Raw genomic sequence first — 248,188 nt, 5'->3', positions numbered from 1 at the left:
ATGTTATCCTAGGTCTACCCCTTCCTCTCTTCCCTTCAATTTTTCCTTCTATAATGTTTGTTATAAATGAATCGTGTCGTATCAGGTGGCCAATCATATTTCCTCTCCGGTTCCGGCTGTTAAATTAGTCATGAATATTGATGCGATATTCACCTAATATATTTACCTAAATAAACATTTTTAGTATTATTGTATGTCATTTCCATATCTCGGGCTTATGGAGTCCCGGACTTTTGGAAGGCGTGCGTGGGGCCGAAGCCAACACGTAGAGGCCCGTATTATTATTATTATCATCATCATTAGCCCGGGCCTCCCCTATGGATGGATAGGGAGATCGGGCCTTAAACCACCACGCGGGCCCAGTGCGGATTGGTGGTTATTAACGACTGCTAATGCAGCCGGGACCAAGGGCTTAACGTGCCTTCCGAAGCACGGAGGAGCTCGAGATGAAAACTTTCTTTTTTGTGGTCACCCATCCTATGACCGGCCTTTGCGAAAGTTGCTTAACTTCAACAATCGCAGACCGAGCGTGTTTACCGCTGCGCCACCGAGCTCCTCATATTAATATTATATTCATACATATTACTTATGGACTTTGATTTGTTTTTTTTAAACAATGAATTTTCATTGGATAATAAATTTAATAACATTAGATGTGGGTTTGTGTATGAAATTTGCGTTTTAATTATAAATATAAAACATATCTTATCAAAGATAACATAATTATTATAGTTAATTCGATCCTCTCACGGTCACGGACAAAAAACAAACATACACGTAAACTCACGCCCGGAATTCCTATAGGGGTTGGCAGAACCACACTCACGGAATAGAAGGAAGAGGTTGGAAGGGCCGATAAGTACCTGGTTTTCTTATACCATGTAAATTATGGGATATAGAATAAAACGGGATATTTTAAGTATCTTTACTCCTTCTATTTTAATTAATTTTAACAAAACAAAACAAAAACTTCTTCCCTTATCCTCTAACCCTGACAGATATCCCAACATTCCCTTCCCTTGATGCCCTTTCTTATTTTTAAAACTGCCTTTGTTATACCTATATACGTCCCACTGCTGGGCACAGGCCTCCCCTCAATCAACCGGAGAGGGTACGGAGCATACTCCACCACGCTGCTCCAATGCGGATTGGTGGAGGTGATTTTACGGCTAATAGCTGGGACCAAGGGCTTAACGTGGGCGTAAATTATTATTATTTATTTAATTTTAAGATAACATACATCCAGTTGGTTAGTAAAATGGATTTAAACTTAAAAGATAATATTAGTAGCGTAGTTGGTAGAAAAAACATCATAAAATTACGTTCCTTTTTACAAGTATTTTGGCCCAGTGCCTCATAATTGGAGAGTCATACCTGGCCGCGAAAGTTTTCAGGATGGAGTTGGAGCTGGCCCGCACCCTGCAGAGAAACGACGTCTCGTCTTTTTGGGCATTAATGCAATCAATCAGCGCTTATCGCTATCGACCCACTAGAGTTGATTAATTCTTTCAAAGATTTTTCCTCTCAGACGACGCCCTGAGCCGAGGTTCGCGCCCAACTGGGCATCCTCAGGCCTGTTGTCTTAAACGTTGTACCGGGTGAGAGCCTTCAGCGCTCCCCATTTGTCCGGCCAAGCAGTCAATGCCATCTGCGGCAAATCTACAATAAGTCACATCAATTAAAAAAGTGGTTTTTTGTATGTAACTCACGGCTGTTATGTTATAAGTTACAGCCAAAGTAATGCAAATTCGGTTGGTCTGGTGGACCACAAGGTAGCTTATTAAATTCATCTGGCCTTCTTTCGTGATGTGAGGAAGCAAAAACTGCTTGGAGATAAAATTATTTTGAATTTAAAATCTCCAAAAATATCATGAAATTCAAACAGCCGGGCGCGACGTAGTTAGTTCTTTTTTATTTTACGTCATAATATAGACAATTGGCAAAAAATACATACACATACATACATAAACTTACGTCTATTTCCTACCGGGGTAAGCAGAGACTGTAGAATTCCATTTGCTTCGATCTTCGACACACTACTTGCTTCCTCCACATTCATCAATCGCTTCATACACGCTCGCCGGTTCAGAGTAGATCGTATTAAACCTTTTCTAAGGACATCTCCAATTTGGTCAGTGTAAGTCTTTCTCGGTCTTCCTCTGCCAGCCCTACCAACTTTCGCTTTTTTTGGAAAAAAATCTGTCAAGTAACAGTTCGACACGACGTTAACCTTTTCTTTAATCTGTTCCATGTAAGCTCTTCTTGGTCTTCCCCTTCCTCTCTTTCCTTCTAGCTAAGGTTAACGTCGTGTCTTATAGGGAAGTCAAGGAATTGGCCTTTGATAGACTGGAATGGAAAATGCTACACCGACAAGAGCGTGGCTCTTAAATTGATGATGATGATGAACAGTTCGACATGCGCACTGAGGGTTCCGACTAGGGATTGCAATACCGACTCGAGATCGCAAATTCAAGATCCCGCGGAATTGAAAATATCAATCCCGAGAGATCCCGAAATTTTCGAGATCATAAAAAATGAAAAGTTAGCATGGAAAACTGCTTGTCTGTGATGGTGAGGTTAATTAAAACAAAATATTTTTTGAAAGAAAACAAAAACCTTTCTTCAATATTACTAACGAAATAATTATTAAGTTTTCTTTGGAAATCAGCATAATCAAAACTAAAAGTATAACTCAAGGAGATTCGCCCAATCCCGTCAGTCTCGAATGGGATCTCGTCAGATAGATCCCGAAAACATTTTATTTTTGTTTTGGATCAACAAAGGAAATACCCAATTAATAATTTCCCGATGCATTTTCGGAGGTATGTAACTAACCTAACCTTTTTTTTTACGTTAGGAAATTAAACCTAACCTAACCTGTATTGGGCTGGTTTTCCCTTCGCGGGTTGGTAGGTCAGACAGGCAGTCGCTTCTGTACAAAACCGGACCTGTCAAATCTTCAGGTTAGGTAAGCGGACCCTGTGAGAAACGGGATATCGCTAGGCAGATTGAACAGTTCATTTACCATTTTCCTTTCCTTGTGCTCTAAGACATCCGAAAGTATCACAAAGATTTTGATTTCCCTACAAACAGCGAGACGGACAGACGGAAAGATGGACAAACAAAGTGACCGTAAGGGTTCCGTTTCTCCTTTTCAGGTTCCGCACCCTAAAACCGATGGAAAACTCAAACATTAAACTTGACAGGTACTTACTTTACATAATTATACAACAACTAGCTTTTGCCCGCGACTTCGTCCGCGTGGCGTGTTATAAAAGAGAGATATTTTTCATACAAAAGGATTTTCCCGCTAATTCCCGTTCCCGTGGGAATTTCGGGAATTCCTTTCTTAGTGCACCTCTACGGTGCCTAAGCTACGTCCCATCCAAATTTCAAGTGCCTACGTTTAGCCGTTTAGGCTGTGCGTTGATATGTCAGTCAGTCAGTTTCTCCTTTTATATATTTAGATAAAATACTCCGCGCAGACTTTTAGGCGGCTAGCATAACATTATATAAACTCACGACTATATCCCAATTGGGGTAGTCAGGAGTACATCAATCGCAAAATGAACTAAATATACCTACACACCTCACCAAGGTTTCTGTATAACTATTGTTCAATAGAGTATTACATTAGGTCAAAGATAAATTATAAAAAGTATAATAATTGTAAAAATAATAATATAATTGTAATAATTCTATTTTATTATAATTAAAAATTATAATTACTTAGTGAAACATGAATGTACGTATATAACAAGTACTTAAATAAATAAATATTAATTATAAAATGCTAATCTAGTAATAGAAGCCAGTTTAACATGATGAAAATCAATGTCATTTTACTTTTCAACTTATTTTCGAATTTTATTTATGAATTAACTAACAATGAGTAGGTACGACGTTTGACCGCTTTTATTGATGACGTCAAAGGACGGTATTTCCATACTTTTTTAGACGTGACTTATTGTATATTTGCTGCAGATGGCATTAACTACTTGGCCGGACAAATGGGGAGCGCTGAATGCTCTCACCCGGTACAACGTTTAAGACAACGGGCCTGAGGGTGCCCAGTTGGGCGCGAACCTCGGCTCAGGGCGTCGTCTGAGAGACAGACAGGGTTCAAGGTGTCGTTTGGGTTCATGAGGTGGGCACCCTCAGGCCTGTTGTCTTAAATTTTGTACCGGATGAGAGCTCCCAGCGCTCCCTATTTGTTCGGCCAAATAGATAAAGCTATTTGCGTCAAATCTACAATACGTAACGTCAGAAAAAATTCGCATGAAAGGAGGACCCGGTGGTGTAATGGTTAACACGCTCGTCCCGGCTTGAATAGAATAGAACAGAATAGAAATTGTTTATTATAAAAGGACGCCACACACAAAGACAAGACAACAACATCACTTAATTTTTTTACAAAACAATTACAAAAAGCATCAAGCATCAATTACAGCAAGCAGGATGTTCTTACAATGATCATAAGGTGGTGGTGGACGTCCTGAGATAAAAGGGCCTCACTCAGCACAAGTCGCGGCGTGAACCACGACGCTGGTATTATGATTGACAAGAACTGCGCGTTCAATATCCGTCCGAGTCAAAACATTTTTCGGTATAATTTTCTCTTTGTGAGTTTCCTAAGCACGGGTCAATGATATAACATAAATTAGTCTAAAAATAGATTATTTTCCAAGCTAGAAACTTACGTATGTATTTTCAAATGGTAACTGATCAAAATCTTTGATATGACGGTTAACCCAAACTGTGACGTCAATGATTTGACTTTCAGATCACAGAATGGTCCGTCCAAACATCCACAACACCTTGAAAATTTCTTTATTTGCATGCTTGCACACATGGTAAGCGATTTGCCTCGTTACGTACCTAAACCGTACTTTACATTACGGTTTAGGTACGTAATTATGTGCTTAGACTTTAGAATGAATGAATGAATGAAATATTTATTTCAGATATTTATCCATATTTTGTTAGTAATAGAAGATTATATCTAAGTTAGTAAAATTTATAATTTTCATTGGATGTCACATGCATGTACATCCAGTGAGTGAGGATGGGACTGTCCATCCTTTGTGAGACCACCTTCAGGAGACTGTTGCTGCTGCCCCGCACTCGCTCCCACAGAGAAGCCACACGCTTGCGTAGAACAGCCTGGAAGCCATCAGTGCTCCAGGAGGCGAACATCCCCGAGGCACTGCAGCGCCAGGGCAGCCCCAACAACCCCCTGAAGGCGTTATTATATTGAACGCGCAGAGCACTGAAGGTCTAGGTGTGGGTTAGAGCCCAGTTCTTTTTGTTTTACTGTTTTTTGATTCTCCAATCGGCTGCAGCTGAAAATCAGCGTCATAGTCTTGCTACAGCTAGGCCGTGACATTTGCTGAGCTGAAGCCGTCTCGGCAGTATGTATAAATATTATTATTTTTTTGTTAATTAATGTTAAGTATGCCGAATAAATATTTTCTTTCTTTCTTTCTTTCTTTTCGGCACTTAAAAAACATTAAAAAAAGCAATATTGCTATTTGATTTCTTTGCATTGCGCGCTTACTTTTATAAGTTTGCGACTGCCTAAATCTATTGTCGATTTGTTTTCGAGTTCATGTTTGGATTATAAATGATTATCACGTGCTCAGCGGTGAAGGAAAACATCGTGAGGAAACCCACATTCCCGAGAAATGGATGGAGGTATGTGACCTAATCTGTAATGGGCTGGTTTTCCCTTCGCGGGTTGGAAGATCAGACAGGCAGTCGCTTCTGTAAAAAACCGGACCTGTCAAATCTTCAGGTTAGGTTAGCGGACCCTGTGACTAACGGGATAATGCTAGGGAGACGGTGATGACTATATCGTCGTTTTGTATAGAAAACCACTTAAGCGCCTCTTGAAAAATTACTTTTCGATGTGATTGCCTTCCGCAAAACCACGATTTGTTTCATTGAATTTCAATCCGAGTAAAAATATATTATATTTATTTATAGTTTATATACTTAGTTTTTTTATATTAAATACAAACAATAACCATAATAATGAATGAAAATCAAAAAGAAAGTAAAAATTGAGTCCACATATTTTTACCTGATTGAAACCATCAAACCATGGTATAAGAAGACTTTTATATGTGCAAATGTCAAATTGCAATATTGCTAGAAGGGTAGAAAAAAACTTTCATTTAATTTTAGAAATAAATAAACGAGACAAAGATTTATTTTCTTATTCACTTTCTCTCGGGACATTCTGATTAGATCCCGTTTTCTTTCTCCGTCATTTCTTAATTAATTCTATTTTCAAAACGTAATCATTGTGAAAAATACGTTTCGTTTTATGATTTCAAAAAAGAAAATCACAAATATAATAACGTTCCGTTCCTTGCAGTAACCTCAAGTTCAGCGCCATCTATCCTGTAGCTAGGATAATAATTAAAAAAAGTAAATAACAATAATAATAATGTAGGTATATGTTTATTTTGGTAGCTCAGGCCCAATTGTTGGTAAATACAAAAAAAACACTTAACACTAAGGTTAGTAAATCTTAAACAAAAGTACATACATCTCATTTTAATGGGAAGCGATTAGCATCCCCATAAATTGCTTCCATATTGGCAGCTTCAAAATCCCTCTTTCTTTCCTTTGTCCAAATAACGACTGTTTTTTTTATGAGTGTCGTTCCATTTTTGATGCACCTTCAGTTAAACCTGATCCCGTTTTGAGAAATCTCCACAAAACAGTAAGTAAATAATTCATGAATGAAGAAAGAAATGTGTTCTAGATTTAAACTAAACAACGGTACAGAGCGAGATGGATAACAAAGTGTATAGGGTAGGAAAGAGAGAGATTCCAAGCAGCCAGTGAATGGGTGCCATTCATATTTTCACAATCACAATGGTTACGAAATATCCTCGAGTTTTGAATGTATCAAATAATGGTGAATAGGCTACTTGGGAGATCGAATGGTATACTTTTTATAAAAACGTCAAAGCGATAAAAACAATAACATTCTACGGAAGGGAATGAAGTCATCTCATTAAGAGTAAATCCGTGCTTTGGAAGGCACAAAGCCGTTGGTCCCGATTACTAATATTAAAATAATTCATCTCACAACCCACAAGATAGAAGAAGATTGATTATTGTTCAATATTTTTTATATTGTAGCTATAAATGATTTTTTTTCACGTGACCTATTGTAGATGTGCAGCAGATGGCATTAACTACTTGGCCGGACAAATGGGGAGCGCTGAAGGCTCTCACCAGCGTACAACGTTTACGGTACAACGTTTAAGACCACAGGCCTGAGGGTGCCGAGTTGGGCGCGAACCTCGTCTCAGGGCGTCGTCTGAGAGGAAGAATATTTGAAAGGATTAATCAACCCTAGTGGGTCGATAGCGCTAAGTGTTGATTGAGGGAAATCTTCGACCACGCCGGCGGGGTCGGTATCGGGGTTCTACCTCACCCGGTACAACGTTTAAGACAACAGGCCTGAGGGTGCCCAGTTGGGCGCGAACCTCGGCTCAGGGCGTCGTCTGAGAGGAAGAATATTTGAAAGGATTAATCAACCCTGAGCCACGTCGGTATCCTAAAATTCCTAAAAGGAATTTCGTAATGTAATGTAATGTGTATGTATGCGCCTCCTAATTTTATAAACAGGTATTATTGCCTGTAAGTAGGACGAACACAATTCAAGTCCGTGAGACCCCATGAATCTACTTGATACAAATACTTTCTATGGGTTGCAAACGAGCGGTTTTTTTAAATACATACATGCCTATTTCCCACCGGAGTAGCCATAGAGGCGGCCAATCAGCTCGCGACACCAAACACTTCAGGACCCCGATACCGACCCTATTTATTTTGATCTGAATAATAATAATAATGAGGAGCTCGGTGGTCGGTCTCTCTCTTACTCGTTAGCGGCTTACGGCCGTTCAAGACTAAAGTAAGACCCAGAGGGGGTGAGGTAGGCGCCCGATAAACATTGGTAGGGAGGGGGGAGAATTACCGTTCTATACGTAGTATTATTAATTGTTATTTCGAGGAGCTCGGTGGCGCAGCGGTAAACGCGCTCGGTCTGCGATTGTTGAAGTTAAGCAACTTTCGCAAAGGTAGGTCATAGGATGGGTGACCACAAAAATAAAGATTTCATCTCGAGCTCCTCCGTGCTTCGGAAGGCACGTTAAGCCGTTGGTCCCGGCTGCATTAGCAGTCGTTAATAATCATCAATCCACACTGGGCCCGCGTGATGGTTTAAGGCCCGATCTCCCTATCCATCCATAGGGAAGGCCCGTGCCCCAGCAGTGGGGACTTTAATGGGCTGATGATGAATAATGGGTGGAAGATGTAATTGTGTCTGGGTGTAATAAAAAGGGTCATCATTTATACTCAAAAACAAAGGTAAAAGATCCATATATAATGGTCCCGATTCCTGCAGACACCTCCTAATTTTATTTTATGTTGTACCTGTCATTTTTATATCCGCCTAAAAGGAAAGGGACGGCTGATTGACAGCTCTTAATTTTAAGAAGAATGAGTAAATGAATGAATAACCCGGGCGAATCAAAAAGGTATCTCGCTGGTATGCAAACCGTTTGACGTGTGCTGTCAATTTAATTCTGTCGGGTTATTGGCCGATGTAACATTGTTAGTCGGTTGTTTTAGATTTCTGCTTAAAATTGACTTATATTCCATAAATATGCCTGTCGATTACCCGTCCCTTTCCTTTTCGGCGGATCAGAAAATGACAGATATAACTTAAAATAAAATTAGATAGCGTCTGCAGGAATTAGCACCAATACTTATATTACTTTTCAACGGGCTATGTTATACTGTTATTGCTGTGAACAAACTCCTGCTCAGGTTCCCGAGGGTGTACTAGGAGAGGCACTAATTGAAACAATATGTACTCTGTTCCACAGTGAAATGTATTTTTAAAATTTAAACAGCTTGACCCTATTAAATGGTCGACGAATCTTAACACCGCGATGTAGGAAATGCATCAAACGGTACAGCGACATCTAGCGGATAACTTAGAAACTAAAATCTCGCAAGTGTAGATGGTACAAAGAACTTATAATTACTTAATACTATATACATTTCCACCCACCAAGGACAAGATTTAGAATTGTCCTTTACAAGAGCTGCCACCCACCGTGACAGGTTATAACATTACTACAAAACAATTAAGAAGGAAAACAACAGTAATATAATATTATCAGCCAAATGATTGACTGGTTCAAAAAAAAACAAACGGATAAACTAAAACTAACCGATGTTTACTTATAAGCTATAATTATGTATAATCTAATGCATGCATGACATCTACTTGGCAATTGGTAAAATACATAACTTGGACACTGGTCTTTTTATAATTCCATTTTTGGTTTTTAAAGTGACAACTCGCACAATTTTGTCAGAACCTGGATGTGTATTAATAATTTTGCCGAAAAGCCAACGGCATGGTGGTAACCCATCCTCCTTAACAACCACTATGTCATTGATGCCGACCTGCGCTTGCTGAGTTGACCATCTATATCTGTGTAAAAACTTTACTAAATATTCTTTTGACCATTGCTGCCAAAACTCTTGCAACATCCGTTGTGTGTGTTGCCATCTTCTTAGCGAGCTAACGTTGGAAGATTGGTAGTCACGATCAGGTGCCGCTACCAGCGGTTCCCCAATCAAGAAATGTCCTGGAGTCAACACAGTGATGTTTTCTGAATCGTTGGTGATCACGGACAGCGGTCGAGAATTGAGGCACGCCTCCACTTGAGCCAAAACAGTGGCCATTTCCTCATAGGTTAAAGTGGAGTTCCCTATAATCCTCTTTAAATGATATTTCACCGACTTCACTCCGGCCTCCCACAAACCGCCAAAGTTCGGAGAGTGAGGAGGTATGAAGTGCCATGTGCAGCCATTTGTTGCAACAGCCTCTGCAACTTCAGTGAGCATAGATTTAAGTTCTGCAGCGACAAGTTTCTTTAGGTCACTGGCAGCACCAACGAAATTCGTGCCATTGTCGCTCCATATGTGAGCGCAATGTCCCCGCCTAGCAGTAAAACGTTTGAAAGCCTGTAAAAACCCTTCAGATGTCAGGTCAGTCACGACTTCCAAATGCAGGGCCCGTGTTGACATGCAAACAAATAGACAAATATATCCTTTGTGACATTTGTGTCCACGGCCTTTTGTTGTTCGTATTTGGATTGGACCTGCGTAGTCTACGCCACTGCATTTAAACGCTCGAGTTGGTGTGACTCTAGCGGTTGGTAATTGACCCATGAGCTGATTGCTAGTCATAGCTGTGTTCTTCGCGCATATCACGCATTTGCGGTAGTGCGACTTCACCAATTGCTTAGCGCCTACTATCCAATATTTGGATTGGATGTAATTTAAAGTTAATTGTGGACCACCATGAAGAGTTTGTCTATGAGCATCCGCAATCACTAGATTGGTTAAATGAGACTGTTTAGGCAGTAAAATTGGATGTTTTCGATCACTACTCAATTGGGAATGATCCAATCTACCTCCCACTCTCAGGACCCCGTCGTCATCGAAAAATGGATTCAACGAGCGGAGCTTGCTATTTTTAGGTAAGTTTTTGTTTTCTTTTAGCATCTTAATCTCCTCGTGGAAATGATTTGATTGGCATTGCAGTAAGCAAGCATTTAGAGCTTCACTTAATTCCTTGGTCGTTAGATAAATTGTGGTAGACTTGTTGCTTTCAGTCTTTCTTAACTTGCTTATGAAGCGTTGACAATATGCTACCACCCGTATCATTCTCCTTAATGAAGAAAATCTAGTCCAACAAGAGTTCTCTACAGTAACGCAGTGAGATTTGATCTCTTCTAAATTGGTGACAACCGGTTCTGGTTTGCCGTAGTTAATTAGCTCTTCAGATAAGAATTTGGGGCCGTCGAACCATAATTTATTATTTACAATCTCAGATGGACGTAACCCTCGCGAAGCACAATCAGCAGGATTGTTTTTCGACGTAACGTGTGACCAATTTTGTGGATCTAAGTTGGACAGAATTTCAGAGACACGATTCGCTACAAAGACATTCCACCTGCTTGGGTGACTATTAAGCCATGCAAGAACCACCTGCGAATCGGTCCATAAATGCAAATTATGCTTTTCAATGTTCAAAACTTTAGCCACCTCCATTATTAATCTGGTAAGCAGAACAGCACCACACAGTTCTAACCTTGGGATTGAGATTTGTTTGACAGGCGCGACCTTTGTCTTTCCAGTTACCAAACTAACACGAATTTTGCCTTCAGAGTCGAGAACCCGGATGTATATCACCGCAGCATATGCAAGTTTTGATGCATCGCTGAATCCGTGTAATTCAACTTGCTGATCATTTACTTTCGTACCGTACCATCTAGGTAAGTAAACTTCAGATAAAGTCTTCAATTCTTCACGGTATGTTAACCATTCTGTTACTAAATGATTAGGGACCGCTTCATCCCAGCCTATTCCCGCCAACCATAGTTTTTGTATCATGATTTTGGCTACGATCACACAAGGTCCTACCCAGCCTAGTGGATCGTAGAAGCGAGAAATATCGGAAATTATTCTTCTTTTTGTTACAGGTTGTTGGAGTATAGGGAGCGTCACCGTGTAGCGGAAGCTGTCATCACTTCGGTTCCAGGTAAGTCCCATCACCTTTATTACTTCATCTGTTTTTATCTTTAACCCTTCCTTTATCTCCTTGTTCCTTTCCTTTTTCTTCATTTTTTCCAGAAGTTCGTTGCTATTACTAGTCCATTTTTGAAGATCAAATCCTGCTTTATTTAGTAATTTGTTCATTTCTTCAAATATTTTGATTCCCTCCTCAACATTTTGACAACCGGTCATTAGGTCATCTACATAAAAATCATTCAGGACTCTTTCAGCTGCCCAAGGATATCCAGCACCATCATCATGAGCCACCTGCTGAAGTACCTTTACAGCCAGGTACGGAGCTGACGCCGTGCCAAAAGTTACTCTCGTGAGTTTATAATGTTCTACCTTAGAATTGGGATCATTTCTCCACAAAATACGTTGATAGTCGCAGTCTTGAATCTCTGTTTTTACTTGCCGATACATTTTCTCAATGTCTGCCGACAAGCAAATCGGTGCAGATCTCCAACGCATAGTAATGTGTCTTAATTCTGGTTGCAAGGTAGGTCCCACCAGTAATTGATCGTTCAATGACAAGTTGTTTCTTCCTTTACATGAGGCATCATAAACCACTCGCACCTTAGTGGTGTCTTTGTCCTCACGAACTACGGCATGATGTGGTAAGTAGATTGCCTTTTTGCTATTAATATCTTTATCTGGTACCAACTCCATGTGATCCAACGATAAATACTCGTCAATAACCTCCTTATATTTCTTTTTTAAGTTCTCATTTTTGTTTAATCTTTTTTTCCAGATATTGCAGCCGTTTCTCTGCGATTTCACGAGAATTCTTCACTTCGGGACTTGCATTCTTAAAAGGAAGACGAACAATGTATCTCCCACTAGCATCTCTTTGGGTCGTTTCAGCAAAGTAGTCTTCACACTGTTTCTCTTCATCGGTGAATAATTTTTCCTTCGGAAGTTGTACATCCGATTCAATCTCCCAAAACTTCTTTAAAAGATCGTTTTCATCGACACAACAATGCATCGCCTTGATGTGGGAAGAGGGCTTGGTTGCTACGTTAACCACACCAGACAATATCCACCCAAAAGAGGTTAATTGTGCTACTGGTGAACCAAGCGGACCCTTTTTCACCCCATCCTGAAGTATCTGGCTATATACTTCCGCTCCCAAAAGAATATCAATTCGATTAGGAGTGTGATATTCTGGATCAGCAAGTGCCATTTCACTAAGCTCTCTCCAATCAAGTGCCTCCATTTTATTTGCAGGAAGTATACTAGTGATACACCTCAATACAAATGCCTTCACTGTGATGATCACGGTAGGATCAACCAGAGATTTTATTTCGATAGTAACCATTGCTTTGGTTACTATGTTTTTGTCTCCACCTAACCCCGTTACGTGACTCGATATCGGAGTTTTCTTTAAACCTAAGTACTGGACTGTGGACTCGGTTACAAAAGATGACTGAGAGCCCTGATCTAACAGAGCCCGAATCGTATGACCTTCTCCGTTTCTCGACATGGCCTTGACTAGAGCCGTAGCTAGCAAAACCTGATTATATACCCTTCCTGTCGAGAGACAAGAGACTAATGGTGCTGAGTTTTCTGAAGTTAAATCTTCAGAAGAATTAGCAACACACACATTAGATGTACTCGCTTGAGTATCATTATTAACAGTAGTACTACCCTTGGGATGTAAGAGCGAATGGTGTTTACGTTTGCAAACACGACATTTGGTATTAATTGTACAAACTTTGGCAGAGTGATTTCTTTGTAAGCAATTGAAGCACACATTATTGTCCTGGACAAACTTGCGACGAGTGTCAACCGTTTCCTTTGCAAAATCTTTACAAAAACATAACCTGTGGTCACCTGAACAAAACACACAAGTAACATGTTTAACATAATTCGTCGGGTGTGTCACGTGTAGAGATTTAAATTTATTTGTAATGTGACCAATTTGATTACCCTGGTTTCTATATGTTGAGCTTGGTCTGGTATCCAGAAACTCCATAGCACGATATCGGCTTGTAATAAATTCCTTAAACTGCTTGAATGTAGGTAATTCATCAGACGAACTACTATTAGTTATGTTAAATTCCCATTGACGTCGAGTTTCAGGGTCCAGCTTCAAACTCAAAATATGAATAACTAAAATGTCCCAACTCTTTACATCAACTCCCAGATTGGATATCGTTGACAGACAATCATTAGTGGTATCAATTAAGTCTTTTAAACCAGCGGAAGATTCGTTGATTAAATTTTTCTGACTTAAAAATCTTTTCAAAATGTGATGGCAAATGTATTTTTTGTTGTTATATCGTTCTTCCAACAGTTGCCAGCATCTATCATAATTAGAGTCTGAAATCGGAACATTTCGCAAAAGCTGTTCTGCTTCCCCGGTCAAATATCCTTTTAAATATTGCAATTTTTGTACACTATCTAGCGTACCATTATTGTGTATTAAGGATTGAAACAAATCTTTAAAAGTAGACCACTCCGAATATTTGCCCGAAAACGTAGGTATGTTAATTTTCGGCAATTTAACCTGAATTGCTCTAATGGCGTCTGCACGAGAACTAGTGCTACTGTTAGTGCTGACGGACTGTTGCATCGAATTAAACTGTGCTAAAACTTTCTTTAATTCACCTTTATAAGTTATATACTCTTCTTCAGTTTTGTCGTACAGATCATCTTTTTTGTAACTAGACTCATTTAAATCTTTCAATGCAACAGTTCGCATAAGCTCTTTATGACCACTTAAGAATTCAAACCATAATTGATCCACTGAGTCCAATCTTCCTTCTACATATTCTTTTGTGATTCTCTCCTTTGGAGATTTTTTGAAGTTAACTTTCGCCCTACATATACGTGTACTCAAATCTACTTGAAAATTTACAATTGAATCCATCGTTGAGAAATAAAGTTTTCAATATAAGCAAACAGCGATAATAAGTTTTAGAGTGCAAATGAAATCCAACCAAATGTTAAATCTTTACCAACTATTTATTACTTAACAAATTGTTAAAGTTAATTCAATATCAAATTTTTTCTAAGTGTTTTAAGATTATTAACTCTAACTGAAATTGGGCATGGATTCCCCGTACCAACGTTTTTTAGCAAATTATACTAAGTCTTAACTAACATGCACACAATTTATTCTAAGTTTCATATATTCAAATTTTTCTTCCAAGTTATAATTGTCTTTAAAGTTCAAAATCGAAAACTATTTTGATTATGTCCAAATTATTCAAACACAGTTTAATAGACGTTTTTAAATAATTCACTTATATTTTGCTGCACCAATCACTATATGAATATGTAAAAGTACTCACGGTTTGACACTTCAATTCTGACTTCGTCACTCACTTGCCTCAGCTCGTCTTCAATGATGTGGTGGTACACTTTCGCTGCCTTCACCAGATAGCCACGTTTCAATAGTAGCCACCTGTGTGACCTGACTGCGCCGTCCTCTTCGATCGTACTCTCCGAAGCCCGGCACTGTCTGAAGCCCGCTTATTCTGGCTGACGACTCCTGCCTTCCCTGCTACGGTTGCGACAGCAATCCACTGTCCGTAGCTTTCTCCACAAAAATGCACCTCCACAATGATGCAACTGGATTTGAAAATCCGGCTCGAAGGACCATGAACAAACTCCTGCTCAGGTTCCCGAGGGTGTACTAGGAGAGGCACTAATTGAAACAATATGTACTCTGTTCCACAGTGAAATGTATTTTTAAAATTTAAACAGCTTGACCCTATTAAATGGTCGACGAATCTTAACACCGCGATGTAGGAAATGCATCAAACGGTACAGCGACATCTAGCGGATAACTTAGAAACTAAAATCTCGCAAGTGTAGATGGTACAAAGAACTTATAATTACTTAATACTATATACAGCTGGGACATACCTAATAGTCTACCATTTATGGTCAGTCACATCTAGCGCGAGCAAGCCAACGCGTCTCAATGTTTGGATCTTGTAATTTAATTAATATCCTAAGTAATACAGTTCATATTGTTTTTGTGGGGTTTTATTACAATTTACCAGCGCTCTCTACAATTGCGTTTTTTTAACCGCCCGTCTGTCTCTACGTATGACACCATAACTTGTACCAACTTCCAATTCTGATCCACTTTCCAGAGGTCGGAATATATTATAAAGAACAAAGAGTTACTTACCACGACTATGTGTCCATTACCACAGGTAAAAAAAAGAAAACAAAAAAGAAAAAAAGAAAAAAAAGAGAGAAAAATAAGGTTCAGTACGATCTAAGAATTTTAATATTAAGAAATTTTATGTAAAATTCTATCTATCTACTCTGCAGCGGCGTGCGTGTATGAAACGATCGATGAATGTGGAGGAAGCAAGTGAAGTGTGTCAGGATCGAAGCAAATGCAATTCCATAGACTCTGCTTACCAGTGGGAAATAGGCGTGACTTTATGTATCTCTTCCCCATAGGTACAGTACACACTACACAGTGTACATAAACTGCCTATATAATATACGTCCCACTGCTGGGCACAGGCCTCCCCTCAATCAACCGGAGGGGGTATGGAGCATACTCCACCACGCTGCACAGTAAGTACACAGTGTGTTTTTACTTATTGTATATTTACAGCAAATTGCATTAACTACTTGGCCGGACAAATAGGGAGCGCTGAGGGCTCTCACCCGGTACAAAATTTAAGACAACAGGCCTAAGGGAGCCCAGTTGGGAGCGAACCTCGGCTCAGGGCGTCGTCTGAGAGTAATAATATTTGAAAGAATTAATCGACCATAGTGGGTCGAAACAAAAACAAAACGAAAAGAAAACCATGATCAAAAATCATCAAAAAAAGCAAACCAAAATCATAAAAATAATATAAAAAAAGTAAGCGTCCTAAATGCAACGCACTGACGGCCCGATCATCTGCGGTAGCGTCCGACACATAAATATCTAATTTTCAATCACACATTATTTTTTATACACACATTATTACTCTATAAAACACCATCCCCCCTAGCATTATCCCGTTTTTCACAGGGTCCGCTTACCTAACCTGAAGATTAGACAGGTCCGGTTTTTTACAGAAGCGACTGCCTGTCTGACCTTCCAACCCTCGAAGGGAAAACCAGCCCAATACAGGTTAGGTCATGCATTTCTCGGTGTGTGGTTTCCCTCACGATGTTTTCCTTCACCGCTGAGCACGTGATAATCATTTATGATCCAAACATGAATTCGAAAACAAATTCGACAATCATTAGTTTAGGCCTGTGCTGCATTCGAACCTGCGACCTCAAAGTGGGTGTCGGCCACCCGGGGCGAAAGACAATTTTGCGTTTAAGACAACAGGCCTGAGGGTGCCCAGTTGGGCGCGAACCTCGGCTCAGGGCGTCGTCTGGGAGGAAAAATATTTGAAAGAATTAATCGACCCTAGTGGGTCAATAGCGATAAGCGCTGAATGAGGGAAATTGTCGACCACGCCGGCGAGGTCGGTATCGGGGTACTGAAGGCCGGAGCCTATGAGGCACCCTGTCAAGCATCGTGTCCTCGTCTGTCACCTCTGCAACTGTACAACTCTCTATTGTTGAACGTATAAAGAGCTGTCTGGTACGGAAACGTCATTATTTTAAATTTTATAAAGTAAGGACGCGCAGACACATCGCTACGAATACGCCGCTGGTGAGAGGCAAGCGTTCTACCAACTGGGCTACCAAAGACGTCACAGTTTATGCTCAAAATTCAAAAATATTTATTTTTCAAAATTGGCTTACAAAGTTAGCGCTTTTTGAACGTCAAAAAATTAAATTACATATTATGTAACTAGCTGTAAAACTACTACCACATCGGAATCTGTAACGCTGAGGGAAAGACGTGGCCAGAAAACCTCCCAGCACAGGGCCCTGGTCCTACTGTTTCATGTTTTCCTTTTTCTTTTTTCTCTATAAAGCGACCATAGATAAACAAATAAAAACGAGACATATTTCATAAAACCCGCTACGTTATTTATATGACCTATTCTCGATGTCTCGTAAACATCCTACTCAGTGACGTGTCCTTCCCGGGAATTTTCCCAAAGTGGGAATGTTCCCGCTAAAACTCTTTAATAAAAAAAAATAATAAAAAAAAATTGTTTATTTTCAGACAACTTAAGTCCATAGAGGGTTAGTAACAATACCCTTAAAACTATGTTAGCAATTATCATTATACTAGGTAGGCAAGAATTATATAAAGCAAACAAACATTTAGGTTAGTGGGACCGGCACCACTCGGTAGCCTCACCGACCTTTAATAGAAAGGGATGCTTTTCTTTTTCAAATTATTCTTCAAATCAAATCAAATCAAATATACTTTATTGCACCACATTAAAAACAAAACAAACACATCTTATAAATAAAACACCTCCTCCGATGCGTCACATCGAGGCAAGGTGCCCAACAGGCTGGCAGCATTACCCCTCTGAATTCAAATTCAAAAATATCTTTATTCAATAGGTAACATAGTTACACTTTGAATCGTCAATTTTACATAACGAACGTCTCATCCGCCTAAAACTACTGCAGCTTCTCACAACCTGTATAGCCGGGGAAAAGAAGCTGCAAGAAAAACCTCGGCACAGGGCCCTAGACGTTCTTTAAAAAAAAAAAAAAAACATAAAATATTGGTATACAATTGAGTAATTTAGCTGCCTAGTATCAGTTCTCAGACAGTTAATCCCATGCATTCATATCTTCTAAATAATCACTAACTTTATAATAACCTTTTTTGTAAAGTTTTTGTTTAACTACTGTCTTAAAACAGTTTCGCCAGACTAATTCTCTGACAGAAATAACTACCAGCCTTAGCTTCCCCCGAAGCCCCGATAAGACGCATTGAGAGACCCTTAACAAACATTTTTGCTTTTTGCTTCTTTATTGCACAGAACTAAATTTCAACAATCAGACATAACACATGAATACAGTACAATTTGGGCGGCCTTATTGCTCTTTCGTGTACTTACTCTAGTGTTATCTGCCTGAAGGTTAGGTCATAAAGCTGTTTTTACATGAGTTTTGGGCCTTTTTCCTGCCGGGAATTTATTTATTTACCAAAACTTAAAACTATCATTACAGGACCATCCTAATCCGATAGTACAGCACTTATATCTACTTATGACAAATAACACGATACATACATGGTAGCTTTTTCAAATTCGCTCAGACTACAAACAATTAATTCGATCCTTGTTATGCAACCATTGAGTGTGTGCAGCGCGCGGATTAAAGGCAATTTATTGCCGACGACCCGATTAGCTAGCGACACCAAACACTTCAGGACCCCGATACCGACGCCGCCGGCGTGGTCGACGACGTCTTTCATTCAGCGCTTATCGCTATCGACCCACTAGGGTCAATTAATTCTTTCAAATATTTTCCTCTCAGACGACGCCCTGAGCCGAGGTTCGCGCCCAACTGGGCATTCAGGCTGTTGTCTTAAACGTTGTACCGGGTGAGAGCCTTCAGCGCTTCCCATTTGTCCGGCCAAGTAGTTAATGCCATCTGCGGCAAATCTACAATAAGTCACGAAAAGAAAAAAAAAATACATCAGTAAGTAGTAACCGGGACCAACGGCTTAACGTGCCTAATAATAATAAAATAATAAAAAATATTAACTATTTAAGTATGTAAAATCTTCGACACACATATATATTTGAAATGTCTCTAAGCACAGATGAGTGCTATAAAAACATTTAATAAATTTAAAAAAAAAAAAAATATTATCTTTTCACAGTCCCAAAAGGCGTACAGTCCCAAAGTGGGAACATTCTCGGAGACAGCACATCTCTGATCCTGCTGCATACATTTTCAACACATAAAACCGGGTCGGTCAGGGACAAAATTGTTTGTCTAAGATAATAAATGGGGGTACGTATGTACGTATAGTCACAGATCATATAATACTAACGTATAGTATAGAGTATTTATTATATAAACTCTAGTTTTACTTTTAGGTATTTATTTATTTATCTTTCTTTTTTTTTGTTTTGTTGCACCATCCCGCATCCAAGTTTGTTTCCTTTTGTTGGTTTCCTGGAAGAAATTGCTCTAGAGCAATAAGGCCGCCCAAATTGTACTGTATTCATGTGTTTTGTCTGATTGTTGAAATTTTAGTTCTGTGCAATAAAGTATATTTGATTTGATTTGATATCTAAATAACACAGGACATATTTTACTCCTTTTATTATAAACACACCTTATCACACACATCATCAGCCGTACGACGCCCACTGCTGGGCATAGGCCTCCCCCAAGGATCTCCACGACGATCGGTCCTGCGCTGCCCGCATCCAGCGGCGTCCCGCAAACACCTTATATAAAACCCAAAATCCTCCCACCCCACCGACATCGCACCAAAGACTCCCCTTTCTTACTTTTGAAAACTGCCTTACGTCCCATTATACTTTTTTTTTGACGTGACTTATTGTAGATTTGCCGCAGATGGTATTAACTACTTGCCCGGAATTCGTTAACCATCCTCCTTTCATACAATAAACAATCAAATTCCAAAATTTCATTTCAAATGTCATTTTTTTTCCTTACATATAAGGATAAAATCAATGGGAATTTGATTGTTTCATACGTGTAGTCATACGTGTTAGGCTCACGATCTGGAGGTCCGGGTTCGATTCCCGATGGGGACATTGTCGAAATCACTTTGTGAGACTGTCCTTTGTTTGGTAAGGACTTTTCAGGCTTGAATCACCTGATTGTCCGAAAAAGTAAGATGATTCCGTGCTTCGGAGGGCACGTTAAGCCGTTGGTCCCGGCTATTAGACGTAAAAACACCTCCACCAACCCGCAGTGGAGCAGCGTGGTGGAGTATGCTCCATACCCCTTCCGGTTGATTGAGGGGAGGCCTGTGCCCAGCAGTGGGACGTATATACTTAGGCAGTTTATGTTACATAACACAGCACCACATCTGGTTATGGAATTTGAGAAGCAGTAGAGCAATCGCGGAGCTCCGTGCGTCGTAAAGTTTGTGGACGAGTGGAGTGCAAAGTTGAAGTGTGCTATTTGCTCATATTCGTATAAAATATAAAAATAAAATACATTTATTTCAAGCAACATAAGGCTCATTTACAATACTTTTGACACAATAAAATAAAATGAAATGACAATTAAATTAAGTACTTAAATGAAATATACGTGATTGTGCTTATGATTTATACATGTTCGAGCATATCTATGTCTACCTCACCTTGTTATTGTTATAATTTGTTGATCTGTTACCTATTATAATCGACGAATCTACAGTGCACGGTAAAACTTTTAAAGTTTGTGATGTACTGTACTAAACATGATAATGTACTTTGCAATTGTTTATAATAATAAAAAAAATAAAAAATAAACGAAATTAAATAACATAATACCTAACCTGAGGAGCTCGGTGACGCAGCGGTAAACGCGCTCGGTCTGCGATTGTTGAAGTTAAGCAACTTTAGCAAAAGCCGGTCATAGGATGGGTGACCACAAAAAAATATTTCATCTCGAGCTCCTCCGTGCTTCGGAAGGCACGTTAATCCGTGGGTCCCGGCTACATTCTTCTATTCCGTGGACTGATTTACTTAACTTAGGACTTCGAATCAAAAGCAGCTACGTCTTCTGTTTACATACCTTGCCCACCCGATTAGGGATAGGGCGTGAATATATGAATGGATATTGTATGTATATAGCACCGGAAGCGGTTGACATTTTTTTTTTCCATGATGATCCAATGTGATTTTGTGACCCAATTTATTCCACCAAAAGTCAGTTACAAAAAATAATAGTGACGGGACAATTTACGCTAGTATGAGTACCTCTTCAGATACTTAGTATAAACAACTGTGACTGTTACTGCGACTCAAATTAAGGAACTTATTAAGTTTTAAGTTATTAAATTTTGGGCATTAATTTAAGTATTTTATTTTCATGCACTTCTTCTTCTATCGTGTGGGCTGTGAGGTGAATTACCAACCTCATCAACCCTAGTGTCAGGGTTATTATTGAGCCGCCAAAGGCCCCCTGACATGTAATAATAATAAATAAAAAAAAGTTTATTTAGCTAAAACATACATACATACATACATAAACTCACGCCCGTAATCCCAAATGGGGTGGGCAGAGCCACAAGTAATCAAAAACAACTTGCAGCCACTGTTGATACGAAGTCCTAAGATGGATATGATGAACCTTATGGTGATAAGGGATCAGCCTATCGCCCATAACATTAGTCCATCATGTTAGAGGACGCAATCTCTCTGTCGGTTCTCGGTGTTCGGTTCGGTGTCGGTGTCGGCTATTTAGCTAAAACCTACACACATATACATTTACAACATTGAAATATACACACAGTAATAATATGTCTTGTTAATATGTGTTTATGTCACTTGTCTCATTTAACGATTACTCACTTACATCAGTAAGTCGTAACCGGGAACAATGGCTTAACGTGCCTTCCGAAGCACGGATCATCTTACTTTCAGACAATCAGATGATCAGCCTGTAATGTCCTAACCGAACTAGGGAACACAAAGTGTTATTTTTGTGATATGTCCCCACTGGGATTCGAACCCGGGACCTCCGGATCGTGAGCCCGCTGATCCCGGTTATTTACTGATGTAAGTGAGTAATCGTTACGTGAGCCATGTCAGGGGCCTTTGGCGGCTCAATCATAATCCTGACACCAGGGTTGAAGAGGCTGTTATTCTACCTCACAACCCACACGATAAGAAGCATGGAGAATGCTACACCGACAAGAGCGTGGCTCTTAAATTAGTGATCATGACCCGTGCTTAGGGAAACTCACAAAGAGAAAATTTAACCAGGGGGTGTTTCATAAAACTTAAAATTGTAAATTACAACGACAATTTGGTGTTCATTACGTAGCTAATATGAAATTGCAAAACATTTGTGATCACTAACTCCGCAATGTACATCAAATTCTCGTTGTAATTTACAATTGTAAGTTTTATTTAACAGAACCCTGGTTATGTAATTGCAGCGGGTTCAAGTCTCGTCCGAGTCAGATTTTTTTGATTTTTTTATTCACTCCCAGCCGATAAGCAAAGGGCTGTGAACATAAAGACAATGGTGCTAATTCCTGTAAACACCATCTAATTTTATTTTAAGTTATATCTGTCATTTTCTTATCCGCCGAAAAAGAAAGGGACGGGTAATCGATAAGCATAAAATTTATGGAACACACGTCAATTTTAAGAACATAACTAAAACAACCGTCTAAAAATTTTACACTGGCCAATAACCCGACAGAAATATGTGGACAGCACACGTCAAACGGTTTGCATACCAGCGAGATACATTTTTAATTCGCCCGGGTTATCCATTCATTTACCCATTCTTCCTAAAATTAAGAGCTGTCAATCATCCGTCCCTTTCTTTTACGGTGGATAAGAAAATGACAGGTATAACTTAAAGTAAAATTTGGAGGTGTCTGCAGGAATCGAGGCCATTGAAATGTTAACTTAGGTACCTATTACAAATACCAGTTACTAATACGCACCTGTTACTCAACATTAGTCACATCACTATGCATCAAGGAACACGGAAACCAAAATATAAATAAATAAATATGCATCGGCGACCTTCCAGGCAGACAGTAAAAAAAACCGTGGAATTATGTATGGCATCCGAATTTTGGCGATATCTGCCGAATGCTAGTAATTGATGGATTAATCTTCATACATACATACATAAAAAATGTAATAAAGTAATTTTTCTACTCCTCTACTTTAATCTGGCATTTAAATAACCAAAAAGTCTAATATAAGTACATACATAATTAAACTCTTTGAAAAAGTGTACGCTCTATGGCCTATAAAAGCATTGTTTACAAAGTGTAACTGTACTATAATGTCGCCAAAAAAGCATTGTTGTTGTTTTTTTTTGTTGACCTGGAAACTGGCACCTTTACTTTGTTTGGTGCCATAGATATACTATAAAAAAAAAGTATACATTTGCCGCCATTTTCCCGCGCGTTGGAAAATAAATTGGAAAATTTTTGTGTTTCGTTTCAAAACACTAAAAAGTATAAAATAAAAAGGAAAAATGACGTCGTCGTAGAAAAAGTATTGTATTCAACGTTGTATAACTAGGTCAAAAAATGCTCGTGGCGTCTCTTATTGCGATGTTCGCCAAGGCTCACATCGCAACTCACGCCACTCGCATTTTTTGACCCTTCTTATACAACTGTTGCATAAAATACTATTATGTGCAATAAAGTATTTGTTATGTTATTTATTATTTGTTATGTTTTTGTTATGTTAGTATTTGTTATAAACTTTTGCAGTGTCCTTTTGATTCCCCAGCCGGCTGCAGCTGGATATCAGCGTCATAGTCTAGCTACAGCTAGCCTGTGACAAACACACCCCACACATACATACTTACATATCTGCACCCACTTTACAAACGCAAACACATCAAATCTTACTCACCCATCACCTTGTGCAACAGTACCCACCTATTTGTCTGCCCAATTTGTCATTGTTATTAAGAGTACTTATGTACATTATATCCGCTCTCATTATTGTATAATATGTATTTTGATTTGTCAAACTTTTTAATTGGCTGTATAAGTATGTAATCTTAAGTTGTTAATATTGTAGTTTTATGCTGTCAAGTTTGCAATAAATGATAAAATAAAATAAATAAAATTAAATTTGCTGAACTGAAGCCGTTTCGGAATTAAGTATAATAAATTATTAGCTAATTTAATTACTTCTTCTTCTTATCGTGTGGGTTGTGAGGTGGAATACTAGCCTCATCAACCCTGGTGTCAGGGTTACTATTAGAGCCGCCAAAGGCCCCTGACATGGCTCATGTAACGACTACTTACTTACATCAGTAAGTAGTAACCGGGACCAACGGCATAACGTGCCTTCCGAAGCACGGAAATAATTACTTACCTCTAAGTAGTCTTCTTCGTCTATCGTGTGGGTTGTGAGATGGATGGCCAACCTCATCAATCCTGGTGTACGTACTAGGACTCGTGTCCTCCGCCCCTGAATAGTACTGACAGTTACTGCTGCCCTCTGTCAGGTTCCAGGTTACAGTCCTGCATTGCCGTACCGATGGCTCCCATCTCCGCCTCTGCAATAGTTGAGGTCTTCACCCGTATTCCTGGGCAAGGGTTCTACGTTATACCCCGTAGGTCTGGATCCCTATCCGAACTCAGACACCACTCACTCCGGCCTACTGAAGTAAGAGGCGCCCACCCCCGCGGCAAGGACAGGAATTGCCCCAGTGGAGGGCAGAGAAGATGACTCTGTCCCCCTGTGGCCGGGTTAATGGTCTTGTATGAAACCAAAACTTTTTTTTTGACGTGACTTACTGTAGATTTGCGCAGATGGCATTTTCTACTTGGCCGGACAAATGGGGAGCGCTGAAGGCTCTCACCCGGTACAACGTTTAAGACATCAGGCCTGAGGGTGCCCAGTTGGGCGCGAACCTCGGCCCAGGGCGTCGTCTGAGAGGAAAAATATTTGAAAGAATTAATCGACCCCAGTGGGTCGATAGCAATAAGCGCTGATTGAGGGAAGTCGTCGACCATGCCAGCGGGGTTGGTATCGGGGTCCTAAAACCAAAACCAAAGGCTTAAATACCTATAAGATATTAAGTCTATTTATTACCCATAAGGTATTAAGTAAATATAAAAATCACTCAAAGTTCAAACGCAACTTTCTTCGAACAAAAAAATAAAAGGTGAAAGCAACACGCAATTTCTGGCTAACACCTGATTTAAAGATGGCGCCAATATAGTCGCGTGCGCAAGCAGCGCCTGACACTGCGCGCGTGCGCGAAATACTTACAAATTACAATGCGCTTAATAATCAATTACTTACCACAGGACGGGAGTTTGACTAAGTAATGATATGAAAGGAGTTCGGCGAAATGAGAATGCGGTTGTTTTTTTTTTATAAAAAAAACATAAGCATTAGTTAGAGGCACAAGTTGAACTTAAGTACCCACACCTCATCGAGTTTCCTGTTAGACCAATGTGATAGGTGAGCCGTATCGCCGTCTATAATGGTCGAGACAACTGTGTTAGTGAAAACTGCACTTGGGATAAATTAATGACTCATTGGTGCAAGTCCGGTGCTCCTCGTTTGAGAAGCAACCCCGTCAACCACAGGACCACAGTGACTGTTACCTATCTTCTTCTATCGTGTGGGTTGTGAGGTGGATTACCAACCTCATCAACCCTGGTGTCAGGGTTACTATTGAGTCTCCATAGGCCCCTGACATGACTCATTGTAACGACTACGCATTTACATCGGTTAGTAGTAACCGGGACCAATTGCTTAACGTGCCTTCCGAAGCACGGATCGTCTTACTTTCGGACGATCAGTGATCAGCCTGTAATGTTCTGACCAAACTAGGGATCACAAAGTGATTTTTGTGATATGTCCCCACCGGGACTCGAACCCGGGACCTCCGGATCTATTAAAAACGTTTATAGAAATAACATTTATATTTCCCAACCATCGCAAAATGAACTAAGTAATCACGCTTAAACTAGCTTTCTGTTAGTCATACATGTTAGGTGGTGAGCCCTCTTTCAATAACTTCGACACCGACCCCGCCGGCGTGGCCGACTCATTCGAGGGGATGAGGTATACCTAGCTCAGCCGCTGGTGGGGAGCGGAGAGTTGCCGTTCTATACGTAGTGTTATTCCTTTTTCTATGCCATTAGGCAATAGTTGGATTATGGTACCTATAAGAGACCCCCCACACTAGCGTCTTTCGAGCGTCGTCGTCGTGCCAGCGTCCGCGGAACGTCCACGCGACGTCGACGTCGCGGTTACGCGACGCTAGCGCAGCGCACGCTGGGCGTTCGGCCGCCGGCCAGCGCTGGCGTCGCGTCGCCGCGGCGTCGACGTCGCGTGGACGTTCCGCGGACGCTGGCACGACGACGACACTCGAAAGACGCTAGTGTGGGGGGTCTCTAACAAAACCATCTCAAAAGTGACAGCTAACATTTCAAGGTTAGCCCAGCTGACGTCTCCCACCCTGCGTTGCCATTTCGGCTTGTCATAGGATTGAGCATACCCGATTTACTTATACCATAATACCATGGATTGGACGAACAATGTGACTTACAGCACGTATGCCAATCATCAGCATACTTCGGTGTGACCCGAGTAAAAATTTAAAATAACCCTTGGGATGAATGCATTATTCTAACATTTCTCTGACGCACGCACATGCATATTGTATTCAGGCAAAACTAGTTAAGGGGATTGTTCAATCCGTAAGGTCGGGTTTCTACTGACGCGGAGATGGGCGGAGAGGAGCGGAGATGTGCGGATTTGACCAATCACAGCGTTCGAGAGAGCGAAAAACGAAGACGCTCTGTCACTCTCTCCGTCACGGTGATTGGTCGATTCCTGCACATCTCCGCTCATCTCCGCCCAGCTCCGCGTCAATGGAGACGCAGACTCAGACGAACCTTCAGCCTGCATCTCGGACACTTCATACAAAACTCTTCTTCTTATCGTGTCGATGGCAAACTAAATAGTATCGGCCCAAAACTTGGCAACAAGTATGGCGCTATCTGCAACGCGCATCAGATCCTCCTGCGTGCAGGTGTTCGGGCAGGACACGATGTAAGATGTTCCATCGTTTAGGGAACAGTGCCGCACTTGCACTTTAAGTCCGAGCCATCCGAGAAACCCCACCTGACCAAATTGTCCTTCCAAAAGTAAGACCGATGGGTGAGGTAAACCTAGCTCAAACGCTGGTCTTCTATCGTGTGGGTTGTGACGTGGATTACCAACCCCATCAACTCTGATGTCAGGGTTACTATTGAGCCGCCAAAGGCCCCTGACATGGCTCATGTAACGACTACTTACATCAGTACGAGTAAGTAGTAACCGGGACCAACGGCTTTACGTGCCTTCCGATCGCACGGATCATCTTACTTTCGGACAATCAGGTGATCAGCCTGTAATGTCCTGACCAAATGAGGGATCGCGAAGTAATTAACAGCCTCCGTGGTCTAGTGGTTAGAGCGTTAGGCTCACGATCTGGAGGTCCGGGTTCGATTCCCGATGGGGACATTGTCGAAATCACTTTGTGAGACTGTCCTTTGTTTGGTAAGGACTTTTCAGGCTTGAATCACCTGATTGTCCAAAAAAGTAAGATGATTCCGTGCTTCGGAGGGCACGTTAAGCCGTTGGTCCCGGCTATTAGCCGTAAAAATACCTCCACCAACCCGCAGTGGAGCAGCGTGGTGGAGTATGCTCCATACCCCCTCCGGTTGATTGAGGGGAGGCCTGTGCCCAGCAGTGGGACGTATATAGGCAGTTTATGTATGTCCCCACCGGGAATTGAAAGTCGAATTCATATAAAGCCCAAACCGGGATTCGAACCCAAGTGTACAGTCCACCTTAACGTCTCGTTTTCGTTTGGAAATGTGACAGTTATTTTTATCTGCGACCATTTGCTATCATGCACGTAGTCACATAGTATATACATATCTATACTTAGTCACTCATTGTGCATGGGCACATCTAGTGGGGGGGTCACGGGGGTCATATGGGTCATATGGGGGCCATGATATAATTATATGGCCATGGTGTATGAATTTTATTTTAAGTTATATCTGTCATTTTCTTATCCGCCGAAAAGGAAAGGGACGGGTAATCGACAAGCATGAAATTTACGGAACACACGTCAATTTTAAGCACAAATCTATAACAACCCTATAAAAAATTTATATTGGTTAATAACACGACAAAATTAAGTTGACAGCATACGTCAAACAGTTCGCATACCAAAGAGATACCTTTTTGATTCGCCCGGGTTATTCATTCATTTACTCATTCTTCCTAAAATTAAGAGCTGCCAATTATCCGTCCCTTTCCTTTTCGGCGGATAAGAAAATGACAGGTAAGTAAGTATAAGTAATTTAAAGTAAAATTAGGAAGTGTCTGCAGGAATCGAGGTCATTGTTACTAACACATATGGATTTAGGTCTGAAATGAAATAATTAAGTAATTTCATTTTTGAGCAATTGCTGAATTATTTTTTGCGTTATATTCAATCAACCCATCCCTTTAGGGATGCGGACGTGAAGTTATGTATGTATGTATACTGACGGGAGCTTTTGCGATCTTTCAAGACAATATATTCCTCATACAATTTTAATGTTACAAAGTTTAACTAAATTCAGTTAACTGTACCGCGATGTTTCGTATAATATGAATAAACTAACTGGCATACGAATACTGTATATATCCGAATTATACGAAGCGAATGAATACTTAAATTCGAAATTGTTTGTCGACGTTTTCGTACCAACCCGCCGTTGTGGGGCGCGCTCGAAAACAGCATAGATATTGTTTTAAATTTACGCGGTTAATATCATAATTAAAGCATAATAACGGGTTCTTACCGCGTTTAAATGGGGATATGAGACTCCCGATATTTCGACACTGTTGCAAGTGCCATGATCACGGGATGACTGTCATCCCGGAAGAACCCGTTATTATGTGCTTTAATTAGCATAGATATTGTTAATTTCTTATGTGATTATTAGGTAAATTCCTATGTCAAAGATAAATTATATGAAACTCTGATTACTTAATAAAGACAGATCTAAAGGCGACAAAAAACGTGTTCTTTTTTCTATTTAACTTTTTTATGAATTTTAATAAAGAAAAATGTATTTAATAATAAGTGCGACATTTTATCACGTTTTTCTATGACGTCACATTGTGCTTTTTCATACAAATTCAATAGTAATTTCGTGTTTTGACGTTTAGTAAAAAGTAACTGATTTGACTAGTTGGAAACTAGCCTCTAATAAAGAAAGATCTAAAGGCGACAAAAAACGTTTTCTTTTTTCTATTTATGGATTTTAATAAAAAGAAATGAAATAATAGCGCTCTAAATAAAACAAAACGCGAAATATATTATCGCTCTTAGCGATGAGGCCGCCTTTGCCACCTTAGAATAAGTTTATCCTGTAAATGTTTTGTAAATTTGTGTGCAATAAAGTGTTTTTAGTATTATTATTAATAGATACGACATTTTGTCATGTTTTTCTACGACGTCACAGTTACACAAATTCCATAGTAATTTCGTGTTACCTTTAGTAAAAATTAACTGAGAAACTACCTTATTACCTTGGTTTTGTTTTAGAAATATAAATGTATTGTGTTCGTACAAAATGTTACTTAAGATCCGCTTTTTTTTTGTTTTTTTTTTTTATTATATTTTTTTATTTTGTTCAATCGTATGGCGTCAGACGTCACACCCAGATGCGCGTGTACGATAACGTCAATGTGCAGTGTCTGTGTGAAACGAGGTGTTACGAGAAGAAGTATTAAAATAACGCAGCGTGGGAACATTTCCGAACGCAGAATCATATCTCAAACCTCAGTTTCGCCTCAATACAATATTCATCATTGCTTTACGTCAAAGAGCGTATTAGAAAACCTAATGTTAGAAGACTGATTTCAGTATTGAAACCTCAGGCAAGGGCGATGCGATTTCCAGGAGCCACAAACACTCCAAGACCCAACCAACCCCGCCGGCGTGGTCGATGAGCCCTCATCCAGCGCTTATCGCTAAAGGCCCACTAGGATAGCATCATAATCATCATCAGCCCATTAACGTCCCCACTGCTGAGGCACGGGCCTTCTCTATGGATGGATAGGGAGATCGGGCCTTAAACCATCACGCGGGTCCAGTGCGGATTGATGGTTATTAACGACTGCTAATGCAGCCGGGACCAACGGCTTAACATGCCTTTCGAAGCACAGAGGAGCTCGAGATGAAAACTTTTTTTTGTGGTCACCCATCCTATGACTTACTTTTGCGAAAGTTGCTTAACTTCAACAATCGCAGACCGAGCGCGTTTACCGCTGCTCCACCGAGCTCCACTAACTAGGATAGCATCAGGAATAAAATCGTGTACAATAAGATGTTTTGTTGTATATAGCGTGTCCGGGGTATGGTAAGTACGTTACTATTGCTAAGAGGGCACAGTATTGGACTCCGATACCGACCCCGCCGGCGAGGTCGACGATTTCTAACTCAAACAAATCAAGGTATAACTGTATAACTCAAGGAGATTCGCCCAATCCCGTCAATCTCGAATGGATTGATCCCGAAAATTTGACGTGATCTCGCGAGATCTGGATTGCGTTCCCTACTATTGCCATTAACCGAAGACAAACCCTGGAAACCACGTGATATCAACTATCTACATCAATGTCTCCTTCACCGATTATTATTATTGCGTATGGCAGACATAAATAAAATATCCTGCGTGGATCGTATATCCAGCTGAAGCTCCCCTAACCAAGTCTCTGCCGCGTCCGTCACAATGCAGCCCGGCTATGCCACCTGGGAACGTGGGAACCGGTGTAGAGGTTTTTTTTTTTGACGTGGCTTATTGTAGATTTGCCGCAGATGGCATTAACTACTTGGCCGGACGAATGGGGAGCGCTGAAGGCTCTCACCCGGTACAACGTTTAAGACAACAGGCCTGAGGGTGCCCAGTTGGGCGCGAACCTCGGCTCAGGGCGTCGTCTGAGAGGAAAAATATTTGAAAGAATTAATCGACCCTAGTGGGTCGATAGCGATAAGCGCTGAATGAGGGAAATCGTCGACCACGCCGGCGGGATCGGTATCGGGGTCCTGAAGTGTTTGGTGTCGCGAGCTGATTGGCTGCCTCTATGGCTAGAGTAATCGGGTCGTCGGGATCGTATATTACGTCCTTCGGACGCCGATACTTTTCAGTACCGTCCCTGGTGTAGAGGGCACTCGTTCACTATGTGAGATATGGTTTGATCCGGGTGACCAAAATCACAGTATGGCGACTCCTTTAAGCCCCATTTATGTAGGTGATGGTTTGACTTTCCATGGTTGGTCCTACACCGGTTCAGTCGGGTCCAGATTTTTCGTTTGGATCCTGAATAAGCTCTGAATTTGCGCCGTCGAACATGTTCCACTCCAGCCTCCACGTTTCTTCCTTGACCGATCACGCCTGTTTTCCTTTGGGGTACGCAGACACATTTACGTCCAATGTACCTACATTTGGACGTGAAGTAATTTAATTAATTTTCTCTACATGTTCAAACCATTCGAGCATAGTAAGTATAAGTGTAGATAAAAATAACAGATAAGATTATGATACTAAATATAACTTAACATAACAAAACATAAGATGACATGGCATAATATAACGCATCGTCCCCCTAGCATTATCCCGTTTCTCACAGGGTCCGCTTACCTAACTTGAAAATTTGACAGGTCCGGTTTTTTACAGAAGCGACTGCCTGTCTGACCTTCCAACCCGCGAAGGGAAATCCAGCCCAATACAGGTTATGTCACATACCTCTTAAAATGCATTTCTCGGGAATGCGGGTTTCCTCACGATGTTTTCCTTCACCGCTGACCCGTCTTGACCTTTCAACGCGCAGGGATATGTCGTAATTACCGTTCTGTTTTCTTTTGTCTATGCCATTTTTATGTACCTATCATCATCATCAATTTAAGAGCCACGCTCTTGTCGGTGCAGCATTTTCCATGATACTTGTTTAGGGAAAAATAGGGCAGTGGTTTCCCTCTTGCCTTCCGCCCCGCAGTACTCTGTCTGACGCAAGTGGGATGGCGCCCAGAGTAGTCTATTACAAAGCCATACTAGGACTCCTGTCCTCCGCCTCTGAATAGACCTACCTATATACATATAATAAGCTTTATATAGTATAATTTAATGCGATTTCATTATATGTCCGATCATGCATGAAATTATAACATTTCTGTTATAATAATATTATTTTCTCATTATTTATTTTTAATATTTTTATCTAATCACATAGTTAATTGTATGCGCCATTGAACTATTGTTCTGTCTTCAGCGTAACGGGCATGCCGTGAAGAAATTCTATTATATATTTATATTCTTATATCTATAGCTAAGTAATTATTTCCGAGGTAAATAATATAATATGCATTTGTCGTGAAAACAAAATAATGGCCCCGAATCCTGCAGACACCTCCTAATTTTATTTTAAGTTTTACATGTCATTTTCTTATCCGCCGAAAAAAAAACAAAAAAAATAGTTTTAACTTAACAAAATTAGAAAAATACTTACTAAAAAAACTTAATAAGAAAATAGAGATACTTATATCGAAGCATTTAAATATGTAGTTTATCTGCAAAAAAATCTTAACATAATGCCTACAAGGAACTTTTTAAATTAATAAGTACTGTGAAAGAGTGTAGGTTTGTCTATATTTCTAATATGGTTAGGGGAATGATTATATATCTTGATGACCATTTGGTGGGGGCTGGAGGACGCTAATATTAATTTTGTGAACAGTGTTAATAATTTATTTTGGTTTTGTAGGTTACTTTTGATGTCAAATCTTTTTACAAACTTTTTTGTATAAAATCTTTTTATTAAGAATATTTTTACTTTTTTATACGATATTTTTTCAATCTGTCTTTTTACCGACTTCAAAAAAAGGAGGAGGTTCTCAATTCGCCCGCATCTTTTTTGTTTTTTTTTAAGATTGGATTTAAGTACTTACATGAATAAACCGAAATTGCTGAATTATTTCTCAAAATAACACACTTTAGTTCCACAGTTTCTTTTATTACTATTTTACATTGGGGTAAATAAGTTAGCATGTATTTTTTTACAAATTTGCACGATTCTAAACTATACATTGATGTGAGGGTCAGAATTTGATGTTTTACAAATTAGGGTCTGCAGGATACCTTAATGACCTTTTGTACGTACTGTTTCATCATCATCAATTTAAGAGCCACGCTCTTGTCGGTGCAGCATTTTCCATGCTACTTTTTAGGGAAAAATAGGGCAGTGGTTTCCCTCTTGCCTTCCACGCAGTACTCTGTCTGACGCAAGTGGGATGGCGCCCAGAGTAGTCTATTACAAAGCCTTACTAGGACTCCTGTCCTGCCCCCCTGATTAGTACTGACAGTTACTGCTGCCCTCTGTCAGGTTCCAGGTTACAGTCCCCGTGTACTGTTTATGTATGTAAAAAAGTAAATATTGATAGCATAATAACCCATATATCACGAGCGCTCTCATTTTTTACTTTCATAATTAATTAATATTGCATAAGCAACATACTCACATAAACAAAAGATGCATTACCATAGAGGTACGTGGTAGCTTGTAAACATGAAAAAAAACTGTTATTTTGTATGTATGCAGAAAAAAATGAAGGGCAGCGGTTCTCAAAAGGTTTGCATCTGCCCTCGATATAAACGGACGATTAAAAATACACAAGCCTATTATTACACTCTCAATAGTCTGTCTATAGTGTACCGGGTGAGAGCCTTCAGCGCTCCCCATTTGTCCGGCCAAGTAGTTAATGCCATCTGCGGCAAATCTACAATAAGTCACGTCAAAAAAAATCTCTCTATAGTCTCCTATACTTAAAAAGGTTGCCAGGAAGAGATTGCTACCTAACAATAAGGCCGCCTATTGTACTCATTCTATTTCTCTTTTGTTTTGTATTTCGTTTTTCCCTGTTTGTGCAATACAATATTTGTTATGTTATAAGTTCACGCCCGATTTCCCACAGGGTAGTCAAAGATACATCCAAGATTAACTAAGCAAGATGAACTAAAGACTCATCTACAGGACCACATTTTTTTGAAGTGACTTATTGTAGGGCATTAACTACTTGGCCGGACAAATGGGGAGCGCTGGAGGCTCGATTTACACATCCACTACACATTGACGTTATCGTACACGCGCATCTGTGTGTGTGACGTCTGACGCCCATCGATTGTAGACTAAAGTAAGACCGAGGGGGTGAGGTAAGCCTAGCTCAGCCGCTGGTGGGGAGCTGGGAGTTGCCGTTCTATACGTAGTATTACTCCTTACGCTTTGAGAACCGCTGAACATGTAAATATATGATATCGCACCACGAACAAAGATAAAATGAATCTGATCAATACAAACTGTAAACTTTATCACTTACCTTTACATCTGGGCAATAAAGTCTAGATTGCAACGAAAAAATATCAATCGAACATGCTTAGGAAGTCAAAATCAGTAATCGGCATTTTTTATTTTCCCGGACGGTTGTATGCTGAACATAGTCAGTTTTAAACATACATACATAAACTCACGCCTATTTCCCACCGGGGTAAGCAGAGACTATAGAATTCCATTTGCTTCGATCCTTACACACTTCTCTTGCTTCCTCCACATTCATCAATCGCTTCATACACGCACGCCGGTTCAGAGTAGATCGTATTAAACCTTTTCTAAGGACATCTCCAATTTGGTCAATTTAAGTCCTTCTCGGTCTTCCTCTGCCAGCCTTACCATCAACTTTCGCTTTATATACCGCTTTCGCAATTCTATTATCCTTCATCCGCTCTACGTGTCCAAACCAACCCAACATTCCCTTCTCGATCTTAGTCGCTATATCGTCTTTTACACCACATCTCTGTCTTATCACACTGTTTCTCACTCTGTCATTCAACTTCACACCGCAGATGCTACGCAAAGACCTCATTTCTACGGTATTAATCCTACTTTCATGCTTCTTCTAACAAACCCAACATTCACTACCGTCAGTTTTAAAAATAAACTTAAAACTTGCAATGGCCCCGATTCTTGCAGACACCTCCTAATTTTACTTATACCTGTCATTTTCTTATCCACCGAAAAGGAAAGGGACGGATGATTGACAGCTCTTAATTTTAGGAAGAATGAGTAAATAAATGAATAACCCGGGCGATCAAAAATATGTAAACTGTTTGACGTGTGTTGTCAAAATCATTCTGGCGGGTTATTGGCCAATGTAAAATTTTTAGACGGTAGTTTTAGATTTGTGCTTAAAATTGACATGTGTTCCATAAATTGTATGCTTGTCGATTACCCGTCCCTTTCCTTTTCGGCGGATAAGAAAATGACAGATATAACTTAAAATAAAATTAGATGGTGTTTACAGGAGTCAGCAACATTGAAGGACTTTTCAAGCTACGTTTCCCAAAAATAAAATTGATGGCGCCCACTTCAATAAAACCCCGGAATTGAGTAATCTGTTTTTATTTAACTTCTATCGTGTGGGTTGTGAGGTGAACTACCAACCTCATCAACCCTGATGTTAGGGTTATTATTGAGCCGCCAAAGGCCCCTGACATAACTCATACTTACTCGGTAAATACTAACCGGGACCAACGGCGTAACGTGCCAAATAAAATAAAATTAGGCGTCTGCAGGAATCGGAGACAGTGTTTTTTTTTTTTTTTTGTAAAGTTTTTAAAAATATTCAAAATATGGTGGCTGGTAATGGTTACCTTTAGAATAATCAAGTCCCCTATATAAGCTTCTGAATAGCGAAGTAATCGTTTAGTTCTGACGCGATATTGGTCAAGTGTGATACTGACATTAGCCGCATTTCGATGATCACAATTTTGGCGCCAAAATTTAGTTCTGACGTCATGAACCATCTAAATTCGTGGTAAGAATTTTCTTTTTTTAGGTTAGGTTGCACTTTTTTAAAAACTCAACATACCTATCATCATGGTATTATAAGAAAACTAGGTATGCTCAAAACTGACAGCTAACATTTCAAGGTTAGCCCAGCTGACGTCATCTCGCCCTGTGTTGCCATTTCGTAATAAATAAATTACCCACGACCAATGTTTTTATAATTTACTTTGCAAGGACCATTACCATTACCATACCATTACCATTGGATGTACCATATCTTTATTTTTTATTTTCTTATGTATATTTGTACGCCTGCATGCAGGCCGAACACATCACAACATTGTTATTTAAATTATTTTACCACCTTTATTGTATCTATGTGTTCTCGCAAATAAATGATTTGATTTGATTTGATTTGAAGGAATTTTTGAACTTTTAGTAAAAGATTTATTTATGGTTTTAATATTTTTTTATATAATATATGTTACAAGTAATAGTAATTAAATACATTAGTCACTAATTCGCTAAATTTTCAATAACAAAATTTACGTCCTTGGAATGTTGGAGATACCAATTGAATGGTAACACTTACGTCATCAAAGGGCTAGCAATGGCGGCTTGTCATAGGATTGAGCATACCTGGGGCCTGTTTTATAAAACTTACAATTGTAAATTACAATGACAAATTGGTGTTCATTACGTAGCTAATTTGAAACTGCAAAATATTTGTGATCACTGTGATCACATACTCCGCAGTGTATATCAAATTGTCATTGTAATTTACAATTGTAAGTTTTATAAAACAGGCCCCTGGTCTTCTTATACCATGCTTATCATAAAGCTCACGCGCATTAGGCAGTCAGAGGTACAACCATCGCAAGATGAACCAAGTACCCACGCCTCACCGAGCTTTTTTTCTGCTTTCCTTTTACTCATTTTTTTTTATATTCATCTCTCTCTCTCTCTATTTAAGAGCTGTGCTCTTGTCGGTGGAGTAATCGCCATTCCTCTCTTCTTCCCGCCAAATCCTTCACCTCCCGATACGACACGACCTGCACCTTCTCTTTTATTTGTTTCATAAATGTGATCCTAGGTCTACCCCTTCCTCTCTTCCCTTCAATTTTTCCTTCTATAATGTTTGTTATAAATGAATCGTGTCGTATCAGGTGGCCAATCATATTTCCTCTCCGGTTTTATATTCATAATGTAATTATTGTTCATTAAAAATATCTTTATTCGTCATTTTTTTACGTAACTAACGTCTCATCCGCCTAAAACTACTGCAGCTTCTCAAAACTTGCATAGTCGGGGAAAAGAAGCTGCAAGAAAAACCTCGACACAGGGCCTTAGAGGTTTTAGTATTCTGGTGACATCTACATGATCAAACAAAACTGGAGGCAGTTTTTGCAACTCCCTCGCTACAAAAATAGGCATCTCTTCAGGGTCGGTTTCTTTCATAAGACAAATAATATCAACGATGTCTTGCAACGTTTTTCCTTGTCTCCTCCTTGTCTTCTTGCGGCCTGCCGTTGAGATGGACTCAAACAGTAGGTTTTTTGCCGTCACTATAACATCTTCCTCGAATGCACTCACACATATACGGCTGAGGCTGACCTCGTCCATCACATCGATTTTGTTACTAATAAATGCAAGCACTTCATTTATAACAATGTTACAATTACAACATTTCACTACCTTTGACATGTTTACAAATCAACTTAGCTCGAGCTGCCTACACGTACGACCGATATTGTTATATAATTTAGTAATTTGGGTGCCTAATATCAGTTCTCAGACAGCTAATAATCCCAGCACGGCTTAGTCTTGTGCTATACACAGTTTCAGAATAAATGATTTTTATTCTACTTAAGTAATCTGTTTTCCAAGAAAGTTAATGTACTTAATCTGAGACTTTTTACACCAAGGAATCCTGGTACGGCTTTGAAATAGACTCTGGGCGCCATCCCTTCCCCGATACCGACCCCGCCGGCGAGCTCGACGATTTCCCTCAATCAGCGCTTATCGCTACCGACCCACTAGGGTCGATTAATTCAAATATTTTTCCTCTCAGACGACGCCCTGAGCCGAGGTTCGCGCTCAACTGGGCTCCCTAAGGCGTGTTGTCTTAAACGTTGTACCGGGTAAGAGCCTTCAGCGCTCCCCATTTGTCCGGCCAAGTAGTTAATGCCATCTGCGACAAATCTACAATAAGTCACGTCAAAAAAAAAGAGGCGCCATCCCCCTCGCGTTAGACAGAGTACTGCGGGGCGGAAGGCAAGAGGGAAACCACTGCCGCTGAGCTGAGATCATAAATGGGGAGCGCTGAGCGCTCTCACCCGGTACAACGTTAAAGACAACACGCCTGAGATAAGATCAGAATATTGGTAGATAGAATATAAAATACTCCATCATCTCCCTAGCGTTATGCCGGTTTCACAGGGTCCGCTTGCCGAATCTGAAGATTTGACAGTCCGGTTTAATAGGACTTTAAAATTCCAACCCGCGAAGGGTAAACCAGCCCAATACATGTTAAGTCACATACCTCCGAAACGCATTTGTCAGGATTGTGAGTTTCCTCACGACGTTTTCCTTCAGCTCTGACCACGTGATAATCATTTACAAACAAATGGCCGGACAAATGGGCGCTGAAGGCTCTCACCCGGTACAAAGTTTAAGACAACAGGCCTGAGGTACATATTTGTGCACATCATCATCATCATCATCAGCCCATTAACGTCCCCACTGCTGGGGCCTTCCCTATGGACCTTCCCTATGGATGGATAGGGAGATCGGGCCTTAAACCATCACGCGGGCCCAGTGCGGATTGATGGTTATTAACGACTGCTAATGCAGCCGGGACCAACGGCTTAACGTGCCTTCCGAAGCACGGAGGAGCTCGAGATGAAAACTTTGTTTTTGTGGTCACCCATCCTATGACCGGCCTTTGCGAAAGTTGCTTTACTTCAACTATCGCAGACCGAGCGCGTTTACAACTGCGCCACCGAGCTCCTCCATATTTGTGCACATACTTACCTAATTGCGTTTTAATTGAAGTCAGCAAGGTTGACTTGACATGCGTTATTGTGTCCCATATTAAGTATAAAAATATCATACTATTCAAAGTTTAAATATTGCCGATAATGGCGTAATCTGATCACGGAAATTGTTTTAGAATTATCCTAAACAAGTTAGGTATGACCTAACAGCTATTACGCTTAAATATATGATTATCCTACATTACATTCTCATTATTCTACATCATAATTATTCATAGTATAGTTTACATTGATACACAGGGCACTTTTTGGCGGGAACGGGAACGGGAAGGTTGCTTTCTTCATTGAATAATCTAAATAATCAATACGGAGTGGTGTTTTGTGGTTAATGATCGCATTAAGTTAGTCGGAAAACATTCGCGAATGTTATTATATCCGAATATTCTTCTTTTAACATTAATTAATTTCATTAAACGTAAATTATAATCATTAAACGTAAATTATTTTCATTAAACTTAAATTAATTTCATTAAACATAAATTATTTTGTCTTTTCAGATTCTTAAATGGAGAATTACTCGGTACTCCACGGAAGTGCACCGAAGATGGATTTTTCCAGGACAAATAAGGCGTTTTTTTGCCAAAATCCAGAATTAAACATGGATTCTGTATTTCTTTACAGTAACGTGTCTTTTGGAATAATTCGATCGACCTTTGATTTGCTATACCAGAATAGTTTGGTTATTCTAGCAGCTGTGATAACAGGAATGCTAATGTTTGTACTATACAGGTCATACATTAGTCCTGACTTTTATACTAAGGTAAGTTTAAAATACCTTTTTTTTTGACGTGACTTATTGTAGATTTGCGGCAGATGGCATTAACTACCTGGCCGGACAAATGGGGAGCGCTGAAGGCTCTCACCCGGTACAATAACGTTTAAGACAACAGGCCTGAGGGTGCCCAGTTGGGCGCGAACCTCGGCTCAGGGCGTCGTCTGAGAGGAAAAATATTTGAAAGAATTAATCGACCCTAGCGGGTCGATAGCGATAAGCGCTGAATGAGGGAAATCGTCGACCATGCCGGCGGGGTCGGTATCGGGGACCTGAAGTGTTTGGTGTCGCGAGGCTGCCTCTATGGCTAGAGTAATCGGGTCGTCGGGATCGTATAATACGTCCTTCGGACGCCGATACTTTTCAGTACCGTCCCTAAGCGGAAATGTACTCGGAAGCCGCAACTACCAGGGGATTTGGGTGGTGCGGAGCAGAATCGAAAAAACGTTTGGAAGCTAATTTGAGCCATTGGGCAATGGTTGGCAGACCTAGGTCAATGTGCAGATTTTCATTGCGAAGGAACCACGGAGCTCCCGTGGCTTTCCGCATGAAGTTTAAAATACCGGCCAAGTGCGAGTTGGACTCGCGGACGGAGGGTTCCGTAACGTAGACTAGCTAAAAACAATTGGTATTGATATCAAGCAAAAAGGGCAAGAATCGACAAAAAAATCGCGTATGTTGTATGGGAACCCCCTTTAAATATAAATTCATCTTCCTAGCGTTATGCCGTTTTCACAGGGTCCGCTTACCGAATCTGAAGATTCGACAGGTCCGGTTTGACAGGACTTCAAAATTCCAACCCGCGAAGGGTAAACCAGCCCAATACAGTTAAGTCACATACCTCCGAAATGCTTTTTTCAGTGAGTTTCCTCACGACGTTTACCTTCACCGCTGAGCACGTGATAATCATTTATGATGGGCCTCTACGTGTTGGCTTCGGCCCCACGCACGCCTTCCAAAAGTCCGGGACTCCGTAGGCCCGAGATATGGAAACGACATACAAATAATAGTAAAGTTTATTTAAGTAGTTATTATTTATTTAGTTTATAATCATATTGGCCCCGATTCCTGCAGACACCGCCTAATTTTATTTTAAGTTATATCCGTCATTTTCATATCCGTCGAAAAGGAAAGGGACGGGTGATTCACAGCTCTTAATTTTAGGAAGAATGAGTAAATGAATGAATAACCCGGGCGAATGAAAAGGTACGTCCCTGGTATGCAATCCGTTTGATGTGCTGTCTACTTAACTGTGTCGGGTTATTGACGGATGTAAAATTTTTAGACGGTTGGTTTAGATTTGTGCTTAAAATTGACGTGTGTTCCATAAATTTTATGCTTGTCGATTACCCGTCCCTTTCCTTTTCGGCGGATAAGAAAATGACAGATATAACTTAAAATAAAATTAGTTGGTATTTACAGGAATTAGCACCATTATTATATTATTATTATTATTGGTTTAGGCCCGTGCTGGGATTCAAATCCGCGGCCTCACAGTGAGAGTTAAGCTTTCTTCTATCTGAGCTACATAAAAAAGAGGTACAAAAGTTAAGCTCTCTGATGACGGTAGAGTAATTATCATTTACTTTTCAGGAGCTAACAGAAATCGGCTTCGACCACGTCCCTCCAGGACCTGATCGACCGCTCAGGATAGCTCGCACTATGACATCCAGGAGACTCGGCTCCAAGATACCTCCACCTTATCCCAACGGCTGGTTTGCAGTGGCAGAGAGCTGTGACGTCAAAGTGGGTGGGGTGCTGGCGGTAGACGCTCTTGGTGAGATTTTTTTTTATAAATAAAAAGACATAAGACATGAATTTTGCCATAAAATCTTGCAGCGAGCGATAATTCAATGTGGTCTACTACGGTCTACTGCGGTCTTCTGCGGTTTACTACAGTCTACTGGGACTGTAAACTAACTAGCTATAGTCTGCGTTTACCGCCGGTTATAAGAATAGTTAGCTGACTTTACGTAAAATGGAAAAGGGGTTGACTGTAATCTAACGTGAGTCAAAACCTAACAGCGCCTAACAGGCTAACCCTAACCATATAGCTACAATATATACGTATATAAATAGTGTGTACTTCGGTGTCTAATCTACAAAGAGATGGTCTTCACAATACGATAGACTATCAGATTATATAGCAACGTGTTGCCATAGTAACTAGTGCCTAAACCTCGCACAATGACGTTAAGGAGACTCGGCTCCTAGATACCACATTATCCTAATGGCTGGATTGCAATAGTAGAAAGCTGTGCCGTCAAAATGGGTGAATTATAATTAATAAAGATTCAGAAGAGATGAATTTTGCCAGATCAGAAGGCTTGCCTACCATAAAACCTTATGGCGAGCGATAATTTATTGTGGTCTACTGAGGTCCACTACGTTCTTCTGCGGTCTACTACGGTCTACTATGACCAAGAGTGTGGCGGTCGCTGTCGCCGCCAACGCTCAACCGTTGGACCACGTGTATTCAATATTTTATTCACGTACTTTTTAATTTTTAATTTATAGTCAAGTGTAACTCTAAACAGTACCTAGTATTATTTCTTGTGAGAAGAGAGAAGTGTTCATAGGTATCATCGTCCCCCTAGTTTTATCCCGTTTTTCACAGGGTCCGCTTACCTAACCTGAAGATTTGACAGGTCCGCTTTTTTACAGAAGCGACTGCCTGTCTGACCTTCGAACCCGCAAATAAAAATCCAGCCCAATACAGGTTAGGTCACATACCTCTGAAAATGCATTTCTCGGGTTCCTCACGATGTTTTCCTTCGCCGCTGAGCACGTGATAATCATTTATGATCCAAACGTGAATTCGAAAACAAATTCGACAATCATTAATTTTAGGACTGCGTTGGATTGGAGGAGTGTTCATAGGTATTTTTTGGAAACCAAGTTACTTACTAGATTTTTTTTAAATACTACATCATTGGCTCCGATTCCTACAGACACCTCCTAATTTTATTTTAAGTTATAAGTACGCGTCATTTTCTTATCCGCCGAAAAGTAAAGGGACGGATGATTGTCAACAAGTTAAAAATTTTTAAAACGAATGAATAACCTGGGCGAATAAAATAGACATCTCGCTGGTATGCAATCCGTTTATTGGCCGATGTAAAATTTTTACACGGTTGTTTTGGATTTTTGCTTAAAATTGACGTGTGTTCTATAAATTATATGCCTGTCGATTACCCGTTTTTTTCTTTTTAGCGGATAAGAAAATGACAGGTATAACTTAAAATAAAATTAGATGGCGTCTGCAGGAATTAGCACCATTATTAATTTCCAGGTCAAAATCTCTGCGTGTATCGCGGCGCAGACGGTGTGGTCCGCTGTGTAGATGCGTACTGCCCCCATTTAGGGGCCAATCTGGCGGCAGGTGGGAATGTCTGCGGCAACTGTATCGAGTGTCCTTTCCACAAGTGGCGGTTTGGGGCCGACGGGGCGTTGGTCAGTGTGCCAGGAGTGGAATCAGGTAAGTCACAATGCTGATCACACGTCACTAACAACCGTATTCTAAGATGTTCACTCTTCCTCCACTCGACTCTGCCTCTGCTGAGCATTTTAAGTTGCCATTTACGTCCTCGACTTGAGGACTTCTCACTGGAGTCGAGCATGTCATACTGCAAACATCGTCATCATCATCATCAGCCCATTAACGTCCCCACTGCTGGGGCACGGACCTTCCTTATGGATGGATAGGGAGATCGGGCTTTAAACCACCACGCGGGCCCAGTGCGGATTGATGGTTATTAACGACTGCTAATGCAGCCGGGACTAACGGCTTAACGTGGCTTCCGAAGCACGAAGGAGCTCGAGATAAAAACTTTTTTTTTGTGGTCACCCATCCTATGACCGGCCTTTGCGAAAGTTGCTTAACTTCAACAATCGCAGAACGAGCGCGTTAACCGCTGCGCCACCGAGCTCGTCACTGCGAACATAATATGAAAATAATGACGTCATTCCTTACTAGTGTATACTCGAGTTCAGGTTGAGGCACCGTCTAAGAATACCGCTTTTCTGATGAGTTTGAAGAAGACCTTGAGTTGTATTGTTTTAGATTTCTTTCCATGTTTTATTGTAAAATAAAATATTTAAATATATCGACCCTAAGTTCGGCCCATGCTGATGTATCTGTGGGACAAGTCTTTGCTGTTTGTTTTTTGCCCTGACAATTCCGTAGATATGTTAAGTCTGCTCCTCTTAAAGTATTAAATAATTTAATATTCTTCTTCTTATCGTGTGGCTTGTGAGATGGAATACCAACCTCATCAACCCTGGTGTCAGGGTTACTATTGGGCGGCCAAAGGCCCCTGAGATGGCTCATGTAACGACTACTTACTTGCATCAGGAAGTAGTAACCGGGACCAGCGGCTTAACGTGCCTAATAATAATAAAAAGAAATAAGTATTTATGTAAAACCTTCGACACACACATATATATGAAATGTCTCTAAGCACAAATGAGTGCTATAAAAACAAAAATTAAAAAAAATATATATATTTTCTTTTCACAGTCCCAAAAGGCGTATCGATAAAATCATGGGAGACAGTAGAGGCTGACGGCGCTGTATGGATCTGGTACGACGCAGAAAATAGGCCTCCACTGTGGTCGTTGCAGGACGCATGCACGATGCAGATGCGATGCAGAGGACGCAACATCTTCACCGTCAATTGCCATATACAGGTACGGAATACTTAGTCGGTTATTGCCACATTCTTCCGGCCAAATAGTTAATGCCATCTGCGGCAAATCTACAATAAGTCACGTCAAAAAAAATATATACAGGGTGTTAGTGACATCGTAACTAATACTGAGGGGGATGATTCAGACCAAGATTCTGAGTTGATATCAAGTGGAATTTTCAGTCTGAAAATTCATGAAAATTTTTGTTTTTCTTTTTATTATTTTCTGTTCCATACTTTTGCGACGGAAAATTCCACTTCATATCATCTCAGAATCATGGTCTCAATCATCCCTCAAAGTTTTAGTTACGACGTCACTAACACCCTGTATATTGCCACATTCCCGAGAAAAAATTGAATAATAATAAAAGAATTGAAATATACCTAATTAAAATTAATTAGAATTGAATTGAAATACGATTCGAAGGTACATGACCTAACCTATAAGGCTGCTTTTCCCTTCGCGGGTTGTAAGGTCAGACAGGCAGGCGCTGCTGTAAAAACCGGACCTGTAAAATTTTCAGGTTAGGTAAGCGGACCCTGTGAGAAACGGGATAATGCTAGGGGGGATGCTGACTTATTGTAAATTTGTCGCATTAACTACTTAAGATTTGACAGGTCCGGTTTTTACAATCTACAATACTTAAGTCAAATAAAAAAGATCTTTAATTTTTTCCGTCATTATAACACATTTTCTTTTTCTTTTTTTGCCAGGAGATCCCTGAGAACGGCGCAGACGTCGCTCATCTAAACGCGGTACACTCCGAATCGCTGTTGTCCAAATTAGGAGAAAAATATCCACTGTTGCTGAACTTTATCGGTGGGTTCAAGGTTCAATGAGGGACTATCCAAGCGTTCCTCGAAAACAATATAGATGGCGCTGTATAGTTTTTCCTTTGTTTAACCTTCTAATTTCATGGATGACATTTTTTATCTTTGTTTTTGGGTATCGATGATGACCTTTTTTATTACACCCATGCACAATTACATCTTCCACCTACTATAAGTAATCAAATTAAAGAGAACAAAATATAGGTAGCAACATAATTCTATACATAATGTTATCCAAATGTCAAGCACCAATTATTTTTATATATATTATGCTTCTGCTTATTTTAGTTAGTGATTATTTAGAAGATAATGATGCATGGAATTAACTGTCTGAGAACTGATATTAGGCAGCTAAATTACTCAATTGTATAACAATATTTTATAATTTTAAAGAACGTCTAGGTCCCTGTGCCGAGGGTTTTCTTGCAGCTTCTTTTCCCCGGCTATACAGGTTGTGAGAAGCTGCAGTAATTTTAGGCGGATGAGACGTTCGTTATGTAAAAATTGACGATTCAAAGTGTAACTATGTTACCCACTGAGCTCAGCCGCGAGTGGGGAGCGGAGAGTTGCTTATTCCTTATTCTATGTGGGTTCCAGGTAGCCACTACTGGACCGCGGAGTGGTCTCGCGGCGACCATCACACTTCCACCATCAAGCTGACGCATGACTACAAGCTGATGAAGATGAACCTATTTCATGTCGACGTTGATGTTACACAGGTAACCAAGTGATTCTCCATCGTTAAGGTACCCCTATTCACTGTGGAATTTACCGTTGGAAAAGTATGGAATAGAATAGAATAGAAATAGTTTATTACAAAAGGGCGCCACACATTCACTGGTCCCGGTTGTTACTTACTGATAAACTTACTTACTGTAAGTACGTAGTCGTTACATGAGCCATGTCAGGGGCCTTTGGCGGCTCAATAATAACCCTGACACCAGGGTTGATGAGGTTGGTCATTCACCTTACAACCCACACGATAGGAGAAGAAAAAGAATAACGCTGAACATGAATGATTCAGCTCATGATAATCAAGTGGAATTTGCCGTCGCAAAATGCACTTTTATTTTGCTTTAGAAATTGTTGTCAGTTCCATATTTGTTTATGAAGAAGGAGGTGTCTGCAGGAATCGGACCCATAATCATGATATAATAAACAATGCCATGTTCCATCCAGATCGGCCCAGGCCACGTCCGCTTGAAGCTGCAGACGTCGTTCGGTCCAGTTTTGATATCCCAATCCGTCACTCCCATTGGACCACTACAACAGAAGGTGGTTCATCGTGTCTTCTCCCCTAATTACAACGCTCCGCTTGGCTACATCTTGAATAGAGCTGAGTCTTACCAGGTGAGGATTTAAAAAAAACAACAAAATCGATCGACTATGACTAAGAGCATCACTAATATAATAAAGTTTATGCGGACTTTTGAGTTAATTCGTTTGGGAAGTAGGAGTCTGCTCTGAGGGTGAAGGCTGTTAGTGACTTCCTAACAAATTCTGAGTGGGCTGATTCAGACAATGATTTTGAGTTGATATCAAGTGGAATTTCTCGTCAGAAAATTCATGCAAATTTTAGTTGTCTTTTTTTTTTCATTTTTCCGCCATCAGCAATTTCGACAAGAAATTCCACTTATCATGTCAACTCAGAATCATGGTCTGAATCATGCGCCAAAGTTTTCGTTACAGTGTCACTAACGCCCTTATGCTCTTCTTCTTCTTCTTTTCTCGTCTTCTTTTTGTCTTCTTCTCTTTTCCTTTCTCTTCTTTTTTCTTTTTTTTACTGTATGGTTTGTCTCTTTTCCTTCCAGTTCGAGAGAGACGTAGCGATTTGGAATAACAAGCGGTACGTCGGAGCACCAGCGTACGTCAAAACTGACAAGACCATACGAGCCTTCAGGTCGTGGTTCTCGCAGTTCTACAGTGAGAATAGTATCAGCTTCAAGGATGCCAATAACAGCATGTTGGAATGGTGAAATAAATCCGGTCAAGTGCGAGTCGGACTCGCGCACCGAGGCTTCCGCACATCCTGTCGTGGGTACCTAAATTAACAAAGATAATCTGAGAAATAATCTTCAAGCACCCTCAGGCCTGTTGTCTTAAATTTTGTACCGTGTGAGAGTCCTCAGCGCTGCCCATTTGTCCGGCCAATTAGTTAATGCCATCTGCGGCAAATCTGCAATAAGTCTCTCACCCGGTAAACAATAATTTTATGATTCTGGAACTATGGAGAGCAACCGGTAGGTTTCGATTCTCCTGTGAAATGTCGGAAAATAAAGCTAAATTGGCTTGAATTCCTTACAGCTTTAAGAGACTGTCGCACACAGATGTTGTTGTGCTCTGCCTGGTGTGTAGAAGATGGTAAATATACAGCGACTTTGAGTTGACCACGTTTTTTTATTAAATAATTAGGCACACACAATTTACGTTATTTCACAGTTCGTTGATCGTAGAAGAAAAAAAAAGGATTGCCATTTTTATGTTTAAAAAAGTAAAAAATAATATTTTAATTTGTTGGATGTTGCCAACAGAGACCGCAAACATTAGTTTTTTTTAATTTAAAACCGGTAGTCGCTTGCTCGTAATTAAAGTAAGTTAATGGTGTAGATTTGGGCGACTACCAACCTAATTTTAACTTAAATTAGGATTAAAACTAGCTGCATCTCCTTCCTGCATGCATTGTTAGTGAAGGACGGCAAGAGAGAGCTGTCAAATCAAAGTAAGGTTAAGTTTGTGTGCGCTGTAGGTGCTAATATCAAGGCTGGCTGTGGAATTATTCAGTGTTATTATATTTTATAAGTATTATTTAAGTAACTTGATTTATTGTATAACACTTCTTTTTCTTAATTTTTTTGTGTAAAAAAATAATTACTTACTATATATTTGTTAAGGTCTACTACATCGTTGCTCGTCGTCATATGATTATCACGTGCTCAGCGGTGAAGGAAAACATCGTGAGGAAACCCACATTCCCGAGAAATGCATTTTCGGAGGTGACCCAACCTGTATTGGGCTGGTTTTCCCTTCGCGGGTTGGAAGGTCAGACAGGCAGTCGCTTCTGTAAAAAACCGGACCTGTCAAATCTTCAGGTTAGGTAGTTGACCCTGTGAAAAACGGGATAATGCTAGGGAGACGGTGATGACTATATCGTCGTTTTATATAGAAAACCACTTAAGCGCCTCTTGAAAAATTACTTTTTGATGTGATTGCCTTCCGCAAAACCACGATTTGTTTCATTGAATTTAAATCAGAGTAAAAATTGAGTCCACATATACCTTGATTGAAACCTTATAAGAAGTACTTATAAGAAGACCAGGGGTGTTAAAATGGCCACATCGAAGCAGAAGACCTGGGTGGTTAAAATGGTCACATCGAAGCAGAAGACCTGGGTGGTTAAAATGGTCACATCGAAGCAATTCATCTAAAAAACCAATGTTGCAATTTGACATTTGCGCATATAAAAGTAAGTGAGCAAATATTGCTTTCGTTGATGAATTGCTTCGATGTGGCCATTTTAACCCCCCTGTTAATTTTAAAATGAACGAGTGAATTAATGAATCACGCAGAGGAATAAAATAGGTATCACACTGATATGCAACTCGTTTGACGTGTGCTTTCAACTTGAATATAAAATTTTGGGAGGTATTTTTAAAATTTCTGTTTAAAATCATAAATTTTATGCCTGTCGATTACCCGTCCCTTTCTTTTTGGGGATAAGAATGACAGGTAAGTATAACATAAAATAAATTTAAGGATGGTGTGTACAGGAATTAGCACCAAAGTAGGTATAAAATGCATCTTTCTTTACTGTGTGTTTATATCAAAATATTACTAAGGTAAGGTACTAAATAAATGTTTTGTAAATAATGAAATGAAATTACATTGGCTTTGAATTTAATTGTGTGTTTATTTTCCACGTAAGCAAGTATGACTAGAAAGTGATTGATTTCAAAAGTATCATCATTAAAATCGGAGAATTGCAAAGCTGAAGTGGCAGTGGGCAGGACACATAGCGAGGAGAACCGATAGCCGCTGGGGCGGAAAGGTTCTAGAATGGCGACCACGTGTCGGACGACGCTCAGTGGGTAGGCCCGCTACAAGGTGGACCGACGATCTGGTGAAGGTCGCGGGAAGCCGCTGGATGCGGGCAGCGCAGGACCGATCGTCGTGGAGATCCTTGGGGAGGCCTATGCCCAGCAGTGGGCGTCGTACGGCTGATGATGATGATGAGCATCATCATGAAAGTTTCGATAATGTCGATAATTTGTCGAAATTTGTCGCCAAAAACCAGAATTTGTCGGTCTGCCATTCAATATTTATGTGCTTGCGGCATGATGGGTGGGGAATCGGGGATGAAGTCCCGACGCGCCGGCAGAGTAGTGGGAAAATTGGTAATAACGACGAAAAATAACGTTATAAATTCAACAGGAATATCCAGTTTATTAACAACACTTCACAGACAAATTATAACGATGCTTAGATATAAGATACAAATCCAAAATTAGAGGGCACGGCCGGAACTAAGCAGTCATAGTATCTTTATGTAGTTCTTATGAAGGTCGGGGATGCAATGCTTCAGCGTAAAATGAAAGGAAAAGCGGAATGGTTGACGATTGACGGTCAGACAGAAAGGCCAGTATGGCACAGTTTGTACTCTGCTACATTATAATTTGCAAGTTGTGAGGGCCGGACTGCAATGCAGCCCGCGAGATCACTGCGACCTTGACAGATCTATTGTGACCTAAAATCCCTACATTTAAATATCCTCCTCTAGACCGATCCGTTCGAAGAGATCCAACGTCATTTTGAGAGAAAGCTCCATGACTTCCTGGGGGTCCATTATGTGGCCCCCAAGTGTACGGCTTCTACTATGTATGAGAGCCTCACAGCTGCATAGCAGATGTAGTGGCGTCTCATCTTCCCCTAAGCAGAATCTGCATAAAGGAGACTCGGTCAGCTCCATTCTGTGTAGGTGCTTATTGAGTCTACAATGCCCCTACTCTGCTACATGCTTATAACTTTGCAAATGGAAGTGGAATTCCATAGTGAGTTTATGTATGTATGTATGTAGTTTTCAATTTTAAGTACCTATTTAGGTATATTTTGCGTCGAGGGTGTGCTGCCGCCAAATGTTTTCGGGGCGAAAATTGAATGTGGCGCCATCTGTTGGATGTGGGCGGAACTAGGTGGCCAACTAGTTGGGTCCGCTACAGTATTTTTGATGTTATTGTATTGTAGCAGCAGCGTCCATGAATTATAAAAAAAATATTCTTCCTTTACTTTCTCCTATCATCATTAATTCAAGAGCCACGCTCTTGTCGGTGTAGCATTCTCCATGCTAGTTTTTATGGAAAAATAGGGCAGTGCCCTTTTGCCTTCCGTCCCGCAGTACTCTGTCTGACGCGAGTGGAATGGCGCCCAGAGTAGTCTATTTCAAAGCCGCACTAGAACTCCTGTCCTCCGCCACTGAATAGTACTGACAGTTACTGCTGCCCTCTGTCTGGTTCCAGGATACAGTCCCCGTGACTTGCCCCGTCCTGCATTGCCGTACCGATGGCTCCCATCTCCGCCTCTGCAACCGTTGAGGTCTTCACCCGTATCCCTGGGCAAGGGTTTTAGTTATACCCCGTAGGGTCCCTATCCGAACTCAGCCACCATCTCACTCCGGCCTCCTTTCTTCCTTTCTTTCCTTTCCTTTCTTTTTTTTCTTTCTTTATTTTCTAACCAATAACACTCCTTTTCATTTCAGCGTAGTCAATGAATCCGTCGTTGTTAAAATCAGCTTGCTTTAAAGCACCTTCCACTATTTCTATGAGGTCTTCATCACTGTATACGTGAGATAACTCTGATGGGGCCTCACCTTCACCTGGAAATAAAAAAAGATAATGGAGGAGTTCCCAGGGGCCCGTTTAATAAAACTTACAATTGTAAATTACAATGACAATTTGATGTACATTGCGGAGTTAGTGATCACAAATATTTTGCAGTTTCATATTAGCTACGTAATGAACACCAAATTGTCGTTGTAATTTACAATTGTAAGTTTTATGAAACAAACAGGCCCCAGGTCACGATCTAAGTTCATGGATTTCAGACATATGCATCTTTTATCAATCAATCAATCAATCAATAATACTTTATTGCACAACAACCTATACAAAGGACATAAACATACGAATAAAACATAAGCACAATAGGCGGCCTTATTGCTAAACAGCAATTTCTGCCAGGCAACCTTAGGGTGAAAGAAGATTATTCATTGGAGCACGGGCTGGTGCAATAAACATATAATGATACTAACATAACAAAAAAAAGAATAATAAATAATATATAATTATCTAAAGAAATATTATTATTATTAATAATATATAAAAAAAACTCTCTTTTATCTTCGTTTTTGGGTATAAATGATGACCCTTGTTTGACCAGGCACAATTACATCTTTCACCCATTATTATTCTGATCAAAATAAAGAGAATAAGTCAAGGCCTTTGGCGGCTCAATAGCAAACTCGACACCAGGGTTGATGAGGTTGGTAATCCACCTCACAACCCACACGATACCTAGAAGAAGAAGATAGAAGTTGCATATCTATCCAAATATTACCTTTTATTATTTGTCTCTGCCATTAGATTATATTTTTAGTTTGCTAGTCAAAGAGTTAAACAGTCCAACAATTACTTAGTTACTCAAACAGTTAATTAGTCAGTCAAACAGTTAGCTAGTCAGTCTTCTTCTTCTATCGTGTGGGTTGTGAGGTGAATTGGGTCGTGTACTAGGTTCAAGATAAATTATGAAATTCTGATTACTAAATAAAGACACATCTAAAACTAACGAAAAACATTTTCTTTTTTCTATTAAACTTATTTATGAATGTTAATCAAGAAAAACGTAATAATAAGTCCGACATTTTGTCACGTTTTTCTATGACGTCACAGTGTGCTTTTTCATACAAATTCCATAGTAATTTCGTGTTTTGACGTTTAGTAAAAAGTAACTGATTTGACTAGTTGGAAACTAGCCTATTACCAACCTCATCCTCATCAACCCTGGTGTCAGGGTTACTATTGAGCCGCCAAAGGCCCCTGACATGACTCATATAACGACTACATACTTACATCAGTAAGGTAGTAATCGGGACCAACGGCTTAACGTGCCTTCCGAAGCACGGATCGCCTTACTTTCGGCCAATTAGGTGATCAGCCTGTAATGTCCTAACCAAACTAGGGACCACAAAGTAATTTTTGTGATATGTCCCCACGGGGAATCGAACCCAGGACCTCCGGATCGTGAGCCTAACGCTCAACCACTGGACCACGGAGGCCGTCAGCTAGTCAGTGAAACAGTCAGACAGACAGTGAGCCAGTCAGACAGTGAGTCTGCCAGTGAAACAGCTACTCATATTCATATTCATTTATTTCGTAATAGTTACATTAAGTACATGTCATATGGATAATATAATAATAAATTAATGGTACATAAGTACTAAGTGCTAAATTTTAAAGTTAAAAACTCTTCAAAGCTGTAGAAAGTGTGTTCGAGTAGCCAGCATTTAAGCCTACTTTTGAAACATTTCAATAATGGCGCGTTAACGATTGATTTAGGCACATATGAATACAAACTCATAAGAATTTAATTTCAATTGTATTCAGTGGTAAACCAAGCCCTAAAAAAAGAACCCGAAAAAAAAAGAAAAAAAAGAGAAAAGAAGAAGAGTGCATTCTAAAGAGCCCGAGGCGATCTGTTATACACGGTTGGCCCAGTCACATGAGTCACCAAGTGTTCCGGGCAGCCCTCGGCGGAGGGGGAGGCGCTTGACGCGCTCCCATGGGCGCTGGGCCCCAAAGGGCATCCGCCCGGCGGGGACGCGGTTGTGTGCAATTGCGTTCCCGTATCCCCGCCACAGGGCGGCAAGGAGGAACACCGTTGGGTTTTAGTGGGTATACCGGGTGGCGACACCCGGGGAGTCCCACATAACCACGTCGTCGTCCCCGGCGGCGTGGTATGCGTAATGCATTTCCCAAAGTTAAAAAAAAAAAAAAAGTCACATGAGTCAGTTTGCTGGACTTGGCGAGTCTGTGTCTGACAGGTTGGAGTCTATTCGCGTGCCATAGCGTTTTTAAGGTTACTAAGTCCTTTCTTCACCGCGCCAGTACATGAGCCATTCACTGAATCGAATAATTAAGTTACTGCAAATTATCTCTAGCATCAGTATTGGCGACAGCTTCCATGGCCTTCTGTCCTTTATAATTACTTATCCTGTACTCAGTATAATCTATGTAACCGTCATTGTTTAGATCAGTATTCTTCAAAGCGTATTCCAGAACATTCTCCAGCTGTTCATCCGTGTACACTGGGGGTTGGCGGTCCATCTCACCTGGAAAATATAATTGACGATTCAAACTTGCTTCTATGCTGTTCTGGGTGCGAAAAAAAACATAGAACGCGTTCAACTTGTCTTCCCGGGCATGCATAGATTTACAACTACCGTAGATTTGAACATCAGCGCTCAAAAAGTCGGACGCAAAGTTACTGTTAATATAGCGACGTCGACAGTTCTTTACCTCAGTGCGCGATTAGGCGCCGAACTGGCAACACGGGGAAGTGCCATGTAAAGGCTTGCAAAAATAGAAGCTCAAAGCGAAAAACGAAGGATGAAATATCATATTTCAAAGTAATAATTTTCGCAATAAAACCCACCAAAATTATTATTTTAGTTTAAAATACACTAAAACAAGTAAGACCTCCCGGTCAATCCGAGTCGCAATATAACCCGACCGCGTTACGAAGCACCACGCGCTAATATACGTAATAAGACGATGCGTACTTTCTTAATTTGACACGATTTTATTGAATGTATAAGTATACCGCTGTGTACGATTGTATAGCTAAATAAGCGCCAAGTTTTCGCCGCATTTTTGTATCAAGCGCTGTATCTACGGTAGTGGTAAATCAACAGAGGGTTTCTGTCCTCTAACATGATGGACTAATGAAATGTGCGATAGGCTGATACCTTCACCGCGGAATAGAAGCAAAAGGTTGGAAGGGACAAGTGAGCGCGAAACGCGGGCCATACACAAATGAGCAAATATTTCACACTTCAACTTTGCACTCTGTAGCGGACCCAACTAGTTGGCCACCTAGTTCCGCTCACATGCAACAGATGGCGCCACATTCATTAACGCAGTCTTCAAGCGGTCGTGAAACGCGGTATCGAAGTTTACTCAGCAAGACGCATATATACAACTTCCAACACAACACTGTAGGATCGTCGATCCCTAGTCACACTACCAACTTGTAGCTAGCGGGGTACTATGCTCAGTTTGGTACCCCGTCAACATCTTTTGGCGGCGGCACACCCTCGCCGCTAAATACTCCACTCGTCCGCAAACTACGATGCACAGAAAGCATTTTCGGAGGTATGTGACCTGACCTGTATTGGGCTGGTTTTCCCTTCGCGGGTTGGAAGGTCAGACAGGCAGTCGCTTCTGTAAAAAACCGGACGTTACGTAAGCGGCCCTGTGAAAAACGGGATAATGTTACGGAGATGATTTAAATAACAAAAATGTATGTAGGTACTTACCCCTAGTCAAATGTAGGGTTTTTGGACAATAAACATTATTAACAAAATACACTTTTACACAAACACAATAACATGTATAATTCTATTTCATCATACTTCCGTATTTTAGGATATTCACGAAACAGAACACTTGATCCTTATACCTGTCTCTTTCCTACATAGCGCCTGTACAGTCATGAGCAATATAATGTACCCACTTTAGGACTCTGTCGCACTAACATATTTGACATTTAGTGAGACTTACAGTACAATTTGTTTATACATATTAATGCTCGTGATCGTACCACGCGGGATTACTTTCCGGATTTCCACTGAGGCGGAGATAGGCGGAGCTTTGCGGAGATGTGCGGATTTGACCAATCACAGCGTTCGAGAGAGCGAAAAACGAAGACGCTCTGTCACTCTCTCCTTCGCGGTGATTGGTCGATTCCTGCACATCTCCGCTCCTCTCCGCACAGCTCCGCGTCAATGGAAACTCAGTGGGGACAAATGCCTTTTTTTTAAGTCACGTCAAAAAAGGCATTTATACCCATTTGTCCGGCCCAGTAGTTAATGCTATCTGCGGCAAATCTACAATAAGTCACGCCAAAAAAAGAAACTTATTGTGTTAAGCGTTTCTTCCTAAAGTTTCTTCTGCATTTATCATCTTACCGTGCCAATGATGGAGGGATTTGATCAGTTCACAGCCATCCAGCTTGCCATTCTTGTCAATATCGTGCATCTTGAAATAACGGAAATGCATCTCCTCTTTGGAGAGGTCCGCCGTGTCTACTGGAACGTCCATATGCATCTCCATATGTCTGTGGTACAAAAAAACCATAGGTACAGTACACAGTGTACATGAACTGCCTATATACGTCCCACTGCTGGGCACAGGCCTCCCCTCAATCAACCGGAGTGGGTATGGAGCATACTCCACCACGCTGCACAGTAGTACGGTCACGAGCATTAATATGTATACACTTTGGTAACATGTCACATTAACTTTTTTGACAAATTGAACTGTAAGTCTCACTAAATGTCAAATATGTTAGTGCGACAGAGTCCTAAAGTGGGTACATTATATTGCTCATGAATGTACAGGGTTGACGTAATTATAAGTCAGTTAACAACGGGTAGTGATAGACACACGCACACACACACACACACGCATACACACGCACACACACACACACGCACGCACGCACGCACGCATGCACGCACGCACGCACGCACGCACGCACGCACACACACACGCACGCACGCACGCACGCACGCACGCACGCACACACCAACCTAGTACACGACCCAATTATAGACGGCGATACGGCTCACCACCTATCACGTTGGCCTAACAGAAAACTCGGTGACTTGTGTGGATTTAGTTCATCTTACGATGGATGTACAGTCATGAGCAATATCATGTGCCAACTTTAGAACCCTGTCGCACTATCATATTCGACATTTAATGAGACTTACGGTTAAATTTGTCAAAAAATTTAATGTGACATGGTTTCAAAGTGTATACATATTAGTACTCGTGACCGTACCTCTGCCTACCCCAATTGGAATATAGTCGTTAGCTGTTACTCACTTTTTTTCATGTTCCATGTGATCCTCGCTTAATATTTTTGGTTCTGAAAAGTTCAAATCAGAAAAGTCTCATGATAGTTATACATATACATAACATAAGATAAATAGCCTATACCTATACGTCCCACTGCTGGGCACAGGCCTCCTCTCAATCAACCGGAGAGGGTATGGAGCATACTCCACCACGCTGCTCCACTGCGGGTTGGTGGAGGTGTTTTTACGGCCAATAGCCGGGACCAACGGCTTAACGTGCCCTCCGAAGCACGGAATCAACTTACTTTTTCAGACAATCAGGTGATTCAAGCCTGAAAAGTCCTTACCAAACAAAGGACAGTCTCACAAAGTGATTTCGACAATGTCCCCATCGGGAATCGAACCCGGACCTCCAGATCGTGAGCCTAACGCTCTTACCACTAGACCACGGAGGCTGTTATACATATACAGGGTTTTATTGACATCGTAATGAATACTGAGGGGGATCATTCAGACCATTATTCCGAGTTAATATCAAATGAAGTTTTCCGTCGCAAAATTCATGAAAATTTTATTTTTAAAATCATTTTCAGTTCCATACTTATGCGACGGAAATTTCCACTTGATATCAACTCAGAAGCATGGTCTAAATCATCCCTCAAAGTTTTCATTACGATGTCACGAACACCCTGTATAAGAAAATAATAAAATACTTCATTTAACTAAATCTACAAAGGAACATACCTTGATTTACATATACGGGCTGAACTGTTTTCTGGGGCACTTTCTGTTGTTGTTGGGGGACCTGTTGTTGGGGGACCTGCTGTTGGGGGACCTGTTGTTGGGGGACTTGTTGTTGAGGGACCTGTTGTTGGGGGACCTGCTGTTGGGGGACCTGCTGATTAGCTGCCTGTTGTTGAGCTTTCTGTTGTTGATGTTGAGCCTGTAAAGAAAAAAATATAATGTTTTAGGTTCAAGTTTTAACTACACTAATTATCTAGCCAGCGCTGCAGCGTCAAATCAAGTATCCTATCAGCATTTGGTAACGGCCTCTGTGGTCCAGTGGTTGAGCATTGGACTCACGGTCCGGAGGCCCCGTAAACAACTTTTTTTTTTAATTTAAGAGGGCTGAGGGGTGCCACTTTGAGGCCTCGCACCACCTAAATATTTTACTAGGGCCGCCACTGCGTTTCAACATCTGTCCCAATAGAAAATCCTCACCTGATATTTTTGTGGGGGAACTCCAGGGGGCAATTTTTGTTGTTGTTGAGGCTGTGAAAAAAATAATAGGTAAGTACTTACTCGGTAATAATAGTTTGGTAATAAATAGGTAAGTACCTAGGTAAACCTAGGTAAAGGTGAGGAGCTCGGTGGCGCAGCGGTAAACGCGCTCGGTCTGCGATTGTTGAAGCTAAGCAACTTTCGCAAAGGCTGGGTGACCACAAAAAAAAAGTTTTCATCTCGAGCTCCTCCGTGCTACGGAAGGCACGTTAAGCCGTTGGTCCCGGCTGCATTAGCAGTCGTTAATAACCACCAATCCGCACTGGGCCCGCGTGGTGGTTTGAGGCCCGATCTCCCTATCCATCCATAGGGAAGGCCCGTGCCCCAGCAGTGGGGACGTTAATGGGTTGGTGATGAGGTTGAGGTCGCCTCAACTGGGGACGGGGTCGAGGAAGATTTGAGTGAATATCTTGGAATAGGACGAGTAATGTATAAATTAAATGTCAAAATAGCAATATTTTAGGTAAAAATAAACTAAATTATTTACCTTAGGTGGCGGAGGAGGCGGCTTCTGAATGTTCTGAAACAAAATACCTTTATGTAACTTAAAATCATCACAGCCGCCGTGGTCGAGTAGTTAGGGAGTTAGGCTCTCGATCTGGAGGTCCGGGTTCGATTCCCGATGGGGACATTGTCGAAATCACTTTGTTGCCAGATAACAATTAAGATTTTGATCCAAACATGAATTTAAACCAAAGTGGAATTCAGTGATATAAACCCAGAACTGGGATTCAAACCCAGAAGATATAACTCACACAATGGTGCTAATATTCCTGTTAACACCATCTAAGTTTACTTTAAGTTATACCTGTCATTTCCTTATCCGCCGAAAAGGATAGGGACGAGTAATCGACAAGCATAAAATTTATGGAACACACGTCAATTTTAAGCACAAATCTAAAACAACCGTCTAAAAGTTTTACATCAGCCAATAACACGACATAACTAAGTTGACAGCACACGTCAAACGATTTGCATACCAGCGAGATGCCTATTTTGTTCGGCCGGGTTATTCATTCATTTACTCATTCTTCCTAAAATTAAGAGCTGTCAATCATCCGTCCATTTCCTTTTCGGCGGATAAGAAAATGACAGGTATAAGTTAGGGAAATAAAGGACTTAGGTGTCGTACATGACGATAAGCTACTATTTGACAAGCAAATTGATAATATTTTGAGTAAATCGTTCAGAGCTCTAGGTTTTATAATAAGGACGTCAGCCAATTTCAACGATATTAAATGTCTCAAGATACTGTACTGCGCTTTTGTCCGGAGTCATCTGGAATATGCAAGTCAAATATGGAATCCGCAGTATCAAGTTTACAGTTCCCGAATTGAGAAGATTCAAAAGAGGTTTCTGCGATTCTTGGATTTTAGGACCCATCAGACATCCCTGAACTATGAGCATCGCTGCAAGCGCTATCACTTTTTACCGTTATATATACGTCGAGAGGTAAGTGATATTTGCTATCTCATGAACATTGCTAATAATAAAATTGATAGCCCTGAATTGCTCTCCAAGCTTAGTCTTCGTACGGATCTACTAAAATATAGGAAACGGCCAATCCTACGTATACCCATGGCTATAACTAATTATAGGCGAAACTCTTTCTTGTTACGCACCATCAAGCAATTTAATGATATTTCGGGTATAATTGACATCGACCTATTGTGTACAAGAACATCAACTGTAAGAAAACATATAACACAGCATTACTTTGTTGACTAGTTGGTTCCTAACTATTGCACCTATACCGGTTTAAACCACCGAATAGGTGCATTCGTCTTATTATTATTTAAGTTTGTGGCATAAGCATAAACTGTTTAATTTACATACAATTAATATTAATTAACTGTGGAGATTTTTTGTTAGCACATAGTTAAGCAATCATTTTTATTCACTAATGTTATTTGTCTGTAAATCTTCCTAAAAATAAATAAATAAATAAATAAATAAATAATAATAAATAACTCAAAGTAAAACTAGGAAGTGTCTGCAGGAATCGGGGCCATTGTCCGAACGGCTATTACCTATGGATTCACGTTATTATACTTATTAAGTTAACATAAACAGCCTATATACGTCCCACTGCTGGACATAAAGAAAGAAATAAAGAAAGAAAGAAAATATTTATTCGGCATACTTAACACTAATTAACAAAAAAAATAAAATAATTATACATAGTGCCGAAACGGCTTCAGCTCAGCAAATGTCACGGCCTAGCTGTAGCAAGACTATGACGCTGATTTTCAGCTGCAGCCGGTTGGGGAATCAAAAAACAGTAAAACAAAAAGAACTGGGCTCTAAAGTCTAACATAAGTCTCCCCTCAATCAACCGGAGGGGGTCTACCACGCTGCTCCACTGCGCGTGGGTGGATATACTTTTACGGCTAGTAGCCAGGACGGGCTTAACGTGCCTTCCGAAGCACGGATCATCTTACTTTCGGACTATCAGGTGATCAGCCTGTAATGTCCTAACTAAACTAGGGACCACAAAGTAATTTTTGTGATATATCCCCACCGGGAATCGAACCTAGGATCTCTGGATCGTGAGCCCAACGCTCAACCACTGGACCACGGAGGTCGTTATTATTTTGATAAATTGTTAATTATGTAAGTAGCTAATTCTTACCTCATATTTTTGAGGCGGCACACCAGGAGCCACCTTCTGCTGATAATGTTGACCTAAACCGCACTCCAATAACATAACTAAAAGTATTAACTTTAACATGATTGGAAGAATTTATTTTTTAATCGATATTATAAAAAAGAAAATAAAAAAGTTACAACGTTATTCTCACAACAGGAAATCGGCACTGTAAAAAACCTTTTATTGAAAAAAAAAATATAAAATTAAAACTAAAATTGGGAATCGTTCGAATGTTTTGAGGTTAGACTTGTGTAAAATATCGTGAACCAGGTACCTACTTATAATTTGTATCTAAATTATCTACCGTAGATAATTTCAGCCTGTAAAATGATGATACGTGGTCCAACTGATACCTTATCAAATCGTTGTATTGATTATGATAATTCGGAAAGTAGCAATTTTCCACGCTTAATAGGTATGCTTGTTTCCAACTAGTCAAAACAGTTACTTTTTACTAAACGTCAAAACAAGAAATTACTATGGAATTTGTATGAAAAAGCACACTGTGACGTCATAGAAAAACGTGATAAAATATCGGACTTATTATTACGTTTTTCTTGATTAAAATTCATAAATAAGTGGATTACCAACCTCATCAACCGGTGTCAGGGTTATTACTGAGCCGCCAAAGGCCCCTGACATGACTCATGTAATGACTACATACATCAGTAAGTAGTAACCAGGACCAACGGCTTAACGTGCCTTTCGAAGCACGGACCATCTTAGTTTCAGATACCTAATCGAGTGATCAGCCAAACTAGGGATCACAAATAGATTTTTGTGATACGTCCTCACCGGGATTCGAACCCGGGACCTACGGTGAGCCCAACGCTCAACCGCTGGACCACAGAGGTGAGGTGTGGGTACTTAGTTCACCTTGCGATGGATGTGACTACCCCAATTGGCTACAAAATGTTTGTATGATTTATTTGTGTGCAATAAAGTATAATTTGGATCATCATCATCAATTTAAGAGCCACGCTCTTGTCGGTGTAGCATTAATGCTACTTTTTAGGGAAAAATAGGGCAGTTACCCTCTTGCCTTCCGCCCCGCAGTACTCTGTCTGACGCAAGACTTTAATAATAATAGTAATTTGGATGGAGAAACTTTATTTTATATATAAGCCAAACGGCCATCGGACATTTTTATAGGCTTTGTACCACCCTGCGTCTCCAAATGATAGACCAGCTCCGGATATGTGATGAAACCGTCCACGTTAGCGTCAGCGCGAATGAGAAGTTCATCAACAACCATAGCTACCTCCTTCTCGGGATAATTTGCTTGTATCTCTTGTTTGCCATCTGAAAAAAATGCAATAGCTTCATCACAGATTTAAGAGCCACGCTCTTGTCGGTGTAGCACTTCCCCATAGAGGCAGCCAATCAGCTCGCGACACCAAACACATCAGGACCCCAATACCGACCTCGCCGGCTTGGTCGACGATTTCCCTCAACCAGCGCTTATCGCTATCGACTCACTAGGGTCAATTCTTTCAAATATTTTTCCTCCCATACGACGCTCTGAGCCGAGGTTCGCGCCCAACTGGGCACCCCCAGGCCTGTTGCCTTAAACGTTGTACGGGATGAGAGCCTTCAGTGCTCCACATTTGTCCGACCAAGTGTGCGGCAAATCTATAATAAATCACGTCAAAAAAAAAGAAAGCATTCTCCGTGCTACTTTTTAGGGAAAAATAGGGCAACGGTTTCCCTCTTGCCTTCCGCCCCGCAGTACTCTGTCTAACGCGAGCGGGATGGCGCCCAGAGTAGTCTATTTCGAAGTCGTACTAGGACTCCTGTCCTCTGCCTCTGAATAGTACTGACAGTTGCTATCACATTATGCTGAGGTGGAACCGTTTCGGCATACATTCGTAATTGTATTATTTTGATTTAATATGTGAAAACAATAAGTATGTCGAATCTTCCTTCTTTCTTTACCTGTCAGGTTCCAGGTTACAATAGCGTACACTCACCTTAATTATTATAACGACGAAAGCCTCACCCGTATTCAAAGATTTTAACTCAAATCTTCCTCAGTTCCTCAGTTGCGACAACCTCGCAAGGAAAACCTCGAACTTTGCTCAAAATACCTATTTTTAGACGTCGCCTCAATCATATTTAAGAACCATCGTAACCAACTGAGAGGGGTGATTCAGCTCATTATTCTGAGCTAACATCAAGTGGAATTTTCGATCGCAAAAGTATAGAATGGAAAATAATATAAAAAAATCATGAATTTTGCGACTGAAAATTCCACTGGATATTAACTCAGAATCATGGTCTGAATCATCCCCCTTAGTATTCGTTACGATTTCAAACTGCTGTGTTATTAAAACCACTGACACCGCTGTTTTTTTCAATGAGCAAAATTTAAAAACCTTTAAAAAACATATTTTATCGGTACTTACCTACAATTTTTTTGTCCTTTCATCACACAATAATATTTAAAAAATAATATTTTTATTATTTATTTATGCTGCATTAACAATACACCACAAACACACAAGACAAAATACCTACAATCAAAGCCGCAATAAAAAAAAAATACCTATAAAAAAAATCTATCTAAAAGGTATTTAATGAGGGACTCTCCAGGCTACGATAAAAAACAACAAACATGGTGTAGTTTTGATATGAAAATTACCTCTTCGCATTGCTCGGGTACATAATTAATCAAAAATACAATGTAAATGGCTGAAGCATACATAAACTGTAACTGTACACATAACTGTAGTTATCATATCACTTGCTTGCGCTCTGCGATGCGTAGCCGAGACACGAACTGCACAAAATGTTTGTTTACCTTTTGCTTACCCACAAGTTTTTGTTACCTACTTATCTATGTATAATGTAAGACGGACATCGTAGATACCTAGCATCGACACAAACCATGGTTTAACGATGCTAGTTAGTTTAATCACTGTCTGTACTTAATTTTTGAAATAAATAAATAAATAATAAAAATAATTGTTACTTGCACAGATATTAGGAAGGTTGTTTGACATTTGAATCAGATTATGTATAAAATTATGTTGCTACTTATATTGCTTCTCTTTATTTTGATTAGAATAATAATGAGTGGAAGATGTAATTGTGCCTGGCTGTAATAACAAGGGTCATCATTGATACCTAAAAACAAAGATAAAAGATGCATAATATGTCTGTGATCCATAAAATTAGAAGGTTAAACAACGAAAAACTGTACAGCGCCTTCAATATTGTTTTTGATATTATTTTTAAGAATATTTTCATCATTCACTGTGGTATGCGACCCTAATAAGGCTGGGGCCAAACCCATAAAAGTTGGGGACAGAAACCATTGACGTTAGTAGGGATTTTAGGGTAACTTGACAGGTATTGGGTTTAAATTAAAACCAACATAAAAATATCAGTAAACAAAACTTTACCTTTGAACAAATACAAATTAAGGTTATTCACGAAATGGATGAATGAAATTGTCAGTAAAAAGAATGAAATAAAACCCTTTCGTTCTTTATAAACTCATTTAATGCATTTCACAGTCTCTCTTACCTTGTATCCTTGTTATTCATATTTTACAACCTCAAAACCAGTAAGACCAGAGATGTTAAAATGGCCACATCGAAGCAATTCATCTAAGAAAGCAATATTGCAATTTGACATTTGATTGCATTGCGCACTTACTTTTATATGCGCAAATGTCAAGTTGCAATATTGCTTTCTTAGATGAATTGCTTCGATGTGGCCATTTTAACCCCCCAGCAGGGCTAACTTGCCCAACGTGATAAAATTATCGACCAATTCAATAAATTTTGTCGAAATCGATAAGTTTGTTTTTTTTCCCGAACATGCGTGCCACGTGATTTTGTTCGTATTTGAACAGAACAACACGACTTATTTGGGTTCACAATATTTTAGCACCAATCGACAAATCGACATAATTATATCGTCAGAATCGATAAAATAATCGTGACAATTTTTTATCACGTTGCGCATATTGGCCCTACTGGGGGGGGGGGGGGGGGGTTTAAAAATGGCCACATTGAAGACATTTGCCGCGCAATTTCAATAAATGTCAAATAGCAAAATCGTTCTTTTAGATGAATTCGGTAGTTTCCTAGGTCAAAGATAAATTATGAAATTCTGATTAATAAATAAAGACAGATCTAAAGGTGACAAAAACGTTTTCCTTTTTCTATTTAACTTATTTATAAATAATGAAAAATGTAATAATAAGTTCGACATTTTGTCAGAGGTTGCTTTTTATATAAATTCCATAGTAATTTCGTGTTTTGATGTGTGTTTAAGTAACTGATTCGACTAGTTGGAAGCTACCCTTTTGCTTCGATGTGGCTTTTTCAAACCCTTTTAAGCTATTTTTGTATACAATAGTCCTCACGCGTGTCTTAACCACCATCAAAATATACATATACATTCGCAAAGCGTGGCACTTGAAACACTTCTTATTAGTTCTTACTGACCAGTTTTGGATTTAGAAAACAAGGAACAAGATCTGTTTCGAGAGATTCAAAGAAACGATTTTGTGAAAAATATAAAAAATAATTGACGAATAAAATCTTATTTAATGGAATCTTATTTTGTAATGTCACTTTGTGGAATGGCAAGTATCGAAAAAAAAATTTAAAAAAGTTCAGACAGGAAAATAATTTTTTTTTTTTATAATGGCTGTAAGCCAAATTTTTTTATTAATTACAATAAGTACCTATATTTCTTTTTTATATAATATGATTTTATTGATGAGATGACATTATGCCTATTTATTATTTTTCATTTTCTAAATCCAAAATGGCTTCATAAATGACCATTTCGTGGTCTGACTATTACAAATTGGAAAATTGTGACAGAACTAAGTTAAAAACAAAACTAAATATTACTTAAAATAGACTAAATTCTACTTTTATAGTCATAAGAACATTCTATGTCCCGTGTTCACAGGGTCCGCTTACCTAACCTGAAGATTTGACAGGTCCGGTTTTTTACAGAAGCGACTGCCTGTCTGACCTTCTATTCTTAGACATTATCCATAAAAAATAAACAAGCGGTGAACATGTATTTAAATATTTAACAGACAAGCAAAATTGAATCCAATTATCAAATAATTCGATTAAACTTTGCTGGGCTGTCAAATATTTAAATTTGGTAATAAGCAATAAGTTTTCAAGGCAAATTACAAAATTCCCATGACTATAAAAGTAGAACTAATGGACAAAAAAATATATTTACAAGAAGAAAATATTCGAGATACAACTAAAACAGATTTTAAATAAAAAAAATAAATTAAAATTAAATCTGGAAGCACATTTTTTGAGCGTCTCTTTTTCTTCTTTTTATTTTTTTTCCATTGTATACAACCAATAGAGCAGACAGTAAAACTATTTTCTTTTTTTTTATTCGTAGAAAATTCGATTTTCAATTGTTTTTAAGTTAAGACATTTTCAGAAAAGGTGATAATAGTTACCAACTGAGTTGAAAATTATGTCTTTTTTATAATCTCTGATACTAAATGACTACAAGAAGTGTCACGGGATCGAATCCCGGGATGGGGTCATACCACTGAATTCGACTTTTGAGTTTAAATTCACGTTTAAGAAACATTTATTGAGAAGCTGTGTAGGTACATACACTGAGGTGTCAAACATTATAAATTGTCTCAACAGCATGTCCATGGTGGTAATTAGTCACATTATAAACATTTGTCAATTTTATATATTTTTTTTAGATCATAGATAATTGACATCAGCGGGTTTAGCACCGTAAGCGCGCGACTCTTTCTCGCCTCGACATACGTCACCCGTCACTCTCTCACAGTACTGCACAGAAAGAGACAGATGATTTCTATCGCGGCGAGAAACAAGCCCGCAGTTAATGGCAATAGGCTCATGGGACACAATCATGAGACGTAAACATAGCTACTGAGGAGTAGGTGTATTTGGGTGAATATCAAAATGTGCCAAGTTTGGTGGCGGACTGTCATATAATTTTTTCGTGAAAAAGTGGGGAAATTGGGAATTGAAAAATTCCTTTTTCATGTCGGAACCGAGGACCCTTTGGATCTTTTTCATGTCGGAACCCAATTTTTCACGAAAAAATAATATGAAATTTCGCCACCAAACTTGAAATTTTGAGATTCACCCATTTGAGGGATGATTCAGACCATGATTCTGAGTTGATATCAAGTGGAATTTTCCAAAAGTAAAAGAATTGAAAACAATTTAAAAGACCATGAATTTGGCGACGGATAATTAATTCCACTTGATATTAACTCAGAATCATGGCACGATCATCCCTCAAAGTCATCCCTCAAACAACTCTCACCTCTGCCTACTTCCCCGGGAATACAGATGCTATGTGTTGACAAAAAATCTTAAAAACAGCAAAGGGAACAGCTTTAAGTACTTTTTGAGCAGAATGCAACAACATACCTTATTTCTTAACTATTATCACCTCTTTCGAAATAAGAATAAAAAAATGAAGTATAAAACCTTACAAGTAGGAAATAAGTTTATTTAAAAAAATACATTGTCAATAGTCTTTTTTTTAAATCTCAATAATGCGACAGTGTTAGGAATGCTGTGATAATAGGTAGTTTATTCGAACTTCAGGCGTCAACATCATTAATACCGTGAGCGTAAACATATCTTAGAATCTTTTGTCTTTAAGCAAATATCCAGTTCGAACATATGCGTAGGGCTCACGATCCGGAGGTCCCGGGTTCGAATCCCGATGGGGACATATCACAAAAATCACTTTGTGATCCTTAGTTTGATTAGTACATTACAAGCTGATCACTTGATTGTCCGAAAGTAAGATGATCCGTGCTTCGGAAGGCACGTTAAGCCGTTGGTCCCGGTTACTACTTACTGGTGTAAGTGAGTAATCGTTACATTGCCTTTGACGGCTCAATAATAACCCTGACACCAGGGTTGCTGAGGTTGGTAATCACCTCACACAACCCACACGACAGAAGAATATATGCATGTCGACAACTTACGTAAATTCTAACTGGATATTCGCAAAAAGTCCAAAGATTCTAAGCAAATTTTTGCGTTAACGGTAATGGTCTTGGCTACCGGTGTTCGAATATTTACCATAGTCTATGATTTTGTCGGCAAAAAATAATATTTATTGTTTAATCTTTATTATATTCAGTGTATTGTAAAGTCTTGTCTCGACTAGGCGACATTTGTCGAGCGACATATATCAAATATGCGCGGACACGTCAGGTGATTGCTATCAACGTCGCCAGACTTCGGTAGCTTTAGTCTATGACATAATTATGGTCGCCTCTAACCGGAGGCGCCTTATACTATTCGTCGACTCTGGTATATAATCTTGATTTTTACCGAGATATATCAGGCGGGCTAAGATGACCACGTCGAAGCAATTCATCTAAGAAAGCAATATTGCTATTTGACATTTGTTTGCATTGCGCACTTATTTTTATAAGTGCAAATGTCACCAAATGTCAAATTGCAATATTGCTTTCTTAGATGAATTGCTTCGATGTGGCCATTTTAGCCCCCCAGATTGATTTTTATATCTCGGTAAAAATCAAGATTATATACCAGAGGCGACGAATAGTATAAGGCGCCTCCGGTTAGAGGCGACCATAGTTATCCCACTGGCCACTTCAACCCCCCAGGTGATTTCTGTCAACGTCACCAGACTTCGCTAGCTGACATAATCATGGTCGCCTCTTACCGGAGGCGCCTTATACTATTCGTCGCCTCTGGTATAATAATATAATCTTGATTTCGTACAGAGATATATCAGATCTAAACTACATTTCAATAACAGTTTTCAAATAGTTTCACAACAATACAAAAAGGTCAATATAGGCCCTGAGTCCTGCAGACACCTTCTATTTTTTTAGTTATACCTGTCTTTTTCGTATCGGCCGAAAAGGAAAGGGACGGATGAACGACAGGTGTTAATTTTAAAATGAACGAATGAAACAGTAACCCGGACGAATCAAATGCAACCCGTTTGAAGGCTGTCAACTTAATTCTGTCAATGTAAAAGGATTGTTTAAGATTATTTTAAGTTATCCTATAAGACGTCTGAAATCTATAATTAGGAACTTACTAGATATAAGGAAAACTTTGTATAATCTTACTTGGTTAGTTTTTTAAAGTCAGATAATAAACAAAGGGTATTTTTATTAAAAAGTTATCCTAAAATTGACGTGTGTTCCATAAATTTTACGCCTCGATTACCCGTCCCTTTCCTTTTCGGTGGATAAGAAAATGACAGGTTTAACTTAAAATAAAATTAGATTGTGTGTACGCGAAGCAGCACCAGTAACAAGATAGTTTTATAATAAACACTGATTGAATACATGTTGAATTGTAAAGATATATTAGGTACCTTCTGACAGATAGTTATAATTTGTATAATTAACATTTTTAACATCAATCAGACAAAGTATTAGGTAAGTGGTTGGCTTATAAATAATTCGAGTCGCTTGTTTTAACTTTAGAAAATTTTATTTGGATAAATTTGCGTCTATACTTCAGTCCCCGCGGCACGGCAACCGAGCCGCGTGTACTGCTATCTATTCTTCACAAGCAGATTCAGGATGTTTTAAAGAAAGGCCAAGTCAAGAATAGTCTAAACCGGCGAGCATGCGAGACTTTATTGAGAGTGGAATAAGGGAATAAGGCTCTAGGCAGACAGACCGCATTTCAACAGCAATCCGACTGCCAAATTGCAGTTCCGATGCAGTTGACACGACTGCAATAGAACTGCAAACCAAACGGGCAGTCCGATTGCGGTTCAATTGCAGTCGGCGTGCAGTCGTGCTGCACAGTCGGTTTGCAGTTCTATTGCAGTCGTGTCAACTGCATTCAAACTGCACCCGAACTGCAATTTGCGGTTGGATTGCAGTTGAAATGCGGTCGGTCTGTCAAGAGCCTTACTTGAATAAGTTCAACGTTTACTATAAAACTTTTAATATTAGTATTAGTAACAAATTCATCCAAATGTAAATTTTCTACATAAAACGATAAAATTAAAACACTATCTACTTTCCTTGTTCTTGCTGTTGGCTCTTCTGCTGCGCTCTGACGAACTCTGGGTAGTCGATGTACCCATCCTTATTGTGGTCATCCATGTTCAGTATGGGGTCGATGAGGTTCACTAATTCCTCGTCGGTGAAGATTTTCTCCCCAACAGGCGGAGTACCCTGTTGGGGTTGCTGCTTGTGACCTTGTTCTGCTAATCGATAAAAAGGAAAGGATGGATGATATCTACGAAGACTGTAACACCACGGTCTGCACGAGTTGCGTTATCGCGGCGCGCGCGATAAAAACCGCTGGTTGCGACGAATAAAATGATACTTAAACAGCTAGCTACACGGTTCGTGCACCAATTGTGATAATATATATATATTTTTTATGTACACCTAAATTATATTTTAAGTAATTTGGTAAAATTTAATCTATGTACCTACGAATATTAACGTATATTTATGAAACACGACGTTCGTGCCTCACCCAGTAGGGTCCACATAATATCAGCGACTTGTGCTGAGTGAGGCCCTTTTATCTCAGGACGTCCACCACCACCTTATGATCATTGTAATGAACATCTTCCTATGCTTTTTGTAATTGTTTTGTGAAAAATTTTAAGTGATGTTATTGTCTTTGTGTGTGGCGTCCTGTTATAATAAACAATTTCTATTTTTCTATTTCAATAGAAATCAGAAATCAGAGTCATTTATTCAACGTAATTATCATGGATAAACTTGTTCAAGGTCAATGTAACATTTTTGAATTTAAGGTCATTTCGCAAGGTGTTATGGCTGAGGAGAAGAAATGACAAGAAACAGCAACACATGTTTTAAATCAATGTTGGTATACAAGTTATTTGATAACTAGACGCAGCGAAAGCTGTCTACGTGGATAGATAAAATACGGTTATTACTCAAAGCTGGTTGCCATGCCGTAAGGGCGATAAATAAACACCGAAAAAAAAATCTAGTGAGCGATAGCGTAACCGTGCAGGCCCTGCAGAGACACACAATTAATAAATGACATTTAAAACAACATAAAGGTTTTATTATCACAAACATAACCCCATGAACGTAATAACAGTTCTTTATGTTTTTTTACACCCTTTCTTGATAATTAAAACACATAATTTAAAGTAGGGATATGAGACTCCCGATATCCCTACTTTAAACGCGGTAAGAACCCGTTATTATGTATTTTAATTATGATAATGGCCCCGATTCCTGCAGACACCGCCTAATTTTATTTTAGGTTATATCCGTCATTTTCGTATCCGTCGAAAAGGAAAGGGACGGATGATTCACAGCTCTTAATTTTAGGAAGAATGAGTAAATTAATGTGTCGGGTTATTGACTGACGTAAAATTTTTAAACGGTTGGTTTAGATTTGTGCTTAAAATTGACGTGTGTTCCATAAATTTTATGCTTGTCGATTACCCGTCCCTTTCCTTTTCGGCGGATAAGAAAAGGACAGATATAACTTAAAATAAAATTAGATGGTATTTACAGGAATTAGCACCAGTAACCGCGTAAACTTAAAACAATGTATACCCTTTCTTGATGTTTAAGGATACATGATATCCCACAAAAACAAATTTGTCCCATTAACGAAACTGTTATAGTTACCTACGAATCGCAGGACATTGAAAATAAAGAAAAAACAATTAATAAATATTTGATCATATCTTGACAAGTCTTCTTCTATAGTGTTGGTAGTGAGGTGAATTACCCGGTTACCAACCTCATCAATCCTGGTGTCAGGGTTATTATTGAGCCGCCAACGGCCCCTGACATGGCTCATGCAACGACTACATACTTACATCAGTAAGTAGTAACCGGGACCAACGGCTTAACGTGCCTTCCGAAGCACGGATCATCTTACTTTCGGACAATCAGGTGATCAGCCTGTAATGTCCTAACCAAACTAGGGATCACAAAGAAATTTTCGTGGCATGTCCCCACCGGGATTCGAACCCGGGACCTCCGGATCGTGAGTCGTTATCTTGACAAGTTATGACATACACTAAAGAATAATACTACGTATAGAACGATAACTCCCCCCCCCCCCCGCACCAATTCGTATCGGGAGCCGACCTCAACCCCTCTGCAGTTCCGCAATACAATGCCATCTATATTTTTTGGGGAACGTGGCCAGGAAAATCTTTAAAAAGCATCGATTTGAACCAAAATCACAATTTTGACAATTGACATATCGTCCCTTAGCTTACAACACCGCTTAAGTCATTTTTACCAACTTTACAGGAGACGAAATAAAATGTCTTATTTAAAATATCTGTAGATTTTTTTATTGCTACTTAATACATACTCTAGTTAGCGGTTAATAAATAATTATTTATACTTATTTTGACGATTTACTTTATTTTAACCTTTATTTTCTTCATCCAATGGCATTAATATGTAAAAACCGCCAATTTTCGACTTGAGCGGTGTTGTAAGCTAAGGGATATTTATTTTACTATTTTTAAAAAAACTGACCATTTTCCACCCTTGAATTCTTAACATAACATAAACATAAACTGCCTATATACGTCCCACTGCTGGGCACAGGCCTCCCCTCAATCAACCGGAGGGGGTATGGAGCATACTCCACCACGCTGCTCCACTGCGGGTTGGTGGAGGTGTTTTTACGGCTAATAGCCGGGACCAACGGCTTAACGTGCCCTCCGAAGCACGGAATCATCTTACTTTTTCGGACAATCAGGTGATTCAAGCCTGAAAAGTCCTTACCAAACAAAGGACAGTCTCACAAAGTGATTTCGACAATGTCCCCATCGGGAATCGAACCCGGACATCCAGATCGTGAGCCTAACGCTCTAACCACTAGACCACGGAGGCTGTTAAATTCCTTGGCCTTGAATTCTTAAAATAAGTTTTTAAGTTTCGCTCGCAGTTACACTTTCAGCGACCGCGGTAAGAACGGGATATTTGTATGAAGTGTCATAAAAATCAAGTGCTATAAAAAAGTGATTTGATCTCACCATGCCAATGTATGAGCGACTTGATCAGCTCACAGCCATCTAACTTGTTGTTGTTATCAGCATCGTGCATCTTGAAGTAATGGAACTGAAGCTCCTGTTGCGACATCTTGGAGACGTCTATCGGGACCTCCATGTGCTCTTGGATGTGTCTGGGGGGGTAATGTCACAGAATAAGCAGTAATACTACGTATAGGAAACTGACAGAGGGCAGCAGTAACTCAAATTCAAATGCAAAAATATCTTTATTCAATAGGTAACATAGTTACACTTTGAATCGTCAATTTTACATAACGAACGTCTCATCCGCCTAAAAGTACTGCAGCTTCTCACAACCTGTATAGCCGGGGAAAAGAAGCTGCAAGAAAAACCTCGGCACAGGGCCCTAGACGTTCTTTAAAAAAAAAAAACAAAATATTAGTATATAATTGAGTAATTTAGCTGCCTAATGGTGCTAATTCCTGTAAATACCATCTAATTTTATTTTAAGTTATATCTGTCATTTTCTCATCCGCCGAAAAGGAAAGGGACGGGTAATCGACAAGCATAAAATTTATGGAACACACGTCAATTTTAAGCATAAATCTAAACCAACCGTCTAAAAATTTTACGTCAGTCAATAACCCGACACATTAATTTACTCATTCTTCCTAAAATTAAGAGCTGTGAATCATCCGTCCCTTTCCTTTTCGACGGATACGAAAATGACGGATATAACCTAAAATAAAATTAGGCGGTGTCTGCAGGAATCGGGGCCATTATATTTGTAAGTATGTTATATATTTATTTGTATGTATTTGTTGTTAAGTTGTATGCATAGTTTGTACCCGCAATCTTTCAATTTTTTTTTTACCTTTTTCCTCACCTTATGGTTGTCTGGAAGAAATCGCTTTAAGCGATAAGGCCGACATTTGCCATGTACTTAGTTAAGAGACTTTTTGTAATTATTTCTTTTTATTTTGGTGCAATAAAGTGTATTTGTATTGTATTGTATTGTATTGTAACATAGTTACACTTTGAATCGTCAATTTTACATAACGAACGTCTCATCCGCCTAAAACTACTGCAGCTTCTCACAACCTGTATAGCCGGGGAAAAGAAGCTGCAAGAAAAACCTCGGCACAGGGCCCTAGTCGTTCTTTAAAAAAAAAAAAACATAAAATATTAGTATACAATTGAGTAATTTAGCTGCCTAATATCAGTTCTCAGACAGTTAATCCCAACTGTCAGTACTATTCAGAGGCGGAGGACAGGAGTCCTAGTACGGCTTTGTAATAGACTACTCTGGGCGCCATCCCACTCGCGCCAGACAGAGTACTGCGGGGCGGAAGCCAAGAGGGAAACCACTGCCCTATTTTTCCCTAAACAAGTAGCATGGAAAATGCTGCACCGACAAGAGCGTGGCTCTTAAATTGATGATGATGACTACGTATAGAACGGCAACTCTCCGCTCCCCACCAGCGGCTGAGCTAGGTTTACCTCACCCCCTCGGTCTTACTTTAGCCTCCAATCGTATGGTGTCAGACGTCACACACACTCTATCCACCCCAATCTTCTTGTCCAACGTTTGGGTTGTGAGGTGGATTACCAACCCCATCAACCCTGGTGTCAGAGTTTCTATTGAGCCGCCAAAGGCCCCTGACATGGCTCATGTAACGACTACTAACTTGCATCAGAAAGCAGTAACCGGGACCAACGGCTTAACGTGCCTTCCGAAGCACGGATCATCTTACTTTCGGACAATCAGGTGATCAGCCTGTAATGTCCTAACCAAAACTAGGGATCACGAAGTGATTTTCGTGATATGTCCCCACCGGGATTTGAACCCGGGACCTCCAGATCGTTACCCACCCCAATTAGTGTTTCCGTATAATCGATTAATGGATAAATAAACAAAAACAATAGTAATCTAAATATCGATATGCCTATCGAATGTATCGATTTAATCGATATATTCGAAGTTCTACTAATAAACCAATTACAATCGATTAATCGAAGATATAATCAATACTATCGATTAAATCGACATTTAAATTATTTAGGGGCTTAGAAATTATTCAATATACAGTCGATTAAATTATCGGTTAACCCTAACCCTAGTAGGATTCACATGAAAGTTGAAAACTTACTCTTTTTCGTGGTCCATGTTGGCAGGACTCAGGAGTTGGGGATCTGAAATAGAAAATTGAAGACATAAGGCAGTGACCTGGGTGAGGGTGAGGGGTGTGAGCGACTCCTTAACAGATACTGAGGGGGTGATTCAGCTCATTCAGATTCTGGGGGGGTTAAAATGGCCACATCGAAGCAATTCATCTAAGAAAGCAATATTGCAACTTGACATTTGCGCATATAAAAGTAATTGCGCAATGCAAACAAATGTCAAATAGCATTATTGCTGTTTATGTTTTTATTTTTATTTCGGATGTGTAATCGGATCGGTAATTCTTACCTACAATGAATTCGGATAAAAGGAAAAATACTCGTAATAAGAAAAAAATCCAAATTAATCCAGGCGTCTTCGACTAATCGGGGAACATACATAAAAATAAAAAGACAGGCCGGTCGAATTGAGAACCTTCTCCTTTTTTGAAGTCGGTTAAAAAGGGTTAAAGTTATGAATTATTTATATTAAAAGAGTAACGTTTTAGCTATTTCAGCAAATTATAAATTTGACTGATCAGCAACCCACTTACCCGAATGAACATCGGCTAAAACCAATAAATATGTTATGTTTAATAAACATAACATAGCATCATGCCTATATCCCCAAAGGGGTAGGCAGAGATTTATAGTACGGTCACGAGCATTAATATGTATACACTTTGGTCATCATCATCATCACCAGCCCATTAACGTCCCCACTGCTGGGGCACGGGCCTTCCCTATGGATGGATAGGGAGATCGGGCCTTAAACCATCACGCGGGCCCAGTGCGGATTGGTGGTTATTAACGACTGCTAATGCAGCCGGGACCAACGGCTTAACGTGCCTTCCGAAGCACGGAGGAGCTCGAGATGAAAACTTTTTTTTTGTGGTCACCCATCCTATGACCGGCCTTTGCGAAAGTTGCTTAACTTCAACAATCGCAGACCGAGCGCGTTTACCGCTGCGCCACCGAGCTCCTCCGTATTGTATTGTAAAACATTTAAAACCAACCTCCATGATGTCCGTGTCCGTGTTGTTGGGGCGGCTGTTGTTGCACGGGCACCTGTTGTTGATACTGTTGTTGAGGGGGCGGTTGATATTGTTGTTGTTGTGGGGGAGGCGGTTGATACTGTTGTTGGGGGGGTTGTTGCTGCAATATAAATTATTAAGTAAGATTGGTGTTATAATGGTCTGTTTTAATGGAGATATCATAATCACGACTATCCCAATTGGGGTAGCCAGAGGTGCGACCATTGCAAGATGAACTAAGTATAACCCACACCTCGCCGAGCTTTTGTTAGACCAACGTGATAGGTGAGCCGTATCGTGGTCTATAATGGTCGAGCCGGAATACCATTGTATTAAAGTCTATAAATTATGTAATACAAACTGGATTCAAAAAAAAAGAAAAGAAAGGAAAACATGAAACAGTAGGACTAGGGCCAAAAAAATGCACTCACCTGTTGCATATGTTGGGGCGGAGGAGGGGGTGGCTGATAGTTCTAGAAACAAAACACAAATATATCGAACAACAGAACTTATTCTTCTATCTTGTGGGTTGTGAGGTGTACAGTCATGAGCAATATAATGTACCCACTTTAGGACTCTGTCGCACTAACATATTTGACATTTAGTGAGACTTACAGTTCAATTTGTCAAAAATGTTAATGTGACATGGTACCAAAGTGTATACATATTAATGCTGGTGACCGTATGACCAACCTCATCAACCCTGGTGTCAGGGTTACTATTGAGCCGCCAACAGCCGCCTCCTGACATAGGCTCATGTAACGACTGCTTACTTACATCAGTAAGTTATGGCGGACCCAACAGGTTGAAATCAGAAATCAGATATCATTTATTCGCTTCGCCTTCGTTGGCCAGCTAGATCCACAGTTTAGCGCGTTTCACGCCTGCATTATTGAATGGTGGCGCATATAGGCTGTTTATGTTATGTAGAAGTTATTTATTTCAGTCCAGAAAAGTGCAGAATGTACTTTTCCAAAAAATTCCACAAATAAGTTCAAAAAGTTTTACTAAAAAACTTTTTTTTTATAAAAAGTGGTGTAAAATTAAAGAGTATTTTATACGTGGAGCTATAAATAAATAATTATAAGTAACAAAATTAAAATTTACATATTCTACTTATAATTAGCACCTACTTATATAAAATGAAAATAATTTAACTTACATTTTATACAAAACCCGTAGAAAAAAACAGAATAATTATGTATATTCATTTTACATATTTTTGTATACCTATTCAATTATAATGATATCAGCCAGAAACCAAGAAAATAAAAAAATAAAAAGAATGTTTTGCCTACCTGTGGGTTGTTGCCTTCCTAGTGAGTAGAAAAAAAAAAAACAAAAATGAAAATAGAGTAATATAAAAGAATGAGTATTAGTTTATGGTATAAATAATAATAAAAATAAAATATTCAAAAATAGAACAAAGGAGGTTGTTACCATCATATGTACCTGCGGATTTAGCACCGTAAGCGCGCGACTCTTTCTCGCAACTCTTTCTCGTCACCCATCACTCTCTCACAGTATTGCACAGAAAGAGACAGACGATCCCTGCCGCGGCGAGAAAGAGTCGCGTGCTTATGGTGCTAGGCTCGCTGGTGTTAGGCAAAGGCCCACCACCTCGCCACCTCGAGTGTTTTCTAATGAAAAATCCACTTGATATCAACTCAGAATCATGGTCACCTCTGTCTCTGCCTATCCCTCTGGTGATACAGGCGTGATACTATGATGTTATAAAATATTAAAAGAACATTGAGGGAGCCATTTTTATAATACCAAAATGTCTACAATGGTACAGATACAGGTAGACACAATTTTTTTAATTATTATAATATTTTTAGTTTCACAGTTGTAACAAATACTTTAAACTCTTATTTACAATTGTTATAAGAAACGGGGCTCTAAAAAGGCCACATTGAAGCGATTCATCGATTCATCATCATCTATTTTTAGAGATTTCAAACTAAAACAAAATTAAGTAGATACATACACCAGTCAAAATTGGTGTTAAAATAAGTATGTAAGTATACATATTTTATATAAAATATTAAATATATAAATAATTTGACCAAAATTAAAAGCAAACAGATTAATCTCCTATTTAAAGAAGAATAAGTTAAATAGGTGTATCTACAGAAATTACTTGTAAAATTAGCTAAACATACCTTATTAATAAGAAAATAATGGAAATTTCAATTAACAACCATATTTAGCTAAGTGGAAATTTATACAGCTTCAAATAATACAAACATTTTAGTATTATAACCATAAATTTGTAATTTGAATATTACTTGCATATTTTATTAATCAGTCTCATGTTGGTTGCTGTTCCAAAATTAAATCTTTTGAAGCTTATTTTTTTTAATATTGTTAAAAAACTCCCACTGGGAGTTCACATGAACTAAAAAGATCTACAAAATAAAGTTGTTACTCTATTGAAAGGCTTAATCACTCTACTAAAATTATTTGTTAATAACAATTGTACTTATTAGACCTAGAACTCAATACAGGGTATTCCCTAGTGCATAGTCTGCAAAATTAATATTACTAAGCATTTTTTTATTAATAATATTCTGATTATTTTTATAATACATGTAGCAAGTCTGAGCAAATCTTAGTAATTTAAAGAATGGTTGGAATTCCCTGACTGACATAATAGTTTCAAAAACTGAGTTTAAAATGAACCTGTAGCAAATTTTTACCATAAGTATAAAATAACTTCTTACCTGATAATTCTGTGGGGGCACCCCTGGAGCTACTTTTTGTTGGTATTGCTGTCCTATGCTACACTGCAGAAAAGCAGCCAAAAATACTAACTTCAACATTTTACACCTGAAACAAAGTTATAAAGTTATTCTACACAAACGAAAACAACACAACTGTGTACTAAAAGGTACCTAATTAAAAAACTTAGTTATTACACAGAATATAAAATAGTTCAATGGGAAAACTTCTTTTTTTACAGAAGTTCACCACGTATTAAAACAAAAATGTCTTTACAAACCGGAACCGTGCATAATTAATTTTACCTGTATATGTTCGCTACGTGGACGTAAAACGATAAAATGCCTGACGAATCGCTGTGTTGATAAATTAACTAATCAGCAATTCTCAATTTTGCAAACGTTTTCAAAAAGTGGAAATTCTGATAGAAATAATACACGTCAGTCGTTTTGACTTTTGATGCGCTTTTTTTACAACTTTTAGGCAATTAGGTTTTATTGAATGAATGATTCCGTTTTTTTTTTTAATTCTTTACTACACCAGCACCTCTATCCATCCCTGTCGAAAAGTTTGAGTTGCATACGAATATCATTCCGATTCTTTATTCTATGATGATGGGACATAAAAACCATCGTATCAGGTATAAAATGTATGGAAAAGTCGTGGCTTCGCCCATTCGATGTGTTTATTACACTGCCCGATGAATAAACACACACACAGACATACATACACACATACACTGGGAATGACGGATCTTTGATTTTCCGTTGTTTAACATTCTAATTTCATGGTTAACAAACATGTATCTGAGTATAAATGATGACCCTTTTTATTACACCCAGGCACAATTACATCTTCGACCCATTATTATTCTGATCAAAATAAAGAGAAGCAATAAAGGTATAATCTACAGGGTGTTAGTGACATCGTAACGAAAACTTTGAGGGGTGGTTCAGGCCATGATTCTGAGTTGATATCAAGTAGAAATTTCCGTCGCAAAGGTATGGATTGGAAAATAATTAAAGAGAAAAGAAAAATTTTCATGAATTTTTTGACACGAAATTCCACTTGATATCAACTCAGAATCATGGTCTGAACCATCCCTCAAAGTTTTCGTTACGGTGTCACTAACACCCATACCTACTTGTAAGGCTACCGTATGTACTTGTACGGGGTGTAAGTGTCATCGTAACGAATACTGAGAGGGATGATTCATCTGATTATTCTGGAGTTAATATCAATGGAAAATTTCCATCGCAAAAGTATAGAATTGAAAATAATTTAAAAAAACTAAAAAAAATCATGAATTTTACGTCGGAAAATTCCACTTGACTCAGACTCATGGTCTGAATCAACCCCCTCAGTATTCGTTACGATGTCACTAACACCCAGTATACCATCTTTCTCTCTCTTTATTTAAGAGCTGCGCTACAGCGCTACTATAGCATACCAATATCCTATATATATTATATTAACATAACATAAACAGCCTATAGACGTCCCACTGCTGGGCACAGGCCTCCCCTCAATCAACCGGAGGGGGTATGGAGCATACTCCACCACGCTGATTCAATGCGGGTATATATATTAATTCTATACCATATCCCATCCAAATATCAGGCAACAATTTTATTTTTATATATGCCTCAGCCATTACATAACCATTAGTGTACTATATCCTCTGCCGAAGGTTGTCTGGGAGAGATCGCTCTTAGCGATAAGGCCGCCTTTGCCCACCCCAGAATAAGTTTATCCTGTAAAATGACATGTAAATTAGGGTGTTTTTTGAGGAGCTCGGTGGCGCAGCGGTAAACGCGCTGCAACTTTCGCAAAGGCCGGTCATAGGATGGGTGACCACAAAAAAAAAGTTTTCATCTCGAGCTCCTCCGTGCTTCGGGAGGCACGTTAAGCCGTTGGTCCCGGCTGCATTTGCAGTCGCTAATAACCACCAATCCGCACTGGGCCCGCGTGGTGGTTTATGGCCGGATCTCCCTATCCATCCATAGGGAAGGCCCGTGCCCCAGCAGTGGGGACGTTAATGGGCTGATGATGAAACTTTATTATTATATAGATATATTATAACAGGTTTTAAGTGTATAATTGAAAGTATGTATTAAGTTTGTAGAATATTTGTAAAATTGATATTATTATTTGTTATTGTTTTTAAATATGTATGTATGTATGCCGGAAAAGGTAGTATTTGGTGATACTCAATGAAAAATAACAGCTGTTTGTAACCTAAATACCATGCACAGAATAAATTTCATTTCATTTATTCTATTTTTGAATAATTATGTACCCGAGTAATGAGAAAATAGGTTATTATCAGGTTAAATCTGCACAACGCCATCTATATTGTTTTTGGGGAACTTAGCCTGGGAACTTCCCCATTCGCGCCGCATGCTAATAGAAAATGTATGTAGGACGAAATAAAATACAACAGACAGGTACTTTATTATTTATTTTCTTTATCATTTTGTCATTTTCATAACATAACATTTGACGAGCTTTAGGCTGCGTTTCCATTGACGCGGAGATGAGCGGAGATGTGCAGGAATCGACCATTCACCGTGAGGGAGAGAGTGACAGAGCGTCTTCGTTTTTCGCTCTCTCGAACGCTGTGATTGGTCAAATCCGCACACCTCCGCTCTTCTCCGCCCATCTCCGCGTCAGTGGAAACCCGGCCTTAAAGATTCATTGGCGCCAATTCTGGTAAACAACAACTTATTTTTTTTTAACTTGTTTATCTTCTTGAGGAAAGGCAAAGGCAAAGCTGAGTATGCAGCCATACACCAACTTAATTACAATTCAGTTTTATAGTTGTAAACCAAGAATTATGAACTAGCTGCATCTCTTTCTTAAATTTATTGAATAAATGAAAATTCGTACCAAAACGCTTTGTACGACCGGATAATATCCTTACAAACACCGACCAAGTGCAAATCGGACAAACGCACGAAGGGTTCCGTACCACTGGCTAGGTAAACAACAGTAGGTAGTGATATCCAGCAAAAAAGGGCAATAAAATCTCGTTTGTTTTATGGGAGCCCCTATTTTCTTGTTTTTACTGTTGATTGTTACAGCTGCAACAGCGGGCCTAGCACCGTAAGCACGCGACTCTTTCTCGCCGCGACAGAGATCGTCTGTCTCTTTCTGTGCAGTACTGTGAAAGAGTGACGGGTGACGTATGCCGAGGCGAGAAAGAGTCGCGCTTACGGTGCTAAGCCGGCAGATATACCTACATAATTTGTGAAAATTTCAACTGTCTAGCTATCGCAGTGCTTGACACACAGCCTATATAATTCCTGGTGACAGACGGACGGACGGACATACTTTATTCTTTCAAAGAATGAGGCCTTAGTAATAGGGTCCTGATTTTACCCATTGGGTACGGAACCCTAAAAATCTCAAGAACTTAACTGTTATCATCTTATTAAATAAGAATTGTCCAATACAAGTAAAAATAATCTTAGAACGGTAACTTTCTTAATTTTCTATCATTTTATTTTAGACTTAAGTGTACACTACAGTGTAGTGCCCGTATTCTACATAATTATCAAAAATATAATTATATTATACAGGGTGTTAGTGACATCGTAACGAAATTTCCCACTCCATACTTTTGCGACGGAAAATTCCACTTGATATCAACTCGGAATCATAGCCTGAATCCATCAAAGTTTTCGTTACGATGTCACTAACACCCTGTATATATTTAATACAAGTATGTATTTACGAATGACTAATGAGATTTTGTCATTAACAGGATGATATGAAAATATATTGTTTCAGGTTTACGCGGTTATTATCATAATTAAAACACATAATACCGGGTTCTTACCGCGTTATTTATATGAGACACTCAATATTTCAACACTGTTGCAAGCAGCGGCGTAGCGTAGTGGGGGCAGGGGCGGCTCTTTTTAGGGGGCGGCAAAATTTCACAATCTATAATATATATAAAAATGAAACCAGTTTTCCGTTGTCACGACATAACATAAAAACGGCTTGACCGATTTGCCTGTTTTTTTTTTGTAGTTTACTAATAATCTGTACAAGGTTCTTACGGAAAAAAATATTAAGAAAATCTCTCAGAAAGATTGAAAAATGTACATTTAATTTTGCATATTTTAAAAAACGCGCGGAACGAATATAAACGTCATTCAATTTAAAACAAAAAAATCGGTGGTACCTAATTGGTACCATTGGCCTCGGGCGGCCGACACCCACGCTACGCCGCTGGTTGCAAGTGCCATGATCACGTGACGACTTCTTCTATCGTGTGGGTTGTGAGGTGAATTACCAACCTTATCAACCCTGGTGTCAATTCTTACACATCGCATATCTCGAGTTTACTCCAATGAGGTTAAGTAGAGACTTCACATTTTCGTATTATTATGTTGGCAGTATGACGTGCTCGACTCCAGTGAGAAGTCCTCGAGTCGAGGACTTAAATAGCAACTTAAAATACCAAAATGCTCAGCTGAGGCAGAGTTGAGGGGAGGAAGTTTCGAGTTAACATCTTAAAATACGTGTGTGACACAGCCTATTTCAAAAGATACACCCCTGTTACATTTTTCAATCACGCGCTGACAAAATTAGTGCGGACAGAGTTTAGAAAAATCGACCTTATTATTAATCTTCTGTTTTTCTTGCAGCTACTTTTCCCCGGCTATACGGGTTGTGAAGCTGCAGTAGTTTTAGGCGGATGAGACGTTCGTTATGTAAATATTGACGATTCAAAGTATAACAATGTTACCTAATAAAGATATTTTTGAATTTTGACTGCACTGTGGTCGTTATATGACTGATCCATATTCTGTTTACCAAATAAACACAGTGGTTAGAGGTCAAAAATTTGACGAACAGTACAACGCTGCAAATAACGATCATAGCACAGTAATAAAAAAGGTCGGTTTTTCTTAGAATCGTAAGTTTGACGGATGATTTTAAGATGCAATATTCGTCATAGAAAAATGTAGTGTTCTGTCAGCTACACTTCCCATAAAAAAAATCGAAACGCTTCGATAAGGATCTTTTCAGGATTATCATAAAAAAACACCTCCACCAACCTGCAGTGGAGCAGCGTGGTGGAGTAAGCTCCATACCCCCTCCGGTTGATTGACGGGAGGCCTGTGCCCAGCAGTGGGACGTATATAGGCTGTTTATGTTATGTATTATAAAATATTAAATACTACTTAAAGAATATTGAATAATAATATATTGGAATACAAAATAAATGTGTGCTACATTTATTCATTCATGCCAAAACGAAAAAAAAACATTTATTATACAATTAATATTTTTGAATAGGAATTTAATTCTTAATTATTTAATGTTACAAATTCCAAATTCAATGAATATCGAGCATTGTTGAACAAAAATTAGAAATTAGGTATCTATTTCGATTATTTTTTGATGAGAAGTATAAGTACAGTTAAAGAGATGAAGCGTTGTTTCGAATGACGGTTTTGAGTGTCAGAAGAGGATAGAAAAAGTGCGTCGCGGTGTGTGTTGGCAACACCAACCAAAATATTATAATTAACACCTACATACATACATAAACTCACGCCCGTAATCCCTAATGGGGTGGGCAGAGCCACAAGTAATCAAAAACAACTTGCAGCCACTGTTGATACGATGTCGTTAGCTGGATATGATGAACCTTTTTTTATTATAATTAAAGCACATAATAACGGGTTCTTACCGCGTTTAAATGGGGATACGAGACTCCCGATATTTCGGTCCTCCCGATATTTCCCGATAACCCGTTATTATGTGCTTTAATTATGATAATAACCGCGTAAACTTAAACAATATATAACCAAAATATTGTTTCTTTTTATTCTTTAAGGTGGTAACATGTAATATCTCTCTTCCTGTGCATTAAGATTATAATGTGCATCGTTTTCATAACTGCCGCGGCGTTTTATTAATAAAACCCTAGCAAGTGCCTGCTTCAACACAACACTATTTGGACTCGTTCACTGCTCATGTAATCTCTTCCTGTGCTAAGATTACGTTGGTTGCGTTTTTTTAATAAAACGCGCGAGCAGTTATGCAAACGATGCACACCGTAATCTTTTTTTTTTCTCTTTGTATTGCACAGGAAGAGAGATATTACATGTTACCACCTTTTTTTTTTTCTTATTTTTAACGAGGCTTTGAACACCCTGTGTGATCATGCCAGCCTCATAGGTGCTTTCGTGTACCTATCCCTTAGGCAAGGGATTGGTCAACCAGATAATATAAACTAAAAGCCTTCCTTGATAGTGGCTCTGCCAACCAGCAATTGACTTCTCCGTTGCCAAGAGAAATCACACCCTGAGAGCGAAAAACCTTTCTTCGCACGTCTATATTTCGGGCACATTCCAACAAAATATGGTAAAGGTCATCGATGTTACCACCTTAAAGAATAAAAAGAAACAATATTTTGGTTGGTGTTGCCAACAGTGTGGCTTAAAACCTCGCCTCTACTGGTCTTCCTGCGGTCGATAAGTTTTAATATTCTCCATTCTTAGCTTCCTACGCTCCGCTGGCGCCAAGCCCCTGGGCTTCACGATGATATTGCTGGCTTTCTTACTCAGGTCCGGTTTGTAGGAACTCACATTTTCCTATTGGAAAGAAAACCAAAGAATTACAACAAGTTTATGGTCCGGCATGGAATAAATACTACTACTTTTATGGCTTTGCACACGTCTTAAAATTGTATTTTCTTTTAATTGCTTTCATTTTTTTTCTCATATAGTTTAAATTTATTTTTAATCACTTTTGGTAGCTTGTAATTGGCCTATAGTTATTAAGTCATATCATATGTATTGTGAATAATGCTGTAAGCTTCCCTAAGACAATAAAATAAATACAACATACATACATTTTTTCATTGTCATAAAAAAAATATAATTTGCTAATATTGACCTCATTAACATTATAAAAAAAAGATTAAAGTTTTAAGAAGAAAGTGATATTTTATCTTGCTTTCATTATAAGGGCTATCTATCTAAATGTTTGCAATATAATGATGCCAAATATTTGATTTTAAGAAATAAAAACAATCGGAATGGAATTGTATAGTTTTTTATTTAATAATTCTACTTAATCACCTGAAAAAGATCCGTAAAAGATCCGCGTGAAAAGTAACGGATACGGATTTTTCTTTTATCTTGGATATCCACGGATATTCGGAACATCATTAATACATATTAGTACTCGTGACCGTTAATTTTTTTTATTTTTTGGGTTATGCCTGGAAAGTCCCTCATTGGGGTAGACAGAGGAACAAAATTCAAATTTAAAAATAGAGAATGAATTGACTCACATCATCCCAGTTCTCGTCGGTGGATACTGGTGCCGGAATGATCACTTCTGGAGCCCGAGCTTCATCATCAGTCACATAGAGTTGGCTTTCAAACAATATCCTTTTCGTACAAACATTTTTTACATGGTACTGGAAAACAGAGACAACATATTGTTTTTAGTTAGATATAGGCCGAGTACTCGTTTGATACTCGGTACTCTGCGTACTCGGCGGGTTTTTTGATACTCGTACTCGGCCGAATAACTCGATTATTTGATAACGAGTAACGAGTATACTTTGTTTAAGAAAAGCAATATATTTAGGTAGATCAAAAAGTATTTCAACAATCACGTGTCAACAATCACTGATCAGGTACTACACACTGTCAATCGTTAATTAACAAACTTTTTCAATTATTTATCCACTATGACGCGCAACGTGACGTGTCTGTTTGCAAATAATCAAGTTACTAGTACAAACATCCACTCCCCATTTTAGGGAAGCGTCCCCGCTTCCCCTGTTAGAGAGAGACAAAAAGATACCTATGTCACTCTCTATCCCTTCAACTACCTTCGCTTAAAAAAATACGTCAATTCGTAGCTCCGTTTTTACGAGAAAGACGGACAAACAAATAGGCAGCCCACTGCTGGGCACAGGCCTCCCCTCAATCAACCGGAGGGGGTATGGAGCATACTCCACCACGCTGCTCCAATGCAGGTTGGTGGAGGTGTTTTTACGGCTAATAGCCGGGACCAACGGCTTAACGTGCCCTCCGAAGCACGGAATCATCTTACTTTTTCGGACAATCAGGTGATTCAAGCCTGAAAAGTCCTTACCAAACAAAGGACAGTCTCACAAAGTGATTTCGACAATGTCCCCATCGGGAATCGAACCCAGACCTCCAGATCGTGAGCCTAACGCTCTAACCACTAGACCACGGAGGCTGTTAGACAGATACCCATACACTTTCCAATTTATAATGTTACATTCATTAAGTGTTTTATGGCTTTTTACTGCCGTGAAAATTCCCGAAGTGGGAATATTCCAGTCACAAGTACTAATATGTACACTTTGAAACCATGTCACATTAACTTTTTTGACAAATTACACTGTTTATCTCATTAAATGTCAAATATGATAGTGCGACAGGGTTCTAAAGTGGGTACATGATATAGCTCATGACTGTGCCCCTAGCAATGAGAAAATGATAATTACTGTGTTAAACCTGAACAGCGCCATCTAGGGTCATTGTGCTGGTTTACGGCCTTTTAGTGGAGTAAGTAAGTAAAATCGTTATTTCCTCTACAAATAATAAAACACATGGATACATAAATACATACAAAAATACAATATTTATAGAGGCTGGAGCCTAAACTAGGATACCCCGTGTTTTAGGACTCCAGGCCTCCAACACAAGAAAGTCATGGTCAAGAAAAAATAACGAAATATAAAAAAAAAGTTTTTTTTTTAAATTGTTAGACTAAATCATAAAACATTTCTTAAAAAGAAAATATCAAATCTATAAATGCTTGTATGTGTGTGTGCGTGTGTGTGTGCGTGCGTGCGTGTGTGTGTGCGTGCGTGTGTGCGTCTCACTTCTATTTAATTATGTCGTCGTATGTTTCGTCATAATTAAAATTCTGTAACCATACAGCTACTGATTTTTTACATTGGTAAATGTTTAATGTAGTATGGCACTTTAAGCAATATTTTCTATTAGTTTTGATATGTAGGTGGTATTCTAATATTTTTTAATGGATGACACATACCTATGATCAAGTTTTAATTACAACATTCCAATTACTGAATACCTATATGGTTTTTTGTGTTGTAGCCTAGAAGTCAACTTACATCAAGCTCAACATCGTTTACAATATGAGTGGCATCTAATGGGCACGAGACCTTGTTACAGTTCGGATATTGCCGACGACACTTCTGCAGGTGGACGTGGAAACGGTAGTGCTCCACTTGATGAGCCTTGTTGTAGGGGCAGCTCATCATCGCATGCGGCTCCGGCTCCATTCTGATGACATATAAAAGGTATATTTTGAAATTTTTGTATTCAATTTAAGGAAAAAATAGTTTGAGGTTAACTTTGTTCGTTATCATAATTAAAACACATAATACCGGGTTCTTCCCGCGTTAATCAGGGATATGAGACTCCCGGTATTTCAACACTGTTGCAAGTGCCATGATCACGGAACGACTGACACTAGTGTTGCCGATCGATAGCGCCATATCGATAGTTTTCGATCGAACTATCGATAGTTTACCAAAAAACGATAGTATCGATAATTAATCGATAGTATCGATACTATCGATAGTATCGATAGTATCGATAGCTCATTTTTGGCGATACTATTGATAAGCAACGATAGTATCGATACTATCGATAGTATCGATAGTTAAAAGATGAAAAACTATCGATAGTATCGATACTATCGATGGTATCGATAGTTAAAAGATGAAAAACTATCAATATTATCGATACTATCGATAGTATCGCTCTTCGATATTGAGCAAGCTATCGATACTATCGATAGTATCGATACTATCGATAGTTTTGTACGATCGATAGTGACCTTAATTTCGATAGTATTGTAAAAAAAAATCCTATCCACTAACTTAACAGTGTCTCTTTAAACTTTAGAGAATTGCCTACTTCAAAACCAAACGTCCACTGCAAAAACACCCACGTAACATAAAATATATTAAATACGAGCTTTAAATGGTGTGAATTGTTCCACACAATGCTACATTCAATACTATCGAAATTAAGGGCCCTATCGATCGTACAAAACTATCGATAGTATCGATACTATCGATAGTATCGATAGCTTGCGCAATATCCAAGAGCGATACTATCGATAGTATCGATAGTATTGATAGTTTTTTGTTTTTCAACTATCGATACTATCGATAGTATCGATACTATCGATAGTTTTTCTTCTTTTAACTATCGATACTATCGATAGTATCGATACTATCGTTGCTTATCAATAGTATCGCCAAAAAAGAGCTATCGATACTATCGATACTATCGATAGTATCGATACTATCGATAGGCCTATCGATTGGGTAGATGATTTTGGCTGTTTACTATCGATAGTAAAACTATCGATTTTTCGGCAACACTAACTGACACGGCAAGAACCCAGTACCTACTATGTGTTTTAATTTTGTATCCGTATTTATAATTTGCAAAAAGACTCAAGATTCTAGAAATTTCGCATTCACGGTAAAACTATTGACTTCCAGTGTTCGAAAAACTACCCCATTATCAGGTAATATTACAATTTTCGTTGTACCTTCAATTTAATTTATTCTCAGGCTGCAACATTTTAAGACAAGAATCTTGTAAATACATACACATAAATACAATCGAATTAATAAATAGAAAAACCATTAAAGTATTATAGGTAAAACTCATACTAACATATTCAAGAAAACAAATCACTTACATACCTCGCTTTTGTAATAACTGGTTTTCAGGTAGTATAAAAGTTTCGACGGAAATTCGTCGATAATGTCTTAAAGTTAAAAATTAAAGGGAAAGGCAATAATAATCCAAACGATTAATCCAATGCTTTTCCCAGGATACCTATGTCGTAACGAACGAAACCAACTCAGCAAGAAATCTGAAACTGCCTCCAGAAGTCCAGAAAAATTTACTACAAATGTCAAATGACAGACAGAATTGACAGAGAACGAAATGAATGAAGAAATAAAAGAACTGCAAACTGGAAATGTAATGTTGCCAAGGGAAAATAAATGTGGATTGAAATATACAAACTGTTGGTGGTGGTGTGGTAGAAATTATTATTCGCATAATGCTGCCTCCACACCAACTAAGCTAAAACAAATAAAATAAGAAAAATATTTTATGCCAACTGCGCTTTCATTCGCTGTCTTTTAACGCCATGGCATCCTTTTACAACGAAAGTTAAATTATATTAGCGAATTTCCATATCACGAATGCCCATCGAACGTCGAATCGACACGAGTTTTGGTTTTCCCCGAAGGGTAAGGAAAAGCAAAGGGAACTATGCCCATACAGCCATGTCTTACGTATTTTTTTTCTTGATGATTGATGAAATGATGAAAGATGATGATGATGAAACCTAAGCCCCCACCCTCGGAGTAGACTCCTACTCCGAACCCCAAACGAATTAACTCAAAAGTCCGCATAAACTTTCGAGTTATGAAGCGGCTTCCTGGCACGAAGCGAAAATAGGCAGATACACTTTGTTTATTGAATACTCCGATATAATAACACTCGCGAATGTCTTCCGACTAACTTAATGCGATCATTAACCACAAAACACCACTTCGTATTAATTATTTAGATTATTCAATGAAGAAAGCAACTGTCCCGTTCCCGTCTCCCGCCAAAAAGCCCCGAATCGACACGAAAAAACGAAACTAAGAGTGTATTGTGTATACACAGCTTTACTTTTTCAAAGTTCAAAATTCGCTAGCTCTCGCTCACTCACTTGACTCATTCATTCATTCTGTTCGCGGCTTATTTTTTTTTTAATGAATTTGGGTACACTAATATTTATTTTATTCATGTTATTATAATTAAATAATCTTAAATAATGGACGACGCATTTAAAGATCCCGTACAATTTTCTAAAGGAATAAACCTGAGGTATTTATAGTTTTTGATTATTTCCAACCTCAAAATCGAAAGATGTAATTTTGTAAAGTTTTCAAACATTCACGTTTCGAATTAATTTCTTGCATACAACCGAAAGACGAGGAAATATGTAAAAATTAAGAGAAAGTGGTGGTTTTCTCCTTATTGTGTGGGTTGTGAGGTGGAATACCAGCTTCATCAACCCTGGTATGAGGGTTATAATTGAGCCGTCAAAGGCCCCTGACATTGCTCATATAGGGGTGGAGATAGAAGCTAATATTATTATGTTTTCAGGGAGCTAATGAACTCAGGCACCGAGTTCCACATAGATATGGATTTCAAAAAGCCGGGAGCATCGGAGATAAGTACTGATGATGATCTGTTTGCTGTGGATGATGACGATGATGATAGGTAAGGAAAGGAATTGTAAGGATTGTAGCCTTTAAATAAATTCATAATTAAATAATAAGATGAGATTTTTTAGGTAATAAATTAATTTTACTAATAATTAACTAATAAATAAAATAAAAATTATTATTTATTTAATTAATTATTATATTTTGTTACTTTTTATAAAAAAATAGTTCTCAAGATCTTGTTAACACAACTGCATATATGTAGTCTGTTGACTGATCATAGTTAAATCAGGAAAAAAAATAACTCGTTAGATGGCACTTAACCAACTATGTTACTGGGCCATTGCCAAAATGCCAAGGATAGAAAAAAACTTGAATCTTTAGGAATTATATGGTTTCCTTATTTTTGCACAAATCCTCGAGACAAACACTTCTCTTATTCTCATTCTCTCTGTACATTCTGATAAGATTCCGTTTTCTTACTTTGTTATCTGTTTATTAAGTTTGTTTTCAACAAGAAAGAATAACGTCTCGTTCCTTGCAGTAACCTACCAAGTTCAGCACCATCTATCCAGTAGCTAGGAAAAAAAATAAAAAGAAAATCTCTCATTGTCATGTCTTATGTATTTTTAACATAATAGAAAGAGTATGTTAAGCTGTTGATCCCGGTTACTACTTACTGATGTATGTAGTCGTTACATGAGTCAAGGGCCTTTGGCGGCTCAGTAACAACCCTGACACCAAGGTTGATGAGGTTGGTAATCCACCTCATAACCCACACGATAAGATAATATAAATTAATGTTAATGAGTGACTTTCTAGACTACGTTCCGTTCTTATAGTAAGTTATGTACCTTCATGTATCTACCTACATACCTATATGTATGTTATGTATGTTCATTTTACCTTATTCGTACAAACTCAGCAACCTAATTGTAATTTGGTTCCCCAAGATACAGGCTGTGCCTAGTTTGGGGACCTCTGCTCAATTTTTAAGAGATGGATTTATTTGGGTCTAAGTTTGAATATATCTCTGTATTTATAATTAAATGAATGTACCTAATTAAGTCCTATATCGGATACAATAAACAATATTTTCATTTTTTTCATTTCATTTTCATTTTTATGTGTTTGGTGACAGTGATTCAGAAGATGTGCTCAAGATCTTAGAGGACAAGACAGACAACCTGATGCTGTCCTCACCAGAATATCATTCCTTCGAAGAACTAGCCAAGAAGATGGTGGACTGCGAACCTTCAGGGAATGTTAAAGTCCTTATTTTGGAAGAAGGTAATAAATTAATTTCCTTTAATTAATAAGTAAACGACGGTAAACGCGCTCGGTCTGCGATTGTTGAAGTTAAGCAACTTTCGCAAAGGCCGGTCATAGGATGGGTGACCACAAAAAAAAGTTTTCATCTCAACCTCCTCCGTGCTTCGGAAGGCACGTTAAGGCGTTGGTCCCGGCTGCATTAGCAATCGTTAATAACCACCAATCCGCACTGGGCCCGCGTGGTGGTTTAAGGCCCGATCTACCTATCCATCCATAGGGAAGGCCCGTGCCCCAGCAGTGGGGACGTTAATGGGCTGATGATGATGAATTAATAAGTTAGGTACTTTTTAGGGTTAAAAAACGGAACCCTATTACCACACCACACACTTCATACAAAACGCCTCATTTTACACAGACACTACACATTGATGTAATCGTACACGCGCAATTGCGTGTGTGACGTCTGACTCTCATATAGGGTTGCCATCCGTCCGGGTTTCCCCGGATTTGTCCTAGTTTAGAGGGAATCCGGAGAGCGTCCGGGGAAGGTTTCATTTGTAAACCGGGTTTAACAAAATAAATGAACAAAAAAAATTCGGGCCGCCCGCGAAGCACGCACTATCAATCAATAATACTTTATTGCACAACGACATATACAGAGGACATAAACATACGAATAAAAACATAAGTACAATAGGCGGCCTTATTGCTAAATAGCAATTTCTGCCAGGCAACCTTAGGGCACTATGCTCGCACGCACACCACGTTCAACCGACGAACCAAGTATATTCACACCCAAATATATGTTTTTGTTTAATATTTTAATAAGGTTTTGTTTTCTTATTTCAAGAATCAAAAAAGCATTAAACAATTTTTAATATGATTCTGTTTTGTTAAAATAATGAATTAATAAAAAAATATGATTTATGACATTTTCATCTGTTTTTTTATTACATTGAATATGTTTAAAAGATCTTGTTAACATTTACGGCTTTCGGACTCTAAAGTCCGGGGCTTTACGTCCTGTTTTCCAAATTTTAGAGACCCATACCATACTAGGGGGATGACTCGCCTTTTATTTTCTTACGTCCAGGTGGCGGTCCGCTGGTGCCGCTGGACGCCGAAGTAACGATCCACTATGCAGCTTATTGGGAAAGAGCTAGCATACCGTTTGACTCCACACTTACTATGAATTGCGGGTCGCCCAAGGTAAGCATTATTCTCTAACTCAATTGAGGTTATTAATTCATTCACACAATCATTTTACAATTAACAGCTGTCAATCATACGTCCCTTTCCTTTTCTACGTATAAGAAAATGACAGGTGTAACTTAAAATTAAATTAGATAGTGTCTCCTGGAATCAACACCGATATTTCTCTCAACAGCACATCCGGCTCGGCCAGAGCGCGGTAATCCCTGGCCTGGAGATTGGCTTGACGACGGTGAAGGGGCCGAGCGCCCGGTTTCTCCTGCTGATACAGCCCAAGGCGGCCTGGGGGCCCCTGGGAGTGCCCCCGCGCATCAGACCCGAACCTGCGCTATTTGTTGTAGCTCTATATGCTGTGAGAGACGCTTATGCTGGAGCCAGGTGAGTTACTGACTGGTTGACTGTGTAACTGACTAATAGACTGGTTGACTGTGTAAGTGACTGGTTGACTGTGTAAGTGACTGGTTCACTGTGTAACTGACTAATAGACTGTAACTGACTGGTTAACTGTGTAAGTAACTGGTTGACTGTGTAACTGCTGGTAGACTGTGTAACTGACTGGTAGACTGTCTAATTGACAGGTTGACTGTCTGTTTGACCGACTGACTGGTTGATTGTCTAACTGGTTGACTGATTAAAATTATCATATTTGTTTCAGATTTAACGATTTGCCGTCAGAAGAGCAAAGAAAATTTGAAGTAACAACACGAACTGTGAATTCCCTTCACGGTCACTCAAAAGAATTATTTAAAAAGAAAAGATATAACAAAGCCATAAGGAACTACCAACAATCTGTATCAGTTCTAAACTTATCCAGACCACAGAACAAAGATGAAGAAAAAGAGGTGAAGAGATTAAAAATAAACGCATTTCTTAACTTAGCCGTTTGTTTCACCAAAATAGAGAAGCCCAAACACGTCATAAGAATGCTAGAGTGTCTAGACTATATTACTGACACCGAAAAACACTGTAAAGCATTATTTTACTACGGAAAAGCGTACGAAATGTTAGGAAAAACTGAATTAGCCATACAGTATTACCAAAAAGCTTTAAAACTAGAGCCTAAAAACATAGACATAGGAAAAGCACTAAATAATTTAGACGGTTATTTAAAAAGTTCTGAAGTAAAAGTAAAAGAACTGTGGCAGAATGCGTTTAAAGTAGATGCCGAGGCAAAAGAAAAAGTAAATGTCGACGAGGATTTCCAAAATGGCGTCAAGGAGTTGTTGGAAGATTTGGCGGGAAGTAACGAATACGCCCGTTTTGATCTACCACCGGGGTTGAATGGTAATGAAGTTGATTACGTGAAGAATCTAGCTGAAGAATTTTCAGGGCTCACAGTGTTTGAAGAAGGAGAAGGGAAGAAGAAGAAAGTGACAATAGTCAAGAAATTGGTTTAATTAAGTGGTGGGAAATATAAGCTCTCAGACTAGTGTTAAATTCTCGATAGCTGGTTAAAATAAGACAAAGCCCGAAGTTTAGGGAATCGCGTGTACTGTTCACCGTTAGAAAAAAAGGTATATGTTACAGTATTGCCATGGATAAAAAATAATTAAACAAAACATGGTTAAAACAACTAGAGAAGTGCGAATCTTTTCGGTCTCTGGGATCCTGGGGTTCATGACATAAAATACGCGTTAGGGCCTTTTTTCTGTCGTGTCAACGTATGGGTTAGGTTAGGTTAGCTACGTTTCATTGATCGAGAAGTCTGATTTTAATTATTTCTAAATTCACACACAAGTGTGTGTGTGTGTGTGTGTGTGTAGATGTTAGTGTGTAAGCGAAAATGTGGAATGGCATTCCTGTGTACATACTATATTTTATAGTTTTATTATTTTGCTTTTATCCAAATATAAAGCAAATGTGATAATTAAAATATACCTCCTACATTATGTTGCTTTTTATTATGTAACAGATATGAATTTTGTGGAAAAGCCTTAGTGCTTTAGTGTTTAGAGCGTTGGGCTCACTATCTAGCGATCCGGGTGCGATTCCCGATGGAGACATTGTCAAAATCACTTTGTGAGACTGTCCCTTATTTGATAAGGACATTGCACACTTGAATCACCTGATTGTCCAAAAAGGTAACATGAATCCGTGCCTCGGAGGCCACGTTAAGCCATTGGTCCCGGCTATTAGCCATAAAACAGCTCCGCCAACCCGCAGCGGAGCCGCGTAGTGGAGTATATCATACCACTCCGGTTGAATTGAAGGGAGGCCTGTGCCCAGCAGTGGGACGTATCGAGGCTGTTTATGTTATGAATTGGGTTGTGTACGAGGTTCAAGATAAATTATGAAATTCTGATTACTAAATAAAGACATCTAAAAGTAACGAAAAACATTTTCTTTTTTCTATTTAACTTATATATAAGTGCGACATTTTGTCATGTTTTTCTATGACGTCACAGGTTGATTTTTCATACAAATTCCATGGTCATTTCGTGTTTTGACGTTTAGTAAAAAGTAACTGATTTGACTAGTTGGAAACTAGCGTATTATAGGTATAAAATAACACTCAAGAATATTATACAACTTTTTATATTTCAATTATATATTTTTTTCATTTAGAAATAGCAACAGTCAATTCTCATACTTGCTTAGTATTTCTACACATTTATAAAACCTATTCACAGTGACATGTACATAGCAAAGCTATTTACAATAAAAGTTTACTATGGTACCTATATACATACAAACAAAAAACGTGAATTTTGCGACGGAAAATTCAACTTGATTATAACTCTGAATCATCCCAGACAGTATTCGTTACGATGTCACTAACACCTGATATCACACACATAAACTCACCACCAACCCTTAGGATCCTTGCCCAGGGATACGGGCGAAGACCTTAACGGTTGCAGAGGCGGAGTGGCGGAGATGGGAGCCATAGGCACGGCAGTGCAAGACGGTAGGGCAAGTCACAGGGACTGTAACCTGGAACCTGACAGAGGGCAGCAGTAACTGTCAGTACTATTCAGAGGCAGAGGACACGAGTCCTAGTACGGCTTTGAAATAGACTACTCTGGGCGCTGCCACTCGCGTCAGACAGAGCCCTTGGGGCGGAAGCAAAAGGGAAACCACTACCCTATTTTTCCCTAAAAAAGTAGCATGGAGAATGCTACACCAACAAGAGTGGGGATTAATGATGATGAAACTCACCATCATTATTTCTTTTTATTTTGGTGCAATACAGTATACTTGTATTGTATTATGTGGTATTAAAGATGATAATAACCATGTTCCAACAATGTATAAATATGTTTTGTCATCAATATCTACACAACAATCTACGATTCTACAGTTTTAAGATAATCTTCGTCCATTTTTGCAAACTTTTCTTTCATGTCTTCTGGTACATCCACTTGCGACAAGTCTTCAGCCCCGACTTCACATTCTTTTTGTATTAGAATGTCGACTACGTTTTCACAAGCCAATAGTGCTTTCGGGTCCTTCTCCCATTTGTGGTATTCCCGTAGTACATAATAAACTCCATTGTCTCTTAATATCGCTCTACAATGCCTCTTCGAACAAAATTTGTTTAACGTCTCAATGATCATCTTCCTTATATCTGGATCATTATCCCGTTTCTTTTCTTTAGGTAAATATTGTAACGCTATTGGTAACGAATCCATCTCTTCATCTGGGTATTCTTCGTTACCCATTAACGGGTTCAGAAGGTACGATAGTAAGTCTAAATTCGGGTTGAGTAAGAAGTCATGCAGATCTAAATCAAAAGCTAGATTTCTTACTGTTCCAACAGACCCTCCTCTACGTATATTTGACAGCTCATAGTTGCAGAACGGGAGTAACTTGATTAACGGGACATGTGGGTTCTCTTCCGTTAACCATTTCCTTACCCTGTGGTTACAACTCAGGTTGCTAAACATAGGCGCTAGGTACTCTAAATCAGAACCTCTTTTGTTGAAATCTACATTGACAAAAGCATTCAAAATATTATTCAAATGTGGTATAAATGTGTCGATACATACTTCAAGTTCGTCTTCGAGCCTTGTAATGTTTGATAAAATCATGCAGGCGGCATCTACGTCTCTTTTCTGAGGGTTTAAGACATAACCTATGAGCAGTTCGATTATGTTTTTGTGGTTACATGGTTTGTGTTTTAGCACCTCTGTTGCACCTTTAGCAGTTGCAGTGATGTTCACAATGATCAAAAGAGCACTCTTAGCGATCGCCTCAACTTTATCATCTGTTAATTCAATAATAGATTGGATAATTTGATCGTTTCTCAACAGAGTTTGTATGCCGTCTTCTGAGCCCGATAAACCGAGTAAATGGTCCAAAGATATGTGTTTCAAGTCCACACGAGACTCCGGCTTGAGGAATTCCAGCATCTCGTCGAGTGGATCTTGAGCCATTGTTGATTTTAATTGATAATATTCAGAAAACACGGAAACATGTGCGTATTTTCGTTATGTCGAAATGTCGAATGAGTTTTCAGATAACAATGTCAAAAATTTACATTGACAGCTAATCACTCGTTCATTGCTCGTTCATTATTGAATGAATGGATAAGTTGTGTTTTTTAGTCACAAAAAAGAAACGATAGCATAAAACATTTATAATTTTTTATTGGCCTGGCTGGCTTAATTTTCGGGATTTGGCTAAAAGACTTGTTTCCAGGTCATAAATAAACACATGTAGCGACATCTATTATCAACTTCAAGTATTAATTGCGTAAGCGACATCTAGCAGTGAGTAGAAGTACTAATTGGTATAGCGACATCTACCGTTGAGGTTTTGAACTAATCAAACTTGTTAGTTTTCTAAATTAGAAAACAGATGGCGGTAGTGTATTTTGCGTTAGATTTTGTTTAATTTGAAGAGTAAGGTTCGAAGAATTATGGCAAATAATCCATCCACATTTTCATGAAGTTTAAACACTGAAATAAAAATCGAATGACGAAGTAAAGATTTATTTAAATTCTTTAACTACAACATACATTATAAATAACTCTAAGCACTCTTCTAATATTACATGTCAATATAACAAGCTTAGATCAAAAGGTGAACATTTTTCTATTAGTTTGATATGACATAACTACCTACTTTACCAGCCGTGGTAACCTCGTAAAACGGTTTTGCTTTTAAAATCTGTTAATTTGGTAATTAAATAGCCATTTTCAATAACTTTCAACTTATACAAAGATCAGTGCCCTGTTTATAAAAACTTACAAGCCCTGTATTACAATAAATTGTCTTGTACAAATTTTCATTATTACAAGAATGTGTTTATCAAAACTACACGTGTGAATTACATGTCACAAGTGTCAATATTTTATTTCACAAGTATAATTTACACTTACTTACTTGTAGCTTGTGAACGTGTAGACTTGTAAGTTTTGATAAACATGGCACATGTCTATTTCCCGTTGGAGTTTGGAATTTCGCTTAGTTTCAACTTTATTGTGGTACCTATTTCTCGAGAAAACTTACCACGGACGACAAAGTTGGCGTACGGTCACTTTGGTACCATGTCACATTAACTTTTTTGACAAATTGAACTGTAAGTCTCACTAAATGTCAAATATGTTAGTGCGACAGAGTCCTAAAGTGGGTACATTATATTGCTCATGACTGTACCTACCTATTTACTGAAACTACACGATTTAAGTATTATTTATAAGGTATAACAATATCAACTGAGGTATTATATCTTTTGCATTAAATTTCCAATGTGTAGGTACCAACAAATAGCGCAATCAATAAAGAAAAAAAGTTATTTATTTATGTAAAAGTATAAGAGTTCCGTTTTACGTTTTGAGGTTAGGAACCCTAAAAATCATCTAGGGTAGTTATTTAAATATATTATCAAGTCATATTAATAAGTAAAATTAAATTGAATTAGTGTGTGTGTTTATTTAATCTAATTCTACTGCATGTTAAATTGTATTTTTTTAATGTATTGGTCAATATATTCTAAAGGTAAGCCATTCTCAACTTAAGCTTCCAAACTACTTACCTAAATTCGTTTAGCCATTGATACTCTTTATGTAAATCTACTTATAAATATGAAAATTTATGTGCTTGGCTGTTACTAAATGCACACCCTGGACACTTCATACAAACAACCTCGTTTTACACAGACACTACACATTGACGTTATCGTACACGCGCATCTGTGTGTGTGACGTCTGACGCCATACGATTTAAGACTAAAGTAAGACCGAGGGGTGAGGTAAACTTAGCTCAGACGCTGGTAGGGAGCGGAGAGTTGCCGTTCTATACGTAGTATTATTCCTTATTCTAGGCTAAAAGTTAGGACGGCTAAAAGCATTATAATTTCATAATTTGATAATTATATCTATGTTTTAAGTTTACGCGGTTATTATCATAATTAAAACACATAATAACGGGTTCTTACCGCGTTTAAATCAGGGATATGTCATCCCGTGATCGTGGCACTTGCAACAGTGTCGAAATATCGGGAGTCCCATATCGCCCTGATTTAGACACGGTAAGAACCCGTTATTATGTGTTTAATTATATTCTTAATAAAATTTACTTAATAAATTTTATTATTAAATAAAATAAATAGACGGTGCATCTTATTGTTACAAACATTTAAAATATGTACAATCACAATTCTCTGGACGAATTTCGTTCACATAGGCACAAGTTCAGTGTTACCTACTTAGAAAATACCTACGTAAATTATAATGATCTCGTCAAGAAGTCGTCATATAAAAAGAAAAATAAACCTGATTATTAAAATAAAATTAAAACGAATTTGTTCTGAATTAGGAACGCATTAACTAAAATTAAGTTGGCAAGTAAGTACTTAATTTCTTTGACTTTAACGGCCCCTGTGGTGCAATACGTGAGAGTTGGGTTCCCGATGCGGAGGTCCTGCGTTCGAATCCCCGTCAGACGCACCACAAAAATCACTTTGGAAATTGCAGGCTGATCATCTGATTGTCCGAAAGTAAGATGATCCGTGCTTCGGAAGGCACGCTAAGCCGTTGGTCCCGGTTACTATTTACTGATGTAAATGAGTGATCGTTACATGAGCCATGACAGGGGCCTTTGCCCAATAATAACCCTGACACCAGGGTTGATGAGGTTGGTTACCTATTTAACTACCTGACTGTGGTTTACGGGTTGTTGACAGAAAAATAAAACCAGTTCGTTAAACAAAACTCTTTTTAGACGTGATTTAGCCGCTTTAACTACTTGGCCGGACTAATGGGGAGCGCTGAGGGATCTCACCCGGTAAGAAATTTAAAAGACAACAGGCCTGAGGGTGCCCAGTTGGGCGCGAACCTCGGCTCCTAATCCAGAACAAAGCATATGTTATACTAAACTTAAACTTACAAGGACCTACAAAAGCTGGTGGACTTAGTATACTAGCTTCTTTATGCAGGACACCACGACGATGGCGAATAGAGATGTCTTCAAAATGTCTGCATCTGCGAGGAGAAAGACAGCCCTGCCTTAATACAAAATGAAAACCTGTATTCTAATATGGTTACTCCATCCTTAACTAAACGGCCTCCGCGGTCCAGTGGTTGAGCGTTCCGCGAGATCCAGAGGTTTCAGGTTCGAATTCCGATGGAAACATATCACAAAAATGAGGACATTACAGGGCTGATCGGATTGTCCGAAAGTAACATGATCCGTGCTTCGGAAGGCACGTTAAGCCGTTGGTCCCGGTTACTAATTACTGATGTAAGTACGTAGTCGTTACATGAGGCATGTCAGGGGCCTATGGCGCCTCAATAATAACCCTGACACCAGGGTTGATGGGGTTGGTAATCCACCTTACAACCCACACGATAGAAGATTGTAGTTTTTAAAATACTTATCCGAAAACTGTTTAGCCAAATACGCGGTCACCACTTGGCCGGAGTACTCACCGTTGCACGTGTGCTCCTTCTCCTTGTATCCGTTCTCGCTGTCGCAGAGACAGATCCGGTCTTGTGGTGTGTACACGCGCAGGTGTGGAGTCGAGAACGTGATGTTCGGCTGCAGGCAGATGAGACCCTCGTTGCATTCATCACTGTTGCTACAGATATGGTACAGGTCTGGAAAAATAAAGAAAAAAATGTAATATACCCGAACATATAGTGTCCCAGACCTACGGGGTATAACGTAGAACTCTTGCCCAGGGGTAGCAGAGGCGAAAATTGGAGCCATCGTTTCGACAATGCAGGACGGAAGGGGCAAGTCGCAGGGACTGTAACCTGGAACCTGACAGAGCGCAGCAGTAACTGCCACTATTCAGAGGAGGAGGACAGGAGTCCTAGTACGGCTTTGAAATAGACTGCTCTGGGCGCCATCCCACTCGCGTCAGACAGAGTACTGCGGGGCAGAAGGCAAAAAGGTATTTTTGCCTAAAAAGTAGCATGGAGAATGCTACGCCGACAAGAGCGTGGCTCTTAAATTAGTGATGAATAATATACCATTCCCGCGAGGTTGGAAATGTTTGAGATGTGGTGTTGGCGAAGGATGGAGGGTATAAGCTGGACTGAAATGGTGTCAAATGAAAAAATGCTGGAAAGAGTTGAAGAAAGAAGAAATGTAACAGAAACTTTAGAGAACCGGAAGGGAAATATTATTAACCACCTGATACGACACGATTCATTTATAAAGAACATCATAGAAGGAAACCTTGAAGAAAAGAGAGGAAGGGGTAGACCTAGGAGAACATTTATGAAACAAATGAAAGAGAAGGTGCAGGTCGTGTCGTATCGGGAGGTGAAGGATTTGGCAGAGAGAAGAGAGGAATGGCGATTACTGCACCGACAAGAGCGCAGCTCTAAAGAGAGAGAGATACCATCCCCGATGCGGACCCCTCCAGGGTGGTCGACGATTCATTCATCGGTTATCGCTATCGGCCCACTAGGGTCGATACAATCTTTCAAAGACAATACTGTCAGAAGACGCCCTGAGCCGAGGTTCGCGCTAAAATTTTGTACCGGGTGAGAGCCCTCAGCGCCCCCATTTATCCGGCCATTTGCGGCAAATCTACAATAAGTCACGTCAAGTTTACATAACTACATAATACTTTTTTTAATAAGTCCCACTATCGTGTAACCACAGTGAAACAATCTCAACTCAACCACAGAAATAATATAGCATCCGTACATGAACCTTGGAAATTAATAGCGTGGCGAGAAATAATTGCCAGATCAAATAATACGATAACTTAGTAATTTGTGCTGTGAGTTGGAACCTCACAAAACTCATGGTACTTATAAGAAAACCAGGTAAGTATGCTCAATCTTTTTTTTTCCTTTTGCCCATTTGAGGGTCAGGCTAAGATCATAAGACCATGCTGCCTAAATATGCTCAATCCTATGACAAGCCGCTATTGCTAGCCCATTGATGACGTAAGTGTTACCATTAAATTGGTATCTCCAACATTCCAAGGACGAATTTTATTATTGAAAATTAAGAGAATTACTGATTAAGTAATGTATTTAATTACTATTATTTGTCACATATATAAAAATCATTAAAACTGTAAGTAAATCTTTTACTAAAAGTTCAAAATTGCCTTGCAATGTAAATTAAAAATATTGGTCGTGGGTAATTTATTTTTTACGAAATGGCAACACAGGTGGGATGACGTCAGCTGGGTTAAGCTTGAAATTTTAGCTGTCACTTTTGAGCTATGTAGGGATTTGGTCACAATAGAACTTGCTAAGTCGCAGTGGCTATTCGGACTAAATCAGTTCGAGCTCTCTGTAATACATTATAATAATAAGTAGTTCCCTGCAACCTACTGTTATGATCTTCATGATATGGGCTATAAACTGTTACAAATAACACTAGTATTACAGTTGTGCTGGTATACATTAATAGTTATCTGTATGTTTGTTTCAATTATTCCTGCATTAATATAATAATTGAATGTACAAATACCTAGTTATAAATATATTGTTATACTTATTGTAAATTATTTTAACTTCAATTACTCGTATTAGTAACTCGCTCTGTAAACGTATCCTCTCGTTTGACGTGAGATGTCAACTGTCAACTCGAGGATTCGCAGTCTGTGGTTAGCGCCAAAACGTACGGCTTTGTTACTGATAATGTTAAAATTATATTTCTATTTAATAAAAGATTTACTTGTTATACTAATATAAAGTTATTATTTATACGACAAATCCCTTCCCTGAGTTGTAGTCTTACACTACAATCAACAAAGGTCTTAAAAGCCTGCCCAAGTCATTACGCCAGGCATGCCGTGTATGCACTACTTCCTTCCCGGTAATGCGAGTGCAATATTTTGTATTTCCTGGTAATTTGTAACCGACTACACATTAGGTGTTGTGAAATGACCAGTCATTGGCGCCATTTTGAATTTCAGTTTTTTAGGTTAGTATTTTTTTAGACGGAGGACAGGAGTCCTGTTACGGCTTTGAAATAGACTACTCTGGGCGCTATCTCACTCGCATCAGACAGAGTACTGCGGGGCGCAAGGCAAGAGGGAAACCACTGCTCTATTTTTCCCTAAAAAAAGTACCATGGGGAATGCTATGCCTACAAGAGCATAATCAACATCTTCCTAGCATTATCCCGTTTCTCACAGGGTCCGCTTACCTAACCTGAAGATTAGATAGGTCCGGTTTTTTACAGAAGCGACTGCTTGTCTACACCGACAAGACCGTGGCTCTTAAATTAATCATGATGATTAACATAATTAGGCAATTTTAGTTAGGCATATCTTTTTTTTGACGTGTCTTATTGTAGATTTGCCGCAGATGGCATTCATTACTTGGCAGAACAAATGGGGAGCGCTAAGGGCTCTCACTCGGTACACAATTTAAGACAACGGGCCTGAGGATGCCCAGTTGTGCGCGAACCTCGGCTCAGGGCGTCGTCTGAGAGGAAAAATATTTGAAAGAATTAATCAACCCTAGTGGGTCGATAGCGATAAGCGCTGAATGAAATCGTCGACCATGTCGGCGGGTCGGTATCGGGGTTCTGAAGTGTTTGGTGTCGCGACCTGATTGGGCATACCTTAAACCTAAACTTGGAACCTAATTTTAGTATTTTTCTAACTCTCATAAATTCCATTAAGTTGGTCATTACGTTGCGACAAAGTATTTTACTTTGAACAATTATGTTCGAGCTACAATTAAAAGTTGTTTAAGTACACCAAAATTAAGTGTGAAAGTTGAGTGTATGTTTTCTGTGTGTGTGTTAGTTAATTGTAGTGTACACCTACATTTTTCGTTTGACGGCGAATATAAAAAGTAAGTTAGTAAAAGTACATACATACATACATAAACTCACGCCCGTAATCCCTAATGGGGTGGGCAGAGCCACAAGTAATCAAATACAACTTGCAGCCACTGTTGATACGAATTCCAAAGATGGATATGATGAACCTTATGGTGATAAGGGATCAGCCTATCGCCCATAACATTAGTCCATCATGTTAGAGGACACAATCCCTCTGTCGGTTTTTACGACATGCCCGGGAAGAGAAGCAGCTGAACGTGTTCTATGTAGTAAAAGTAAACTAAGTAAAATAGTTATTTCCTCTACTAATAACATTGTTCTTATACTAATTTACAATTATTTTATAACATGAACATTAATAATATTTGTAGAGGCTGGAGTCTAAACTAGGATACCCTGTGTTATAGGTCTCCAGGCCTCCACCTCCAGGAATACGGTCATTAATATTGTTATCAATAGTGCAATACAAAGAAAGTTAATAGAAAACGACTACGTCACTATGAAATACCACAGATCATTAATAATCGTACTAAACCTTTTCTAAGGACATCTCCAATTTGGTCATCGTAAGTCCTTCTCAGTTTTCCTCTGCCAGCCCTACTATCAACTTTCGCTTTATATACCGCTTTCGCAATTGTATTATCCTTCATCCGCTCTACGCGTCCTTATGTGACGTTTTTAATAAATTCCTCGTCTTATTAAGGCGTTCACTTTATAACTTTCGTTTTTGTTTTTTTTTGTCACCACTTGCAATCGGCCCGACGACCATAAGCAGGTCTGTTCCTTCATTTCATCAGTCGGGTGTGGAGCATATGGATTCATCAATCTTAACACTCCTTACTAGAAGCCAATTGCACAATAGGCTAGTTTCCAACTAGTCAAATCAGTTACTTTTTACTAAACGTCAAAACACGAAATTACTATGGAATTTGTATGAAAAAGCACACTGTGACGTCATAGAAAAACGTGCCAAAATGTCGGACTTATTATTACGTTTTTCTTGATTAAAATTCATAAATAAGTTTAATAGAAAAAAGAAAATGTTTTTCGTTAGTTTTAGATGTGTCTTTATTTAGTAATCAGAATTTCATAATTTATCTTGAACCTAGTACACGACCCAATTGCAGGATCTGGTGTCTTTTAAGCCGTGACCTGGTCACTGTATAACTGAAAATCAAATATCAAGCATACACGTGCATTGTTATATTTCGTTAAACAAATTGGAATTTATGGCAAGAAAAAAAATGTATCCCTCATATGAGTTTCAAAGTCATTGCGTCATATGTGGTTCATAAACAGTGAACGTGTTATGTCGCCAATCTTGCCACTTCTGTCTCCTTTCCCTGCCTCCCTACCGTTCTATGCGGATATTAAGTACTAGCGACCCGCCCCGGCTTCGCTCGGGTGCAATGCTGAGGAAAAAATAAATAATTTACTACATCACATTAAAAACCTCAAAAATAACCGTATTTCTCCACTATTTAATGGATTTTATTAAACATATAAACCTTCCTCTTGAATGACTATCTATTAAAAAAAACCGCATCAAAATCCGTTGCGTAGTTTTAAAGATGTAAGCTTACATAGGGAGGAGCTCGGTGGCGCAGCGGTAAACGCGCTCGGTCTGCGATTGTTGAAGTTAAGCAACTTTCGCAAAGGCCGGTCATAGGATGGGTGACCACAAAAAAACAAAGTTTTCATCTCGAGCTCCTCCGTGCTTCGGAAGGCACGTTAAGCCATTGGTCCCGGCTGCATTAGCAGTCGTTAATGACCATCAATCCGCACTGGGCCCGCGTGGTGGTTTAAGGCCCGATCTCCCTATCCATCCATAGGGAAGGCCCGTGCCCCAGCAGTGGGGACGTTAATGCGCTGGTGATGATGAAGCGTACATAGAGATGTAGGGACAGAAAAAGCGACTTTGTTTTATACTATGTAGTGATTCTATAGCAAGAGAAATACAGTCTTTATATATTCGTTGTAACCTTGGCGCCTTCATTAGTAGTCGGAATCACGGCATATGGCACTTACAGGCTCGACGTCATTCTGCTTGTCACGCTACTATGAAACGAGAAATAAATACTACACGGGTGTACGCGAAGCCTGCTCGTCAGAACCCCGATACCGACCCCGCCGGCGTGGTCAATCCCCATTCAACTCAGACACTTAATTTTGTAGCTCTAACATAATTTTCAGTTCAAAGTAAAATACTTTGTCGCAACGTAATGTCCAACGTAAATGAATTTAATAGGGCCAGAAATACTAAAATTAGGTTCCAAGTTTAGGTTTAACGTATGCCTAAGCTTTAGAGGCGGCCAATCAGCTCGCGACACCAAACACTTCAGAACCCCGATACCGACCCCGCCGGCGTGGTCGACGATTTCCCTCATTCAGCGCTTATCGCTATCGACATAGCAGGGTCGATTAATTCTTTCAAATATTTTCCCTCTCAGACGACGCCCTGAGCCGAGGTTCGCGCCCAACTGGGCACCCTCAGATCTGTTGTCTTAAACGTTGTACAGTCATGAGCAATATAATGTACCAACTTTAGGTCTCTATCGCACTAACATATTTGACATTTAGTAAGACTTACAGTTCAATTTGTCAAAAAAGTTAATGTGACATGGTACCAAAGTGTATACATATTAATGCTCGTGACCGTACCGGGTGAGAGCTCAGCGCTTTCCATCTGTCCGGCCAAGTAGTTAATGCCATCTGCGGCAAATCTACGATAAGTCACGTCAAAAAAAGTTTTTTTAGCCGTTTGACGTCTGTCGTATGTAGATAGCATTCGTGTCGTTTATTGGGCGAAGCGCTCAATATAATTCGCGGCGAGCGCGGCGCGGTTGTCATGCAGACCCGGCTGGTCTTTTTATATCGTGGTAATAACAAAGGAGATAGAAGATACTCACTCTTGGTCTGCGCGTTTTCGCACTGTCCATTGACGGGTGGCAGGTTGTCTCCACACAGACACCTGGTTGTGGCGTCGTAATGGGTCCTCACACAAGATGTTCCGCTGATCCCAGCACATTCTGCTTGCCGCTGGCATTGTCGAGCTGGAAATATACAGACCAGTTGGAGATACATAACATAAACATAAATAGCCTGTATACGTCCCACTGCTGGGCACAGGCCTCCTCTCAATCAACCGGAGAGGGTATGGAGCATACTCCACGACGCTGCTCCACTGCGGGTTGGTGGAGGTGTTTTTACGGCTTATAGATGGGACCAACGGCTTAACGTACCCTCCGAAGCACGGAATCAACTTACTTTTACGGACAATCAGGTGATTCAAGCCTGAAAAGTCCTTATCAAACAAAGGACAGTCTCACAAAGTGATTTCGACAATGTCCCCATCGGGAATCGAACCCGGACCTCCAGATCGTGAGCCTTACGCTCTTACCACTAGACCACGGAGACGGTGGCTGCTGAAGTTAGAGATACCACGAGAAATAACACAAGTCCAAGACGACTTCTGACTGGTCGGCAGCAATAGCTGCCATTGGCTCTGTGGTCCAGTTGAGCGTTGGTCTCACGATCCGGAGGCCCCGGGTTCGAATCGGGGACATATCACAAAAATCACTTTGTAATCCCTAGTTTGGTTAGGACATTATCTGATCACCTGATCGTCCGAAAGTAAGATGATCCGTGCTTCGGAAGACACGTTAAGCTGTTGGTCCCGGTTACTATTCTACTAATAATGTATGTAGTCATTACGATATCCCGGACGTCAGCCTGTACGAGATTAGGATGGCCCTCAAACAACTCAAAAACAACAAAGCGGCAGGAGATGACGGAATCACAGCAGAACTTCTGAGAGCGGGCGGAACGCCAATACTTAAAGTCCTCCAGAGGCTCTTCAATTCCGTCATATTTCAGGGCAAAACGCCGAGGGCATGGAGCGGAAGCGAGGTGATCTTGTTCTTCAAGAAAGGGGATAAAGCCCTACTGAAGAACTACAGACCTATCTCGCTTCTGAGCCATGTCTACAAGTTGTTTTCGAGGGTCATTACGAATCGTCTCGCTTGCAGGTTTGACGACTTCCAGCCTCCCGAACAAGCCGGTTTCCGAAAAGGCTTTAGCACCATAGACCACATCCATACGCTGCGGCAGGTTATACAGAAGACCGAAGAGTATAATTTGCCACTTTGCTTGGCGTTTGTGGACTATGAGAAAGCCTTTGATTCGATCGAGACCTGGGCTGTGTTGCAGTCTCTTCAGAGGTGCCAAGTGGACCATAGGTACATCGAAGTGCTAAGGGACCTCTACCAAAATGCCACTATGTCAGTTCGAGTACAGAACCAGAGCTCTAATCCGATCCAACTGCAGCGAGGAGTGAGACAGGGAGATGTCATCTCTCCGAAACTGTTCACTGCTGCATTGGAGGATATTTTTAAGCTTCTGGACTGGAAAGGATTTGGCATCAACATCAACGGCGAGTACCTGACGCACCTTCGATTTGCCGATGATATAGTCCTAATGGCTGAGACCCTGGAAGACCTGAACACCATGCTCGAGCATCTCAGTAACGCATCCCAACGAGTGGGTCTTAGCATGAACATGGCAAAGACAAAAATTATGTCCAACGACCATGTCGCACCCACTCCAGTTCAGGTTGGGAACGTTACACTCGAAGTTGTAGACCAGTACATTTACCTAGGACAAATAATCCAGTTAGGTAAGTCCAACTTCGAGAAAGAGATCTCTCGTCGGATCCAACTCGGATGGGCAGCGTTCGGGAAGCTGCGGAATATCTTCTCGTCCAGAATACCTCAGTGTCTCAAGACGAAAGTCTTTGACCAGTGCGTGTTGCCAGTGATGACCTACGGCAGTGAGACGTGGCCGCTTACTATGGGTCTCGTGAGGAGGCTCGGTGTCGCTCAGCGGGCAATGGAGAGAGCTATGCTCGGTATTTCCCTGCTGGATCGAATCAGAAATGAGGAGATCCGCAGGAGAACTAAAGTCACCGACATAGCTCGGAGAATTGCAAAGCTGAAGTGGCAGTGGGCAGGACACATAGCGAGGAGAACCGATGGCCGATGGGGCGGAAAGGTTCTGGTGTGGCGACCACGTGTCGGACGACGCTCAGTGGGTAGGCCCGCTACAAGGTGGACCGACGATCTGGTGAAGGTCGCGGGAAGCCGCTGGATGCGGGCAGCGCAGGACCGATCGTCGTGGAGATCCTTGGGGGAGGCCTATGCCCAGCAGTGGGCGTCATACGGCTGATGATGATGAGTCATTACATGAGCCATATCAGGGGCCTTTGGCGGCTCAATAATAACCCCGACACAAGGGTTGACGAGGTGGGTGAACCACCTCATAATCCACACATTAAGAAGAAGATAGCTTTCATTCTTCTTCTATCGTGTGGGTTGTGAGGTGGATTACCAATCCCATCAACCCTGGTGTCAGGGTTACTATTGCGCCACCAAAGGCCCCTGACATGCCTCATGTAACGACTATCAGTAAGTAGTAACCGGGACCAACGGCTTAACGTGTCTTTCCAAACACGGATCATCTTACTTTCGGACGATAAGGTGATCAGCCTGTAATGTCCTAACCTAACTAGGGATCTAAAGTAGGGAGATAATATCTTTCATTAAATAAGATTGAAAAAAGATTTGTTCATGTTTTCATCATTCTTTGTTTATTAACTTTTTTATTATCTTCAACGCGAATGCGAAATGCTAAGGGATCAAAAATCTGAAAACAAAAACGTTTGGTTATTTTTAACAAAAAACTACTTACGCCAAATACCTACCCGTCCCTTTCCTTTTCGTCGGATAAGATAATGACAGGTTAACGTAAAATAAAATTACGAGATGTCTGCAGGAATCTGGGCCATCTAATTTTATTTTAAGTTGTACCTGTCATTTTCTTGTCCGTTGAAAAAGAAAGGGACGGGTAATCGACATGCATAAAATTTATGGAATACACGTCAATTTTAAGCAGAAATCTAAAACAACCGTCTAAAAATTTCACATCGGCCAATAACCCGACAGAATTATGTTGACAGCACACGTCAAACGGTTTGCATACCAGCGAGATACCTTTTGATTCGCACGGGTTATTCATTAAATACTCATTCTTCCTAAAATTAAGAGCTGACAATCATCCGTCCCTTTCTTTTTCGGCGGATAAGAAAATTACAGGTTAACGTAAAGTAAAATTACGAGAGTCTGCAGGAATCTGGGCCATTATAAATGTTACTTACTTACCTGCATAAACATAAAAAAACACATTTAAGCAACCTATATACGTCCCACTGCTGGGCACATCCCCACAATCAATCGAAGGGGGTATGGAGCGTACTCCACTACGCTGCTTCACTGCGAGTTGGTGGAGGTGTTTTTTGCTGCCGGACCAGCGGTTTAACGTGCTCTCCGAAATACAGAAGAAGAAGAGTATTGCGCTGGTTTTGCCTTCGCGGGTTGGAAGGTCAGACAGGCAGTCGCTTCTGTAAAAAACCGGACCTGTCAAATCTTCCGGTTAGGTAAGCGGACCCTGTGAAAAACGAGATGATGCTGGGAAGATGATGATGATGATTAATTCAGAATCATGAGCTGAATCATTCCCCAGTATTCGATACGGTGTCTGCATGTTTTATGAATACTATAAGTACCTACGTTGAGGAGCTCGGTGGCGCAGCGGTAAACGCGCTCGGTCTGCGATTGTTGAAGTTAAGCAACTTTCGCAAAAGCCGGTCGTAGGATGGGTGACCACATAAAAGTTTTCATCTCGAGCTCCTCCGTGCTTCGGAAGGCACGTTAAGCCGTTGGTCCCGGCTGCATTAGCAGTCGTTAATAACCACCAATCCGCACTGGGCCCGCGTGATGGTTTAAGGCCCGATCTCCCTATCCATCCATAGGGAAGGCCCGTGCCCCAGCAGTGGGGACGTTAATGGGCTGATGATGATGATGATGAAGTACCTACGTATTACTAAAGACAGTTTTTTTTACATGATTTATTGTAGATTTGCCGCAGATGGCATTAACTACTTGGCCGGACAAAAAGGGAGCGCTGAAGGCTCTCACCCGGTACAACGTTTAAGACAACAGGCCTGAGGGTGCCCAGTTGGGCGCGAACCTCGGCTCAGGGCGTCGTCTGAGAGAAAAAATCTTTGAAAGAATTAATCGACCCTAGTGGGTCGGTAGCGATAAGCGCTGATTGAGGGAAATTGTCGACCAGGCCGGCGGGGTCGGTATCGGGGTCCTTAAGTGTTTGGTGTCGCGAGCTGATTGGCTGCCTCTATAGCTAGAGTAATCGGGTCGTCGGGATCGTATATTACGTCCTTCGGACGCCGATACTTTTCAGTACCGTCCCTAAGCGGGATGTATTCGGAAGCCGCAACTACCAGGGGATTTGGTGGTGCGGAGCAGAATCGAAAAACGTTTTGAAGTTAGTTTGAGCCATAACTAAAGATAGAAAAACATATAAGTTAGGTATATATATATATATATATTATATATATATGTATACACAATCCTTGACGCTAAGTAACCGTATTTCATTGCCAGAACCAAGCGCCATACTCATATATAACTAAAGTCTCGTACCCGTAAAGTAATCTACATACGTTTTATACGGAAACCACGGGACTTCCTGTGTCGCAATCGCGGATAACTTTACCAAGTCTCGTATTCTTAATAGGTTTTATATGCGGACACGGGTCTTCGTGAGAATAGCGTGCGAAGAAATGTTAATTCCGAACTTGGTTTTAATATATGACACTGCTAGCTTTAAGGTTAAGTAAAAATGGCGGTTTCTGTTCTAAATTTAAAATTAGGAAAATACTGCAGAGTTAAAAAGACTATAAAAGTGAAAAAAATTTAAAAAATAGCACGTGAAAACTTTTTCGATTAGCCATAAACAGGGTGTTAGTGACATCGTAATGAAAACTTTTAAGGATGATTCAGACCATGATTCTGAGTTGACATCAAGTGGAATTTTCCGTCGCATGTTATATACTATATAACATAACATAAACATAAACAGCCTATATACGTCCCACTGCTGGGCCACATCCGGAGGGGGTATGGAGCATACTCCACCACGCTGCTCCACTGCGGGTTGGTGGAGGTGTTTTTACGGTTAATAGCCGGGACCAACGGCTTAACGTGCCGAAGCACGGAATCATCTTACGTTTTCGGACAATCAGGTGATTCAAGCCTGAAAAGTCCTTACCAAACAAAGGACAGTCTCACAAGTGATTTCGACAATGTCCCCATCGGGAATCGAACCCGGACCTCCAGATCGTGAGCCTAACGCTCTAACCACTAGACCACGGAGGCTGTTGCAACAGTATGGAACGGAAAATCATTAAAAAAAAAACACTAAACATTTAATGAATTTTCCGACAGGAATATCCACTTGATATCAACTCAGAATCATGGTCTAAATCATCCCCCTCAGTATTCGTTACGATGTCACTAACACCCTGTATAGTCACCATAGTCCTGTGGTACACTGGTCTGCTTCTCAATCGCACATCGCCGGTTCGAACCCCGGTAGCGAACTTGCACCAAGGAGTTAGTAGTTTATCTTAAGTGCAGTTTAGTGCCCCAGCTGAAATTCGAACCTGTGATACTACGATTTTGTAAGTCGTAGTAAATTTATAATTACTTAAGCGGATTAATAAGTATATTAATGTTTTTAATATTATTGATTGTTTTTTTTCGCTCGTTCCACCGTCGACCTCTTCTTCTCCTCGTGGAAGAACAAAGCCAAAAACCCATCTTAATTTAAAAAAAAAAATTATAAGTAAGTAATTGGTTAGTTTCCCTGGTCAAAGATAAATTATAAAATTCTGATTACTTATTTAATAAATAAAGACAGATCAAAAGGTGACAAGAAAAACATGTCTTTTCTCCGGTTAACTTATTTATGAATTTTAATAAAGAAAAATGTATTAATAAGTTCGTCATTTTGTCATGTTTTTCTAAGACGTCACAGTGTGCTTTTTCATACAAATTCCATAGTAATTTCGTGTTTTAACGTTTAGTAAAAAGAAATTGATTTGACTAGTTGGAAAATACCCTATTTATCTTTGACCCAGTCTACCCTTTTAGTGATTAAGGGCGCTATGTTAATTAAAGCCTCCACCGCCCGTGATCTAAATTCAAATTCGAAAGTGGAACAGAGATAGTAGGCACCTGTGTCCGGTTGGTAACACGACCAATATACGTAGACCCTCGTATAAGCATATCACTTTTGCATTTTATTGCATACATAATTTGTTTACATAACATAAAACATACTCTTAACTATAAGTCAATTGTTACTGTATTTGTCTTTTTGTGGATTCTAATAATAAACTTTACTTTACTTTACTCCACCAACCCGCAGTGGAGCAGCGTGGTGGAGTATGATCCATACCCCCTACGGTTGATTGAGGGGAAACCTGTGCCCAGCAGTGGGACGTATATACTTACAAGGTGTTAGTGACATCGTAACGAATACTAAGGGGGATGATTTAGACCATGATTCTGAGTTAATATCAAGTGGAATTTTATTATCAATTCTATACTTTTGTGATAGAAAATTCCACTTGATATTAACTCAGAATAATGAGCTGAATCATCCCTCTCAGTATTTGTTACGATGTCACTTACACCCCGTACAAGTACATACAAGTAGGTATAGGTGTTAGTGACTTCGTAACGAATACTGAGGGGGATGATTCAGACCATGATTCTGAGTTGATATCAAGTGGACTTTCCTGTCAGAGAATTTATGCAAGTTTTAATGATTTAATTATTTTTAATTACTTATTATTATTATTTATAAAATACACTAGCAGCATAAGTTGATGCGTGTACGTCACTGCACTTGGGTTTTTGTTTTTTTTTTATAATGTTCGTCAAGTCTATTCTCAAATGAGTTCACTGATGGTGCACTGATCACTGACTCTGGAAGCTTATTCCATGAGTCCACTACGCGATTGGGGAGAAAATGTTTTCTTCTAATTCCATCCACCACATCGCCAGTCCATCGCAAAAGTATGGAATTCTGGTAGATTCTGAGGTCAGAATCATGGTCTGAATCATCCCTCAAAGTTTTCGGCTGTGTATGTTACGTACCACTTTAGAGCGAATAAAATTTAATTTACTTAAGTTTTTTTTTATTTATTTATTTATATTTAAGTAATTTCAGTATAAAGTGATGGGTCTATGTAAAATGGTAAGACGTAGGTGTAAATCTAGCAGGCTTCCGAATGATATCAGGTAGTCGTATCTTGAGAAGTAGGTTGCCATAAGGTCGCCATGTCAAGGTAAGGGGGCGTAGAAGGAATATAGAAGCAGGTCCATTCATTATTCCACAAAAAACTGGGTACAAACTATCTTTGAAAACTTAATATACTTACTTATATATAAAAAAAACATATAGGATTGTTTGCAAAAAATAGCGATTGGCACATTGTTGATTCCCGGAATAAAAATAAACTTGCTTTACAATTCAGTCGGTTACATAAGATTACTAAATCTTTTAAGGGGGCAATGTATACGTTTTTACAATAAGATTCCCATTGACATTCAGAATTTGCCTTTCAACTGTTTTAAGACAGTAGTTAAACAGAAACTTTGCAAAAAGGTTATTATAAAGTTAGTGATCATTCAGAAGATATGAATGCATGGGATTAACTGTCTGAGAACTGATATTAGGCACTCAATTGTATAAAAATATTTTATGTTTATTTAAAAAAAAGAACGTCTAGGGCCCTGTGCCGAGGTTTTTCTTGCAGCTTCTTTTCCCTGGCTATAAAGGTGCAGCTTTACAAAGCTGCAGTAGTTTTAGGCGGACGAGACGTTCGTTATATAAAAAAAATACGATTCAAATTGTAACTATGGGACCTACTTAATAAAGATATTTTTGAATTTGAATTTGAACTAACCTAACTAGTTAACTATCCTACTTATTACTAGGCTGCAAACCTCTGCGTAACCGTGCTTCGGAGAGCACGTTAATCAGTCATATTTTGGAAACTTAGTCCCTTGGTAATTAGAAAATCGTTTTGGTTTTTTTTGTTTTTTTTTAAGGGTCTGGCTGATATTCGGCGTCGTATCGCCTCTCATGTGGGTCGACACGACATCAACCAAGCTTTACTTATTTATTTTGAAGACATTTCAAATATATTCAAATTTTAACTTAAAGATTTTATCTATCTCTCTAACCTATACATATTCCAAAAAAGAATAATACTATAAATAGAATAATTTGTTTACGAATTCATGTTTGAATCATAAATGATTCACACGTGCTCAGCGGTGAAGGAAACCCACATTCCCGAGAAATGCATTTTCGGAGGTATGTGACCTAACCTGTATTGGGCTGGTTTTCCCTTCGCGGGTTGAAAGGTCAGATAGGCAGTCGCCTCTGTAAAAAACCGGACCTGTCAAATGTTCAGGTTAGGTTAGCGGACCTTAGGAGAAACAGGATAATGCTAGAGATTAAACTACCGAGGCGAGGTTATGGAGTGGATCTACTGGTTTCTTTTTTGCTATGGCGTTTGATGGTGTAGGGTAGGGTACAGTGCGTGACAGGAAATGAACTAATTAAAGTTGAGATCGGTTGATACTTTGATTGGCTAGGTGTGTGGAAGCACTTGGCTTTGTTATACGAAACCTCACACCTATAGGCGGGCGGGATCACGCAGGATATAGGTAGGTAGGTTATTATATGTTTTACTGCGAAAGTTAAATGTTTTTACTATGATAACGTAAAGACCTATTATATTTATAAATAATTTATAATCTAAAAAGGAATTCGAAAACAAATTCGAATTCGAAATTCATTGGAGCATCCGGTGCTGGTAATCGAGCGCGCGATTTCATGGTGGGCTCCAACCGTCCTTCCGTTTCTTTTTTGTTTTTTTTTTTATTTTTTTTTTTGCTTGCCTGTACTATCTGTTTTCTTTGTATGTTTCTTGTGTCTGTTTCATTGTGTACAAATAAATAAATAAATAATTGACACAATAATTAAATAGATAGATAGATAAAATACATTATTGAGCACAATGGACACAAAATACGGAGACAAGGACAACATATACAGAAAAGCACAACAGGCGGCCTTATTGCTCATGTAGCAATCTCTTCCAGGCAACCTTTGGGTACAGGAAAATTTTGTTTAAATATACCTAATAATAGCGGTTTAGTGCATTCTAACAAAATAAATAATTAAAAGATCTACCTACAGTCATGAGCAATAGAACCCTGTCGCACTATCATATTTGACATTTAATGAGGCTTACGGTTTAAATTGTCAGAAAAAATAATGTGACATGGTTGCAAAGTGTATACATATTAGTACTCGTGACCGTACATAAAATAAGTACATTTAACTATTTATTATGTTATACATAGATATATAAAATTAATACTTATTCCATGCCAACATTATAATGTAAATAGGTAGGTCAGAAATAACTCATAACCTTCACTGACTTACAAATGGCGGCGATACGGTGTTATCAGCCGAAAATATTCAGAATATTCACCGCGAATACACCGTTATATGCAAAGCAGGGTTGCCAGGTGAAATGAGGGTTTAAAGTGCATATTGCTTTATTTCCGTAAGATCGTATCTTTCTTTGCACCCTAGAATTGGTATGACGAAATGGCCGTAGAAAATTGTGAAGGAAATTCGAAGATCAATGAGGGAAATTTCATACTACGTTACACGAAAAAAAATGTCGCGTGGTACATTTTAGCCTTCGCTTAATGGATAACAGACATATGCATCTTTTATCTTTGTTTTTGGGTAAGATAATATAAGATAAATAAAAAAAAAAAAATGATGACCCTTGTTATTACACCCAGGCACACAAGTTGGGCTCAGGGTGTATTTAAAAAGGATCATAACGTAAGTTCATGACTATACCCCAATTGGGGTAGTCAGCGGTACATCCATCGCGAGATTACCTAAGTACCCACGCCTCACCGAGCTTTCTGTTAGACCGTGATAGGTGAGCCGTATCGCCGTCTATAATGGCCGACTGCGTGTTAAAGGAACTCTTTTAAATCAAACAGTTTTAATAAAAAATTCTTCACAAACTAGCAGGAAGGTTAAGTGCACGAAAATATGTAATATTCACACTAAATTATGGTTTCAAGTCATACACGGTGGCTTGTAAACACGAACTACCTGTGTGTTCGTTATTTTTCTTAACGCCCAGCTGTAGTAATTTTCCTACTCACACCAGGGCAGGACTTAGGTATCATCGATTCTTCTTCTATCGTGTGGGTTGTGAGGTGGATTACCAACCCATCAACCCTGGTGTCCGGGTTACTATTGAGCCGCCAAAGGCCACTAACATGGCTCATGTAACGACTACTCACTTGCGTCAGTAAGTAGTGATCAGCCTGTAATGTCCTAACCAAACTAGGGATCACAACATTTTCATGATATGTTCCCACCGGGATTTGAACCCGGGACCTCCGGATCGTGAGCCGAACGCTCAAACCATCATCGATTTACAGCACACCACCAAGAACACCTCCACCAATCCGCAGTGGAGCAGCGTGGTGGAGTATGCTCCATACCACCTCCGGTTGATTGAGGGCAGGCCTGTGCCCTGCAGTGGGACGTATATAGGCTGTTTTTGGTCATGTCATGTTTGGATTCTGACCTGTTCCGGCCCTGTCTAATGTCAAAGAGCACCCCGCAAAAATGCAGTAGAATTTCATTTACGATTTCTACATGCATTTAAAGTAGAACAAAACCCGAAAGATATAATTATGTAAATATCTCGTGCTGCACTCTTGTACGCCATTTTGTTAACGTCACTAATACTTTATGGTGCATTTCTTTTGAATAAAACAGACAAGCAGCTGAACGTTTAAGGAAAGAAAGAAAGAGAGGAAGAAAGTAAGAAAGTAAGAAAGATATGTTGGTTAGTTTTTAGTGTTGTGTTGGTTAGTTTTTAATGTCGTGTGTATGACAGTTTAGTTTTTAGTGTTTTTTTTTTAGTATATATGGATTATATTAAATTGAGTATTTATTAATATATGTACGTATAGTATAGAATATTTATTATATTAACTTTAGTTTTACTTTTAGGTATTTATTTATTTATTTTTTGTTGCACCATCCCGCATCCAAGTTGTAAATGTTTGTCTCCTTTTGTTGGTTGCCTGGAAGAAATTGCTCTAGAGCAATAAGGCCGCCCAAATTGTACTGTATTCATATGTTATGTCTGATTGTTGAAATTTTAGTTCTGTGCAATAAAGTATATTTGATTTGATTTGATTTGATTTGACAGTCACCATCCCCCTACCATCCCTTTTTTTCACAGGGTCCGCTTACTTAACCTGAAGATTTGACAGATCCACTTTTTTACAGAAGCGACTGCCTGTCTGACCCTCCAACCCGCGAAGGGAAAACCAGCCCAATACAGGTTAGGTCACATACCTCCGAAAATGCATCTCGGGAATGTGGGTTTCCTCACGATGTTTTCCTTCACCGCTGAGCACGTGGTAATCATTTATGATCCAAAAATGAATTTGAAAATAAATTCGGCTGTCATTGGTTTAGACTGTGCTGGATTCGAATCTGCGACCTCAAAGTGAGAGGCAAGCTTTCTACCAATTGGGCTGCCATGGCTCCTGGGGGGTTAAAATGGCCACATCTCGAAGCATTTCATCTAAGAAAGCAAGATATTGCTTTTTGACATTTGATTGCATTGCGCATTTACTTTTATATGCGCAAATGTCAAATTGCAATATTGCTTTCTTAGATGAACTGCTTCGATGTGGCCATTTTAACCCCCCTGGTCCTTTGAATAGGTACGCTATGCTTTTGTTTAACGTATTCACGAACTGTCGAACGAACGAACTACAGTAGTACTAATCTACTAGCATATTGGGGGTAACCATTATTTATTTCGTAATGTTACTGAACCCATCATAACATGACATTTTGATTAACGATCCCCATCCAAGACATAATTTGCGTCTTAATACATTTATTATGCGATGGGGTGAAAGAACCGTGCTGGCCGTGTTCGAAATACGCGTAACTTAGATCGTTACATAGAATTCATAATAATAATTCATTCTTCTTCTGTCGTGTGAGGTTGGTAATCCACCTCACAACCCACACGATAAGGAGCACACACTCGCCGCCAAATATCAATGAGAAACGCCCAGCGCTCCCCATTTGTCAGGCCAAGTAGCTAATACCGTCTGAGGCAAAGTAACGCCAAAAAAATCGTTTGCAACAAGGCTAAGGACCTTGTCCCTGCAGCACAGCAGCAAATTATATCGCGGGCTTTCGACCAATAGCTGTACGGTGTTTATCTACGTAAATTAACATTCGCTGTGCCTATTGGTCCAAGCCACGGAATCTTCTTCTTCTATAGGTGGATTAACCTCATCAACCCTGGTGTCAGGGTTACTATTGAGCCGCCAAAGGCCGCTGACATGGCTCATGTAACGACTACGTACTTACATCAGTAATTAGTAACCGGGACCAACGGCTTAACGTGCCTTCCGAAGCACGGATCGTCTTACTTTCGGACAATCAGGTGATCAGCCTGTAATGTCCTAACCAAGCTAGGGATGACAAAGTGAATTTTGTGATATGTCCCCACCGGGATTCGAACCCGGGACCTCCGGATCGTGAGTCCAACGCTCAACCACTGGACCACAGAGGCCGTTAGACCAGCCACGGAATAGAAGAAAGAATTTGAAAAGGGCCCTAACGCGCATTTTTTATGAGAACCGCTGTCGCCGGTTCAACCCTGTTCTCTTTACTACTACTCCTGCAAACAGATAACTACGATAGCTCTACAGCTTCTCAAATTCCATAGACACTTTACCGGCAATGTACATTTTATGTGACAGGTTGCATTTTTATCGCTACTTTTCGTAAGATACTGCATACAAAAGTTAGTTTTGATAAATAGCCGATCATACTAAGGTTTTTTTCCTGTGATATGAAGAGATCTCCTTGTATGATACTATATCGACTATCATACTTTATCGAATATCATAATTTTTGAGAAACTTCGTATGTTGTAAAGTTTGCGGACCAGTGGGGTGCAAAGTTGAAATCATCCCCCTAGCATTATCACGTTTTCCACAGTGTCCGCTTACCTAACCTGAAGATTTGACAGGTCCGGGTTTTTACAGAAGCGACTGCCTGACCAACCTTCCAACCCGCGAAGGGAAAACAAGCCCAATACAGATAAACACGTCCGAAAATGCATTTCTCGGGAATGCAAAGTTGAAATATGGACTAATTTTCTCACTCTTGTATAGCGCGCGTTTCTTGTTTCCTGGGCCGTTCTAGCCTCTTTCTTCTATTCAGTGGTCGAAGCCGTCGATACAGTCGCTGTGCCGCGGGGGCAGGCATACTTATTTAATGGTTTGCGTGGTCGTTACGTGAAATTTGGCGAATAGTGAATACTGAATACATTTGAATATATAACATCAATCGATTCTCGTTTTTGGGGTTAAGGTTCTTATTCCATTGTTGTAACACAAAATACGCAATTAATAGTTTGTACGTCGTCATAATTAGAAATAGATTTCTTTTTTGCCGCATGTAAAGCATAATATGACTCATACATACTTTACATACATAAACTCACGCCTATTTCCCACCGGGGTAAGCAGAGACTATGGAATTCCATTTGCTTCGATCCTGACACACTTCTCTTGCTTCCCTCACATTCATAGATGATTGTAAAAGTGTAAATGGGTCATTCTTCTTTTTTATCGACAATAAGAAGTCATTTTCTCGTTATATCGGATTTAACATCTTTCATTATAACGGCAATAAATATTTAAAAAACATCATATAGAGATGTGTCTGTAGAGGAGTATTTAGTGTTTCTCTTTATCTTGGTAATATACTGTTCCTTGCAGGCGCATTGCAAAATATATTGTGACAGAGTGGCCCTTTTCATCGGAGACAGCATTTCGATTTACCACTCTGTCACAGAATTTTGTGAAAAACAACCAAGCTACGTTAATCACTAATCGAGGAACCGATTAGTATTTCGCTAGTATTTTAAGTATAATAAGATAACTATATTTTTGGACAATGGAAAGATTAAATAAAATTCTAAAACATGCTATGTTATAGCAGAGCGAAGGACGGATCATTGTCGATAAAAAAGAAGAACGACCCAAATAACTTAGCCACTATTAGGTGGAGACTTGTAATTAGCCTTTAGTTATTGTCTGGTTATTATTTTTAGAAAATGTATATGGCTGTAAGTCTTCCTCAAAATGAATAAATAAATAATCATAAATAAATAAATAAAATTCTTTATTTTGCGTTGAAACACAACGCCCAGTAAACAAGAAACGCGCGCCATACAAGTATGAGAAAATATTAGTCCATATTTCAACTTTGCATTCCCGAGAAATGCATTTTCGGAGGTATGTCACTTAACCTGTATTGGGCTGGTTATCCCTTCGCGGGTTGGAAAGTTGGACAGTATAGTAAAAGTACAATAATAAAATACAGCATGTTCATGGTAGTATTATAAGCATACAATTGGAGGTCCGACCACGGCCCACTGTCGCACTAGGATCTAACCTGTATTGCGGAAGCAGAAGCGCGTCAGGCTACCAATACCGTACCAAGTACGTATTCCTGTATGAAACGTGACAAGGCATAATATCCCACTACTCATCATCAGGTTAAGAGCCACGCTCTTGTCGGCGTAGCATTTTCCATTCCAGTCTATCAAAGGCCAATTCCTTGACTTCCCTATAAGACACGACGTTAACCTTTTCTTTAATTTGTTCCGTGTAACCTCTTCTTGGTCTTCCCCTTCCTCTCTTTCTTAATATCCCACTCATCTCACAGACGCTGCATCGCCTGGGACATAGTTTGATGACGCAGGGATGCCCAGAACCTGGGCCACCCTCTCGACCTAACTGGCTGCATCCGCAGGAAAGGCAAGCCAATACGTGCGAAGCCAGGTCGGTTGCAGGTGACTGTCGCATATTTCAGGTTAGACTTTACTTACGCCCACTATGTTACTAGATTTGCAAACATATTCCAAACTAGATAAATTCAAATCATAAACTTATAATAACCTTTTTAGAAAGGTTCTGTTTAAAGTTTCTGATTATGCTCCGCACCACCCCTGGTAGTTGCGGCTTCCGAATACGGCGTAAAGTATCGACGTTCGAATGATTTTATACACGATTCTGACGACCCGATTGTCGCTTGTTTCTTAATATCGTGGAAACGACGAAATATGGGGCCAACATAACGTAACCGGTATATTTTATGATCATCATAAATTGTCTCTGCTTATGTTATGGTATTGAAAGTGTAGGAGTACCATATCGAGATGTCGCTTAAGGTCATATGCTGAGGGACTCATAAAAATGGTTATGCGAAATGCTTGTCTTTTCTCTTTCTTTGACGTGACTTATTGTAGATTTGCCGCAAATGGCACTGAATACTTGGCCGGACAAATGGGGGGCGCTGAAGGCTCCCACCCGGTACTAAATTTAAGACAACAGGCCAGAGGGTGCCCAGTTAGGTACGAATCATCATCTTCCGTTCCGTTTTTCACAGGGTCCGCTTACCTAACCTCAAGATTTGACACGTCCGGTTTTTTACAGAAGCGACTGCCTGTCTGACCTTCCAACCCGCGAAGGAAAAACCGAGCCCAATACAGGTTGGATCACATACCTCCGAAAATGCATTTTTCGGGAATGTGGGTTTCCTCACGGTGTATTTAGGCGGATGAGACGTTCCACAAAAAGTATTTATTATTGAATCCAAATATAAACCAAACATTGAATAAAGATATTTTTGAGTTTGAATTTTACGATAATAAAATATCGTACCTTATAGATAATAGTACTTAAATTAAGTGCAAATATACAAAATAGTGATATAAAAAGCCGTAATTAGTGAAAAATCATTCTAAGATTCATAATTCATATTATAGTAACTTACTAATTTATTATTTCAATATTTTTAAGCTTATTTACAACTTTTAATTTTAAATACGTTAGTTTAGCGAATTAGTATAAAAAACTCATTTTAAAATAATTAAAAAGTTAGCCCTCAACCTTTTTTTTCAGATGCTCACTAAAGCAACCCACACACGACGTGATTTGAATTTCTCCATCGTTGTAAATTCTTACCTGGTGGTGGGGTTGGAGTAACTTCCTTCGGTGCCTGCGTGTTACTGTTACTCTTCCCAAAGGTAGTAAGTGCTTGTGAAGACTCTCCCATCAGCCACCCAGCGAGCAGCAGCGGCAAGATGGCCGCCGCAGCCTGCCGCCTGCACCACATCTCGACCCGCCAAAAAACACGCATGGTGTATTTTCCCTATCTTTTTTAGCGTTTACACTCTCAATGTCTTGTCTATGGTTGTTCGAAGCTTGAAATGTTGCGTTCTATGGTTGTTTTTGGAATTGGAATGAGTTTGATTTATAAAATTAATATGCGAGGAATTGTTTTTAATTCGCAGAATGTTTTTCTTCTTCTGTTATTTAGCTGAAATGTTTAATCTACATTTTTTTTTTTCATATTACTTTAAAGTAATTCGCCGTTGTTGTAGTGTATATGTTTTACTGAATTTTAGTCTTAATCTTTATTCAAACACAACTCGAGTTTTCTTTGCCGTCATAAACATGTAAATTCAAGGAAAAAATTTAGTTTTTGTAATCGTAAAATGCTGAAGTTATGCTGCTTATTCCATTTGACTGACGGTAGCCGCGGTGGCTAATCCGAAGTATGAGAGTGTATTTTTAATGGCTTAATTTCATAACGACACAATCAAGATGTAATAATATTTAATCAATAATAAAATAATAATATTTAAAAAAAGATCTAGTACTTAAAGATTTTTTTAACATAAAAGGACAAGTAGCCTTTACCAAAATAATTTATTTTTTTGTAAAGTAGGTAGGATAATCATTCGGTTTTTGTTCAGTGTGTTTTGAATTGTAATATTTTAACATAAGGTCGGCTATATTTTGATCTGAAAATAAACCGGCTAAGGAGCGACAAAATTGTCACCCTTCATTCTGTTTGTTGCAGCTGAAATGTGTTCATTATAAAAAAAAAACATAGGTTACCTTGTTGCCTTCTGTAGGTACCCCATTGCTGAAAGTCTATTGCTAGATGGATAAAAAATAACACATAATGGTGTCGATTTGGGCAACTATCAACTTAATTTGACAGGACTAAAACTAGCTGCATCTCTTTCTTGCACGTATTGTTAGTGAAGGACGGCACTAATTTAAAAACTGACAAAGTAAGTTTAGATTAAGTTCCCAACAGGCACCAATAGGTATTATGCTCACAACAATATTATGTTAATAGTGTCAACAAATATATAGTAGGTTATGTGGTCACTGTATAAATACACCTATAATTATTTCAGGTGCAGAATTTTCAGTAATATGACAACATTAAAAGCTAAGGTAATAAATTTTTCAGCCTCTTGTGTTTGTGTACGTGTTATATTTTTTTTAGTATGATCTTTGCTTTGCGATCATGCCTGCCAGCACGTCATGAGTTGCATGTCATAAATGCAGTGGCTGGTGGTGGTGTAACGTGACAGTGTTAATGTCCAATGCTTTGCAGAAAATCGAGTGAAATTGACAATGTTTATGAGATAGACATATGTATTGGTTTCCTTCAATCTGGTTGTGATTACTAAGTACTTAAGGGCTTATTACGATACCCAACCCACAGGGACCGATGCGGCAAGCACGCGCGTTTGGGCATCAGGTAAGTGGCATCGTATAAGAAAACCAGGTATGCTCAAAACTGACAGCTAGCATTTCAAGGTTAGCCCAGCTGACGTCATCCCACCCTACGGTGCCATTTCGAAAAAAATAAATTACCCACTTCCACTGTTTTTAATTTACTTTGCAAGGAAATTTTGTACTTTTAGTAAAAGTTTTAGGTAAGTACTTACGTACAGTTTTAATGATTTTTATATACCTCTATGTGAGAAATAACAGTAAGTACTTAATTAAAAATACATTAGCCAGTAATTCACTCAATTTTCAATAATAAAATTTACGTCCTTGGAATGTTCGAGATACCAATTGAATGGTAACACTTACGTCATCAACGGGCTAGCAATGGCGGCTTGTCATAGGATTGAGCGTACCTGGTCTTCTTGTACCATGGGTGAAGGTATAAAAATGTTGTGATGTTACGCTGCTCGAACCCGCGACCTTGACGCATCACTTCCGATAGATTGGGTAGAGGAATAAGCGCTTTAGTGGTAATAGGCTAGTTTCCAACTAGTCAAATCAGTTACTTTTTACCAAACGTCAAAACACGAAATTACTATGGGATTTGTATGTAAGAGCACACTGTGACGTCATAGAAAAACGTGATAAAATGTAGTACTTATTATTACGTTTTTCTTGAATAAAATTCATAAATAAGTTAAATAGAAAAATGAATGCTTATCGCAAGGATTGGTCGGAGATCGCGCAAAGTCGAGAGGAGTGGAAAAATCAAGGGGAGGCCTTTGCCCAGCAGTGGGATCGTATAGGCTAAATAAGATAAGAACAATGAAAATGTTTTCGTCAGTTTTAGATTGAGCTTTATTTAGTAATCAGAATTTCATAATTTATCTTTGGGATACTACCCAATTGAAGGAATCTCTAGTGAACTCGCAAACACTTACAACATGTAGTGGCGTCACAACTACATACCTTGGGTGAGTTGTACAATAGGAGCTTCTTAGCGTAATCTTCTAGAACGTTCCGTGTTATTATTTTTTTCACCTCAATAGTATTATTATTAATTTATACTTATACATATATAGGTACATACTTATGGCGGTACGATCAATGTATTGCAGTGTTCATTGTTTATGTAAGTGAATGATCAATTTTATTATGAGCGAATTATCAATCCCATAAATATTGTCAATCATGATTGATGGTCTGCAAAGCACTTTGAAATGTCAAAAGCGTAGCTTGTCCCATTATATAAAAAAATCTTACCAGGCGGTGCCGTAGGCTCTGCTGGTTTAGGAGTCTCGGTGTTTGCCTTCCCAAAAGAAGAGAATCCCAACCCGTGCACCCTTTGGGCACTGAGCCACCCAGCCAGTATTATCGGTACTATTATGACTGTATACATTTTACACCACATTTCGATAGAACTTTTTCGCTTTTCAAATGTCGGTTCGTCTGTAGGCAGCTTTTTGCGCTCCCAGTTACGTTCTATAGTCTTGTCTATGGAAAGTAACTGTTCAGAACGGTTCGCGCTTATTTTTGGATTTGGAGTGTGTTTTAATAAAATAGTGTTGCGACTGTGTTTTTTTGTAGTGTATCAGAATTCAAAATATAAATAATGTATTTTTAGTGTAGTTATGAAAATTTGGCCCTAATCTCGAGTGATTTTTGACATAAGTATTTGATGCTCGATGTATTATGTTTATGACAACGTTAATGTAGTTGTAACGTGTGATTTGATAATGTATCTGAAAGTATGACAAATGATAGAATCAAATCGTCTTTCCGTATTTTATAACGTTCAAAGTAACCATTATTTTTAACCGACTTCAAAAAGAAGGAGGTTACCATTTTTTATTAATCTATAACCTATAATCCTAAAGACCTTCTATCTACTTACAAGCATTTCAGTAAATCACAATATACTCTAAGCCTCCCATAGTTAACAAAATCTACTTAATATACGTTTTACTACATAAACAACAGCATAGTATAAAAATATCGACTATTAAAAATAAGTAATTTTGAAAAACACATATTTACAGTGATTACACCAATTAAACTACGGATTATAATCGGGAAAGTGCAATTATAAATTTTTCTGAAGTTGTTTTGCATACTACTGAATTACGTGGTAAGACATTGAAAAGGAAAATAATTGTGAAAAACATTAATGGAAGCTCCCACTTAAAGAATCTTACCCGGCGGGGATGTAGGTGATGCCGGGGTAGGGGGAGTTTCAGTTTTTACCACTCCAAAAGAAGGACTGAACACTCCACAACACTGGCCAATCAGCCAAAACAAAATTACAAATGGCATAACAGTTGAATGCCTTTGCCTTAGCGCCATTTTTGCGGTCCAAAAAAGTTTTTAAGTTTGTCTATGAACCGCAAGTTCTGAAAATTAATTTGAAGATTATTTATTATCGTTGGCTGTATGGGCTACGTTCCCTTTGCCTGCCTAGTATGGGCAAATGCAATCAAAAAAGTAGGTTTATTATCGGCGCGGCAATTTTTATGTGTCCTTACGACACATGTTTGTTTATTAACAATTTACAAACAGTTCCTCTGCTTTCTGTCGCCTGTTTAAACATTTTTTTCATATAATGGGACAGTTTAGTAACATCACCGAATCCCTCTAAAATTTAAATTATAATTAAAATCATAAGTGCCAATCTTTGTATCAGTGTTTGAACCAATCCTATTAATATAAAAATCAGCATTCAAGTGGAGTGTTGTCGAAAAATTTAGAAAAAAGTGTTTATTCGTCACTTCAGCGTGACGGGACATGCAGGTGAGAACATCCCATTATACACAAAAAATGATTACCAGGACGTGCAGTCGTCGATGGAGCGGGCTGTGGTGTGGGTGCGACTCCAAATGTGCTGCTGTACCCATAACAGTGGCCAAGCAGCCAAAAAAATATGACAACGGGCATGACAGCTGAATGCCTTTGCCTTAGCGCCATTTTCGATCCAAAAAAGATTTTATGTATGTCTATGGACCGTGCGTTCTGAAAATTAATTTTATAATTATTCGCCTACATTCCGTAAAATTGCACGGCCTTTGCAATTTTTAGGCAGTTTTAACGTCAATTTTCCTGGTTATATAATTTATAAACAGCTTCAAAGCTTTCTGTCACCTGTATAAACCTTTTTTTTATATAATGGGACAGTTTAGTAACATTACATCAACGAATCCCTTTAGAATTTATATTGTCATTAATTTAAAATAGGTACCAATATATGTATCGTTGTATCAATCCTTGCCAATATTCGTGTCAACCAATGGTAATCATATGAAATTCAGCATTCAAGTGTAGTGTTGTTGAAAAATTTTGAAAAAATGTGTTTCTTTGTCACTCCTGTGTGGTGTGTCGTGCAAGTCTAATCATTCAGGTGAGAATGTCCCATTATATAGAAAAAATGGTTACCAGGGGGTGCAGTCGGCGATGGAGCGGGCGGTCGTGTGTTTGAGACTCCGAAAGTGCTGAGGGCTTCTGAAGATTTCCCAGTGAGCCACGCCAGCAGCAGAGGAACAATCACAGCAGCCGCTTGCTTGCGACGCCACATCTCGAAAATCCGAAACACTATCATTTAACGTTACGTCCTATCGTCAGATAAGTAACTCAACAGTTACGTTCTAGGCCTTCGTCTAAAGTTCGAGAGTTTACGTTCTATGTCGTTGTCTGTGGTTTTCGAAATTTAAATGTCGAAGGGAACGGCGATTCGATTCTCGCGTGATTAGAGTTCGAATAGCGATAGCGGTGTTATTTTAAAAATAATTTGGTGATTTCAGTACTTTTTAAATTCAATTTTTCTTTCGTTAGTAAAATATATATCTGCAGTAATAAACTTATAACACCGCTATCGGATCTTTCCTTTTATAACTAATTATAGAAATATTTTCTCAAGAACTGGATGATTGCAAGCGAGGTACAAAATTTTTGACAATAATTATCGTATCCACTAGGCAACAATTGACGCAACACGCAACGCTCAACATCTACGGCAACATAGCACAACAGCGCGCAACGTTGCCAGCTTGTTCTTTGTTTAAAGATTAGAGCATCAATATAATTGTTGTCCAGTGGACACGTCACGCGCAACAACATTAGTGATGCGTAGACAGACAAAGTTCCTAAATGGCTAAAATCACTAAATACCTCGCTTAGATCAACCATCAAATTACCTATACCAACTTCAGTTGATGTCAATGGTTATCGGTTAGAATGGAAATGCCAAAATGAATAATGGTCGATATGTCATGTCGATTCTGATGTTCTATTTTACTGTCTAACAAACTAACGATATCTTCATAAGATTGATGATAGGTAAGTAGGTTACAGTTGTAATACAATGAGTGAGGACGCCACAGAAGGAGAGAACAGTAGCTAAAATTATTTAAAAAGCGCTAACTATTTAAGGCAATATTAACATCACATTAAAAACGCCAAAAACAACAGTATTTCTCCACTATTTAATGGATGTTATTATACATTATATAAACCTTCCTCTTGAATCACTCTATCTACTAAAAAAATCGCATCAAAATCCATTGCGTAGTTTTAAAGATTTAAGCGTACATAGGGATATAGGGACAGAAAAAGCGACTTTGTTTTATACTATATCATCATCATCATCAGCCCATTTACGTCCCCACTGCTGGGGCACGGGCCTTCCCTATGAATGGATAGGGAGATCGGGCCTTAAACCACCACGCGGGCCCAGTGCGGATTGGTGGTTATTAACGACTGCTAATGCAGCTGGGACCAACGGCTTAACGTGCGCTTCCGAAGTACGGAGGAGCTCGAGATGGAAACTTTTTTTTGTGTTCACCCATCCGGCCTTTTCGAAAGTTGCTTAACTTCAACAATCGCAGACCAAGCGCGGTTTTATACTATGTAGTGATTTCATTTTCGACGTCAATTTCCTCGGTTTCTATATTATCCTTCAACTAAATTAATCGTGAAACAGGTCGGAAGTAAACAGAAAGGGTCGCAAATTACATAATATGAGTACAAGGTCCAACCTCCTTTCTTTATTACTTTATTCTTCAATACAATGGCCTCGATTCCTGCAGACACCTAATTTTATTTCAAGTTATACCCGTCATTTTCTTATCCGTCGAAAAGGAACGAGACGGATGATTGACAACTGTTAATTTTAAAATGAATGAATAACCCGGGCGAATAAAATAGTCATCTCCCGGGTATGCAAACCGTTTGACGTGTTTGGCTAATATAAAAATTTAGGAGGGTTTATAAAATTCCTGGCTAAAATTGACGCGTGTTCCATAAATTTTACGCTTGTCGATTATCCGTCCGTTTCCTTTCCGGCGGATAAGAAAATGACAGATATAATTTAAAATAAAATTGGATGGTGTGTACGGTCACGAGTAATAATAGGTATGTATACACTTTGAGATCCTTGGGGGAGGCCTATGCCCAGCAGTGGGCGTCATACGGCTGATGATGATACACTTTGAAACCATGTCACATTAACTTTTTTGACAAATTAAACCGTAAGTCTCATTAAAAGTCAAATATGATAGTGCGACAGGGTTCTAAAGTGGGTACATGATATTGCTTATGACTATACTGGAATCAGAAACATTGGGTAGGTATTTAACTAATGTTCTCTCCTTGAAAATAATAGGTACATACTTATCTGCTACATGGTATCTGCTATTAACAAAATACGCAAAAATCTGTGATGTACCGTTACCGGGAATGTTCTTGGCAGTAAAAAGGCACTTTCTTTTAACGTGACTTATTGTAGAATTGTCACAGATGGCATTAACTACTTGGCCGGACAAATGGGGAGCACTGAAGGCTCTCACCCGGTACAAAATTTAAGACAGCAGGTCTGAGGGTGCCCAGTTAGGCACGAATATTTGAAAGATTTAATCGACACTGGTGGGTCGATAGCGATAAGCGCTGAATGAGGGAAATCGTCGACCACGCCGGCGGGGTCGGTATCGGGGTTCTGAAGTGTTTGGTGTCGCGAGTTGATTGGCTGCCTCTATGGCTAGAGTAATCGGGTCGTCGGGATCGTATATTACGTCCTTCAAAGTAACAAGGCGCAAAACTCATATAAAAGAGTTATATTACCTAACCTTTAGGCTGCGTTTCCATTGACGCGGAGCTGTGCGGAGATGAGCGGAGATGTGCAGGAATCGACCAATCACCGTGAGGGAGAGAGTGACAGAGCGTCTTCGTTTTTCGCTCTCTCGAACGCTGTGATTGGTCAAATCCGCACATATCCGCTGTTCTCCGCCCATCTCCGCGTCAATGGAAACCCGGCCTTAGGCAGAAATGAGCGGAGTACAAGAAATAACAATTTAAAAAAGAAAAGCAGCTAGTGTCCTTATTATTAAAGAGTTTTTACAAATGGAACATTCCGGGCAATTGCACATCACTGGTATAAATATACATAATATAAAGTAGGTTATACACGACAGTGGTTCCCAAAGTGATATCTACTGCTACCGTAGAGGTGTGCTTGAAGAGTATGTGGACATTTAGACGCATATTTATTTATTTATTAAAGGTATTTTTACTATTTTTTATTTAATAAATTATAAATATTAATAATAAAAAATAGTAAAAATACCTTTAATGAATAAATAAATATATTATTTAATATTATTAATAAATTAGTAAAAATATTCTTTATTTCACAAATTAGTTACACGGTGCCGTGACTTCCCATTAAGTAAACCTAGGATACTTGTGGCGGGAATGTCTCGCAATTCCCAAGGGGTACAGTTTGTGAGTTAAGAAAAGTAATAACAAGTATGATTTCTATAAAGAAAACAAATAATTAAGTAGGTGTAATCTAAAGATTAACAAAGTAAAATAAAAACTAAATATCTAATTTTGCCCATAGCACTATGAATGTGTATATATATATATATATATGTGTGTGTGTGTGTGTGTGTGTGTGTGTGTGTGTGTGTGTGTGTGTGTGTGTCTTACAGTAAAGATCTTCATAAAAAGACATATTAGTAATTGTTACCCTAATTATAGCTATTATAGCTCACTTCTCAAAGCCCGCTTTTTACCGACTTCAAAAAAGGAGGAGGTTCTCAATTCGACCGTATATTTTTTTTTTTTTTTTTTTTTTATGTTTGTTCGGGCATATCTTCGTCGTATATGAACCGATTTTGATAATTCTTTTTTTGTTTGAAAGGAGATATACCCAAGGGGGTCCCATGTCAAGGAAGTCAGGATCTGATGATGGAAGACCAGAGAAATCGAGGGGAATTTTCAAAAATCGTAGGAGCGACTAGTGCGTTTGTAAAGTCATATTGATCGGATCGATCTTTAGGCTTTGGGAAAACTTCCCGACCTCCGAAAACTGGTCAGCATCAGGGAGATACCCTATGGCCTGGCAAAACTATACAACCTGGAGCAATTTTTCTTTCACGAAACGTATTTAAATCTTGATCAAATTCAATCGCCGGTGCAAAAAAACAAAATGGCGGAAAAAAAAGATACAAAACGCCATACAAAATTTTGTCGATTTTGGAAGAAGCCCGTTTGGGTAAAAATAATGTATGGGGCGCTTACTCAAAACGTCATGTAGAGTACGGAAATACTTTCTGGTCACCAAAAACTGCTCCGCATCAGAGAGATACTCTACGGCCTGGCAAAACTATCGCACGTGAACCAATATTTCTTTCAGAGCACTTATTTAAATCTTGGTCAAATTCCATAGCGCGTAAAAAAAAAACAAAATGGCGGAAAAACAAGATGGCCGCCATACACAATTTTGTTTTTTCAGAAAATGTCTCGGGATATAAAATATATATCGGGGTTGTGATCGGATCGTCATGTTAAGTATGGAAATACTTCCCGATTTTCGAAAACTGCTCCGCATCAGGGTGACACCCTACGGCCTGGCGAAACTATCACACCTGAACCAATTTTTCTTTCACGAAACCTATTTAAATCTTGGTCGAATTTAATGGCCGGTGAAAAAAATACAAAATGGCGAAAAAACAAGATGGCCGCCATACAAAATTTTGTTTTTCCAGAAAATGTCTTGGGGGTAAAAATGATGTAAGTATAGGGGTGTGATCGGAACGTCATCTTTGAAAACTGCTCCCAATCAGGGAGACATTCTACGGTCTGGCAAACCTATTGCACCTGGATTTTGTTTGTTTCCACGACACCCATTTAAATCTTGGTCAAATTCTGTCGCCGGTGAAAAAAAACAAAATGGCGGAAAAACAAGATGGCCGCCATACGAAGAGGGACAGTTTCGAATAAACAGGACACGCGAGCTGCTTTAGCAGCGAGCGAACCACGCGAAATCTACTGTATCTATATGTATGCGTGAGTGTGTATGATAGCAGCTTCCACTGACAACTACATGTGTGTATGTACACATACACATGTGTGTGTGTGTGTGTGCGTGTGTCTGTGTGTGTGCGTGTATCTGTGTGTGTGCGTGTGTACGTGCGCGTGTGCTCGTGTGCGTTAGCGCGTGTGTGAGTGTGTGTGTGTAAACATGTTCATCAATAATAATTGTGATCACTACTAATAATATATTATATTATTATATATGAATATAAATCAGAAAATCTGTCTGTCTGCATCCTTGCTCGGTCTAACCATCACTTAAAATCGTAAAATAAAATAAAATTTTTAACAAAAAAAAAACCGACTTCAAACGCAAAACTAAAAAGCAATAAATAAATTTACTTCGCACAAAGTAATTAGTACGTATTTTCAATTAGTTAATTAATTTATAATTCTGAAGTCGGTGCCAAGTAAATGCTACAACAACCCTACTACAATATCAAATTACTATGTACACACAATATTGTTTAATACCTATATCAAAGCAATTACAAAACAATGTCAAACAAAAAATTACAAAACAATCAGTATTGAAAAATATATAAATCGGTACTTCGTTGTAGCATTTCCTTGAAAATACGTACTAATTACTTTGTGCGAAGTAAATTTATTTATTGCTTTTTAGTTTTGCGTTTGAAGTCGGTTTATTTTTTGTTAAAAATTTTATTTTTATTTTTTACGTCACATATTGTAGATTAACTACTTAGCCGGACAAATAGTGAACGCTAAGGGCTCTCACTCGATATAAACAAGACAACAGGCCTTGTGATTACCCTTGTTATTACACCCAGGCACAACACATCTTTCACCGATTATTAATTTGATCAAAATAAAGAGAAGCAACATAATTATATATACCATATCTGATCCAAATATCAAGCAATTAGGGACTTTCCAATCGGCGTTCCCCAAAAACACGATAGATGGCGTTGTTAAGTTTTTTCTTCGTTTAAACTTGTAATTTCATGGATAACAGACTTATGCATTTTTTATCTTTGTTTTTGGGTATAAATACAACTTCCACCCATTATTATTCTGATCAAAATAAAGAGAAGCAATATAATCTATCTCTCTCTCTCTTTATTTTAGAGCTGCGCTCTTGTCGGTGGAGTAATCGCCATTCCTCTCTTCTTCCCGCCAAATCCTTCACCTTCTGATACGACACGACCTGCACCTTCTCTTTTATTTGTTTCACAAATGTTCTCCTAGGTCTACCCCTTCCTCTCTTCATTTATTTTTTCTTCATTTTTTATAATCTATACATAATGTAATCTAAATATCAAGCAACAATTAGTAATTATTATTTTTAGTTATTATTATTATTTTTTTTATTATTAATTTTTTATATATTCTTTCGCCATTACATTACATTTTTGAATGATTATGTAGGTACCCCAGCAATGACAAAATAGGTAATTATCACGATAAAAATGAACAACGCCATCTATCGTGTTTTCGGGGAACGTCGATTGGAAAGTATCTCATTATTTTTATATAATGTTATGCTTCTGCCATTACGTTATATTTTTGCACAATTATGTACCCAATTATGTGTAGTGTATTTATTTTTATATGCACAAGTATTCCCATGCTGCACTATCCCATCTCCAATACTTAAAGGTTGCCTGGAAGAGATTGCTACTTAGCAATAAGGCCGCCTATTGTACTAATTCTATTTCTCTTTTGTTTTGTATTTTGTTTTTTCCTGTTTGTGCAATAAAGTATTTGTTATGTTATGTTACCCGAGTAATGAGAAAATAGGTTATTATCACGTTAAATCGAGACAACGCCATCTGTATTATTTTTGGAGAACGTCTCGCATTGATCTCTTAATTTGAGTACACAGGAATATTGGGAACCACTGACTTGTATCCTATAGCAACACATCTATGTAAAAGTAAATAAAATGTTTACTTTGTTAACTAAAAATGTGTATTATGCGGCTGTGCTAGTAAAGGGAAATATTATAAAAATTAAAGATACTTAAAAAAATATAAGTAGAAAAACTTACTGCATGTTTTAAAAAACCTTAAGGTAAACGACGGAACGCGGTCTATCGTCACATTTTTAAGTTTTAATCAGAAATCAGAATCATTTATTCGACGTAATAGGCTAGTTTCGAACTAGTCAAAACAGTTACTTTTTATTAAACGTCAAAACACGAAATCGCTATGGAATTTGTATGAAAAAGCAACTTGTGATGTCATAGAAAAATGTGACAGAATTTCACACTTATTACTTATTATATTTTTCTTTAATAAAGAATTATTAAATTAATAAAAATAAAAAGAAACTTGCTTTACAAGTCAGTCGATTACATAAGATTACTAAATCTGTTAAGGGGCAATGTATACGTTTTTACAATAAGATTCCCATTGACATTCAGAATTTGCCTTTCAACTGCTTTAAGACAGTAGTTAAACAAAAACTTTACAAAAAAGGTTATTATAAAGTTAGTGATTATTTAGAAGATATGAATGCATGGGATTAACTGTCTGAGAACTGATATTAGGCAGCTAAATTACTCAATTGTATATCAATATTTTGTTTATTTTATTTTTTTTAAAGAAGTCTAGGGCCCTGTGCCGAGGTTTTTCTTGCAGCTTCTTTTCCCCGGCTATACAGGTTGTGAGAAGCTACAGTAGTTTTAGGCGGATGAGACGTTCGTTATGTAAAAATTTACGATTCAAAGTGTAACTATGTTACCTACTGAATAAAGATATTTTTCAATTTTGAATTTGAATTTGAATAAGTTAAAAGAAAAAAGAAAACGATTTCGTCTCCTTTAGATCTGTCTTTATTTAGTAATCAGAATTTGATAATTTATCTTAGACCTAGGAAACTACCCAATAGGGTATTTGACTGGGTCAAAGATAAATTATAAAATGCTAATCTAGAAATAGAAGTCAGTCTAAGATGATCAAAACTCAATCTCATTTTACTTTTCGACTTATTTTCGAATTTTATTTAACAATTAAGTAACTTTTTTTTTGACGTGACTTATTGTAGATTTGCCGCAGATGGCATTAACTACTTGGCCGGACAAATGGGGAGCGCTGAAGGCTCTCACCCGGTACAACGTTTAAGACATCAGGCCTGAGGGTGCCCAGTTGGGCGCGAACCTCGGCTCAGGGCGTCGTCTGAGAGGAAAAATATTTGAAAGAATTAATCAACCCTAGTGGGTCGATAGCGATAAGCGCTGAATAAGGGAAATCGTTGACCACGCCGGCGGGGTCGGCGGGGTCGAGGTCTTGAAGTGTTTGGTGTCGCGAGCTGAATTAAGTAACAATGAGTACGACGTTTGACCGCTTCTGTTGATGACGTCACAGGACAGTATTTCCATACAAACTCCAAAGAAACCTTTCGTTTTGACGTTTCGTAAAAAGTACCTCATTTGACTAGGTTGTCAAGTTGCCTATTGTGATAGCCCTTCAGGAGAATACATCATTTACATCGTAGAGACACTGGTTGGAATACTGACTTGGTCTCTAAACTATAATTCGTCTTTATGAGTTTGAATCATCTCTCTCCCTCTCTTTATTTAAGAGCTGCGCTCTTGTCGGTGGAGTAATTTCTCAATCGGTGATGTTCTAGCTAGAGCCCTACCAGAATCCTCGGCCTCCAACCAGTACTGATACCGCTGCTGCCCGGCATCAGGGGTGCGTTTTTGAAGTAGCGGCGCCTACCTACCTAACCTAAGTAGCATTTTATAGGTTAGCCCGTCCCAGTGAGCTACCCACTACGTTCTGCTAATCCTGTCGCTGTTTGGTCGGGGATTGCTTACAATTTCCAACTGTTTGAATCATATATAATCGATATCATAATAGTTTCCAGGATTTATGCCCGGTGAATGGCAATAGGCTCCTCCCCTATTACATGAGAATTAAACATAGCTGGTGTACTTTACACCTCTGCCTACCCCTTCGGGGATATAGGCGCGATGCCATGTTATGCAGTTGTTTATATTATTGATAAAATTATCCTTAACTTGATTGGAATATTCCGCAACGCAGTTTGCATCGTTTAAAAATAGAATTCTGTTTTTAATTGTAAACATGAATTTGTCTTGACCTTCCAATGTCTTTGTAAAGGAGTCTAATTTCCGAGAATCGCTTCTTATAGGATATTTTTTCTCATCTTTTTAAACAGTTTCTCCTTTATTATTTATTAGTTATACTATATACGGATACTATACTATATACGGTTGCAGAGACGAAGATGGGAGCCGTCGGTACGGCAACGCAGGACGGAAGGGGCAAGTCACAGGGACTGTAACCTGGAAACTGACAGACGGCAGCAGTAACTGTCAGTACTATTCAGAGGCGGAGGACAGGAGTCCTAGTACGGCTTTGAAATAGACTACTCTGGGCGCCATCCCACTTGCGTCAGACAAAGTACTGCGGGGCGGAAGGCAAGAGGGAAACCACAGCCCTATTTTTCCCTAAAAAAGTAGCATGGAAAATGCTGCACCGACAAGAGCGTGGCTCTAAAATTGATGATGATGATGATACTATATATGCACGTAAGGATGGTTTAAGGCATGTATTGTCAACGAAACCACGACACCGCCCCACTGTCATGTCGTTTGCAATTTTTTTTCGGTAACCACACCACTACCGACTAGTGATGTCTAACGTGTATAAAAACAAAAGGTTACGTTTTAATTTTTAATTATTAATAAGTAATGTCGCTGAAATTTGGCTACTTCATAAGGGATTCGCAAAACAAAATTAATCATACGCGGTTATTATCATAATTAAAACACATAATAACGGGTTCTTACCGCATTCGTGTGATAATGGCACTTGCAGAGTCCTGCTTCAAACGCGGTAAGAACCCGTTATTATGTGTCAAAATTAATCATACCGCAAATAGACATAGGCAATTAAGATTAGCATAAAGAGATCATCTATGTCATGTCGTGATCTTACGAATGGTGCGAATGATAAGTAATTACATAACATAACATACATAAACAGCCTATATACGTCCCATTGCTGGGCACAGGCCTCCCCTCAATCAACCGGAAGGGGTATGGAGCATACTCCACCACGCTGCTCCAATGCGGGTTGTTTTTACGGCTAATAGCCGGGATTAACAGCTTAACGTGCCCTCCGAAGCACGGAATCATCTTAGTTTTTCGGACAATCAGGTAATTCAAGCCTGAAAAGTCCTTACCAAACAAAGGACAGTCTCACAAAGTGATATCGACAATGTCCCCATCGGCAATCGAACCCGGACCTCCAGATCGTGAGCCTAACGCTCTAACCACTAGACCACGGAGGCTGTTAATAAGTAATATCGTTAAATGCATTCATAAGCTTTGTATTAGAACTTCATTAGTGTGGTGTGGCTACCTAAAAAAAATTGTAAACGACACCACAGTGGTTAGGTTTCGTGGTATTGTTGGCAATACATGGTATAAGGGTGACAATAAGAACATTCTCTGAGTAAAGTCCGCTTATAAGCGCTCAAGGAGGGAAAAGTCTACCAGGCCGTCGGAGTTGTTACCGGGGAACTGAAGTGTTTAATGTTACCATTGACTGACTTACCTACCTACTGAATAAAGATATTTTTGAATTTGAATTTGAATAAGAATGAATTTAAGCGAATCCAGAGAGGCTGCGAAATTATGTTTTCGACATTACATTGAGATATGAAGACAAATTGCTTACAAACTTTGTAAATATACCAACAAGTAAAAAAAAAATAAGTAAGTAATGAGTAAATTTTCCAACAGTTATAAAAAAAAAGTTTCAAGTAAATTACCTACTTATAGTTACCAATAAAAATAATGCATACACAATATCACTTGCGAAAATTAATCACACGTAATAATTATAGCGACAATCACAGTTCATAATATATTATTACGACATAATATAAAATGTATAAGTACCTAATACATACACAAAGTTAATATACTTACTTAATTACATAAATAAAATATATATAACGTAATCATAAAAACACACAACACAAAAAGCGGTGCAGGCGTGTAAGCATTTAACTTTTTATTTTTAAATTATTTTTTAAAATTCTTATTTTAAAACCATCGACTTGATTTTATTACTTTTTACAATGGAACTTTTTATTAGGTCTTTTTATGTCAGCGTTTATTCACAAAATGCCAGTGTCTATAATAATGTTTTAGTTACAATTGTTGTTGGAGGCGTAGTCTTCGGACGAGGTATGACGCGGGACTGTTGTAGCCAAGGTAAGTTAGCAAGGCTGCACGCTTTCTTCGTACACGGGGTGTTATGCTTTTTTATTTATTGGCAGAATGGCAAGGGAATCATTTTAGGTGCTTTTATATACATAATACAAGTAACGTAAAAAAAATATTTACAGGTTATTTTAGAATACAGTTATTTTTATAAGGACCATTTTTATTAGAATCCTTAAAAATTGGAATTTTTATGCGGACTTTTGAGTTAATTCGTTTGGGGTTCGGAGTAGGAGTCTGCTTCGAGGATGGGGGCTTAGGTTACGTCATTTATCGTCATCACTTTACATCATTTCATTAATCAATAAGAACAAAAAAATACATAAGAAATGGCTGTGTGGGTAGTTCCCTTTGCCTGGCCCTTCGGGAAAAAAAAACAAAAAAAATGTCTCTGGTTGAGATCTGCGTTCTGGGGCGCAAAAAGAATTTATTGCTTTTTTAGATGAATTGCTTCGAAGTGGCCATTTTAACCCCTTGGTTTTCTTATACCATGTCTGATTGTACCTACATCCTGTATGTTCGTTAATTTAGGGGTCACCACTCCCCCTTACGTGTGGGGAAGCAAATCTTGCGCGTTATAATGTTACGTGGGTCATTCTTCTTTTTTATCGACAATAAAAATACATTGGCCCCGATTCCTGCAGACACCTCCTAATTTTCCTTTAAGTTGTACCTGCCATTTTCTTATCCACCGAAAAGGAATGGGACGGATGATTGACAGCTCTTAATTTTAGGAAGAATGAGTAAATGAAGGAATAACCCGGGCGAACCAAAAAGGGATTGAGGGAAATCGTCGACCACGCCGGCCCTGAAGTCCTGAAGTGTTTGGTGTCGCGAGCTGATTGGCTGCCTCTATGGCTAGAGTAATCTCATCAGTCCTTCGGACGCCGATACTTTTCAGTATTCGGAAGATCACATGGACGTTGCGCGGACGCTGACACGACGATGACCCTCGAGAGGCGCTAGTGTGGGGACCTTAGTCTTATTTTATCGTGTGGGTTGTGAGACGGAGTACCAACCTCATCAACCCTGGTGTCAGGGTTACTATTGAGCCGCCAAAGGCCCCTGACATGGCTCATGTAACGACTACTTACTTACATCAGTAAGTAGTAATCGGGACCAACAGCTTAACGTGCCTTCCGAAGCATCGATCATCTTACTTTCGGACAATCTGGTGATCAGCCAGTAATGTCCTAACCAAACCAGGAACCACAAAGTAATTTTTGTGATATGTCCCCACCGGGAATCGAACCCAGGACCGGATCGTGAGCCCAACGCTCATCCACTAGACCACGGAGGTCGACCTTAGTGTCCAATCATCTTGCCTCTTCTGTCCTCAATAACTTTGTATATTAGTCTCCTTTAGCTGACTCTACTGTGTTACTATATTTTTTATACCTGCACAATAATTCTTACACCACAGTAAGCGCTAACCGTTGGCTATTATATACACGCAACGTGTCTGGAAAATTGCCCATTTAAAGCGATAAGCCCGCCTTTTTATATGTGTGAAATTATCTAACACTTGACCTTTGAATAGACAAGACAGTTGAAACGTGTAAATGATAGTTTAAACATACATACATTATATTTTTTATGCAGATATTTTACGAGTATTAGCGGCGCATCTTTGCATTTAATATGTTTGATAGAAGGAAAAACTTAACTTCATTCAATTTAAAAAGAAATTGCGTGTGTGGCTAGGGGAGAAAATCTTCTATAACATTCATGAATTATAAGTTATTTCGTTTTGTTGGCGTTTGTGTGTGTATGTGTGTGTGTGTGTGTGTACGTGCGCGCGCGTGCGCGTGTGCGTGTGCGTGTGCGTGCGCGTGTGCGTGCGCGTGCGCGTTGCGTGTGCATGTGCGTGTGCGTGTGTGTGTGTGTGTCCGTCACACAATGCAGCCCGGCTACTCGGCGGCTCGGATACTTACAGATAATTATAACATATTCGACCAACATAATTTAATAATTTTAACCGGGACCAACGCCTTAACGTGCCTTTTGAAACATGGATCATCTTTCTTTTCTATTTCTTTCATTTTTATATATGCTTTTTTTTTAAATCAGAAAACATAAAAATTTCAACAGGGAAGACGGGTTCAAATTATCGACCATGTGGAATCCAGTAGTAGGTGTTGTAAAAAGCTTGAAACGGCCTAATGTGGTGAAAAAACGTTAGGACACAGTGAGTGCGGTTTGTCGTAGTGAGTTTGATGCGAGTTCAGATGGTTCCGAACATTCCGATATCAAAAACATAAACAAGCGGCAAAGAAAGAGGGTAGACAGATATGTCTGCCCGTAGAATATTATGGATCTACCTACTCCACTCCAATCTCATCAGTCATCCCGTGATCATGGCACTTGCAACAGTGTCGAAATATCGGGAGTCTCATATCCCCATTTAAACGCGGTAAGAACCCGTTATTATGTGTTTTAATTATTTATATATGCTTCTGCCATTACATTGTATTTTAGAATAAAAATGTGCCCGAGTAATGAGAAAATAGGTGATTATCACGCTAAAGCTGTACAGCGCCGTCTAAGTATATTGTTTTGGTGAACGAAATCTGGAAAGTCCCAGAATGCGTGCTATATTTTTGAAACGAACAAAGTAAAATCTTGACCCCCTTGCTTCAAGAAAAGTAGTATTACTTTTCTGTCGTATCTAGGTTAAACCGACAGTACCATAATAACGGTTGAACGTAAAATAATTTAGTATAATACCTCTATAAACACCTTCCGCCATGTTTGCCGAGCAAACAAAATGGCGTTCGACACTTTGACAGGTTCCCGCGCGCGCTTTTAAACAGATTAAAAAGTAAACGTAATAAATAGCGTAGTTTTATAGATCGTTTTATTTTTGTGATATATATTCATAAACTCGCGCCTATTTCCTACCGGGGTAAGCAGAGACTATGGAATTCCATTTGCTTCGATCCTGACTATAGGTGTAACCACGGTTTTAAACCATTTAAACCAATCAGTTTAAAACCAAAATCAACCGTCTTTGTTGGTTTAAAACGGCTGCTGTTGATGTCTATGTTTTTATTTATTTTTTTTATGATAATATATACAGTTACAAACAGAAATGGTCAGTCAACACCCCAAACAGGGTGCGTTGACAGCATGCAAAATCATATAGCAACTAAAAAGAGGTAAAGAAAAAAAAATTACAATTCAAAAAACAAATCGACTTCAGTTTTTGACTGATTTTAGACTTTTGATAATTTGTGTTCTAAATGTGTTTGTGTTTTTCTTAATTATAACTACAATTTCTTGATTTTACCGAGGTAAGGAAATAACACAGTTGTTTACCACCCCAATAGGGATAAAGGCGTGAATTGACATTATAACTGCCTATCTCAAGATTCTCGACAAAAAAGGTTATTTGCTTTTCGACATTTTGTCAATCGATTATTCGTCTTTCGTAACAATTCGACTACGCAAGGCAGCGTTACGTAGTTCGTAGCGACGTAGCAGCTTTCACGCGTAGCAGTTGCGTAGTATAGAATATGACTGCATTGAGTTGCAAGTTTGAGTCCCGTGTCAGTCAGTTATTCTATTGAATTATTTGCCTATGTAATAATTCAGTCTATTGAATTATTTGTCTTTAAGTAAGTACATGTATGGATTATAAAGATTGGTATCACGAATGATGTAGGACAATTATAGTCACTTGACTACTAATGTATATGTTTTTCCTTAAATTATTATGTGAAAACAGATTCGAAATTAAAAAAAAGTGAAGAAATATTTTTTTTAGTTACAGGTATTAGACAAGATATTGAAAAATAAACTAATTTTAGATTAATCTTAAGCATGTTCACGTGAGTAGATTGTAGAATTAAAAAAAAAACAGGTGGCCTATTTAGACACCTTTCTATCTATCATTTTATAAGTAATTTATTTTAGGCTTTGATAGCTCCATTATTAAAAAGTCATCGCTTTAGTACAAGGATATTCATTTAAAATAGTTTTGGGTTAATTGTACAAACTGTCACTCACTAGCGTTCAACATTTTTCCTATAAATTCTGCTAAGGGCAACCCACGACCTTTGGCATTACACGATAGCTTCCTTTGCATGCATGTTTAATCTAAAAAATAAGAAAGCAACACTGGCTGAACAAACTTCAACCTTACCGAAAGGTAAAAAAGGTCAAATTAAGAACGCACATTCGTGTGTTTAATTTCTTTTTAAATACAAGAGGTCGTGCTTTATTTTTTTAATCTGTAGAATCTGTTTCGTGCCGGCATGTGCGTGCTCGCCCTTTGGTGTTGGATCGAATTTGAATTTGGAATTTCGGAATCGCCTTTTGCGGGGAAAAGAAAACTTGGAAAGCGCGCGAAAGGTCAGTTCAGGTTTTTTCAGGGTGACAGACAAAGGAGTTTTTTAAACGAACTTTTTTTCGTTTTAGTTTTTTTGGAGTTTATTTTATACATTTTTTAAACTTCGGATGCGGATGTTGTCAGCGACCAGGTGGTCAGATGACATCGTTGCAACGGCGGTAAAGTTGTGGACGAGGTTAGCGCAGAATCGAAAAGAGTGGTTCAAAATGGAGAAGGCCTATATAAGAGTGTGATGATGCGGGCTGCTTGAAGATGATGATGAATATTTTGTAACCTTTTTCCCTTCGTGGGTTGGAAGGTCAGACAGGCAGTCGCTTCTGTAATAAACAGGACCTGTCAAATCTTCAGGTTAGGTAAGCGGACCCTTTGGAAAACGGAATAATGCTAGGGAAATTATGATTCGTACACAACTAGGCACCCTCTGGCCTGTTGTCTTAAATTTAGTACCGGATGAGAGCCTTCAGCGCTCCTCATTTGTCATTTGATGATGCTCTTGTCGGTGCAGCATTCTCCATGCTACTTTTTAGGGAAAAATAGGGCAGTGGTTTCCCTCTTGCCTTCCGTCCCGCAGTACTCTGTCTCACGCGTGTGGGATGGCGCCTAAAGCCGTGGAGAGAGAAGGAGATAGAGATAGGGAAGTGAGTTTTATTCTGCGGTAAATTTACAATAAGTGAGCTGAAAAAAAAACACACGGACAGTCGCGGACGCAAAGCTATTTAGTCCGTAATGGTCAAAGGTTCATGTAGCCGACTGTACGTCATCACGGTGCTCACGCGATGTCGAAGCTCGAGGCGAAGTACCAGGTATTGACCTTCGAGCCTTCACGAAACGGTCGAGGTGTATTTTGGAAATAATTACCGAGACAACATAATATAATTACAAATAAAAACTCACGCCCATAATCCCTAAAGGGGTGGGCAGAGCCACAACTCACAAGTAATCAAAGACAACTTGCAGCCGCTGTTGATACGGAGTCCTAAGATGGATATGATGAACCTTAGAATCGGAATCATTAATTCAACGTAATCATCATGGATAGGCTTGTTGAAGGTCAATGTAACATTTTTGAATCTACGTCATTTCGCAAGGTGTTATGGCTGAGGAGAAGAAATGACAAGAAACTGCAACAGCAACACATCTTTTAAATCATGATTAAAATAATATAACAATATAATGCGTATAAAATGTTTATTATAATCTCAAGTTAACAGGAAAGAATATGTGAATGTAACTGTCAGTAACAGAAAACTGATCTGAACGTATGAAGCTGAAGAAGCTGAAACAAAAAACATATTTCATAACTCCGATAAATGACCCATGTCATTTATATATCTTCTATCGTGTGGGTTATGAGGTGGATAACCAACCCCATCAACCCTGGTGTCAGGGTTACTATTGAGCCGCCAAAGGCCCCTGACATGACCCATGTTATGTTGATTTGTTTATTTGTTTCGTCTGATTCGAATATTTACTAAGGTACACATTTAAGAAAAGACTCTACAGAGTGTTAGTGACATCGTATCGAACTTTGATGAATGATTCAGACCATGATTTTTAAAACAAACATTAAAATTTTCATTAAATTGCGGAGAGGAAATTCCACTTGATATTAACTCAGAATCATGGTCTGAATCATTCCCCTCAGTATTCGTTACGGTGTCACTAACACCTATACGTATTTTATGGCTACCTGTACGTTCTTATACGGGGTGTAGGTGACATGGTCACGAATACTGAGGGGGATGATCCAACTCATTATTCTGAGTTAATATCAAGTGGATTTTTTCATCGCTGTACAATAAGACACGTGAAAAAAGTAAGTGACATCGTAATGAATACTGAGGGGGATGATGCAGCTCATAATCCTGAGTTAATATCAAGTGGACTTTTACATCGCTGTTTCAAGAAGTTACGTCAAAAGAACACCAGGGTTGATCAGGGGGGTTAAAATGGCCACATCGAAGCAATTCATCTAAGAAAGCAATATTCCTATTTGACATTTTAATTTTTTTGCATTGCGCACTTACTTTTATATATGCGCAAATGACAAATTGCAATATTGCTTTCTTAGATGAATTGCTTCTATGTGGCCATTTTAAACCCCCTGGTAGATATTATTTATTGTTAATAAATTATTATTTATTGTTTATTGTTGTTTTATTGTTTATTATTTGTTGTTTATTAGTTGTTGTTCTGTATTATTTTATGTTAAAACAATAAGTATGTCGAATAAATATTTTTTCTTTCTTTCTTTCTTTATATTCCACTTCACAACCTGCATGGTGGAAGAATACTCACTGCACGTCATCAGCTCCTCGGAGTAGGGGTAGTGGAAGTGGCACTGGCAGCGGCTGTTACGACAGGCCACGCGCTCCGAGTGCTCCACCAGGTAGCACTGACTGGAGCGACTGCAGCTCTCGAACAGGGCTGGTGGGGGTGGGGCAAGGTATTTTTATTTGACATACATAAACAGCCTTTATACGTCCCACTGCTGGGCACCGGCCTCCCCTCAATCAACCGGAGGGGATATGGAGCAAACTCTACCACGCTGCTCCAATGCGGGTTGGTGGAGGTGTTTTTACGGCTAATAGCCAGGACCGGCTAATGGAGGAGCTCGGTGGCGCAGCGGTAAACGCGCTTGGTCTGCGATTGATGAAGTTAAACAACTTTCGCAAAGGCCGGTCATAGGATGGGTGACCAAAAAAAAATCATCTCCAGCTCCTCCGTGCTTCGGAAGGCATGTTAAGCCGTTGGTCCCGGCTGTATTAGCAGTCGTTAATAACCATCAATCCGCACTGGGCCCGCGTGATGGTTTAAGGCCCGATCTCCCTATCCATCCATAGGGAAGGCCCGTGCCCCAGCAGTGGGGACGTTAATGGGCTGATGATGATGAGCCGGGACCAACGGCTTAACGTGCCCTCCGAAGCACGGAATCATCTTACTTTTTCGGACAATCGGGTGATTCAAGCCTGAAAAGTCCTTACCAAACAAAGGACAGTCTCACAAAGTGATTTCGACAATGTCCCCATCGGGAATCGAACCCGGACCTCCAGATCGTGAGCCTAACGCTCTAACCACTAGACCACGGAAGCTGTTAGACCACGGAGGCTGTTCTATTTGACATAATATATAATTATGTCACTGTAAAAGCTCGAACTGCAGTGAAGTTACAGATAATGAATCCTTTCACTCACCAGTCTGTGGCCAACACCCTCCATCCCGGAGGTGATGTCCATCAGTGCACAGGCACTGTCCCTCTGAACACATGCTGTCTGAGCCCATGAAGGGCTGGCACTGTGCTGATACCTCGCAAGGAGAGGACTGGTCATCTAATCCTGTTGGAAGTAAGATCTTTGTTTTAGATGGTGAAACGTTCATGTTTCGAAGCTCGAGGCGAAGTACCAGGTACCTTTGAGCCTTCACGAAACGCTTGAGGTGTGTATTTTGGAAATAATTACCGAGACAACATAATATAATTACAAACAAAAACCCACGCCCGTAATCCCTAAAGGGGTAGGCAGAGCCCCAAGTAATCAAAGACAACTTGCAACCACTGTTGATACGAATTTCTAAGATGGATATGATGACCCTTAGAATCATAATCATTTATTCAACGTAATTATCATGGATAAACTTGTTGAAGGACAATGTAACATTTTTTAATCTACGTCATTTCGCAAGGTGTTATGGCTGAGAAGAAGAAATGACAAGAAACTGCAACAGCAACACATGTTTTAAATCAATGTGTATACATTGCAAGTTATTTAATAACTAGACGAACATATTAAATAACAGATTTTTTTTATTTTTCTTTAACGTACTTACAGACAACCAGACATTTTTATCATTTAGGTTAATCATTAATCTTAAGTATAATAATTAAGCTTTTATACATAAAGTAAGCTTCACATGAGCTTTAAATTTATTTTCTGACAAATACAAAATATTATCTATTCTGGTATTTTATTGTAAAATCGTATAGTATAGATACATAACCCCAAAATAGATGTATTTAATTTACTTATTAATCTACAAATAGCAATTTTATTTTAATGTAGAGTTTGTGGAGGAAGCAAGAAAAGTGTGTCAGGATCGAAGCAAATGGAATTCTATAGTCTCTGCTTACCCCGGTGGGAAATAGGCGTGAGTTTATATATGTATGTTGATTTGTTTCTGTAGTCACCACTTGGCAGGACAAATGGGGAATGCTGAGGGCTTTGTGGCGGCCACCTGAATGTCTACTTACTTTACCGAGGAAAAATATACCTTATTACAAAATAATTTAGCAGCATTTTGCACTGCCTTTCTCAGTCCCAGTGTTTTTTTTTTTTGGCTTTTGCAGTTAACTGAAAATACTCACTTGGCCAGCAAGCTTCATTGAACTCCACGAACTGATCTCCACACTGACAAGTGAGGTCCCCACCGGTGGAGTTGACACAAATTGTGTTCTCGATCACACAGTCAGCATTCACGGCGCATTCTGAACCAATCACTAAAAAGAAAAATATATAATATACCAACCAGAAGGGGTATAGAGCATAGCAGCTTATCGTACATGTGCCTTCCAGGGAATCGAACCTGCCACCTTAAAACCCAAACCGTACGTTCCCCATACGACCATCACAGTAACTCCGAAGTAACTCCAACTTTAATAGTATAACCATGTTATTCCACAGAAATTTCCGGCCACAGATTAAAAAGGGATGAAAATATCCCATTAATTTACGAGGGTGGGTCACCCTAACTTGTGGTAAATTAATGGCGCTGGTGAATAAAAATTGTTAGTGTAGTTTTAGCAAACTTTTGCATTAAATACCATAAACCATAAACTGCCTATATATGTCCCACTGCTGGGCACAGGCCTCCCCTCAATCAACCGGAGGGGGTATGGAGCATACTCCACCACGTTGCTACAATGCGGGTTGGGGGAGGCGTTTTAACGGCTAATAGCCGGACCAACTGCTTAACATGCCCTCCGAAGCACGGAAACATCTTACTTTTTCGGACAATCAGGTGATTCAAGCCTGCAAAGCCCTAGTATTATTAACTTATTTCTCTCTCCTAGTGTTGCTGTGCTCTCCAAGGTCCATAATTATTCTCAGTTTATCTTCTTCTATCGTGTGGGTTGTGAAGTGGAGTACCAACCTCATCAACCCTGGTGTCATGGTTACTATTGAGCCGCCAAAGGCCCCTGACATGACTCATGTAACGACTACTCACTTACATCAGTACGAGTAAGTAGTAACCGGGACCAACGGCTTAACGTGCCTTCCGAAACACGGATCGTCTTATTTTCGGACAATCAGGTGATCAGTCTGTAATGTCCTAACCAAACTAGGGACCACAAAGTATTTTTTGTGATATGTCCCCACCGGGAAACGAACCCAGGACCTCAGGGTCGTGACCCAGCGCTCAACCACTGGACTACGGAGGTCGTTTCTTATTTTAAAAATGTAACCATATTAACAAGTTTGAAAAAATGATTGTATATTTTGTGGAATATGAAACTTACAATACAATACAATACAATACAAATACACTTTATTGCACCAAAATAAAAAGAAATAATTACAAAAACTTACAAGGTGCGCAGACGCCGTCAACCTCCGTGTAGCCGTCGGCGCATCCACAGACCGCATCGTTGCAGGCCGAGTTCGGTGTGGCCGTACATTCTTGAGACACTTGGCAGGTGTCACCAAGATCTAAAAAAAAAATACATAACACAGAATATAGACCTACGGGGTATAACGTAAGAACCCTTGCCCAGGGATACGGGTGAAGACCTCAACGGTTGCAGAAGCGGAGATGGGAGCCATCGGTACGGCAATGCAGGACGAAAGGGGCAAGTCACAGGGACTGTAACCTGGAACCTGACAGAGGCCAGCAGTAACTGTCAGTACTATTCAGAGGCGGAGGACAGGAGTCCTAGTATGGCTTTGTAATAGACTACTCTGGGCGCCATCCCACTTGCGTCAGAGTACTGCGGGGCGGAAGGCAAGAGGGAAACCACTGCCCTATTTCTCCCTAAAAAAGTAGCATGGAAAATGCTGCACCGACAAGAGCGTGGCTTAATAGCCACGTCAGTCACCGCTTATGGCTGGAGTAACAGCATTGGTAACTTAAATCGCCCCTTCGCGCACATGCATTCGCTCACACACACACACACTCACAGACACACACACATACACACACGCACTCATGTTAACACAAACACACACACTCGCACACACACATACACACATATATATATACACACACACAAACATACACACACACTTACTCACACTTACTTTACTGTACTTATGGTCTATTTTACTTAAACTCTAACTGATTTTTTTTTTAATAATATTCTTTTTTCTTTCTTTTCGCGTTTATTGCTCAGTTTGCTGAACATAATTATTCTATGCAGAAACATACTCCCTAGTATCCACATTTATTCTGGAGGTGGAGGCCTGGAGCCTATAGTACAGGGTAACCTAGTTTACGCTCCAGCCTCCACAAACATATGTTAAATAAGTCAAAATGTAACTTGTTACTATTATGTTTTTATTTTTTTTTTAAACAGATGGCTCACCAAGTCCCGTCGTGATGCAGAGACCATCCATAGCGACGTAGTTCTCAGGACATGCGCAGTACCCCTGGTCTTCCTCGTCCTTGACACATTGGATCTCCAGCTCCCCGGCCAGGCAGTCGCTATCCACCTGGCACGCCTCGCCAATACCTGGAACACAAGAGAATAGTCAAGTTTCCAACTAGTCAAATCAGTTACTTTTTACTAAACGTCAAATCACGAAATTACGACAGTTTTTTGCATTGCGCACTTGCTTTTATATGCGCAAATGTCAAATTGCAGTATTGCTTTCTTAGATGAATTGCTTCGATGTGGCCATTTTAACCCCCCTGAATTTGTATGAAAAAGCACACTGTGACGTCATAAAGAAACGTGATAATATCGGACTTATTATTACGTTTTTCTTGATTAAAATTCATCATCGTCATGATCCTCCTAACATTATTCCGTTTTTCACAGGGTCCACTTACTTACCTGAAGATTTGACAGGTCCGGTTTTTTACAGTCAATTTTAAGCAGTAATCTAAAACAACCCTCTAAAATTTTACATCAGCCAATAACCCGACAGAGTTGAGTAGACAGCACGTCAAACGGATTGCATACCAGCGAGATGGCTATTTTATTCGCACGGGTTTTTTATTATTATTTATTTTTATATTAAGCCTTAAGTAACACTAGTATAAATGCATGTTATTCATTCGTTTTAAAATTAACTTGTTGATAATCATCCGTCCCTTTCCCGGGTACTTATACTTAACTTAAAATTAGGAGGTGTCTGCAGGAATCGGGGCCATTGTCTCTGGTTGAGATCTGCGTTTCGGCGTTCGGAAAGTTAAAAGAATTTTCAGCTCACCCACAAACAACCGGCACATCTGCCTGTTAGCATCCCACACAGCCAGTTCCGGGATACACTCGCAGCTGCGCAGCCCCCAAGGAAGCTGAGGCGCGGTGCAGCGGACGGCCGGCCCAAACGTGTTGCAAGCGGCATCATTGAGACACGAGTCGGTGAGACGGCGAGTAGCTGGTAACCAATAAAAACATATATAAAAAAAACATTCAACAGCCTCCGTGGTCTAGTGGTTAGAGCGTTCTGCTCACGATCCGGAGGTCCCGGGTTCGATTCCCGATGGGGACATTGTCGAAATCACTTTGTGAGACTGTCCTTTGTTTGGTAAGGACTTTGCAGGCTTGAATCACCTGATTGTTTGAAAAAATAAGATGATGATGATAGGCAAGTTTCCAACTAGTCAAATCAGTTACTTTTTACTAAACGTCAAAACGTGAAATTACCAAGGAAATTGTATGAAAAAGCAAAATGTGACGTCATAGAAAAACGTGATAAATTGTCTGACTTATTATTAAGTTTTTCTTGATTAAAATTCTTAAATAAGTTAAATAGAAAAAAGGAAATGTTTTCCGTTAGTTTTAGATCTATCTTTATTTAAAATTAGAATTTCATAATATATCTTGAACCTAGTACACGACCCAATTGTACGGGGTGTAAGTTACGATGTCACTTACACCCCGTACAAGTACGTACAGGTAGACATACAAGTACATGCGGGTGTAAGAAGACACAGTAACTGTTGCGAACTCTTCGTAGGTTTTGTAATCTTTTTATAAGTATTATTATATTTTTAAAATTTATTCTCTTTTGACGTTTTGTATGTTGGTTTTGTTCTTCTCGTGTCGTTGGCTTTTTGGTTAAGTATTTGTTATTCCTTCATTTCATTTAGTTATACAGTCCACTTCATATTCATCAGCTACCACCGTAGTTCACAGTAACATACGAAAGGGGATGATTAAGGTCTGAATGACTTTTTAATGTTTTCGTTACGATGTCACTGACACGCTGTATAATTTATAAATGTTGATAGAAAGTATCGTAGGCGGGGACACACAGAGGGTTGCTTACAACAGCCTCTGTGGTGTAGTGGTTAGAGCATTAGGCTCACGATCTGGACGTCCGGGGTCGATTCCCGATGGGGACATTGTCGAAATCACTTTGTGAGACTGTCCTTTGTTTGGTAAGGACTCTACACTACATGCTTGAATCGCCTGATTTTGTTGAGCAACAGAGGGTTGCTTAAAATCATTTTGGTTGTTGGAAAACTGTTCATTGTTAAAAACAAAAATTAGAACACTCACGTCTAGAGCAGTCAATCAGGTTTTCGTCAAAGAAGAAGTGCACGGGACAGCTGCAAACGCCGTCGACGACAACAGCAAACAGTCCGACACACTGCTCTGCAGTTGATGGGGATCCCAACTCTAAAAAACAGCATAATGTTATAACATAAGCTCATTATATCCGACCCACTAGGGACTCATCAATTTAAGAGCCACGCTCTTGTCGGTGTAGCATTTTCCAGTCTATCAAAGGCCTATTCCTTGAAATATCATTAAAAGTTGATGTTTAACGATATGGTCAACTTAAGTTGGCTATTTCATGAAATATGACCATTTCATGAAATGGTCGATCACATCATGAAATGATCAATTTTACGATCTGGCCACGACATATAAGTAAGTACATTATGGATTTCGGAGACCGTGGCCTTCAAAGTCTACTGAAATTTCTAGCGACGATGTAAATAAATTCTTACCAGCTAAACAGGTGCTTCCGTCAGCACTGGAGTAGTACCCAACAGGACAAACGCATACTCCGAAGGTAGAACACTGGAAGGGCTCAGGACAATCACTTGACACGCTGCATTCCACACGAGTCTGTCTCGACGCCATATTGGAAACCGCCATATTGGAATCTGCCATATTGGCACCCGCCATTTCAGAACCCGCCATTTTGTCTCCTACGGATGAGTTTGCCGTCTCCGACGACTTGACAAGCTCTGATGATTTGCCATTTGGAGTGCCTTCGTTCATGTGTGAATTTGTTGCCTTTGCTGAATTCTGATCTAAAATCGTAATAAATCTTTAGTAAGTACGTACAGTCATGAGCAATATAATGTACCCACTTTAGGACTCTGTCGCAACAACATATTTGACATTTACTGAGACTTCAGTTCAATTTGTCAAAACAGTTAATGTGACATGGTACCAAAGTGTATACATATTAATGCTCGTGACCGTGCGTAGGTACATAGCTATACAGGCTGTTAGTAGCACCGTAACGAATTCTGAGGGTGATGATTTAGACCATGATTCTGAGTTAATATCAAGTGGAAAACATTCCGTCGGAAAATTCATGAATTTTCTTTGTGTTTGTTTTTAATTATTGTCCGTTTTATACTTATGCGATGGAAAATTCCACATGATATCAACTCAGAATCATGGTCTGAATCATTCCTCAAAGTTTTCGTTACGATGTCACTAACACCCTGTAGTGTTATCTCTGTCTGTCATTAGAAGCAGTAAACTTACCTGCGCCAGCGTCATAACACGTGAGGGTAAGAATGTCGCACGCGCCATTTTGGAATCGGCAGTCCTCATTTATCACGCACGAATCACCCACATCTGTTAAACAAAATGTGTTCAGAAATCAGAATCATTTATTCAAATCAAATCAAATCAAATATACTTTATTGCACAGAACTACATTTAAACAATCAGACATAACACATGAATACAGTACAATTTGGGCGGCCTTATTGCTCTAGAGCAATTTCTTCCAGGCAACCACCAAAAGGAAATAAACATTTACAAACAACTTGGATGCGGGATGGTGCAACAAAAAATAAATAATAAGTACCTAAAAGTAAAACTAAAGTTAACATAATAAATATTCTATACTATACGTACAATATTAATAAATAGTCAATATAATATAATACTAAAACCTAACCTAACCTAACCTAACCATAATCTAAAAAACTATAATAATAAATAATAGACTATACAAAACAAGTATTGAAACAAATAAAATAAATCATACATAATAGCAATATCTTAAGAATATCAACGTAACTGTCATGAATAAACTTGTTGAAAGTCAATGTTAACATTTTTGAATTTACGTCATTTCGTAAGGTGTTATGGCTGAGGAGAAGAAATGACAAGAAACTGCAACAGCAACACATCTTTTAAACCAAAGAGGGTATACATTACAAGTTATTTAATAACTAGAGGACCACATTCAATACCAGACATTTTTATCATTTAGGTAATCATTAATCTTATAATAAGCTTTTTTACATAAAGTAAGCTTCACACGAGCTTTAAATTTATTTTCTGACAAATTCATAATATTATCTGGTATTCTACACATGTACATAACCCCAAAAAACACTGTTGTTTTAGTGATGGTTTAAGGCCCGATCTCCCTATCCATTCATAGGGAAGGCCCGTACCCCAGCAGTGGGGACGTTATGGGCTGATGATGATGAACCTTAAAAATATTGTAAAATATGAATGAACCTATGTGTACTTGTGTATTACGTGCCGACACACAACCTGCGGCCGCGCAGCCACCCGCTGCTGGCCATGTCGGCGGCACACACTCGCCACTCCTCCGTGCCGTGCACACGCTTAATGCACTCCTTGCATCAGCACCAGAGTGTGATCTGTTTGTGAGTGAGTGGACGTGTGTGTGTCGCGAGTGTCTGAGGTTATGCGAGACGATGAATGATGTGTGAAAATTAAATATGTTTTATATTGTTTAAACTTAAGTTTCATATGTTTTGTATTATACTGTTTATATTTTTCAAAAATTCAAAATTCAAATTCAAAAATATCTTTATTCAGTAGGTAACATAGTTACACTTTGAATCGTCAATTTTTACATAACGAACGTCTCATCCGCCTAAAACTACTGCAGCTTCTCACAACTTCTTTAAAAAAATAAAAATAAACATAAAATATTGATATACAATTGAGTAATTTTGAACTTATATATTGTAAACTTATGCATTATGATCAGAAAATTACATATTTATTCTTAATTAATATTTATACAAAAAGTCAAATAATTCAACTTAAAATTACTTAACCTAGAACCCACTCCGTGTCAAACCCGGCCCAAAAGTGCCCATGACACTAGCAGCGTTACCGCGCTGGATTGCCACGGACAACCTCTGAGCCAAGTAAGACCCGGAGCGGGGGTCAAAGCCCTGCTCTCTAAGGCGACGGCCCACGTCCTTAACGACTTTTATTGAGTAATTTAGCTGCCTAATATCAGTTCTCAGACAGTTAATCCCATGCATTCATATCTTCTAGATAATCACTTTATACTAACCTTTTATGTAAAGTTTTTGTTTAACTACTATCTTAAAGCAGTTGAAAGGCAAATTCTGAATGTCAATGGGAATCTTATTGTAAAAACGTATACATTGCCCCTTAAAAGATTTAGTAATCTTATGTAATCGACTGACTTGTAAAGCAATTTAAAGTTTCACGGCGCATTGGCGCTTCTGCACTGTAAAGTCGCGAAATATAAATAAATAAATAAATAAATCTAGCGTTGTCCCGTTTTCACAACGTCCGCTTACCTAAACTAAAGATTTGTCAGGTCCGGTTTTTTTACGCGACTGCCTGTCTGACCATCGAATCCGCGAAGAGAAATCAGCCCAATACAGGTTAGGTTAGGTTAAGTTCACAGAACTCCGAAACACAATAAATACTCTTTGTATGCTTATGAATAATAAAACAAACTGAAACATACTTTCTGAAATCACCCGGCACTCGCCGCGCTGCCTCATATACCGCCCAGGTGCGCACGCGCAGGTCTCATCACACACCATACTGAGCGGGTCGCGTACTCCACTCATGCACTCCTCATCCCTGGAGCACGGCTCTCCGTAGTCCACCATCTTCCAACATCGTCCGCGGAAGTAGTGGGCGCCATCTTGACAGCCGCATGCGCCGGCTGGGAAATAAAAAATAAATAAAAAAAAACATTTTTATTTCAGACTTTCGTCCATACATGTGTTAGTAGAAAAACTTTAAGTAAGTTAGTATCAAATTAAAGAGTTCTATTATTAAATAGTGGAAAATGTGCTGGAAAGAGTTGAAGAAAAGAGAACCATATAGAAGACTATAGAGAACCGGAGAGGAAATATGATTGGCCACCTGATACGACACGATTCATTTATAACAAACATAAGGAAAAATTGAAGGGAAGAGAGGAAGGGGTAGACCTAGGATAACATTTATGAAACAAATAAAAGAGAAGGTGCAGGTCGTATCGTATCGGGAGGTGAAGGTTTTGGCGGGAAGAAGAGAGGAATGGCGATTACTGCACCGACAAGAGCGCAGCTCTTAAATAGAGAGAGAGAGAGAGATTATTAAATAGAAACAGGAATAGAAACAGTTTTTTTTTTAATTTTCTTAGTATTATTATGTAATTGGGTAGTGTCCTAGGTCAAAGATAAATTATGAAATTCTGATTACTAAATGTAAGATAAGCGTCAAAATGACGGGACCAATTGCTTGTGTTGAAATTGCTCTTTTTTGACGTGACTTATTGTAGATTTGCCGCAGATGGCATTAACTACTTGGCCGGACAAATGGGGAGCGCTAAAGGCTCTCACCCGGTACAACGTTTAAGTGTCGAAATTGTATATTGTTAGATAACTACCTATCGACTACTATTATTACTACTACTATTATAATTATACTATTACACAGACTACTACTTACTATTATTAGATTCATTGTTTTAAGTTTACGCGGTTATTATCATAATTAAAGCACATAATAACGGGTTGTAAAAAGCTTGAAACGGCCTAATGTGGTGACAAAACGTGAGGACACAGTGAGTGCGATTTGTCGTAGTGAGTTTGGTGCGAGTTCAGATGGTTCCGAACATTCCGATATCAAAAACATAAACAAGCGGCAAAGAAAGAGGGTAGACAAATATGTCTGCCCGTAGAAAATTGTGGATCTACCTACTCCACTCCAATCTCATCAGTCATCCCGTGATCATGGCACTTGCGACAGTGTCGAAATATCGGGAGTCTCATATCCCCATTTAAACGCGGTAAGAACCCGTTATTATGTGCTTTAATTATTAATAGATTACTATTATTATTGTTATTTTATTATTATTAATCTACTATTTGATACCTAAACCTTACTCATTCAAAAGATATACATAGAAGCTGGCGAACCGGAGCTAGATAATTTCTACATAATACGCGGTTATCATGCAGACCCGTCTGGTCTTCTTATACCGTGGATTAAACAAAAAAAATGATGTACCTTCGTCGCTAGCAGTCCCATTGTCACGTCGACACTCGTAGTAGAAGGAGAGCCTGAAGCACTGATGATCCTCAAAACATGGTGATGTGTAGTACGGTGATACTGGAAATGTAACCACAAAAATACAAATTCAAAGTCAAATCAAATCAAATCAATTTATTTGCGAGAACACATAAAATACAAAAAGGTGGTAAAATTATTCAAATAACAATGTTGTGATGTGTTCGGCGTGCATGCAGGCGTACAAATATACATTAAAAAAATAATAAAAAATAATAAAGTGACCACTATGAAACGTCATTTTTTACATAACGAACGTCTCATCCGCCTAAAACTACTGCAGCTTCTCAGAACCTGTATAGCCGGGGAAAAAAAGGTTCAAGAAAAACCTCGGCACAGGGCCCGAGAAAATAAATAAAATTAATTAATTTATTAGATTAAATTACTTAATTTAATTAATTTATTATTTAGATTTAGTAAGATTAATTAGTCGAATAAGATACTGGTTAATTATAATAGGGGGCGAGCCTTTAACCGGGTACCAGGGAGACATAACTACCTAGCATTACCCCGTTTCTCACAGGGTCCGCTTACCTAACCTGAAGATGTGACAGGTCCGGTTTTATACAGAAGCGACTGCCTGTCTGACCTTCCAACCCGCGAAGGGAAAACCAGTCACATACGCATACAGATTAGGTCATATTACTCCCAAACACATTTCTCGGGAATGTGGATTTCCTCACGATGTATTTCTTCACCGCTGAGCACGTGATAATCATTTATGATCCAAACATGAATTCGAAAACAAATCCGAAAAGCATTGGTTTAGGTCCGCCCTGGTATTTGAACCAACGACCTCACAGTGAGAAGCAAGCCTTCAACCAACTGGACCACTAAGGCTCCACGTCTCTGTGATCCAGTGACTGAGCGTTAGGCTCGTTCGAATCCCGGTGAGGACATCATCATCATCAGCCCATTAACGTCCCCACTGCTGGGGCACGGGCCTTCCCTATGGATGGATAGGGAGATCGGGCCTTAAACCACCACGCGGGCCCAGTGCGGATTGATGGTTATTAACGACTGCTAATGCAGCCGGGACCAATGGCTTAACGTGCCTTCCGAAGCACGGAGGAGCTCGAGATGAAAACTTTTTTTTTGTGGTCACCCATCCTATGACCGGCTTTTGCGAAAGTTGCTTTACTTCAACAATCGCAGACCGAGCGCGTTAACCGCTGCGCCACCGAGCTCCTCAACTGTCCAAACCTGCCCGGTGAGGATATATCACAAAAATCACTTAGTCATACCTAGTTCGGTTAGGACAGGAATCGAACAACAAGAACTCACCGTCAGCACACAACCTGCCCCCCAACACTGACTGCATGCCAGCTGCGCACACGCAGTCTCCCTCGCGGCACACCCCGCCGGCGAGGCTGCTGCAGTCACTGTCGGTACTGCACGACCACAGGCCTGATACTGCGGTCAGCTGGAGCAGGCATCCTGGAATAATACCCAAATACCTAAGTATTTTTTTTTTGTTACCCTTGATGGGTTTGCTCTTGACCCCAGACTTGCCCGAAGGCATTGGCCCCGATTCCTGAAGACACCTCCTAATTTTACTTTAAGTTATACCTGTCATTTTCTTATCCGCCGAAAAGGAAATTGACGCATGATTGACAGCTCTTAATTTAAGGAAGAATGAGTAAGTGAATGAATAACCCGGGCGAATCAAAGGTATCTCGCTGGTATGCAAACCGTTTGACGTGTGCTGTCAACATAATTCTGTCGGGTTATTGGCCAATGCAAGATTTTTAGACGGTTGTTGTGACGGGTAGATTTGTGCTTAAAACTAAAAAAAAAACCGTGAATGTTGCGACGAAAAATTCCACTTGATCAACTCAAAGTTTTCGTTACGATGTCACTAACTCCCTGTATATCCCTGGCCTTTTTTGGTGAGCTGCGGCACCCATATGCCTTTATGTTTTCCAACACACATAAACTCATGCCTATTTCCCACCGGGGTAAGCAGCGACTATAGAATTCGATTTACTAAACATTAATGTATGTATATTTTAATAATTAAAGCACATAGTAACGGGTCCTTACCGCGTTTAAATGGAGATATGAGACTATCGATATTTCGACACTGTTGCAAGTGCCATGATCACGGGATGACATCATGATAATGATGATGATGATGAGTCTCATATCTCCATTTAAAACGCGGTAAGAACCCGCTACTATGTGCTTTAATTTATTTATTTATTTATTTATTTATGGCATACATAACTAGTTACAGTCGTGAAATTAGATATCTAATTAAGTGTAACGTAAAACTAGACTATAACATTAAACCATGCATGCACATTCAGCCACTTATGTTATAATTATGATAAACATAGGGGGTAGGTTGCTAAACATATCAAAAAGAAGCTCAAACCTAAAACTAGTAATGACGATTTTACTTCGAAGCGAGAACCAAATAGCACATTCAACAATAGTCAGGCAGATGAGAAAGACTTCCATTTCTGGACTAGCATCGTAAGTATATTTATCTATGACCCAGCTAAATACACCATCAAGTCCTCACGAGGAGCAAAATTTGCTCGAATGCCATTTTTAAATTTATAATTATGATAATAACCGCGTAAACTTAAAACAATGTATATTTTAATGTTGTAAACGTATATAATAATATGTTTCGAAGATTTCACGTACCTAAATAAACTTTTTATTATTATTATTTAAGTACATCCATCGCAAGATGAACTAAGTACTCACGCATCACCGAGCTTTCTGTAAGACTAATGTCCCCATCGGGAATCGAACCCGGACCTCCAGATCGTGAGCCCAACGCTCTAACCACTAGACCACGGAGGCTTTTAAATTAAACCATAACTCTCATTAAATATCAAATATGATAGTGCAACAGGGTTCTAAAGTGGGTACAGGACTACTTACCTAACGCTCCCCATTTGTCCGGCCAAGTAGTTAATGCCATCTGCGGCAAATCTACAATAAGTCACATCAAAAAAAAACTAAGTACTTACCTAAAGATAAAGCCAGAATCACTGTTTGGCGCAACATTTTTGATACTTTTTTTGAGATTACACTAATTATAATATTAAGTATTCATAAAGTTATTGCAGAAAGTAGTGTTCACGCCAACATTGTTATGTCCAAGTGAATTTCGACAGATCAGTTTATCTTCGATAATTGTTCCATGATAATACCAGATAATACAGTGATTATGTGTTGAAGATATACGTATGTTTAGAGAGGGCAAATTATATTCTTTTATATTTTATTCGTACAGTACAGGGGCAAAAAGGCCACATACACAAAACACGACACAACACAGCACAACACCGCACACAACACAACACAGCACAGCACAACACACAACACAACACAGCACAGCACAGCACAACAGACTACACAATACACACACCCTTTTTTTATCTCAGGACGTCCACCACCACCGTATGATCATTTCGACAAACATCCGTCTTGCTTTTTTTGTAATTGTTTAGTGGAAATTTGATATGATGTTGTTGTCTTTTTTTTGTGCATGGCGCCTTTTGTAATAAACTATTTCTATTCTATACATCGTAGCAATTCATCTAAAAAGCAATATTGCAATTTGTCATTTGCGCATAAGTATAGCCATAGAGGCAGCCAATCAACTCGCGACACCAAACACTTCAGGACCCCGATACCGACCCCGCCGGCGTGGTCGACGATTTCCCTCATTCAGCGCTTATCGCTATCGACCCACAAGGGTCGATTAATTCTTTCAAATATTTTTCCTCTCAGACGACGCCCTGAGCCGAGGTTCGCGCCCAACTGGGAACCCTCAGGCCTGTTGTCTTAAACGTTGTACCGGGTGAGAGCCTTCAGCGCTCCCCATTTGTCCGGCCAAGTAGTTAATGCCATCTGCGGCAAATCTACAATAAGTCACGTCAAAAAAAAAAAAGCGCATAAGTATAAAAGTACGCAATGCAAACAAATGTCAAATAGCAATATTGCTTTTTAAGATGAATTGCATCGATGTGGCCTTTCTAACCCCCCTGTATAGCACAGTAAAAACACGCTGTATCGCACGCATAAACACAATTAAAAAACAGCAATTACACAAGTTACAAAAGGAACACCTTAGGCCTTATTGCTGAATAGCAATTTCTTCCAGGCAGCCTTACCGTGAAAGAACTTTCTAAATAGTATACCTGTAACACCAATTTTATGTACCTATGTTCAATGCAAATAAAGAATCTGAATTCAAATATTATAATTCGTCAATTTTTACATAACGAACGTCTCGTCTGCCTGAAACTAACCTGCCTACCCCTTGAGGGAAACAGGCGTGATGCTATGTAAAAAAAATATATACGGTCGAATTGACAACCTCCTCCTTTTTTGAAGTCGGTAAAAACATAGGTACGTCTATTCTTTATCAAGCCTGTTACCAGGTTATCTCCCAATGCAGGTGCGCGATCAGCTTGGGTTGTGACTCAAGCATACCGAGATAGCAACCACAGCTGGCTATCGCGCGCTATTCAACAACAATGTTAAAATTCATCCTGATAACATAACATAGGCCCATAGCACACGGCGTATTTAAAACCCGAAGACTTCTTTTTTGACGTGACTTATTGTAGATTAGTTTACATTAGTAAGTACGTAAACTAGTGTTGTGACGTTCATTAGCATAGTGATCAGTCGATATTAGGTCCATCGATTCTTTTCTTTCTAACACTACTTTGGCCGGACGCAGTTACTTTTTAAAGATTTGGCCAATACCCATCCATGTGCAAAATTATTAAAAACGCCTACCATAAACGAAAAAGCAAAGCCACTCATTAGCAATAGTTTTTTTATACAATAATATATCTGGCAGGCGTTACAGCAACTTGTATAATAATACAAAACAGCAAACATTCTTGACGAAACCGATGGTGACGTCAAAAGTGCGTGTGGTGGTAGGTGTTGGATGGTGGTAGGTGGTGGTAGGCGGTGCCCTACTTGTTTAATGATATTTCTTTTTGATCACCGAATGCTGAAGGTCGGTTTATTTTTTGATTTTGTTTTTTTTTAATACAAAGAAATTAAAAGGTTATTATTGGGTTAATTATTGTTTTGTTCATAAGTTCAGAGCCTAGTTAGTTCATATTTATTTTGAACATTTTATTTTTCTTCAGGTTATATTATTATTTCCCCCGATTCCTGCAGACACCTCCTAATTTTACTTTAAGTTATACCTGTCATTTTCTTATCCACCGAAAAGGAAAGGGACGGATGATTGACAGGTCTTAATTTTAGGAAGAATGAGTAAACGAATGAATAACCCGGCCGAATCAAAAAGGTATCGCTGGTATGCAAACCGTTTGACGTGTGCTGTCAACTTAATTCTGTCGGGTTATTGGCCAATGTTATTTTTTAGACGGTTGTTTTAGATTTCTGCTTAAAATTGACCTGTTCCATACATTTTATGCCTGTCGATTACCCGTCCCTTTCTTTTTCAACGGATGAGTAAATGACAGGTATAACTTAAAATTAGATGGCGTCTGCAGGAATCGGCACCATTATATACCAACAGTATATATTATAAAGTTATAAAAAAGTTCGAATTTAGGTTAGTTTTTGTATATGTACCCCAATTAAAGGTACACACTGCATTCACAATTACAACAACAAAACCTATATATCTAGGTGTTAATTATATAAATAAATATGTATAAAACTTGAACAGAAATTATCTTCTAAATGAAAACAGCCATATATCTACTTAACAAACATAATATAAACATAAACTGCCTATATACGTCCCACTGCTGGGCACAGGCCTCCCCTCAATCAACCGGGAGACTTAATAAATATAAGAGTTAAAAATATAACGTTAACATATAGAATAAATATAAGTATTGTTGGAAACAAAAGAATTAAAATTAAAAATGCAAGTAAGATTAAATAAATGTAGGTATATAACAGTAAATGTAAGTGATACCGTAAAGAATGTTCCAGCTCATTTTTCTGAGTTAATATCAAGTGGAATTTTCCTTCTTATTTAGCCTATTGGATCCCATGGCTGGGTAAAGGCCTCCTCTTAATTTTTCCACACCTCTCGATAAAATTGAAAATAATAAAAAAACAAAAGTTATCATATATTTCGAGACGGAAAATTCCGCTTGATATTAACTCAGAATCATCCCCCTCAGTACTCGGTCATCATCATCAAGAGCCACGCTCTTGGCGGTGTAGCATTCTCCATTCCCCCCTCCTCCTCCTAAACCCCTTCCTCTTCCTTCCTTCTCCTCCTCCTTCCTTCTTTTTTTCTTCTTGTGTTTCTTTTATAATCATCATCATAATCATCAGCCCATTAACGTCCCCACTGCTGGGGCACGGGCCTTCCCTATGGATGGATAGGGAGATCGGGCCTTAAACCATCACGCGGGCCCAGTGCGGATTGATGGTTAATAACGACTGCTAATGCAGCCGGGACCAACGTCTTAACGTGCCTTCCGAAGCACGGAGGAGCTCGAGATGAAAACTTTTTTTTTTGTGGTCACCCATCCTATGACTGGCCTTTGCGAAAGTTGCTTAACTTCAACAATCGCAGACCAAGCGCGTTAACCGCTGCGCCACCGAGCTCCTCTTTTACGTATAATCATCATCACTTAAGAGCCACGCTCTTGTCGGTGTAGCATTTTCCATTCCAGTCTATCAAAGGCCAATTCCTTGACTTCCCTATAAGACACGACGTTAACCTTTTCTTTAATCTGTTCCATGTAAGCTCTTCATGTAAACTGTCAGTACTCGTTGCGGTCACTAACACCCTGTATAATCGACCAGGTCGTCACCTTTGCACCTCTGACGTCAACACGACACACTAACGTCAAGTGACGTCATAATTATAGTTAAGTCTAAAAATAACTGAACCTGTGGTCAATTTATTTTATTTTCGCCCCGCTATATACGTCTGTAATTTTCTCGTAACCCATGACAGGTTCTTTTGAGTCATCACATTCATTATTACAAAAATATTTCTGTGGGGTTGGGTAGGTCTGTTGGATGCCAACGACCTTTTTTTTGACGTGACCGCAGATGGCTGCCGTTAACTACTTGGCCGAACAAATGGGGAGCGCGGAAGGCACTCACCCGGTACAACGTTTAAGACAACACGCCTGAGGGTGCCCAGTTGAGCGCGAACCTCGGCTCAGGGCGTCGTCTGAGAGGAAAAATATTTGAAAGAATTAATCGACCCTAGTGGGTCGATAGCGATAACGTTGTACCGGGTGAGAGCCTTCAGCGCTCCCCAACACTGATATTCTGCCAGTACCAAAGTTACGCTTATAACTACTTTGAACTATCGTGCCAACAAAAAAGTGTCGGGACTTACTTACAATAAATAAGCAAATATATACGTAATTATGAAGAAAATATATGAATTAAGGGATTACGAAAAATATGAAAGTATTAGTCAAAGGTAGATAGTATGCCAAGGGGTTAAATTATACATAATAGATACTTATATTTAATGTATTACCAACCAAAAGCCTCCAGCCAAGTCCTCACGCGATGTTAGAAGCCATTGAACTAAGGACGTTACGTATAGGACATAGAACCCTTATAATACTTAGGTTGAACTCAACTATTTTCTTGTTACCATAAAATAAAACTTCTTATTTATTTATTTAGATAGGTATACCAACAGTACACATATTGTGAAGTTATAAAATGCAAGCCTTAAATTAGTTTTTGTCTAAAATATATTTCTTTTATTCATCATCATCAATTTAAGAGCCACGCTCTTGTCGGTGCAGCATTTTCCATGCTACTTTTTTAGGGAAAAATAGGGCAGTGGTTTCCCTCTTGCCTTCCGCCCGCAGTACTCTGTCTGACGCAAGTAGGATGGCGCCCAGAGTAGTCTTATTACAAAGCCATACTAGGACTCCTGTCCTCCGCCTCTGAATAGACCTGACAGTTACTGCTGCCCTCTGTCAGGTTCCAGGTTACAGTCCCTGTGACTTGCCCCTTCCGTCCTTTTAAAACTTTTTCTCTTTTTTCGTTTATTTTCTATGTTTATAATAAAATTGGCAAATTGCAAATATAACGCCTACAATTATTTTACGAGCAAAGTACATTTTCTATCTATTTGCGGCACAGGAGATACAATACGACAATTTCACAGTAACTATCACCTGGTTCCGTGGTGTAGTGGTTATCACATCTGCTTTACACGCAGAAGGCCGCCAGTTCGATCCTGGCCGGAATCATATCTTTTTGGATTTTATTTTTTGATTTCAATTTTTATTCTTCAATGTTTTTCAATTAAAAGTACACGTTATTGTTACTTCTGGAGTAGACAGCGCAACTTTTTTTACACCTATTTTTTAACTCTTCTGTATTCAGTCTCATTAGTTACAATGTTTCGTTCCCGGAAAAATCCCTGTTGTTGTATTTTTCAAATAGTCTAGTTTCCAACTAGTCAATTTTTTTTTTGTTTTGGTTTTCCCCGAAGGGTAAGGCAAAGGGAACTATGCCCATACAGCCATGTCTGACGTATTTTTTTTCTTGATGATTAATGAAATGATGAAAGGTGATGATAATGAAACCTAAGCCCCCACCCTCGGAGTAGACTCCTACTCCGAACCCCAAACGAATTAACTCAAAAGTCCGCATAAACTTTTGAGTTATGAAGCGGCTTCCTGACACGAAGCGAAAATAGGCAGATACACTTTGTTCATTGAATACTCCAATATAATAACACTCGCGAATATCTTCCGACTAACTTAATGCGATCATTAACCACAAAACACCACTTCGTATTAATTATTTAGATTATTCAATGAAGAAAGCAACTGTCCCGTTCCCGTCTCCCGCCAAAAAGCCCCAACTAGTCAAATCAGTTACTTTTTACTAAACGTCAAAACACGAAATTACTATGGAATTTGTATGAAAAAGCACACTGTGACGTCATAGAAAAACGTGACAAAATGTCGGACTTATAATTACCTACGTTTTTCCTGATTAAAATTTATAAATAAGTTTAATAGAAGAAAAAACCGTTTTTTGTCACCTTTAGATCTGTCTTTATTGAGTAATTAGAATTTAATAATTTATCTTTGACCTAGGAAGTCTCAATTTTTAACCAGAATGATATTATTTGAAAGAAAATCACATTTAAAAGAATTTTATTTTTTCAAAAAGACTTACGCGGTTTTCACTTTAAGACACCGATATGCAAAATAACTACCTATAGATATATTTAACGCACGTTAAAAGTGCCTACCTACCTATGTGTGGGGAATCTTAAGGCCGGTCACATACTCGTACATTCGGAATTCCGTTTCGGAATTTCGATTCGAAATACTGTTTCGGGATTCCGTTAATATATCACACACATACGTTTATTTCCGTTCGGAATAACAAGGCTCAGTTGAGCGACGCTAGAACTTGAGTTCAGACATTTGGCATTATGGACGACGATTTTCTTATCGCGATAGCACTGTTGCTATACCTATCAAGGAAAAAAAAATACGTCGCCGTTACTGGGCCATGCATAGGCCATCATACGGAATTCCCAATCAGATTAAATTTCGAACGGAAAAAAACTGTAAGTATGTGGTTGATTCATAGATGTTGTATGGATTTAATGCGTTCGATATTACGAATCGATATTTCGAATCGAAATTCCGAAACGGAATTCCGAATGTATGTGACCGGCCTTATACTTACCTACGTTTTTCCTGATTAAAATTTATAAATAAGTTTAATAGAAGAAAAAACCGTTTTTTGTCACCTTTAGATCTGTCTTTATTGAGTAATTAGAATTTCATAATTTATCTTCGACCTAGGAAGTCTCAATTTTTAACCAGAATGAAATTATTTGAAAGAAAATCACATTTAAAAGAATTTTATTTTTTCAAAAAGACTTACGCGGTTTTCACTTTAAGACACCGATATGCAAAATAACTACCTACTTATAGATATATTTAACGAACGTTATAAGTGCCTACGTACCTATGTGTGAGGAATCTTAACAACAAGCAATCCGGTTTTAATAACGTATGTATTTGGCTTTAGTTATCCTCAACAAGTTATAAACGAAACACGTACATTGGAAATAACAATTATAATATTATTTAAGGTTATTTTCAGTGAATTAGTGATTTATTTTATATAGTTTTCTTTATTTTCTACTATAAGATTTGTATTTAGTGATAATACAGCGTTTTTCAGGTAGGTTATACAGGATTATTGATTTATATTTACGTTTATGTATTTGTGTGTTAGAATATATATTTTATTTTGGTTAAAAACTCAATGTGAAGAGTAAGAACCGTGGTAGCCCAGTTGTTAGAACGCTTGCCTCTCACTTTGAGGTCGCAGGTTCGAATCCAGCACAGGCCTAAACCAATGATTGTCGAATTTGTTTTCGAAGTCATGTTTGGATCATAAATGATTATCACGTCAGCGGTGAAGGATAACATCGTGAGGAAACCCACATTCCCGAGAAATGCATTTTCGGATGTATGTGACCTGACCTGTATTGGGCTGGTTTCTCTTCGCGAGTTGGAAGGCGGAGATGTGCAGGAATCGTCCGGCAAGGCCAGGGACTATAAATAGGATAACATCAAGCACCATCCAAGGTTCATTGCCCAGACTGTCCTATTTATAGACTAACTTGACGCGTTCGGCCCTAAGTAGCCACAAGATTTTTCATCCCCTTAGGGGCCGGTTTCCGGGATAAAAAAAAAACAAGAAAAACGTTTCGTGTTTTTGGGAACGTCCTTCAATGCGCTGTTGTTCAATCTACGGTAGTTGTACGGTTACGAGCATTAGGTAATATGTATAGTATACACTTTGGTACCATGTCACATTAACTTTTTAGACAAATTGAACTGTAACTCTCACTAAATGTGAAATATGTTAGTGCGACAGAGTCCTAAAGTGGGTACATTATATTGCTCATGACTGCACCTATATTATTGGAGATTGTGGTCAAACCCGAAACTATTAATTAAAAAAAAACTAATAACATTCAAAATACAAAACATGATCCACCATCTTTGTTTTTTTATAACTTTAATGTTAAATATTAATATTCACAATTTTCTTTTTTTCAGACCCCAGCAACCAATAAGGTCTTTAATATGAGGTCAATAAATCGCCGAGTGATATCTTAAATACCTCGCCAATTAAATACATCGTTAAATTAAATATTTATGGTACCGGTCTAACCTCAAAATGATAGCATATTTCGTGCCATTTTTCCTGCTTGCAACCTCCGTGGTTTCACAAAAATCAGGTAAAACCTTTTTAAATTCAAAAACATCCTTATTCAGTAGGTACCATAGTTAAAAACAGCAGTAGAAGCCGTGGTAACCCAGTTGGTAGAACGCTTGCCTCTCACTTTGAGGTCGCAGATTCGAATCCAGCACAGGCCTAAACCAATGACTGTCGAATTTGTTTTCGAATTCATGTTTGGATCATAAATGATTATCACGTGTTCAGCGGTGAAGGAAAACATCGTGAGGAAACCCACATTACCGAGAAATGCATTTTCGGAGGTATGTGACCTAACCTGTATTGGGCTGGTTTTCCCTTCGCGGGTTGGAAGGTCAGACTGCAGTCGCTTCTGTAAAATACCGGACCTGTCAAATCTTCAGGTTAGGTAAGCGGATCCTGTGAAAAACGGGATAATGCTAGGGAGATGATGAGTAGGTACCATAGTTCACCGTGAAGATAGGGTTCGATTCCCGGTGGGAACATTGTCGAAATCACTTTGTAAGACTGTCTTTTGTTCGGTAAGGATTTTACAGGCTTGAATCACCTGATTGTCTGAAAAAGTAAGCCGTTAGTCCCGGCTATTAGGCGTAAAAACACCTCCACCAACCCGCAGTGGCGCAGCGTGGTGGAGTATGCTCCATACTCCCTCCGGTTGATTGAGGGGACGCCTGTGCCCAGCAGTGGGACGTATAAATAGCCTCTTTATGTATGTAAATTATGTTTTACTTCATCAACAGAGGGCGACTCCTGCATAGATGGGTACACCAATAGTGTGGGGAGGTGCGTACGCGCAGAGAGCTGTCAGTCCGCGCAGACTGACTTCCAGTGAGTTGATTTATTTATTTTATCGAAGTGCAAAATTGCTCTCAAACCACACCCCGGACACTTCATACAAACAACCTCGTTTTCACAGACACTTACACATTGAAGTTATCGTACACGCGCATCTTTGCGCAGCGGTTTGCATACCAGCGAGATACCTTTTTGATTCGCCCGGGTTATTCATTCATTTACTCATTCTTCCTTAACCCTTTCACGGACAGAGATCATGGGTGATGGATGGTTCATAATAGGTAATATTATGACACTTTGGAATCAGAACGTCATTAGACGTTCTGTCCTTGAAAGTGTTAAATTAAGAGCTGTCAATCATCCGTCCCTTTCCTTTTCGGCGGATAAGAAAATGACAGGTATAACTTAAAGTAAAATTAGGAGGTGTCTGCAGGAATCGGAGCCAATATTTCGTAACGAACTCAATTATGTTCAATATTTGTACTGAAAGTGAAAATACTTACTTACCTACTATTCCTATTTTTTTACGCATACAAAACAGTATTTATATTAACTAGTGGATCGTGAGTCGTTCAGCAATTTCCTATGACACAAATTCATCGGGAAATACACATAAGTACATACATCAACTCACGCCTATTTCCCACCGGGGTAAGCAGAGACTATGGAATTCCATTTGCTTCGATCCTAACATACTTCTCTTGCTTCCTCCACATTCATCAAACATTATGCACTTACTTTTATACACGCAAATGTCAAATTGCAACATTGCTTTCTTAGATGAATTGCTTCAATGTGGCCACTTTAACCCCCCTGTTATAACTTACTAGTTACTTGTTGTTAGTACTATTCAGAGGCGGAGGACAGGAGTCCTAGTATGGCTTTGTAATAGACTACTCTGGGTGCCATCCCACTTGCGTCAGACAGAGTACTGCGGGGCGGAAGGAAAGACGGAAACCACTGCCATATTTTTCCCAATAAAGTAGCATAGAAAATGCTGCACCGACAAGAGCGTGGCTCTTAAATTGATGATGATGATGTTATAACTTGGAGCTTGGAACTTGTTTGATCATCCTCAGGCAGAACGGTATCCGGCCTACATTCTGCGCGTACACCTTCGACAGTGCCCTGGTCTGCTGCCGCGACGAAGGCTCCATCCTGCAGACGCAGACCTCGCGACCTGCTGTCGATAACGAGTAAGGATTTTACCATACCGTCTTTTTTATATCTATCACAACATTAACTCCAACAGCATGAACAACGACCTCTGTGGTCCAGTGGTTGAGCGCTGGGCTCACGATTCGGAGGTCCCGGGTTCGAATCCCAGTGGGGTTTCACAAAAATCACTTTGTGATCCCTAGTTTGGTTAGGACATTACAGGCTGATCACCTGATTGTCCGAAAGTAAGATGATCCGTCGGAAGGCACGTTAAGCCTTTGGTCCCGGTTACTACTTACAGATGTAAGTATGTAGTCGTTCTATGAGCTATGTCAGGGGCCTTTGGCGGCTCAATAGTAACCCTCCACCAGGGTTGATGTGGTTGGTGCTACCTCTCAGCCCACACGACAGAAGAAGACAAGATGAACTAAGTACCCACACCTCACCGAGCTATCTGTTAGACCAAAGTGATAGGGGGCCGTCCATTAATCATGTGATGTTTTTTTTTTTTGGCATTTATAAAATATTGTTCAGACTGGTTTGTCAATTTTATTGAGAGAATTTATTGAACGTTTGGAATCAAAGGGGTCATTCAATATTATTGCACAATTAAAGGATTGTACAATATTATTGTAGGTGTATGGGGCGCCAGACACGACGTTCGTCTTCTCTTTAATCTGTTCCATGTAAACTCTTCTTGGTCTTCCCCTTCCTCTCTTTCCAACAACAATTATAATACATTGTTTTAAGTTTACGCGGTTTTTATCATAATTAAAACACATAATGCAACTTGCAACAGTGTCGAAATATCGGGAGTCTCATATCGCCATTTAAACGCGGTAAGAACCCGTTATTATGTGTTTTAACAATTATAATATTATCCTTGTAATGCTTATATTCCAGCCGACCTGTCTGGGGTAACCAACCGGGCACCAGCGGCCAGTCAAATAACGCGAATAGAAAACGAGTTAGCGAGCGAAGTAAGTAGTAGGTACTTACCACACCCCGGACACTTCATACAAAACACCTCGTTTTACACAGACACCACACATTGACGTTATCGTACACGCACATCTGTGTGTGTGACGTCTGACGCCATACGATTCAAGTCTAAACTATTTTCGAGGGGGGTGAGGTAAACCTAGCTCAGCCGCTGGTGGGGAGCGGAGAGTTGCCGTTCTATACGTAGTATTATTCCTTATTCTGTGGTAATCTCTCTCCCCCAGAATGCTCAGAATACAGCCGAGGAGTCGTGGAGAAAGTGGACTTCATCCCGCTGCTGCCAGACCCGGAGACACTGTCCATATCAGCGAGCAAGTGCGACTACACCAGGGTCGAGCTCATCGTGGGCGGGGAGAAGGCTAGCCTGGGAGAGTTTCCTCACATGGTGAGATCTTCAGACGCGGCAAAAACTTACAAGAAATAATAATAATAATAATAAAACACTTTATTGCACACAAATTCACAAAACATTTACAGGATAAACTTATTCTAAGGTGGGCAAAGGCGGCCTTATCGCTAAGAGCGATCTCTTCCAGACAACCTTCGGCACAGGATATTATAGTACACTTGTACAGCTGCAGTGTAGCGCGCAAAAAAGTAAAATAAAATAAGAGAAAGAAAAAATAAATAAATAAAAAATATATATATATATATATATATATCACTATAAATATATACATACAATGATACATATAAGTAAAAATAGAATATTAGTTGCAAGACGATGATTTAGCCAAGAAATAATAGTGCAATTTAGATTTGAAAATAGCCAATGACTAAATGAGAAATGAAGAAATGAGATAATCATAAATTATTACAATAATTATTACAATGAACGACATAATTAACAAAATAATGTCAAAGAAATTAATATACAATATTACAATTTATTTAAATTGATAACATTCAATGTCAATATTACGGAATGTCAACGTGATTAAATAAATATATCAATTAATTATTATATTACATTTATAGTCAAAATAATCTTTAGTGGTACCTATGTTAAATGCAGTTTTCACTAACACAGTTGAGTCAACCATTATAGACGGCGATACGGCTCACCTATCACGTTGGTCTAACAGAAAGCTCGGTGAGGCGTGGGTACTTAGTTCATCTTGCGATGGATGTACCTCTAACGACCACAATTTGGATATAGTCGAGAACTTGTCAATCAATCAATCAAATCAATTTATTTGCGAGAACAAATAAAATATAAAAAGGTGTTACAATTATTCAAATAACAATGTTGTGATGTGTTCGGCGTGCATGCAGGCGTACAAATATACTTAAAAAAAATCATAGATAATAATAAAGAAATGGTACATTGAAAAGAAATAATAATAATAATGTAAATTATTATTATTAAAAATAATAATAATAATACTGTCTTAAGGGGCCTCTACGTGTTGGCTTCAGCCCCAGGCACGCCTTCCAAAAGTCCGGGCCTCCATACCCCGAGATATGAAAAAGACATACAATGATAATAATAATTAAAACACATAATAACGGGTTCTTACCGCGTTTAAATGGGGATATGAGACTCCCGATATTTCGACACTGTTGCAAGTGCCATGATCACGGGATGACTGATGAGATTGGAGTGGAGTAGGTAGATCCATAATTTTTCATATTTTTTTTATGATAATAACCGCGTAAACTTAAAACAATGATAATAATAATGTAAATTATTAATTAATTAATAATAATAATTTATTTTCGTGTTATGTGATTTGACTTTCTTCTTTCAGGCAGCAATTGGGTGGTCAAATGATGAATCCTACCAGTTCAACTGCGGCGGCAGCCTGATCAGCCCGCGGTTCGTGCTGACAGCCGGCCACTGCATCAGGGATCCTCGCCAGCAGAACCCCGAGCCGGTGGTGGTGCGGCTGGCGGACCAGAACATTGACCCCACGGTCGACGACCGCGCCAACCCCGTTGATGTAGGTTACTCTTATCAGCAGGTAGTATTATATGATCTGTGCCCAAACTATGGACTCCGACCCAATGGCATACGTATAGACCGGCAACTCTTCGCTCCCCACCAGCAGCTGAGCTAGGTTTCGTCATCAGCCCATTAACGTCCCCACTGCTGGGGCACGGGCCTTCCCTATGGATGGATAGGGAGATCGGGCCTTAAACCATCACGCGGGCCCACTGCGGATTGGTAAATGTGAGCTAGGTTTACCTCACCCTAATAGCCGTTTGACGTCCATCTACGTAGATAGCATTCGAATCGTCTATTGGTCAAAGCGCTCAGTATAAATAAATAATAATAAAATAAAATAAAAAACAAAAATAATAATATAAAATAAAATAAAAAATAATAATATATATATATATATAATATAATAAAAAACTACTTTTTTAACAATTTTTTTATATAATATGTATATAATTCGCGGCGCGAGAATGTTCCCAAAATTTCTCACTGTTCCCAGGTCCCCATAAAGCGGATCCACAAACACCCTGAGTACCAGCCTCCGAAGCGGTACAACGATATAGCGCTACTGGAGTTGGCGACTGACGTGGACTTCGAAGCCAACATCCGACCAGCGTGCTTGTGGACCCAACCAGGGTTCGGAGCCTTCGACCGAGGCATCGCCACCGGCTGGGGGGTCAACGACACGCGTGAGTTCGGCGCCCTATGGCACAGCTATGTCAATGAATACCACCACGGCTATGTCAATGAGTACCACGGCTATGTCAATGAGTACCACGGCTATGTCTATTTATTTACTTGAAGTAAAGCCACATCACATACATAAAAACATTTTTACATTTAGAAGGTTACGATATTGTATCTATTAATATATAAGATGACAATTACGGCGTAAATAACTTATACAATTAAGGTTAAGTATTATGAGTACCACGGCTTTTTTATGTTATGCGAGTGTAGGTTTGCCTCAGACAGCAGTAACTATTTGGCCGGAGAAATTAGGTAGTGTCATAAGTGAAAGATAATAATGGAATTCAAATTAGGTACTAAATAAAGACAGATCTAACGAAAAATATTTTAAGTAAAACGTAATAATAAGTCCGACATTTTATCACGTTTGGCTATGACGTTACAGTGTTCTTTACAGATTCCATTATAATTTCGTGTTTTGACGTTTAGTAAAAAGTAACTAATTTGACTAAGTGTAGTTGGAAACTATTGGTGTTAAAATGTGTGTGGAAATGTGTGTGGATTATTTCACCACTCGCAAACTGTATTAAAGGAAACGCTGATTATTTTGCCACTTCGTATATAATTCGGTTTAAGTAGATAATTACAAACGTTACAAACACGTCCGACAATAAGAGAAGTTCGATGGATAGAAAATTAATTTAAAAATAGTAAAGAATGAATATTTTATATAACCTTTCTTTTTAAAAGGTATTTTTATGTTGCAATTGTCAACAATTGGGTTCGCCGGCTTGGTTCTCAAACAAGGAATGTTGCTTCTCCAGTACCGGACTTGCACCAATGAGTGTATTTTCTAATTTCCAGGCACCAAAACGACTTCGAAAGACCTGCAGAAAGTCTCCCTCTCTCTACTTGAGAACGACTATTGCGGTACTCTTCTGCCCACCAACCGCAACTGGGCTGGCTTCCGGCCGACGCAGTTGTGCGCCGGAGAACTCCGAGGGGGGAAGGATACATGTCAGGTACGTACCTCAACATCTCGTCGGTTAAACGGAGACAACGTGAGAAGGGGATATTTTTTTTGACGTGACTGTTTGTAGATTTGCCGCAGATGGCATTAACTACTTGGCCGGACAAATGGGGAGCGCTGAAGGCTCTCACCCAGTACAACGTTTAAGACAACAGGCATGAGGATGCCCAGTTGGGCGCGAACTTCGGCTCAGGGCGTCGTCTGAGAGGAAAAATATTTTCAATAGTAACCCTGAGACCAGGGTTGATGGGGTTGGTAATTCACCTCACAACCCACACGATAGAAGAAGAGAGGGTACCATCATGTTCCGGCCAAGTAGTTAATGCCATCTGCGGCAAATCTACAATGAAATGAAATGAAATGAAATGATATGAAATGAAATGATATGAAATGAAATGAAAATTTATTGCAATAATTGTGGTAAAAATGTTTAATGTTTTATAAAAATGTTTACCTCACTTCCAGGGTGACTCCGGGTCTCCGCTGCAAGTGGCGTCCAAAGACAACCAGTGTATTTTCTACATCATTGGCATCACGTCGTTCGGTGGCGAGTGCGCGAGGAGTGGCCAGCCTTCAATCTACACTAGAGTGTCAAGCTACCTGGACTGGATTGAGGGTGTCGTGTGGCCTGGGGAATAAGCTGGTGTACTATACAGCAATGAGGGGCCTTCCAGGCTACGTTCTCCAAAAGCAATACAGGGTGCATGGGCGGATCCCATGCATCTGGGGTGGGAGCATGGGGGCCGTGACCACCACCCCTAAACCCCCCCCCCCCCCCAACGATTTTTTTTAATTTTTATTTTATTAGGCACACCAACAGTTACTACAATAATTCATGTATAAATTACATTTCAAAAAACTTAAAACTAATTGCGTAACTAATTACAGGTGAGCACCGCATGCAACAGAAGAGAATTTAACAAAAACAAACGATGTTTGTCACTCCTCAAACATTAAAAATATATATAATATAAAAATAACAATAACAGACTTTGTTGAAACTTCACAAAAGAAAAAAAATAATAAACAAAAAATACGAATAAGTACATTAAAAAGAACATACGAGCCAAATCTATGATTATAAACTGATTCGCGGGCGACCAGCGTAGCGATCAGCCATCTTCAATTTCAATCACTTTCAGAATTCCTTTGAATTTGATTGGTTGAATTGACAACTCTCCTATATGTTTTCATATTTCAGCCAATCAGAGAATAGAATTTCTATTTGTCAGGAAAGAAATTGAGTTAGATGATCGCCCAGCTGTTTAGTTAAATAAAATAGAATTACTAATTGAGAGTTTCACACAAAGCGCTTAGCATTGTCCTTCATTATGCGCACTGCTTAGGAGTGGAACTCTCTGCCGTCTTCTGTATTTCCCAATGCATAACCCGGGTGCTTTCAAGGCCAGAGTGAACAGGCACCTTCTGGGCGAGCTCCATGCGGGCAAGTCTGGGCCAAGAGCAAATCCATCAAAGGTAAAAAAAAGGTATACTTACCCAAAAACAAAAGTAAAAGATGGATACGTGTTATCCATGAGATTAGAAGGCGAAGACAACTCTGTACGGTCACGAGTACTAATATGTATACACTTTGAAACCATGTCACATTAACTTTTTTGTGAGCATCAGAATGACTGCCCAAAATGACAGATCAGCTTTAAAATATTACTAACATCCAATACCTTTTAGCTACTATTTAATACCTTTGTATAGATATTTTCTACCTAATTAATAAATAAGAAAATTAATTTAAAAAATGGCCAGTCATTCTGATGTCTGAATGACCACCCACATTTAGAATCTCCACAAAAAGGCCCCGAAATGTAATTTCGCCTACACACAAGTTTAAAAGCTGATCTGTCATTTTGGGCAGTCATTCTGATGCTCACAAACCGTAGGTCTCATTAAATGTCAGATATGATAGTGCGGCAGGGTTCTAAAGTGGGTACATGATATTGCTCATGACTGTACAGCGCGTATTTTTTTTATAGAACGTACCCTGGAAAGTCGCTCACTTACACCCGTATCTACTTCCTGGACTCCGTCCTCAGTTGAGACGACCTCAAGGTCTTCCTCGAACTCAGCTCAAAATCGATATTCTTACACGCCTCAACCTAAACTCGAGTTAACTCCAGTGAGACATGACGTTATTATTTTCGTATTATTATGTTGGCAGTATGACATACTCGACTCCAGTGAGTAAAGTCCTCAAGTCGAGGGCGTAAATGTCAACTTGAAATACCAAAATGCTCAGTTGACGCCGAGTCGAATGGAGACTTCTCAGGTTGATTTAATTTGTTTTTATAAATAAATAAAAAATCGTTTATTTCGGACAAAGTCCATAGAATGTTAGTATACAAACAACTTATAAACTAGTGTACGTAGGACATTATTCGGGCAATCATAAATACAAATTATAGGGTGAGAAGCTCCATCCACCTTTTTAGAAAGGGGGAGTCCCACCTGGCTCGAGTTTGCGTGAGAAGCGACGCACAACGTTTCCGCATGATAATTTTAAATTCGTGTGCTGAGACCGATGACAACACTGTAATATCTTATAACACGCAACATTCACGAATAAATATTTTTGTATTTAAAAGAGTTGAGTGAACATCTTAGAAAACGGGTTAGGTTAAGGTTTTATATTTTTTATATCTAAAAAAAGTACACTTTATACATGAAAAAGAGTTTTATTTACTTTCCTTTTTTTAACAAAAATAATTAACGATTTAAAAATTAAAAAATACGTATATAAAATTAAAAAGACACAAAATCGCAGTAGGCATTGAAACAGACAAGACACACACCCGTAATCCTTAATAGGGTGGGCAGAGCCACAAGTAATCAAAGACAACTTGCAGCCACTGTTGATACGAAGTCCTAAGATGGATATGATGAACCTTATGGTGACAAGGGGTCAGCCTATCGCCCAAAACAAGTCTTCAACTTCTGTCGGTTTTTACGACATGCCTGGGAAGATAAGCAGCCTTTCTATGGTTTATACTCCCAGCATAGAATAAAAATTAATACTACATACAAGGTGTTAGTGACATCGTAAGGAAAACTTGATTCAGGCCATGATTCTGAGTTGATATCAAGTGGAATTTTCCGTCGCAAAATCCATGTATTTTTTTTAGTTTTTGAATTATTTTCAATTCTATACTTTTGCGATGGAAAATTCCACTTGATATTAGCTCAGAATAATGAGCTGAATCATCCCCCTCAGTATTTGTTATGATGTCACTTACACCCTGTACAAGTACATAGGTACAAGTAGATAGGCTGTAATGTTAGTGACACCGTAACAAATACTGAGGGGGATGATTCAGCTCATTATTCTGAGCTAATATCAAGTGGAATTTTCCATCGCAAAAGTATAGAATTGAAAGTAATTTAAAAATAGCAAAAAAATACATGAATTTTACAACGGAAAATTCCACTTGATATCAACTCAGAATCATAGTCTAAATCATCCCCCTCAGTATTTGGTACAGTGTCACTAAGATCTTGTAGAAATCTATTACAATATTTTAATGTTAAACCACCATTTTATAGCCAGCATTAACGACATTATGCCTGTAAAAACCATTTTCCATGTAAGTGAATATCTTCGCATAAATATTAGGTAAAATGCCTATTAGAGCTACGTATATAAACTTGCTTATTGGAGGCGTATGCCCAAAAGGATACAGCCATAGGCCTCGCCTGTTCCCATCTCTAATATGGTGACTAGTATATGCAATTATAATCATAAAAGTAAGTATGTAAATATTTAGTTTTTTAACTACATAACTGTATAAGATGAATAACAAAGATACGATGAGCCAAAATGTTGTACAGTGGAAGATTCCCCGTTTCAAATTGTGCATGTCCTGTGAAAAATAAAATAAATGTTAATTTACTTGTTGTAAATTTACAAAATATCTCATGTTATTTATATCTATCATATTTATTTTTTTATGATATCATCATGATTATTAGTTAAGCTATAAAATAAAAAAATAAAAAAAAAGAAAAAAAAAGAAAAAAATTAAGAGACAGTCATGTTCACACAGAGCCGGTGAGTTATTATTTAGGCTATGTTCCCCAAACACAATATAGATGGCGTCAGATTCAACATAATAATTACCTATTTTCACATTGCTCGGGTATATAATTGTTCAAAAATATAAATTAATGGCAGGGGCATAAATAAAAATAATTGTTGCTTGATATTTGGATCGCATATGGTATTATTGTGGTAGGTATTTTGATCAGAGAAATGAAGAAGAAAAAAGGAAAGGAAAGACAAAAGAAAGGAACGGACGAATGGAGGGAGGGACGGATGGAAGATGTGTTATGATAAAAGATGCATAATATGTCTGTTATCCATGAACTTAGTACGTTGCGTGGAAAGTCCCTTATTTTATCATCATTTCAATATTTTTTTAACTTCAATGTTAACTTTGGTAGAGCTTACCTTTAGATAAATAGATTTTGCCTCCATAACGTGATCTATATCGATGAATGATGACAGTATTGTACAAAATATAATGTTACACACACTAGCATATCTGCTTATTGATATTTCATGGGTGAAAAATAATGTAGCTGACAACAGACCTATGCTAGCATGCACTGAACTATCAGCAAACGCACGAAAAACTTGTGAACTTGAGTATTTTGATTCAAAAACAATATAATCTCCCGTTATTGCGGTCAAACATAAAGATAAACTCAGTATTATTTGTAAAAATCTCATTTTTTGGTGAGTAAAATTGGTGCAACTTTTAAGTTTAAATAAACATGAATTTTTAGTTATTTATACAGTAAAGAATTTTAGAATACTATTTTTATAAGTCTTTTTAGTTTTTCCAATACGTATTTTAAGTAATATCAAACATTTTGCTCAGCAAGATTTGTTTTTATAATTACGATTTGTCACACATTTTAAGTTGTGTGCGTTCAAAACCTACATGGCGTTTCAATAATAATTAACATGAAAAATCTTTTTTTTTCACCAGAAACTAAATTTTGGGCTGCAAAAGTAAAACTTAAAATAAATAAATACTTTTATTGGTTGGAAAATATTGCTATATTCTATTAACGTCTATTTGTATTGTTTATTTTTGTTTTATTCGTCTTCCATTTGTAATACTTCTGAACGGAACCCGTCTCGGTTCTTTTTCATAGCAATGACCTCATCTTGAACTGCCATGAAAAGAAGGAAAAAACAAAAAACAAAGAAACATAACATGATTCGGTATAATATAACCATAATTTATGCAACTATTCTCCTGTTAGCAAAACAAACAAATATAAAACCAGTATGGGTAATTAAAAAAATACCTACATCGCTTTTTTTATGAGCACTACTGTTTTTAACGACCCAATTCATTACCTATTATAGCTACTGCTAAATGCATTATCTACCTATTTCTATTAAATGAGTCTAACAATACCTATATTTTCATTCGTTAGATTAATTACAAAATAATTAAGTACTTTCGTCTCTAGTGTTGTGATACTGTCGATAACGAAACTATCGATATATTGAAACTTATCAATATAAGTATCTACCTATTTCAATAATCATACTATTGGTTTGGTACATACAGTACTATATAACTATCGACATAGTAGGTCGATTATTTTATTTTATATATTTATTTATATGATCGATTAATAAAATAAAAATTATTAACAGTGTCAAAAATCTCCACTATAATATTACGAAAATTAGAATGACTGTCTGTTTTTTTTTCACGGCTAATCCGCTGGACCAATTTGGATGAAAATGAACTCAAAAATATATAATAACATTAATAACACACAGACGGACGGACTTATAAAACTTTGTCGAGAGCACCAGTACCTAATCAAAATCACGAGCAACTAAGTGCATAAACTTCTAAACGGATTTTCAGTGCCTAAAAATAAAACTGAATCATAAAACTAACAAGCAAAACATCCATACACCACACCTAGAAACAGATTAAGAGCATAAAAATGTCGACAATATTATGTATTCAGTTAATTACCATGTTACTGAAACCTCTCTGAAAATACTTTATACTGCAAATTACGGCTCTATTCAAAATGGCCGTCGGATACGTAATCTGCTGTCGTTTATCATTTATCAGCAGTGTATGTACTGCATCGCCTATCAGCTTTTTAGTATGAAAACGCTGATAAACGCGATAAAATCTAGTTGTATGAACCAACAGTATTAAACTTAGTCATGAGATATTTCTGTCCGATCTTGTGATTGTAAAAGACCTATTTTTTAAAAAGTTGGCAGAAATTATTTATTTCTTCTACAAGGAAAGGGTTTTCCTATTTTTTATTTCGTGTGTGAATGTGTGATAGTGACAAGTGTTGAAAAATGCGTGAAATTGTGCACGTACAGGCTGGACAGTGCGGCAACCAAATTGGTTCAAAGGTTTGTGACATTTATGCTCTGTTAATTTAATTACAATACGAGGTACAAGCAATTTAGATAAAATATTTCTCATTTTTTACTGTTTCCTTGTGCATTTTTAAAGATATGATGATGTATTTAAGACTTTCAATAAAAAAAAGGTTTTATATCAGCATTGAATTGTGTTAATCATGTTTTTCTTATGCAATAACGCAAACGGCCTTAAAACAATTGGAATTGTGACACATTGAGACTGAGACTAATTAATCGCAAGGTTCTTTTTGATGAATACTTTACTCCAAAGATACTTGATAGTGATTTAAATTCCATACGGGTTGGCGGGAGTAATGGTACCACAGTTTAAATGTTCAATAAACTTGAATTAATGATGATTAATAAACGAAAAATTCAACATCTCGAAATTAAAATTGTAGGTTAGTAATTAAATAATTTTGCGAAATATTTAACGCCCTCTTTGGCAAAACATAGGCATATATTCATGTTTTAGATTAATTTGATTCATTTCATCCTTAACAGTTTTGGGGAACTATTATCCTGAAAGGCATGTACTATGTTCGCCTGACAAAAACTTCATAGCAATGGCTCGAATGGTGTTTTTGCTCTTATTAATCTTGTAGTAAAATTTGAGGTTTTTCGTTATTTACCGAGCCGTCTAATCACAAGCCGGATCTACCTATGGGCTGATTGGGCTGCAGCCCAGGGCCCCGGGATTACAAGGGGCCCCCAGATCCCGCTAAAAAGTAGACCATAATTTGAAAAAAAATGGCTGTTAAAATATTTTTTGCTATTAGTTAAGTATTAAGATAGGCCCCCAAGTAGTTTCAGCCCAGGGCCCCACAAATTCACGATCCGGCCATGCGTCTACCAATGATTGTCGAATTTGTTTTCGAATTCAGCGGTGAAGGAAAACATCGTGAGGAAACCCACATTCCCGAGAAATGCATTTTCGGAGGTATGTGACCATTATGACGTAACCAAATTTCAATTTTGTTAACTGGGAACGTTTCCGGGAATGTTCTCACCAATCCAGCACGATAAAGTTAGCTTGCGGCCAGGGTGTTGATTTTGGCGAAGAAACCCTTATTTCGACGCTCACACCGCCCTAGGGCCGCCACTGTCTGTGTAAAACGAGGTTGTTTGTATGAAGTCGAGAGGCCGTTAATATAATAATAATAATAATTCTTTATTAAAGGCAGAAACAAAACCCATTACAATATAAAATATAGAATATAATAATATAAAAATCCAATTATACAAAATAAAATATAAAATAGTTAAAATGTAAAACATGAAATTTTAAAATAATAATATGATAAAAATAGATCATAAAAATACAATAGGTACAATACAATACTATTTAAAATTTGCGTCTTGGTGCAAGTGCAGCCAGTGACTAAGAATATAGTAGGTATTTGTTATGTTATATACCTATTTCAGTTCTGGGAGATCATATCAGATGAACATGGCGTGGACTCGACCGGGCAATATCACGGAGAGAACCCGCAGCAACTGGAGAGGATCAACGTGTATTACAATGAGGCCGGCAGTGGTATGTACAATTGTACAGTCATGAGCAATATCATGTGCCCACTTTCGAACCCTGTCGCACTATCATATTTGACATTTAATGGGGCTTACGTGAGGAGCCCGGTGGCGCAGCGGTAAACGCGCTCGGTCTGCGATTGTTGAAGTAAAGCAACTTTCGCAAAGGCCGGTCATAGGATGGGTGACCACAAAAAAAAGTTTTCATCTCGAGCTCCTCCGTGCTTCGGAAGGCACGTTAAGCCGTTAGTCCCGACTGCATTAGCAGTCGTTAATAACCACCAATCCGCACTGGGCCCGCGTGGTAGTTTAAGGCCCGATCTCCCTATCCATCCATGGGGAAGGCCCGTGCCCCAGCAGTGGGGACGTTAATGGGCTGGTGATGAGGCTTACGGTTTAATTTGTCAAAAAAGTTAATGTGACATGGTTGCAAAGTGTATACATATTAGTACTCGTGACCGCACTTCATCTATGCGGGATATAGAATAGGCTCCTTGACAGTTTTCGAATAAGTATTTTAAAAATTACAAACTTATTTTATACGTCTTAAAATATATTTTATTTTCTCGAAAAAGATTTATATAATAGAGAAAAGAAACATGTCTCTGCAATTATTTTAAATTTCGCGCGAAAACGGTTGGTCACGTGACATTTTGCCCGGTGACGTCACTTTTTTTTGTTTTGGTTTTCCCCGAAGGGTAAGGCAAAGGGAACTATGCCCATACAGCCATGTCTTACGTATTTTTTTTTCTTGATGATTAATGAAATGATGAAAGGTGATGATGATGAAACCTAAGCCCCCACCCTCGGAGTAGACTCCCACTCCGAACCCCAAACGAATTAACTCAAAAGTCCGCATAAACTTTTGAGTTATGAAGCGGCTTCCCGGCACGAAGCGAAAATAGGCAGATACACTTTGTTCATTGAATACTCCAATATAATAACACTCGCGAATGTCTTCCGACTAACTTAATGCGATCATTAACCACAAAACACCACTTCGTATTAATTATTTAGATTACTCAATGAAGAAAGCAACTGTCCCGTTCCCGTTTCCCGCCGAAAAGCCCCGGTGACGTCACATTTCAACAAACAAAGAAACTGTCAAACAGTGTAATTTGACACCTGACAGATAGTTTTTTGTTTGTTTTGTGCTTTCTACGATTTTGTGAAATGTGACGTCAGACGAAGTTGCTAATCTCGTGACACCAATTTCCGCAGGCAAATTCGTCCCCCGCGCGGTCCTGGTCGACTTGGAGCCCGGCACCATGGATTCGGTGAGGTCCGGACCTTACGGACAGCTGTTCAGGCCCGACAACTTCGTTTTCGGACAGAGCGGCGCCGGTGAGTAGCCCCATCTACCGGCCAGTAAAACTTTCATGTACACTCAGATTTTGTAGCGCCAGTGAATAGCGACATCTATCGGCGAGTAGTAGAACTTTTTAATAACAGACGTACTATGAATTCAAACCTATTTGTGGACGTCGCTATCGACCTGTTGTTTTATTTATTTTTTTAAAAGAACGTCTAGGGTCCTTTGCCGAGGTTTTTCTTGCAGCTTCTTTTCCCCGGCTATAGAGGTTGTGAGAAGCTGCAGTAGTTTTAGGCGGATGAGACTTGAGACGTTCGTTATGTAAATATTGACTATGTTATCTACTGAATAAAGATATTTTTGAATTTGACCACCCCTGTAGGGCTAACATGCGCAACATGATAAAACTTTGTCACGGTAATTTTATCGAATCTTACGATATAATTATGTCGTTTTATAGATCGGTGCCAATAGGCGAATCCAATAAGTCATGTTGTTCTGTCAAAATACGAACAAAATCACGTGGCACACATGAACCTGTTAGCCCTGCTAAATATCGGTACTATTTGCAGGCAACAACTGGGCTAAAGGACACTATACAGAAGGCGCGGAGCTGGTGGACTCAGTGATGGACGTCATCAGGAAGGAGGCAGAGGGATGCGACTGTCTGCAAGGTACATACATACAGTCATAAGCAATATCATGTGTAGCAGAGTACAAACTCTGCACATACTGGCCTTTCGTTCTGGCCGTCATCATTTTAAATTACGAAATTCTCATTCCATTCCGCATTTCCTTTCATTTTACACTTTTTTGACTCACTGCATCCCCGACCTTCATAAAAACAACAAGTATATTATACTGTTTAGGGCCGTGCCCTCTAATTCCTAAGTCTTGATTCTTTTGTGAAGTGTGTATATTGTGAACTATACAATACAAATACAATACAAATACACTTTATTGCACCAAAATAAAAAGAAGTAATTACAAAAAGTCTCTTAACTAAGTACATGGCAAATGGCGGCCTTATCGCTTAAAGCGATTTCTTCCAGACAACCATAAGGTGAGGAAAAAGGTAAAAAAAAAATTAAAGATTGCGGGTACAAACTATGCATACAACTTAACAACAAATACATGCAAATAAATAATATAACATACTTACAAATATAATATATACCTAACCTATATACATAACCTAGCATATATACCTACTTATATAAATAGTACACACAAAATACCTAATAATAAGCAACTCAAGAGATTCAGACGATGACACTTCATTATAAAAACAGAACATTATAAAAATAGAAAAAAAAAAGGATATAAGAGTAACCTCGGAGTACATTCAAGACACAAAAAAAAGGAAAATAGAAAATCTATAAATATACATATACTAACTATGTATACTCCTATCCTGTTTGTGAAATGTTTTTAATAAACTATATATATTCCTGCTTGCTTCTAATTTATCATCGTTATCACCAATCATTCCCCTACTCTGCCGGCACGTCGGGATACCATATCCTCACCACCCAGCGTGCCGCACATGTACCCACTTTAGAACCCTGTCGCACTATCATATGTAACATTTAATGAGACTAACGGTTTAATTTGCCAAAAAAGTTAACGTGACATGGTTTCAAAGTATATACATATTAGTACTCGTGACCGTACATAAAATCAAGTTATCATCTCTCGTAGGGTTTCAGCTGACACACTCCCTGGGCGGCGGCACGGGCTCCGGTATGGGGACTCTCCTACTCAGCAAGATCCGCGAAGAGTTCCCTGACCGCATCATGAATACCTTCAGTGTGGTCCCTTCTCCTAAGGTAATGAAACAATTATACGTTGGACATTATTTACTGTGGCTTTATAGTCAAAACCGTAAGCGAATATGCATATGTCTGTTATCCATGAAATTAGAAGGTTAAATGAAGGAAAATCTGTACAGCGCCATCTTTAGTTTTGAGGAAAATAGCCTGGGAAAACCCTTATTACTCAAACGAATGAAATAATAGGTATTCAAAGTGTTTAGACTCGTGTAATAGAAATAAATAACATGAAAGTGCCTCGTTAAATCTGTTTGTTAAGTTTTGAGGAGCTCGGTGGCGCAGCTGTAAACGCGCTCGGTCTGCGATTGTTGAAGTTAAGTAACTTTCGCAAAGGCCGGTCATAGGATGGGTGACCACAAAAAAAAAGTTTTCATCTCGAGCTCTTCCGTGCTTCGGAAGGCACGTTAAGCCGTTGGTCCCGGCTGCATTAGCAGTCGTTAATAACCACCAATCTGCACTGGGCCCGCGTGGTGGTTTAAGGCCCGATCTCCCTATCCATCCATAGGGAAGGCCCGTGCCCCAGCAGTGGGGACGTTAATGGGCTGGTGATGATGATGAAGTTTTGTGCAATTTTCTCATCTAAACGCGTCTACCCTCAGGTGAGCGAGGTGGTCCTGGAGCCTTACAACGCGACACTATCCGTACACCAGCTGGTTGAAAACACTGACATGTCCTTCTGCATCGACAACGAAGCTCTCTACAACATCTGCTTCAGAACGCTACGACTGGCCAGCCCTAGCTATGGAGATCTTAATCATTTAATTTCTGTAAGTTTTATTTATATTATGACTTCTTTCTATCTCTATTTCTGTCTCGAGAAAGAGAGAGAGACAACTTAAAATACTTGATAGCTACGTAGTTCGTGTTAGGTTAGAAATAGAACAGAGCACCGCCGATCTTCTATCGTGTGGCTTGTGAGGTGGAGTACCAACCTCATCAACCCTGGTGTCAGGGTTACTATTGAGCCGCCAAAGGCCCCTGACATGGCTCATGTAACGACTACTTACTTACATCAGTAAGTATGTTATGGGTTGAGGTAACCGGGACCAACGGCTTAACGTGCCGATGAGTAGCGAAATCTATCGGGAAGTAGGAATATTATTGCGAAACGCAGTTTTTAGCGACATCTGTCATTGTATATTATTATCATTGTGCATTAAAGAATTATTCTTCTTCTTCTATCGTGTGGGTTGTGAGGTGAATTCCCAACCTCATCAACCCTGGTGTCAGGGTTATTATGGAGCCGCCAAAGGCCCCTGACTTATTATTATTGTTGAGAATTATTGATTGATTGACTTTTTAATTAATAGCTAACGATGTCCGGGGTGACTACATGTCTGCGGTTCCCGGGACAACTGAACGCGGACCTGCGCAAGTTGGCTGTCAACATGGTCCCCTTCCCAAGGCTGCACTTCTTCATGCCAGGTAAGGTTATTGCGACGGATTGACAATGTTACATCGCATAAACAAACTCCGCAACCAGAGTTTTTTTTTTGTTTTGGTTTTCCCCGAAGGGCAAGGCAAAGGAACTATGCCCATACAGCCATGTCTTATGTATTTTTTTCTTGATGATGATTAATGAAATGATGAAAGGTGATGATGATGAAACCTAGACTCCTACTCCGAACCCCAAACGAATTAACTCAAAAGTCCGTATAAACTTTCGACTTATAAAGCGGCTTGTTGGCACGAAGCAAAAATAGATAGATACACTTTGTTTATTGAATATTCCGATATAATAACACTATCGCGAATGTTTTCCGACTAACTTAATGCAATCATTAACCACAAAACACCACTTCGTATTAATTATTTAGATTATTCAATGAAGAAAGCAACTGTCCCGTCCCCGTTCCCGCCAAGCCGCAACCAGAGAGTTCTGGAATATCATCGTAAATTCTTCCTTTTAGCTGTATCCTTTTCTGACGCATAGTAGCGTCCTTGTTTTTCTTCACTAGAAGGTTCCACCCGAGATTATTCGAGAAAAGAGTCGACATAATTAATGCGTGGGATTGGGATTAACTGTCTGGGAACTAATATTAGGCAGCCAAATTACTAAATTGTATAATAATACATTGTTTCTTTTTTAAAAAGAACGTTTCGCCCCTGTGGCGAGGATTTCTTTTCCCCGGCTATACAGGGTGTGGCTGCAGTAGTTTTAGGCGGATGAGATATTCGTTATGTAAATAATGATGATTCAAAGTGTAACTATGTTACCTACTGAATAAAGATATTTTTGAATTTGAATTATGAATATGGCTAACATTCTGGTAGGTCCTAAAAATAAAGGTAAGTAGCTCGTCAGCCAATTAATATTCTTTTTTATAAATGCTTTAATCTTTTTCAGGATTCGCGCCTTTGACAGCTAAGAACTCTTTCAATTACCGCCCGCAGTCAGTGTCAGAGCTCATGAGCCAGGTACATATATTATTTTTTTATTATTTTTGTTTAACATCTAACAATTTCTAGAATAGATTTTTACCATTTTCAACCAGGTGGCTTTTTTAAAGTATAGAATAGAATAGAAATTGTTTATTATAAAAGGACGCCACACACAAAAACAAGACAATAAGGTACAAAAAAGCAACACGGATGGTCGTCGAAATGATCATAAGGGTGGACGTCCTGAGATAAAAAAGCCTCACTCAGCACAAGTCGCGGCGTAACCACAACCATTGTACTTTCGTTATGTAAAAATTGACGATTCAAAGTGTAACTATCTTACCTACTGAATAAAGTAATTTTTGAATTTGACTCCTTTTTCTATGCCACGACGCTGGTATTATGCTGTTGATGACTTGATGTTAATGTTACCCTTGTAGATGTTCAACCCGGGTAACATGATGACGGCGTGCGACCCGCGTCACGGGCGGTATCTGACCGTGGCCACAATGTTCAGAGGCAACATGTCCATGAGGGAGGTGGACGAACAAGTACTCAGCATACAGAACAAGAACTCCAGGTGAGAGCTTGTTTACCAGTGCAGCGTAGTTCACTCTTCTAACAATAGGTGGCGCTAATAACAACGAGTTATTTAGTATGTTCGTTCCGTCACTCGATAAGAGATGGCGCTGAAAATAGTCAGAAATCAGAATCATTTATTCAACGTAATTATCATGGATGAACTTGTTGAAGGTCAATGTAACATTTTTGAATTTACGTCATTTCGCAAGGTGTATGTGTAGTTCAATACACACGGTCTTCAGAGCGAACACGTCCATACTAGTTGACCATACAGTACAAACTCCAGGTAACACGTTATTTAAAATTACACTGACGCATACATCGACCTCTGTACAAATATCAGTCGGTCAGAATAATGGAAGTGTAGTTTAAGTTAGTTCAGCCATCCGACAAAAGATGTCTCTAGCGACACAATAAGCAAAGAAATCAGTGGTGGTAAAGAATTATATTAGGTTAGTTTTGCCATTCGATAAGAGGTGGCGCTGTCACATTAGTTGTGCCACTTGATAACAGATGGCGCCGCCTTGCTAGTAGTTAAATACATAGGTGACGTGACAGAACAAACGTCCTTCAATCGCGTTTTTTTTATGTAATACAAAATACTTTATTTGTAGAAAACCAAGCTATATATATATTTATATATATATACACTATTATAGGTGATTGGAGCCTCCTTTTAAGCGTAGCGCCTGTATCAGGAGACACCGCTCTTCCCGAGAATACACGTTGTACTACAAATAAGTAAAACAAACAACCAAAAGTAACTTACATACTATAGGTAACAAATGCGTGAAAAAATTATAGGTGATTGTGTGTGTGTGTGTGTGTGCGTGCGTGTGTGTGTGTGTGCGTGCGCGTGTGTGCGTGTGTGTGTGTGTGCGTGTGTGTGTGTGCGTGTGTGTGTGTGCGTGTGTGTGTGCGTGTGAGTGCGTGAAAGTGTGTGTGTGTGTGTGCGTGTGCGTGTGTGTGTGTGTGTGTGCGTGTGTGTGCGTGAAAGTGTGTGTGTGTGTGCGTGTGTATGCTTGAAATAATCCTACCCTTTTATTCTATTATTTTTAAGAAATCCTCTACCTGTTCGTAATTTTTAGATTTAAGCCATTTAGAAATAATGTAAAGTGTTAATTCTTTCAGCTACTTCGTGGAATGGATCCCTCACAACTTGAAGGTAGCAGTGTGTGACGTGCCGCCCCGCGGGCTCAAGATGTCGGCCACCTTCATTGGCAACTCCACCGCCGTGCAGGAGATCTTCAAACGCATCTCTGAACAGTTCACCGCTATGTTCAGAAGACGGGTGAGCATTTTATAATGTATCTTTAGTAACACCACATCTGGTCATACGACTTTCATAGCATAACAAATACTATATTGCACACAGGAAATACAAAACATAAAACAATAGAGAAATAGAAAGAGTACAATAGGCGGCCTTATTGCTAAGTAGCAATCTCTTCCAGGCAACCTTTACCTATAATATATATTTAAGATTATATAATACAGCGGGATAGTCCAGAGGCCCCGGGTTCGAATCTTGGTGGGGACATGTCACAAGAATCACTCTGTGATCCCTAGTTTGGTTAGGACATTACAGGCTGATCACCTGATTGTCCGATAGTAAGATGAACCGTGCTTCGGAAGGCACGTTAAGCCGTTGGTTCCGGTTATTACTTACAGATGTAAGTATGTAGTCGTTACATGAGTCATGTCAGGGGCCTATGACGGCTCAATAATAACCCTGACACCAGGGTTGATGAGGTTGGTATTCCACCTCACAACCAACACGATAAGAAGATTTGATATGATGTATTTTTTCATAGCTGGCGCGGATTCGCCCCTGCCTACCCCTTGGAGAAAACAAGCGAGGAGTGTTGTATATTTTTTTTTCGTTCATAATTTGATGTTTTCCAGGCGTTCCTCCACTGGTACACAGGCGAGGGTATGGACGAGATGGAGTTCACGGAGGCTGCCAGCAACATGGCCGACCTGATCTCCGAGTACCAGCAGTATCAGGTAACACCGTTTTTTAGTACTTCTAGTAGTTATAAAATAACAGCCTCCGTGGTCTAGTGGTTAGAGTTGGGCTCACGATCTGAAGGTCCGGGTTCGATTCCCTATGGGGACATTGTCGCAAACTTTTGTGAGACTGTCCTTTGTTTGGTAAGGACTTTTCAGGCTTGAATCACCTGATTGTCCGTAAAAGTAAGATGATTCCGTGCTTCGGAGGGCACGTTAAGCCGTTGGTCCCGGCTAATTAGTCGTAAAAACACCTCCACCAACCCGCATTGGAGCAGCGTGGTGGAGTATGCTCCATACCCCCTCTGGTTGATTGAGGGGAGGTCTGTGCCCAGCAGTGGGATGTATATAGGCTGTTTATGTTTATATACAGTAGTTATACACCATCAACGGGAATTCAAAACATCTACTTTTAAAATGCTTAAATTACTTGTCTTGGGTTTTAAGACAAAAGCCTCCGGGGTGTAGTGGTTAGAGCGTTGGGCTCACGATCTGCAGGTCCGGGTTCGATTCCCGATCGGGGACATTGTCGAAATCACTTTGTGTTCCTAAATTTTGACAGTTCTCCAAAATTAATCATTCATCCGTAGCATTGTCCCGTTTTTCACAGGGTCCGCTTACCTAACCTGAATATTTGACAGGTCCGGTTTTATACAGAAGCGACTGCCTGTCTGACCTTCCAACCCGCGAAGGGCAAACCAGTCCAATATGGTTTAGGTCACATACCTCTGAAATACATTTCTCGGGAATGTGGTTATCATTTATGATCCAAACGTGGATTCGTAAACAAATTCGAAAATCATTGGTTTTGGTCTATGCTGGGATTCGTACCTGCGACCTGAAATTGAGAGTCAAGCGTTCTCCCAACTGGGCTACCACGGCTGCCAACCTCTAAAATTAATACAACATATAAGTACAGTACAAGTGGGCGACCCTTACTCTGATGCAATTTCTTATAGACGACCATTACCAAAAATCATCCATAACTATCATAATTATGTAAATAGCAAAAAAAGAGGTTTTACAGTGAAATATAAAAACAGAAAAGGGGAAGATGTAATTGAAAAATGTAAACTTTTTTCAGGAGGCCCACGTGGATGATGAAGATGTAGAATTTGATGAAGAAGAAGAAATCGAACAAGATAACCAATACCAAGATAAGGAAACTGTTCAAGTGGCACAACCTTATTAATTAGGTACTTTAAATATATACAGGGTGTTGATGACAACGTAACGAAAACTTTGAGGGATGATTCAGACCATGATTCTGAGTTGATATCAAGTGGAATTTTCCGTTGCTAAAGTATGGAACTGAGTATAATTTAAAAAAAAAACATGAATTTTGCGACGGAAAATTCCACTTGTTATTAACTCAGAATCATGGTCTGAATCACCCCCCTCAGTATTAGTTACGATGTCACTAACACCCTGTAGGTGTCGTGGCCAGATCTTAGAATTGATCATTTCATGAAATGGCCAACTTAAGTTGACCATATCGTTGAAACGTCAACGTTTAATGATATATCAATCAACGTTTTGCCATTATAATTAATGTAGGCGATGTCCATGCAATGTGGTGTAATAAAAACGCGAATAGTCGATTAATTTCTTAAGTTCAAAATTATTTACTTATTTTAATATCAATCAAGGTTGAAATATAATCGACACCAGCGCCGCTATCGGTGGATAATGTTACTAATTTTACGGTACGATTGTCAACGTTTGGCCATATCATGAAGTAATCATGCATTTAGTTGCTCGTATCGTTAAACGTTTTGTGTTCATTGATCTGGCCAAACTACATCATGATGTGGCATTTTTTTTTGATGAAATATGACCATTTCATGCCATGATCGAGCACATCACTGTTAATTGCTTAGCGCTCAGAATTAAGATTATAACAACATCATTGAATACACATTAAGCTGTTGGATACCTGAATAATAAATAAACCATGAAATGATCAATTCTAAGATCTGGCCACGACAATTGGGATGACGTCAGCTGGGCTAACCTTGAAATGTTAGCTGTCACTTTTGAGCATACCAGCGGGCTTAGCACCGTAAGCGCGCGACTCTTTCTCGCCGCGACAGTGATCATCTGTCTCTTTCTGTGCAGTACTGTGAGAGAGTGACGGGTGACGTATTTCGAGGCGAGAAAGAGCGCTTACGGTGCTAAGCCCGATGGTTTTCTCTATAAAGGCAGACTAAAACTAATCCGTCACACAAATAGAACATGAACCAATTGTTCATGTACAGTCATGAGCAATATCATGTATCCACTTTAGAACCCTGTCGCACTATCATATTTGACATTTAATGAGGCTTACGGTTTCATTTGTCAAAGAAGTTAATGTGACATGGTTTCAAAGTGTATACATATTAGTGCTCGTGACCGTAAAGCGTGCGCTTGGTAACTCCCGTCTGAGTGTCGATATTAAGATTGCGGAATGATTTTGTCGATTCACCACTAGAGTGCGCTATTTATTGCGCGTAATCATGTTATTTATTATATTATAATAAAATCCAATCAACAAATCTTACCAGCCAATTAAACCCTTGTCAATAAACGATCCGAAAAATAATAACAAAACACCACCATCGGTCGCCGTCTAGTGAACGATAAAATACCTTATTAAGCAAAAAAAAACGATTATTTTTATTTATAAAAACTTGCATTTGTATGTTATTCAAATGTTATTCCAAAAAGTTTTGAATGATGATTATAAGAATATTTAATTAACGTAATATGTGGGTTCCTATAAAAGAATAAGTATTTTTTTTGTTATGTAAGTCTGCGTTTACCAGTAATTTATTTTCTAAAATGTTAGCGTACTAAAAATCAAATAAATCCATTGGATTTTTATTATTTATGTTCAAGTCAGAAAATGTACCTCATAAAGCACCTAACAATTTGTTTAGCGCCATCTAGTATCGTGTAGCATTACCAAAAGATTTTTTTTTTTAAATCATGTTAAGGCAATAACTATTATTACAGTCGGCCATACGCCACTGTTAGAATATAAGAAAAAATATATTTTGTATGACATGTTGAATTTATTAATATTTGATGAATGGCTTTTTTATTGAAATGTATTAGATTAGTTCCTTGAAGATATTGAATAAAGTTATCACAAAAAGAAGTTTTGGTTTTAATTTTAGACACCCAGCCACCACAAACACTCCATTTATAAAAATTGTAAGGTGTTGCTATGTATATTGGACATATTTCTCCAAGATTTCGGGAAATAAGTTGAATAAAACAACACATAATAACGGGTTCTTACCGCGTTTAAATCAGGATGACTACCATCCCGTGATCATGGCACTGATTTTAATTATGATAATAACCGCGTAAACATAAAACAATTATTGGAATATGAACATAAACCTGATCGATGAACACTGCATAATTGAAACGCAACGCGTTTCGTTCTACGTGCGACCGGCACGCCCCCTAGTGACTAAATATTGTACTATCTATCTGTCACTGTCAGCTGATGCTTTTTCTTTTGTTCAGTTGTTCTTGCGCATATATTCGTATTGTAACCGAAAACGTTTCTCTCCAAATAAATCTACATATTAACTTTAATACTTAGTTTCATTGTGTTGTATTGAATAAAACAAGTTATAATTCTAAAAATGTACTTCATTTATTAATTTACTTTTTGTCTCACACACATTCTCTACATGGCATCAATCTATTATTTACAATTTTAATAATAATAATAGTGTAAATATGACTTATATTATGAATTAATAATTATGTAGTAGAAATTATTAATAAATAAAATTAAAATAGTAGGCATATCGTGATGATAAATTATATTGTTCAAATCTAAATAAAGAATACTTCTATGCTGTTTATCTTAAAAGACATGTCGTAAAAACCGACAGAGTATACCAGTATGTCGGTATTCTACAGACTGCATTCGGGGAGTGTGCCCGCGATCTACACGAGCTCATTCCACCATCCCCCTTTTATCTTCGGACTTCCAGATGTACGGGTTCCATCCCTATTTGGTGGATATCCCAACTATTCGCACAAAGCGCTTCGCATCGTCCTTCATTATTCGCACTGCTTAGGAGTGCAACTCTCTGCCGTCTTCTGTATTTCCGAATGCATAACCCGGGTGCTTTCAAGGCCAGAGTGAACAGGCACCTTCTGGGCGAGCTCCATCTTAGGCCTAGTCAATGCCTTCGGGCAAGTCTGAGGCCAAGAGCAAACCCATCAAAGGTAAAAATAATTGTGCCCTTTCTAACATGATGAACCAGGGTAAACGTCGGCTTAAGGTGAAAACCACGTGATGATCTCACTAGCGTTATCCCGTTCACAGGGTCCGCTTACCGGTCTGGGATTTCCCAGACCTGACAATTCTTCAGGTTCTTCTGTAAAATTACAGAAGCGACATTTTCCGTGCCTTTTTTTTCTGAGGTTTTGTTCGTTTTCTTCAACAAAACTTAGTTATATTTTATTTCAAATAATTTTTGACTACTTTACTCCGTAAAAGATTTTGTTAATAAAAATGTCATCCGAATGTAATTTATCAAAAAGGAACTTACGTGTTTTCATTTTATAGCTGAGTTTCCATTAACGCGGAGCTGTGCGGAGATGTGCAGGAATCGACCAATCACCGTGAGGGAGAGAGTGACAGAGCGTCTTCGTTTTTCGCTCTCTCGAACGCTGTGATTGGTCAAATCCGCACATCTCCGCTCTTCTCCGCCCATATCCGCGTCAGTGGAAACCCGGCCTAAGGGTTATGAGCGATGTATTGATCCCTTGTCACCGTAAGGTTCATCATGTCCAAATAACTTCGTATCAACAGTGGCTGCTTTAAATTCATCACCATTTAAATGTTCTCACCGTCAAACAAGAGATTGATAACCTGAGCAAAATCTACAGAACTCGCCTTGAGCAACATCCCAACCACCTCGCTCAGGAGCTCCTGCAAATGAACCAAATCCGTCGTCTTAAAAGACGGCCTATCATGGAGACGGAAATGGATTAAAGTTTCTGAATCACCTCATTATTGAAGCAGGTCCCCTGCTAATTGCTGAGGATATGTCAGTGGATATGTCTCTCATAAAGTCAAGTTCCCCTTCAGCTCATCTGCTCATAGTAACACAAACGGACGCTTACTGATTGCAGATATAACTCAAAAAAAAAAAGTGGCTGCTAGTTTTCTGGTTACTCTGCCCAGCCCATTAGGGATGACGGGCTTGACTTTATGTATCTTATTCGTTCCATCCTTCAGCTCCGCACCGCAAGTGTCTCCAATCCTTCTCCGTCTTTCTATGCATCATGTCATTCATATGGTCTAACTTAGGGTCACATGTGGGCCACAGGGGTGGCACTATGTCCATCTCGCTCGCACTCGTAGGGATCGCCGACGGGGGTGGGAGCGTGCCCTGTGGAGAGAAAGAGATAGATTATACACATATCGACAAACCAAACAAGCCAAATCCTTGCATATTTTTCAGAATCTTCGTTATTATTATGAACGTCAGTGTGGTTACTCCTAAATTATTATTTACTGTTTTTATATATGTATATTTATAGATTTTGCTTATTATTAGGTATAGGTACAGGTGTGTGTGTGTGTGTGTGTGTGTGTGTGTGTGTGTGTATAAAGCGAAAATTGTTGGTAGGGCTGGCAGAGGAAGACCTAGAAGGACTTACAATGACCAAATTGGAGATGTCCTTAGAAAAGGTTCAGTAGGATCTACTCTGAACCGGCGTGCGTGTATGAAGCGATTGATGAATGTGGAGGAAGCAAAAGAAGTGTGTCAGGATCGAAGCAAATGGAATTCCATAGCCTCTGCTTACCCCGGTGGGAAATAGGCGTGAGTCTAAGTATGTATGTATGTAAGTTAATTATTAATGTAATTAAGTTCTCCTTCTCATGTAAGTGATTCATTATCTTTAATGAGAATAAAGTTTCTTTAAACCTAAGTTATACCTGTCATTTTCTTATCCGCCGAAAATGAAAGGGACGGGTATACATATCTCAATTTTAGGCGGAAATCTCAAACAACCGTATGAAAAATTATGTAACGTTCCGTGTAACTCAACAGAATTAAGTTGACAGCACACGTCAAATGGGTTGCATATCAGCGGGACGTCTATTTGATACGTCCGGTTTATTGTTTCATTCGCTCATTGATTTTAAAATTTAACAGTTGTCAATAATTCATCCCTTTCTTTTTCGGCGGATAAGAAAATGATAGGTGTAATTTATTGTTATTGTTATGTTATGCTATGAATGTTATTTTTATTCTAAAGTTGACATAAGTAAGTTTTTTTTTTGTTTATTGACATTAAAATATTATTGTATTGGGAGATATGCCTGTAATGATTGTAGCGGCGCGCTCCGCGCACGTCCGCACTCTTCGACGCCGCGACGAGCAAAACCGAGACGCGGTCAGGCCGGTCGTATTTATCGCTCGCGCAAAGTTTCCGGGGTGGAAAGCGACGCGCGGGCGCAGAGGAACGATTGCGCCGCGCATGCGCGTACTGCAAATTTTGATTTAAATTATACTTATTTTAATTGGGAGATAATAATTTTATACTGTGCAAACCTACGACTAGTTGCGTACACATTTTGTACATATAATTAGGTATTTCGAAATACCTAATTATCGAAGAGTGCGGACGTGCGCGGAGCGCGCCGCTACATGATAATAATTTGGTCTGTGTAAATAAATAAATAAATAAAATAAAACATACATTACAGGCTGGTCACCTTATTGTCTGAAAGTAAGATGATCCTTACTACTTACTGATGTAAGTACGTAGTCGTTACATGAGCATGTCAGGGGCCTTTGGCGGCTCAATAGTAACCCTGACACCAGGGTTGATGAGGTTGGTTATCCACCTCACAACCCACACGATAGAATACCAACCTGTCTACTGTCGCTCCTCCTCTTCCCTCGACTCCTCTTCGGCCAGGGCTTCTTCAGATGCACGTATGTGATGTGGGCTCGCTTCTCACTCGCGTGTTTGAAGCATTTACCGCACATTTCGCATTTGAACGGCTTTAGGCCAGTGTGGATCTGTAATACAAATAATGTAAGTTTTATAATGCGATTGTTGCCTTATTATTGCTGGGGGTTAAAACGGCCACACCGAAGCAAATCATCTAAAAAAGCAATATTGCAATTTGACATTTGCGCATATAAAAGTAAGTGCGCAATGCAAACAAATGTCAAATAGCATTATTGCTTTCTTAGATGAATTGCTTCGATGCGAGTTTTTTAATAATAAAAACGTTTATTTAGTTTTTTAATCTCCCTGTACACACCATCTAATTCTATTTTAAGTTATATCTGTCACTTTCTTATCCGCTGAAAAAGAAAGGGACGGGTAATCGACAGGCATAAAATTTATGGAACACACGTCAATTTTAGGCAGAAATCTAAAACAACCCCATAAAAATTTTACATCGGCCAACAACCTGACAGAATTAAGTTGACAGCACACGTCAAACGGATTGCATACCAGCGAGATACCTATTTGATTCGCTATTCATTTTTCCTTATTCATTCATTTTAAAATTAACAGTTGTCAATCACCCGTCCCTTTCCTTTTCAGCGGATAAGAAAATGAATAGAATAGAAAAAGTTTATTATAAAAGGACGCCACACACAAAAAAAAGTCTCATGTCAAATTTCCACTAAAACAATTACAATTGTAATAACTTTATGTAACACCTTTTGTATACCTGTATTCACAAATAAAGATTTTGATTTGATTTGAAAAAAAGCAAGACGGATGTTTGTCGAAATGACCATAAGGTGGTGGTGGACGTCCTGAGATAAAAGGGCCTCACTCAGCACAGGTATAACTTATAAAATTAGGTGTCTGCCGGTATCGGCTAATGCAAATAAAGAATATTGAATATTGAATAGTATAGCTTGACGTCGATAAATCTCCAAAAAGTAGCATGGAAAATGCATAAATGAAAAAAAGTAGCATGGAAAATGCTGCACCGACAAGAGCGTGGCTCTTAAATTGATGATGATGAAATGATAAAAATGCCTGGTATTAAATGTGTTGCTGTTGCAGTTTCTTGTCATTTCTCCTCAGCCATAACACCTTGCGAAATGACGTAGATTCGTAATAAGCTTTTTGCATAAAGTAAGCTTCACGTGAGCTTTAAATTTATTTTAATACGGAAAAATTTAATTTAATTTAAAATAATAATTAATATTTAATTAAATTAATTTTAATAATTTAATAATTAATTTAATTTATTTTAATATTTTTTTTTTATTTAGAAAATTATGTAAAGATAGAATACAGTACGTGTTTCTCGTCACTTTAGATAGTTTTATTGAAGACATTTATTAATTTTTTTGACGTGACTTATTGTAGATTTGCCGCAGATGGCATTAACTACTTGGCCGGACAAATGGAGAGCGCTGAGGGCTCTCACCCGGTACAACGTTTAAGACAACAGGCCTGAGGGTGCCCAGTTGGGAAAGTCAGAAACAAAGATAAAAGATGCATAATGTCTGTCATCCATCTACTTTTGCGGTGCCCTTACAGGGTGTCACATGTTTGTACATATTTATCTATAAGAACTGTAATACCATGTGACATGCAATAAATAAATAAATTAAAAGGTTATTGGCCCCGATTCCTCCAGACACCTAATTTTATTTTAAGTTATACCTGTCATTTTCTTATGCGCCGAAAAGGAAAGGGACGGATGATTGACAACAAGTTAATTTTAAAATGAATGAATAACCCTTGCGAATAAAATAGGCATCTCGCTTTTCGCGTTTAACGTGCTGTCTACTTAATTCTGTTGGGTTATTGGCCTATGTAAAGTATTCAGCCGGTTGTTTTAGATTTCTGCTTAAAATTGACGTTTACTCCATAAATTATAATCCTGTCGATTACCCGTCCCTTTCGTTTTCGGCGGATAAGAAAATGACAGGTATAACTTGAAATAAAATTAAATGGCGTCAACAGGAATCGGGGCCATTGTAGTTTGTAGACCGTGAATACTTACAAACATATGTCTCTGGCGGTTGCTCTGCGTGGAGAAGTGTTTCCCGCACAGCTCGCACGCGTAGCTCGCCTTCATCTGCGAGTGTACCCGCCTGTGCGCCACCAGCCTCTGCTTCATGCGGAAACACTTCCCGCACGCGTCACACTTGAACGGTCTCTCGCCTGTGTGAGTCCACGTGTGGTCTTTCAGGAGCGCGTAGCTCTGAGGATAAATTCAAATTCAAAAATATCTTTATTCAGTAGGTAACAGTTACACTTTCAATCGTCAATTTTTACATAACGAACGTCTCATCCGCATAAAACTACTGCAGCTTCTCACAACCTGTATAGCCGGGGAAAAGAAGCTGCAAGAAAAACCTCGGCACAGGGCCCTAGACGTTCTTTTAAAAAAAAATAAACAATAATGTTTATACAATTGAGTAATTTAGCTGCCTAATATCAGTTCTCAGACAGTTAATCCCATGCATTCATATCTTCTAAATAATCACTAACTTTATAATAACCTATTTTGTAAAGTTTTTGTTAAACTACTGTCTTAAAACAGTTGAAAGGCAAATTCTGAATATCAAGGGGAATCTTATTGTAAAAACATATACAGTCATGAGTGATATCATGTACCCACTTCAGAACCCTGTCGCACTATCATATTTGACATTTAATGAGACTTACGGTTCAATTTGCGAAAAAAGTTAATGTAACATGGTACCAAAGTGTATACATAATATTAATGCTCGTGACCGTACAGGGGGGTTGAAAAGGCCACTCCGAAGCAATTCATCAAATTCAAATTCAAAAATATCTTCATTCAGTAGGTAACATAGTTACACTTTGAATCGTCAATTTTTACATAACGAACGTCTCATCCGCCTAAAACTACTGCAGTTCACAACCTGTATAGCTGGGGAAAAGAAGCTAGACTTGTACAGGTCACTCATCGTAACAAATACTGAGGGCGGTGATTCAGACCATGATTAATAATCTTCTTCTTCTATCGTGTGGGTTGTGAGGTGGAGTACCAACCTCATCAACCCTGGTGTCAGGGTTACTATTGAGCCGCCAAAGGCCCCTGACATGGCTTATGTAACGACTACGTACTTACATCTGCAAGTAGTAACCGGGACCAACGGCTTAACGTGCCTCCCAGCACGGATCATCTTACTTTCGGACAATCTGGTGATCATTGTTTCAAGTTTACGCGGTTATTATCATAATTAAAGCACATAATAACGTGTTCTTACCGCGTTTACAGTAGGGATATGAGACTCCCGATATTTAAACTATGGATATTTTAATTATGGATCTACCTACTCCACTCCAATCTCATCAGTCATCCCGTGATCATGGCACTTGCAACAGTGTCGAAATATCGGGAGTCTCATATCCCTGATTTAAACGCGGTATGAACCCGTTGTTATGTGTTTTAATCTGGTGATCAGCCTGTAATATCCTAACTAGGTAGTGATTTTTGTGATTTGTCACCGCCGGGATTAGAACCCACTTGATACTGAGAATCACCTGTTGCCTGTTGTGTATTCATACCTGGAACATCCTGCCGCAGACCTCGCACATGCAGGGCGACTTCATGGAGGGGTAGTTGGTGCGGTTCTTGTCGGGGTGCGCGCGCCGGAAGTGGCCGTGGTATGCGCGGGAGTCCTCCAGCTGCATGCCGCACTGCGCCGGACCAAAACCAACTTATGCAAAACTTTTTCACCTCTCCAGTGGTTTAACGGCATTGACACAGAAATCAGAATCATTTATTCACCGTCATCATCAGCCCATTAACGTCCCCACTGCTGGGGCACGGGCCTTCCCCATGGATGGATAGGGAGATCGGGCCTTAAACCACCACGCGGGCCCAGTGCGGATTGATGGTCATTAACGACTGCTAATGCAGCCGGGACCAACGGCTTAACGTGCCTTCCGAAGCACGGAGGAGCTCGAGATGAAACTTTTTTTTTCTGTGGCCACCCATCCTATGACCGGCCTTTGCGAAAGTTGCTTAACTTCAACAATCGCAGACCGAGCGCGTTTACCGCTGCGCCACCGAGCTCCTCAAATTTATTCACCGTAATTATCATAAATTAACTTGTTGAAGGTCAATTTAACATTATTGAATTTACGTCATTTCGCAAGGTGTTATGGCTGAGGAGAAATGACAAGAAACTGCAACAGCAACACATTCAATACGAGGCATTTTTATCATTTCATCATCATCAATTTAAGAGCCACGCTCTTGTCAGTGCAGCATTTTCCATGCTACTTTTTATCATTTACGCATTTTCCATGCTACTTTTTATCATTTACGCATTTTCCATGCTACTTTTTATCATTTACGCATTTTCCATGCTACTTTTTATCATTTACGCATTTCCCATGCTACTTTTTATCATTTATGCATTTTCCATGCTACTTTTTATCATTTACGCATTTTCCATGCTACTTTTTATCATGGAAAATGCTGCACCGACAAGAGCGTGGCTCTTAAATTGATGATGATGAAATGATAAAAATGCCTGGTATTGAATGTGTTGCTGTTGCAGTTTCTTGTCATTTCTCCTCAGCTATAACACCTTGCGAAATGACCTAGATTCGTAATAAGCTTTTTTGCATAAAGTAAGCTTCACGTGAGCTTTAAATTTATTTTAATACGGAAAAATTTAATTTAATTTAAAATAATAATTAATTTTTAATTAAATTAATTTTAATAATTTAATAATTAATTTAATTTATTTTAATTTCTTTTTTATTTTAAAATTTAAATTTTGTTTAGATGCACCCACCTGTTCGCAGGGTATGGGTCCCTCAGCCTTCCTCATTTGGCTAGGGTACACCCTTCGCTTGTCCTCCAACTCCCTCATATTCTTGTCCTTTGCCCTCCTCTCCCGTTCCTTAGCTTCCTTCGATTTGCGACCTTTCTTAGGCTTGTTCGATTCACGTTGGTCCCTGAGACAAACATAACACAAACTCAACTACATAACATCGCGCCTGTATCCCCAAAGGGGTAGGTAGAGCTTTATTCGAGCTCCTCCGTGCTTCGGAAGGCACGTTAAGCCGTTGGTCCCGTCTGCATTAGCAGTCGTTAATAACCATCAATCCGCACTGGGCCCGCGTGGTGGTTTAAGGCCCGATCTCCCTATCCATCCATAGGGAAGGCCCGTGCCCCAGCAGTGGGGACGTTAATGGGCTGATGATGAATGAATAACACTTTATGGCATACACAAACACAGAACGGGTACAAGGAAATACTTTAAAAGGTTTTAGAATAACTTACTTATCTGTAGTATTATGCCTGGCGGAAACTCGTATGTGCTGCCTGAGAGCCTCTGAGGACACGAACCGGAGATTGCACAACTCACAGAGAGGCCCATCCTCTGGGATCTGTGGATATACAGGCTGGTGTTAATAAACTAATCTCAGCTTCGAAAACGGCCTCTCTGGTCAAGTGGTTTGAGCGTTGGGCTCATCCCGGAGGTCCCGGGTTCGAATCCCGGTGGGGGCATATCACAAAAATCACTTTGTGATCCCTAGTTTGGTCAGGACGTTACAGGCTGATCACCTGATAGTCCAAAAGTAAGATGATGGCGGCTCAGTAATAACTGACATCAGGGTTGATGGGGTTGGTAATCCACCTCACAATCCACACGATAGAAGAAGAAGCATCGAGACTGCCTTCAAGATCAAGATGCGGTGTAAGTGGCATCGTAACGAATACTGAGGGGGATGATTCAGATCATTATTCTGAGTTGATTTCAAGTAAAATTTTCTTTCGCAAAAGTATAAGTAATTGATAATACTTAAAAAAACAAGAAGACATGAATTTTGCGACGGAAAATTCCACTTGATAATAAGCTCAAAAACAGCAGAATAATGAGCTCAATCATCCCCCTCAGTATTCGTTACGGTGTCACTAGTTACTAACAAATCTTTGTAAAAATTGTAACTATGGTATCTAATGAATAAAATATAATATTTTTGGGTTTGAGTTTAACGAGCCGTGATAGCCCAGTTGATAGAACGCTTGCCTCTCACTTTGAGGTCGCAGGTTCGAATCCAGCACAGGCCTAAACCAATGATTGTCGAATTTGTTTTCGAATGCATGTTTGGATTATAAATTATTATCACGTGCTCAGCGTGTGTGTCAGTGAAGGAAAACATCGTGAGGAAACCCACATTCCCGAGAAATGCATTTTCTGGGGTATGTGACCTAACGTGTTGGGCTGGTTTTCCCTTCGCGGGTTGGAAGGTCAGACAGGCAGTCGCTTTTGTAAAAAACCGGACCTGTCAAATCTTCGGGTTAGGTAAGCGGACCCTGTGAATGTGGTCACCAGAACCAAACCTTATCTCACATAGTGAACGAGTGCCTTCTACACCGGTTCCCAGGTGGCATAGCTGAGCTGCATTGTGTGATGCGGCAGAGACTTGGTTAGGGGAGCTTAACCTGGATATATGACCCACGCAGGATATTATATTTTTCTCTGCCATACGCAACAATAATAAGGTAAGCGGACCCTGTGAAAAATGGTATAATGCTAGGGAGATGATGTTTGAGTTCCCATTCCTCAACTTTCTACTCCAAGTCTTTCACGGTGCAAGCTGTCCGATTGTGGAATTCTCTGCCTGAAAGCATTAGGAGAGCTTCGTCATTGGAGTCCTTTAAACGGCAAGTCAAGGCGCATTTCCTTACCTCTATTTCTTCTTCATCTTCATAATCTATCTACTCCTTTTCTTCCATAGTATATGTAGTAGTTTAAGTAGTGATATTTATTTATTATAACAATTATAATTATGTGTATTATTATTATGTAGTTTATGTAGTCAAAAGTGTATTTATTTTTATATGCACAAGTATTCCCATGCTGCACTATCCCGCTATATTACCTAATATTCAATATCTCCTATACTTAAAGGTTGCCTGGAAGAGATTGCTACTTAGCAATAAGGCCGCCTATTGTACTAATTCTATTTCTCTTTTTGTATTTTGTTTTTTCCTGTTTGTGCAATAAAGTATTTGTTATGTTATGTTATGTTTGAGTTTATTTTCCTCAGGGTTGATGAGCAAGGTCACCGACCCTACATACCTCGTCGTTATGGAGTCTGTGTTTGAGCTTCTTGTGGAGTTCTATCCCTTTCTCGCTGACGAATGAGAACCCACACAGCTGACAGACGAAGTCTGAAGGGTGCTTGATGCGAACGTGGCCCATGTATGTTGTGAATTTGCTGAAAACCAAATGTTGCAAATACATTAAGTCATCCCTATCATAACAGCCTCTTTGGTCTAGTGGTTAGAGCGTTAGGCTCACGATCTGGAGGTCCGGGTTCGATTCCCGATGGGGACATTGTCGAAATCACTTTGTGAGACTGTCCTTTGTTTGGTAAGGACTTTTCAGGCTTGAATCACCTGATTGTCCGAAAAAGTAAGATGATTCCGTGCTTCGGAGGGCACGTTAAGCCGTTGGTCCCGGCTATTAGCCGTAAAAACACCTCCACCAACCCGCAGTGGAGCAGCGTGGTGGAGTATGCTCCATACCCCCTCTGGTTGATTGAGGGGAGGCCTGTGCCCAGCAGTGGGACGTATATCGGCAGTTTAAGTCATCCCATGAATGGCACTTGCAACAGTGTCAAAATATCGGGAGTCTCATATCCCTGATTTAAACGCGGTAAGAACCCGTTGCTATGTGTTTTAAATGTTGCAAATATTGAGGCTGATCATCTGATTGTCCGAAAGACGATCCGTGCTTCGGAAGGCACGTTAAGCCGTCGGTCCCGGTTACTACTTACAGATGTAAGTAAGTAGCCGTTACATGAGTCATGTCAGGGACCTTTGGCGGCTCAATAGTAACCGTGACACCAGGGTTGATGGGGTTGGTAATCCACCTCACAACCCACACGATGGAAGAAGTTTCCAGTCACGCCACCTTAATGCGCTGCGAGGGTTTGCTGACACCAAAGGATGTTTACGTGATACCGAACAGAGCGTAGTACCCCGCTAGCCATAAGTTAGTAGTGTGACTAGGGATCCAACAAAGGTTTTATGGAAGTTGTATATATACGTCGCGCTGTGAAAACTTCGATAGCGCGTTTCAGGACTGAATTATTGAATGGTGGCGCCATCTGTTGCGAGTGGGCGGAACTAGTTGGTCAACTAGTTTGGTGCGCCACACTAGTCTGTTGACTGATCGTAGTTCAACCGGCAAAAAAAAAATACTCACACAAATTCTTCCGGGCAGTGTGGGCATTGGTATTTCGTACCTTTATGCCATCTCTCGTGTAGCCTTGCCGTTTGTCTGAAACAAAAATAATCTAGTAAGTAACCATTGAAATGTAAAATAAATACATCATCATGGGCACCTTTGAACCAGGTACGAGAGAGGGTGGTATTTTAGCCTGCAATGTTTGTGCAATAATTTAAAATGTTTTAATTAATTGTAATTTTAATTTTATGTACATTTTATGTCTTTAAGTACTAAATTTACGACAAAATTTTATAATTCATCATTAAATAACCTATAAAATATTATCTACGTTCGAAGATCCAAATTTAATAATTGAATTCATAGCTTGAAGTGCTTAATTCAATGATCGAAGTGTTGACTTCAATCCAGATAAAACTCGCCGATGTGTAGTAACATAAGGATACTGGTTGCAACTAAACCTCTGGTGATTCTTCTATACGTGCGTTGAAGTACTGACTTCAGTGCTTGAAGTAAAGACTTCAATGGCTGAAGTGCTAACTTCAATCTCCAATACTTGAAGTGATGACTTCAATGCTTGAAGTGATGACTTCAATGCTTGAAGTGAAGACTTCAATGCTTAAAGTGACGACTTCAATGCTTGAAGTGATGACTTCAATGCTTAAAGTGACGACTTCAATGCTTGAAGTGATGACTTCAATGCTTGAAGTGACGACTTCACTGCTTGAAGTGATGACTGCAATGCTCAAAGTGACGACTTCAATCTTCGAAGTATAGACTTCTTGAATGTAATGTAACTACTCACCGATGTGTAGTAACATAAAGACACTGGTTGCAACTGAACCTCTGTGTGTGATGCGCCGTTATATGCTTCCTGAGCGCGTGGGGGTGTTTGAAGTGAGTCTTGCAGATGTCACACTTGTAATCTCCGCAGTCCTGTGGATAACATGAATAGTATACATAATGTGGGTTATGGGTCATGAATAGTATGGGCATGTCGTTCTTTAGGGATAAAGATCGCTGTCATAACGCATAATCCATAAAGAAATATCGCATATCTGATAAATATTTTAGTTTATTTATATAGTTTAGTATTAATATAGTTTGTTTTCATCATCATCATCATCAGCCCATTAACGTCCCCACTGCTGGGGCACGGGCTTTCCCTATGGATGGATAGGGAGATCGGGCCTTAAACCACCACGCGGGCCCAGTGCGGATTGATGGTTATTAACGACTGCTATGCAGCCGGGACCAACGGCTTAACGTGCTTTCCGAAGCACGGAGGAGCTCGAGATGAAAACTTTTTTTTTGTGGTCACCCATCCTATGACCGGCCTTAGGTCGGTAGTTTGTTTTCATTTACTGTAAATGCTTGGTACGCATATAAATGGCAAGTATGTATACCAAATCTTTCTATTTATAATGCTGTCTGTAAAAGTTTCATATGTATTGCTGTATGTGTACCTAAATAAATAAATAAACACATTGTAACATTTGATTGTATGTTTGTTGAGTGAATGTGTAAAAGTATTCGAACCCTTAATGCCTGTTAGTACTGTCCAATAATATACTTAATATAAGTAATACATTGGCTAATTCCTGCAGACGCCGTCTAATTTTATTTTAAGTTATACCTGTCATTTTCTTATCCGCCGAAAAAGAGAGGGACGGGTAATCGACAGGCATAAAATTTAACGAACACACCTCAATTTTAAGCAGAAATCTAAAACAACCGTCTAAAAATTTACATCGGCCAATAACTCAACAGAATTAAGTAGACAGCACCTATAGACTATTTTTGTCGCCCAGCTTATTCATTCGATTTAAAATTAATTTGTTGACAATCATCCGTCCCTTTCCTTTTCGGCGGATAAGAAAATGACGGGTATAACTTAAAATAAATTAGGAGGTGTCTGCAGAAATCGGGGCCAATATGAAGTAGTTTTAAGTTATTGTTATGTTTCAAATTATAATATCTGTAATGTTGCAAATGTGAATGTAAATAAATTTTATACAAGGATGCAAGGATGGTTTGGCGTTGAGGATGTGCTGCCGCCAAAGGATGTTTTCGTGATACCAAACTGAGCATAATACCCCGCTAGTGTGACTAGGGATCGACGATCTAACTGTGTTATGTTGGAAGTTGTATATATGCGTCTTGCTGTGTAAACTTCGATAGCGCGTTTCAGGACTGCTTGAAGACTGCATTATTGAATGTGGTGCCATCTGTTGCATGTGGGCGGAACTAGGTGGCCAACTAGTCGGCTCCGCCACATACATGTAAAACTCACCTTAGTATGTCGACTCATATGTCCATTGTAGGCGTCTTCGTCCAAAAATCCCTTGAAACACTCCGTACATTTGTATATAGCGTTCTTATAGTTAGCACTCTCTTGTCGTTTCAAGATTTCCGCGACCTGCAAATTAAAAAAAAAACATTCTTCATCACATGATGAGATTTATTTTGGGTATGGGAGAGGGTGTATATGTGCGTGCGTGCGTGCGTGCGTGCGTATGTGTGTGTGTGTGTGTGAGAGAGAAAGAGAGAGAGAGAGAGAGAGAGAGAGAGTGCCGGTGTGTGTTATTCTTACCTGTTCTTCAAAAGTGAGGTCCGTGATTGTGAACAGCGTCTCGTTGAGGTCATCGTTCAGGAATGGTTTCCTCCTCCTGTCTATCTTGGGTTCCGCGGGCTCCTTGCTCGCCTGCCTCTTCCTCACTTTCTTTACTGTGTCCTCTTGGAACTTCGGTTTCGGCTTAACCTAAAAAAAAAAGACATTAATGATACCAACTTTGGCTTAAAACTTAACTTTCTTTCGTCAATTTTTAAGGCATATTTTTTTTGTTTTTAAGTTATTTTTATTATTTTTAGCGTCGCAAGGAAGATCCCTTACAGAACAAATAAGAGTCAAACTGCAGTCATAGCCTACCTATGATATATTTTATTATGTATTTGAAATGCACAATATACATAATAGGCTACTTTCCAACTAGTCAAATCAGTTACTTTTTACTAAACGTCAAAACACGAAATTACTACGGAATTTGTATGAAAAAGCACACTGTGACGTCATAGAAAAACGTGACAAAATGTCGGACTTATTATTACCTACACTTTATTCTGAGTAATAGAAAAGCATTCACAATTTGGCCATTTTTTGAAATTTGGTTCCATAAAGACGATTAACCTGGCCCCACCACTGGGGTAATTCCTGTTCGGCGCGTCCTTGCCGCGGGTGTGGGCGCCTCTGATCTCAGTAGGCCGGAGTGAGATGGTGGCTGAGTTCGGATAGGGACCCACACCTACGGGGTATAAGTAGAACCCTTGCTCAGGGTTACGGGTGCAGACGTCAACGGTTGCAGAAGCGGAGAGCGAGCCATCGATACAGTTTTTTTCTGTAGCCTAATTAATGTCCCACTGCTGGGCAAAGGCCTCCCCCTTCTCTTTCCAACCCTCCCTGTCTTGAGCATCGTTCCGCCAGGTGTGCCGGAAGGCGTCCAGCTCGTCCCTCCACCGTCGTCGTGGTCTACCTCGTCGTCGACGACCCTGTGGGGCCCAATCAGTTGTAATTTTGGCCCACTTTTCCGGATGCATACGGCATACATGTCCCGCCCACTTCAGTTTAGCGGATCGGTACAGTATTCAGCAATATTGCTATTTTACATTTGTTTGCATTGCGCATTTACTTTTAAAAACATGCGCAAATGACAAATTGCAATATTGCTTTACTTAGATGAATTGCTTCGATGCAGCCTTTTTAACCACCCAGGAAGCGTCAGAAATGCAGTCATATTCCATCTAAGAATATCGATTTTCAGCCAGCCCCAGCATTAACCCTCCTGTATAGGAAACTTCTCACCTTCTTTTTCATCCTTTTCGTTTCCAGCGGCTCGCTGTCATCCGATGAGTCTGCGGAATCCTTGTACGTAGCTGCATAGTTATGGTCTAAGTCATTATCATTATCCATCTGCTCCGTCTCCTCAGCAATTGTTTCTTCAGGTACATCTTCAGAAACCTTGGATGGAACATAAAATAATTAAATAGTAAATACTAATGTAGGCGTGTGGCTGAGTGAGTGACAGGTGAGTTGAGATGATTGTGTGAGTAGTAGACGAGTAACATGAGTAGTACAGAAGGTATAGAGTATAGAAGGGATGCATAGAGAAATGATAGATTGAGTGAAGGAGTGTGAATGAGTGAGAGTGATAGGAGTGAGAAGGGAAGGAGAGGGGAAGAGAGCGGAGGGCGGACGGAAAACGATGGTGGTGTAATACGCGGAGGTTAAAATAAAAAATAAGTGTTTGAACCGTACTTGACTGTTTAATTGAGCAAACCCAAAATCCCACACTAACATACCATAGCATCACCTCCTCAGTGGTCCATTGGATGAGCGTTGGGCTCACGACCCGGAGGTCCCGGGTTCGATTCCCGATGGGAGCATTGTCGAAATCACTTTGTGAGACGGTCCTTTGTTCGGTAAGGACATTGCTGGCTTAAATCACCTGATTGTCCGAAAAAGTAAGATGATTCCGTGCTTCGGAGGGCACGTTAGTCCCGGCTATTAGCCGTAAAGCAGCTCCACCAACCCGCAGTGGAGCACCATGGTGGAGTATGCTCCATACCCCCTCTGGTTGATTGAGGGGAGGCGTGTGCCCAGCAGTGGGACGTATATAGGCTGTTTATGTTTATGTATGTGAGTTTCCCTAAGCACAGGTAAGTGGTATAAAAACAAAAATTCTTTACATACCTTTTCTTCTTCGAATTTATCATCTTTCATTTGATCATCAGCAAAATCTTCTTCTTCATTTATGAACACCTCGTTGGATTCATCTTTCACGACATCGACTTCTAAGTTCACTTCAACGTCTCTATGCGAGCCTTGTATGTTATATACTTTACGCGGTAGTGCAGATGACAGGCGACTATCTCTCTCTTTTGTTTTTATAGTCTTCAACGAATGCTGAAAAAACATACATGGTGTTAGTGACATCGTAACAAATACTGAGGGGAATGATTCAGACCATGATTCTGAGTTAATATCAAGTGGAATTTTCCGTCGCAAAATTCATGTTTTTTTTTATTATTTTATTATTTTCAATTCTATACTTTTACGATCAAAAATTCCACTTGATATTAACTCAGAATAATGAGCCGGATCATCCACCTCAGTATTTGTTACGATGTCACTTATACCCAAGTAGCCATAGAAGTAGATAGGGTGTTAGTGACAATGTAACAAATACTGAGGGGGATGATTCAGACCATGATTCTGGATTGATATCAAGTAGATTTTCTTGTCGGAAAATTCTTAAAAAAATTGTGTCGCAAAAGTATGAAAAATAAAGTATAAGCATATTAATAAGCTAAGCATCCACCAACCCGCATTGGAGCACCATGGTGGAGTATGCTCCATACCCCCTCCGGTTGATTGAGGGGAGGCGTGTGCCCAGCAGTGGGACGTATATAGGCTGTTTATGTTTATGTATGTGAGTTTCCCTAAGCATAGGTAAGTGGTCTAAAAACAAAAATTCTTTACATACCTTTTCTTCTTCGAATTTATCATCTTTCATTTGATCATCAGCATAGTCTTCTTCTTCATTTATATACACCTCATTGGATTCATCTTTCACCACAACAACATCTCCACGTGGGTCTTGTATGTGCAAATCAAAATGATCCGGTCTATACACTTTAGGCGCTAATGTGGATGACAGATAATTGCTATGTCTATCTATTGATTTTATACTCTTCAATGAAAGCTGAAAAAATAGGCAAACAAATGGTATATTTTTTTTTTTTGGTTTTCCCCGAAGGGTAAGGCAAAGGGAACTATGCCCATACAGCCATGTCTGACGTTTTTTTTATTTAGATTATTCAATGAAGAAAGCAACTGTCCCGTTCCCGTTTCCCGCCGAAAAGCCACAAATGGTATAAGAAGACCAATTTTTTTATTTTTTATTTTTGTTTTCCCCGAAGGGTAAGGCAAAGGGAACTATGCCCATACAGCCATGTCTTACGTATTTCTTTTTCTTGATGATTAATGAAATGATGAAAGGTGATGAATGATGATGATGAAACCTAAGCCCCCACCCTCGGAGTAGACTCCTACTCCGAACCCCAAACGAATTAACTCAAAAGTCCGCATAAACTTTGTGGCTTCTTGGCACGAAGCGAAAATAGGTAGATACACTTTGTTTATTGAATACTCCGATATAATAACACTTGCGAATGTCTTCCGACTAACTTAATGCGATCATTAACCACAAAACACCACTTCGTATTAATTATTTAGATTATTCAATGAAGAAAGCAACTGTCCCGTTCCCGTTCCCGCCAAAAAGCCATAAGAAGACCAGGTATGCTCAATCCTATAACAAGCCGCCATTGCTAGCCCATTGATGACGTAAGTGTTACCATTAAATTGGTATCTCCAACATTCCAAGGACGTAAATTTTATTATTGAAAATAAAGTGAATTACTAACTAATGTACTTAATTATTATTATTTGTCACATATATAAAAATCATTAAAACTGTAACTGTGTGTGTGTGTGTAAGTGTGTCAGGATCGAAGCTAATGGAATTCTATAGTCTCTGCTTACCCCGGTGGGAAATAGGCGTGAGTTTATGTATGTTTGTATGTATGTATTAAAACTGTACATAAATATTTTACTAAAAATACAAAATTTCCTTGCAAAGTAAATTAAAAATTGGACGTGGGTAATTTACTTTTTACGAAATGGCAACGCAGGGTGGGATGACGTCAGCTGGGCTAACCTTGAAATGTTAGCTGTCACTTTTGAGCATACCTGGTCTTCTTCTTATACCATGTTACAATACTTACATTGTCCTGCTTCTTCACTAGTTCATTCAGTATGGAGTTGGCCCTTAGACTCTTATTTTTGAACTTGTTGTAATTGAGAAGTCTTTGCGCGCACTCTGGACACAACATTTGTGGTAATTTGTCGTCTTGATTCAACTGAAAACAACAATAAATACAATTGTTTTGTGAAAAATTTTAAGTGATGTTATTGTCTTGTCTTTGTGTGTGGCGTCCTTTTATAATAAACAATTTATATTCTATCCTATAAATAGATATGTCGTGGCCAGATCATAGAATTGTTCATTTCATGATGTGCTCGATCATTTCATGAAATGAAATGAAATGAAATTAAATTTATTGTCATAAATGTGGTGAGTATATCGATGGAAGTAAAGCTTATAGCGCTCAGCACATTTAGTCATGTTGTGACATACAATAATAACTACTAAAAAATATTACAAAAACACTTATCTATATAAAAAAAAGAAACAAAAGAAAAAAAAAACCTATTTACAAACTGAAAAACTCACTTATGCTATAAAACTGCTTCCCCTTTAACCACTTTTTGAGTTGGGATCTAAACTTTAGATGGGGTAGCTCTTTAATATAGGACGGAATGGCGTTATATGTTCTCACACACATAGAATGACAATTTTTATAATAAACTGTAGTTCTAGGAGTAAACTCCTGTCTTAGTTTATTTGGATTTCTAAGATTTAGCCCATGGATCTCCCCTGATGTCTTAAACAAATCTTTGTGTGTGTGTGCAAAGTAATAGTAAGAACAATAATGGTCCTAGGACACTGCCCTGTGGGACTCCATACGCGTTGATCATTTGTGAAGATCTGTAGGAGGACATCATATTTTCGGTATTAATATTGACTATCTCAACACACTGTTTACGGTTCTGGAGATAGGAAGATAACCAACTTAGCGCTAAACCTCTAATGCCGTAATTTTCTAATTTACGCAGGAGAAGACCATGTGGAACAAAATCAAATGCTTTTTGCAGATCAAAAAATAAAACAAATTCTTTCTCTTTCATTTAAAGCTTTCATGATTTTACGGGTCAGATTAAAACAAGCTAATGTCGTAAACAAGTAAATGGTCGTATTTCATGAAATAGAATATCATTCGTTGGCCACATCATGACGTAGTTTGGCCAGATCAATGAACACAAAACGATTAACGATATGAGCAACCAAATGCATGATTACTTCATGATATGGCCAAACGTTGGCAATCATATCGTAAAATTAGTAACATTATCCACCGATAGTGGCGCTGGTGTCGATTATATTTAAAACTTGATTGATATTATAATCGATGAATCAATGTTATTGTTCAATTTTCTATATCGAATAGGTACATAATTTTGAACCTAAGAAATGAATCGACTCTTCGCATTTTTATTACATCACATAGCATGGACACCGCCTACATTAACGATATGGCCAAACGTTGATTGATATATCATTAAACGTTGACGTTTCAACGATATGGTCAACTTAAGTTGGCCATTTCATGAAATATGACCATTTCATGAAATGGTCGACCACATCACGAAATGATCAATTTTACGATCTGGCCACGACAGATACATAGATAAAATACTTTATTGACCACGATGGACACAAGATACAGAAAGGCACAATTTGCGGCCTTATCGCGGTCTCCTTCTGCGATGACGTAATGGCGCCGCGGGAGGCTGATCCTACGTCTAACCCGATCCGTCGAATGACAGTGGGGTGGAGACGGTTTTCGGAGGTATGTGACCTAACCTGTATTGGGCTGTTTCTACCTTCGCAGGTTTGAAGGTCAGACAGATAGTTGCTTCTGTAATTAACCGGACCTGTCAAATCTTCAGGTTACGTAATCGGACCCTGTGAAAAACGGTATAATGCTGGGTAGATGATGTCATCTATTTCCACTTGTTTTTCTTTTAATGGTAAGGCGGTAAATGTTTTAAATGTTTGTTGTTTTGCTAAGGTTGCCTGGCAGAAATTGCTGTTTAGCAATAAGGCCGCCTATTGTGCTTATGTTTTATTCGTATGTTTATGTCCTTTGTATATGTTGTTGTGCAATAAAGTATTATTGATTGATTGATTGATTGATGTTTAAATACTCACTGTCAACCCTGTAAGGTGTTGGTAGGCCTGCTCTAGTTTGTACTTATTTATCGCAAACAGTTTGCTGTCTGTCACCAGGCATATCCTGCACACCTGACGAAGAAAATTATATGTAAATAAATTATTTATTTATTACCCAACTAGCGGGAAGCAATAACGAATGATTTCAATTTCAGTACTTTTGACACTTCATCAGTACAGTCATGAGCAATATAATGTAACCACTTTAGGACTCTGTCGCACTAACATATTTGTCATTTAGTGAGACTTACAGTTCAATTTATCAAAAAAGTTAATGTGACATGATAATAATAATAATAAAAAAGTTTATTTAGGTAAAACCTACGACACACATACACATTTACAACATTAAAATATACACACATTAATATTTAGTTGGAAAACATAAAGGTATACGGGTGCCGCAGCTCACCCAAAAAGGCCAGGGTTCAGTGGAAATTTACCCAGAGGGCAACACTGATTTTCAACCTACGCCGATATGGTACCAAAGTGTATCTCGTGACCGTACCGACTAAGAAATCGAAGTTTGGCGTCTGAAGCCAATTCCCATTGGAAGTGTCAGTTGATGCCCAGGTCACGCTCAGAACACTTGCAAAGGTAGCGGGAAGCACCAGGTATGGTGATGTGTTTACCATCGATTGCAGATCACGATCGAAAACTGAAAGACTTTTTGTTGTATTCTTTTGTATTAATATTTCTTATTATAATTTGTAGTAATAATATTTGGTTTCCGTAATAAGAGTGATATTTGAGCTACTTAACATTTACTGATTAAAACTGGGTATGTTACTAATATTTACGTTTTATTGTAGAGTTTGCTAACATCAGCACAAGTTGGATGTGATAAAGTTACTTATGTTTCTGATTAGTTGACGACCTCAGTGGACCAGTGGTTGAGCGTTGGGCTTACGATCCGGAGGTCCTGGGTTCGATTGCCGGTGGGGACATATCCATAAAAATTACTTTTCCTTAGTTTGATTAGGACATTACAGGCTGATCACCTGATTGTCCGAAAGTAAGATGATCCGTGCTTCGGAAGGCACGTTAAGCCGTTGGTCCCGGTCACTACTTACTGATGTAAGTAAGTAGTCGATAAATGAGCCATGTCAGGGGCCTTTGGCGGCTCAATAGTAACCCTGACAGCAGGGTTGATGAGGTTGGTACTCCGCCTCACAGCCCACACGATAGAAGAAGTTGACAAATTGTATTCTTTTATAATTATTTTTGACTGAAAAGAATGTAAATTATGAGCTACATAATAAAAAATGATTTTTTACCATCACCCTAGCTGGCTGTCCAAACTCACAAACAGAAACATCCTAGAAAAAAAGGCACATAATTATTATCAATTATAAAAAATATGGAGAACAGCCTCCTTGGTCTAGTGGTTAGAGCGTTACGCTCACGATCTGGAGGTCCGGGTTCGATTCCCGATAGGGACATTGTCGAAATCACTTTGTGAGACTGCTTTGTTTGGTAAGGACCTTTCACGCTTGAATCACCTGATTGTCCGAAAAAGTAAGATGATTCCGTGTTTCCGAGGGCACGTTAAGCCGTTGGTCCCGGATATTAGCCGTAAAAACACCTCCACCAACTCGCAGTGGAGCAGCGTGGTGGAGTACGCTCCATACCCCCTCCGGTTGATTGAGGAGGCCTGTGTGCGGCAGTGGGACGTATATAGGCTGTTTATGTTTATGTTATGTTATAAAAAATGTATGTGTACACAAACACCCATATGCATGTGTGAGTGTGTGCTTTTAAAAGTAGTAGATTAATTGGCTTCTTGACAGTAGTAAGAATAAAATATGAAATATGTCGAATATGGTAGTTTATCATTTAACGATAATTATCCAATAGTTATTTTTTAATAAGATATTTTTTTTTGTTTTGGTTCTCCCCGAAGGGTAAGGCAAAGGGAACTATGCCCATACAGCCATGTCTTACGTATTTTTTTCTTGATGATTGATAAAATGATGAAAGATGATGATGATGAAACCTAAGCCCCCACCCTCGGAGTAGACTCCTACTCCGAACCCCAAACGAATTAACTCAAAAGTCCGCATAAACTTTCGAGTTATGAAGCGGCTTCCTGGCACGAAGCGAAAATAGGCAGATACACTTTGTTTATTGAATACTCCGATATAATAACACTCGCGAATGTCTTCCGACTAACTTTAACCACAAAACACCGCTTCATATTAATTATTTAGATTATTCAATGAAGAACGCAACTGTCCCGTTTCCCGCGAAAAAGCCTTAATTCATAATTCATTTATTCGCCTTAAAAATGGTAGGTACAGTTTCTTAATAAGATATTATACATATTTTTATAAAAAAAATGCGACTTTTTTATCTGTGTATTACAAGACCCGAAACACGGGCGGCCATGATTGAGCGTCGTGTGACGTCACATTTCACAAAATAAACAAAAACTATCTGTCAGGGTTGAAGTTTGAAGTATGTTGAAGTAGTAAAAGTTACATACATACATAAACTCACGCCCGTAATCCCTAATGGGGTGGGCAGAGCCACAAGTAATCAAAGACAACTTGCAGCCACTGTTGATATGATGCCGTAAGCTGGATATGATGAACCTTATGGTGATAAGGGATTAGCCTATCGCCCATAACTTTAGTCCATCATGTTAGAGGACACAATCCCTCTGTCGGTTTTTACGACATGCCCGGGAAGACAAGCAGCTGAATGTGTTCTGTTTTTTATTTGCTCCCAGAACAGCATAGAAGCAACAGTAATAGAAGTAAAAGTTACCTGCAGAACTATAGGCACAGCGCCAGGCCGTACTCTCCGAAGACCACTCTTGGTCTCGTACAAGTCTTCAGGGAGGAAGTGGTCAGAGCAAACCGCTCTACGTTCTTTCAGCTTCCACTGCTTCTTGCCGAGGGCATGCATCCACGATGAACGGTAGCTTGGCTCCACTGGAAAACTGAAATAAAAAACCAATAGATGTAAAGCTTTTAACATTTTAGCTTCTTCGTTTGTGTCATGGTGAAGACCAGGTACACAAGTGACAGTTAACATTTCAGGTTAGCCCAGCTGACGTCAACCAACAAAAAAAATAAATTACCCACAACCATTGTTTTTATATTTACTTAGCAAAGAAATTTTGAACATTTAGCACAAGATTTACGTACAGTTTTAATGATTTTTATATATGTGACAATTAATAGTAATTAAATACATTAGTCAGTAATTCACTTAATTTTTAATAATAAACTTTACATCCTCGGAATGTTGGAGATACCAATTTAATGGTAACACATACGTCATCAATGGGCTAGCAATGGCGGCTTGTCATAGGATTGAGCAGACCTGGTCTTCTTATACCATGGTTTGTGTTAAATTCGGGGTAACCCCTTTCCTAATGTACCAAAATTTTACTTCCTACTTTGAAAAGTCTCATAGTAAAATTACACCTTCTTTGAAGGGGTTATAGGGGATCAGATTATTTATAGAATTATGTTGATGCTATACAGCTTCTCATTATTTTTATCAGAATAATAATGGGTGGAAGATGTGTTGTGCCTGGGTGTAATAACAAGGGTCGTCATTTATATCCAAGAATAACATAAAAGATGCATAAAATATGTCTATTATCCATCAAATTGGAAAGCAACTTTACATTGCCACCTATATTATTATTATGGAATGTAGCTTGGAAAGTCCCTCAGTAAAGTAGGAATGTATTTCTTAGACATTCATCAATGTTTGGGTTTACGTACTGTTTGGGTGTCCCTGTAGTATCTACCCATCTTCAACATTCAACTTTTCATAACGATAAATACATGTTAAATATTCTATTACTCACACATGAAATGTGATCCCTTGAGACTTGGACATGTGCCGGGAGTCGTTCTTGCAGCCAAGAGCACAACACCGCATTTTGATAACAGTTAAAACAAAGAATTTACAAAAGAAACGCAGATTTTAATACCAAGTTACGAAATTCCTACGACTAACACAAATAATAAAACACATATTCCATTCTACTCGTATCATTTATCGCACGTAAATTATCATTCGAAAATAACAGAAACGCGTAAATAACTCATATCGTGTCTGAAAATCTGATTATTTCAATAAAAATAAAAGGAATTCGGGAAGTGTACCGTCAATAACCTAGCCGACATACAACAAACAACTATATTCAAAAGAATCAATATGGAAATATCTCTATCTCTCATTTCCAAATAATTTCATGCAATAAAGAAAGAGAGCGCAACTACGCAGTTGTCAGTTTTATATCATTATTATTTAGTCGTATAATAGGAAATGCAAGTAAAATATAGGCATAACAACATATTCTGTCCTTGTCTTTTCTGTGCGAAATTTGCCGTGACAGAAACAGACAAAAATCAGCGCTTGTGATATTTTCTGGCAGGAACCCAAAGCCAACCCAAAGCAAATGGATTATTCAGGGACAAGAAACCATCAAGAAACACAGGCCTAGGCGTGAACGCCATCACATTTCAAAATTGTTACTGAAAACTTTCTTTGAAAATGGCGCGAATCTTATTTTTTTGAGATTTAATTTATTGATTGTGTATTGCGCATTTGATTGCGCCCAAATATATATGTTACTAATGGTTCTATAGCATTTACCACTTTGCAATGCAAATGGTTACGCACAAGCATTCCTTACTGTATGGCACAGATATAGAAAATAATACTATGTTTAAAAGTTTCGAATTATCTGTTATATAAGTGTTATTTATTTATTTATTAAGTATACATAACAGGTTACAGATTCTACAGATATAGAGGGTGACCCAGAAGATCACGTTCAAAATGAAAAATTAGATAGAGGGGCTCATTAGCTACCAGAAACACCCCCATGTAATTTCAGCGATTATTTACGGTTTAGAATGACCACCACCAACCCGCATTGGAGCAGCGTGGTGGAGTATGCTCCATACCCCCCTCCAGTTGATTGAGAGGAGGCCTGTGCCCAGCAGTGGGACGTATATAGGCTCTTTATGTTATGTAGGAGATACGACCCATTTCGTACATTTTTCTAGATTTTCTACCTCACTTCAGAAATCATCATTTTGTCGCTATCTCTTTCTTAATAATCCTTTTATTTTACTTTATAACTATTCTTAAGGATGTGTACCGCTAGCTAGGTGAAAAAATAAAAGCAGTCAAATCAAAGTGAGAAATCGACCGATATTGTTACAGTTGTTAAAACTTCACCGAAGAATAATAAACACATGAGGTTGTCATAAACCCTGAAAGTATTTCTAAAAACTGCTCCTAAATGGAGCATGAATGGAGCATAGGCTTTTAGAAACATCCAAAAAAAAATACCCTTCACGTACGAGGGGTCTGTGGGGGCTCAATAGCAACTATGGCAGCAGGTTGTTAAGGTCAGTCATTGACCTCAGTGGGTTGTAACCACAGGAATGAGGAATATTATGTAGGTATAAATATATAAGTAATGTAAGTAGATATATGTAATTAAAGTCGTTTATATACAAACACGTTTATTAAAACAAATACATGCAAAAGTTATTACTGGGCTGGTAGGCTGAAAATTTGTTGAGACTTGAGACCAGTCCACCCATACAAAACTTATAAATAAATTAGGCTGTATACTCTATGGCACTTTACTGACTAAATATAGAACGTGGATTTCGTAAGAATATTTTAAGGGAAAGTAATAAAAGATAATTGAAGATATTCAGATGTTTTATTGAAGAAACATATTATAGAAGAAACACCCCTGCGCGGCATCGCAACAAAATTCAACTTATGTACCTACAACTGTTAATCGGGAGCCATTAATTTAAAAATCACAAAAATTGCTTAAAGCACACTAAAAATAAAACTAAATACATAAATCACTAAGAGTGGTATCCATAACATCGTCACTTCGTATTTAAATCTCCTGAACTGTAACATCATTAACAATAATAATAATAAAAAAGTTTATTCATTATTGGTACGGTCACTAGTACTAATATGTATACACTTTGAAACCATGTCACATTTACTTTTTGACAAATCAAACCGTAAGTCTCACTAAATGTCAAATATGATAGTGCGACAGGGTTGTAAAGTGGGTACATGATATTGCTCATCATGACTGTACCTTAGTTATATACTTACCATATTTTCCTATGCCATATAAGTACCCTAACAAAATAAAAATATATAAACGAAAGATACCCACTCTATGTGGGTATATATCTCAAATCACTTGAACATCATTATATCATGGTACCTACTAATTAGTTAACAAATTCTATGCTATGTACCAAATTAAAAATACTTAAATAAAGATCTCAAATCACTTGAACATCATTATGGTACCTAAGTGCTTAGTTACCAAATATCATGCTATGTACCAAATTAAAAATACTTAAATAAAGATCTCAAATCACTTGAACATCATTATATTATGGTACCTACTGCTTAGTTACCAAATTCTATGCTATGTAACAAAATAAAAATAAATAAAAAACTCAAATCACTTGAACATCATTATGGTACATACTGCTTAGTTACGAAATTCCATGCTATGTAACAAAATAAAAATCTCAAATCACCTGAACATCATTATAACTAACAAAAATAGGTTTATCCGAACAAAGATAAAGAATAAATACCTAAACCTAAAATCTAAAACAGTAAGTATCTAGTTCTCATTAGTAATAAGGGGCTTTCCAGGCTTTTTTTTTTGACGTGACTTATTGTAGATTTGCCGCAGATGGCATTAACTACTTGGCCGGTGTTGGCAACACCAACACGCGCGCGCATGCGCGATACAAAGTGCCAGATGACAGGAGCGCCGCGCTGCGCGGGACCCGCCCACTTCTCGACCGACTCCGCCGCCGCCGCACGCGCGCTTGTTTATTAATTCGTCATATAATTATTTCGCTGTTATCTAAAGTAATTAAATACATTTTTATACTTGTATTTAGCGTCGTTTAATTCAATTGTCAACACACAGTCTACTTAACAGCCGGACAAATGGGGAGCGCTGAAGGCTCTCACCCGATACAACGTTTAAGACAACATGCCTGAGGGTGCCCAGTTGGGCGCGAACCTCGGCTCAGGGCGTCGTCTGAGAGGAAAAATATTTGAAAGAATTAATCGATAAGCGCTGACTGAGGGAAATCGTCGACCACGCCGGCGGGGTCGGTATCGGGTTCCTGAAGTGTTTGGTGTCGCGAGCTGATTGGCTGCCTCTATGGCTAGAGTAATAGGGTCGTCGGGGTCGTATATTACGTCTTTCGGACGTCGATACTTTTCAGTACCGTCCCTAAGCGGAATGTATTCGGAAGCCGCAACTACCAGGGAATTTGGGTGGTGCGGAGCAGAATCGAAAAAACGTTTGGAAGCTAATTTGAGCCATTGGGCAATGGTTGGAGGGGATATATCACTAACAACTACTCTATATTTAGTCCCTAGTTCGGTTGTCCAAAAGTAAGAGTGTTCTTCGGAGGGTACGTGAAGCAGTCGCTTCTGCTACTACTTACTGAAATACGTACATAGTCGTTACATGAGACATGTCAGCTTGGCGGCTTTAAAGTAACCCTAACACCTGAAATCTTTTCTTACACACATGAATGCAATAAAAAGTATACAAATAAAGGCACCCCGGGTAAGAGTCCTCAGCGTGCCTCATTTGTCCGGCCAAGTAGTTAATGCCATCTGAGGCAAACCTACAACAAGTCACACACACAATATTTTATATGCCTACACTGCATCATCATCTCCTAGCATTATCCCGTTTTTCGCTTACCTAACCTGAAGATTTGACCGGTCCGGTTTTTTACAGAAGCGACAGCCTGTCTGACCTTCCAGAATATGGGTTTCCTCACGATGTTTTCCTTCACCGCTGAGCACGTGATAATCATTTATGATTCAAACATGCATTCGAAAACAAATTCACAATCATTGGTTTAGGTCTGTGCTAGATTCGAACCTGCGACCTCAAAGTGAGAGGCAAGCGTTCTACCAACTGGGCTGCGACGGCTCTTCCTATGCCTACACTGTATAAAAACGTTATTCTCCTGTGTGTACCGCCATATGGCCTTTTAAAGTATCTGACCGAATAAATCTTTCATTACACACATTGCATACATAAGGCTTTTCACCCGTGTGTATTCTCATATGTGTTTTTAAATTACCTGACTCATTAAATCTTTCATTACACACATTACATACATAAGGCTTTTCACCCGTGTGTATTCTCATATGTCTTTTTAAACTACCTAGCTGATTAAATTTTACATTACACACATTGCATACATAAGGCTTTTCACCCGTGTGTATTCTCATATGTCTTTTTAAATTACCTAACAGATTAAATCTTTCATTACACACATTGCATACATAAGGCTTTTCACCCGTGTGTATTCTCATATGTGTTTTTAAATGACTTGACTGATTAAATCTATCATTACATACATTGCATACATAAGGCTTTTCACCCGTGTGTATTCTCATATGTGTTTTTAAAACACTTGACCAATTAAATCTATCATTACATACATTGCATACATAAGGTTTTTCACCCGTGTGTATTCTCATATGTGTTTTTAAATTACTTCTCTCATTAAATCTTTCATTGCATACATTGCACCAAAAATTAGGTTTCCCTGAGTGCGTTTTGAGATGACTTGCCAAGTGTTGTTTTACAGACGTTTTGTAAGAACACAAATCGCATGAAAAACATATAGATGCAGTGTGAGCTTTCAAATGAGCTTCTAAACGTCTAATAATGTTAGTGGAAAAGCTACAAATATCACAGATATATTGTTTGCCGAAGACAGTTTTGTCGACATTATTATTAATATCACAATTCGGTTCAGTTACAGATAGCATTATTTTGGGTTTTGTTTCAACTGTTTCAGGTTTTTGTGAAGATTGTGTGCTGGTATCTTTCTGATTATCATTTAAAGTTTTCGTGTTACTAGATTTCCTTACTCGATTATTTTTTTCTGTATTAGCTTCTTGCATAACGGGAGCAGATAATTCTGTAATGTTACTGGTTGAATTCTCTTCTTTCTTCTCTTCAATCTCACTTTTCTTTTGTCCTTTTTCTTCTAAAATTTCATTTTCAGAATCCAATTTAGCCTTTTTCGCTAAAGGTGCGCCTGTTGAAAAAAAATGATAATTTGAATTATTTTTTACTTATATCAAAAAAGTATAACTACATTGGTCCCGGCTATTAGCTGTAAAACACTTCAACCTGCACTTGAGCAGCGTGGTGGAGTAAGTAGGATCTATACATTGTTTTAAGTTTACGCGGTTATTATCATAATTAAAACACATAATAACGAGTTCTTACCGCGTTTAAAGTAGGGATATGAGACTCCCGATATTTCGACACTGTTACAAGTGCCATGATATCGGGAGTCTCATATCCCTACTTTAAACGCGGTAAGAACCCGTTATTATGTGTTTTAAGTAGGATCTGTTATGATCTATAACTCCTCTGGTTGAGGGGAGGCCTGTGCCCAGCAGTGGGAGCGGGAGTTGATAGGCTGTTTGTGTTACACCAAAAAATAGCTAGGTTAAACAGAAACTCACGCCTTTAGTCCCTACTGGGGTGGGCAGAACCACAAGCAGTAATACAACAACAAATAATTAAATAGCGTTATAAGATGAATGAATCCCACCCACAGCCCACTTTGTAGAGGCTGTCTGGATGCAGAAGAAACTAAGCACCCCAAGTAATCGTGGAATGCACGGGTAAAAATCCTCAAAGGAATGGGGTCGCTCCGCGAAGTCTGTGAAAACCCCAGGAGGCTTCTGAGCTTCTGAAAGGAGTTAGGTTGGCTTACGTAGCTAACGATAGCACGCATAATGGGCCATCTTTGAGTCTAAATGCGGAAAAGTGCCCACTAACATAAACATAAAAAGATGAGTGAGTATTTACCAAGTTTCTGCGCGTATCCGCGCGGCGAGGAGTACAGTTTGAGGTCGATGTGGAGCATGTGGGCGAACTCGCTGCCGTAGAACACCAGCAGCTCGGTGAAGCGAGGGATTATTTTTATTGTTCTAGAAAGAAAAAAAGAAATAACAAATTCGACTGACCAAATTGGTTTTTTTTGACGTGACTTATTGTACATTTGCCGCAGATGGCATTAACTACTTGGCCGGACAAATGGGGAGCGCTGAGGGCTCTCACCCGGTACAACGTTTAAGACAACAGCCTGAGGGTGCCCAGTTGGGCGCGTCTGAGAGGAACGATAAACGATGAATGAGGGAACACGTCGACCACGCCGGCGAGGTCGGTATTGGGGTTTTAATTTAAACAGTGAACGTGTTAATTAGTATTATACCTGTAGTAGAGCTGTCCCTGGTACTGGAATGCGACGAGATTCTGCTCTAGCCAGTGTCGCGAGCAGTTGACATACCGCATCCAGTTGGAGCGGTTCGGGTCTGCTGCGTCCACCAGGTGGGACCGGCGGTTGTTACGGTCGTTTATCTATACACGTTAACATACAGTGTTGGTGACATCGTAACGTGGTGTGCGTCAAGCTAGCGGCCTCAAAAAAAAATGGGCACGAAAAAATAATTTGACCATACCAAAAAATAGTACTCTTATTGAAAAAAATAGTACCTGTTGTAAAAAAATTAGTACCATCACGGTTCTGGATTTATAGCCATGTTTTATTGCACTTGCTAGCTTGACGGTGAGCGAAATTTGGCGAGAGTTAACGACAAGGTCTTTCGCTTTGATTTAAACGCCAAAAAATAGTACCGAAATAGTACTCACCCCCTGCAAAATACCGAAATGAGTACTTCAACGGTTCCAAAGTTATAAAGGCAGTTCTTTGATCCCGCTGGCTTGACGTTTTGAAAATACCTATTATCTAGGGAACGCTTGCATACTTCAGTTTGTAACTAATGTCAATAAACTCGTATGAAATAGTACTCCCTACCATCATAATTTTGATCCGATTCTCTTTGTAGAAATATGTTAAAAAATCATCATAACCTATGCCATACATTTGTTGTAGATACTAATTTTTTTACAACAGGTACTATTTTTTTCAATAAGAGTACTATTTTTTGGTATGGTCAAGTTATTTTTTCATGCCCATTTTTTTTTTTTGAGGCCGCTAGCTTGACGCACACCGTAACGTGTTAGAAATGAGGAACTTTCCAGGCCACGTTCCTCAAAAATAATATAGATGGCGTTGTACAGATTTTCCTTCGTTTACCTTTCTAATTTCATGGATAACAGATCTTTTATCTTTGTTTTAATGGGGTGGGCAGAGCCACAAGTAATCAAAGACAACTTGCAGCCACTGTTGATACGAAGTCCAAAGATGGATATGATGAACCTTATGGTGATAAGGGATCAGCCTATCGCCCATAACATTAGTCCATCATGTTAGAGGACACAATCCCTCTGTCGGTTTTTACGACATGCCCGGGAAGACAAGCAGCTGAACGTGTTCTATGTTTTTTATTTGCTCCCAGAACAGCATAGAAGAAAAGGTATAAATGATGACCCTTTTTATTACACCCAGGCACAATTACGTACATCTTCCACCCATTATTATTGTGATCAAAATATAGAGAAGCAAAAAGATAGCAACATAATTCTACTTTATACATGTGGGGTATGAGTGCGTGTAGGTATTTGAGGTGTAAGAGAGTAAGGTGATGGTAAGATAAAGGAGAAGGAATGAGACGGAATTGAAAGACAGAGAAACAGGATATGCGAGGAACAGATGTACGAGAAGGAGGGAAGATACGAGCGAAGACGGAAGGAACTGAATATAGCGGAAGAGTGAGAGGTAAGGAGTGAAAGGGACGGGAGATTAGAAAAGATGGCGGAAGTGTGTGCGCGTGGAACTAGAAATGGTTTTTTTCTAAATTACTCAAAAATAATATTTAAGTGCATTTGTTGTAAAACCGTAGAACTTTAAAAAAATAAACAGTGGTAACTGGGCTTGGATGTTTTTCTCCACTCCCTCCCACATACATAATGTGATCCAAATATTATGCTTCTGCCATTACATTTTGGAATAAATTATGTCCCGCAGCGGAGCAGCGTGGTGGAATATGCTCCATACCCCCTCAGGTTGATTGAGGTGAGACCTGTTCCCAGCAGTGGGACGTAGGTATATAGGCTGTTTATGTTATGTATGACGTACCTGCCAGCAGTAGTTCGAATCTGCGTCGGCAACGCGTTGTCCGCGGTAGGGACCGAAGCGTACGCCGCGCGGTAGCGTTAGCGACGTGAACACGCCCAAACCAGCGTCTACACCACGTCAATATAACTTCATCATCTCATCTTCTAAATAAGTATATAAAAGGAGAAACTGACTGACTGACATATGAACGCACAGCCTAAACGGCTAAACGTAGGCACTTGAAATTTGGAAGGGACGTAGCTTAGGTACCGTAGAGGTGCACTAAGAAAGGAATTCCCGGAATTCCCACGGGAACGGGAATTAGCGGGAAAATCCTTTTGTATGAAAAATCTAAACCGCTTAAGTTAGACGCTTGAAATTTGGCATGCAGGTACTTACCTTAGTTAACTTAAAGCTTATTTGCAACAGGATATTGCAAAATTCCCACGAAAACAGGAGTTAGCGGGAAGAAACATTTGTATGAAAAAATCAAAACTGCATAAGTTAGATGCTTGAAATTTGATATGCACTCCCACACACACAAAGATCTCTCTTTTATAACACGCCACGCGGACGAAGTCGCGGGCAAAAGCTAGTAATTTATATTACAGTAATGTAGACTCTACCTACACGGTAACCGCGCCGCGCGGTATCGAAGCCTTCGACCAACAGCTGCTTGACGTCCATCTACATAGATAGTATTAGTATCGTTTATTGGCCGAAGCGCTCGATATAACTCGCGCCGTGCGCGGCGCGGTTGTCATGCAGACCCGGCAGCTACAGATTTATGTACAGTTTTAATGATTTTTTATATATTTATTTTATTTATTTTATTTATTAAAAATAAGCACAGTACTTAATACATTTTTTTTACAATTGACGGTGCAACAAAAACCAACTTTGGTTTATCCGTACACCGACATTCACCATCGTCGCTTCCAATTTGCAACATAATATCATGCTCGAACAAATAGTACAATAAATTGGAACATGTAGGTAGGAATTTATACACTTGCAAGCGAAGTACACAAAAACTAGTTCGCTGCATCAGCTTCACCCCGCGCGTCACACGTAACTACCGGACAGCGCGACACACAGGAGGTTTTTGCGGCTTCTCTAATATTTTTCCTGATTTAAGAAATGGTGCTTTAGTTTGTATTTAATGTTAAGTTCAGTGATTTCATTTTTAAGGTTATGTGACAAGTAATACTAATTAAATACATTAATCAGTAATTTACTTAGTTTTCAATATTAATAATATATTACGTCCTTGAAATGTTGGAGATACCAATTTAAGGGTAACACAGTGGTAACTTACGTCATCAATGAGCTAGCAATGGCGGCTTGTCAAAGGATTGAGCATACCTGCCGGGCCTGCATGACAACCGCGCCGCGCGCGTTGCGAATTATATTGAGCGCTTTAACCAATAGCCGTTTGACGTCCATCTATGTAGATAGCATTCGTAAGCGCTCGATATAATTCGCGTTTCGGTTGTCATGCAGACCCGGCAGGTCTTCTTATACCGACAAGTCCCATCCGAGGCTACGAATAAATAATAAGTCTTATTATTAAGACTTAAGACATGGGGGAGGCCTTTGCTCAGCAGTGGGATCATACAGGCTAATAATAATAATAATTATTATTATTACAATAATAAGACTTATTATTTAGTAGTTTTAGGCGGATGAGACGTTCGTTATGTAAAATTGACGATTCAAAGTGTAACTATGTTACCTATTGAATAAAGATAGGTATTTTTTTGAATTTGAATTTATTCGTAGATCCGAGGCATATTTTTTCAATTTAAGGTTTCTCTTTTCTCTTTGTATGTTATGTTAGGTACATACGCGGTATGTTGGAACGCGCGATGTGCAGGAATACATGTGGGATGGTGAGGGCGGCGCGGGGGACGCATGCGGGGTACGGGGACACCGCTGGAGGCTGACAATGGACATTATGTTAATACCTTTTTTTGACGTTTCTTATTGCATATTCAATATTCTTTATTTGTAGATTTGATGGCATTACCTACTTGGCCGGACAAATGGGGAGCGCTGAAGGCTATTATGTTAATACCACACCCCGGACACTTCATACAAAACACCTCGAGACACTACACGTTGACGTTATCGTACCTACACGCGCATCTGTGTGTGTGACGTCTGACGCCCATACGATTGGAGACTGAGACCGAGGGGGTGGGGTAAACTTAGCTTAGCCGCTGGTGGGGAGCGGAGAGTTGCCGTTCTATACGTAGTATTATTCCTTATTCTATGCCCGTGACAGTTGTGTCACCGCTGTAGTCACTATTTGTTATTATTTATTTACAATACACACGAAACTTTTACAGACTGCATTATAAACAGAAAGACTTGGTATAAGTACCTATATGCTTGCCAGTTACACGCGGACCAAGCATTTACCGTAAATGAAAACAAACAAACTATATTAATACTAAACTATACATATAAATTATAAACATTAACACATTTTTTATGAACAATTTTAACAAAATATAAATCTAAGTACTGTTTAACGCTTACAATGACGACCAAAGTGATTTAGCACTTTACTTTTGTAGCATACGAGGAGAATCGTTAAAACTAATAGTCCTGTGGTACAGTCATGAGCAATATAATGTACCCACTTTAGGACTCTGTCGCACTCTACGGTCGCACTAACATATTTGACATTTAGTGAGAGACTTACAGTTCAATTTGTCAAAAAAGTTAATGTGACATGGTACCAAAGTGTATACATATTAGTGATGTTCCGAATATCCGTATCCGTATCTGCGGATATCCGAGATAAAAGAAAAATCCGTATCCGTATCCGTGTCCGTTACTTTTCACGCGGATCTTTTACGGATCTTTTTCAAATGTTTAAGTAGAATTATTAAATAAAGAGAAGAGAAAAATTCCATTCAGATTGTTCTAATTTCTTAAAATCAAATATTTGGCACCTTTATATTGCAAACATTTAGATGGATAGATCTTTATAATGAAAGCAAGATAAAATATCACTTTTTTAACAATGAAATAACTAAAACTTTAATCTTTTTTTTTTTTAAGAAAATAAAGATCCGTATCCGTATCCGCGGATCTTTACACTAAATATCCGTATTCAGATCCGTATCCGCGGATATACATATTTAACGATCCGGCACATCACTACATATTAATGCTCGTGACCGTACGCCGACTTGCTTCTCAAACGGTGAGCGTCGGTTCAAACCCCGGTACCGGACTAGCACCACTGAGTCATTTATTTATCCCAAGTGCAGTTTTCACTAACACAGTTGGCTCGACCATTACAATACAATACAAATATACATTATTGCACCAAAATAAATAATTACAAAACACTCTTAACTAGGTACATGGCAAATGGCGGCCTTATCGCTTATAGCGATTAAATAACATTACAGACGGCGACCATTATAAAAGACGATACGGCTCACCTATCACGTTGGTCTAACAGAAAGCTCGGTGAGGTGTGGGTGTACATAGTTCATCGTGCGATGGATGTACCTCTGAGAACCCCAATTGTGATATAGTCGTGAGCTTAAGGTCCACACGGTACAAGATTGCTAAATAAGAATTTCTTCCCTAAAGCCGGAAAAAAAGTTCTATAAATTCTGGATTTGAACCTGTATACCTAATAAACTCACCTTATCATCAGGCACGACCAGCAGTGGGCCGTGTATGGAGCAGTATTCGTACACATAGTCGCCGCATTCGTCACAAACTGTCAACAATATTCAAACATGTTAACATAGTATAAAGAACGTGAGGGACTTTCCAGACTAAAACAATATAGACAGCTTTGTACAGATTTAACGTAATTTTTACCTATTTTCTCATTGACAAGAGCAACATAATTATTCAAAAATATAATGTAGGTAAGTAATGGCAGAGGCATATTACTTACATACATAGAAATTTTTGCAAGTCCCGACTCCATATTAATTTCACTCGAAAATTCGACTAAGTCCCTTCCTCATGCTAATTTGACTCAAAAATTCTCTTATATCCATGGCTAATACAAAGTCCTAACTCATAGTGCTCCCTTAGGTACACTCCAATCCAAATCCGTTTCAAATACAAATACATTTTATTTTATGAAATATTTTGCAACTTACACACGTATTCATCCAAACTCGGCTCATCGGGTTCATAATAACTAATTCGCGGCTTCTGCCGCAGATTGAATCGACTCATAGCCGCGCCTGAAAGATAAATAAGTACACCGATTTACAAACACACACTAACGAAAACACGAAGAAATAACAAATAACGTACTTACAGGGGAATATTATCTTTAATTAAACGAAAAACTTTAATATTAAATAGTATTTACCTTGTTTTACGTGATTTTGCAATTTTCACACAGCATCCACTAACGTATCGAAAAAAGTGTTTTCCCTCCAATTTCAATCAAAAAAGCGCGCTCGTTTCGACTTTTGAATTTCTTTACTTTTTTATCAATTTCTTTTTAATTATTTTCGGAAAGTTACGGTTTTTATAGCTTCTACACCGTCTCTACAGCCGGTATTGCTATCTTTACTTTTATTTATGGAAAAAAAGAGATAACGCTATACCGCGCTCCCCGCCGGTGGTAACGACGGATAGTTGAGTTGACTGACAGTTGACGTTTTCTTTCGCGTATATCTCGAAAAATATTGTTTATTTACTTATTTATATTTAAATTATGTATGAAAAATAATTTATTAATACGTTGATTTATCATAATCTCGCTATTGCTAAAATTCTTATTCGATTCTTGTTAGCAACCATGCAGGTTTGTAGTATTTTTATTTAAAAATATTTTATTATAGTTAGTGTGTATCTGGCTGAAATCATCGTAGAAAATAACAAAAGTTGTCATTTATTAGCAAAAGAAGAAAAATGAATTATATTTTTAAATATTTTATGGCGAACACTATGTTTATAATAAAACAAACCAGTGCAGATGTTAATTTTTATTTTTTAAATTATTTTTTACAGGTTTGTAGAGTTTGTTTAGATGGGAACACAAAGTTATTCTTCATGAAAAATCAAAATTTATCTCTTATTTATGAGCAGATTACTGGATTAAATGTAAGTACCTATGATAAATTTTAATAACAAGAAAATATATAATACTTAATATTTTTTATATATTTATTTGATTTGAGTTTTGTAACAAAATAATATCACCAAAATGTTGAGAATATGGTTCTGAGCTTATGTTCTTGTTATGAACTGTATAATTATAGCTGCATTTAGGTAGTTTGTTTATATAAAAATTAATGCAAATTGTCACTGTTTATTTTTTGTGTTTTGCATTCAGTTATAAAACCTTTTGTTATGGGATGTGGCAAGGGAAGGAAAGATTTAAAAAAATATATATAAAAGAAGGGTGTTTAATTAGAGAATATCATGAAGGACTTTCCAGGCCTAAAATAATATAAATGGCACTGTTCAGATTTAACATGATAATTACCTTTATTTTCAATGCTAGGGGTGTCATATGGCTGATGATGATGATAATGTAATGGCAGAGGTATATATAGAAATAAATTTTACTTAATTTCTATTTGGAGCAGATACATAATACAGAATTATGTTGCTACCTATATTGCTTCTCTTTATTTTTATCAGAATAATGTGTCAGTATCGAAGCAAGTGTAATTCCAGTCTCTGCTTACCCCGGTGGGCAATAGGCGTGGTTTATTTATGTACTATTATTAGAAATGAAAAATAGCATATTATGTATTACAATAATAATAATTTAATAATAATAATAATTTATTTATTATCAAAGAGATTTGTACAGATGTGCAATTAAGTGCCTATATAGAAGGTGTACAAATTATTTGTTGAACTCTGACCTCCAAACTAAGCTTATAGGCCTGTGTCTTGGGGATCAGCGTTCGGCCAGGCAGAGATTGAACTGGTTGAGCTATTAGTTAGGGCAACACATCCTATGCAAAAGGTATCAATAATATAAAGATATATATAAGGGGCTAGAAGACCAACTTTTAAGTAATAAAAATTCTAGAAATTAATATGCCATGTAAATAATTACAAATGAACCGACTAAATACCCAAATATATCTATTTATTTAGGTTGGTTTTTGTTCTGTACAATCTGTGCCTTCCTACCTCCACCACTCACTGTGTGGAATTGGCTAGAGCAGATTTCTTATAGATACAAGCCCATCTATTGTAACAGGTTGTCATTATGTTTATGTTTTTGTTAATGTGGACAATAAAGAATAATATAGTCTGTTAGTGACATCGTAACAAACTGAGTGGGATGGGTCAGACCATGATAAAATAAAGTACACCATAAACATTTTTTTTTGTTTTGGTTTTCCCCGAAGGGTAAGGCAAAGGGAACTATGCCCATACAGCCATGTCGTACGTATTTTTTTTCTTGATAAATAATCAAATGATGAAAGGTGATGATGATGAAACCTAAGCCCCCACCAGCGTAGACTCCTACTCCGAACCCCAAACGAATTAACTCAAAAGTCCGCATAAACTTTCGAGTTATGAAGCGGCTTCCTGGCATTAAGCAAAAATAGGCAGATACACTTTGTTTATTGAATACTCCGATATAATAACACTCGCGAATGTCTTCCGACCAACTTAATGCGATCATTAACCACAAAACACCACTTCGTATTAATTAATTAGATTATTAAATGAAGAAAGCAAGCCACCCCATAAACAAAACAGTTACATAACAGAAATATGTAACAAAACAGAAATAAAATTAAAATAACACAAAAAAAGTTAAAATAAAGTTTATTTTATTTACAATGATTCTGAGTTAAAAGTTATGACGTCACTAACACCCTGTGTATCATATTGTCAACCAAATGCAATTAGTCTGAAATAATTATCAAGTGATGATTATTTAAATACTCCCTTTTTCGTTCCTTGAAGTTCCCTCCAAATCCAAATGTCGCCATTTTGTTTTCTTCTTTTTTCTTATTTATAAATAATTAATGACTTTGACCCTAGAAAATTGAGCCAAATGAAAGTGGGTGACAAACTACTCGTGAGTATCAGTTTCAGCTGCTTGTAAAATATATTATTATTTTGCCCAGATCACACAAGACTGCCTCCCACACCACATATGCTGGGAGTGCACTCAGAGGCTACTCAACTCTTGGAGCTTCCGAACCAAAGCTCTAAGGAGTCACACTCTTATGTTGGATATCCTCCATACTAATTCCTACGTAAGTTATATGTAGCCATTTATTAGCAAAAGAAGAGAAATGACTTAAGTATATTATGACGAGGTCCCGTTCGAGATTGACGGGATTGGGCGAATCTCCTTGAGTTATACTTTATGTTTTGATTATGCTGATTTCCAAAGAAAACTTAATTATTTAGTTAGTAATATTAAAGAATGGTGAGGAGCTCGGTGGCGCAGCGGTAAACGCGCTCGGTCTGCGATTGTTGAAGTTAAGCAACTTTCGCAAAGGCCGGTCATAGGACGGGTGACCACAAAAAAAAGTTTTCATCTCGAGCTCCTCCGTGCTTCGGAAGGCACGTTAAGCCGAAGTCGTTAATGACCATCAATCCGCACTGGGCCGGCGTAATGGTTTAAGGCCCGTTCTTCCTATCCATCCTTGGGGAAGGCCCGTGCCCCAGCAGTGGGGACTCTAATGGGCTGATGATGATTAAAGAATAAAGTAATTTGTATTTTTCAAAAAATATTTTGTTTTAATTAACCTCACTATCACAAACAAGCTGTTTTCATCGTTTTCAGCCATACTAACTTTACATTTTTTTATGAACTAGACGAGATCTCGAAAATTTCGGGATCTCGTGGGATTGATATTTCCAATCCCGCGGGATCTCGAATTTGCGATCTCGAGTCGGGAATTCCCTTCTACGCACACTATACATTTTAATAAATGTATTTTTATTCCAGTTATCTGATGAGAGTTTAACTTCCATCGATCGCTACTCTAACAACCTAACATCCACACTGTCATACAAAACTTTCGATGTAAATCACAATGATCTACACGTCCATGATAATTCTGTATGCACAGTCAAATCTGACAATTTACTTACAAAATGGCCGGATGATTACGAAAATACAGAAAAAATTAACCCTGAAGAGGAATTAAAACTTAATATAGCAAAAGATGACACTTATCATAGAAATTTTGATGATGACCGTAGGTATGAAGATTCCAATGCATCTGATTCTTCATCCAATCACAAACCTAAAGACAAACATGATATTTATGACGGAGTATTCGATGATACTGTTGTTTCAAACGAAACTGTTACGACTAAACACAAAACAAAACTCAAACATAAAGTTACTAACAAGAAAATCAAGAAAAAACACGACAAAGGAGACTTACAACAAATAGATTTTACTAAAATCGACAAAAGACGTCGGCCAGCCAACGAAGTGTTAAATGAAGATATATTTACAATAACTAACTTAACGTTTGAAGAGCAAATGTTGGAAATTTGTAAACAACAGGAAAGCAGTAATTATAAGCAATCCGAATTCAAATGCTGCAAGTGCTACAAAGGATTTCTTGATGAAGACGCTTTCAAATGTCATATGATCCGACATACAGACGTAAGTATTTCTATTGTAAAAACTTCTCGTAGCTTCTTTTCCCCGGCTATACAGGTTGTGAGAAGCTGCAGTAGTTTTAGGCGGATGAGACGTTTGCTATGTAAGAATTGACGATTCAAAGTGTAACTGTTACCTACTGAATAAAGATATATTTGAATTTGTAAGGGTGGCATAACAAAGCACCACGCCTGTATCCCCATGTGGGTAGGCAGTCTTCTTCTATCGTGTGGGTTGTGAGGTGGATTACTAATCCCATCAACCCTGGTGTCAAGGTTACTATTGAGCCGCCAAAGGTCCCGACATGACATGTAACGACTACGTACTTACATCGGTAAGTAAGTGAGTAAATTAAACTATAATAATAATTAATAAATAATAATAACAAAAAAGTTTATTCAGGTAAAACCTACGACACACATATATTTACAACATCAAAATATACACACATTAATATTTAGTTGGAAAACAAAGGTATATATGGGTGCCGCAGCTCACCAAAAAAGGCCAGGGTTCAGTGAAAATTTACCCAGAGGGCAACACTGATTTTCAACCCACGCCGATCATTTATGAAAATAGTTTTTTTTTTCCAGCAAAGCGGGACTTACGAATGTGAAATATGTAAGGTGCGTTTCAAAAAGAAGCACGCTTTGAGGAACCACATGGCGTCCCACGTGCAGAAGTTCAGCTGTCGACAATGTACTTACGTCACTACTAGAAGGTAGGTACCTAGGTAGGTAGAATGACTATAACGATTATTAAAACGATCGAAACGACGAGCTCGGTGGCGCAGCGGTTAACGCGCTCGGTCTGCGATTGTTGAAGTTAAGTAACTTTCGCAAAGGCCGGTCATAGGATGGGTGACCACAAAAAAAAGTTTTCATCTCGAGCTCCTCCGTGCTTATTTATTCAGCACTTGCACTGTACAACTTGGTACATCGACATTCAAACATGAACTGCTCGCGCGCACGTGCTACTCACCAGTTTTATTCTCTCGGAGTGGGGGTGATACGATCGACAAAATAGTGGTTGAACCAATGACTGAGTAGCACGTAAGCGCTGTTGTTTGAGCAATTATTTAGATCACAACACAGTATTCATTTGTGAATAATATAGCGATACTTACTTTAAAATAAATCCTAATTTTATAAAACTCTAACAATTGACATTTAAATTATCAATTTTATTTTATTTTACTATTTGCATGTTATAGGTAATTTAAATAACTAAAAATGTAGACCAAATGTTAAATGCTGACCATCTGCAAACTGTAATACCGTTTTTATTGCGAATAAATAAATGATTATGTATTATTATGTAAGATTTTGCCAGGGAAATTATAAAAAACTAGCGACCCGATGGACGACCCAATGCTGAGGAAAAAATTAAATTATTTGCGACTACATTAAAAACCTCAAAAATAACAGTATTTCTCCACTATTTAATGGATGTTATAATACATATAAACCTCTATCTATTTAAAAAAACCGCATCAAAATCCGTTGCGTAGTTTTAAAGATTTAAGCGTACATATAGGATATAGGGACAGAAAAAGCGTTGTCTCGACCATTATAGACGGCGATACGGCTCACCTATCACGTTGGTCTAACAGAAAGCTCGGTGAGGTGTGGGTAATTTGTTCATCTTGCGATGGATGTACCCCACTACCCCAATTGGGATATAGTCGTGATCTTATATTATTAGGCAATTTTTGGTCTAAAAGTCAAAGTATCTAAAACCACTAAAAAGTCGGTCGGTCGGTGGTGGGTCGGTCGGTGTCTAAGTTTCTAAGTAGTAAGTGTCTATTATATATTATTATTATATTATTCCATTTATATATTATATATCACGAATTCAAAAAAGAAATGGTAAAAGTTTTGTCTCTCCTTCTTGATACAAACAGCGAAGGACTGGAACTGTCTGCCGTCGTCTGTTTTTCCAACTCTATAATCTGGGAGTCTTCAAGGCTAGAGTGAATAGGCATTTGCTAGGTAAGCGTGATTCACCCTGGACCACGTAATCACTTACCATCAGGTGAGATTGTGGTCAAACGCTAGCCTTTATTTAAAAAGAAAAAAGTAATATTTTTTACTTTCAGACATGCGGCGAAATTGCACGAAGATTACCATAATGGAACTCGATATCAATGTCCACATTGTCAAGAAGATTTTAGGTATGTATAGAGGGTGTTAGTGACATCGTAACGAAAACTTTGAGGGATGATTCAGACCATGATTCTGAGTTGATATCAAGAGGAATTTTCCGTCGCAAAATTCATGTTTTTTTAGTGTTTTTAAATTATTTTCAATTCTATACTTTTGCGACGGAAAATTCCACTTGATATCAACTCAGAATCATGGGCTGAATCACCCCTCAAAGATTTCGTTACGATGTCACTAACATTTGATACCTACCCCGCCGGTCGACGATTTCCCTCAATCAGCGCTTACCGCTATCGACCCGCTAGGGTCGATTAATTCTTTCAATTATTTTTCCTCTCAGACAACGCCCTGAGCCGAGGTTCGCGCGCGACTGGGCACCTTCAGGCCTGTTGTCTTAAACGTTGTACCGGGTGAGAGCCTTCAGCGCTCCCCATTTGTCCGGCCAAGTAGTCATGTCAAAAAAAATGTCACTAACATAACTGTATAATTTTATACATATTCCAGCAAATTCTCGACGTACATGAGCCATATTCGTATAAAACACCCGTCTGATATCGTGTGCGAGCTATGTGGACACTCCTTCATCAGCGCCAAGGGGTTGGGACTCCACAAGAAGCTGAAACACAGGTTCGACGAGCCGGTAAGTTCACTTTATACTCCCTTTGGGGTAAGCAGAGACTATAGAATTCCATTTGCTTCGATCCTGACACACTTCTCTTGCTTCCTCCGTCCATCAATCGCTTCATACACGCACGCTGGTTCAGAGTAGATCGAACTAAACCTTTTCTAAGAACATCTCCAATTTGGTCAATGTAAGTCTTTCTAGGTTTAAAAGTGTAACATAACATAAACTGCCTATATACGACCCACTGCTGGGCACAGGCCTCCCCTCAATGAACCGGAGGGGGTACGGAGCATACTCCACCACGCTGCTCCAATGCGACAATGTCCCCATCGGGAATCGAACCCGGACCTCTAGATCGTGAGTCTAAAGCTCTAAGCACTAGACCACGGAAGCTGTTATAAATAAATAAATTATTATTATTCCAGATGCCCGCAGATGGTCCTCATTGCGAGTTATGTGACGTTCAATTCATATCACTCGAAGCGCTTCTCGTTCATCGAAGGTCATCAGCTAAACACACAGATGAAATGTAAGTATACATATTTACCGTCAGTTCAGTGATTGAGCGTTGGGCTCACGATCTGGATGCCCCGGTTCGAATCCCGGCGGGGACATATCACAAAAAACACTTTATGATCACGAGTTTATTTAGGACATTACAGGATGATCACCATATTGTTTGAAAAGTAAGATCCGTGCTGCGGAAGGCACGTTAAGACGTTGGTCCCGGTTACTAATTACTAATGTAAGTAAGTAGTCGTTACATGTGTCATGTCAGGGGCCTTTGGCGGCTCAATAGCAACTAATATCAGGGTTGATGAGGTTGGTCACTTCCGGAGCACGATTCCGACCCCGCCGGCGTGGTCGACGATTTACCTCATTTGACGCTTAAATTTTGTACCAGGTGAGAGCAATTAACGCTCCCCATTTGTCCGACCAAGTAGTTAATGCCATCTGCGGCAAATCTACAATAAGTCACGCCAAAAAAATGACATTAAAAAGGTTAGGAACCACTGCTTCAGATGATGATCCTGTTTTCTTCTTTATAGGGAAGACGGAGATATTGTCCGCAAGAAGAAGCATAGAAGTAGCACAGAAGAGAACGGAACAGAGAAGAAGGACACCTCACAGAAAAAAAGACATAAAAATACAAAGCCCGAGGGGCCCATACCTTGTGAACAGGTGAGGTTATTGCTACTTAGCTTCTTCAATCAGTGCTTACCGCTATCGACCCACTAGGATCTTTAATTAATCCTTTCAAATATTCTTCCTCTCAGACGACGCCCTGAGCCGAGGTTCGCGCCCAACTGGGCACCCTCAGGCCTGTTGTCTTAAACGTTGTACCGGGTGAGAGCCTTCAGCGCTCCCCATTTGTCCGGCCAAGTAGTTAATGCCATCTGCGGCAAATCTACAATAAGTCACGTCAAAAAAAATGCTACTTAGCATTAAGGCCGTCTGTTGTCCTCTTCATTTGCATTTTTGTTTCTATATCTTAGTTAAAAACGGCCGCCGTGGTCTAGTGGTTAGAGCGTTAGGCTCACGATCTGGAGGTCCGGGTTCGATTCCCGATAGGGACATTGTTGAAATCACTTTGTGAGACTGTCCTTTGTTTGGTAAGGACTTTTCATGTTTGAATCACCTGATTGTCCGAAAAAGTAAAATGATTCTGTGCTTCGGAGGGCACGTTAGCCGTTGGTCCCGGCTATTAGCCGTAAAAACACTCCCACCAACCCGCAGTGAAGCAGCGTGGTGGAGTATACTCCATACCCCCTCCGGTTGATTGAGGGAGGCCTGTGCCCAGCAGTGGGACGTATGTAGGCTGTTTATGCATATGTTTATGTAAATAAAAAATATAAAAATATATAGGCTGTATATGTTATCTTTGCAGTGCGACATGCAACTACCGGACTCAATATCGTACTATCGCCACTTCCGTCGGTCGCACCCGGACAAGAATCGAACCAACTACCCCTCCATGAAGACCAAGTGCATGTGCGAGGTCTGCGGGAAGATGTTCCAGGTATGACGTAGACACATTACATACACACACACACCCCACCCACACAGAAACACACACATATACCCTACCCACACAGAATACACACATACAACCTACACACACACACACACACACACACACACACACACACACACACACACACAGAAACACACACACAACATACACACACAACATACACACACTTACATTATAACTTTCTTATTTCATATTGTATTTATAGATTAAGCGCCTTTCTTGTTATATTGTAATTAGACGCCCGCACTTTATATTGTTTATAGACATAGAAGAGCGAACCCACCTGACATAGGTATCTTTGCATACGTACTAGGTAGGTATTAGCCCTAGCCTATAGATTAATGTGTGGTACTATTAATTATCAACGATACGATTGAATTATAAAGACAATATTACTTATAATAAAGTATCGTACCAGTATTATAAAATCAACATAAAGAGCCTATGTACGTCCCACTGCTGGGCACAGGCCTAGGAGGGGGTATGTAGCATACACCACCACGCTGCTCCACTGCGTGTAGTGGGTTGGTGGAGGTGTTTTTGCGGCTAATAGCCGGGACCAACGGCTTAACGTGACTTCCGATGCTCGGAATCATCTTATTTTTTATTGTGTTTTTTTTTTAAATCACACACTCACACACCCTACGCGCGCTCTCTCACACACACACATCCACCCTACCCATATACACACCCACACACATACACACACTCTCTTTCTCACACATACCTCACACATACACCCTACACGCACACCCTACACACACATATACCCTAATTATAATATTGTTGTGTGTGTGTAATTCCACAGAGCCTAGCGCTGCTACAGGACCACAGTTTCACCCACACAGACTTGAAGCAGTTCAAGTGTGCACAGTGCGGGAAGTGCTTCCAGAGGAAATATAGGTAAATATAATATCACTTCTTATCTTCTTCTTTGAAGCCGTGGCAGCCCAGTTGGTAGAACGCTTGCCTCTCACTTTGGAGTCGCCGGTTCCAATCTCAGCACAAACCAATGCGGTGCAATCAGCGGTGAAGGAAAACATGGTGAGGAAACCCACATTCCCGAGAAATGCATTTTCGAAGGTACGTGACCTGACCTGTATTGGGCTGGTTTTCCCTTCGCAGGTTGGAAGGTCAGACAGGCAGTCGCTTCTGTAAAATCTAGCCATAGAGGCGGCCAATCAGCTCGCGACACCAAACACTTCAGGACCCCGATACCGACTTCGCCGGCGTGGTCGACAATTTCCATCAATCAGCGCTTATCGCTATCGACCCACTAGTGTCGATTAATTCTTCCCTGATCCGAGGTTCGCGCCCAACTGGGCACCCTCAGGGCTATTGTCTTAAACGTTGTACCGGGTGAGAGCCTTCAGCGCTCCCCATTTGTCCGGCGAAGTAGTTAATGCCATCTGCGGCAAATCTACAATAAGTCACGTCAAAAAAAAGCTGTAAAAAACCGGACCTAACAAATCTTCAGGTTAGTTTAGCAGACAGCGTTGCCAGACGTCCGGATTTTGGCGGGACGTCCCGATTTTTAAATCAAAATTTAATGTCCCGCACGGGACAGGCTCAGTCCCGCTTTTCGGGAATAACTCGACCGTGAGTGCAACGTACTGAGAAAGCGCGGGCGGATGGCGCAGACAAGTGTGGACTGGCCGCCTGGCCGGCGCGTAATGATGATAAGCGCGCGAGGGAGAGAGAGGTGCGTCACGCAATAGGTCCGTGCGACTGCGACATCTTCTCTTTCTCTTTCGCTCTTTTCTTATTCTCATTTGTTTATAAATTTCTATTTCGCGAGGAAGTACCATTGCGTACGACGCAACAACGAATACAATTTATTTTATTGCTAAAAGATAAATATTCAAAATCTTTTTATTATATACGTTTTTTTTTACTATGTCCCGCTTTCGACGAAAGAATCCCGCCTTTTTCACTCAAAAGGTTCCAAAATCCTGATTTGGCAAAAAAAAAACTGGCAACGCTGTTAGCAGACCCTGTGAGGAAGCGAGATGTGAAAGAAAGAAAGAAAGAAAGACAATATTTATTTCCATATTGGACGCCACATTTACAAACTTACATTACAGAAATAAAAAAAAAATAGAAAAAAAAACAAAGACAAATAATACAGACACAATGGAGGCGCCCAAAATAAAAAAAGGATCTCCCTCAGCATAATGCCGTGACACGTGCTTAGCACGGGCCGCGGCGCTGGTATTATGGGAGACCTATCGATGTGTATAATTGCAGGCTGATAGCGCACCGGCGCCTACACCAGGCGGCGCGAGCGTCCCACGCATGCTCCGTGTGTGGAAAGAGGTTCACCACCGCCAGCAACATGCAGAGACATATGGTGGTACGTTAAACAGGGTGTTAGTGACATCGTAACGAAAACTTTGAAGGATGAGTCAGACATTAAGACCACTTAATTCATCTTGCGATGGATGTACCTCTGACTACCCCAATTGGGATATAGTCGTGAGCTTATATTATTAGGCAATTTTTGGTCTAAAAGTCAAAGTATCTAAAACCACGAAAAAGTCGGTCGGTCGGTGGTGGGTCGGTCGGTGTCTAAGTTTCTAAGTAGTAAGTGTCTATTATATATTATACTGGCTGTTAGTGACATCGTAACGAATACTGAGGGGGTTGATTCAGACCATGATTCTGAGTCGATATCAAGTGGATTTTTCCGTCACAAAATTCATGCTTTTTTTTTAGTTTTATAAAATTATTTTCAATTCTATACTTTTGCGATGGAAAATTCCACTTGATATTAACTCAGAATAATCAGCTGAATCATCCCTCTTAGTATTCGTTACGATGTCACTTACACCCCGTACAAGTACATACAGGTAGCCATACAAGTAGATAGGGTGTTAGTGACACCGTAACGAATATTGAGGGGGATGATTCAGACCATGATTCTGAGTCGATATCAAGTGGAATTTCCTGTCAAAAAATTCATGATTTTTTTTGTTTTTCTTAATTATTTTTCTATCCATACTTTTGCGACGGAAAATTCCACTTGATATCAACTCAGAATCATGGTCTGAATCATCCCTCAAAGTTTTCGTTACGATGTCACTAACACCCTGTATATATATTATTGCAAAATTGTGTAAGAACCCATTTATTATTAGGTAGTAAAGCGAGCTAGAGATATCAACGCCTAGGTGGCTATTATATTGAGGAGCTCGGTGGCGCAGCGGTAAACGCGCTCGGTCTGCGATTGTTGACGTAAAGCAACTTTCGCAGAGGCCGGTCATAGGATGGGTGACCACAAAAAAAAAAAGTTTTCATCTCGAGCTCCTCCGTGCTTCGGAAGGCACGGTAAGCCGTTGGTCCCGGCTGCATTAGCAGTCGTTAATAACCACCAATCCGCACTGGGCCCGCGTGGTGGTTTAAGGCCCGATCTCCCTATCCATCCATAGGGAAGGCCCGTGCCCCAGCAGTGGGGACGTTAATGGGCTGGTGATGATGGTGATGAGGTGGCTATTAACAGGTGTACTTAGACACACTGCCTCGCACTTCTTAAGCCTTAATGCTTCTAACTGAAAAAATCAAAAATCAAATCAAATGCATTTTTTTTTTATAGGGCATATATATATTTAGCAATTATATTGACATTGACATAATGCATTTATTAAATATATTACTTCATCATCATCAATTTAACTTAACGGCCTCCGTGGTCCAGTGGCTTAGCGTTGGGCTCACGATCCGGAGGCCCCGGGTTCGAATCCCGGTGGGGATTCGCAAAAAACACTTTGTGATCCCTAATTTGGCTAGGACATTACATGCTGATCACCTTATCGTCCGAAAGTAAGATGATCCGTGTTTCGGAAGGCACGTTAAGCCGTTGGTCCCGGTTACTACTTACTGATGTATGTAGTCGTTACATGAGTCATGCGAGGGGCCTTTGGCGGCTCAATAGAAACCCTGACACCAGGGTTGATGGGGTTGGTAATCCACCTCGTAACCCACACGATAGAATCATCAATTTAAAAGCTACACTCTTGTAAGTGTAGCATTCTCCATTCTTATCTATCAAAGGCCAATAGCCTAGTTCCTAACTAGTCAAATCAGTTACTTTTTCAAAACGTCAAAACACGAAATTACTATGGAATTTGTATGAAAAAAGCACTGTGACGTCATAGAAAAAAGTGATAAAAAAAATACTTACCTTTTACTTTCAGAGCCACACAGGCCTAAAGCCATTCAAATGCGAAATGTGCGGTAAATGCTTCAAGCACGCGAGTGAGAAGCGAGTCCACATCACATACGTGCATCTGAAGAAGCCCTGGCCGAAGAGGAGTCGAGGGAAGAGGAGGAGCGACAGTAGACAGGTATTTAAATCTACATCACTAATTTAAGAGCCACACTCTTGTCGGTGTAGCATTCTCCATGCTTCTTTTGAAGGAAAAAATAGAGCCAACTACCCCTACCTAAGTGGTTTCCCTCTTGTCTTCCGCCCCGCAGATTTGCCGCAGATGGCATTAACTACTTGGCCGGACAAATGAGGAGCGCTGAAGGCTCTCACCCGGTACAACGTTTAAGACAACAGGCCTGAGGGTGCCCAGTTGGGCGCGAACCTCGGCTCCGGGCGTCGTCTGAGAGGGAAAATAATTGAAAGAATTAATCGACCCTAGTGGGTCGATAGCGATAAGCGCTGACTGAGGGAAATCGTCGACCACTCCAGCGCGGTCGGTATCGGGGTCCTGAAGAGTTTGGTGTCGCGAGCTGATTGGCTGCCTCTATGGCTAGAGTAATCGGGTCGTCGGGATCGTATATTACACCGCGGGCAGCGAGCGTTTGATTTTAATATAGATATTTACATGCATATCCCCTTACAGGCACAAGCAGCGCCGCCAGACCCCGACCAGGACATAGTGCAGCCGCTGTGGCCGCCATGCAGTGACCCTAAGGTCAACGATCAGCCTGTCGACAAGCCCTTGTACTATAACTTGAAGATTTAACTAAACTTACTTTGTGGCACACATTTTTTTTTGACGTGACTTATTGTAGATTTGCCGCAGATGGCATAAACTACTTGGCCGGACAAATGGGGAGCGCTGAGGGCTCTCACCCGGTACAACGTTTAAGACAACAGGCCTGAGGGTGCCCAAGGCGCGAACCTCGGCTCAGGGCGTCTATTATCATACTCAGAGCATACTCTAGTCATTACTTAAATTATCAAATGTATTCATAAATGATCTCGTAGAATATAACATGTATTATAAAATAAAAATTGTGTTATTAGAATATTTCTATCTATCATATAGAGTAGACATGTGCCGACTGGCCGATAGTCGGCCTCAGAAAACCGATTAGTTGGCCTCAAAAAGCCGATTAGTCGGCCATAGTAAGCCAATTAGTCGGCCCCAGTAAGCCAATTCGTCGATCCCAGTAAGCCAATTAGTCGATCCCAGTAAGCCAATTAGTCGGCCCCAGTAAGCCGATTAGTCGGCCCCAGTAAGCCGATTAGTCGGCCTCAGTAAGACGATTAGTCGGCCTCAGTAAGACAATTAGTCGGCCTCAGAAAGCCGACTGGATGGCCTCAGAAAGAGGATTAGTTGTTAATATACAAAAAATATGAAGAACGTATTAGTTGATAAAAATGGGTATCAAATATATTATTTCAAGTATATTGCCTTTTCAAGCTAAAATTTTCAAAGCCGACTAATCACAGACTACGATATTTGCCCACTAATCAGCATTTCCGCCAATTGATGCATCTATAGAACTACAAAACAGTAATAATTTTGTTTATTTCATAATAAAATATTATTTCAACATTTTCTGCTCTTTCTTTCCCTAACCAATTTATCGGGATTCTAAAGAGTGACATTGAAGCAATTGATCTAAAAAGAATCAGAATCATTTATTCAACGTAATTATCATAGATTGAACTCATTATCATTTTTGAATTTACGTCATTTCGCAAGCTCTTATGGCTGAGAAGAAATTACAAGAAACTGCAACAGCAACACATCTTTTAAATCAATGAGGGTACATTACAAGTTATTTAATAACTAGAGGAACACATTTAATACCAGACATTTTTATCATTTAGCTAGTCATTAATCTTATAATAAGCTATTTTACATAAAGTAAGCTTCACATGAGCTTTAAATTTATTTTCTGACAAATTCAAAATATCTGGTACTGGTAAGCAATATTGCAATTTGACATTGTATTGCAAGTTTTTGTTTAGAAGGATTGCTTCAATGTAGCCCCATTTCTAAATTTATATAAGTAAGTAAGGATATGATACATTGATCAAATTGGAGATGTCCTTAGAACAGGTTCAGTACGATCTACTCTGAACCGGCGTGCGTGTATGAAGCGATTGATGAATGTGGATGAAGCAAGAGAAGTGTGTCAGGATCTAAGCAAATGGTATTCTATAGTCTCTGCTTACCCCGGTGGGAAATAGGCGTGAGTATATTTCAGGCACCTGGTTGTCCGGAAAATAAAATTATTCCGTGCTTCAGAAGGCACGGAACGCTATTGGTCCCGGGCTACTAGCCCAAATGCCTCCACCAACCCGCAGTGGAGCAGCGTGGTGGAGTATGTTCCATAACCCCCTGTGGTTGGCGGAGGCCTGTGCCCAGCAGTGGGACGTATATAGGCTGTTTATGCATATGTTTATGTAAATAAAAAATATAAAAATACTTTCATACTGATATCAAATTTTATTTCAAGCATTCAATAAATATTGTTACATCAAAACTGAATTTATTACAAACAATAATTTACATA

At 39.1% G+C, this 248,188-nt stretch overlaps 14 protein-coding genes and 1 non-coding gene across 30 annotated transcripts; 6 read left to right on the top strand and 9 right to left on the bottom strand.

Annotated features, from left to right (window-relative positions):
- Positions 1–39,737: 39,737 nt before the first annotated feature.
- On the top strand, positions 39,738–47,406 carry LOC126379673 (cholesterol 7-desaturase nvd). The gene is made up of 8 exons (XM_050028489.1): positions 39,738–39,899; positions 41,505–41,688; positions 43,204–43,389; positions 44,431–44,600; positions 45,314–45,419; positions 46,028–46,149; positions 46,610–46,780; positions 47,242–47,406. The coding sequence occupies exons 1-8, from the start codon at positions 39,738–39,740 to the stop codon at positions 47,404–47,406; spliced, it is 1,266 nt and encodes a 421-aa protein (XP_049884446.1).
- Positions 47,407–49,838: 2,432 nt separating this feature from the next.
- On the bottom strand, positions 49,839–60,937 carry LOC126379589 (uncharacterized protein DDB_G0285291-like). 2 transcript variants are annotated; one of them, XM_050028398.1, is made up of 7 exons: positions 60,472–60,929; positions 58,327–58,359; positions 57,780–57,830; positions 57,303–57,501; positions 56,587–56,629; positions 55,665–55,813; positions 49,839–51,296 (listed from the first exon to the last, which is right to left on the bottom strand). In XM_050028398.1, exons 1-7 carry the CDS (start codon positions 60,568–60,570, stop codon positions 51,151–51,153), a joined length of 720 nt encoding a protein of 239 aa, XP_049884355.1. In that variant the 5' UTR covers positions 60,571–60,929; the 3' UTR covers positions 49,839–51,150. The 2 variants fall into 2 exon arrangements, with proteins under 2 accessions (XP_049884355.1, XP_049884354.1); XM_050028397.1 differs by lacking the exon at positions 49,839–51,296 and adding an exon at positions 53,479–53,807 and having other exon boundaries at positions 60,472–60,937.
- A 645-nt stretch (positions 60,938–61,582) lies between these two features.
- On the bottom strand, positions 61,583–78,843 carry LOC126379592 (multiple coagulation factor deficiency protein 2 homolog). 6 transcript variants are annotated; one of them, XM_050028406.1, is made up of 8 exons: positions 78,695–78,843; positions 78,392–78,497; positions 76,964–76,981; positions 76,097–76,138; positions 75,648–75,786; positions 74,622–74,664; positions 72,496–72,644; positions 61,583–61,791 (listed from the first exon to the last, which is right to left on the bottom strand). In XM_050028406.1, exons 2-8 carry the CDS (start codon positions 78,488–78,490, stop codon positions 61,604–61,606), a joined length of 678 nt encoding a protein of 225 aa, XP_049884363.1. In that variant the 5' UTR covers positions 78,491–78,497; positions 78,695–78,843; the 3' UTR covers positions 61,583–61,603. The 6 variants fall into 6 exon arrangements, with proteins under 6 accessions (XP_049884363.1, XP_049884359.1, XP_049884362.1 ...); XM_050028402.1 differs by lacking the exon at positions 61,583–61,791 and adding an exon at positions 65,793–69,702; XM_050028405.1 differs by lacking the exon at positions 61,583–61,791 and adding an exon at positions 65,793–69,699.
- Positions 78,844–80,831: 1,988 nt separating this feature from the next.
- LOC126379627 (gametocyte-specific factor 1 homolog) lies at positions 80,832–89,345 on the bottom strand. Of its 2 annotated transcripts, none has more exons than XM_050028460.1 (4): positions 89,148–89,345; positions 87,538–87,709; positions 85,708–85,836; positions 80,832–85,003 (listed from the first exon to the last, which is right to left on the bottom strand). In XM_050028460.1, exons 2-4 carry the CDS (start codon positions 87,706–87,708, stop codon positions 84,863–84,865), a joined length of 441 nt encoding a protein of 146 aa, XP_049884417.1. In that variant the 5' UTR covers position 87,709; positions 89,148–89,345; the 3' UTR covers positions 80,832–84,862. The 2 variants fall into 2 exon arrangements, with proteins under 2 accessions (XP_049884417.1, XP_049884416.1); XM_050028459.1 differs by having other exon boundaries at positions 89,152–89,343.
- Positions 89,346–90,196: 851 nt separating this feature from the next.
- LOC126379505 (inactive peptidyl-prolyl cis-trans isomerase shutdown-like) lies at positions 90,197–95,054 on the top strand. Its single transcript, XM_050028286.1, has 6 exons — positions 90,197–90,337; positions 90,620–90,736; positions 91,823–91,971; positions 93,047–93,162; positions 93,341–93,543; positions 93,821–95,054. The coding sequence occupies exons 1-6, from the start codon at positions 90,285–90,287 to the stop codon at positions 94,560–94,562; spliced, it is 1,380 nt and encodes a 459-aa protein (XP_049884243.1). The 5' UTR covers positions 90,197–90,284; the 3' UTR covers positions 94,563–95,054.
- Positions 95,055–95,684: 630 nt separating this feature from the next.
- On the bottom strand, positions 95,685–97,599 carry LOC126379536 (protein HGH1 homolog). Its single transcript, XM_050028328.1, has one exon. The coding sequence runs from the start codon at positions 97,539–97,541 to the stop codon at positions 96,453–96,455; it is 1,089 nt and encodes a 362-aa protein (XP_049884285.1). The 5' UTR covers positions 97,542–97,599; the 3' UTR covers positions 95,685–96,452.
- Positions 97,600–98,328: 729 nt separating this feature from the next.
- On the bottom strand, positions 98,329–139,624 carry LOC126379615 (uncharacterized). Of its 7 annotated transcripts, none has more exons than XM_050028440.1 (5): positions 139,586–139,624; positions 123,495–123,863; positions 107,286–107,429; positions 101,040–101,207; positions 98,329–100,592 (listed from the first exon to the last, which is right to left on the bottom strand). In XM_050028440.1, exons 2-5 carry the CDS (start codon positions 123,667–123,669, stop codon positions 100,522–100,524), a joined length of 558 nt encoding a protein of 185 aa, XP_049884397.1. In that variant the 5' UTR covers positions 123,670–123,863; positions 139,586–139,624; the 3' UTR covers positions 98,329–100,521. The 7 variants fall into 7 exon arrangements, with proteins under 7 accessions (XP_049884397.1, XP_049884401.1, XP_049884400.1 ...); XM_050028444.1 differs by lacking the exon at positions 123,495–123,863 and adding an exon at positions 126,330–126,560 and having other exon boundaries at positions 139,501–139,618; XM_050028443.1 differs by lacking the exon at positions 123,495–123,863 and adding an exon at positions 126,330–126,525 and having other exon boundaries at positions 139,501–139,618.
- A 5,551-nt stretch (positions 139,625–145,175) lies between these two features.
- On the bottom strand, positions 145,176–160,933 carry LOC126379433 (prion-like-(Q/N-rich) domain-bearing protein 25). Its single transcript, XM_050028189.1, has 14 exons — positions 160,775–160,933; positions 159,072–159,224; positions 157,728–157,829; positions 156,190–156,393; positions 153,954–154,046; positions 153,179–153,487; positions 152,724–152,843; positions 151,429–151,596; positions 150,579–150,725; positions 149,587–149,706; positions 148,365–148,496; positions 147,199–147,339; positions 146,303–146,431; positions 145,176–145,280 (listed from the first exon to the last, which is right to left on the bottom strand). The coding sequence occupies exons 1-14, from the start codon at positions 160,809–160,811 to the stop codon at positions 145,204–145,206; spliced, it is 1,932 nt and encodes a 643-aa protein (XP_049884146.1). The 5' UTR covers positions 160,812–160,933; the 3' UTR covers positions 145,176–145,203.
- Positions 160,934–165,924: 4,991 nt separating this feature from the next.
- On the top strand, positions 165,925–165,997 carry Trnav-uac (transfer RNA valine (anticodon UAC)). Its single transcript has one exon. It is a non-coding gene; the product is annotated as a tRNA-Val (tRNA).
- A 1,823-nt stretch (positions 165,998–167,820) lies between these two features.
- LOC126379522 (venom protease-like) lies at positions 167,821–178,312 on the top strand. Its single transcript, XM_050028311.1, has 10 exons — positions 167,821–167,963; positions 168,851–169,032; positions 169,751–169,838; positions 170,885–171,001; positions 171,867–171,943; positions 172,190–172,350; positions 173,717–173,908; positions 174,407–174,596; positions 175,462–175,619; positions 176,093–178,312. The coding sequence occupies exons 2-10, from the start codon at positions 168,972–168,974 to the stop codon at positions 176,264–176,266; spliced, it is 1,218 nt and encodes a 405-aa protein (XP_049884268.1). The 5' UTR covers positions 167,821–167,963; positions 168,851–168,971; the 3' UTR covers positions 176,267–178,312.
- On the bottom strand, positions 178,298–180,562 carry LOC126379604 (transmembrane protein 267). Its single transcript, XM_050028424.1, has 2 exons — positions 180,087–180,562; positions 178,298–179,499 (listed from the first exon to the last, which is right to left on the bottom strand). Exons 1-2 carry the CDS (start codon positions 180,366–180,368, stop codon positions 179,164–179,166), a joined length of 618 nt encoding a protein of 205 aa, XP_049884381.1. The 5' UTR covers positions 180,369–180,562; the 3' UTR covers positions 178,298–179,163.
- Positions 180,563–181,696: 1,134 nt separating this feature from the next.
- Positions 181,697–194,398, top strand: LOC126379502 (tubulin beta chain-like). Its single transcript, XM_050028278.1, has 12 exons — positions 181,697–182,048; positions 183,486–183,597; positions 184,812–184,934; positions 185,475–185,576; positions 186,604–186,731; positions 187,334–187,501; positions 188,045–188,159; positions 189,082–189,152; positions 189,557–189,696; positions 190,830–190,989; positions 191,604–191,705; positions 192,793–194,398. The coding sequence occupies exons 1-12, from the start codon at positions 181,992–181,994 to the stop codon at positions 192,898–192,900; spliced, it is 1,386 nt and encodes a 461-aa protein (XP_049884235.1). The 5' UTR covers positions 181,697–181,991; the 3' UTR covers positions 192,901–194,398.
- A 1,703-nt stretch (positions 194,399–196,101) lies between these two features.
- Positions 196,102–220,026, bottom strand: LOC126379390 (zinc finger protein 354A-like). 3 transcript variants are annotated; one of them, XM_050028124.1, is made up of 19 exons: positions 219,713–220,026; positions 218,656–218,830; positions 217,164–217,205; positions 215,866–215,958; positions 213,758–213,892; positions 212,455–212,673; positions 211,662–211,874; positions 210,774–210,929; positions 209,508–209,675; positions 209,208–209,333; positions 207,720–207,850; positions 206,933–207,007; positions 205,802–205,940; positions 203,995–204,101; positions 203,504–203,666; positions 202,263–202,394; positions 200,725–200,925; positions 198,611–198,760; positions 196,102–197,116 (listed from the first exon to the last, which is right to left on the bottom strand). In XM_050028124.1, exons 1-19 carry the CDS (start codon positions 219,784–219,786, stop codon positions 196,943–196,945), a joined length of 2,673 nt encoding a protein of 890 aa, XP_049884081.1. In that variant the 5' UTR covers positions 219,787–220,026; the 3' UTR covers positions 196,102–196,942. The 3 variants fall into 3 exon arrangements, with proteins under 3 accessions (XP_049884081.1, XP_049884082.1, XP_049884083.1); XM_050028125.1 differs by having other exon boundaries at positions 211,662–211,730; positions 212,524–212,673; XM_050028126.1 differs by lacking the exon at positions 211,662–211,874.
- Positions 220,027–223,914: 3,888 nt separating this feature from the next.
- LOC126379672 (histone-lysine N-methyltransferase PRDM9-like) lies at positions 223,915–232,226 on the bottom strand. The gene is made up of 8 exons (XM_050028488.1): positions 232,148–232,226; positions 231,677–231,753; positions 229,854–229,947; positions 228,027–228,133; positions 226,200–226,345; positions 225,794–225,915; positions 224,901–225,008; positions 223,915–224,510 (listed from the first exon to the last, which is right to left on the bottom strand). Exons 1-8 carry the CDS (start codon positions 232,224–232,226, stop codon positions 223,915–223,917), a joined length of 1,329 nt encoding a protein of 442 aa, XP_049884445.1.
- Positions 232,227–232,679: 453 nt separating this feature from the next.
- On the top strand, positions 232,680–247,221 carry LOC126379422 (zinc finger protein 816-like). Its single transcript, XM_050028174.1, has 14 exons — positions 232,680–232,806; positions 233,013–233,105; positions 235,106–235,237; positions 235,939–236,610; positions 237,201–237,328; positions 238,706–238,780; positions 239,274–239,409; positions 239,820–239,923; positions 240,444–240,576; positions 241,283–241,414; positions 242,238–242,332; positions 243,677–243,782; positions 245,623–245,772; positions 246,280–247,221. The coding sequence occupies exons 1-14, from the start codon at positions 232,801–232,803 to the stop codon at positions 246,400–246,402; spliced, it is 2,085 nt and encodes a 694-aa protein (XP_049884131.1). The 5' UTR covers positions 232,680–232,800; the 3' UTR covers positions 246,403–247,221.
- The last annotated feature ends 967 nt before the right edge of the window (positions 247,222–248,188 follow it).

This window comes from Pectinophora gossypiella, chromosome 29 (assembly GCF_024362695.1).
Source record: "Pectinophora gossypiella chromosome 29, ilPecGoss1.1, whole genome shotgun sequence".
NCBI classification, from domain to species: domain Eukaryota; kingdom Metazoa; phylum Arthropoda; class Insecta; order Lepidoptera; family Gelechiidae; genus Pectinophora; species Pectinophora gossypiella.
The sequence above is the reverse complement of the archived record's forward strand: the minus strand, read 5'-3'. Positions and strand labels throughout refer to the sequence as shown.

Bases quoted from the DNA above. Each gene is read 5' to 3' on its own strand.
- LOC126379673 (XM_050028489.1), top strand. From the start codon at position 39,738: ATGGATTCTGTATTTCTTTACAGTAACGTGTCTTTTGGAATAATTCGA. The intron at 39,900-41,504 runs GTAAGTTTAAAA...TTTACTTTTCAG, and splicing joins GTCCTGACTTTTATACTAAG to GAGCTAACAGAAATCGGCTT. The intron at 46,781-47,241 runs GTGAGGATTTAA...TTTTCCTTCCAG, and splicing joins ATAGAGCTGAGTCTTACCAG to TTCGAGAGAGACGTAGCGAT.
- LOC126379589 (XM_050028397.1), bottom strand. From the start codon at position 60,570: ATGTTAAAGTTAATACTTTTAGTTATGTTATTGGAGTGCGGTTTAGGT. The intron at 57,831-58,326 runs GTAAATAATTTA...TTTTTTTCACAG, and splicing joins CGCCTCCTCCGCCACCTAAG to CCTCAACAACAACAAAAATT. The intron at 53,808-55,664 runs GTAAGATGATAA...TATATTTTCCAG, and splicing joins ATCCCTCCATCATTGGCACG to GTGAGATGGACCGCCAACCC.
- LOC126379592 (XM_050028402.1), bottom strand. From the start codon at position 78,490: ATGTTGAAGTTAGTATTTTTGGCTGCTTTTCTGCAGTGTAGCATAGGA. The intron at 75,787-76,096 runs GTGAGTGCATTT...TTTATATTGCAG, and splicing joins CGCCCCAACATATGCAACAG to CAACAACCCCCCCAACAACA. The intron at 74,665-75,647 runs GTTGGTTTTAAA...TTTCTATTTCAG, and splicing joins CGGACACGGACATCATGGAG to ATCCCCAACTCCTGAGTCCT.
- LOC126379627 (XM_050028460.1), bottom strand. From the start codon at position 87,708: ATGGAGCCGGAGCCGCATGCGATGATGAGCTGCCCCTACAACAAGGCT. The intron at 85,837-87,537 runs GTAAGTTGACTT...TCTGTTTTCCAG, and splicing joins TAAACGATGTTGAGCTTGAT to TACCATGTAAAAAATGTTTG. The intron at 85,004-85,707 runs GTGAGTCAATTC...TCTTTCCAATAG, and splicing joins CCGACGAGAACTGGGATGAT to GAAAATGTGAGTTCCTACAA.
- LOC126379505 (XM_050028286.1), top strand. From the start codon at position 90,285: ATGGACGACGCATTTAAAGATCCCGTACAATTTTCTAAAGGAATAAAC. The intron at 90,338-90,619 runs GTATTTATAGTT...TTATGTTTTCAG, and splicing joins TCTAAAGGAATAAACCTGAG to GGAGCTAATGAACTCAGGCA. The intron at 90,737-91,822 runs GTAAGGAAAGGA...GTTTGGTGACAG, and splicing joins GATGATGACGATGATGATAG to TGATTCAGAAGATGTGCTCA.
- LOC126379536 (XM_050028328.1), bottom strand. From the start codon at position 97,541: ATGGCTCAAGATCCACTCGACGAGATGCTGGAATTCCTCAAGCCGGAG.
- LOC126379615 (XM_050028440.1), bottom strand. From the start codon at position 123,669: ATGCGTGTTTTTTGGCGGGTCGAGATGTGGTGCAGGCGGCAGGCTGCG. The intron at 101,208-107,285 runs GTGAGTATCTTC...TTATTTTTCCAG, and splicing joins CGAAAACGCGCAGACCAAGA to ACCTGTACCATATCTGTAGC. The intron at 100,593-101,039 runs GTGAGTACTCCG...TTCTCCTCGCAG, and splicing joins GAAGGAGCACACGTGCAACG to ATGCAGACATTTTGAAGACA.
- LOC126379433 (XM_050028189.1), bottom strand. From the start codon at position 160,811: ATGTTGCGCCAAACAGTGATTCTGGCTTTATCTTTAG. The intron at 149,707-150,578 runs GTGAGCCATCTG...TTTTTTTTTTAG, and splicing joins CTGCATCACGACGGGACTTG to ATCTTGGTGACACCTGCCAA. The intron at 146,432-147,198 runs GTGAGTGAAAGG...CACCCCCACCAG, and splicing joins AGGGTGTTGGCCACAGACTG to CCCTGTTCGAGAGCTGCAGT.
- LOC126379522 (XM_050028311.1), top strand. From the start codon at position 168,972: ATGATAGCATATTTCGTGCCATTTTTCCTGCTTGCAACCTCCGTGGTT. The intron at 173,909-174,406 runs GTAGGTTACTCT...CACTGTTCCCAG, and splicing joins ACCGCGCCAACCCCGTTGAT to GTCCCCATAAAGCGGATCCA. The intron at 175,620-176,092 runs GTACGTACCTCA...CCTCACTTCCAG, and splicing joins GGGGGAAGGATACATGTCAG to GGTGACTCCGGGTCTCCGCT.
- LOC126379604 (XM_050028424.1), bottom strand. From the start codon at position 180,368: ATGAGATTTTTACAAATAATACTGAGTTTATCTTTATGTTTGACCGCA. The intron at 179,500-180,086 runs GTAAGCTCTACC...TATTTTTCACAG, and splicing joins CAAAATCTATTTATCTAAAG to GACATGCACAATTTGAAACG.
- LOC126379502 (XM_050028278.1), top strand. From the start codon at position 181,992: ATGCGTGAAATTGTGCACGTACAGGCTGGACAGTGCGGCAACCAAATT. The intron at 182,049-183,485 runs GTTTGTGACATT...TACCTATTTCAG, and splicing joins GCAACCAAATTGGTTCAAAG to TTCTGGGAGATCATATCAGA. The intron at 184,935-185,474 runs GTGAGTAGCCCC...TACTATTTGCAG, and splicing joins TTTCGGACAGAGCGGCGCCG to GCAACAACTGGGCTAAAGGA.
- LOC126379390 (XM_050028124.1), bottom strand. From the start codon at position 219,786: ATGCGGTGTTGTGCTCTTGGCTGCAAGAACGACTCCCGGCACATGTCC. The intron at 217,206-218,655 runs GTAACTTTTACT...CTTTTTTTCTAG, and splicing joins CTGTGCCTATAGTTCTGCAG to GATGTTTCTGTTTGTGAGTT. The intron at 207,008-207,719 runs GTGAGTAGTTAC...TTTTTGTTTCAG, and splicing joins CTTTATGTTACTACACATCG to ACAAACGGCAAGGCTACACG.
- LOC126379672 (XM_050028488.1), bottom strand. From the start codon at position 232,226: ATGAGTCGATTCAATCTGCGGCAGAAGCCGCGAATTAGTTATTATGAA. The intron at 228,134-229,853 runs GTATGTACCTAA...GACGTGGTGTAG, and splicing joins CGCGCGTTCCAACATACCGC to ACGCTGGTTTGGGCGTGTTC. The intron at 225,916-226,199 runs GTATAATACTAA...TTTTCTTTCTAG, and splicing joins CAGGGACAGCTCTACTACAG to AACAATAAAAATAATCCCTC.
- LOC126379422 (XM_050028174.1), top strand. The intron at 241,415-242,237 runs GTATGACGTAGA...GTAATTCCACAG, and splicing joins TCTGCGGGAAGATGTTCCAG to AGCCTAGCGCTGCTACAGGA. The intron at 242,333-243,676 runs GTAAATATAATA...GTATAATTGCAG, and splicing joins TGCTTCCAGAGGAAATATAG to GCTGATAGCGCACCGGCGCC.